We start from the raw sequence: 227331 nt of genomic DNA on the forward strand, positions 1-227331 counted from the left end.
TCGTCCGTCTATCCAGCATGGACCAACGAGACCACGCTCCGTAGAATTTCCACTGCGTACACCAACGGTATGGCCATCGCTACCCAATCCACTCCCGACACCAACCAGCATCGAGCAGAGACCTCAAAGAGCGAAGGGACCACCAGAGCGGAGCAGCCGGTCGTAACCTTACGCCAGCGTCATGGGCGCAAATTAAATAGAGTGCGGCTTATGCCGCCGATTAGCCACCCTACCTAGTAGGGGACTCCAGACCTGCCGTTGCATTCAGGTTCTCGCTAGAACGCTTATCGGGGAAGCGTTTGCATTCTAAAAACGAGTTACACGTGTCATGTGCGGTTGCTGTAATGATCATCGTTATTCGATGTCGCGTTCACGTGTCGATATAAAATTAAGTAGAATAATAATATCGCTAAGGGAGGTTGCAGGGGATTAAATATCGTGTAGCAACAAGTAATGAAAAAACATCAAGGGTGAAATTGATAAGTAGTAATGCTCGAATAACAACAGAACAATAAGTGATATTACATTCGTGTTTCTTTTTAAAATTGTAAACTTTTTAACGAAGAAGGAATGCCATGCAATATTACGTAAAACATTCAATTAATTGGTGATAATATATATATGTGGATGCGCTTGATACGATGATACACAAGCGCATTAAATCGAGATGAGAATGTGATATTACGGCGTAAATTATTTTCCAAGATTTCAAAATCGGCTTTTTAAATGTCAGAGGCAAAGATAAGCTCGATTATCGACAACAAGTGACCTCGCCTAGCGTAAAAGAGCGACGAGGATCGTTGTCCCACGCGCCGTTGGCGTAGTTATAGGCGTAAATTAAATAACGATCGTACGTGTGATCGGTTGCTTCGGTCACCAACCTGCGGTCTTGCGTTCTTTCACAATGTCATATGCATCGAAAGCGTTTGGTATCAGCCTTTAAAAAAAAATCACAGAATCTATCGTGCGTAAGCGAAATGACGGGAGTAAGCGAAAACGAGAACGTGTTTTGCCTTGTTGGTTAAACGCTCAAAGTAACGAATAAAACGTTATAAGCGATTTAACGTATTTCGTGATTATAAACCGTGTGTGCAACGAGCAATACTCGTAACAATATAAAAAGCAAATTTGATGAAGTGAATAACGCAATCAATAGAAAACAATTTCATGATGACTGCTGCCACAGTTAAACAACCAGTTACGATACGATATGGAAGAGTACATTGTTTTTTTTCTCTTTATTAAAAATGTATAAAATCTGTAAAATCAATTGAAATTCATCATAGGATGGAAGCATACTATCAAATTGATAAGTTTAAAAAGCGGAAGAAAAATATTATTGTTCGCGGAAGCGAAATTTTTATAGAAATCATAAAAATGTATACCTTCTAAATGGGAAAATATCTCTTCCTGAAAATAATTTTTAATAGAAAACATCCTGGTAAAATCGGTGCATGATGGTTGATGTGACTTGACACTGCAGTACGATTAAAGAGCCATGGCATACACGACAGATTAACCCATCTTTCCGATGTTCCGCTTCCGTAAATCCTTTGGCGTTTACGGCTTCTGAGCTACGTGATTAAGTTACCACTACTTGACTTTTGATGTTGCCTCACAAACTTTCGCCTTATCAGTCCATCGCAATTGAGACTCGCCGGAGGGCGGAAATAAGTGAAAAATCAGAAAGCTTATTCTTATTTACGCGAACGTGCACCCAAGCAACAAGCACTCGACGTACAGAGGGTATGGATAATATGCATCTAAATAGATCATGGAAACTTTTAATCGAGTTATTTAAGCAAGCTCGAATGGGGTAGGCAAAGAAGCGACTATAAAAGACTTTTCATCTCTCGGTTCCCTCTCCTCTCTGATTCACGAGATATCTACCAGTTTTTAGAACACCTTTTCACAAGAAAGAAGAAACGAGCATCTCGCAAACAATTTCAGAAGCTATCGTTTGATTCGCAAAACAACAGCAGCCGCTATTATACGAATAGATTGGCAAGCGGTTTTTATTGGAAACTGATACGTCGAGCAGCTTTTTGTCGAAACGAAATCCATTGGTGCGGGCTTGAGGCACGGCCAGCCATGCAAATTGTTTGGAACTGTAAGCACAACAAGAACACACATATTCAGGATCATTTGCGGCTAGCCCTCGTACCACGATCACCTTGTTTCCTCTATTATTTGTTGCGAGCGATCAGGAAGGAACGACACGCGTAACCGCCAACGTCTCTCGACTCAGAGGAGGTACGGCAAGCCTCGAGGGCCAACGTTTAGCGATAAATTAATGTCAAAGAACGCTAGTGATTAATCGATCCATTTGGTGATATATCGTTTACGCGTTGCTCGCGATTCCTCTAGATTAAAACAGTGAAGAATGGATAAATAAGGCACGATCATATCCCTACGATCTATATCCTATATGAATGGAACGAGTGATAAATCACATATTTTCTGAGATTTTTACAATCAAATGTTTAATAGGTAATTGTTAGATTCAATAAATAGAAAATTAATAATACCTTTGCAAATGATGGATGTTTGGAAAAATAGGACGCCTATTTTGAAGATCAGTGGTCTTGGAATCTTTCTTAACTGCTTTTGCCTCATTTGTAGATTAATCATTTTGCAATGATTTCTGCGTTGAATAACATGCTAGAAAAAGATATAATTTAACATAATTTAATCATCGCTTGGTAATCGATACAGACCATTCAAAATATATTGTGTATATATACAAACATAGATATATCCCGATTAACGTTGTCAGAATTCCTTAAAAGATATATTAACTTTTGCTCCGACAATGACTCAGACATGGCAGTAATATTCATAAAACAATGAAAACAATTTATGTATTTAATTTAAATATTTGAAAATCACGATCGCTAAGATCGTAGTGAGGTCATTCATTGGTAGATAACATAGGAGTCACTCAAGTCTTATCAACGGTACATTAAGATCAATTGATCATTCGGAAATCATTAAAAATACATTTCTTACATGTGACATTAATCACGTCGACGTATTAAATATATTGTATTATGAAACGAAGTACATTGTTTTGCAAATCACACTGATCTTGGTATACGAAAACCATGAAAAACACATTGGGCTTTATGAAATACGTTGGAAAATTCTATCTGAAGTCACGACTGTCCGATATTCCCAGTTTGAATCGAACCGATATACACCGAGGATATATACCATCGACTCATAACGAAAGCAATTTGCTGAATAGATATGTATGTACATGCGTGTTTTGAATGGCAAAAGAGCCGAGTGTCTTGTATATTGTGAGATACACTTATGTCCGCCAACAGCAATCAAAGTGCTAATCGAGCTTTTGAATCAATTCAAAGGATTCAGTTTCGTAGCGGACGGAAGTTAAAGCGAACTTCCGCTTTCATCGAAAGGGTTATTCCAGGAACAAGTAATACACACGCAACCACGTTCGCTTTCGCGAAATTCTACAGGACGATTATATCAGAATTGTTGCGATGCAAAACAAAGAGCCAATGTTTTCGTCAATAGGCATCTTTTTATCAGACACCAGGACCAATTTACGTTACTGCTTAAAAATATCCCAATATGTTCATCTTTGACAAGATGTATTATACCTTAATTACAGAACTATGGACTAATCAAATTACAATGATTTCATTCTTCTTTAGAATCACTATACTGAGGATATTTATGTAAATTTATATTTTCGTACATGTAATTTATATATGGTATGTAGGCAAACATTTGTCTTTTTACTAAATATTATAACGAGTACTATATTTTGCATATTTTATATATTTTCCTCATATAATGTGTATCACATGCATTTTTGCATCTTCAAATTTCCATAAATGCATACAAATTTGTAGTCTACTATAATCGCAGAATAATATTCGCAATCGCCATAGCTACATATAATAGTATATTATAACCCGATTAAATTGGTTTTTAATAGCCAATATACAATAATAAAATTGGTCTCTGAAACTATCAAACCTTGTAGAACTACAATTTTCTTACTTGAAAAATAATTTAATTTCCTCCATTTTTTACTATAAGATATAATTAATTATGAAGAGTATTTTATATTGATAGAGAGGTTTCTTTTGTTAAGTGATTTTTAAATAGCAGATATATGTAATAGTATATATAGCAAATAATAGAATGTACTATTGCCATGGGTATTACAAGATTGTTTAATGGGTAATTTAGTTTTATAGCCTGGTGATCCCATAAAAAGGTAGTAAGTGTTACTTTTAATTATCAATTCATTATTAATTTGAAAACTTTGGTAAAGTTCACATATTGCTATTATAAATGATTCAATGCATTGGAATATTTATGAACAGTAGCGTTAACAATATATACAACATTTTTCAATTATTTTTACTCGCTAGTATCACACTGACAGAGTACATATGTAGATAAATGTCTATAACTTTTTCAATCCTCAGCATTTCGCAAGTAGTGAAACGTTTTGCTTCAGTGAACGACACCGATGCATGTAACGCTGGAAAAGACGGAAATGGGAGAGAACGTAAATTCGAGGAAACGCTATTTCTTGAGAAAGCAGAGGGCTTTCGTGAAGTGAGGTTTCGTATAACTGAAAATATAAGGAGAATAGATGTCACTGTGCACTGGCTCTCGAATTTCCCAAAATTATTGACATTTACGTGATTTTCCACTTTCAATTTTTTTAAATATATCTTTTAGATCCTTATTTTATATTTATTTTATATCGTCATATTATGATTACATGAGATTAGGATTGACAGAACTAGAATTTTCTAGAGCGAAATCATTCATTACAAAATCTCAGATGTTATTTTATCGAATCCACCATGACAGTTACTTTTAAATTGTAACAGTAGATTTGTAATAATTATGTCTTGTAATAATTATGTAATTGTTCAGAAGTAGCTAATATGTTATGGTTTTTAAATTTTTAAGTACTGGCCATGCATTATACATTTAAATCTCTATTCATTAATCTATATTAGTATACTGGAAATGTCAATCTCTACATTGACATACAATATAATATATACTAATACTTCCGGCGAAAGTAAAGAAAGCTATGTTCTTCTTGAAGAAATTCTTTCATTCATTCTGTAGAATAATATGCAATCTGTACATATTTAACTGGATATCGACAGAATAATAAAATAAGTTTAATAGTACACTCGCAATCTCTAACACTTGAATGCAATTGGATGAAAATACGAGCTTTAAAATAATTCGGGGCGCACTCTGTTGCGTGAATATCATACTATTTATTATCCAAGCAGTTTTAAAGTGTGATCTGCTACCTATAATAAGGATATCTATAATCACGACAATATTATCACCAGTGAGATACGTCTGTGATACGAGGTTCTGTACCTCGTCCGTAACAATACATGCCTTACATTGTATGAGACTTCGTTGGTGATAAGACTTTATTCTGAAGTACCGATCGTGCAAAATGGCAGAGTTTGCCATCTATGATCTAGAACAGTGACAACTACATCAATGATAGCGTACCATTGATTATTGAGCTCTGATAGTTGAGAATTTAGTGCCATCGACTAAATTGACTGTAGTTAATCTTATCTATAATTCCATCAATAAGCATACATTTCATATCCTTGATAATTTCTGTCTTATCTTCTTCCTTTCCTTTTCCCTTTCCTTTTCCTTTTATTTTCTTTCATATTTTAATACATCCCTAAAAAGTTGCTCGTCCATATGTGTACACAAGCCTTTTATTAAGCAAAAACCAAAACGCCCAAAATTCCTTATACCTATTTGATCTGAAAATGCCATAATTCGTTAATTAAGGTAACATTTGCAGTGTGCAATATTTTAATTTCTCCCGCTGGTTTTAATTGAAAAGGAACTGCACCGCTTCAACCAATCAGGAATCAGTAAGATGAGCATTTGGCGGGACGAAGCAATTAATGTCAGAAAGCATGGCGATTGCATGTATCAACACGTTTGAAGTGCGTAATCTCCATTGTGTAAATAGTAATTCTTCATCTTTTATAAACTATTACCAGGTTTGTTTAAGTAATACACATTTATTTAATAATTTGTCAAACAATGTTATGTCGAAATTAAACAGTTTTCCAAACTTGTTTTGATCTCCTACTTGATTGTCAGAACCACCAATAACTTGCATTATAAACCTTGACAGAGACTAGAGACAAAATTTGAGTTTAGATATTGCTGTATTTTATTAATATAATTGATGATATCTTCTATAGAGATTATTGATTGATTATCAAGATGGTTTTATTTATGGTGATCTCGCTTTCCTTCCATGATTTTTTCTCTTTTCTGTTTCCATTTTTCTCTCATCTCTTTACTTATTTCGACTGCTTTCTTTTTCTCTTTACCTTTCTTAACATTTCTCCTTCCTGCTTCTTCCCTGTTATTATAATATATATAATCACAATCTTCCTCTTTCTATCTATTAATCAATCTTATTTAATCAAATTAAATTATATCACGCATATTATATTTCTACAAGAACTGATGTATTCACGTTTCAAATCCGTAAACAGTGTTCATTCAAATTATATTAGCTCAGTCGCGTTTACTTTTTACGCTTACGTTCGCACATCAGTCTAAAATATTATTTGTTTGTTTGAAACATGATACGCCTACTAATGAAAACATATCCTTTCCTGGAATTTGACGACTCTTGACGCAGCTCGATTTACCGGTAAATACTCCCCACTCCAACACTCCTCACCGACCGAAATTCGTTGGGTAAACCGCGGCGCGGGGAGTTATTCCAATGTCGACAGTCGAAGCGATTAGACGTACATATTTCGTGTCACTCCGTGATAGGTATTCCCTTTCCTATTACGTAGGATTTTCGTAGTGATTCTTTGACCGCCCAGACCCATGTTATTGTTAATTTCATTCAACTAACGTACGTTTTTACTCAATAATTTATTACATCTATCTATTAATTGATTATATTTTTTTCTTTGATTGCCACATATGCTGGTAGCTCGTAATATAAGCTTCCAAGACGTAACCTGATCTTGTTTGTTGTTCCTTATTTATATAATTTGTTCTTCTCATATATATATTTTAATGTTTCGGTATTCTTTTGTACAGATTATTGTTTGTTTACGAGGAAAACCGAATTATTAGAGGAATGCCACGATATTCAAAAGGACGCCATGATGATTGACAATGGATTTGAAAGCATTTAATGGAAGTTTGGTAACATTTAATTTATTCTAACAAAACAAACGTATTTGCACGTTTGTTTTCTTCTTTTCTGCATAATTAGTAATATTTATTTAGTATTCTACCGGGATGCATTTTCAATAAGTAATACGTAATATTAAGGTAACGAATACGTAATGTATCAAAATTTTAAATAATTTCACGATTTATTGAAAATACTAAGATGAAAATAGACAGAATAAGAGAAATCACATTTTTTCATTTCGAATATGTTAAATTACTTATGTATTTCAAACAAGTTTGTACACGTACTGCGCATCGCGTTTTTTTTCATATTGCGCAGCATTGTTTAACGGACAGAAAGGCCAGTATGTATATCTGAAACTGCAATGGCGGACATTCAGTTCAGTAAGCAATTTTTACAAATGACTCATATTGTACAATAGTCATAGTAGATATTTGACAATAATAGGAAATACTTTATAATGTATAATAATATTTTAAATACATATATATATATTATATATATATATTTAAATAATATATATATATTTCTTATATTCTTGATATATTTCTTTATACAAGGGAAATAATAGTAATAAGTAAAGAATAATAATTAGTTCGTAGTTAAAAAAAACAGCATTTTCATAAACAAACAGTCGATATAAAAAAGAAGGAAAATATGAAAAGCAGTATTTTCCTTTTTTCCTTACCCTTTATCTTCTAATAAAATTTTTCTTTCAGAGAATTATTGCGATCGCGCGAAATGCGAAGAGTCAGTGTTTGCTGCGTAATAATACTTTTTGTATTTTACAAAGCACAATAGCTTTTTATAATTATAAATTCAATTACAATAGTTGTACGCGAAATTAGAGTCAGTGTGTTCGCCGATTGTTACTTAAACGGACGCGTTAATAGCCTTTTTTGTTTTTTTTATGTCTTTTTTTAAACATTCGCTTTCCGTAGTACAGTCGCAGGTTTCGCAACAGGATACAGCCTCCCCTGGAACTCAAGAATGTAAGTATATCTCTATATTGTTTTCTAATTTATTTCTGTTGAAATAAAATTGTAAAGTTTTAATATTGACATATACAAGAAAAATATATGACGTAGTTCGGAAATCATTAGATCCTCAATATATATATATCTTAAATTTTTCTTTTAAAGTTTCAATTCTTATAGTAATTAGAGTTTGCTAGCATTATAATTTTCTTTATTATTGAAGTTCCAAGTTTTTATAGAATTCCCTCTTATTCAGGTATTCTATTATTTTAAATTTTTTGAGCAATCATTACTGTATTTTTCGGAACAAATTATAATAATCCATATTTTTTTAAAGGTTTTTCATTTCTTCCTGTTCTCTGGAGGGTACATAGTAGTATTCAGTTCTCTGGTGCTTTAAAAGCCAAGAATGTAAGTAATTTTGTACTTTCATTTAATTTTGTTCTTTGTATTTTACATTAATTATTAATTAAAAAATAGAATCTGATTAAATATTTGACAAGTTTTAAACTTTTTAGTCTTAAATTGAGTATTGTCTTTAAAATTCTATGTTTAATAGAGATTAATCTTACAATAGTTTAAATTTTCCAAATAATGAATAGCAAATTATAATATTCTATGTTTTATTAGTTTTCTTCCGTGGGATTACGTGGCTTCTCCTTGATGACAGCCTTCACGATGACTTTCCCTGGGCTGCCACAGCATCGATGACTACGTTCTTCGCATCTTATCGCGAGTCGCATGCATTTTTGTTCCTCCGATCACTCAATCATATCGTAGGATGAGAGGTCCGAATCGACATGGGTGACTGGTTGTATTATATAGAATTTTTTGCGAGTACAGTGACCGCGGGTATTTGTTATATCCGTGAGTAGCAACATTTCCTTTTTGCATGCATTATTTATTAGTTCAGGATAGGTCTTCTTGCACATCGCGTATTTTTTTATATTAATGATATTGACAAATTTTATATTAATAATATCGATAGTGGTATTAACTGATACAAACGATGTTATATTAACAATGAATTTGAATATTTGTGATTGAAAATGTGTTCACTATAATAATAACTTTTAAAGTGGGAATGTATTGAAAATGTATATTTGCTGACAATTGCAATGATTTAACTAAATATTTCGTAATAACGAAGACGGATACCCTCCGACTTCCTTGCATTAAAAATTGCAATTATTGTATATCGAACGATAATGATAATAATAAGTCAGTTCTTATTTCACCTTCTGTTTCTTGATGTCATTATTTCAAAGGATTTTTAATTGTTTGTCTATCACTTTTGAATTTGGATATTAATTTAAAATATACATATAGAGATATTAAAATTCAATCCTGTCGTATAAAATTGTATTGAATTTTATGTGCAAGAAGGAATTTCGCAACAGTCAAATTTTGGAATCAAAGCAACAAGTTTTGAATACTGCTTTTGTACTTTTATAAATGTGCTTTGTCGAAGGGATTGCTTGATGTTGTTTGCATTAATATTTAATTTTGAGTCAATTATTAAATAAATTTCTTATTCAGTTTCTGTTTGTCTCTTTTGTAGTGGAATTTCGATAATTCATAATGTCAATTATTTGAATAAATCAATATATTGCATTGACTCTATTTATGCTGTTTGCTGTAAATAAATTCAATATTGATATTTTGATAATTTATTAAATTAATAAAGTAGAGTCTAAAGTGTTAGTAATTGAGATAAAATCCGAAAATACAAAATGAAGAAAAATTAGCCCGTTACAGACAAAATGGATACACTAATACCTTTTTTAGTTAGGATTTTCAGGTTTAACTCTTTCCGTGTTCATTGCCATGACTTCACGCACGTGCCCAGGTGCTACTTGGGTGGAAGAAAGGCAATGAGCACGATGACCATTGATTTTGTAACAATTTGTGAGCGACTGACGATGCGTTGTATCGTGCACGACGTACTTTCCACATAGTGTGTGTGGTTAGGCTGTGGAATTGCGTCGTTTTAGTATATATTCTATTTGCTGTAAATGTAAGTGATTATTCTTTATCACACAATCACACAAATATCGTTCCAATCACAACCTATAAAAACAAGGATTCGTTATTAAATACAGCGAATCACGGATATTAGTATTATTAATTTTCTTGTTAAGTTATAATAGAAATTTCGTATCACAGTCTTTGTATCATGAATATCTGTAATTAAAATAGAGATTTATTTTTATTATGTTGTACGCAATGGTCGCTAGCCTTCGTCAGTCGATTTCAGGAAAATGGTACGTAATATTAGAGTGTGCATGTTGTGTGTCAAACTCGGGTGTCGGAGGCGTCCCGGGACGTTCTCTCTAGTGTAGGTCCTTGCGCCCGAGTGTCATGTGTGAGAATCGTGGAGTGAGTGTGTTGGTGTGCCTCTTGCTATTTTTAAATATAGGGCTAGGTAGAATAGGTAGTATACTTTCTGGCGTGCCTGTTCATTAATTATAAGTAGGTAGGGCCGGGCAGGTTGGCACAGTCTTTGTTCGGGTAGGCGCGTTTTCGCGTGTCCAACCTGTTTTAGGAAATTTCATTTGAAAAATCGACGGCAAAGCTGGCACGAACGAAACATGCCATTCGTCTTCGGCTTCGCTCATCGATTTTTCGAATTTCGCGGTCGTGGTCGCGAGTTGGTTTCGAAACGAACGTTAATATTGCTCGAGCATGCACATGCGAACGGACAGCGATCGCTGCTATATGATCGTTGTTTATCCGTGTGCACTTGGATGAGCTTCCGCGATTTATATTTTTATTTGTACGTTATTTTTTGGTTTGCGATTTAGAAAGTCTCGAGCCTAGATATAAGTTTCAGCGGGCATTGCGTCCGAAGAAAGAAGAGGCTATGAGCCGAAGAGGCCTGGCAAATTGCCATAGAAGAGGGCAACTACTAATGGCTTTCCATCCTCTGGATCATCCAGAGCATGGAAAGACATTCTCGTTACTACTTTGTCACTGTACTCGCTTGTAGTATTTGTAGTAGTATTTATTAGTTGTGGTTGATTTGTTAGCCGACGTACATGTCGGCTCATCGTCATATTGAGCTAATCGCGGTCTTTGAATTAGTGTTGCGAGAGATTAATTACGGTTTAAGTATTAGCATTAAAGTTGCAAAAATATTTCGCGGCTTTTTATTAGAGTCGCGGGAGCTTACAAGTTTGATCATAGATCGATAGTTTGATCTTAGAAAATACATATTAAATCTTATCTTATTTTTTATCATTTAAAGTTTAATTTAGAAATGTTAACTTTTCATTAATTTTATAAATAATACTTTCTATTAAATTTGCTTTAAGAATCAGTGTTGCAGTCTTCTCTCGCGATTGTTTTAATTAGTTTCTAGTTAGAGTTGCGCTAAAGAATGATCGCGTTTTTTCAAGTAGTGTTGCGCCTATGTTATGCCTAATCTTGTTCCACTAAACTTGTGGAAACACGTTCCTGCTCCTGGATCATCTGATGCAGTTACAGTAACAGCCTGTTATATGGCTGTACCGGACGTCTCGTTATTAGTGTTGCGAATGTTTAAATATGAGTGCAGAGATTATTTATAACTAAAATATTTTATTTTTGCTTTTGAAAGTTTTCTACTTTTTCTTTTTTTCTTTTTTTATTTTAAATAGCAAACTAATTATTATTGCAAATATTACATAAAGCACTCTTCGCGATTTATACTGTGGATTTTCTATTTTGTGTATATTTGAATTTGGTATATTAGCGTTACGAGAAGGAAAATATAGTCCACTCATGGTTTATGGTTCGGAATTATATCGAGTGGATAATGATTTTACTTTGATGGCCTTTCTGGCCACTAATTTGTTCTCTTTTTAGTATCTACCCTTCTCCCCCCCCCCAAATTATGAGAGTGTTTGTTAATGAAAATACTGTTAAATATGTTTGTTTGTTACTGTAATAACGAATATATCTTAATTATTACTATTTTTTATTTGTATATTTTGCATAAACTTAATTTATTGAAAGACATGAATAAGAATTCAGCCTATGTTTTTAAAGCTAATAACAGTGAATATGCGTTATTATAGTCTTATTTTTAAAATAAATGCGCTTAACGTCTTCTTATCAGCTGTTTTTTAAAGTACTGATGCAATAAATATGTTCCAGATTTACTAACTCCGACATACATATATATGGAATTTTAATAACGTCCCAAATACGTGCGAAGAAGTGGATCAAAAGTGGAATGGATTACAGAAAACGACTAAAAGGGAAGAGACAGATATGGAGGAATGATGTTTAAGCCTCTACTATTGGTAATTAATTATAAATATCGCATAGAATTGTACTAATTTTTTTATAGTTCGAGCTTATTTCAAGATCCATCATGAGATCAATGGGAAAAGACTTATATTCTACATAATGTTCTATACAATTTTCTTCTCTTTATGATATTTAGTTTTTCTTACAGGTATAATTCCCATAAATAGATTTTCAAATTCTTGTATAGATAGGACTTATAGAAAAATCTTCAGATTTATGATTTTGTGGAGTTTATAAAGAAATCTTTAGGTTCCCAATAGGTAGGATTTTTAAAACTCTTTGAGATTCCTTATAGGCAGGATTTGAAGTTTTTAGAGATTCGTAGTAGATAAGATCTATAAAGGCACTTCTATATTTCTGGTAGGTAGAGTCTATGCAAAATCTTGTTATTTCCTTCAAATTGGTTTAAATTCCAGTTTGTTTCTGAAATCGCTGAAGGACCAGGGTAGTGTTTGAGTAGATTAAATAAGGGAATGTAGATGAAAGGTATTATTCTTTATAAGATATGGTATGCTATATACTATACCATGTTTAAAACTTTAGAAAGTCTTTAGTAGACTGCGGATTTATAAGAAATTTTAAAGTCTAAATTACATAAAATACACATAATTCGAAAAAATATATAAAATATATGTTGCATAAAGCAATGTATAATATTAGGTAAACCAATTTTCTACCGAGGTTTATTTTTTTAATTATATTCTCAAAAATATGAATTTGCATAAAAATCCGCTTTGTATTCTTCACAATTTCGTAGTAAAATTTAATTTCAATTCCAACCTACGTAATTGATGTTGCAAGTTTCTTCTATGAATTATTAAAAAATTCATGAGATACCTCTTCTGTGTTTTGTACGTTTATGAAAGGGAGATCTTTTCATAGTTACTGGCTTTATCGTTTTCGACACTTTAGTTGAATTGTTATTATATATTATTATAGCAAATCAGAGGACGTATAACAGAGTTTATGACCTCATGTCGGTAGCCCTATAGAATGTCTTTAGTCAAAAACGAAGATCAGGTCAATCGCTATGAGGACCAATGGTCGGTATAGCAGGAATACGCGCGCGGCATCTGGTAAAGCTCGGTACTTGGCACTCACGAATCTAAGTGAAATTAAATGTTATAAACTGAATTTTGTTAACTAATATAGTAATTTGTTATGTTTTTTTATTATTTCACCATGATTTATTAGAATTTATTATTTTAAAGGTGCTTAGAAGTGCACTGTTATCAATTTCATAATTTAAATTTTATTTCATTTTATTTTATATGCTTTTATAATGTGTGTCAATACGATAAATGTTTCAATGAAATTTTCATTTTTGTAGTTTTAATTCATTTGTAGCTCGATATATTTTAATCAACTATCTTACTGAATACGAGTGATTTATTGAACAAGTAACATTAACTATGGTTGTCTATCGTAAATAATGTCATTCCTATTTATTATTTATTCTTTATTGAATTTGGAGTGTTCGAGACTTGTCTCATTTCACTACATGTATTATTCCTATCTGGTGCAGTATTTTGTTAAGTTTCGATGGTTGACTGTAGAGGGTCGCCACTATTGCATCTTTCGAGACTCGTGTATCAGTAATAAAACGATTCATGGCGCGTAAATTCTGCACGTGAGTCATTCATTTCTACGTAACAAGTTCATGGTGTATTTGGCGGTACTGTAAAGATTGTTCTTTATTATCCCATTAGTGTTTTACGCGCACGCAATGTTCGTTTCACGTAGAACACATAGTAATATCGCATAGGGTGTACGACACTCGATTCCCTCGGTTTTTGAAGTTGGCACGGCTTGTCGTCAGTACGTTGCCAAGCAAATTCGATTTCCTTTCGTCGTAAACATACGACGAAAATGTGGTATGGTGAATACGTTGTATGCTATTTCGATTTATTAAGGACTCTCGAATGCCTGAAGTGTCTCGAAAACTGTAATTCATTTTATACAGTTTACGAGTCGCTCACGCATTGTTTTCCATCTCGCGCAAATGGAAACGTCAGAGTTGCGGTCATAGTAGTTTCAAAGTCTCTGGAATACCGACATTTTCGTTCCTACCTATCATAGGACAAGGAATGCCATGATGAGAATGGTAAGTGTTCTTCAGTGATATCTGACGTTTCTATGCAGTTATGGGTGTCGGGATACATGCTTTGTAGTGTTTCATTTGTAACATGGTAATGTAATATTCCATGGGTAATACGAAATGATTTTCTGGAAATAAAATAACAGCATTTCTGTCGTTCTTTATAATTATTTGTAATTAGCTCTGACTTATAATTTCCTTATCAGCCTCATTTTTTCTTCTCATTCATCCCCAGCATTTCTGCGATCTTTAACTGATATCGACGACTCTCGCGTATTGACATTTGCACGTGAGGTCAGTTAGATCTAGATAGATCCTTATATTCAGAAGTTCAATTAAAAATTATGATATTAGCGTCTATTTTATAGCGTAATTCCTACGATATCATTCAGTGTTCTATAAACTTCTACATTCGTATACGATAAAACAAATATGCTTGTATTTTCTACCACTATGTAATTTTGAAGCGAATTTAGTCGGTTTAAAAATTTATCAACGACATAGTATCGATTTTTCTCCTACTATCGATGTAATCTTTAGTTTCTGTTATATACCTTCAAGGAAGATTCATTTTAAAAAAAAGCAGAAGTTTCGGCATAGCCCTCGGGACTGTTGGACCAAACATATCTCAGCATGAGCTGGACGCAAATTGGCCCGCGATCGGTATTCTAACCCAGACTCATCTATCGGTCAATCAATCTTCTCCATTCACTCGTTTATTCGCGCAGTTCGGCAATTCTCGAACGTGTCGCTGACCAAGATCGATATTTCCAAATTTTCGTATCCGGGTATATCCCCAGGTCTTTGATCCAGAATAGCGCGCATACTGCGGGACTACATTCGGGATACGTGCTGGAACGAGTAATTCGTGGTTCGGCAGAGTTTGACAGTTTGCTAAAAAGCTCTCTGTACCCGCAGGAGGTGGTTGGCAGTCAGGAGGATGCGTTATGCCGATGTATCGGCGTGCGCGTTCTCATCTATGTGTCTTCTGTGCGGGATCCGATACGAGGGTACGAATCTCTGCGTTCTAATGTTGGATTCACACCGAAACTTCTGACCGTAAAGAGACGATTAGCGTATTCGAAATTAAATGTTTGTCGTTCATTTTAGACGGTTGCACGATTCTAATGCAATTAATAGCACCATTTCATTTCGTAATCTGTTCCTTTGCATTTGTGTACGATATCGATTGCTATTATAACTTGATCATCAAGTGACACTTTTAGGAGTTGAGGTGAAAAAGAGGGTGACAAAAGGATTTGTGGGATATCTTCAATAGTCAATTGACCGATCGTAACATGTGATTTCCGTGGTTTCAGATAATAGCCTTAATGAAAGAACATAAGCTGGAAGTAGTACGTGGACCGATATAATGATGCGGATCAAAGTATTAAGCTTCTTTTCGCCTATCTATTTGGCTATGCGTATCGAAAACTTCATTTTTGTTACGACTGAAATATCGAAAAGTGGAAAATTGTGAATGTTGAGCGCGTTGGAAAGGCGCGAGATGTTATAATTAATAACATGGCGCGGTCCATATTTAATTAACAGCATCGCATCCGGTGTGGGATAATTAAACCATAATTAAATCAATATACCCATACTCTATCAATATTGGCGAGGTTTTACTAATTATCAGGTAACACTTGTAGCAATATAGGAGGCAATCGATGTGCTAGGCCGATTACTTGTGCGAGCGTAATGTTGAACGTTTTTCCGATGAATGGAGTTTAATCTAATGCGAGAACCTGCGTGCGGAAATTCATCCTTAGGAGAGACACCATTCCGATATTCGATGCTACGTGAGAATGTGGCTTAAGCTCGTACTCAGCCGTATGTAGGCGCATAAACGAGCGTATTAGCGCTCGTCCCCGGTCTCGTCCGTGAATACTCGCACACGGACCAAACACACAAGCCTAGAGATCCTACGAATATTTGAGTAGCGAATGTCTAAGCAGCATCGGGTATCAACTGGCTGTGTGCGCGTTGTTCCGACAGCGAGTGGTGACGTGGGCGAAGTTAGTTTCGTGAAGCCGATGAGTAAGGGAAGCAGATACCCCGTGTTCCTTTGTAAAATGACATTCGTTTCGCGCTAAGCCTTCGTCGTTATATAAGCGAATTGTGAGAAGATTAGCAGGGGTCGTTAGCTGGAACCTTCTGATCGCAACTCTTTCCTCAAGTTAACTTGCTCGGTAGCGTTCGATTCGGCAAATAAAGATGAACGATAAACACATTGCCGGAGAAGCAGCTATCTTTTAATTACCTTGGCTTGCGGTAGACAACAGTATAAACATCTTTTTAATTATGGTTTATTATGACGGAAGGGTCGGTGCGGTTATTGAAGAAAAACCAGCGTGGAGAAAAAAATTTGTTGTGGTTAAAAGCATGGTTGAAGTAGTTAGCTTCGAATAAAACAACGGGAAAGTAGAGGCAACCAGGGTTTTCGTACGCGATATTACCGCACGCTTCGAGTTTACGTACTGAGCTGAAACAAGGTGAGAGCTTTCTGGGCTCTCGGTGAGCTTTAATTTAACTGCTGCATACGTCAGACATATTAAAGATACTAACTCTCGGACTCTTATGTAGCCTCGGCGGTGTTAACCGGTCCGTAGTTCCTGGAAACTGGCTCTTCCGAGGCTCTTATGAAATTTTACATCGGGCTAGCGTTACTTGAACACCCCCTTATCTGATACCCTTAGAATTTTAAAAGAAAGGTCACCATCGAATAACTCTATCAATGTATTAAACGGGAGACTTCTCAAAGGGTTACTACCACTTTCATTCAAGGTGCTAGTTCGAAGAGATCCACGGAGGGGTTCGGTAAATTGACGAAGTCTACTTTCTTAGGTGGGAATTTGATCGAAGAGACGTAATCAATTGCCGGAAGAAAAAATTACGTTAAACGCAGCGTGCTAATGGTAATTCGTCGCGAAGTCGGTAATTAGAAGTTTCCCGCGGTAATGTTAAAGCGATTGGAGCGGGCGGTTACAGACATGCATAGTCTGGTAGAATAAATTCAGGAACAGTCGGTCCCCTTGGTTTCGAAACGAGATTAGAATGGTAACTTTGTTCGCCAATCAGCTGGCTCAAGAATTTCAACTCCACCGAAGTGGATTTCTCCAGAATTAAGGTTACTCTTGTTATACGCTCCGTTTGTCTCGATCGAAATAATACCGCCCGCGCGCCCAAGAAACCTGAATAGAAGACGTACAGCACGCCGCAAGTTCGATTTATTTGGCTCCGTTTACACAACCCTTTCACGTTATTCCTCGGAACCTCGCCTCGTCAAATCGTTCGATCGAATTACAACGTCGAATTACGAAACTCGGTTCGTTCTTCCGGCATGTCGTCGCTCTTATCTTTTCCTTGTTGTCTTGGCATAGCCACTAATCGACTCATTGTATCGACGCGTCGCGTCTTTATTACGGGATTCCGTGCAGAAATTACTTTTATCGTGGCGACGTCCGGAGAAAAGCTAGGTAAGATCATACAACTGAAAGTTGGCGCGAGTCATAAACGACAGAGAGTGTACGCCGCTCGATTATGGAAAATCCCCTGGTGTCTCGTTCTTCGCCTGTGATATCGGCGTCTTTCCCCCTGTGCTCGTACACATTCGAGACATTGCGAGCAGACCGGATGTCTTACGTGGATCCATGGGTTGGCATACTCGCAAGTGGAGCAGGCATGGCCGCGAGGAGGTGTAGAGGGATGGTAGAAGAGAAGGAGAAGGTGGAGGAAGGGTTTGCACCGGAGGACGAGGAGAAACGGGGTGGCGGAATCAGAGGAGAATGGACCACCCCCTGTTATCAGCTTGGAGCCAGCCGCCTTCCCAAGCCGACAAATTACTACATCCCCACCATCGCTATTCTGGTACCAAATCAAGCTCCATACCGGACACCCGTGTCTCTCCGTGTCCTTTGCTCTCAACTGAAAGATTCACTGCCCTGATGCTTCACTCGATGCAGCCTCGTATCATGGCTTACAACTTGAAAGAGACATCGAACAATCGCCATCTTATTCTATCTAAATTTTTTTCTCCTTCGGAACAATTGATGGTGTCGGAAGTCAGCAGCCCTATCGATAAGAATCTATTTCTTGTCTGCTAATGTTGCTACGAGTTCCGTTTGATTTATGCAATTATCTTCTTTGATATATTTATATTGGCTATAGAAAAAGTGAACGGAAGGTGTCCGTGTTTAGTTTATTGTTAGTCTTCTTTTTAATTATCAAAGAATTAAAAATTATCTGTTTTTAGGTTTTAGATTTTTTAGCTTAGATTTTTCAGAACATCTTTAAACGTTTCGTCAGGAATAATGATGCGTGAAGCATTCTTTTGAGAGATAGACGTCTCAACAAAGTTTTTCTTTGCTCGCTAAACGTTCGTTTCCATAATGAGACGAAAAGAATTAGATTGCCCAGGGACGATAGAGCAATTGTAATACCTTTTCTTGTCTTCCTTTTCGTCTTTGCGGATTACTACCGGTTACAGACACGTACAAGGTATTCGGTGCAATTCTTCGTGGAACTCCGCGGTATTTTTCAACCGATAACGTATTGTTAATAAACTCTGACCATTTCTCTCGACTGTGTTCGGCGGATGGAGACGTCCCATTCGGAGAAGGAGATAGATAAAGAAAGAGAGGAGAAGAAGGCGAAAGGAGGGAGGCAGTTAGGGGGTGGAGAATGGTATGCGAGGTAAGGTAGGATGACGTCGAAACGTATGGCCGCTGATTTATAAAGGAAATAATTTCGCGAGCGCAATTTCTTACGTCGGGTATGCGGCAGCGTACAGCTGAACAGCCATGGGGGCTCATCTACCGTTAAAATTCATTACTTCTGCTAAAAGCGGCCTTTAATATCGTGCTGCAAAGCTGAAAAATCTTTTTTTTCCTCTCTCGCTTTTTTTTTCGTTAGTCAGGCCAACCATCGTGGCGTACCGCGGTTTCTGTACTTATACGCTGGCGTGTACGGATATGTATGTACATCGAGTGATTCCACGCGCACGGAACGGGCAGCGATACGCGTTGCTTCTGTATTATAGAATGTTTTCGGAACACCGAGGTTATGTCGTCGCTACAAGATGATGTATATTTACGCGAGCAGCACCCGAAATTACGCCAGGGGCAAAGGGGGTGTATACATATTTTTCTTTTTTCTCTTCTCTCTCTCCTTTTTTTCTATTCTCCCCTGTACTTTCGTAATTCAACCGTTTTGCTAGCAAGTAGAGCGTTCGCTGTCCATACAATAACCCCGGCCAGCTGCACTAAAATTTTTATTGTTCTCAGCGAAGTTATGCGTGGGCTACTGTGCGGAGCAGGGCAACGAACCGACTTTTCTCGCGACCGGCAAACCGATTCTTCGTTTTTCACTGTAGAATCGTTTATCTTGTGAATGCGTCGGAACAAATCGACGCGTTGATATCCGGGATATGAAATTCTCGGCCGAGCAAAAGCGAAAAAATTTAATTTCTCCATTATCGAATGGTCACAAAGTGGAGAACCTGCTTCGATTCTAACTTTGAAGTTTCGGTCGATGCGTTTTCGGTGGTAATGGAATATAGGCATATAAGACCGATTAATATGTTTGTGACAACGAAGCCGTAGTATTATGGACCCAAAATACAGTGCCTTCAGCTACGAATTCTTGATGGAATACTTAGACGCGCTTTGCGCAGCTCGTTTTCGTCGTTGTCGCCCCTGAGAACAAACAGACTGTTTTATAAGAAGGACAACACAATGTGGATAGTGGAAAGAGTGGGGTACCGGAGAAAAAGGAAGACATGGACTCGCGAGGAAGACGGTGGAAAAGAAGGAATAAGAAAGTTGATGAAATATTGGAGAGCGGCTTAGGCGGGACAATATTCTGTTGTAAACCGTTCCTTTTCCGCGCCAATAGATATCGCTATATAGCGTGCTACGCGTTTCTCTTGTATCTTTATTCCTCTCCCACGTTCTTGTTATTCTCTCCACCTGTCTTTGTCTTTGTTCTTCTTCTGATATTTCCATCTTTTGCGCTCTCATGGTCAGAAATCCTTTGGATTCGTACAAAATGAAAGACCGTTAGTGAAATCGAAAATTCGACGTGGAAAATGTGCGGCTGGGTGGATGCACAATTTATGAGATGCAAATGTAAGACGATAAAATGGCGGATAGATAGGAAAACGAAAGATTGGTGGTAGAGTTGGAAATTTTTCGACCACGTTTCTTTCCAGTTTCATCGTCGTCGTAGTAATTGACGTCGAACGGACACTCGATTATAGATCGTTCGGCTGTAATTTCATCCGTTTGTCGAGATCGTTCCGAGTGTCTGGAGTACCATTCATCTGTAGGACGATTCCCCTTCGATTTGCAATAAACGGCTGGACATCTCTCTTCATCGTTCGCCCGCGACGATTCTTTCCCCGCAATTAAATCGAAGGGAGAAATCTCAGGCGAGACAAAAGGCGTCCGGCTTCTACATTCCTTCTTTGTAATTTGCTATCCTCGTCCGTCTTTTCTCTTCCTACGGCCGGATGATGGAGAACCAGTTGGAACGAGGAAAGAAAGTCTTCCGAGCTCGTATTTACGTGCCAGTTCAGCAAAGTACCTCTACCGCTTGTAACACCATCGAACTGTCCACTCCGAAATCGTTTCGAATAGTACGACGAACCAATCGGGAATAAATCTTTTGGATTTTGACCTTGTTCTCGTGTTGCATACGCAATAGAATTTGTAGATTAATCAAACAATTTGACATAGTCAGTCGGTTAGTAGTGGAATAATTAATTAAAATTTCATTCAAAGATGCTATCGTCGCAAGTAACTTTTCCCGGGGAACTTTCCGAACGTTTCAACTAATTTTCCTCCCCTTCGTACCCATCCATTTCATCCCGGTTCAGAGTTAGGTAGTCGAAAAATTTGGAGCGTAACCGTGTCGACAACTATGAGCCAACTTTTGCATTCGGAGTTCGTTAGAGTCGTATTTCCCCCTCGTCTCCCACGAGAGACACCGAAATTCCTTCGCATGGTTGCAACGAGGACCGGGGTCGAAAGTAGAAAAGAAATAACGTACGACATTCGGCGGATGTGACATTTATTAGACATTAAGTAGTAATACCCACGAATGGGACGGACGGGACTAGCCGGGTAATAAGGATGGGCTAGGAAAGCCGTCATACTAATTGTAGTAATTCCGGCATCCACTTTGGATATTTAATTAAGTTTCCGCTGACAAGCATCTACTTAGTGGAAAGGGGCAAGGCGGTTCTTACATAGCGACGCGCTTACTACTCTCCGCTTCCATCAACCCCCTGCTTAGCTACTATGTAACCTACCGACCTGCTTAACTGCCGCCTCGAAACCTGCATCGTTCACAAATTATTTAGTACCTTGTTATTTGTGCCTATCTATCTAGTCCGAGTAAAAAAAGCTCGATTTAACACAACATTTACGATCGAGCCTGTGAAATTACATCTGGAATATTTTATGCGATCAATTTGTCGTCACATCTGAATACAAATACAAATATATATATATGTACAATATTGTTAAAAGTATTAGAAGAATGAATGAGAGAAAAATATCGAACAATCGACATGAAGTACATGTGTTACACTTAGAACGTGCCAAATTCTACAGTCAAATAACGAGCAAGATAGTTGTCGAGGGTGGTCACAGACCGTTTCAGAGTGATTTACAGAGGATGGAATCGGAAGTGAAGAGTTCGTGGAAGCGTGGCCAACGCCTAAATATCGCGGTAGACGATCCTTCTACCGGTGGCGGTTGGGACAACGGTATTCCTTCTATTATCTATTGTCCGGGCCAAGATTTTAGTGGAGCAGTATATAAGAGGAGCTAGACACGAATGCGGTCTCCCATTCGATTCCGTAAAGTATGAAGCTATCAAAGCCAATGGTCCGAAAAGGCCGGCGCAATTACCAATAACTCTTTGACATGCTCCGTCTACGTTTCTTTTTCCACTCGAAACATTTTCTCGTTGGCTCGCGCCGGGGAATTCGTCAGAATTGTTCGCGGAAATCGAACTGACCTCCGTACGTCCACGGGAATAAATGTAGTAGATGCTGCGCCCGCGAAATTTTTCCCTGCGCTAGGTAAGAAGAGAAACGCGAGGGAACGCGTGCATCATCGTGACCCCGTGGCACGAAGTCGAATCGAACGATTCTATATTCCATGCTTGGGATGAGGATATTGGGGAAAGGAAAAAAATAATGACGCGAATGGAGGAAAATGTTGGTTCACGGACCGGTAGCCACCTCCTCAACTTCTCGTTTCTTCGCAAAATAATGATTCTTCCTTAGGTAGCGTTTTTTCGAGTAGCAGACAGAGACTTTGATTTCGCGGGCCGATCAGGTCGCGACGAACGAGTGCCCGGCATCGAAGAAGGACAGCAGTCTCTTTTCGCTCGGATGAATTTCTCGAGTTAAGTAATCCCTGCTCGTGGATTCAGAATGGAAACAGTGCGAGCGCACGGATAAGAGGGATAAGGATCCTCTAACACCTCCTTCTGCTTTTCCTCCTACTGCTCTCGTCCGTCTTTCTACTCCAACACAATCCTCCGTTCCCTGCTTCTCTCTACGTATCTATAGATAGAGGGAGAACACAGCTTGGGAAACTCGTAGCTGCCGGTCTGATATCAAGCCACCATTGTTTACCGAATATCGAGATTCTATTGTGGCCTAATGGAGGAAAAAAGAGAAAGAAAAGAAAAAAGAGATCGACGATTCTAAACTCAGCGGCTGATCCTTCATTCCGAATTTGGTTTGCGATAATACGTAAATTGATTTAGGAAGTAAAAATAAGGTAAAGATTAGGTGTGCTTGAGCAAAATTTAGAAAATGGGATTACTTTGGGAGAAGATGGAAGAAGAAGCGTATGTATCGATGACTGACTGCAGGTAGGGTTTCGTGTTTTATGTTTCCGAGCTCTTCCAGCATTGACAATATCAAGAAAACGACTCTATTTCTCTGACCATCTTTGCTAATTGAATACGGTAGAACGCGAGTGTAAGTATCCTCGTGTGTCTTTGCTCGACACAGGAATGCTATTTTGGTATTGGTCTGTGGTCTGAGAACAATGACAGTATCTCGATACGTATGCCTCGATTCATAATACACGCCGAGTAAAGTGATTGACGTTGATCATCGAAAAATATTATCTACTTTCGATTAAACGAGTTAAGAGCACGTCTCGAATTACAGCGATCGAAAAGAGAGATAGTGGAAAGTTTTCTAATTGAGAAGAACAAATGATCCATTTCACGATCCCGCACTGCCGGTGTTAAAATAACCCTAGGGTTAATGCGATTTGTAGGTTGGACCGAAGAGGGTTACTGCAAATGATCAATAGGCTTGTACGGCTGAGATAAGAGAGATCAGAGCAATTTCCAGCGAAAGACGACGTTTATCGTTCGAACATCGAAATGACGAAATAATTGAAAAGTGTTACAAGCTTCTCAAATATGTAATTACAGGGAATAGGAATGATAGCAAGAAATAAGAGAGATGAGATCAATTTGTAGAAGAAACCGTCTACCATTTGAATATCAAAATGGCGAAAGAAGCGAAAAACATATCAAGATTCTCAAATATGTAATTACAGAGAAGAAAAAGACGAATATTTTCGATATTTATAGAATTGCACTCATTGTTCCTACCTATATCTATTTTTATAAAACGATGGTGGCAAACAAATTTCAGTTTTCCAACGTTTATCGCCTAACTTTCCACGTTACCTACGAACTTGCCAGGAAATTGTTGCACGCAGCTGAACATACTGCGCGTGTCATAAATTAGCCAGGGGCTCGTTAAACTCTTTTCCAAGTTGGCGCGTGCTAGCACGGATTTTCCCTATGAATTCAATTTTTGTTCTCTGTATGAATACTCGTAATTTGAATTCGGTTTAATTACTTGGTCTCGCGAGAGCTTTGTATCCAATCAGCTATGTTCAATAAATCGCAGAAAGCGAACCAGAGACGAGAAACAAACGTAAAAAATGAACGGCATGATCGTGGAAACGCGAACAAGTGGCGGTTCGATTGCGCGTACATTGCATTAATTGTGTCTATGACGCGCGTGTTGGAGCACAAAGGGAGTGTACATCTAGGGGTACAAATGTGGTCGTCCTTATGTAACCACGTAGCCGCTTCCTCCTATAGTCATGCTAAACAACGTAGCTAGTCCGTACAAGGGTGTTACAAAGTGACGACGGTTTCGTGTTTGTTGTCGGACGTTGGACGTCCATGAATAATTAATCCGTTCGTTTCTCTAGCTGTCTGATGTTACAGCGGTCGACTCCAAACGCTTCGCATTATCTCTGAGCGAAGAACGCGTGTGCATCGTGCAGATCGAACGAGACGATACTTGCACTGGCATTGACTTTCCGACAGACTTCTCGGCTAACCAGAGTCTCACGATTGATTCGAGCGATTAAACGTTGCGCGGGAAAGCAATTGCGAGAGTTTGGATTAATTAAGGTTGCTCGTTCACCGGCTGAAAACGGGCTGAAATTTTGCCGAGGACTTTGAAAGTTTCCAAAGCTGCGAACGTATTGATTCTGCTTGTAAACGGCCCGCTAACGATCGCGATTAATCGACGAATAATTCCGACGCGTTTTCGCGGAGAATTGGACGATTAATTATATCTCTTTGACGAGAGTTCACTTGTTTCTCGGTTCCATCGGACACGACGCCATGACGCTCTCATCGGTTAATCTATATAAAGTGAGAGATATTAATCCAGATAAAAGTATCGCAAACTATACCGATACAATTGGGTATCGTAAAAAATAAACGAAAAATCTGACAGATTTGAATTAAAACAGTTATTATTCTGCCGGAAAGCACAAGGAAGCACTACACGACCGCCAATGTACGTTCACGTTTCTCGATTACATGGGGATAGTAAAAAGACGGTTTTAGCAATGAGGATACACACGTATTACGTAGAACGACCGGAAGTTCATACGTTCTAGTAGTCTTATCGACGAAATGAATAGCTGTTGCTTGCATGTATGATGTATGTTTTATATTAATATTACTGTTTTCGAAACACTTTGTTGTTTAATCTCTCGATATATGATCTTTGTATCTCGAAGAATGATGTCAACTGTTCAAACGGACTTAATTATACGTAATGACCATCGATTTAATCAAATGATCAGTTATCCTCGAAACTACTTCCTGTTTAGTGATAGTCTCCTCAGCAAAGAAATCGAAAACTCGATTTATCTTGAAACCCAGCGCGTTAATTAAGGGGACAATTGAATTAGCATTTGTAACACGCGGATGAGCCAAGCTGCAGCGAAATTTCAAATCGACCGGCTACAATTTGGACGAGCATTAAACAGCGTCGTATCATGCATAATGCACGGAACATCGCGCGCCGGCTGGCCTTTCGAATATAAGTGGTCCGCGCTGTTCCTTTCCTGTCCCTCCCGTATCCCGGGCGTCGTTTCCTCCGTTTCACTCGATTCGTCGTCCCGGGTGCTAAGTACCTTGGGAGAGAACAGACGGAGCAGGCTGAACAAGCCGGATTACGGATTAGGATCAATTTCGAGTAGTTCAGAGATATGCACTGTTTCATCCGCGGCGTCGAATTCATTCTCCCGCGCTTCCTCTGTTTTAAACGCTGTCACGCTTTAAGCTTGTCGCCTCCTTAAAATCAGCCTGGCAGCTGCTTAGTGCTTCGAAACGAAAAGCAGATTGACATGGCCTACTATCTGAATGTGCCTTACTCTAGCTTTGATTAACGGAACGATTAGTAGAACATGATTCCTTATCCTTTATTTGTAGTAGATGGTAGGTTTTCGTAAATTACATTTGAAATTAATTGAATGGATATTATTTATTTGGATGTTTATTGCCTGGAAAATCCGTGATTGTTTTACTTTTAAATTTTGTCGAATAATCGAGGATATTTGACATCAAAATTCTTTATCTCAGATTATAAAACTTGTATGAGAAAAATATATGAAGAATGAAATATATAACGCAAGGAGAAAAATAAGCTTTTATGGAAAATTACGAATGTTATAGTGTTACAATTTATAGTGTTAAAATTTTAGACTTACGATATTGCAAGTAGTATAATCGTGCATTAATGTCACTGATAATCACTTTTCAAAATTACTCTGTTAGAAAAATAGTCCTGGGATGTAAATAATACAGGTGTGCATCTATGCCACTGATTAACCTAAATTATTTTGCGAAAAGTAGTAGCCCTAGTTGAATTGCCATACTGTAAGTAGTACAATCGTGCATTCATGCCATTGATAATCGATTTTCCAAATTATTCCGTCGGAAATAGTAATCCTCGTATTAAAATGTTAAAGCTGCGGTATTGTAAGTGATGCAGTCGTGCATTGATGTCATAAATAATCAATTTTCTAAATTACTTTGTGAGAACGAGTCTTGCCAAATAATATTACAAGAGAAGAGAAGAGAGGAAATTTCAGGAAAACGTTGTTCGAATAAAAAGCGTTGTTGGGTACAAGGAATCGTTTCTGGGCAGGTAGAGCTTGTTTGTCGTTCGACTCGTTACGCGTGCAACGACGGCGTTAACTAAAATCGAAGTGATTTCGCGCCGGCAGGAGGCGTCCACCGATCCAGACGAATAAACTATCGGAATATTGAAACATCGGTTCTCTGTGCAGGTGCAGTAATCGTTCATGGACAAACGTGCACGTGCGCAAACGGCTCGCGTCCACGTTCTTGGCCCTCTGTGTGCGAGTACACTGCTATAGTCACGGGAAAAGCAATCATCTCGGCCGGACGCAATCAGCCTCTAACACACGTTCCATCGCGTTCCACACGCTGCTAGGCGGTCCCGATTTCGATCTATGTAAGTCGCTTTCTGCGACACTCCCGTTATATGATGGGCGTAACGCGAAACTATTGCTTCGTCGAATGAATCGTTTTGATTCTGACGGTGTACTGGAAAGATTGCCTCGAGAAGTGTTTTTCGTTAAACAACACGTTTTAGTGCCCCGTGTATGTCATTACATAAATACGATGAATTTTCGATTTAGTATGTTTGATATCTCCGGGATAAGTAGATACAGTAAATATGTAACAATAGTGAATTATTTCGTAATTAGTTGGTATATGATTAACACATACAGTGTAGTTAATGATATATTGTACAACCGGTCCACGTAGTGGCAGCGATCAATTTCCGATTATTATGTTATAACATACAGACATAAATGAACACGAGTAAACATGTGAAAATGTAAATAGACAAATTGACAGTGTGCCAATTTCCACTCATACGTTCCGCGTTTTGCGTAGAAAAGCGATGATAAATGTTAGAAATTAATACCTAATTTTGTATCCTCTCCTACTCTGTCTTTCGGGCGAGAATTTTCGTATTACTCGATGGAGCTGTTAACATTCACGTGTCTCCCAATTTTCGAAACACGAAACCAGAAATAAATAATTAAACTCGGGTGGGCGAGGACTAAAGATTTTCTGAGGTTAGCCAATAGAGAGCACCGGGCGGTCGAAACGCATTCCCGGTCTCTCATGAAATTTCCACGTTGCTTTCGTTGGCACTTTTCTCTCGTCTCGTCTCGCCACGTGTATAGTTCTGCTGGCCGGGACTTGGCTTAAACGCAAACTAAGAAAATCATGTTACCTAGAAGTTTCTATTCCTAATAGAAGCGAGCTCGACTATCGGCTGGAAATACCAGTAAGAAGCTGGTAGAACGCGTTCGAGATCGTCGATTTCGAATGGTGTTAGGAGCGGCACGAAATTCCATCTCGCAAACGTACACCGACACTGGGAAATTTCGCGGATGGGGAGTGTAGGCTGCGGAAACAGGTTGCAGCATGGAACGAAACGTTTCTCTTCGCGGTGGTTTATGTTGTTTAGGGGAAACGGGCGAGTTGATGTCTGACGCAAATACGGGATGGCTTGTTCGCGGGGAACGCGCCGGTAAACTTTGGACGACGGCAGTTAACCGGAATCAGGCCGAATCGATTATAACGGTCGGATCGTTGCCGCGAGATAGCACGAATCGACAAGGGGGAATTTAATGGAAAACTCGTTGTGCCGCGTCTCGTCGCGAGCATCAGCGCGCGTTGCCTTCGTGCCTGTGTTACTTCGCTAACTCGAGTTACTTGGGTAGATGTGTACGTGTGAGAAGGTGCGAGAAGAGAGAAGAGAAAGAAAAAATAGGAACGAGTCACGACGCAAAGGGCGAGAAAGTAAAAGAGTAGTGGCGAATGATGGCGAAGGATGGCGAAAGATGGCAAAGGAAAAGGGGGAAAGTGTCGTTGACTATAGGAAACTTGCGACTTTTTTTGCTCTCCTCGTTAATGTGAAATTTCTGAAGGAAGCGATGGAGCCTCCGCCGGATGTCACGTCACCGACTTTCAATTTCCGGAACGTGGCCAGCGGGGAGTACTACCGCGTCCCTACAAATGAGAGTCGCTGCGTCTTCTGCCGATGATGCTCCGTATACGCTTCAAATTGATTGTCACTGCGTCGAAGGTGCAAGATGTATGCCGGTTTCTCGCGTAAATCGATTCCCGGCAGCCATCATAGGGACGAACTACGGGTTCTAGGGTCGATCGTGGGCCAAATATTACTACTCCTTCGCCGATAGCGACACCGATGGAATTTTTTTCTGACAACAAAGGTCTTCTTTTTTTCTCCCACGCTACCGACGCAGAAGCGACGTGACCGGAACGATGGTCGCTTCTGAAAGGACGAAGCAAGGAATTAATACTCGCGCGTTGAAATATGAGAAACACTCGGTTTTAATTTCGTGTCAGTGAAAACGAAACGTCGATTTCTCGTTTTTATCCCGTTTTTCTTTGTAACTAGAAAGAGAAAGAGAAAGAGGGGGGATGGAAAGAGAAGAGAGAAAAATGATATAAATTCAAGCGTGTAAAAGTTTGACCGGAGACTCGTTCAGATTCGTTGGTAATTGTTGCGTTTTGCGTGGTCTAAAGTTATATAAGAGCGAGACCTCATCAAGTCTCTTTGCCGGACTATTCAATGACGTATTTAAAGGGCTGCTGTCTTGGGCGTTTATCAACATCGGAAATAGCTGTCCTGTCTGAACATAGCCCAGGGTCAGAAAGGTCCAATTCCTCGTAGATCACAAATAGTCTGCAGTACACAGAGAATGTGCGCGCCGCGCCGTCCGGAAATTTGGAAGTTGACGTTGCTTTCGGGGGTTAGGGGATGCGGTAGGATGCACCGAGTTCGCCGACATTGAAAAACCGATGGAAACGCGTAATTCACGATGGATTTGCGATAAATCCGAACCGATGAACGACATAATACGGTGACCAGTTAATGGATGAGACAGCGGAGCTAATTTGACGCGTGTACTAGCCGAGCTTGGACACTCTATCGCGCGTTTATTAGCGCAAAATGAAAATACAATGACAACGTGCTCCACGATACGGGGAAAACATAGCCATGAAATTTTAGTGGAGATATAATTGTGTTGTAACGTATAAACATCATTTTGTAAAATAATGTTGGCTTTATATTTGCATAAGTAAACTTACTCGTTTATAAATAACGGAAATGCATAATATTACGGACTGTAAAATTCTTTCGTTCGACAGGCTATTTCGAATTTACTTCTTTTTCTTAGAACGTAATCGGTAATTTCGGTGAATCGTATCAAGTCCTGTCTAAAATCTTCTTATCCAATTCCCAACAATGTGCCATAACACCTAATAGTATTCTTGTGAATACCTTTTTTGTCCCCTCTTTCGGCGACAAGTTGCGGGATCCAGTTTGCCGCTGTGGCAATTTTAATACAGTCTCTGAACCGCCAGGACAGTATCGCGTCGCGAAATAGAGTGCCCAGTGAGTGTGCGGGCCAGATATCGTGTAAGTCGGACTTAAACCTCTCTTCGCCACTTTCGCGGGACAACTTGCACCCCCTCAACCAAGAGAACGACCAGATACCAAGTGGCCAAGCACCTCTGGTTTTCATTTTAAAAAGCCTTTCTCCACTTGTTCCGTGTTGCTTCATTAATCAGAAAATAAAATTGGAACGAATTAGTAAATAATTTCGAGTATAATTCTGTCATACCTGTTAAGGGAAAATGATAAAAAGTTGAAAAGAGTCGCGTGGAATTTCTGTGACAGTTTTCTCTCATGAGAATATAAAATATATCATAATAGGATTATTTCGTTATGATCAGGTAAACTGTGTTAAATTCTTTTCAGGCTCGCATATGACAAGTATAATCTTTAGTAACGTGGTGTAAACATGATATCGAATTTTATATAGAATGTCTTGCAAACTGTATTCGACATTAGTCATTCCTTTTGATAGGTTTGACGCGAGCGAAGTTATAGACAGCGCATAATCACCTGCTGATCATTATTCAGCCCCATTCATTGCGTTATCGTGTTCGAACCGATCCGTGATTCGATCATGCAATATCTGGTAGACCATTTGTAGTCATGGCGCTCTATCGGGTCATCGTAATAGTTACCATAATTCTGAACTATTTACAACTATTTACGACCATTTACTTATTAATAACTTATATTATTTTTATTATTTCTTTCAATATTATTCCACAATATCAAATTCATTTCTAATCCAGCGCGTTAAATTTCCTTCGCAATGGAAGACGGATTTTCCGAAATTTTGCAATCGATTGTACAATACTTTCCGTGTCAGGTAAAAACTCTTCCAAATATAGGGGATTTGGTTGGCAGCAGTGTAAACGCACATGCATACGTATTAGAGACACATAGAAACTAAAATAGCGATGTACGGTACAGAGGCTGGCATTGTTGTCGAGGTGAGCTCGCTGGTAATGAAAAGAACTCCAAACTCTGTCTCTCTGTACTTTACCCTTTCTCATTCCCTCTTGTTACTCCCTTCGTCCAATTTCTATCTTTCTCTTTGTTCCTGTAACTGGCGTTCTCTTCTTTGCCTCGTTCACCATGTTCTTCTTTCTCTCTTTCTCTCTCATTATCCCTTGCGAAACCCGGGCGAAGAGAAACGAGCATCCGCTCCCGCCTCTCGTTCTCCCTCGTTCGGCTCGGCCTCTTGTTTTAATCACAGCGCCACAAAGTACGCCATTGTCTTGCCAGTATCGGTCTGAGAAAGTATCTCAAGAACAGCACAGCCATCTGTATGCACGGTCCAGCGAGAGCTGATTGTAGAAAAATCCGTCTGGGAAACCGCTTGGCTCATCGCCGAGGGTGCACCTGTTTCCGCCGTAGACCGCTAATCGGGCCAGATCAAACATAAAGGGAATCGTTGTCTCGCGAACTGTTTCATTATGTTCTTCCCTCGGTTTCGAGTGATTCGACGCGCTTTTTCCCCCTTGTTCGAGCTAAATCGACGATGACGACGACGATGTCGATGTCGATGTCGATGTCGATGTCGATGCCGATCGGCCGTGTCCGTTTTTCGATGGAGCGCGTGTCACGAATACCCGATACGACTGTACGTCGCGGCGTTCTGCTTTCACGCGCAAAATCATCGGACGCAGAATCGGGAAACGTAAATCGTACGGTAAATAGCGCGTGTACGTGACGTAAAACGTAAACGCGGTTGAAAAGGTTGTCGAAACGAGGCTCGGAAGCGTCGCATCGGGAAACCGTTGGACGATTTCGAACGATCGCTTCGCCGCCCTCGGTACCTATGAATTGTATCGGTTTTCGAATGGATATCGGCAAATCTGATGATTTGATTGTAATTTCGTTTCATTTATGTCGTTGGAAATCAGGCGCGCGTACGACTATCGGGTAGCTCGCGGTCCACCGGCATAATCTAGGACAGAAATTATCGAACTGAAACTCTTCGTATGTGTTCAAGATCATCCTGGCAACTCGGTATTAATAACCGAAACTGGGTAATCGAGCCAAGATCCTTTGCTGCCTTTGATCTCGAGTGTTGTTTCGAATCTCGCACGAAATTGACTAGCGCAATACGCGTGCAAGCGTATGTTGCTGAGTAGCCGGAATTTGTACGCCCTATTTATCGGATCGTATCGTTCAAAAATACCTTTAAAAATCTATTTATGGTTATGGAATATCGCGTTCGAGTTTCAGTCATGGAGAAGTAACAAGTTTAGTTCGCCAGTATCGTTTCCTGGGTTCGTCGTTCATTGGTGACAACAGTTGGAGCGTAGAAGCTTTTTTAAAGTATATAGATACCGACTCGGTTAGGAGCGTTCGATTATGCATTGCCAGGGTAACGCGAGACGCAGTGAGATGCAAGATTCGGAGACAAACGCCCTTAAAGGAAGTATCTTGGTAGCTCGAGGGAGCGAAGCAACGCGAAGGGTGAGGCAAAGGTTGGATTGGCGAGAGGGCAGGGGAGGACAAGTAATTTCCTTGGCAGAGGCGTGAGAAGCATGCCGAAGGGGGTGGGTAGAACGCGAGAAGGTGGTCCAAACTAAACTAAATAATATTGATGGCCAACGGAAATTGAAAGCCGTTAAGGTCTTCAGCGTTGTGGTGCGAAACGGCGTTGCTGCATAAATAAGACGGTGTGCATTAGGATTAGGCCAGTGTCTCTCAACGTTCGATCGTTCCCTTTTTTTTTTTAAAAAATTAATGAAGCAAATATTATTTAATACGTTTACTATAGGGACAAAGTTATCTTCCAGTGTTAGAGAATTGACCCGTGTTATTTCTTCGTACAGTTATCAGATTTTCACATCTTAAGCCAGAACTTTGAGATATAAGCGCTCAAGTTTGGCTGTTAATTTCCGATGACTCGGTGTATCCGCTGCCTCTAATTATCAAACTTTTAACGAAACTACGACACTGGCAGAATGTTAAATCGCTCGTTCGACTAACACACAAACATCGGACATTATTAATAACGCAAGAGAGGAAAACAGCGAAATCCTTAAAAATCTTCTACGTAAAGCCCGTGAAACATCGACTCGGACCACTGGATGCTCTTCAGTTAGCATATTCCCCACGAAACATATTTTCTTGGATGAAAAATAGGGAAGATATTTAAGCTACTAATTTATACCAAGCCGGTCCGCGTTGGCCACGGATATATACGAAAATATAGGCGGGTGGAAAAAAGTCGGTACGTGGGAAGAGGGAGGTGACGGTATTAGAGAGATTATGATCCCAGGAAAAGCACGGTCAATCAGGAGATGGGAGACCGAGATAGAATAGACGGAGAGAAAGCCAAGCGACTTTCGAGCCGCACCACATAGAAACGCCGAAAGTTTTCACGGAACAAGGCTGGAATCGTTGGTTCATGCAAATTTGACATAGACGTATAGCGTAAATGCTGAAAAATGGCTGGCTTAAAATATGCGAGAGTGTACGGCCAGCGATAGGTGAAACTGTAGCTTGCAACACGCGTAATAAGTCGGCCGATGTTTCAGACGGGCTTCTTTCTCTTCGCCCGACTAAGGTCTACACTGTCTCACCAATCAACAGTTTAGCTGCATGCAATGGCGATTCCTGATCGTGTCGCCGATCGTTAACTATATTTTTCGCAACGGATAAAATAGTATATATAAATGTAGGGATAAAATAACTGCGTCATTCGAGTGTAGCTTACAAGTTTTAAATAATTTAAATCTTTATAAATATCGCATATCGTAAAAATTCGCTAGGGTTGTTTTACATTTAATAAATTCTCAAAGCGATAATTTCAATGGTTAGAAGCTCCACTTGAATGCGTTAGAAAACGTTTCCTTTGTTTCCTTTACGTTTTAAAATTCCATCTAAAGTGGCCCACTGGTTTTAACGCAGATAGATCACGTTAAACGAATAATCGTTACATTGTACCACGTATATTCAATTACATTAAAAATACGGCTTCTAGTTCATCGACAAACGCCGCGTGCGGTTCGTTAATTAAGATTGTCCGGTTAATCAGCGTCAAATGTTCCCATCACGAAGGACAGGGCAGCCTGTTTCGCATTTCACCATTCATACGGTATCTGAATATATTTTCGAATTTTATAACGATCAACAGGTTAACGGATACGCATTTATCCCTGATACTCTGCACATTCGTGTCTCGTGGAGACCGTTTTGCGATTAATATTCGATCCTCGTTATCATATGTTATTACCGTTTAATATTAATTGCAGATTAGAGTGATTTCATTGGCTCGAAATAATTATGGTGATCGTTGCTGAAAAGGGATGCGCTTGCCTATCGCAAGCTTCTCGTGTATGTAATTCATCGACGTGTGCGTACGTGCTACCTTCGAGATTCAAAGGAATCCCACAATCAGTCATTCGAGATATCGTTTAGGCGCGCCTTGACTGAAAAGGGAAAAATCTCGTCTTGGCTTCATTATCCTGACAATGGCCGAAGCCACGAGGTCCAAAGCGCAATTCTCCATAGCCTTCTTTCGACTTTCAACGCGACTACCTTCTCTCTTCCACCATCTTCATTTCTTCGATGCCTCTTCTCTCGACGTTTACCCCACCGAAAACCATATAGAACCGCGTACCACTACCACGTACCGTTTTCCCACCCTTCAAGCCCATCTCGACCGGCCGATGCACGCATAATAGCAGCGAAGCTGTGCCCATAAAGCGGTATCCCATCATAAAGGCCTCTTCAATCCAGGGAACGTGGAGAAAAAGGAGAATTGGAATGAGAATACTCCTCTCCATACTTCTACCCCTTTCTTGAGCCTCCATTTTTTCGTTTCGTTCTTCTTCTTGCTTTCTTTTTCTCTTTATCTCGTTCATTTGATTTTCGCAGTTTTCTCTAATCTTCTCCCTCCTTCTTCTTATCCTTCGTCCTTCTTCTTGGTCTTTTTTCCTTTACAATTCGACTGCGACGGTGGTTGTAAACGTTTATGGCATTACTGGAAGAAACACACGGACCCCGAACGTAAGAGGAAAGAAGGAGAAAGATATGGCGCGGTCGGATAAAAATAACAACGGGGAAGGAAATACAACGGAATTGTTGATCTTTTAGCGAGCTGACGCTTTTAATTCACAAGGATGCCGTCTCTTCTTAATTATGTCCCGCCGTCGCTGCCGTCTCTCATCGCCCGGCGGCTTCTCTAATTCTATGTTTTGAAGTTTCTTCTCGCCCTTACTGCGAGGCGGCAGCTGCTTCCGCAGTTTTTCATCTGGAAATTTTCTATTTTCCGCCGACCACGGGGATTTTTTTATGATAACGTTCCGCCACGTCCCCGCGCCCCTTTTTCGCTAGCACCCTTCCCCTCCGGTTTCGTTTAGTCATATTTTTTTCTCTCTGCCGATCCAGGATTCCGTTCTTCTGCCTGAAATATGCACGCATAACGCGTTTCGTTTTAATTCCGTGCAATAAAGCCGTTTGAAATCACCTGACTCATCGAAAAGACGGTTGACGATAAACAACCAAAGGGGGATATATGATTTTCAACGATATTATATTCCCTACCGACGTTGGATATAAATTTGTATGCAATAAAATAGCCGAGCTCGCGAGGCCGGTGAAGAAATAAATTCGACTCGATAGTATCGGTATCTGCTTCTATCTGAAAGGGGCTATGTCGTATAGATAACCCGACGTAAATGCCACAACCTTGTCCTTGTCGTGTTCGCGGAACGTAATAAAAGATCCAGGGAATTCACGAAGGAAAGACGTATAGTGGGCGCGTATTGCGATGCGAATCGTAAGAGGGCTACTGGAAGAAAGTGACAGAGGGTGAAAGAGGCGGACTGTCCCTGGCCGTAGATAGGGACCGACTTACGAGCGGCTTATGTTTCAATTTGTTCAACCTCGAATAAAATCGCGTTTTACGAGACATCGGGACACCATCGTCCGAGAGCAGTTCTCCTCGTTTCTCTCGGTGAGCCATGAACACCATTTTTTCCCTCGTTAATAGAACCCTGTTAGCAGTGGCTACCATGGAATCCACGGACCTCCTCGCTGATTCCTTAAATTCACGCTCTTTCCCTTGTGAATCGTAGAGCGAATTAATCCGCACGTCTCTTCCGTGAAGCTAATTTCTCAACAGCGCGGCGAGAAACGAATTCACCACTTTTGCGCAACGGATTAATTTTCCTGGCGTTGTAGCGTGTCTAGTATTGCAAGAATTTCTCGAGATTCGTAATTAATACCACGCAATTGCAATTTGTTCTTAAAGTATCTACATATATGTAAATATCGAAAGATCATGAAATCGTATTTCAGAATGTTCGCGAGATCATCAGATTTTAAGATGTTTTAATGGGTTGTTCAACGAAATTTCATAGTCGTTATTAGTTATAGGATGAATTGAATGAAAGTAGAGACGTTTATTCCTCTTAAAGTAAGAATCTAACCGGAATTCTACTTGTATGTGAATTTCATGTAAAAGCATCGTTGGAAACGATGTCGTTTTCGAATTCCACTGAACTTCATCGAGTCGTTCCAACTTTTCGTGGTTTGTAGAATATATACGAAGGGGGGTGAATGGGAAACGCTGGACGCGAAAGTGACTACGTATTGAGCTGTATCTGGCGCGAGCAATCAACGGCGGAAGAGACAGGATATTCTCGTGGTTGTTCGCGAAATGCACGATCGCAAAGATCGTTCGTAGCCTAGAGGTATCCGCAACGATCGGCCCAAAGTACTTCCCCGTTCGTGGGCTCGATTCGTCGTGAAATCTATTCATTCCTATCGTTTCAATCCCACTCTCGTCTCAATAGATTCAGACGCAGTAGAAACAGTCAATCAATCTGTCTATTCCTACTCTTGGCTCTATCGCTTCACTGTCTGACTGTAGTCTGCGATGGTACGCTTTGCAGATGTACGAAGCGTAGGACGAAGAAAGCACGAACGGTAAAATGGACGTAAGAAGATAAACGGGACAAGAGAGGAAAGGCGAAATGAAAGGATTAAAAAAAAAGTGAAAAGAATAAAAGGTCGATCGTACATTCTGTGATTGGTATTTTTGAAACGGTATTGTCTCATCTTTGTTAAAATCATTCTCTTCTGTTCGAATCGTTCCGCTGTATCTTTTCATTCTTCTATCTTTCTTGATCCCCATTACTCGCGTACCATTTGTTCAGTGATTTAATCGATCGGAGGCGTTTCGACGTGCACGTTCCACGAGATCGAGGATGCGAAAATGGAATCGTGAATCGATCTTCAACAGGTACCGCTGCGTCTCTCTATCACGGGTCGACTAATATGGAACGCAGGATTTCAAAAAGAGGATCACTCGTAGATACGATGGAATTGTCGAACGAGTATATAGGCAAACAACCGAAGAGATCGATACGAAACGAACATGTCAGTCGAGGCGGAATAATAACGAGATAAAATAATGGCGAGGCGCGGCTGCGTGTAGTACATTCTTCGTTTATACGCTGAATAAACAAATTCTAGTAACGACGCGACGTTACAATTGACATGTTCCTATTGAGCATTCGGAAAGATACATTCGAATGGCTGTGTTCCGGCAATGTTCCGGCTACGTTGCGGTTAATAGAATCTACAATATATCTATATCTGTATGTGTAGAATTAACGAGTTCACCGATGTAGCTTATTAAACGAGTCCCGCAGATACGATCCTTCGTGAATATGACACTTGTCGCGCGTCGACTTGGACGTAGGGTTGCCGAGTAAAAAGTGGATGATAATGCGGAAAAAAAAAGAAAACTGGTATGATCCTGCAACGTAGAACGCGCGACCGCTGTGCTGTGAAAACGGAAAGTTTATGGAGGAAGGACGCGGGGAAAAAAGTTGCAACGGCCGGCTGGGGGAAGGAAAGTGCCGCAATATCGTTCTTGCAATTTCCTTGTTTAGGTGACGATCCATTTTATCAGGCTGGTATTAACGGCTATTATTTCTGTACCTGAGAGCCAGACTAACCCAAGTTCATTTTTTTCAAGATTGAGTTATATACTCCATCTCGCCGCTCTTTTTTTTTTTTTGTTTTATTAGGATAATAAGGATCTCTCTTTCAGTTACGTAATAAATAAAGGAGATTTAATGGTGTACGATGTTATCCTGGAGCTGGATAAATCCAAGTCCTTCTCAACTACGATTTTAGTTTAAACGAGTCCTTTTAAGTTTCAAATGTGGTCTGATTACAAGTTTGAAGAGATAGTTTATAATGTACCGTATAGCAGCTAGTCTCTGTCAACAACTTTTACAACATCCTTGCTTAAAAGTAGTATGTATTTGATGCATCACTGCGATTCTGGAAGGTTAATTAATATTTACAGTAGTTATTAGACATAGTTGACGTAATCAGTTAAAGTTTAGAGTATTTTGATAGTTAGAAATTTGTTCAAGCCAGATACAGTCCACTCACTTAGAAATATTAATTGAGTTATATCGTAGCACAATAAATTTAGATTTGAATAGTGGGAGGGAATGGTATAAAATCCTACATTACTCAGGCATTAGGTCATCGTTTGGAATCGTTCGACGTTCGTAGTAAGTAAGTAGTTGTTCGAAACTTGTATTTTTCTTTTGGTGTAGTTTATATAAATGGTTTTAAACGTTACGTCATTGGAAATAATTAGAGACATAAATGATAGTTCCCCGGTGAATAATGGAGATTCTCTTTAGCGACCTGTTTTTATTCAATAGCAGTAAATAGATCAAGTCGTTTAATGCGCACTATAGGAATAATAAGAAGTATTATTCAGCGACAGTATTATTAGTTATACGTTCCACTAAACGATATTTATAGAAGATTTGCCAACGAATTTTCGTAACAAGATGATTCTTGTGGAAATCGATTGAGAATTAAATAAACAATTTAAACATTCCAACAAATTCAATCAGTTTATATCACGACCAAATTTTATAAATCATACACATGTAGCGGCTCTGAAAGGTATTGAAGTGTACTTATCAGATTCTATATATTTTATTTTTATGTTATCAAATGTTTGTAGCCATCTCAAAGTCCAAATAATCTAAAATTGAACTTAATTAATTATTATGCACATCAATGCCACGTATTTGCTTTACGCTGTATGCAAATCAAAGAAAGTTTTTCGTCCCAAAAATTGATTCACTCTGGAAAATGCACGAATCATTTTTGAAAAAATCTTCCCCGACATTTACCCGCAATGTTTATCGAGTTCCTTTCTTCGTCGATCTACTTGAATTTACTTAGCGAAATACTCGCCAAAGTTCCGCGCCAAACTGGACTAACACTAGATACTTGTCGCTCGCATGATGCCATCAGGATGAGCTTATTCAGCCAAGGCAGAAAAGAGAACGGCCTGAAGGTAGGAAGGACGATAGTTGGAGAGAAAAGAGCGGCGAAGATGGTGATGGAACAAGACGGAGAGTATTTAATTGTATATAGAAGAGAGAAGCGATGGTTGAAGAGAACAGGAGTAACTGTTAGAGAGGAAAGGAAAGGAAAGGAAAGGAAAGGAAAGGAAAGGAAAGAGGGGAAATTGGAAGGGAGAAGGCATCGGTGCATGCGCAAGAATTTCACACGTGAGCCCGCGAATCCGCGAGAGGCTCACCTCGGGCGCTAGACGTCCTGGCGGTTCAGTGTCGTGCGCGATTTCGTATGCGGCGCTTGTCAACTTCCGGCCGTGACGGGCTTCCACGTACGGGGTCGATCGTTTCGATTCTAAAGTTTTGTCAGGTAGAAGATAACAGATAATTGGAAGAACGTATTAAATGGAAGAGATGTGTGGTTCGATTTATCGGTGAATCATGAGCCAGGAACGAAACGAAAGACCCGTCCCTACTTCCTGCCACAAAAGTTATCCTAAAGAGAACTCTTGACTTGGACGGTCGATGATGAATGACTTTTGAGGCCGAGAAATTAACTAGGATGCAGCGTTTCGACGACGGTTTGACAACGAAACGAATAAAACATCAAACAGCCCGTCTGTCGTGAATCGGTAGAAATAAAAAGAGAGAGAGAGAGACAGACAGAAAGAGATAGAAAAGAGGAAAGTGAGAGGCGTGCTGCGCACTCTGGCTGGAGAGAACAGGAAGCGAAAGGGAAAAATAAATTCTCTGTGGGAATCGATGGTAACGCGTTAGTATAATTAAAATCGGTAGCTGGCTCGCGGAACAGGAACAGTAGAATAAATTTTCTGACAGATTAAACTGAGCAGCGGTAAAGTAATTTCCTCATTAACGGAGGGATTAGAAGAGCAGTGGTACTCGTGATTCTACCGGTGAACTTGAACTTTTCATGCAGGAAAACATTCTAATCGTTCGATTCGTGGTAGCGTAGAAAGTAACAGGTTTCGGTTAGTCTAAAAAGTATACGGTTGATCGACGATCGAAAAGAAGCTGTCCGAATGCAACGAAGAGATCGAAGATCTCTAACGAGATTCTGAAATCGATTACGCGTGCTGAGTTATTTCAGAGATCAATAACATCGTCGATCGTTGTGCGACGGCCGTTATTATCTTTATCATCGCTCATACATCGCGCGATCAGAAACCGTCCGATTCGGGCAATCGAGCCACAAGTTGGTTGATGGTCTGCAAATAGCTGGACAGCGGCGTGCGGTAACTGCAAGAAAAGCATCCTGTGTATGTGCTACACGATGGAATCCCGTTCGTAATGACTCGTAATTGCGCGAAGGAGGAGCCAACGTCGTGCTGGAACGATTTAAGGAACACCTAGCGCCACCCTCTCTCCCCCTGACTATAATGATTAGGTGCACGCGACTTCAAGGATTACCCGGTTGAAGTGTGGTGAGCCAAGGATAAGAGATTGCGGTGGACGTATCTGAATACGGAACGTCGACTTTCCAACCAAGATAGGTTATCGCCATCCGAGTATTCAGTCGGTGTCCTACGTAAATTACAGATCGACCGTGACGCTGTTGTAGCGATTCTACTCGTCGACGTTGAGAGGGTTCAACCAGATTTAATTAAGGGGTACGTGTCAGCCATAGTACTTTCTATTCGGCCTAGATTCTCGTCTCGATTTTATTTTTTATCTCTTCGTGTCGTGCTTTTGTTTCCATTTTCGTTATTCTATTCTCCTACTATTGCTCCTCCTACCCTCCTTCGTTCGTCGCGTTTCTTTTTGCTTCTTCTAGCGTCGCGTGTCTGGCCGAGCCGTGGTCTCGCATCATTCTCCTTAATGCTCGTCGACGACCCGTAAATCCTCGTCGGCTGGTTCTTTCCTCCTTCGGCTGCCGCTCTAGTCCTTGGCGCGTTCTCGTTCTCCAGCTCGCGTTTCCGTGGCCTCAATGAGCTTTCATCCTCGAGTTAACGAGCTCGATTACGTTCGTCAGATTTCTTTACGGCGACGACCGTGTTTTCGAATCGGTGCTTCGTACGTCCTGAATGTTAATCCTTTTACGGTAATTTTTAGCCCCGCCAGTAACTGTGTCCATTTGCTGGAAAATGTCCTTCGGAGAGAATGTTTTCTTTAAGTTGTCTAACCGACGGACGCGGGTATAGAAGAGACGAGAACAGAAAGAGTATATCGCGCTCTTCGTCGAACCATTGTAACGTCGTCGTTAACCATAATTTCACGAGCGCGCGATAACAACTTCGCTAGTAAAACCAATATATTCCGGCACGCTCGTGATGCAATTAATTATATTACAGATACCGCGATTACGAGGAATTATCGAAACGTGTAGCCCTCGAAATTTCATTCAGGCCTCGCGTTCGAATACCATCGTACCATGTTGAAATAACGAGGCACGAGCATCCCCTTTCTTTTTTTAATCTACTTTGTCCTTCGAAGAAGTTGCACTAAAAAATATCTAATATCACTCGAGGTTGCGCAAGAGCCAGAAGCCGAATGAATAAAAGTATTTCACAAAGACTGACCCACAGTTAAAAAATAGCTACCTACCTATTCGTTTGGAATACTTTTGGAAGCATTCATAGTTTCGTGTAATAGGCTTCATTAAATCCCAGCTGAATTTCTTTAAATTCCGCTCTTCTTTCACGATCAAATATTTCTCGATGTAATTCACATTCAAAAGTGTAACTTTTATGTACAATAGACGTGGGTACATTTTTTCTATCTAATTCGAATGGTAGTGGTGGAATTGTTTAATTTTCATAGAATCATTTTCATAGGTTTATTTTTGTTTCCAGGGGCAAACATGGACACGTCGCCTACGTTGAGTATCGGTGGCTCGAGGGCTAGAGCAGCGCTTTTGACTACCAGTGGTACCGGTACCGGAAGTACCGATAGACGTGTCGTCTTTTTAGCTAGTCAACCGACCGTTGGGAGTAGTCACGAGACCAAGACTTGGCCGCACCATTGGTCACCGCATACGGTATGTACTGCATTATTTTACGATCGCGCATTCATTACGTCACGACTCTCGAGATCTCGCGATAAGGTCACTTTTTTTTTCTTCTTTCGCGCAAATTTCATCGCAGGTAATCGTTAGATGTATCGTCCGTGTGTATGTATATGGGAAGCGTGTGTGCAGGGTCGTTTTAACGAGAAACATTAGGTAAATTAGCGTCTACGGTTGGGGTCGTTTGAACAACGGTCGTTGGTTCGTTCGATATTCATCAGAAAGAATAACAGGAGTGAGGACGGCTGACTATAAATTTGGATTCCGTAAAATGTTTAAACGAGTCATGGGGTGGGTAAAGAAGGGCGACAATTTCGATCGGTTCGCAAACCTTTACGACCCACGGATTTACAGCCGATGGTGGCATGTAGCTCGTCGTTGCGATTGAAATTAGAACGATTGATCTAACGACACGCTTCGCTCGGCATAAGCACTTGAATGCGCCACGCGGAAATATGCGGCGTGTACATGTAACAGGCGACACATCGAGATGGATGGCAGACTCAGTTGTAATTGATGCACGGCCGTGGTGACACTCGAGATCATACACGTCGAGAGACGATGAATCGATCTAGTAGGTTCTCTAAACAATCAATTCGCGCTGCTTACAGTTGAAATTCCATACAACTTGTCCTACCGTTTGACGATGACAGGAAGTGTCCATAATGCATCGAATTAGAATTGAACCATTAAATCATCCAATAAATTTGTGCCATTCCTTACTTTGCTATTTTCGTTACGTTCTCATATTTTTTAAATGTCGATAAGCATTAAAGAGGTTTTAAAAATCTTGCGAAAATACTGGACGATAGAATACCGTTCATAAGTGGTACAAATATTGTTTCTAGTAACTAGTGCTCTATTTCCTTTATGAACTGCTGCACACAATACTAGATGTCAAAAGTATTCATTATCGAACGTATAAAATTAATTGTTTAGACGCTTATCGCTTCATAAAGAATGATAGAAACATCTCAGCACGAAATCATTCGACGATCTAAGAAATCAAAATATAGAGAAAGTCTTATAATCAGCTATCGTGTTTCGGAAGAAATAGTTTTCAGATGTATCTTTGTCATGTTTCAACTATTAGTAATTCGTCAGTATATTATAGCAGAAAATTGAACGGGGGATTCGATTATGACGTAATTAATCTACCCGTTCTTATCAGTCACGTAGTCTAACAACGATACGGGCTGGTTGTCATAGCACTTTCTGTTTGCTCTCGTGAAACGCTAGCCATTCTAAAGATCTCCATACCTATTTGATATAGAAAGCATAGGTTAATTATATGTGGGATATACGAGGCCGTACAACGTTGAAAGCTAAAATATTTTCTTTTATACGAAGAAAGATGTGCAATTTCTTATCGCATAGTGTTTACAGAATAGTATAATAACGATGTTTTATTAGCATGAATTCTTCAAATATTTGTTAAAGTAAAAGAAGCAAAAGTATTAGCAAAATTTGTTAAAGTAAAACTTAAGTAAAGGAGACCTACTCTGATTTTACAAGAGTCGCCTCTGAAAATAATGAAAAGAACACGGTGCATCGTAAATCATGTTATAACATCGTGATAACAAAATACCAAAAATACCTAAGTACACTCTTTCACTTAAGACAATATTTTCTAACATGTTATTATTGCCGCTAACAAAACAAACATTTCGTCTCTGGAACATCTTCTTTCTTTATCGAAAACAACGGGGATGAACTTTACCACTAACGGTCAGCGACTCACCTTCTAGAATATGTTGTGTACAAACATTCGAAGCCAATCAAGAAACTTCTAGAAATCTAATACGACTGAATGTTATGATCGTTGATTTAATAGCTACGAATGTTTGGACTCTAGAGACTATCATTTCAATTGTGTTTCGCTTCGGGCAAATCAGATTGCTTTAAAGCGCTCCCCTGAAGTCAAAACTTCTCTTTTACCTGGATCTTTTGTCGAGCTGCGTGTTCATCGTAAAAAGTGATGGTCAGAAATTTATATATTCGATCGAACATATATTCAAAAGGAAAATTCCGTTGTTATAAGTTTCCAATGAATGTCATCGTTTAGAATAGAGCTAGATCTTTGCCATGCGTCGCTTTGTGGGCCCGTTTGCGTGCAATCCTGGTAAAGGTATACTAGGTCATCAGAAGTCTGCTTTAACTTATGGAGAAATTTACATAGTTATTCGCCATACAGGACGAAGATCGTTATAGATTGGCTCGGCGAATTCCAAAAGCAAAATTACCTGGTTCAGAATCTCGTTACTATCTCATGTCCCTTTAATATCCTGCGATTAGTTGGAGCGAACTTTTAGTGACAGAGATTGGTCTGGCGTTGGTATTATTGATTAGATATATACATGTATCTTTTTTTTTTTATACCAGGAATCAGTTATAATTCGTATAAAACGTGAAACGAATTTCGGGCATTATTCAATACGCGCGTGGCTTGCTCTTATTTCGCGTAACGCGTCGAAATGGGATAAAATTGAAAACATATTTAGAAGCAGCACTCGTTCGCAGGCGCACGCGCCAACACACGAAACATTTCACGCGTTCGCGATAATGGTGTTCCTTTACCGTCGGTTAGATCCATTCTTCTAGCATGTTGTCAAAGGATAATTCGCTTTTCGCCGCTTGCCAAAATAAATACGTGATATTTTGAAATAATTGGAGCAAACAATACAAGAGAACAGAGACTGTGTGAGGGAATATATGAATAAGAGTAGTTTGACATGGACGCAGATCAGCCTGTATGGTAAAAGGAGGATCGCGGTATTATTTACACAGTTATACAAACACCACCACGATAATCAAAGATAAATGTTGTTGGCCCGATATATTACCATAGTAAAGCGTTCTAAAGTGAGATCTGTAGGTTTGTTTCGCTAATCGATCATTATGGGCGTCCGCGTTTCTATCTACTCGCGGATGTGCACTGGCAAAGTTCTTGATAAAAGACACAGTTCCAAGTGACATCGTTCCATGCCACGCACGAAGCAACTGCAGCCTACCAGCAAGAATAACTTCGATCATGGAGTAAGATTCGAAGTTTCGTTTTCGTGAAAATCGTCAACGAACGGTCGGTGCTTCTCATTTACTCGCGTGATTTCCCTCCGTCTCTTCTCGTTCTCCGTTTTTCTTCTCTCTTTCTTTCGCGCTCCTTTTTTTTATTTTATTTCACACGGGCGAGGAATCTACCACGAACGTCAATGAAAGTTCCGATTCCCACGAGCAAAAATTTCTGAGTTTCCGCCGCGGACACGAAGTTCGCCGCACCGATTTCCCTACAGCTGTAAATCAGGATCGCTCGATGACATTTTTCCACGAACGTTCTACACCTCTCTCTCTCCCATTCGCGAATCCAACCCCTCTTCTCGATCTTCCTTCCACACTCGTAGAAATTTTTTCTCCCTTTTACAATCCTCTCATATCTCTTTTTTCCTCTCGACCCCTAGGTTCGAGACTTCGCCTCTAGAGTTCCATCGCCGCCATTCGTGGCCGCCTCGTATATCCGCTAACGTCCATTCATATTCCACGGCCCGCTGTATCTGTCGTATCAACTGTTTTGTCAGTTTTCGGCACGACCGTTCGATGAATGGGACTTCTTCTTAAACTTCCTTTCGCCGCTCTGCTCCTTCGTTAAAATTATCGGTTCCACTCCTCTACCCCCGAACGTGCGCCGGATAGTTGAAATATAACAGAGCAATCGATAATGCAAAAATAATAATTCTGTTTTTGCACGAACCCACCGAGAGATATCGTGCTCCTATTATATTATAGCTGCTCTCTGTTTTGGTAATTTTTGCGCCTCGCCGCGCCGTTAGCATAACATTAATTCATTCTGTGTTGCTCATATCGTGCTTGTTTTTTCCATACTTCTTCTCGTCCTTTGAAGCGTTGAGTTGATATAGGAATCTCGATTTTTTTACTATAGGTACACTTTGGTTACATGGAATATTATTTCAAAATTCTGATTCAATCTGTTACATGTATATGATCTATTATACGTGTACGTATGCGTATGATCTGGATTCTTTTCTCAAATGAATGTTTCAAAAATATTTCTTATATAAAATATCTCTTTCTTTGCTTGAAAGTATTAAAAAACATTATTTTTACGAGAGTCCGCCTGATCGATCACAAAACGGAGTTACTTAAAATGCAAACTCGTTGAACGAGGAACGAATTAAAGAGCGACGAGGGGACGCGGTGAATTCGTACCGGTGGCAGTCTATCAAGGATTTTATTTCCGCATCCGGACAATGGGGAGTATATAGCCAGGTCGGAGAAGTTGGACGCGCTCGACTTACAGAGACAATGTAAGGTGTGCTCAGGTTGATCGAACTGCTGCGATTTCTGGGGCGTTGATATATGGAAGCCTATTTATTTGGATCCTGGTCGAACGAAAGCCTGTCCTGTCTTTCGTACAATGCTGCTTAAGTGGCGGAGGTACACGAAGTTCGAGGCTTGACAAGGAGATTGGGGGACAAGGGTACTGAATTAGTGCCACTCGAATACAACTCTACGAGATTGATGATTGCCAGTCGCGTCGCGTTTCTGTCCCCTTCTTCCTCGATTCGTCGCCCCTCTCCGAAGGAAATCGACATTTCACATGGGCATCATGGTGTTATTGAACCTTTTAGAGACGTACAATTAACCATTTAATAGCTGCCGACCAATCGTAGCATCGTATCGTGACGGATATTACCGCGAGGCGATTAGTTATCGAAATATGAGCTGTGATATTCTTTTCACGATGGAACTCGTCAAGTATACAAATTCCTTTGAATATTGTAGCTTGTCAAAGCGAAAGTAAAATATTCAGTAACGAGCTCGTTTGCACATCTACGCGATGATATCCAGATAATCACGTTAGTAATTAGAAAAAGGTATTGGTATAGTAGATGCTGGAATATATTCGGTAACAAAATGTGGCGATAAACTTACAGCATCATTATTAATCATAATTTTATTATTATCGGTGTATTTTTCTTTTTCTCGGTGCGATATTGTACAGAGGCGCTCATATACGTTTTATCGATTCTTTCACCGCCTGTAATAATGTCCCTGTAAGATATTCACGATGGCGAGACTAAGGTGTTACGTGAGACGTTAGTAATAATTTCAGTGGCATCGCGGAGAGGTACCTTAGCGTTTACGCGAAGACGTCTACGCAGAATTAACGCGTTCTTCGAACCATTAGAATCGGCACGGGACGATATTTCGGTCTAGAAAATAACAGATTTCCTGTTCTCTCTTCGATGGAACGTTGATGCGTGGTAGAATGGAATCCGTTTGTGTATGATGGGATCGAGGTATATTTTACCTTGGCGCTCTTAGGACTCGGCTGGTCGTGCAGAAAGATAGATTTTTCTAGTAAAGTCGCGAGTTCTCGAAGGGCCGGGGCAGAAGCAACCTCGAAATGGAATTCTTCGGCGGCTGAGAATACGCGAAGGCACCCTGTGCTCGGACGGCAAGGATCTAACCAGTAGAATGAGTTGGCTTTGACCCCCACCGCCCGACCTCGGCTCCGGAGCAAATTGAAAATAGGAATTGGTCCTTTGAAGTTCGAGCAACGACCCGTCCATAATCTTCTTAATAACTTTCCCTCTCTCTCTTTCTCTCTCGAGGATCATTTTGATTCTAGTCGGCTATCTCTTTCTTGGAAATTGCTCGCTATATGGTTTCTTAGCTCACGAACCTTCTAGGCTGCTTGATGGGTGGTACATCCTATAGGAACGTAGTACGATGTTCTAGCCGTAAGTAAAAAATGTTGGTTCGTCGTTTGACAGAAATGAGTTCAGATTTCGAACAGAGGAAATCGAACGAAAATACCTTCATGGTATAGATTTTTTAAATCTTTCAATTCGTTTTTCTCATTCATTTCCTCGGACGATGTAACGCGATATAAATATACGACACGAAATACGTTTATCGTGCAATTTAAGAATTGGTTTACATAGTTGGGCAAATGATAAATATATATCTTTAAATGGAATTACTTAGCAATGAGTTATTTCTGAAATGTCAAATGGCGAATCCAATTCGTTTCTGGCTTATAAAAATATGAATAACCTAAATCTAGCGGAAGGTTGAATAATTTGTATTTATTCAGACCGAAATGAATTTCAATAGCCAATGTTTAAAGTCAATTTCTCTTAATTTAGCGATTATAGATGAATAAATCGCCCGTTTAACCCACAGAAAAGAATGTTACCCTCTGTTGGCAATCCGTTTGATTAGGAACCAACCAATTTTTCTGCATTCATTGGACGACTGTTAGCCGCGACAAATGCTTCAAAGTGATTTATTAATGGTTGTAAAGCACGTACCGACCAACCAGGCCGAGCCATATGCGCACTTTGTACACTCGGAAGAAGTATTTTTTAACGAGCGTAACATTTTCTTTTTACTACTTCGCTAACGACTCGACCAGCGTTACAAGGGGATGAAATTAAAAATGATTTTGCCTAAGGAACGTTCTCTCCGGTCGGTTCGTGGGAAAGGAACGTGTGCAGGATACGAACGAAATTATGCACGAAGGAACGGAATAATCTAGTTTTCGAATATTATCTTCTTCTTTTTCAACGAACCGTTCTATCTCTCACAGTAAACGTGTTAATAAATCTATAAAAGTCTCGTAACGCCTGTGCAATTAGACCTTCTAATGACTTAATTTACGATTGTATCAGGGACATTTGCGATCTTCCATTCTCTGCCAATATTTTATTCGATCAAACGTCAAGGTACGAACACTGTACTACGTCTCTACGGGGTTCTTCACTTTGGGACCATCGGTCGATTCCTCTTCGTCGTGAAAAAAGAACTCGACGTAACCAGCGCACGTCTCCCGATGCAACGACAATAATAAAGTATCTAGCTCAAGCGAAGCCCGGAAAATAGGCGTCGTAAAGTGAATTCATCGCTCAGCTATGCGCACGAACTCGTCGTTAACGCGACAACCCATTACGACTTACGACTTACCTTTTCTGCTCGCGTGCACGCACGAAACTCGCCAGTTTTAACCACAGCACCGTGGAATTTGCGATAGACCGAGCTTGAGATCGACTTCGAATTTCTTGCGACAGGAAATGAGGGATTTCGCGCTGTTCACTCTAGTCGAGAGTTCATCGACTGATCCGCATAAAATACACCATCTTCAATCACCGATGTTTCCCAATTTACGATTCCACTAACTTCTCGCGTGACAAACACTTATCCTCGTGTTACCCGCGATTTAATTTTTGGGTGGAATATTTTTATGTTATTTATTTTGTGGGTGAAATTATTATATCTAGAATTGGTTATATAAGGTCGCGTAACGAAGGAGGTAAACAAGATACATCTAGATCAAATAGAATAGAAACATTTAAACATTAACATAGACATGTATACTCAGAGTCGGAATCATTAACGCAGTAAAAGCATTGTGACGATGTGGTCCCAAAGGTTTCGTTAGTTTTATAATACGATCCATCCTGTTCTATTGGAACAAACAAAAATGGACAACAAAATAGAGTGTACATAATTCAAGAAAATAATATAAAAGAAGAAATGTTGTACATCTATTATTTTCTTATAAAACGAAAGAAACTTTTGGGATAACCTAATACTACGTTAAAGTATGTCATCAAAAATTAAACACTTGAGACTTTAGAAGTATTAAAAGTGGAACAAGACAGAGCCCGTAGAATACTTCTTTTATCTATGCCGTCCTATTAGCCATCTTCTTATCTCTGTATACTACACGTTCTATCGAACATAATGAAAGGAAGAAGTTTCAGATAGGTTACGTTAAACGCTTTATATATTTTTGTAGAAATTCAAGTTGGGGAAATATCGCAAATATTTTTGGTGTACATATTCCATTTAGCATGTTTCATTTATTCCTGAATTCGATGTTAATCGTTTGCAGACGAATTGTCTTTCCTTCCGTCGAAATAGCTGGAAAATCTGGCGTGCTTTTCCTATCATAAGTCCGTCCATGCACGAAGTTATTTAGGCAACGTTAACGTTTATTCGCGAGATTCTGAAAATTCAGTGGACGTGGAGCTGCGCGGAATTTTCGACGGTTCGCGCAAACCCGTCGCCCACGATTCACAGGAAATATCGTACGTATCGTTGTCCGACGGGAACATAAGCAAACGTAGTGCCAGGAAATGACATTGGCCGCAAAACCTACGAAACGGGCGAAGAAAGAACGACAGGAAAATGTCTATCGGTTCGTGGTTAGGTAGGAGTGAGCGAGTCGTTAATTTCATTTAGCGCGAACCACGAATTCGATTAACGTCACGCCTGACAATCGAAATGATCGTCGACACCTCGACATTGGCTTTCATCGAACAGGTTCTGCTTTCCATCCTCGCGTTATCCGCGGCCTTCGCGTTTCCGATATTCGTAAAACACGCCCGGAAAATGTAAGTCGACAGTGTTTCGATACATCATGCCTAAGCAATGGTAACGTTCCATTGGCGATTAAAATAACGGTGAAAATCGACGAGGCTATGTTTGAACGGCAATTGAACGTACTGATCTTGATGTAACTTTTAATAAGATTGATACTTTAGGAAATTTTAATATCAGTGTTGCAAGAACTTGTTTCCTTTTCACTGGCACTTTATTTGCAATTAGAAGCGTGATATGCGATCGTGAACGTCGAAGAGACTCCTTACTTTTCTCTCTCTTCAAAACAACGTGAAAGAACCATCGCCGTGTTTGAACGAAGAATTTAAACAAGCTGCAACAAGAATGCACAACGACGAACGGCTGTTTGCCGGAGTGCGCCTGTTCCGTCGTATCCGCTTCAGTCACCTCGAGAGCGAGGGTGTCGATCGACGCCGTGCTTGACCCCGGAAGACAGGTCGTTAATTTTTTACACGCCTCGGCAACCGACTGCAATGCAAGCCACCAGGCCCCTTTCACCTGCCGTGAACCGAAGTGATTAAAGATGCACATGCAAAGTCCTGCGTGGCCGTGTGCCTCGACGCTTCGTGCTCAGAAGAATTCCCTCGCGGAAACCTTATCCGGCGAGTATCGTACCGGGCGTGCTCGATGCTGTCGCATAAATCATTGGGCAATTCGAAACGGGGTTGAAAAGAAATCCAACCCTCTGCTCGACCTGTGATTAATTCTATTCGTTAAGCATGGATGGACCTTGTTCTGTGGACAAACTGAGGCCAATTCCTTCGCGAATCAGTCCAAGTCACGATAGTGGGTGGTTATATACAGGGACGTGAGTAACCAGAGATAACAGCAATGGAAAAGGTATAGCGAAACCATAGGTCGTGTACGATTCTCTCTCGTTCCACTTGACTCGCGATTCCAATTTAACGCGGCCGCATCCGTTCCCCTCAAACTCGATCGTTTCTTCGTTCGCATGGATCGTTCGCTCGTTCATTTCTTCATGCTCGTCAAGCGAAACTGAAACTTCGCTCGTTCGATTCGTTGGTCGGTTCGTTCGGTGGTTGGTTGTCTTCAATTCTACCGCGGATCCTGCCAACAGGAAACGTTAGGTTCGATATCGGCTGGAGAATGAGAAAGGAAGGGGTTCGACAGCGAGTAGTTAAGTAGCAGCGAAGGGTAGTCAGGTTTAAGCGCCACCTGTGCTTGTCAATTAAGTTTACGCGTCTCTCGACCCAACGTTGTGCAGCCTGTCACCCAACCTCCACCATCACCCTTAGTTATTCTCGTTCTCGACACTCAAGCAGTTTCACCCTGTCCCCGATCCCGCCGCTTTGTTTCCTTGTTCACTTCTGTTGCCCTTTCTTCCGCGCTGTTACTTCTTCCTCGTTCCCCTTAACTCCAAGATATTTTCTCGCCTTTTTTTCGTCGTTTTCCTCTGCAAGCGCTGCGATCTCGACGAGCGTTATGAATTATTCGCTCGTGGAGGTAAAAATGTCTTCAACCACGGAAAAATTTGACTATGAGATACGTTTTCAGCGGCTTTGGTTCGCGCGTTCCACGATAACGCGACGTAAATATAAAATATTAGAGTGTACACTAAAAGTCGAGTAATAGAATTATTTTTCAAATTTCCAAATCGTTAATTAAGAAAATTTATGATCCAGCAATAAATATGAAAATGTCGACACGGATTTTTTCCATTCGAGGTTAACTCTTGTCTCTGGTGTTTTGGGGTAAACATCAAAGTGCAGCGTAGTTTCGTTCACCCGTGTTTGGTCTCTTTGGTCAGCCACCTTCCAGTTCCATTTACGTTACGACCTCTTCGAAATTTTATGCTCTCAAGGGAAAATATTTTCTTCTTTTTTGTTTTTTTTTTGTTTTTTTTTACGAAAATGTAGACACAGCAGCTTTCTGTTCCGTGGTTTTTGCAATTTTGCTTTGTTCCCATTGACTGTGTATGATTGACGGAAACAACTACGCCGAGATACAACATACCTCCCGGACGAGCAACGGATCGCTAACGTTTACCATCGGAAAAAAATAGCTCTCTGCCACCAATCGTACATTCAGTGTCGTGTTTTTTTTACATAGTCTGCCATGTAGCTTCGTACATTAACTTCCGCCAAGATTGTCAACGAAGGTGAATCCTGTCTCTTTCGATGGTAGTTACCCGACACGGACCCTTAAAGAGTACTTCGCGTGATTGTAAAACCCGTCATTCTCTTGGCCCAGTCTGAGCCAAATCGGAAGATACGAGTCTTTTACGATGCAAGGAATCTTGTGTATCAACCAGACGCACTCCTTGAGTAAGCATGTTATGTGTCGTTTCGCGGCTCGTATGCGCCGTGTAATTTTTCGACGTGTGGCACACACTCGCGTGAAATATGATCGTTTCCTGTTAAAGCTTCTTTCTCGGAATTGATTTTTATACGTATTGCTACAGATTTACGAAGGCGTCGTAAATTACATGATCCTGTATTTTTTACAAGAAAATAAATAGAACGTATTAAGGCGACATCCCTGGCCATTCATACAGGGTAATGTCGGAAGATGCTCCACATACACTCGCGTGAAATATAACCGTTGCTTTGTAAAGCTTCTTTTGCTAAATTGATTTGCATATCCTTTTCGCAAATTTATCAGAAGGATAATAAATTGCAATGGCTACAATAAGAAAAAGTATTTGCACAACATTGTATTTGTTATAGGATTTACATATTAACGAATTAGATTCAAGCATTTCTTACTTCATACATCTAGAAAAATTGGATAGGTACTATGAAAATGAAATGTATAGAACCTGATAAAAATTGTAAAGTAAAGGCAAACAGCAGGAAATAAGGCAAATATCTTTTTGTAGCCACTATACGTGGTTCTTTGCTTTTTAATTGGAAATAGTAAGACTCATTAAGGCGATACCTATGAACGTAAAGTGAACAAATCGAATCCATCGATTAGCGAATACAATGCTGTAGATACTCGTGAAACGAGTGCAGTGATCGATGAATTCAGTCAGCGTAAACAGCATTCAAGTAGCGAGGATCGCGTCACAAAAGGTTGATTGTAAAGCGTGCCATTTTCGCGAGTACGATGTACATAAACGATACTATGAACGATGCATATAACATGGTGCGTACTGTAGCTGGCCCATAATGGCCACGAGGCCGGATCCCGTTTTAGTTTCGGGAGATCGTAGCACACGGGCTGGCTGGTTTGACTAGCTAGCTGGTTGCCTGGCTGGTTGGCTGGCTGGTTGGCTGGCTGGCTGGCTTGCTTGCACATTCGAAAAATCGGTGTTTGTTATTGCCAAGCGTGCATGTACGTGCGGTCCTATCCAGTCGCGTGTGGTCCGCCTCGATATCCGGAAAAATGTACTCACAGATATTGCGCCGACACGAAAGTAGTGTGCGCCCCTCTCCGTGGCTTCTCCTCCGTGGCTGAGTGCACCGAATTGTTATTGCCGAACAATCGATTTCTGATTCCACCAACCGTCGAAAGGCTTCTCCTAGGATTGTTCTTGCTCTCTCTGTTTCCACTGTTCTGTTTAGCCTTCTTTTTCCCGTACACTCCTTCCTTTCTCTGCTCCTCTCTGGTCACCCGATGTGTTCGCCTTGTTCATTTTTCCTGTATTTTATCATATTTTATCTGTAGTTACTCTATACGTTTATAATTTGTCGTAATGATTTTACGAATTCTAAATTTTGCAATGAATAATCCTCCATTGATACCGAATATGATAATTAATAGGCAAATTGAATGTGGCGTCAAGGTCTAAGTGATAAATAATCCGGATGCGCGAAAATTCCAGACAAACAGGTCTCTGTCCTATTTTAAATTTCTATCACTGAACCGTATAACCGTCAGAAGGAGATGTTTCGCCGGTAATTGGTGTCAACAGTTCTGAAACGTGGCACGCGGGACGGCAATTTCACGCGCGATGGGATGAAATTCTCCCAGGTGGAGGATTGCGCACGACAGAAACTGTTATGGGGATCGTCGAACTGTAAATAATTAAGTTTAAATAATTCATTAATTAGTGGACTTTAATTACAAACGCCATTAATCCATTAGCGCGTCCGTTCTGACAACGATACTTGGCAAACGGAAGAACGAAGAAATCGGTGAACCGTCCATGCCCAGGGAACAATGGAATCATCGACGACACGTGTCGTGATAGCAGCGCGTTCAGTCGCTAGCTTGCATTGCTCCCGCTAATTGAACTTATCAATATTAATTGACTATCGTTGTTTGGAACGACGCTAGTGTGTGCACCATTAGAGACATTAACACGGCCGCAGCAGAAATTGCTTTAATTTAGTAGTCTTGCATGTCTCTAACGGGATTGTAATTAACTATGCATCACAAGAGGGAATGGCGACCGCGTCATTCACCATGGGTAACGGCGTGCCACGAAAATCTGATAATTCCAAGCAACGCGCACGGGGGTAAATTGGCAGGTTCCCTAAGACGCGACTTTCCCCGGCGCTTAATCGAGTCACGTGTAAACAACTACTCGACTTATCTGATGACATGGACGATGAGCGTATCGCACGCAAGAAATCGAAACGACTCTTCTTTTTTCGACTTTCCTCTTTTTTCCGGCGTGTCTCGCTGTTTTCTATTTTCCCTCCATCCTATTTCTCGTTTGCGAGTTTAGGATTTCAGCCACTCTTTCTGCTCTCTAGCATTCGTTCACTCCACAGTCCATTCCTTTCGAACTAAGTCGATAAACTGATTTATTTACGTTTGAGCGACGAACGCATGGCTCCACGAATCGATATCATTTGAGTATGTACGTATTACATATGCACATTTGTATATGTGCATGATCGTTTCCGTAACATGATGCGATGTGGGCGTAAATGCACGCCAAGGTTAGCAATTATATAAGAGCACTAGGGAATTATTCATAATATTTGTGGAATCCGCTAACTGCTGCCTCTCAGCTTCAATTTTGTTTCCTCATAAAACGTACGTTGCTTAAAACGTCGACTCACGGATGTTAGTAGTTCCTATGGCCTGAATATACTGAAAAACTAGTATATAAAAACGGGATAAACGTTGCGAGTCGTTACAGTTTTAAATAAAGCGATATCTATGCTTAACTACGCGATGCTGGGATGGACGGTGACTCGTTACAAGTTTATGTTTGATACAAATCCTCTTTTCCATTCTCTATCGGATATTCTTCTCCACCCTTTGTATATCATTCTAACCTTTTTCCATCAAAACTATTTGTAATCTTCACTCGCTACATACATGAATGTACTATGTCCCCGGCAAAAAGCGAACAGAGATTCGCAAATTGGAAACGAGAACAAAAGAACTATCGACACCATCTTGTTCGTATATCCAGGACTTTAGGTACGATCAGCATCAAACTCGATTTCGCTTGGATATAAATCTCGGTGGCCCTGACAAGGTGTATCGTGCCTTTCCAGGAGGTTATAGGGAGTCTTCGTGCCGGTTACACGGTGGTGGCTGTGGCGTCGAAACGACACGAGGCGAGGGTTGAACGCTGGCAAAAGGAGGGAGGGTTGAGTGACGGTATAGAGGGCGAGAGGGAGAGAATAAGGTTGGCAAGCGAGCGCACGAATATAGATGGCAGGTACGTGTTGTCCTGGACGACCAACCCCCGAGCTGCACTCGACTGATTTACTACCCTCGTCTTTGGCTCTGGGGTATCGGATTCGTTGAAGGTCCGGCCGAGGGTGCCAATCGAAAGTTGTATTAAAACGACGATACCTTACACACGATACCTCGCGGCCATGGAAATTCTTCTTCCGCTGTCACTAGTCGAGTTTTCCCTGTGACGAAACCAAGGGAAAGAGAAAGAGATCTCAAGTTTTTCAGAAGGGGAAGTTTTTCTGGTTACGTCGATGATACGTCGACCGCGATCTTGCTGCCCATCCCCGATTTTATTGTAGGAAAACGGATATGTCAAACGGGCGCAAACCATTCCACCGAGAAACCGAACATCGCAAAGTTTACGAGATGTAGCCTTTCGATACATGTCGATGAAACATTCTCACCGACGTATCTTGATTTACGACGTTTAAGGAAATATTCTTCGGAGCGTGAACTTTTCTTCCGATTTTCGCGTCTCAATTCTTTATCTAATCGTGGAATAATTTAAAAGTAACGAAAAGATTTTTATTGAATTTTACTGAAATAAGACGGATATGAAGATAAACATTCGTTACATTCTCGTTGCCTTCTCGAAAACTTTATCAACTTTCTAAATATCAAAGTCGCAGTTGACCTCCGGTGCCACTTATTTCATCAACTCTGTACTTTCGACTGAAACATCAGGTCCAGGGAATTCATATCGAGCCACTGCGAGCTACTCGCTGTAAATTGTAAAATCAAAAATAGCTGCAGTCCGGGATTACCGGGCAAAAATAGAGCGTCATGAAGGAGAGGCTAGAAGCGCGTAGAAATAATTCGCGGCTCGTTCCCTTTTCAGCTTGTCCGAGCGGAAAAATATTCGCGTTGAAATAAGCTAGCGCAGTACGAGATAACGTGCCCCGGGGCGGAAAGAATATTTTCATAGAGAAGAATGCGAGTACCGGAATACTTTTCAAAAGATGATTAAATCGTTTGAAATCTCCTTCCCGACGAATAGAACGAAAGACGTTACTAGTGGACGCGTTACTATCCTTGTAAATGTCTTAGGGCAACGCAAATGTTGGAACAACTTGAAAAGGAGGCGAGCTATGTCGTTAAAAATTTGCGAGCTCCAGTAGACAAATGGCGGTGATCCTTATCGCGGGTTGTACAGGCCGCTATTAACAACGGCCGCAAAAACCTGCAATCTGAGGTCAAAGACAAATCGTTCCTCGTTGCGCTACGATCTTCTCTGTAACTTGACGTAGCCGCCATTTGTTCGCTGCTACGGTTTTACGTTACGCGAGACAGAAAGAATTCACACCGGTCTTATCGTCTCTGGTGTCGACGAGATCACGAGATGCTTGGTAGTGGCTCGTTGGAAAAAAGATATCGCGAATAATAGGACAATAACCCATGCGAGGGTCGGGATCGTAATTTTTCTTTTTTCCTTCGTGGAAAAATGGAATAGGAAGGTGGACAGTTCGAGTGTTTCCAGCGTTGTTAAATGTCATCGGAGGTAAGCAGGCAGGCAGGGTTCTCTTCGAATCATTCGGAAGCTGTGCGTTCCAATAACGCGTTCTGAATATTATACGCTGCCCCATAAATAAACCTCGGGAAGAGACCGACATCGGTATCCCGTTGCGACGAAATATCGCCTTCGGATGGCTTCTGTCAGGAAAGCCAGATTAGGATTCGGATGCAGTCGCGACCTTACGTCCCGCGAGATGTGTTCTCGACGGAGTAGGCCGCCGAGAAAGGATCCGCGAATAAGGTCAGACGTATTATACAATTTCATCGAGGCAAAGGAAGAAAACATTTGCGCCCGTGTTGACCTTTTGGGAGACATCGTAAATAAATCTGGATTTATCTTTGGACGTCCCCAAAAGCTTGAAGCACCGATCCGAGCGTGATCGATGAGAATAAAACCGGTGAGGATATGCTGGACGCGTCGTAAAACAAAGAAATATGGCAAGGAGGAAAAGAATTCGTTCCTTTTGCGTCTTTTAAACGTGATCCTATCCTTGTGTGCCGAGATGACAAGTGTACCGTGTGTGTACACTGTTTGGAACAACCAAGAAGATCGTTGTTTTTTTATCAAAGCTCTTGCATCGCATTGCATCCTCGCGATCGAATATTAAACGCATCGAGCTGACCTTCTTTGCTTTGCTTCTCCTCGTCCGCTTGCTCTTTGTTCACGGTTTCTCAATAGCGGTAATCCTCTCGCGAAAGCTCCAAAGTTCCAAAGACGTCCCTGGAGATGAAAAGCAATGCTCGTTTTGTAACCATGCCAGGTAAATAAATTTAGAAAGAGTAAGTACACGTTTCTTCGGGTTTCATCGAAACCAAGTGGGCGAACACTTTTGACACCAACATTTACACGTGGCACCCTCTGTTTTAAGCGGAAATTCGTTCCAAATCGCTTGGCTTTGAAGAACCCAGAATCGAGAATCTAGATTGTATATAGTCACTGTGAAAGACTGCACGAGGTACTACAAAAGTAGTACGTAATAATTCGAACACGTAAAACCGTGAGAAGCAGTAAAATCGCCTCTTTCATTTTAGTAAGGGTTCAAGTAGCGAGTTGGAGAAAGATACGGCGCTGATGACCCTCTTTTGGCAGTGATTTCACTTTACGAACGAATGATATTGACGTTATGGCTAATAATCGAATGGAAGAATAAAGGTAACCTCGAAGTCGTCTCGGACAGACAGTCACCATGAATAATGGTTATCAAAGGGAGGCAAAGATATTCAATTCGATCGAGGTCAACGAAAAGCATAACGACACGGAGGTTACAGGAATAGGGTCGACAGGAAAACCGACATGAAGTTACGGAAGTGGGATAAGGAAAAACCACGAGCGCTGAGTTAGCTGGCGTGTACGTACCTCTAGGGAAGCAACGAGAGTCGTTGAGTACGGTGTCAAAGCAAGCCAAGAAGGATACTCGTTGGTAACTCTTTGGAAGGGCATGCGTGTCAGAAGTCCAGTCACGTCCTCGGATCCCAGCGTGAGACACGAGCGTAACTCAACCTTTGCCATTTCTTTTTTCTGTTCTCCCTTCCTTACTTTCTTCCTTTCTCCTGTTGGACCTTCTCAAAGTAGCTTCGTGTCTGCTGGTATGTCCTTCCTAGTCGTGGCTGCATCCCAGATGCCAGTATCGGAAAAGAAAGCGCGTCCGGCATCGCTGTTGCGACTCTGCACGCTCCCCATTCCGGATTTCTTCGCTAACTTTACGATACGTTAAGTTTCAGTTTCGCCGACGGATTGGTACAGTCTGGCGCGGTCGAAAAACTTTCCGCTGATAGAGAAAGGTACTCAACTCGTCCGAAACAAGATGGAATCACGTACCGCGTTTTAGCTCGTCCCCGAGTCGCGACTCCGTGGTTTTTGCCTGTCTCGAATGGCAACTCGGGACCAAAGGCGTTGATTACAGTCGCGAATTAATTATAGCTAATACTACGACATTAGGTAAGAGATTTCGGAGCGTTTTTAGTTCTCGTTCTATTTTTTTAATGACAGTGGTTCGCGTTAATATAGCGCGATGCTTAATTATTTTGGAGAGCCATTGACGAATCTCCTCAGTAAAATATATAGCTTTCAATTTAATCTTCTTCAGACTACAATAGTACCCCCGCGTTTAAATAATATTTCTACGAAAATAAAAAAAAAACGCGGAAACAAAAGATATATATTAGAGAAAGCGAAAAAAAATATGCAAACACGTGTCATTGTAAAATTCCTGGAAACAAAAACAAATGCGAAATCAGTGCTTAGAATGGATTCATATACGTTGGACAAGTAAAATAACGTTTCAGTCGGAACTGGGCCCAACGTTAATTCAGAAATCCGGGAAATAGACGTCGGGGTATAGAGGCAGCCTGGAAAAGTCGAACGGTTTTTAGGGGAAAACAAGGCCGGACTGCTTGTTCGAGCGGTTATTTAGTGACGTTGGTCGGGCACGTTATTTGAACGGACACCCTCGGTTTGTTTAGCATTTTACAACTGACGGCTTCGCTGCTCGCCGCAAATGTATACGTTAGCGTGGCAAATTTTGCAATCGTTTCTCCCTTCCCCCATTCTCCTCTGCATGGCCTCATTTACGAAACTTGCGATCGTGGTTAACGGGCTATTAATAAAACGTTGGATTAATAATTAGCTACCACTTTATTTTCTTTCGTTGGTCCAGATATCAAACCCCATTTTTATACCATGTTACCTTTTTCTATACTTGTTTATTCTATGAGAATTCGAAAGACGCAATCGAGCTAGGCGTTATGCTTCGAGTAACCTATTGTACGGGAAATGATATTTTTCATTCAATTTGCCAACATTGAACGCACGAAAACGTACGAATTCTACTGCAGCAATTCCGCGTTCCAACGCAGAAAAATAACAGAAATTGAAGGAACACTATATTTTGTCCTTTTTCACTTCTACCTTTTTTTTAATTTCATTTTTTTATATGCACGAAACCATATAGATAAATCTCAAATGAGTAGATTAATTATTGCGCGAGTTGCAGATTTTAATTAACTATATTCTGGGCTCGATTGTTTAATCTTTGTTGCAAATCCTACTAACAGCTCCCATGCGGGAATTATAGGAAATTGTAGATTAATCATTGCGCTAATGGAACTATTCCGATGTGTTTCATCTCGCCTCGACAACATATCTGTCAGATATATAAAGTTCCAGATATCATCCGAATTCTTTACAATAGACTCATGCTGGATAATTAATTACAACGAAAGAACCACAATAGGAAATACGAGAATTTTTCTTTTTCGTTCGCATAGAGTACGCCTATTATTCCCGCTCCATTACTTTTATTGAAAGTAAATTCAAAAACCTTCTCAAAGAATTACAATTTCCATTCTCAATAAGTATAATCGCGTTTCACATTTCGGCATACACGGAAATCGAATCAACCGATCACGAAGTAAGATAGAAATCGCGTATAATTTGCGCTCTCTTTGGCGCAGAAAGCGCCGTTTAGTTTGTTCGGTATCTTTCAATAGCGGTCACAATGGTCTGGAATCGCATTATCCTGCTCAGGGTAAAGCCAAAATCCGCCATAACGTCATTAATAGAGTCAACCAGAGAATTTCTATTTTGGTAATTCCGCGCCCTTTGTCGTGCATTCTCGATGCACGCGCTGCATACACGTGTCTATACCTTGATTCTGCTAACCAACGCATATCATCTGTCGATGGAAAAGAAGTAGACTCGTATACTTTATTCGGAAGTCGATGCAACAGCAGTCGCATTACGAGTTTCTGAGTTTTGTCGATCGGGAAGGAACGAAGGAAGGGAACAAAAGAGATGGGATTCGTCGATTCCATCAAAGGGCAAAGAGAGTCGCGGCAGATTTTTCCAAACGGGGAACGATTACGTCTGCTGGGAAAATTTGACCGGAAACGCGCAGCGGCCCGGCACGGTTGTCGATGGACAGGCAGCGGTAACGAAAAAACGGGGGAGAGAGAAGGATCACGAGACGGGTGAACGAATGAAGCGAACTAGAGAGAAGAGCGAAGTAACGGAAAAGAGAGAGACAGACAGAGAGAGGGAGAGGTACCGAGAGTGAGAAGGGATTGGTGGAATGAGACTAAAAACGGAAAAAAAAGATATCGCCTCGCGGTGGACGAGGAGATTGGCATTCACGGTTAGTGAAGCTTCGCTGGCCGCGAATGGAGAACGAGGTTTTCGACCATGCACGGAAGGGGATGAGACGGGGAGGAGAAGAGGAGAAAGGGAGAAAGCACCTATTGGGCACGGTCGGTCAATTTAAACGGAAAATACAAAAAGTAAATTAGCCGGATAGAACGAGCGTTCGGTGGTTTGGTCCGGCACACTCCAGCTGGCCGAATGCGAGCTGCGCGTCACGTGTGTTGGATCGTGCGGTGCCTGCGGTTCGCGGATTTTACGGACACCCGGTATATTATTAGAGGCAGGACCGCGACGCAGTGTCTGTGGAACACTGCAGGGTACGCACGTGTGCGTGCCAGATCGAATCATCGCGTGTGCCCCACCGACATGGTATTATACACGATAAAACGTAACCGTTGCCTGCTTTCGATATTACCGTCGCGAATAAAAAATCGTTCGACTTTCTGACTAACCGGTTGGCTTTGACTTTTGTTCCGAAACATGGAATCAGTCGAGTGGTTCGTGTAACTTTCACACGACGAGCCAATGTATGGCGATATCAAGCTCGATGGGAAACTGGTGAATTTATGAATATACAAAAAGTTGGAGCGGTGTAACGTTGCAATGCACGCTCGATGGGAATGAGATTCCGTTTGTTTATTTTCCATCGCGATACTATTCTCGTGACCGGCTTCGCGGATGTATTCGATGTTTATTCGTGATGGTAATTTTTCACCATGAAAATCATGCGCCTTATTACAAGGGAAAGTTAAACAAAGATATTCTCGATTTTCTTTTCGTTTCTATCTCCTCCGTATTCTCCTCTTGTATCTCTCCCGTTGCTCGTACGCCGCTGATTTGACGCGAGCATCGACATCAAGATTTTCAATGGAATTAGGCGGTCGTCGCGGCAGCTTTTCAGTCTGGCCGCCGTGCAGCCCTTCTGCGTCGATTAATCGACGCCCGGTTGGCGAACGAGTTAATAATTCACTCGCTTTGGCTAAAATCTTTGGCAATGTTTGTCCCCGTTCTCATCGGGCCGTTGGTTTCTGTTAAGCTTCAGCTTCTCGGAACTCCTATTCACGATATTTCTTGAAGCGCGAGGGATTTTATTAAGAGGGTACCAGACATTAAACATACCTCTTGTATCCCCCTTCTTTCTTTGTTCCTTGAGCGTACTTTGTTCCCTGACGGAAATTCTCTTTTTCCACCCTCTATCCTTCTTTCTCTCTTTCACCCTCTTTCTCCTTCTTCCCAGTTAAACTCCGCACATCTTTCCTTCGTCTTAGCCAGCTATACCGCTGATCTCGCCACGTTGCTTCAGTAGTTCCTCTTATAATCCAACCGACGGATACAAATTTTTCGCCATTGGCCCCTCCTCTCACGTATTCACCCTCTTTCCTTCTTCGTACTCGATTCTCTTGGTTATTGCAGCGAAACGTTGCAACGTTGGTCGTGGAAATAAATTACCGTTCGCGATTCGCGGATGATCTACACCGGAGCTCTCCTAGCCAGCTTGGAAATTCGTTATTGTTATTATCGTCAATCGGAATGCGCGTCGAGCGTGTATCGATTCAGCGTTTTCAATATTAAATCCTGCAATGGTTTCGATCCGCATGCAATGTGCTTTTGATCTACAACACGGATCAAAACCGTATAAACGAGAAAAATTGCTCTACTCGCGTTTCTGCCTGTTTGTCCCTCTCTCTCTCTCTCTCTCTCTCTCTCTCTCTCTCTCTTTTTCTCTTTGGTCCAGTGAAATTTAATATTTTCAATGTAAACGTTCCGAAATCCTGGTCAGTTTTTTGATTCATTTGTTGCGCGATTCGTCTCGCTAGCTAAAATCATGTTTCAGCTTTTTATGCGAGGGAATCGAATCGAAATTTGATAGTTTACTGCCGTCTTTCGTATCAGTCTCAGTTATCTTGGATGTTAGCTTGGTCTCTGATCCTTTTTCTTCTTTTCCTCCCGTTTTAGGGATGTAAATTACCGATCGATGATCACAGCCAGTCTGGAAATGCCTCAGATCATGGCGCATATTCCACGAAGCGTTGCAAAATACCTGCAGTTCTCGTTTGCCGCGGTCGTGCAGCGGCCAAGCGTGATTAACAGTCGCTCTACTGCGTTATTTCGTCTGTGGTTTGCTCGTTACACGGCCACCATATTTATATTAAAATTCGCGAGTAGGGGTTCCAGGGAATTCCAAAGTAAAAGCGAAAGAATATTCGAGCTCTCGCCTCAAGTTCAATGCGAGCACGTTATACTCGCGTTGAGATTACTTAGATAGCTGCGAGATGGATAAATTCGCTTTATAATCGGCGAATCGGATCGTAAAATTGAAAAGAGGTTCCCACCGTTCTTCCTTTCGTCAGATATAATGGTTTATAATGGAAGAAAACCTTCTTCTTATCTCCTCGAAGGTGATTTCTCTAGATTTTCATGATTTTCGTTGATATTAATCAACGAAAAAATCGACAAGAACAACGATATAAAGTTCGTGTCGCTGTTTTATCGCGCTACTTCATCCTTCTGGTTACATTCGTTCTTCACTATTACGTGTAAGGAACAAGGAGGTCATGTTCGAAAGAGGAATGGGTGCGTGCAACGGGAAAAGGAAAGGTAAGCACTTGGGCGGAGCAGTTTTTGAAAATTTATTACGTTGCTCCTTAAGCATTGGTAACCGGCAGGCAGACGCTTCTCCTGGAATATCGCTGATTCATCGATATCGTAAATAGAAGTTTAATTAATTCGCCGGTCGGTTAACCCGGCTGACAGGCAGACGGAAAGGAGAGAAGATTGGGATTACGCCGACGGTATAAGAGCTTGCTTTAACCTGGCGGTAATATACCCTTCTCCGCCTCTTATGTCGGAGTTTGGTTCGAGAAGGTGGTTCGACGAAGCAGCGGGGTCAGCAGATAGAAATTAGACTGGTGTATGACGGATTTCTACGCCGCCTTTCGATCATCGCGATTTTATGCAATCACAGGCATCGAGAACCGATTAGCGAAATGTATACGCGCACATACATACATATATGTCGCGAAGGTCGACGATAAGATCGATAACGACATTTTGACGTGCACGAATCCATGAATCAATGGAATTTTTAGTGCGCCCCTGATATTATCGAAGGGAAATTAAAATTAAATATTGGCATGTTTCCGTAGGCAAACGTCCCGCCTCGATTTAGCACGGTTACGGCTGGCTCGGTCATTTTACTTTCTAACGTTTGTACAGAGCATCCAATTATTCAGCGATATCACGGAAATTGCTCGGCTGCCGGACGATTTGACAAAATTAAATCAAGATTAAATTTACTGGGGGAATCTTGGGACCGGAGTTATTTGCACACGCGTCGTATTATGTACGCTTACTTCTACGTAACCCACTGGCTCATGAAAGTATTTAAACACTTGTCACAAAAAGCTTTTATGTTTATATTGCGTCCATATGTTATATAAAACGTCTTGAAATTTCATTAGCTCTGTATGAGACATGATGGTACCGTGATTATATCGGTTCCGAAATTAATTTGGAAATTTATACAGAAATTGCAAAAAATCTGCTGCAAATATTTTATATATTACGTATTATTTATATACTATACATATATATAGCATTTTTAAAGATTTTAATAATACACATGACAGAAAAGAGCCGTGTGTCAACCTTCATTTCGTAGAATGAGAACAGTTGTAAGTATTTGATGGCAGTCGGATGAGCTGCAAACGAAACTCGGTCAACATTCGTATATCCAATGGCCAAAATGATTTTTCGTTACTTCTCGGGATAAATTGTTTGCCCTGAAAGTAGCGTTCCGTCATTTGTCATTTATTCGATAACATATCTGCGCGAACGTATCGCTGGCTGGCTCAGATAAGTATGAAATTTCTTTATTTATCAAGCAATGCTCTTAAGGCTAGTACTGGGTTTCGTCCCAGGTCGCTATTTTTCCAATCGATCCAATCGAATTAGGAAAGGCCACCTTGGTAATAAGATAACTTTCGCTAACAACGAGCAAAACGAATTACTCGGTATCGCGGCTTTTGATATCGACCCAAGATATGAAATAATACAGAGAATACTGTTCATTTTCTAATGGATCGGCGGATTTGGACAAATTTCATTGGAGTCGCAGTAATATCGGGAGCTCTACAATTGGACGTTGAATTCACAAAAAAAGCAGACACTATTGCAGATTTCTGTTTGGTTTTAAATTAAATACGCGGATACTGTACGAGAAATACGTGGTAGATTATAAAAATGTGAACAGTGTGAATTGATTATTTTGTTCAGATTTCGTTTTAACTTAACTCGCGTCGACCTGAAAATTGCTCATGCAGGAAAACTAATTAATTTTAACAAAACGTTTGATTAAAGCGTATATTACTAGAGAGGATTGCTGGTTAAATGGATTTTCAAAATATCTGTATCCTCGTGATTCAAGCATACTCGCAACACCAGTGTCGTTATTTTTTAATTGTTCAAATTCTCTATATCTCTGTAGTAATCGAAGCGAGGGGCTAGATAAATTTTTTTTAGTCACGTTTATTTTAATTTACGCTATTTATCGAAATTCCGACGAAAAAAAAAGAAGAATAGAAGCAACAAAAGGGACGAGCTCACGAATGGCGCACCGCCTCTGTTAACAGAAGCTTCCGCAAAATTAGAACGTTACGACGGAATTATTGACAAGTTGGGAGTACGAGTCGTTGGAATTTTTTAATCGTTCACGATAAGTCATGAAAAGATTGCTGACAATATCCGTGAATGTGGACGGGTTACTCCATTCTTTACTATCCCCGAACGTTCTCCTCGAATTTACGGTGCGAGTCGGTGTCACGCGTAAATCTTCGCAGATGCGGGTCGCGGGAAATTGGAAAAACGGATCCGCGATTGGTGATTCATCCGGGCGAACGTACATCGATGCATATTTTAATGACGAATGGAAAGACGCGATCGTTGCTGGTTCCGTGACAAATCCATCCTCCCGCTGTTCCCTTTCCGTATCATCCACCATGCACTGTATTTTTCTTTTATTATCTTTCTTTTTTATTTCCATCCATGATCCATGGACGACCGCAAATTTCGATTTCCATTGAACTTTGCTCATTTGCACCTAAATCAGCTTTCCTTTGAATAACGTTAATAGAAAACGACCATATCGTCGTGTGGTATTTGGGTTCGATCTCATGTCGACTAGTCCCTTTTGGAAAGGGAACTACGGTCTCTTCGCTGACGATGAAAAATAGGAATGAAAATATAAAAAATCCGTCGTAGTGGATTCGAACGGTGATCGGAATCGTGGATTATTTAACAAAAGAGGACGTTAACATTGTTGTAACGAGGGAAAATGCAGAATCACACGGGAATTGTAATGGTTGGCCATAGAAATTCGGCGTAGCGAGCGTTTTCTACTGGGAGAAATGGGAATTAAATTTTCAAGGATCGTTATTACGACTGACGTTGGTAGCAGATTTGCTCGGTCATCCCACCGTTCCCTTTACGTACACTCCTCTTGCCTGGTTTGTTCATCTCTTCCGCCATTAAACGGAAACAAACCGCAAACACCAAGCTTGTCTTCTGATCTGGTTACGCTGTGCGTTAACTCTGGCTCCCAGTCGAAGACGATAAATTCGTTAACATGGTCATTTACATGGAGAGAGCACCGGTAATACTGTGAATCGCCGATCGAGCACATATCCTAGCCACTGTTCCACGCCGGCTTATTGTCAGCGCGGTACGCTCGAGTTAATCGATAACTGCGCGAACCGTGTTCAGAGAGCATCTCTAATATTCCCATTGTCTTTGAACAGACGTCTCTGGTTGGTCGTCGGTGCAGCGGCTTTCTATGGAGAAGAGAAAAGACAAGGTCGGAAGTGGGAAGTTGGCATCCAAAGTTAGTCTCGCCTAATTTCGCATCCGTATCGTTGTGTTAGGAATGGTTGGAGAAGGAGAGCCGGGCCTTCGTTCCCCGTACGGATTTATCTGTGTACGGCCATATAATATAATACAACTCGATACCCGTCTTAGCCTAAGTTTCTAGCCGCATAGCGTGCTCATGATTAATCCCAGTTACGATAGGGAGAGAGGAGTCGTGAAATCATCGCGTGGCTTCGCTCGAACTTCACTCCGTATATTGGTGGAAGAAGCGATACAGAGACGAGAGACGACGATGCAACCGTCACGTTGGTAAACTTCGAAGTTACGACGAATCCGGTTGCCGACATTAGTTGCCTGGTGTCGCGATTAAGCGTTGCAATAAGCGCCTATTTACGTCGGAACGCGGGCAATTTCGGATGCAGAATTGAATAACGACTAGCGTCGACAGAACGCCGGTTATTTCGACGGTTTACGAGCTATAGAATATGTTTCGTCTCTTTGTTCCTTTGGAAATAAAGACGAATCGCTCGTCGATTATTCTTTAATGCGTGTGCTGCTTGTTCGCTATCGTCCTATAACGTTTAACGATTGATGAACCGACGCAAATCAGTTTAAAGTATGACAAGTGAATATCGAATTAATCTCAATCTCGTACGGAGGTTAATCGAGTAGCGCCGAGAATGGAAAGATCTCGAGCTAGGAAGTAGCGTTTCGCAACGCCGAGCAAACCGGTCGCGCGTAATCTCGAGATTGCAAAGTAGTAAGATGGGAGTGGGAGTAGAGGTGGCGAAGAAAAGAAGAAGAAGTGAAGTTTGGGGTGGAGAAACGGAGAAGGAACGAGCGGTTGGAACGGTAGCAGAAGTCTATCCGTAGGAACGTGCGACTAAATGAAAGGAATGTAAATCATAAAAAGTTACGAGCTTTTAAATCTCCTACAAGGTGGTGCACGTTCGCTTTAATTACCTTACATCTCTCATTCCTCCCTTGGCCCCCGTCGTCGGGGGTGATTCAACCTCGTGCTCGGTCCTACCGAGAGAATGCTAGACAGAGTTAGACACATTCCTTCCTTTTCATTCCGTCCCGATTCCATCCGTGGCCTCTCCTTCTTCCACCTCTCATTTGCATTCTGTGAAAACGAGTATCTCCTTCTCCTCGGCCTCCCTCCCTCCCTCCCTCCCTCTCTTTCTCTCCCCCTCCTCCGCCCTCTATCTTGTTTCTCCGCTTTACCATCTACCGGGACGTTCTCTCACTCACAGAAATTTCCTACCGCGAATAGATCACCTTCAGGGTCGTGCGCTCTTGGGGATAATTAGCTACGTGGCCGTGGAGCACTCACGTCCTGATATGCGGTGTGTACTATAGAGGAAAAGGAAGAGGAAGAAGAGGCAGGACGCGGCTGAAAGGGCAAGAGGCCAAGCTTAAACGGACAGGACGAGGGTAAGGGGGAAGCCAGAAGAGAGACAGACCTGTGTGAGAGGATAGGGGGATAGGGAGCTAGGAAAAACCATACGTACACGTTCCAGGTACGTTATTAACGCCACCGTCAAGGGATTTGCTCGGAAATGCTGTGCAGCGAAGATATGCAATCTACCCAGACAAGTTTGCAACGAACACGTGGAGGATTGCTTTCTAAGTGATCGTGAGATAAGTGAAACGCTCCTTTCCATCACGATGTCTCCCCTGTGAAGAAACTGCCCCCAAAATGCAGACACAAAGGTTGTTTCCACTCTATCCCCTCGTTATCCGTTACTCGATCGTTTCGAAAGCCGATTCGGTTTCCTTAATCCCATAATCGTGAAAATTGGTGTTTCATAAAGGAAGAAGATATAGCAAGAGAAGAAAAGAGAGCGTCTAAGGTACACTGTTGAAACTTGGAACGAAGAGACGAAACTAATCGCTATGAAAGGTTATTTGAACACCGGTCGTGTAGTGGGGTTAATTAACGATGTTTGGTGAGGTCGTTCGGAGGACTCGCGTCCGGTAAACTCAGTCTCTTGCTTTGCGTCTTCGGATATGCGGAATCCTGAGGGACTCAGATGCCATCCTTGTTTATGTTACCAGGGATGTTCCAGAGGTTGGTATTGCCTGTGTCCCTAATCGAATATCTCCGAAAATTTCATGACATTACGTCGCTTACTTTGGAACTCGTCGCTAACTTTGATCGTCTCACAAAATTTCACTTTGATTCATTTAACCGTAATCAGGAATCAATCTTGTTCTCTAGATTTTGTGTTTCTAGCTGGTAACCTATCTAGTAACAGATATCCAGTAACGTTCGATGCAGCGTTCACGAATTCTTGTTCAGACGAGATGTTCGTGCAATAGGTTCGCTCGTAATACGTGTAATATATAAAGCGTTTGTAATACGTTGCGGAAAGGGTGGAGCAAATGTCGAGTTGGATGGGACATACGTCATGAAGTGACAGGCGGAACAAATGGAATCTGAACCAGCAGTCCTCCGGTGTAAACTGCTTATGTATTGAATCTGCTAAACGTCACATACCGATGATCTAATAACACTATAAGTATTAAACCATTCACCCTGACTGTCGAGTTTTATCAGGTCCATTGATTTCTGGTACATGTTTTGTATATATTTATGTATATGGATGGATGAAAGTAATTTTATTGGAAATTAACTTTTTACGAAATTGTAATACGAATAAAATCGCATACTTAGTTTTTACGATTTCATACTCGAGAAACGAATACCAAAGTAGTCCTGTTGACTGATGCAAATTGCTCTTCCTTCGGCAGAAGAGTCGAAGTCGGTCTTTGATCAGCTATAAAAATAAATCATTCAAACATCCTCGCGTTCCTCCTAGCGTGTTTTAAATTCCAGTAGAACGGATTGAAAGGGAAAAGAAATTTCATCGACGTTTTGTGAAGAAGACGCCTTTCCACGGAATAAGAATGATGAGTAACGGGATTGTTAAAAAGGGTGAAATCAAAGTCGTAGTTCAGCCGGAAGTGACCTCGTTCTTCGATCTTTTTCGTATGTAGGTTATCCAAGGCTTCGAAGGCATGACCTAGCTGACATACGCCGCGTCTACCTATATCATTCAATCTCATCGCAGTGTCTTTGGATACGCTCGTATCTGGCTCGTACCACATATTCTGGACTTTCCTGTTTCCATTCTCGATGATACGATTCCACGACCGAGAGAACGAGACGGCGAAAGGAAACGTGCTCCATACATGTTTCGCGGTAATATTGAGTGGCCGTACTCGGGACATCGAAAAAGTTTTAATGCGAATGCTTAAAATTTCCAATAAAAGCCCCATTTGTAGGTAAAAAAGGAGTTTTAAAACACGAAGAAATAACAGTCCCGCGGTTATTTTCTCATTTTTCATACTCGTTAAATTAAAAATTATACGAGTTGTTGTAAAATAAAATTGTCGAATTCAGTCGGCCACGCTCGTCGTTTCGCAACATGCAAATTCAATAACGAGATGACGGAACGGTTTAAACGCGATACGGATGAGAACCGGCGACGAACAGCTTGGATACGAGAAGTTATTTGATCGTACAACAAGTGCAGTCGGAAACGATTTGTATTAAGAATTTATAGACGCATTAGGTGGCATTATTTCTGTCTAATAAATCGTTCGGAATGTTTCCCTCCTTTTTCCCCCTTTTTCCCCCCTTTCCCCCCGTGACCAAAAAACAATTGCGTATTTTGAAACGTGCAATAATCATACACGATAATCATACATGGAATTTATTCAGAGTATTTCGCAATTTTTGGGAAATTGAATTCTCCAACAACTTTTTAAAACATGACGTTGTGAAAAATCGGTCGAATATGGAAATTTATCGTGAAAAACAATTCCATTTAATTTAAGTGTAACGTATTGTTAAAGGCAGAATTTCAATCGTACATTGACTAGGTAGACCTTCTACCTGATTTATGATCTATTTATTCTTATGATCTATTTGCGTAATTCACTTTACTTACTTCATCTGCGAGCATTGCAGTGGATCTGTCGATTATAGAAAGTATACGAGGAAGACAGAGGAAAGAGTCGAGAGGAAAGCAAGGCGAGGTAAAATATGAGATAACTTACCTTTGTCCCTGGTCTAAAGTTTAACGATAATTAAGACTACTATCACTGCATAGTTAAATCTTCGCATGTGATATATCGGCGTGCCCATTACGCTGTACAGTTCTCCACTTGACTGTGAAGCTGACGTGCCTTCTTGTCGTACGTTTTCACGTGGCTCAGATTACAATTAGGAAAAACAGGGACGAGCTCCGCTGACAGTGACGGTTAAACAATCGTCGTAAATTGGCAGCGAGCATATCGGAAATAGCGCGGAGACAATGGATCGCGGAAGCTAGCGGCGAAAAGGCTGGCGCACCATAGAAAAATATGTAACTTGTTGACACGGCCGATCCCTGTGGGTCGGAATGCTATTATGCAGTCAAATGAGATTGTGGCATATGCATGAGCCCGTTCCTCTAGATCTCCCTTCGTGCCTGCAGCCCTCTGCCTCGATTTCGCCCTATGTGTTGTCTTGCGCTACTTACTGTGCTCCTTGCCTGCCGCTCTATCCTCTCTACCTATCCTTTACCTGTCTTTTGCGAGGATTCGATGCCACCCGCAGTCTCGACCAACCCTTAACGATGCACCTAGGTATCGTTAGAACAATTTATCCTCGCGACTTTGAAAGGCTCCTAAGTTGGGAGTAAGTTTACTTCCATACCAGTTCGAAACGAGGGTTACGCGATCAGGCCAATTCATTACCATAGGTTGCTGGAGTGTATCGAATGAGATTGTTGGGATATCGTATTGCTTTAAATTAGGACGTGAAAATCTCGACTTTTTACATTGCCGCTGAAGTATTTGGAACAATTTTATTCTCGAAAGTATTCGTTTAATTGCCCTCTCGTAGATTTACATCCTCTGATCTGGTCCCTGCAATTTTTGTGTTCAATATCATACAAGCTTGCTAGGTAGTTTTATTGGTGAGTCCAGTGGGTCCCGAATGAGAAACGGTTTCCTCTCTCTTCGTTTTCTCTTTCCCTACCTTTCGTTCCCTTTTTCTCCTTTTTTTCTCCTCTTTTTCTCCCGTGTCTTCTCTCTTTTTCTCCTGTGTCTTTTCTCTTTTTCTTCCATTAATTTTCTTCCTTTAATAATAATAATAATAATAATAATCATAATTTAGCAGCGTCACACACCTCCAGGTGTCTAAATACTTGTCAAATCTATTCTGCATTCCTATGTTTCGAAATTTTCTCTTTCGAGGCTGTTGTTCAAACAAGGAAATCGGCGAATCCAATCGGTTTTCTGATTTCTTTGTGACAGACGCACTGTTGCGGGAACAAGAGTAAACAATGATTTATAAGGCACGTAGAGTACGTGAAACGTCCAAAAACGTCGTTCGAGAGCGCACAAGGTAGAAAACATCGCGAGATGGAAAATCACATTTGCGTATATGCGTTCAGAAGGCAGACAGAGAGCTAAGGCTAGGCAGAGAGAGAAGAGACTTGTCACCTCGCGGTTTCATTACGGCAATGTATCATTGCGACAGACTTATGTTCTCAAACCGACGCATACACGTGTATCGGTATTCGCGAACATTATTTTATATTTATATGCACCAGCCTTGATAATTCATGGAATTTTCAATATCTTGAGAGAAACAAGATCGGTGAAGAGTCGCTGCTTTAACATTTCCGATGTCTAAACCGATTTATATTAATATCCAATTTATTTATAATAATATTCAAGTGAAATTGTATTTATCAAGGAAATATCACCTGCTACCGAAAGTATGTAAGAGCGATTAAAGCTTCGACGTTATACGCTTGTGCGTATTTTTATATTTTACATATAAACGTAAAACTATTATTGAACTTTCTTCGGTTCTTGTAATTCCAAAACCAAGAACTCATTTTTATGTGAAACGCTCCTTTCCATTCGGATTTTAACACGTTAAGTTGTTTTCAAAATCTTTTGCCATTGTTCATCGTATATATCCTTATTACGTAGCATGATGTTCGTTAATTAAAATACTTCAGAATATCTCGTATAATAATGTCACCAGCTTTCACCAAGCCGTTAGTACTAGTTAGTAGTTTGTAGTAATAAGGTTAAACGATTCCACTTTACCATTGAGATACTTAATTGGAAAGCGTAAAAATAGTGTCGTTTTTCCTGACCGGTGGCGTTCCTGGTGTCGCTGCGTGGGAATCGAAACTTCGATCGGTGGCATATCTTTGTCCGTAGTAATGCTGGTAATTTTGGGAATTCCTAGTGAACAGGGAAGGGAGTATAGCAGAACGAACAAGAAGTTGCTCGGCGATTCTCTAACCGTAGGCGACACTACGCCACGCAGCCGGTATTATCTGGCCGAGCGAGTCTGAAGTCTTCGGGAACCAAGACGATTCCCGTCGTCGATGACTTCGGGATTTCTACACGGCGTCTTTAGTATCCGTTGGCAAACCAATCTCTCCTGCTTGGGATTCATTCGATCGGTGGTCTATCGGAAACTTCTCATTCGAACGAGATCGAATTTATTCTCCCTGATCTATCCTCGCTCGTTGTTCCCGCTCATGAATCATCCTGTTTCTTTCAAGCTTGGGTGACGGTGTCATTAGCGTTGATTAACTTCGAAGAGGGTAAACGCTTCACCATACACGATTTGCCATAAAAAATGAAAAACTTTATAGAATTATCTGGTATATTGGGAAATATATACAATATTTGTTCGGAAGTAAGCGCACGGGCTAAAAATTTCATATTATCGAGATGCACAGGTACGCGAAGTTGGAACAGTATGGTGTATTTACAGTGAAATGATTCGCATTTAATTAATTGCTTTGCGATGTTACAATGGAATTCGAAAGCGGAAAATTGTCCATTTGCGTAACGAACGTATTTTGTCATCATATTTCTGACACACGATTCGAAATGCTATTTACTATACATTACATCATTTTTTTTTCTTTATTTTTCAATCGCTACAAGTTGTATTGACTCATTGGATAATTGATAAATTCACCGATGTCTAAATAGAGGAAACATTTTCCAACCGATCGATCGACTCACTCCCTTTCTCTCTACACTCTCGTAACAAAACTAAACGACAGTCGCCCCGAAAACAAAATGCGACAGACTCGTACAGAAGTTTCCGATTCGACACAACCCCACCGAACGTGCTACCGGAACTTGGAATCGAACGCCTTATAACTAGACGTTGTAAGGAGATAGGATAGACCCATCCACGTTTTCGATTCACGAACGTTCATGTGAATATTTAATATAACGTAACGGAAGGAAAAACTTTGGAGTCCGATGTTCAATCGATATCATGTTGATAGAGGCTGATTACGTTCGCTGCGCGTTACACAACGCAACGAGACAGCAACACATTTTCGTCGGTCGTTTACAAATTGATTTGCTCGCCAGACAAATAGAGGTGCGCGTCGTTTATTCTCTTTCACGATTTACCGTTCGGTACATGGCTATGACCTCCCAGCTTTTCTACCAGCAAGAATACATTACGCTACGAGTTTACCTAATCAGAAAGCCGACTGCGTCTGATTAGTCGATGAAAATACGAATCTCAAGAGATAGAGAGAAAGCCACGATGCACGGCCGTGAGAGAGAAAGAGTAGTCGAACCGGTACTAGCTTGTGTACGGTGGCGAATACGTGCATATAAAAGGGTAAAAGGGGGATTGGCCTGGGATTCTAACCGAGGAGAATACCAATAGAGGTTTAACCGGCGCTAGCTATCCGAGCTAGTAAATTTACGGTCAGCGTCCAAGTGTTATTATGTCGACTGTTCGATTGTACAACATGCGAATATAGACCGTGACGAAATTTACGGTTGCTCGGGAATACACGGAGGGTAACATTGTCTGTGTGCAGCCTGGGAACGCCTCGTTTCTCATTCCACTGTTTTTATCATATTCCTTCTGGTGCAATTTTGCTTCTCGTCAAGTTGAATCGAGTCGTGTTTTCGCGATCGCGTACGCTTGCCGCCGCTACGAAGATTGGATGGGTCGAAACTGTTGAGACACGAAGGGTTGGCTGAATTACAGAGGCAGGGATAGATCCATCGGGAATGGAAAAAACACTCCTCTTTCTCTCGTTTTCTGCGTCTCTTTTCGGTTGTAATTTAAACAATTAGGAGAGACAAGGGAACGGCGCGGTGAAAGAACTTGGCTCGTAGCGCGGCCAACGCTCTTCTTTGATTATCGCGTCCCAAGTCATAAAGAACGCTGAATGTTTCTCGGGGGCAATTAAGAAAAGAAATTTTATAGAGTTTCCTGAATCTTGAGAATTTATAACACTTTCAGGAATTCTCATCGTTGAATGAAATAATTAGTTAATGTGGATGAATAAAAATCAAATATCGATACGAGATGGTGATCTTGGCGTTTGTTTACCAATGTTTTATTCGGGCAATAAACGATCCGGCGAAATCCACGAAGCAGGAGTTCCTGAAGTCACGATGGGGAAAATACGCGAAATAGGGAATGGAAAAGCTGGATCATCTCCGCGTAGTCGAGTCATTTCGTATATATAAGATCTTTGAGCCTGGGAGCTACGACGAATACGAGTGATATATCGCGATCTGTACGCCAGTTTACATCGCGATCTGCAAACGATGCGCATTACTTATGCAACAGCGTGTTCCGTCTCTTTGATTTGCTTCCGGCTGTCACTCGTTTTCATCCAACCTCGGGTTCAACCATCACGTCTGCTCACCACTAGGATGAAGTAAATTTACCTTGGTTAAAAAACTGCTTTCCTCTGTACTTGGAAGAGAAAATACATCGTAGAATATGGGAATATAGTGGTGACGTAGGAACGAGATAGGGTTTCGATTAATAGTCCTATCCAAAGGCGGATTAAAGATCGATAGTTCATAAATAAATAATCGGAGCGTTTTATGCCTCAAGCGCGTTTGTAAGCCCGGAATTCTATTATCTTGCATTTTATCGTAAGATAAAGAGCGTAACTGGATCGTAAAACGCGAATGGTAAATATACACTCGTGTATCATCGACTTTATTGGAGAAGCTCGATTTTTTCGTTACCGTTTTTGTCGCGTTTTTTGCGGATGATTCCCCTTGGAATATTTTTCCCGCTGCTTTGCTATCGGAACTCTCGAGTTCTTCAAAATGAGAAGAAATTCTCACGACCTGCGCTTCTTTTAAAGTACCCTTCTTTTTTCTGCAAAGATGAAGCAAGTTAAAAAAGTACATGCTTTTAGTTCTCGTAGACTCCAGAAATGCGCTCGTAAGGTTTTTAACTCAAAGGAAAACAAGCTCGCGCGGAAATACGGAGAATAAAAAAACGCGAGCAAATTGACCCTATTAACGAACGTTTCGACACACTACACGGTGTATGATTTGTCGCTATATCCTGCGCGGCTGCGGTGAAAGAAAACGCGGTACAAACGCGAACGTGCAAAACACACAGACTGCGACGATAAATTAGGCGGTTGAATAATACCTATATACAGGCTCGTGAAGTAATAAAGCGGTATCGGTGTCGTGTCGGTCCGTTGCGAGGCTGCCAGTCGATTTCGCAAAAATCGATTATCGATATATCGTTTCATCCCCTATCCACCTTGCTCTCTCTCCATTCCTCTTTTGTCACTGTTTTTTCTTTTCTTCTTCACGGCACCTAGCTCTCTCTTGTTCGATCTCTCCACCTTTTCAGAAATATTTAGCCTTGCCCATACGCTAACATATAACTCACATACATGTGCACACACACACACACACACACACACACACAAAACTAAATCAACAGAGTAATAATAGCGGTTGCAAGATAAGGATAGGACGAAAGTTGGCGGGCATAGTTGTACGACAGGTAAGGTCGGGCTAGATGTACCGTGGATGTGCGAGTGGCAGAGGGTGTCTTGGTATTTGGCACGTTGGAAAGTACGCAAAAGTTTACTGCTGATGGAGTGGCGCATTCTTCGATTCCAAGTTTACGGTCAAACGACGAAGCGGGAACGGCACTTGGCCCTGGGATCTTCGCCGCCCCTGGTGCTTGCACGCTTGTCATTTCTCGAATACTGCCATTCTTCTCATGTCATGGCGTCACTGTGACGCGAGCCGAACACACTCGCCTTTGAACACTGTTTCATGATATCCCAATACAAGAAACGATCTAAAAGGAATCGAGACATTTTTCGTCCCGAAAGAACTGCCGATGCGTTATTGCTTGCACTCTTTTCTTTCGCGTTTTCTGCTTGTCCGTTTGTACATTCACTCACTATCCGGTAACCCCGATTATACCGGGACGAATTTTGCGCGTAATAGCGTTCCAGACGATCGACAGAAATCGTCGTGTAGGAAGTGGTTGTACTATTCAGCCAGTTTTATTAAATTCGAAGGAAACGTCTAGCGTAATCAACTTCTATCGACTCGATGCCTCGCGCGCTGCTTTTCTAAATACGTAGAATTCGATTCAGTAGAACGGGGCGATTTTTCCAATAGAGGCGGCCTGCACAGGGCTAGATTGTTTTCCAAATAGGTTCGCCGTTTCGTTTCCGCGCGTACGAAAGGCCCGATAAGCGCAGCCGTGTAATCGTTAATTTTATCAATGTTACCGCGTAATCGACGCGGCACGGTAAACCGTGCCAGCTTGGCAATAACTCGACGATGTAAACCGGGCCATCCGTGGCGCGAGTGGGGCGTCGGTTTTGCATGAAGTCATGCTACACCAGCATCGCGTCCGGTGAAATATTAAAATGGCGACAACCGGGGCAGCGCAAAGTACGTTTGATGCAGCCGAGCCATTAACAGTTAAGAAGCGATGAACGCCTGAATGGAACCTTGAGTAGCGTATGTACTCAACACCGTATATAATGTTAAATAATCGAGTGACGAATTTGCCTTGGTGCGAGATCCATCACTCGGGACTTTATCCGGCACGTTTGTTTTTAACGGTTACTGAGAAAAATAGGAATCTAGTCACGGACGAATACGGTTTGTCACGCGTCCGGATACGCGAGATCATTCACCAATAGCGGCATCAGGACGCAAGGTGAGCATAGAAATACCTTGCTCGTATTTTTCATCGAACTCGGTATCGTCGACGAAGATACCGTCGTTTGGTTTTTACGACGCCACCAATTGATTTCGAAACGGCGCTGCTCTTTTTTCTCGCCAGAAGCAACGCACAACCAACTTTTCACTCCCGTCGTTTTATTTATTCTCGATTACGCGGCTATCGCGGCGTTATATTTATGAATTTAATATCCAGCCACCGTTTTACGAACGTTCGTGTTACACGCGGAATAAAAATAAAATGTCGCGAAAAAAGTACAACAGCCGAGCCGAAACGGTGGTGGTTGAAACGATTCGGTAGCAGGTACGTAGAGGGAAAGAAAAATAGACGATAAAAATAATGAACGATAACCACTATCGAGTTTGAACGATTCTAACGAACGACGTGATCGCACACATGGCTCTCCGCGTGTAAACTTAAAAATTTCAACGTGTTCCCAACTCCATATCCCCATTCATAGTTTAGAGTAGCTGGATGTAAAAAACTGTCGAGTTTTGGGTCTCGCGGGCCGGGTCAATAGTTTCGCCTCTGTCAATGGTGGCTCGTTGACATCCGGTCTTTCGCCCGCGGGCAAAAGTCTCGTCCAACCACGTGGTGATTAACGCGGTTAATTTGTTGCAATTTGACCCGACGATTCCCCTCTTCGACCCTCCCGTTTTCATCCATCCATTTTCCTCGCCACGATGGTCGCAGAACTTGGAGTCGAACCATTGTGTTCGTAAATAATTTACGAGTCGCGATTGTATCGGTCGTCGTTGACCAGTGGGTCGAACGCATTGTTGAACGTCGCACTTAGTAGAAGAAGGGAGATCGGTCGTAGCGAAATGATCGAGCAAATCCGGTCGGACGTCTCAATTTTTAAACGAACGTAGGGTCGAACGGTGTCGTTCCCTCGGCCTATTGATCGCTGGAGTAAAAAAGATCGCCGGGAAGGCGAAGACCGATAGGCGTAAATGTACGATTAAATCGAAGCCAATGCCCGGATCGATTAAACGGAGAAGAACTAATGGAACCGGGACACCGGCCTGCAGTGCAGTGGATCGAGCGCGGGTGTATTTAACTTGGCTGGATAATAGATTATTAAGCGGTCGATTCTCTTGGAAAATTTGTTCGGTGGTTTGCCAGTGAAATATATATAATTTAAACGTTCTCGAAAGGTTAAACGTTTCTTTTTAAGTGAAATTTGATAAACTAGGCAAATGTGACGACACGATATACTGACAACGAGGCGTGAATTGACTACACGAATGATTGGAAATTGGCAGGCTGATCCGAAGCTTCTGCGATCTCGGATCGAGCACTGGAAAAAAGAACCTTTCTGTTCCGTTTTCTTTCTGTTCTCGGCGAGTTTTACGCTCAAGTATTTATTTTCTTTATATTAGCATCGCCCGGCTTTATCTCAAGACTAGGAAGGGGGAGGGGCGGGAAAAGACAGCGGAGCGCAACGTAAAAACATTCCATTTAATAACAGCATCGCCGGTGAATATCAGGTACATTCCACCAATTTCTGAAAAATATTCTATAAAACGTGACAATCTAAAGGGCGAGCATTTCGATTCACGTGCTCGTGGACAAATTGAACCTGCCATGAAAACCGAGTATCGCTTGGCATTCCTTAAATATTCGTCGACCGAGACACCCAAGTGTTCACCATTGGATTCTCTAATTGCGAAACATTAATCCCTGTGTTCCAATTCCTTATGCAATGACGGAATGGTATCCCGTGGGAATCTCTTCTTGAGACATGGGTTTGAACATAGGTTCCAAGTGGTATGATCTCTCTGGGATGTATGTACATGGTATGAGTGTGTAAAGAGTAATGGTAGAAGTTAGTCGAGAGACAAAGACAAAGGCAAAAGCAAAAGTAGAATCTACTCACGTAGCCGAACGAAAAAAGGGACAGAAACATGGAAACGATCGGCAAGAGAGGAAGGGTTCCCAGGTTCATCTTCGGCATTCCTGCCGTTTAAAATTAACTATCAAAACGTGCCTTCCTGTTCTTTTATCTTGCAGCTAAATACCTCGCCGTTTCGTTATTAATAACGAGGCCAACGGCATAGTAAAAGTACGTGCACTATCTCAAAGTGAAATTCATAAAATCGTTTTTGTAATAAATTTTCACGGTGTAATCTCGCGTATTTAATATTGCACCTTTCGTACAACGAATGCTTGTTCTATTAATTGAACATATATATGGTAGCAGTCGTATTACGTCGTATTATAAATTCTCTTGCACCTATCGTCGAGTATCGTTGCCTCTCCAGTCATCGTTTTATTTATTCGTAAGTTAAACACTGACTTGAAACAATACATACGTGTCTGACAGCTGTTTTCTTGTTTTCTGCTTTTTCCAACCAGTTGTGACTCGCAAACGCCATTTTGGAAGTAAGGGACGATCCTTACCGTGTAACTAGAAACCTCGTGCGTGAGCTTAAGGAACGACCCGGGACGAAGACAGCCGCTTAATCCGTTTAATCCGGCTTACGAGAATACTGCTGGTTATCGTGAAACCCCTCTTCGCATTACTTAGACCGCTATCCAGCCGTTTTGAATATTCGCTACCAATCGTCTACTTCCGGTCGCTTTTACGGAAGAAGGAAACGACAAGGAACAAGGTAACACGATTCCATGTTCTTTTATCGATCAACTTCCTCTCACTAGATAGTGCTACACACACGCACCATAGAAATAGCAAGACCGTCTTGAATAATGCAACCCCCGAAATTTCTTTTCACCAGCGACGCATGACTTTCGATCATTTCACCTTTTACCTTATTAGCAAACGCATTTCATCGGATCTCTTCTATTCTTTTGCATTCCCAGCACAGAACAGTTTATTCTGATTTTCAATCTTTACGTTTTAGAAATTTCATAGGAAAAGTATTTACTAGCTGACTTATTCGATCCTTTGTTCTCTACTGGCGTTGCTATAGCGACATCAATACTCCAAAGATTATTTCTACTGTATAAATAAATTTAGAAATATTTACAATTTATTCCGTTTCGAAATAAAATATCATATGTACTCGTATTTCCGAAGGATGAAATTTACAACGAAAAATATTCATTAGTGATCCCTTTGGTAACGCAATATTTAATACCAGCAAAAACTGCGGTAAACGTCGAGAGGTCGATGTTAAAAAATTCAAGCCGTTAAGAGTGATAATCTTTTTTTGCAATGAACCATGATAGAGATCGTGATCCGTGCTGGGAACATAAATGTGCGACGAGCACCGCAACGCTGGCGCATTAAACGGTACAACAAATAACTTGCTAGACCGAATACATACATTCGCTTAATACAATTTAATACGTGTTTCCGACGCGATTAGCGTTCTCCTCGTAATTATTATTAGAACCAATACGTGATCCAATGCGCTGGTGACTGTTTAATGCAAATAGCCGACATCCAATATCACGATGAGAGGCGGAAGGTAAAACGTTAGGCTTCTTTGACCATCAAAGAGCCCTGGAATTCTGTCTAGTCTTGGAAAGGAGAAGGAGGGGAGTTGGAGAGGGTGAAGCGATTCGATCGGTCGTGGAGTGGAGATCCACAGGTTCAGGTGTCGTAAAGCTTGGTGCTTGCAAGCCTGTAAGATAGGCATTAGCATGCATAGGTTGGTGCGACGCATTTAGCAAACTCATCCCACCGGGCTACGCCATTCCGTTCTCGGTCTCTTGGCCTGTTCGAAGAGCTGGCTGGCCGACTTCTCGACTGCGCGCCGGAGTAAGTTCACTCGAACGACGAACAGAAACCGTGAGGGATGAGTCGTAGCGTGCGCTTACAGTCGCGACACCCGGAGCACCGACAAGCTTTCCTTGCTTTTTGTCCTTCACTGGAGCTGGCTGGTTACTCGCTCAAGTATGCATAAATTTCACGCTTGTACACGTAGAAACGACGAGTATTTCCGTTCTCGCCTTCCTCCTCCTTTGGAACGCCGTTCTCGCCTGTTTATTAAAGGGGAAATATTTTGGAAGGGAACACGTCGAGTTTGCTTTTCGTTTTCCAGGTGAAAGTAATAACAACGAAAATTCCCGGATAGTCGAATACGTTTCTAACGTTTTAAAGCGATGTTTCATTTATAATGTATGGTAACTGGATATTCCGTACGGCTCTGGTAAAATGTGGTACATTTTGGATTCATGGGATGGGATACGGTAGTGTGTTTAGAACCTGGAAACAGATAGAAACACACAAGAAACACTCTGAGTTTGTAAAACTTTATACGAAATGCAATAGATTCGTGGAAATAGGCACAAGCTATCTTGAACGTATCGAGGCTGTAGATGTAAATCACTTTGGACTCGCGAGAGTTAATTCGGATCGTCATGCACTTACGAGACTCGATATGCAAAGCACCAAATCGATGAGAGGCGTTCCAGGTTCATGGAATCCGTTATAGATACCTTGAGAATGGTGGATTCTGAACCTGCAAAATGTCGAAAGACCTCAGATATCGAGGGCCCAAGGACTTTGAGGCCTTGAGGTTTCGAAGATCTTGAGTTGTACAAAGCATGACGCCATTAGTAAAAAATTCCGTGAGTTTGCCACGATTTTCTTTGAAACCTGTAGACCTGTTCGCCTCAAGTATGGAGTTCACGTGTTCAGGATAGTATTCGTGGAATCTTTCTGCTCTGATGTCATGAATATCAAATAGCTGTTGTATAGAATATTATGGTTTGGTAAGAGATTATTATTTTCTTCTCTGTGAAGTCTCTAATCATCTGTATCGATTTTCTCTAGCTCGAAGTCACCTTTGAAGTCTCCGTTTAAAGGAACGTTAATATTTAGCCAATTTCCTTCATCGATCTCTCCGCTAGTCTTTCTCCCCGTTATACAAAACTTTATTACTAGACTTATAGGGTCAATAGAATATCTATCTACCTTTCTTTCCTTCTACAAAAAAAAAAAAAAAAAAAAAAGAAAAAATATCGTTAACTTGGCTCGTTTCGATAAAAACAGAGAATCAAAAAAACACCGTCGTTTCCTTCGTGCATTTACCTAAAACGAGCTGCCTCGTCGTGTTCGGTTCTGTTAATTACCAGACAATACGAATCTCGTTTATCGTCTGCATCGTATATTTTCGTTGAACAGTGCACACAACGAACACAGGCGGAATAAAGCGGAAAAATCATGCAGACGAGCAGCAATACGATAAATCAGAATCACGAAGCGATAAATCAACAAGTTTCTTTCGTTCTTGTTTTCCGTGCGATACACGTTCCGTCAAATGTCATCCGGCCAATTATTCGTGACATCGATCGTGAATATTCGAGTCGTAGGGATACAACGATGGAGACAGCCGCAGCTCATAAGGTTCTAGGAAGTGTAGCTGGGTAACATGTGCAAGATAATCCGAAACTGTTCCCCGTGGTGCCGTCTTAACCCAATTTCTCCGGCGTCTATCCTTACATCGGACCGCTTATTCACCATTTCGGCGAATACCCTCTCCCCTACATCCTTGTGCATAGCTACTCAATAACACTCCGGCTGACTACCGGTGTGCGGCTTTATCTTGCGGTTCGTGCAAACCATCGCCGATTAACTGGTCCGTTATGAATCTTCCCGTGGTTAACCGCCTATTAGCTGACCGTGTACGCGAAAATTCTTTCGATTTCTCGCGAACGCTGTCAGAAACAGATGAAGATTGATACGAAGTTTGGAAACGGTTCTAACTATGTAGGTAGTCGATTGGGCTGCGTCTGCGTCATTGACACAATTGCGTACCAACAATATCCCCATATATAGTTTGATACACATAGAGTCTAGATGCTAAATAGGAAAGTACATTCGGAATTATCCGTATAACGTAGAAAATTATATCATTCATTAATAATTAGATGTTTATTGATATTTACATATTAGCTCAGAAGTTACGCGCTCTTCGCGAATTTAATTATTAGACGGCGGACACCTATAGATTTATTGGAAAAACGTGTAAATTGCGTGTGATACGCGAAAACATAGAAATATTTACAGCAATGTTATAGATGGATACAAACGTATAAGCCATTCAAAAGTCGCATTGATTAACTCCGTTAATTGAAAGGTATAAGAAAGTGATAGCGTCACAAACCTTGTTTTTTAAATTTCGCTTAGGGTTCACAATTATCTGTGTTGTCTTCTTGTGATGAATGAATCTATAGGAGTGAGGAATTTGTTCCTTAAGAATTGAATATTAATCGTACATTTGTAATAAAATTGGAAAATTTGTAAAATATGGAGTAGTCCAGTTCGACGTTTAGAAGATTATTCTACATAATATTTAAAACTTTGTCTCTACTCCCTCGGTTACGTTCAGCAAAAGGCGAACTTGCACAAATATTCGCAATTTGGTCCTAATTATCATCTCGCGACTCATCATTCGCTTCAGCTGTTTGAACGTTTTCCGTTAAAATTCGGGTTAGTAGCCGCGCATTCGGAAAGATTTCCAGACACACAGTTAATTACCGGTGATACAAAGTTTCCCGATTGTTAGGAAGGGCGTGTGATATAAGGAACGAGACGTTATTAGACAGTTATGGGTCCCAGTAGATGCATAGGTGCGTGTCCCAGCAAGTTGAGATGCTTGACTAGTGTTCTTACAATGGTGTATGTGTTCACACGGTAGCACATGAAACTAAGCTATAGTATGATGTTAATAATGACCAGAGTCCAAGTGGACTATCTACACAGAACCGCACTTGCATTACGAACTTCAAAGCTGAATAATTTTGCTGTTGGCGGTTTCCCTCCGATTTGAACTAATCTTCGCTTCGCTCTTCTGCTAATCGTAGTCGCTCGTCTCAGAGTGTTATACTTCATTCACATCATTAATATATAATCAAAAGCTAAGAATACATTTCCATCGACTGCAATTTTCAAGCAATTTCTCGAATACCGAAAGAAACAAACGAATATCTCAATGAAATTTGACCGAAAAAAATCTCAGTAGACGAAAATGATTCGGAAAGGAAATATTGAGACAATTTTTTCCGAGCAAACATCAGAAAACTTCAGTGAATTGCGTATTTCAAGTTTAAGGAGTAATTATGCGTACAGCTGATTAAATAATCCAGTCGCGGGGAAAAGTTTTCCGCGAGGAGCTGGGTTTACACGATTCCCACGGGTGTTTTTTGAACTTGTCACCCCTTTCCAAGTACCCGTGGGTCCTCCGTCCCAACGCTCACCCCCAAAGTTGCCGGAGAAACTTTCGAAAATAATTTGTTCGATCGTTCCTCTGTTCTATGGTTGTGAATCGTGGGGCGCCCAACGTAGAAACGTCACGAACGCGTTGCAACTTTATCGTTCTGGCAGGATCTTCATTTTTAGGGCAGCTCCTTGGTCTTGTTTATGACGGCAACGTGACCTGCCCGAGTTTGTTGTTTGAATTAAGAATTTCTGTACATCGTCGAAACGACGGTCTGAATTTATACGCATGTTAAAAGTTTGAAATTTTCATTTCGAATTTCGCAGATTTGAAACTCGGAACTGCCTCAAAATGACAGTTCTAATGCATATCGTATCAGACCGCATGAATCGTTAAGCAAATCTTCCGAGCAACTTGTATGAAATTTATAGACTAATTTTGATAGTGAGAATACCTAACATTGTTCTCAGTCGCAGGTGTTCAATGCTGCAAAATATACTCACTTGGCAACTTTCTATAAATAATATAATTATATAGAAATAATTTTAGTTCGAAGTATGTGAACGATACAGCAGTATCGAGCGCAGATTTTAATAATCAAGCGAGGATAGAATCCCAGTTATTAAACTTTTCATTTCGAATCCGTTGCAACCCCAATATGGAATCCCAAACATCGACCGATATATTCGATCTATCCAACCGACACGGTACTGCGTTCCATAAAAGCCAAAAATCCAAACTGCAGAATTTCGCCAATGAAATGGAACGAAACGTTGTTTCCAATCGGTGTTTTCCAATAAAAGTCACCGATAGAAGTGGTTAGCCGTTAATCCAGTCCGGCAAGATGATGGATCGACGCGGTGATGAATGCGAACGGCCGATCGACGGAAACGTTCGCGATCGGAAATTGTCACTTCCGGGGGACTAATGCCCTTCCGGCGAAGATAACGCCGGCTGTTACGTAACTTCGACCCTCCGAATAATCGAGTTCCCTGCGACTTTTCTGCAACCTCTGTCATATGAACGGCTGTTTAACGGATTGCAATGATAATTCTAACGTGTTTCGCGCCTCGTACTCGCCTAGCGTAGTTGCTAACCCTGCTCACGGGCATTAAATATTCATCGTGCCGGCAGATTTCGAGCCCAGTCCCGTAGAAGTCCTGTATTTGCATTGGGTTATAGTCACTGCACGAATTAGAGAGCTCTACCACTCGGAACGTTTCAATTTCCGTTCGAGGAAGTTGTCTATAAGCACTTTGACCGTGCGAGATTCTTAAAAGGGATGCTATTTGCGTTCCCCATTTTTTCCCTTTTTATAAAAATAAATTGTATTTCTTGACTATTTCGGTGTAGATTTCAGCTCCGACAAGAATAATTTTTAAACAATGAGATGAACTATCTTCGATTTTCTCCTGGTACCCGCGATAATGATTTTTAGATCAATGTAACGAATCATTATATGTAAGACTCAAACGTTTTATCTCGGCGAAGCGTGTATTTCTTGCGGCTCTGTGACCAAGCAATCTTTTGAAAGAAAAAGGCACACGCGACATATATACGTATGCAAACGCTTAAGGAAACGAAAACGCGTTTCACGAGGCGAGTTCAACAAATTGTTTCTCGCCTTTGACGGTGGCTAGCGGCCGGTGCTGTAAAGAACAAAACAATCAAGAAAAAGGGAGAGAAAAAAGAGGGGGAAAGGAAAACAAAATGGAAGAAATAAGAGAAAAAAGCGAAGGAAGAGAAAACCAGGGAAAAAGAGGAAAAGAAGTAAGATTTACTAACGGCCATACATAAGCGGGTAGGGTAAGTCGGACTAGGTCGTAATTAAGGCAATTACCAGACACTCCAGCGTAGAAGGCGGCCGAGGGCCGCTTGAGTACTTCTCGCATGTACGGCTGGCACACACCTTATAATGTTGCAATTATGCGAACCAGCCGCGTAAACCGACGCTATTAAAACGTCGGCAATTAGTTTGACGTAAGGGGGTACACGCATCGTCACGATTGTAATTTATTGAAGAACCGTTAGACTACGTCTAACTTTGGAAGGGCTCGTTAGACAACGAGTTTGATGATGAAATCTTTTCCTAACCGAACCTAACTGAACCGATGACGAAAAATACACCGAGTCACTGTCGCAATAATTGCCTTTTGGAATCTCGCAAAAGAGCTAATACATGGTTTGAAATCGAAGTTTTAAAAGCGCCTCGCGCATCTCGTGCAGGGACATCGCGCTCGCAGTCAATTTAGAACAATCTCGGATAATTTTCGTACACGCCGTGCACACTGGGCGAAACACGTTTGTTTGCTTTAATCCGGTTGCAGAGGAAATAGAGGAAGCGCGGCTTCTCTTGCGAAACGTTCCGGCGTTTTCTGCGGGAAGATCCTGTGAACGTCAGTCCGATAACGCGGCGCGCCATGCCAGGACGGTCGCTAATTGTTCGAGCAGCGCCACGATGAACAACAGAAATTAATAACGACAATCATGACGGCACGAAGCGAATGTTCGTTTCTAGAGTTGGAGTAGTACGTTCTTCGTACTTACCCACATATAAGGATATGAATTCACGGAATGAATCGCTATTTACTAGCGTCTGTTACCATACCTCGCACGCTTGTAGTCGCGGGCTAACGAGGTAATTGCTAAAGTTTATCTCGGCGAAGACAACAAAAATTAATTACACAGAGATAACTCGACGTTAGCGCTTCAACGTTCCCTTACTCTCCACTCTGTTCACTCGTTTGCGATCCGAGCTAGCATCTCAGATTATTCAGCTTCTAACTGTTTTATCATTGTAAGAAGGCTCCCGTGACAGCGGAAACTTAGAAACGAGAGAATTCAACAATTTCGCCGGATAAACAAATTCCTCGTGTAATTTCACGGAAACGATTCACATCGGAGGAGTCGTTTGATCGTTGAACCACGTCGAGATTCATCGAGTATACGTGACGTTCCGGCATTGTTCGCGGCAGCACGCCGCTTCGTTGGCAACTAAGCGCGCGTATCGCGCTACCGCTTAACCTTACGCGTCGCGTTAAGCCGTAATCAGGCAAGTTCATCTTTAGCTTGGCGTACAACAGGAATTAATTACAGGCGGGATAACTGGCCTCTCGTATATTGCGCAAGGTATCCCCTTCTTCCATTCTCCACCTCTCTCTTTACTCCTCTCCATCGCGTTCTTTGTACGCATTTACCTTCGAAACTACTTTCCAACCTGCTCGTTTCCACCGTGTCTTTGTCTTGTCGCGATGCGTAGAACGTTCATTGTCTTTGTCTGCGAGCTCGTGCCTCTAAGCCGTCTATTCTGCCTCTATTCTCCTACTGTCTTTCTTCCAACCCCTTCCTTTCCCTCTTTGCGGCTTTCTGTCTCCGTTAGTCCGGCCCTCATTTCCTCTTACAGACGTATGCTTACATGCACCTTTTTTCACTTCCCTTTTAGCGGCGTTGCTGGTCCTTCTTTGTACTTCTGTCCTCGTCGCCACAGGCATTATTTTCATCGCTTATTTCCGCACAAATAACCAGCAGCTTGACGTGGGCGCAAAAAGAACGGAGCGAAGAAAGAAAGAGACGGTGAAAAATAACTGAGAGGAAAAGGTGTTAGACGGAAATCGGAGAAAATAGAGAAGACTAGGTATATGCAATAATTATGCATTTTATCGAGCAAAGGATTCTTATCCTTTAACGAGAATTTTTGTCGCGTTTACTCTTATATGCAATAATTCACATATTTTAAATTTCTATCATCGGAAATCCGTTAAAATATCTCTGATATTCTTCGCAGAATTTGAAAATATTATTGTCCCTTGTTCTTGACATAAATCGCTTTGAACTCACGTTTTCTTGTCGTCTGCTTTTTAATCATTCCTGCTTCTCTTTCGTTTATCCGTTTATCAATTCATCGTTATGAAATCGAAATCAAATCACGTCAATAATTATCATTAATTCAATGTATAGATATTGTTTTCATTTTAAATTTCTATTGCCTGAAATTTCATTTTCCATTTTAATTCCTGAGAAGATGTTTCCGATTTTCCTTATAGAATTTTAAAATATAATACGATTACGTAAAGTCGCTTGTTCCTGACAGTGATACTTTTGTGTTCGCATTTCCTTTCCACATCTTTCCTAGTCTTTACCCCTTCTTTGTTCGCTTCGTTCGTTTGTTAGTCCATCGTTATGACGCTATTAAATCACGCGAGCAATTAACATCGACAATTGGTAATTTGACTTATCGGCCTGTTATCTCTGGACCATATAACTATTTTCATTTGCGATTGTACGGCCACAGACACGTTAAATTACGTTCCATTATATTCTTGCGACATAGCTATATTAATTGCATTTACTTGGGTTTCAATTACTAGGAGCACACAACTAATTATTTCGCGACACAGGCTGCGATACGAAGCCCCGTTTAATAGTGCATATCAAATCGATAATTAAATGCCGGTCGTAACTCTATTGTGTACTTCCATTCTCGTATGTCCCTCTTATTTATTCGATCGTTTACTTCTATTAGTTGTATTGTTTTCTTGATGCATCCCGCAAACTTTTACGGGATTTCTCCTTCCGTCAAATCGATATTTTTCTTTAAACCGGTCTCGACTAGATCGGTTGTAGGATAAATTCTCAATTTACGATAGAAATTGGAAAAAAGACGTTCATCGTGTACGTAAAAACTGTAATCGTCAAGAAAATCCTATAAAGCGTACTTACTATATCTGCACGTGTAGTCAGTCGATCAACGATCTAACATACTAATCGGTTTTAAAGATTCCGAAACGAGTTGGCCAGCGTCATTCGTCGTTTACATATTGCGAGGATTGCGTTAAAAATTGCCAAGCTCGGACGGAATGAAGATAATTTTCCCTTTAATTAATCGAGTATCGCGGCTAGCATCGTGAATTTTCTTGCACGATCGACCGTTCGCAGAGTTTGTCTCGTTTGCGCGAGTTTCGACGTCGTCGCTTTGCACGTATTAACTATTCGTTAGTAGCGTGGTACGTTCTGTAGCCTCATTAGCGAGCGCTACGTACAGGCGCGCACTGAATTACCGAGTACTCGCGGCTGTAATACAAATTGCATGAAAACTGTAACTGTTAGGCGCGCTTTGCAACCGGCACTTTGTTCGCCACAACGAAACACCGATGCCCAGCCCGGTAAACGTGGTCCCGTGTATAAGTTAACGACACGTCTCCACCAAAAATTTGCATACCGCTCGATTTTTCGGATTCAATTACCCCCCTTTCCTTTCCCTCCGCATGGTCCTCGCCACCCTTTTGCAAAATTGCAAAGCCAGAGACAGAGAGGAAGAGGTAGACACATACACACACGCGCGCGCGCGCGCGCATGTGTATATATATATGTAGTAAGCTTTCAAGTACCAGTTTTCCTCGTGGAAACGAAAATCGGATTCCGATTTTAGCTTATATAATATAGTATCAAATTACCGTATACATATATACAGTTGTTAATCTGGATAAGTTGGTCATCAGTTGATTTTCTTCTTTATTCGGCGTAATTAAATAACCGTATCTGTTTTTGAGTCGTCAACGCGACCAAAAATCGCGAAGAAGGATCTCTGGTATCTCGCGATTACGTCGATTTTTGGAAAGGGACGCGAATACAGGCACAGCGGCGATAGCCAATGAAATATGCAAGGGACAGTTTTATCGGGCAAAGTTGGTACGTTTGTCGGACGCGCGCTCAGCGGTCGGCGTTAATTCGACGGGCTACGAATTTATGGAGAAGAGCGGTTGCTCGTGAAACCGTGGCCTTTGAATCTTGGATGTTGCTTCTGTTACAGGACCCTTCTTCGCTAAACCATTTAGCTTTTACCTGGAAGAGCTGAAATAGTCGGCAAGCAGTCCAGATAGGAGGGAAAAAGAGTCGCGAAAAGGATGGTAGTAGCATCCCTTGGTGGGAAGAAAGCTCTTGCTCGAGAGAACTCAAACCCTCGAGCTCATTTGGCCCCCATCCCTAAGTCTCTCCCCTCCCCTACTCCCTCTTTCACTTTTTCCTTTACCTATCTTTCTTACTCCCGTTCCTTCTTTGGCAAGGTTGGGAGCACAGAGGCAAGAATACCGCCTCAGAGTTTCGAAGCTTTTGCATATCGAGCGACGCTAAATCTCAGCCCTTTGCTTTTCGAACGTGTAGCTACCATGTAAAAGTAACAACTGGCGCGATATGGAAGATGCGAGCGGCCGGCGCGCTCCATGCAAGCGTTCAACATCCTGCGCTTATACGCTTTTGATGCGCGATTTTATAATAAGTCACGGTTTTTGCTACGCGTCACTTTCATGCATATAGAAGAAGATTATCCATATATGCGTGTATATAGGAAAGTTTAAAGGAAAGTTGGAAATTCTTTGGGAATATTATGAGGAATGAATATGTAATGGCGAGTGTTAATGATATGGCGAGTGATCATGGTGAATATGCAGCGAGTACGATATAAATTAGCAATCAATTAAATACTAATTCGAGCGACTCACGATATTCTAACAAATTTTAATACATTCCAACAATTATTCCTAATAATTCACAACACACCTTTTATATGTACGGGAAAACATTTTTCCTTCTTTTCCTTCTTCCCTTAATCGCCGAAACCTGAATACGATCTTTTCTTCGTGATACTTTCTTTTTCATAACCTTCACTCGAAATCACAATACTACGTAATACGTGTACATAATCCTAATCGCGACTAGCTGTTGTCATATCGCTAATAGGCTTTTGATTTCATTCTTCAGCTCATCGTTCTATCCTACACCGAAGCTCTGTTAAGAGAAATCCATTCAATTTCTTTAACCGTATCAACCTCCATTCACCTTCAACCATCGTACGACATCCGTAGAGTACCATTGAAGAGGATATCGTGGTGAATCGTTTCGATGGCGCAACTTCTGGTTGCGACAGTACCCGGAGAGCGGAGCTCAGGCATGAGCCAAGGTGTCGGTTGTTTGGCTAGGGAGGTATTAGGTGGTATCTAACGCCTATGTGCGAGTTTGTTGAGACGAAGGCCTCTCTCCGTGTTTCCCCCAGTTACCACGTATCTATCCTGCGCTCGTGTTCCCTGTATATGCGTATGTACTTGGCGAGGACTTGGTCGGGGATCGTACGATGGGGCGCGGGTGTTGGTGTGCACACGATTGGCGAACGTGTTTCCTTGTGCACGTGTGCTTCTCACATACACGTAAATGTACTATACACGTGTGTCCCGGGGCGCTGGCAATTTCCTTGTTGTTGTGTACATCGATAGTAACGGACCACGGGAACGGAGTCCCGTTACAGCTAACCTACTACGTTACAGCTAAGCTACGTGTATGTACGTTTTTGTACGTATACGTATTATATACGTGTGTAGTACGTATGTGAGATGGATGCACGTACAGAGGTATACAAAGGCGGCAGTGGTTAACCTATCTGGTGGGGCGTGAATAGACTGTGCCATGGAGGCTACACGATGTCGGACAGCGCCTCTTGCTCGCCGACAAGAAAACGGCAGGGGTCGGTGGTGGTAGGAGGCGCAGAATGTGGCGAGATGTCTTGGAAAGCTCGGCCGCGGTGAACAATCGGCTAGGAGTCGATTGGATAGGGGACATTCGGTCGCCAATGTCATCGTCTGATGATTCTTCCTTTCACGGACTTTGAATTACACGAAGTCTACTACCCACAAGTAAATGGACAAATGTTTGTTGTCGGTTTGTTCCAATTTTGGTTTGGAATAGAGACTTGTTTCATCGAAAGTTTGCTTTTGTTATAGAAGCACACCATTCTTTCTAACTTTACTGTTAACTCCTCCGCAATGACAGCAATCGTATCCGCTATCTCAGATCAGACATCGGTCATTGTAATCACGCAGTCGTTGAGTTACACGTACATGAATCTGTTGCAAGTTATGTTGTTTAATATCCATAATATCCAATGAATAGGAACAAGTTGTTAGTAGAGCTTTCGCGTACTAATTCATGCCGAATCCATCCAATGATTTTCATCCATGTAAAGCGAACAGAGTAAGATTGTGTAAGAATGGATTGACGCTATTCCGAGCCAATATACCTTTCATTCTTTTTACTGTCATACCGCGAGCCATTAAATCAAATACGAGATTCTTTCTCGTGTTCAGAGGACTCGAACCACGCCCTGTCAATAACGCGAAGTCGATCGAGATGCATGGGGACGACGGATGCTAGAAGGATGTCCAACATAAAAATCCCATGTGTCGCATAAAATCCGTCGACCGGCTCCTTGTTCGAATCGAAGTCGAAATCGGAACGCGAGTGACCTCCGCTTTATATTCCGCGTTGCGAGCGCTGATGCAAGCGTTAGCTAGGTGTTCGGCCTCTCCTCGCTTCTCACCCTTGGGAGCCGAGATCTCCGTCCGTCCATCGGGCGAAACTGCAACGGGCAAACATAAACCGACTCTGATCCTCATCACTCTCCGGCTTGTTCGCAGGGTTTTATTCGCGTGTTGAACCGACTACACGGACGGACAGCTGAATCAGGCATTGTTACACATCGCTGGCGTTGGCCGGTTGTAAACGTCTTGTCCGGGTAATATCGAGAACATGGAAATGTGCACAAGTTTCGTACTGCCACTCGCCGTTTCTCTGTTTACCGACTTGGCGCGTCGACTTTAACACCCATATCTGCTTGAACTTTCAGATCCTATCGCAGGGCTTTCGACTTTGTAATTGTTTTGAATTTGGTTACCACGTTTCAGCATGAGTTAACCAGCTTCGTAACGTTAGAAGTATTTTTTCACAAGGGGATTCAGGGCGTTAATGAGCTTTTTGTTGGCGATACAGGAATTTTGTATGATTAGTTTGGTAGGTATAAAGTAGCCTGAATTTTGTAAAAAGCTTGCAGAATGTGCATAGAAGTTTCGCGTTTAGATTCTAGAATACCTAAACATGGTATGCTTTAGTCTGTTAGACATTACAGCTGGAAGAAGGAAAACAGCGACTCTACAGATAAACCGAACTGCGTTATTATTACGAACTAGTACAATAGTACACCAAATTCACAAGTTATCATCAGATTCCAAATGTAATCAAAGCTCGGCCTCAATGTTTTTTCGATCTGTAACGAACGATAACACCGTTGTCAAAAAAGTGTCCGGTCAAAAAAAAAAAAAAAAAAAATAGAAAGGGAAGAGTAGGATAACGAGAATCGTGTAGTGCTCAGTTTCCAGTCGTGGCTCAGAACGAAAGGGGTTGATTTACCGCGCGATGGGTTCGCTTTGAGAGGAAATCGACACGCGTCAACGTGTTCAACCGCGTAATACTGATCAGAGATCGAATAACCGCGTTTAGGTGAGCGTCAAATTTAATCGCGACGCGAGCACTCGCAGCGCTACACCTCGAAAATCCACTATACCCTTATTCCGTGGCGTACACTCGTGTCCCAGGAACGGTTAGCGAACGAATAAAAAAAGAAGAGAGAAAATAAAAAAAAGAACGGAAAAAATGGAAAAAAGAGAGAAACGAAAGGAGTGGAACGAGCGCGAGAAACACTCGCGAATTATGCCGCGATGCAAAATGCGCGGTTCACCGCGCATAATTACGAGTGCACGACACACCGAGAACCGGAGTTCTGGAATTATTGCAGGGTCGAAACGAGTGCAACCACGCGCGTCTCTGAACGAGAGAGGCAAAAACACGATGGAGAAGACGAGAAGTTCGGGAGAAAGGGACAGAGAGAGAGAGAGAGAGAGAGAGAGAGAGAGGAATAGACAGAAGGGAAAAGAGTTATGGAGGGGCGTAAGCGACGAGGAAAGTAGGAAAATAATAATATTCAAGGCTTTTGAATTCCCGAACAATTATCTGCAGGGCACTCGTAAGGCCAAACAGTTTGAATCTAATAACGGCGCCACAACTCTCGTATCTTGCTACTTGCATCTTGTTATCATCACCCCTGTCCGCTCAACATCACCGCCGCCCCTCTTGTCGTTTGTTATCCCGATCTTGAGAGCCACTTTGTCTTACTCTCGAACAATCGTTTCGTTTACTCGGGATCTTTCTAGAAATCGTGATTGTAGAAAGTTCCGTGTAATCGTCATTTGGAACGATCCCGATTGCCGCTTAATGGGCAGTTAAACGGAAACCGAATATTAATAAACGCGAGTTCATTCGGTATTGTTTCACGGTTCTCTCGTTCCTTCCGTCATTTTATGTATCGACGTGGGTATCTGGATTTATAGCGATAAAGCATAAAGCTTCTTTCATAATGACAAACGGCAATAGAAAAAACAGAAAAGGGCGTCGCGCGATCGCAAGGGATAAAGTTTCGTTGGCAGAAAAAACGAAATATGGTGAAAAACGCGAGTATGGGAAACGGGTGACGAGGAATAAATAAACAAACAAGAAACACAGTAGTAATACCTGGGAGAAGAAAAAAAAAGATCCCTGCCAATGACAGTTCTGACACAGGATCGCGGATTCAATAATCCGCTGCTATTGAATGGCGAAAGCTGAAAATAAATACGCGAAGCTTTCCATCGATCGAAGTGGGCTTTGTCGAGCCACGATCCTTGCCTCGAGTAACACGTGCTCGGAAATGTCGAAAAGTGAACATTAAAAGAGACCGCTTAAAATGTCATCCAATTCGAAGGGTCTCCGTCGGGGTGACAAGAGAATCATTCGATCGTGTAACTCATTGGTCGGGTCGTCCAAAAGATCGTTATTCTCATTTTTTTTCCTTTTTTTTTTTGGATTCTGGCTTTTCATTTGTGTGCAACAGTTAATCGTTGCATCGAGAGCCGAGAGAAACGCGTAGAAAATAATTTTGTCAGTCGTTCCGATTTTTTCCTTTTTACACTTTATTTCTGTGTTTTGGTACGTGGAAAATTGTTCAATAATTTTCGTACGAAAAATCGCAATCCCCTTGTTTTTACGACTTTTTACTAAGCTTTGCACACGTGAAATATTCGTGATACTTAGAAAAAACTCGGTCCACATTTTTATGGTTGTACGATCTAGAATTTTCTGAATATTCGAGGAAAGAAAATTCCGTTTGAATTTCCACGAAAGATTTCCTGCTGTAGGAAACGTGAAATCGGCTCGAAATTCTCCAAGTAACAAATCGCGACGTTTCGTCGCAAACGAACCAACCGCAAATTGGCAGCATCGTTGAAGCAGTGACAGCGGTGACAAATGTTCCAGATACATCTCGCCGAACGCGTTCTCGATGATCGATGTCGTGGCACGGTCAGTCGACTACCGTGGTGATCTCCGTAGTTCGTGATCTCCATAGTTCGTGATCTCCTTCGTTGTTGAATTAGAATCGCGGGGTTAGCTGGCGGCCGTGGTTAGAGCGTGTCTCCAGGCGATGAGGAGAGTGAGAAATTAGGGAAGGTTTAACATTGGCCACAGCGCGGCGGCCCGCGCTCTAAGTGATCATGGATTAGCTGCAGGAGGAAATGTAGCGGCGGGGAAACGGGGCCAAGTGCTGGAGCAGTGCTTGGCAAAACCATGCGCCAGCCAACTAATTACTATGGCACGGGCCACCGACGCGACGCGACGGCGCGATGGTTAGAGCTGGTCCGCCAGCTTCACTCATGATCGTTACGGCCATCCGGCTGCGAACGGTGAAATTCCGAGCGTTTGCCAGCTCGCCAGCCCCCAACTCAATGATGCTGTACTTGCGCTCATTACCGGATGTAGCTAATGGAAGAAGTTTAAATCGACGTTACGTTCCGCTAACGCACCGGCCACCGAATCAATTCGCGTGTACTTACGTCCGCTTCGCTTACGAACTCTTTCTCGAGTGTTGGAACGCAAGCATAAACTACCACGGAAGATGGTAGTAGTGTAACGTGGATCGTGTGGTCGGCATATAGCCTAGCTGATGGTGGTTGAAAAGAAAAAAAGAGGAAAAGAGAAAAAAAAATGTTGAACCAGCGGTGCCTCGTTAATGCGATAACGTTCCGCTTTCGCCGAGTACATTTCTGGTCAGAGGAGAAGGCGCCATTTGCGCACTCGCGTTACGAGCATAGAGCGAAACAAAAGGCTGCGTGGGAGAATGCCACGAGTAGCGGAATAAAAGTAAAGGTCGTGGTGTATCGCGTTGTTTCACATCGTTCCACGTTTCGGTGTATTTACGTATATAAAAGGCGGGTTACGTGTTCGGGAACACGTGCGAGCTACGGATGATTCGCGTGCTCCGCACGTTTCGAATCCCCAAACAGATAATCAGCCGGGTAAATCGAGAGCGTGCAATCTCTTCGCAAATAGGTGTCAGACAAGGTCTTGAAACTATGGGTGCCAAAAGGGGATGAGAGATGGAGGGTGAATCTAAGAGAAAGATTATTGTCGCTTATTCGAGGAGAAGGGAAAATGACTGGGAGGGTGGTAATTAACCAGCTCCGGGTACTCTTCGGTGTCTGACACGAAGGCTTCTCCTCAAAAGATGTTTACGCTGTGAGAGGATGCTTTAATCGAGTTGAAGAGACGAGTCGAGTAACCCAATTAACTCTCTCTTCCGTTACTTCTACGCTATGCTTCTGTGCACCCGCCTTCACTCACCTCTTAGACACTCTCTTTCTCTTTCTTTCGGCAAACGCATTTCGCGCATTCACCTCTCTGTCCCATCAACTTCCGTCATTTGGTTTGCATTTCGCTCTTGAGAGCATAAATGTCAACCGACCGCACGACGAAATGGCTTTCCCACTGGGGAAAAAACATTTTCCTTGACTAACATCTACCAGAATACCCTGGGACAGAGATTTCGCTTGACGCTGACGTGACCAGTGATGGGGATAATTAATTTTCCTAATTGAAGTCTGTACCTTTCTGCCTCGGGCCAACCGGTTGCGTTGTTCCTCAGGGAGGACGGTCTTCGACGAAGTTTCATTCGTGTCAGTCACGCGGTTTCAAACTTGTCTACTTTTCTTATTAATATAATGTGATTCTTAATTTCTTTTAGACGCGTAGTTTTTATTACGTGAATTTCAAAATCATCGCATGTGCCAGTTATGCGATGCTATCTTTACGTCTTTCATCGATGAAAGTCAAGCATGGTCAACCAATATTGTCGAACAAAGAATCACTTTCCTCGGTATTACGCTACAAATTACAGTGTTCTGTACATATATTTACACGTCAAACAAAGTTACGCTGGTAGAAGAAAGAAATGCAAAAAGATACCTTCCTATCGTCGCTTGACATAGATCGCTGAACAAATATTTTACCAACTCATATTTTTCGTATTACCATATCAACATATTATCAATACAAACACAGTGTATTTTAATTAACTCATTTGTACTCTAACAATGTGCGAGTGGTTCAACAAGTGTTTAAAGAAACGCCTTCATGGCGTAAGTTCGATGATCGAAGCAAAAACATCACACGAAAAAACGTTACCTCTGTGAACAGTATTGAATCTGATAATTATAATTTACAGGTTTATGTTTTGGTTGATTCGATCGATTTCACTTTTTCCATTTAAAGAACTTTCTCGAAAAAATTGCCATGGCCAATTTGCGTCTGACACGCAGCTCGGTTAATGAATATGATGCCCGAGCATGTTCTCTGCTTCTGGTTCATAAACGTCACATCATCGTGGCACGTGCACTTTTCGGCCGCAATTGCGTGTAGTCGAAAGTACACGTAATAGCTGAAATGGAGTTGAATGCATCAAGTTCAATGCGAAAATAAAAAATATGGGTCTATAATTAATCGTAAATTATTTACGTTATTGTAAAACGTTAAAAGAGAAAATGCAATAAATGAATTATTTGCGTAATTGTAAAACTGTTGATATATATGAAATTCGTGGTTCAATCGAAATTCATAAATAATAGGTATTTTAATCCGAACGTTGAACGATTGTGCTTTGATTGTGATTATGATTGAAGAGGACAAAACGACTATTTTAAATCTTGTATTCGTTCGCATGGAGTACGGGTAAATGTTGAGCATTTTAAGAAGTATAAAGTGATGCAGATGTAATGCGATTTATTCGACCACTACAACCGGTTATATGAAAAAATAATTTTAATGAAAATTCATTTTCCCTGCGTTTTAAACACTCCAAATTGCGGACGCTTTTTTTCTGACTATTTCTCTGATCGAAAAACAGCTTACTTCGAGCATACGCACTTTTTAAATATAACTACCTAACAGATATTAATACGAAGATTGGTTTTCGTGAATTTAACATTCTCGTTTATGTGAAAGCAAGTTTTAGCTTAAATCTGTTATACAAACCACAGTTTTATATCCTATCATTTTTTTTTATCGTTCGACGTGCGCATTTTTGAATCGTCTGGTCAATGTTTACGTCACAGGAAAAGCTCTCTTCGTCTTAACAGTTCATCGATTATTTGTCGAACAATTTCTGGCGCACAGTTGTTGGAACCACAGAATTATTTTTTGTTAGACAGACTCGCTTAAGGTGACAAAGGCATCAGAAAATCAAAGAACCACGCAAGAATTACGCACGACTGGTCGTCGCCTTGAAACTTTTCCTTTGGATGCTTTTGATTTATAGACGTTTTGCGTAATTCTTTCGCATCCGAGTATTATTCGTCTCCTTCTAACGATAAAAGGACCCAAAATCCTTTTTCAAGACTCATCTTGTTCCTTTCTTTCTAAACACAAACTTTTCTTCGCAAATGACGAAAATGAGCAAAGAGTTCGACCATTATTTATAGCAAAGTAGAATGTCACGCAGTGTACAGGGAAATTTCAACTACAAATAATTTCCAAACTAAAGTAGGAGTGAACTGGTCGTAACAGAAATGTTTAACATTGAAACGGAAATTAAACGGGGAGTTGGTTAAAATCTTTAAAGCAACGGTAATGCAATAATTGGTCATGGCAAACAGAAACGGTTGTGTAATGCGATTTTAATTGCAAATAAACGATCGCTAACATTAATTTTTTCCCAGGATGGAACATCGCGACGTAATAATGACTTCTTGGAAAGCATCTAATTACAAAAATACATAAAACAGGATTTCAGCTTCGTAAACGCTCCTCTCGCGTCATATATAAAAGCAAAAAGTGTATTAAAATTAATTCCCTAACAGTTTTTCAATTGTCTGATGGAATTAAACGTAGCTTTGTGCAATGGATTAACGATGGAAATCCGTGGTGGAAATAAAGCCGCGAGTATTGTCTTTTTTTCTGTTTTCAAATTACGTTATATGTATAATTAAATAGATTACATTACGAATTAAATTTTAAGCCGTAAATGAGAGAAAATCCGAGAAAATTGAGTCCTGGCAATATTATTTTACCCGGTTGTACTATATCGCGTTTTAAGAATCCTACTCCCGGCCCGATCCGTGACACTCTTCACCGGCGAATAACGAAGTAAACGTGATAACAGTGCTACTACCGAAGAAGTCACGCCGCGTAATTATTCGCAAGTCTCTGTGCGTGAGAGAATTGCCCGCACGATCGTTAAGGGTAATCGACTGTTTGCAGTAAAGCAGCGCGCGAATCTTGATAACGTCCTCCCGTATATAGCGAATAGCCTCGTAGACCGATACTTTCTCGTAACCTGAAATTATTATTCGGTACGTCAGGAAATTGAATGAAAGTGTCTGCAATTTCGAGCGTACGTGAATGAAATGCGTCGTGTAGCGCGAACATAGAAAGGGAGGGACGGAGAAAGGAATAGGGTTCCTGCAACTTAACCGAATTGCAGGTAAACTGGCTACGAGCGTAAAGCAGTTACATCCGTTCGAATAGTATATCATTTCGTGACATTTCTAAACGTATCTGGGCACCGGTTGTCTTAGATCGCACTATGGTCGAATGTCCTTTTTTCGATATATCGCACGACATTTATCGTCAGCTGTCGAATTTGAACTCATTCGAGACCGCGGTTTAACTTAAAAAATCATCTTCAGGAATCAACGTTTCGCAATTATATCGGTCCTTGTGGTTGATGGAGTTTCTCTTTTTCTTTATCTTGGAACCATTACCACTTTTGAATTTCACATATTTCCTGCAATACTTACTTGTTCTTTATTTTTCGACTGCTTTTTCACTGATAATTAAAACGAACTTTTTCACGTGGAAAGATCATACAGAATTCATCAACAGTTTCGTATAACTTAACAATCTCGTGAAGCGAGAGTTTGTATTTGGAGGATTTGGAAATTAATAAGAATTAAAGGAAATTCACAACGTGGAAAACTTGTCTGTAAAGCTAACATCGTTTGACATCATGACCGTAACTACTTGGTTGCCGTTGTACTTAGCTGCTATTCAAATTATCGCTAATTATACGAAGAATTATGATTATGCGAGATTATACATAGTTTAGCATGTGAATGTGCAAGCGTCTCTTACACGAGATATTTGTATGCCGCAGTACATAGGCACGTTCTTTCATTAACATGCCCAGAACAAGCTCAAAAGATGCAATCGAAAGCTTTAAATAACAAGCGTACGATCAACATTAAACTGGATTTCGCTAACCCACTTATCTAAATTTAATCTTAGCGTAACCTGTAATTTACCCCGACCACGCATCACCATAACTTCCAACTGATACTTACACAAAAACTCGCGACTCCGACACACTGCACGTTCCTTTCTTCCTTCGCAGTTCCATGGTTCACCCTTCACGTTCGTTCACCATATCCAAACTCGTTGGAATCATTCACCCCTCCGACTCGTTTCGACGAACGCTCTTTCCATCCGAGTACGAATCATGCGGTTTGGCGAGTGGCTACGATAACGTTGAACGGTAATTAACGCATATAATCGAGCCAACGTTTCATTCATTCTTCTCGGCTTGTATGCCTGTATGCATACCTAAACACGTATACATTTGCGGTTCGATCGATCTCGATCATGAGTGTCGCGTGGTCACGTCACGTTACAACCGGTCTCTTTTGTGTACAATGAGCTGTCGATATTGACCCGCATTCAGAGGGAGGAAAATCAGAGAGGATTTAGTTCCAATGTAGATGTGCGATGTGACGTCGCGTTATTCGACAGCTTTAAGCTCGATGCAGATGGGCGATAGAACGCCGTTGCGATTACGCAGTGAAGTTGTTATGGTATTCGGCTGCTTTATATTTCTGATAGCGAGGTTGTATGCACGGGTACACTGCATTATTAAAAATATAAATCTGGTGAAATGTGTATAGCGTCATTGTCGTGAGATCTTAACTACGTCGTATTACTCGTCTGCAATGGGCCTTAGGCTTGGTGCACAGGGGATGATGGTACAGCGTCGTGACTTTACATCGGTGATTCTATGCCTCTTCGATAGGTTCACATCCCGATTCCATGTCGTCGAGATATTAAAAATATCACTTCGCCAAGTTGCACGGTATCGCCGTAATCGCAAGATTACAACAACGTTATGTAGCCCATCTACAACGAACTGTATATTTCCAATTGCGTGATGTCGTAACCGTATGCATTGCATTAAGCTTTTACATCAGAGAAACGGTTAAATCGCGAATGATCGAATCGCGAATTGCACAGCTAGTGGCGGCCGTGTTGCGATCCGGATGTCGTGCAGATAGCATGCATTAAGGGGCCGCGTAATCTTGGCATCGGATGAAACGAGAGAATAATGTCGTCGCTCAGTAAGTACCGGCTAAAGGGCTTGCTCGTAATTACTGTAAAAACGATATGATTATAGGAGAAGGCTGGCATGCCGCGTAATTGCATTACCCGCTCCGTGATCGCCAACTCTGCCGGCTTTTCGACACATGCGCAGCTTGACCCTACACCTACGCATGAAATAATCGTCCGGTGGTACACGCGCCTCTCTGCTACCCTTCTTTTCCATCGCTGTACTTGCACGTGTGTATATATAGATATACGGATATACTGTATATACGTGTGCATATACAGATACGTGTTCATGTGTATGTACACGGGCATTAAAGCCACCAAGCGCTTGGTGGTGGCCGGCGGGTGCCGGGGGATAGCGATTTGTAGCTGCGCCGGAGTTATGGCCAATAAACTACGCACGCGAATATAACGGGTCGAGTACGCGGAGAGAAAAAGAGAGGGGAGTATATACGGAACGTGAGGCGGGGGGTTGGAGAGAATGAACCGAGGACTCTCCCTCTTTCTCTGTCTTTTGTACGATATGACGACTAAGGGTGAAAGAGGACGAGGATTACGGCCGAGCCGCAATAAATGAATATTTAATCTATCTTCTTGCGTGGATGTAACTAATTTGAAGGCATCGCGCGAGAACGGTCGGCCTCTTAAGCGGCGTACTAAATCTCGAAAGTTCGTACCCTCGAAGGGTTGCTGCCAGGGACGTACTCGACGCTAGTGTCGTCGTCGATCAACGTTTCCTCGGTGCTGCTCTGGTGGGAACATTCATTCGTATTCCGTCTGGCGGTCTGCTGCGCGGTCGTTTACTATGAAACTCGGGCCTTGCCCGGTTTCTATTGTTCTTTTCGATCATATTCAGCGGCGGTGCATTGTCCTTAAACTTGGTATTAATTATCGTGTCGTTAACCGGATACATTGTCCGAGTTAACCTGCTTCGTTTCTGAATAAATAAAGTTGCAGACGGAAACAATGGCGGAACAATAGAGGGAGATATCGTTTTTTATGACGACCAGGAGAGATACGCCGCGCAGTTTCTGTTCCTTTCGCGCGGAGATTTCCAGCGCTGGTGGAATTTCGCGGAAAAATCTTTGCGATGCAGACTCGACGTCGGGACGAAAAAGAGTAACAATTAACGAAGGAAAAAGAAGGAGAGAAAGAAAAGATGGAAGTAACAGAGAAGAAGAGTGGAACATCTTTATCAACGTTCGTATATTAATTCGTCGAGGTGCATGTAACGAACGAGGGATAGAACGCGAGAGGATAGAATTGCTTTAGCAAATATTCACAATCGTTAAATTTCCTGGAATAACTCGGTACGTGTTAATAGAAAGGGAAGCTTATCTTTTTCCGGGCGGTCATTAACGAGTCTCGTCGCATCTGACGCTTGAACGGTTGCCCGACGAGCTTGATGACAAAAAAAGTAAAATAAAATAATATTCCCCTTAATGGCGCTTAAGTAAAACGCTGGTCAGTCCAAACGAATTGCACCTTGCCCTCTGCCCCTTCGTTCGTTCCCGGAAAGTATTTGCACCGGTGGCGAGGGAAAGAGAGGGAGAGGGAAAGAGAGAGAGAGAGAGTCGTAAATTCTATCGCTCCGGAAAGAAGACCATATTGAACTAGACCAGGCAACGAGTTTCTCGCTCGATAATGAATTTCACTTAATAATCATAATCTTTGCCCGTAAACGTGAACTCCGCGATCCGTGCCTAATCAAAATGTCTCGTGAACCGAGATATGATATTCCGTCCTCCTAAAAATATTCTTTCACCATTCAAAGAAACGAGTCGAGAAATTGAGAAACGCAAATATGTCTTTGGCTATTGCGGTTATTTTATAGAATCACTGTGCCGTGGTAATTGGAAAGTTTCCTGGCCCGTTCCGCAAGAACCTTCTTGGCAAAGAGAGGAACTGAATACGATATCGCGTAATTATTGTGCGGTTTCGGACGTGGAAACTGCACTGGTTTCTTCCTTTGAAGGCTGCCGGAAGTAATCAGAATCTTGAACATGGTTTGTCTAATAACTCGTGCGCCAAAAGGCACGGGACTGGCTGCTGCTTCATTAAGCCTCTCGAAAACTTGCCAGTTGATTAAGACGGATGCTATGCTTGCGTGGATTATGTTGTTTGGAGCCATTGGACAGCAACTGGGAACGTTTCGTACGATGGGACGTGGTTAGAAGTATTACTAGTCTTACGTACCAGTTTTACGTAGTTTTAAATAGTTTTACTAATTCGATATATCAAGATGTTCTACTGATAGACGTGGTAACAACCTTGTTTGTACGTATTAATTTGGATCTTCTGTGAAATCTGATTACCATAGACCGTTTGTTATTCTTACAATAATTTTATATCAATGGCTTTATTGTGAGGAAGAGTTTTGTAATTAGATATTTTTTCTTTTAATTTGCTTCTCCTCCATTGCAACATCCGTCGCTACTGTTAGTTTACGTCAGTCATTCCCTTTTCCCCGTAATACGCTTGACCGTATACGCGACGGGGAAATTAAAAGGTTAATATAGAGACTTGCAAAAGCGTAAAGCTTATGAATTTTCTACTATGACACAACAGAGCTCCCGGTTACAAGCTTTTGAATTCTGTTTTATAGAATTTTAGTAAAGACGGGGAGAAGAGCGACGTATTTCAGAACAGGCCGTCTCGTTCGGATGGCGAAAACCTGAATAGGTTCTTTTGCTTCGGATAATACTTCAAAAACATATTCTGATATTAACAGAAAGGAGTAACAAAGCCTTGTTTGTTAATGAATTTTGATTTTTCTTAAAAATCTAACGAAAAGTCATTTGTCTAAATATAATCGGACGATGAAGATTCCTCGATCAGCGTAATTCTTAAGCATTATTCGAAGTGTTTTTCTCTTAAGGGACAGGAGCTATTCGTCTTCCGAAGGAAACCGAAGTTTTCTTCGCCACGTTCCCCCATACCACCCAACTCTCTATTCTGTTTTCTCCCGACTGCTTTTCATTGCTCCGACACGATCGGTGTTTTTTCCCGTGCAAATCCCACTGTAGAGAAAGAAGTGGCAGTGGCAGAGTAAAATTTTATTGACCTACGAACCTGAAGACGGCATCGCGGCTGTAGAGACGAAAGAAAAGGATACTTAGGCGATTGAAAGCTCGCTGTGAAACGAACAGGCGAGTCTCAATATTATGCATTATGTATAGGCCTATGCAACGGCACTTGCACTTTGGCACGCAAACCACCTTCATGTACAGGCGATCTGCAATTTCGCAACACAAACTTGCGATCTTTTCAATCTCTGATCGGGCCGATTTTAAGGAAATATCACTCTTATCTGTTTTGTGTCGAGGCTAACCAAATATATTGCTTGCCATCGACTTCAATCAAATCAATTTTAAACTTTAATACTTGCAAATATGAATGAAGGCTACGAACGAAGAATACGATAAGTCACTTTTTCCGTGTTTTACGGGAAAGCAATTTTTGAACTCAATACGTATATTCGTATATGTATGTGTGTGTATATATATATATATTTCGCATGTAATATAATTTTCTTTTTAGAGAAATGAAAGGAGCACATAAAAAAGAATGTTGAGAATTATGGATCTTAATAGCCGAAATAATGGTATAGGAATACTAAATTTACACTTGGAATTAATATTAGAATAATTACGTATTTATTTGATGGACGATTTCTAAGATATTCATCGATACACACTTGCACGCGTCTCAGCACTTTCTTCCATACCCGATTGTTAACCGACTGAACAGTTTACATTCATCTGTTTTCGAGACGCCGCACACACACATACTGCCACACATATACTTTTACATACAAGTATCTCTACTACGCATCTAACGCAGTCCAGCACACAAAATTATACATATCTCAACAAAAAAGTAGAAGGTTCTTAAGTAGAAAAAGTATTATATTCTGCAAATTCGAAATCTGCATGGCACGAGTTATGTCGCCTTTCATAGTTAACGAGTTAATCTAGATAGAATTTCAGTTGCTTCCTATATGCTGAACTTTCGAAAATTTGTTTTAAGCTGCGCGTATTCTCACGAGAAATTGATACTACACGTATGTATGTATTTTCATTTTAATCCAAACAACGTGCAACCCGTTCTCGCATCTAAATATTCGCTCGACATAAAGTTTCCATCTACAATTGTTCTATTTATAGATTATTCCAATATATTTCCAGTTCCAGCATGAGCTGCATGCATGGTATTGATGGTGCACCAGTCTCCTTTCACTATGTAGCGTAATTGATTTCCGTGAAAAGAAATGCCGTGTTGCCTGCACGGTAGCTTGCTCCCTATGAAATTCAAATTCGCCGTGCGCTTAATTTTCCCGGCATTTTCGAGTAGAATAATCAACATTTTCAGAAGCACTATGCAAAGTAGCTCACTCGTAATCTCGTGGCGCGCGAAATTCGCTCGGTCTTGAGCGATACAAGAATGGAACACGATTCCGGGGTTACGCGTTTTCATATTTTTTTATCTCTTTCTTTCTCTACCTGTTCCTCTCTTTGCATTTCGTTTCATTTCTTTCTTTCACCGTTGAATTCAGTTTCGTCAGTTATGAAAGATTCCCTCGCTGAATCGGTCGCGTTTTCACGCGTCTTCGGGAGTTGTGCCGGCACAGAGGTATATCCTGCAGGAGAATTCTTGACGGTCGAAGAACAACGCGTGCCCCTCCCGAGGGAGAGAAAGTTTCTACTAAGTACGGTTAAATAAATCAACGGCGCATTGCGTGCAAGCGTTAAAATGAGTTTTTAATTTAAACGTATCCCGGCGCAAATACGTAATTTCCATGATTTAGCGGTGTTCTTCTTTTTTCTTCCCTTTCTTTTCTTTTCTCCTCCCCTACGTTCTTTTTTCCTTTATCCCGCTGAATAAAATTAAAAACGAATCTTTACACAAGCAGAACGAGCCGTCGCTCGTCCAGGATATTTAGGATAATGGAAAACGGGCACCGGCTAGGTGTTACATTCATAGATGATTACTTAAAACTTTCAGGTGATTACTCTTGCAACATGTTCATACCGTTGTAATGTTCCACTTCAACTACTAGCTATTTTCATTTCGCGGTAAATACAAACGGAGAAAGAGCTATTGAAATGGACGAGCAAACAAAAACCGTTTGAAAAGTGGTAAAATTATTTGTGCCATCGAAGACAGCTTCTACGGCATTGCTCGACGAAATTCTCCTCTTCTTCGTCCGAAGATGAAATAAAAACGTGGAGTGAACCCCAAACACACTCCGCGTAAACGAACACGATGTGTCCCAACTTGTCACCGTGACACGGAGAAAACTCTACAAAGGCCGCGTTAACGGGTGGTCGGAAACACAGTTCGCTTGTAAGCCAATCGTTCTACTTCCGTATAACCGTAGCCGCGTAGGAAAAGAAGAAATAAAACGGGCACGTGTCCAGCCGGCAACTGTAATTTGCAGTTACATGGAGATCGAACAATAGTTGGAGCAGTGGCCATGCATGGATTTCTAACGGTCTAACGCGGCACCGAAACGCGAAATGTTAAGCTATTTCTCCGACTGATTTCAATTTCAAATTAACGCGTTCCCCATGCAAATTAACGCGGATCGTTGCTGCGTCAATATTCATCGCCGACCGTAAGCGGGTTAGGGATTTTTCTCCGCGCTCAACGACCCTATAACCTCTCGCCAATCGTTTGTGCCCTATCTTTTCGATTTTCTATCTCTGTGTTTCACGCGGAACACACGATCGGTCACCAGCTTCAACGAAATATTATATCGTCTGAAGTTGTGCTTGCGAAGTAAGCCGGCGATTCGCGCGACCGGCTTAATTACCATCGAGATTGACTCGAGACAACTGTAATTAAGAGGAACCTTGGGCTTTGAGGTCTTAGTAGTCAGGTCGGAGGAGGACGAATAGACGGTCGAATCGAGCCGGTACGATGACGAGAACGAGATGATAGAGGAGGAGTTGAAAGGGTGGAAACACGGGATGGTTAGAGGGAAGAAGATGGAACCGCAAAGACGGATACCAAGAGAGTACAGAGAGATCCGCTGACTTATTTGCATGTAATGGCTCGAGTCTGACTCGATAACGAGATCCATCGTTGATCGTCCCATGATCGGAGCTTCAAATTCACCAGCTTTTATTTCGGTCACTTAGTTTTGTTCTTCGTTATTGATATGAATTTTCATGTACTTATATTCGAAATAGAATTAGCCAACGTGTTATTAATAGAATTATGCGAATTAACCTTTGTGGGTAAGGCATAGAACTTGGCATTATATTTTGAATTTGACTTCTTTATTCCCTATTTTATTTATTATATACGATTATCTGACGATTAGCGCGTTTGGATGATTCTATCTAACGATAGAGGATCAGCGAGAGTCTAAGATCAAGAACGATTCATTATGGTGACCAATTGCATTTAAACCAGCGCGCTTTTCATCCCGGATGTCGAGATCTCCAGGACCAAATCCGATTTAACCTTTTTGCGATTTTCATCCTCTCCCTCTCCTTCCGACTTGCTCCATCGTTTAAAACACGCGCTTACAAAAAAAAGCGAAGAAGTTAAAAAGCCGAAGAAGCTGACCGGGGTAAAAGAGAAACGGAAATCTGCATGAAGTAAAGGCTTTAAGTGGGTCTAGAACGAAATTCATCGCGGGAATCGAGAGGTAAAGAAAAAGAGAGGGCGAACGAGGCGATGGTTGAACTCAAAGAAATTCCTGATTCTCCCAGAGGAAGAACACACGGCTTCTGACTTTTTGATTTACCATCCACCATTCTCCGTCGTGCTTTCCTCTAATCGTGTTTCCGCGCCTTTTTGTTTTATCCCTGCCTTTTCGTTCTTTTCTCCCTCTCATCCTCGTCGCCTTCGACTTTCTTCGAGTTGATTCTACTAGCTCGTAGTTTTCGTGTGGAACGTGACGTCGTCGGTTTACGAGGTAGGGAAACAGAATGGCAGACGTTGAAACATTTCTCACGAATAAGGAAATAATTAGATCGTTCGAGTTCTTTCCCTCGGTGTCTTAATTTGCCTTTTTGGTCGGTACACTCGTGTTCTGGGGACGGCGAATGCATCGAGTTGTATCTTTGCTCGATATTGTATCGTAATTTCGACGAGGAACGAATCGGTGCAAATGAGAAGCTATTTATCATCAATGTAGCTCCTTCGATTTTTAGGCCAAACTGTCCCTTTAAACAATAATATCAGAGGAAAGTTATGAGAAATATCGAAGTCTAATACCCAAGTCTTAATGGTAAATATCTAAATTCTACGTCAGAAAATAATATCCTAGCCAGTTTCTATCGATACACTTGCTAAGTATAGTTTCTTTCAATCGATGTTATGTCTTTTACTGAGCACCGATATCAAACAAACATAGCTCGAAACAAGGATAGAACAGACAAAGTATTCGAACTTCAAATAAGCTGATCCAATAACCCGAGCTATACCTCTGACCTCCTATGCGTTCCACGAGCCTACCAACGCCGGTACCCAATATTTCACCCTCATTTTTCTCTCGGATGCAGACGACAAAAATCAATACCCGAAATCCAGGAAAACAAATAAAATAAACAAAGAAAGCGAAAAAGAGAAAAAAATAAAAAATAATCAACCATAAAAAAGAGAGGAAGAGAAACAAAAAAGTTCTACGATATTCCCATTGAAACCAATTAACCTCATGGCTGACTTTTTTTAGTCGGTGGGGGAAAATGCGCGTTGTTGGCAAGAGACGTATAGCTTACCGTTCAGCTGTTGCGAAACGTGCCCGCGTTCAGGACGAGGATAGCGCCTCTAGAAATTCCCGATAACCCAGAATCGAGCATGACGACGCGGCTTGCTCGTAATAGATGCGCCCAACCCCATCGAAGTATCCAAGTATCGCGTGTACAGCCGCAACCGGAGGCGACGCATTTATGTGGCCTGTATGCGCCCGAGATCGTCGCCGTGACTCGTTCGTGCTCCTCGTTTTCCCGACGATCGCAGCTGCATCGTTTCGCGCTGCTAATCAAGCCTGATAGACGACGCTCGTATTTCATAATATCGAAATTGTCCCCGGGAAATAGTCGGGGAGTTTGCATCCGGAGGTTGCACGCGAGCTCGCGCGTTAATGCGTTTTCTAAACGACCCTGGACGATCGTAAAAATTCTGGTATAATACTCCGACGACGTTGTTTCCGAAGATTCCTTTGGGCGAGGGTTCAGAAAATCTGTATCGTCGAGGGATTTAAAGTCGAGGGGTAAATACTGGAAGGGACGGCGTAATCAACGTAATTGGCGGGCGGCGTAATTGGGATTTATCTGTTGGAATCCCTGCTTCCATGGTTGGTGCGTGAGTTTATAGCTTTTCCTTTCTGGAAATAATAGAGTAAGGATGAGTCGTGCATATGGTAATCAGTGAAATACGGTGGCGCCGGATGGTGCCTCACAGTTTGTACGAAATATCCTATCCCCTAAATCGAGAATCTATAATATTCGAAAACCATCATTTAGCTGCAGGAGCGTCGAAACGAAACGATCACGAGAATGGAGGAAGTAGAATTTCGTAACGAGCGGACGAGTAGTACGCGCGAGGTATTCGAGGAATGCTCGTAGAGGGGTTGCCGCGTTATCATGGTGCGCGCATGATTCGCGGTTCGAACGCATTCATAACGGAGTCGATCATCGCGGACTGTATAAATTTCGTCGTCATTAGCCGCATGCATTATATATTCAGAGCGAGCGACCGTTTCGACGTCGTAATTCATCAGCGCGTATCATGGGCACATTGTCGACCATAATTCATTCGTATCTTGGCCCCGTACAAACTGTATGCTCGTGTCTCGTTACTTTGAAGATGCTACGAGGACTGTTTCTTCCACGCGTATTCGATCTTTTTTATTAATTTCCTGCTTTCCTTGTACTCTCGAAGGATAGACTAGAAATCGTTTGCAAATACATATAAAAAAACGATCTTTCTAGGAAAAAAATCGGTAATTTTCGAATGCGTCGCGTCGTCTGTAACTTTGGGAAAATATCGCCGTTCGTATTCCATAGGGGATCGTGTCTTGACACATTTTGTATTCAATGGAGCCTCCCGACGGAAATTTCATTCGATATTTATCAACACGTTAGGCGCCTTCGCTCTATTGGGTGGCACGAGTTATCAAAGATAAATTAATTTGTTACCTCCGTAGCTTGATTAGAAGGGTGGAACTGAATCGCGTACAGACAGCTCGGTAAGCCCCGATGCTACGTGCCAGCATGGCGATATAATCATTTTGTGCCGCGTTTCCGTTCTCCACCAGTCGTTCCTTCTCTCCCCCACTGCTAGCGTGCTAGCGCAGCGCAGCCGTTTCATCAACCACGGAAAGAGAGCACTAGACGTTTGGACGTGGATCATCCATCAATTGCGTCTGCGTATCGAATCGTCAATTCGCCGCTGTATGCCTTTCTCTCTCTTTTTCTCTGTTGTCCTATCGTTAACTGGCAAAACCGTGAGCGGGTAGGCGTGATCCGTATGACGAGGGAAAAAACGAAAAAAAAAAAAAGAAAAAAAGGATACGTATTAGATCCGGTTCAAGTTTGTATCCATTACGCGTTCGCCGCTCTTTCTCTCGTTATCGCGATGGATTCGTACATAGACACATAGAAATTGGTTCGGATTGCATGAAACGTGTCTAATAGAAATTAAAGGATTGTTGTGCCCTCTGTTGGATCAGAATTTCTTTTTCTTTCTCCGCGAAGATGCAAATCGAGTAAAGATCTTGACCGCTTAATTATTATCTTAATTATACGAGTATCGATGATTAAATTCACCACTTTAAATTAAATTAATTTGTTTCTAAATTTCCAAAAATTCCGTTAGTTTCCTGCAAGATATATCTTCCATCTTGTGACCATCGTGGTGACCGTATCTTCGCTTAAAAGATTGGACCAGGGTGCTGAGTTTGGCTCACAAAGTAGCCGTCAACAAGGTCGAAGATTGCGAGGAGCTCGCTTGAAGCGAAATTTGTTAGTAGGGGGAACGAGCAAATCCAAAGCGACGAAAAAAAGTCGCGTAGCCATAATCCGTGATGTTTAACGAGTGCATCGTAGAAGAGGATGGCGACTCTTCATAGAAAGCGGCTCCGTGTCACGTAGTCAATAGCCTCTAGGACGCCGGTGGCACGTGACAGCGTCAACGTGTCAACCCCTTTATGCTATATTGCCAGGCATTATGCTACTATATTATCGAACCTCCCTACAACTACAGTTACACGTGCCGTATTTCGGTGCAGTTCTCACGAACTTGGTGCACGCGTGTATACGTGCACCATGCCCGGATTTCGACCCAAGCCGGAAACGCGTCACAGCCACACGGACCGATACGTATCTGCCAGCGGTATCGAAAACGATCGCTATCTCAACCGTGTTCTCTGTTCACTTTACTCGAGCGTTGCACCCTTTGACGTTTCTCCAAGGAAGCGACGCGGAACACGTGGATTTTAGAATTTCATCTTTCTTACCCGTACAAAATACGACAGGCCCCGATGATGAAAGATTGATTAATCATCGTGAACTTTGATACTGGAAATATCGATATCGGAGTTTAGAAAAATTACAGAATAAGTAGTAAATTAGCATCCTTGCACTGCTTATATCTTTTAGGAACAGATTTCCATAAGAGAATGTCTTATAAACTGCTTAAAAATTTCGGATGCTGAACAGATTTATCGAATTTTTATAGAATTAATCCTGTTATACTCCTGAAATTACCGCAACAATAAACAAAGGACTTAATTATTTTAAACAGCTTTATTATAAAATTAAAAGGAACGTTTTCGCGTATGAACAACTCTTTATATTGTATGTTTGTACAATATATTTATCTCCAAATATTTAAGAAATTCTGTAATAATGGAAAACATAATTGGATTGAGAATGAATCAAAAATTGTAACAGGGTCGAGCAATCCATATGACCTATAAGTTCTTTATTCCAACCTTTCGCTGTATAAGCTTACACGCTCTTCCCCTTCCATGAAGGGAAAACAAGAAATAATAAGAGAGTAAATAAGAATTGAAGAAAATTGCAGTACGCCGCTCCACCCCTGCAGTTTCTCAAACTGAATACAAACATTTGAGTAGCTGCGATGTTCATGAGTCCGCCGAATTTATTTGGATTTACAGGGCCAAACGACAATGTTGGCATCGAGGTGACATACGGCACGGCCACAATCGAGCGTGTATCGTGATAACAAAGCGACAACTGTATTAATTGAAGCGCTTAACCTTTTTTTCTCAATTATTCACGATACAATCGCGTTAGGTAGCTTGCGTGACGAGAGGGCCGCAAATGCTTCGCACGCGTGAAACCCGCTAAAATATGTAGCCGCGCCGTAATGAAGGTATGTTTAATAAATAGCCGTCCGGAATCGCACCGCTTTCACGGCGTTTCATGCGTTTCACAGGTGCCAGCGTTCATATATGCTTGCAATAACACGCGTTCCGCCAGTGTATACGTGAATCTACGCTCACATTCCTCTTCGACTTGTACGTGTACACAGGTTGAGCGTATGTGAGGTAAAAAACTTGGCTATTAGCGAGAAGGTGCGTACGAGCGGGACAATAAAGTTGCCGGGTTGATGCTTTCGAAACCATTTTCGCGGATAGAAATTTGGAAGAGAACACGTGACCCTTGAAGGTTGACCCGTGTACGTTGGACGTAGAATATGTTGAGTGAAAGACCACGCAGAGTAACAGATGTCACTCAGAGTGCAGTGTAACGATCTTTTGTGTTACTGATATTGATTTAGTAGATAGTCTCGTATGAAAGACCGACGCACAATCCATCAAGAACGAGTAAACTCGTTGTTTCAAGTTCCACACAAAACAGTTAATATATTCTTTCCGTCATATGAACTTTTTCGAACAAGTCGTTCCTTCATTTCACACGATACAGTTATTACGATCGAAATTGCAAACAAATCTGTGTTCCAAGTGAATTTCAAATTTTCATTCCGACGCGTCTCAGGGATTGGTCTGGTGGCATGTTTCACGGTGTGACATTCGTAACAGTATCCCTTGTCGATCGTTTCGACGAGAACGTTGCGCAGAGAGAAAAGGGAAGATTCATCTCTTTCAAGCAATTTCTTGTCGGTTACAGTACTTTTACGATTCTCGTGCGGCTGTTTTTCCCCAGGCCCGCGGTCCTATTAAAGCGACACAGCATCCTCTCTCATCTATGGAGTACAGCCATTGCTCGCATACATTAAAAATGAATGTCCTTTTCCAGCGTAGCCGGCGGAAAGTAGGCAATGAAGTTTCGCGCATGAGCGGGCTCTAATAAAGCAGGTATCAGGTTGGATAGGCCGCGATGAGAATAGTCTCTCTTTTTCCATCTTCTCCTCTCTGCTAGTTTAGTTGGTAGACATGGTTCGGCTGTTTGCCCCGCGTAAATGGTTTTCCCGCCAACATTATTGTAAGCGGCGTAACGAGAGTGACCGATAAAAATATCGATTCGAATTTAATCCGCGGGAAGGTTACGCTCGGTCGAGCGGAAAATCGGGAAACGCTTCTCCCGCTGGTTTTCCGGCTCCCTCTTATCCATCCCCCGAACCTCGGAGGAACTCGCACGAACGTAAACGTTTCGGCTTCCATTCGGAATCAGATCGATCATGGAAATTCACCGACCATTTTGCTGGCGTTAATTAAGGGAAAAATTGGCTGGCGTCAAGTTTTTTCATGTTGCACCGCGTCCATCCATTTAACTCGATAGTATGTAATACTGTAGATTGTTGATTGTTATAGATTGAATTATAGGGAGAATGAATATTTTTCTGTTTGGTTAATACACGTCGAACTGGAATATCGCGCAAAGGACCCCACTACACGTTAATATATTCCCAAATATTTATCCCGCGATATTTACCAGCAGCCAATTGTTATCCCACTCCACCAGTCAACAATTCATTGTGTTGCACACAACCATGCCACATAGCTCGCTGCTACTCGGAAACCAGTCGCGTCCTTGTCGTCAAAGTCTTGGTAAACACTTAGCACGGTTTCCTTCAGAAATCTTCGCCGGTGCCATAGCGGAAGACTGTCAAACTACCAAGGGATTGATGCTATCCTCGCAGCAGGTAAACGCCACCCTGATAATTTTTCAGAGCGTTTGCCCCATATTTTTGAGGTGGAACGCAGATGCCGGGTAAAGAATTTTTTTCTTTTTCACCACGTGGCAAGGGACATCGTACATAGGAAGATGTAGGGAAGTCTGATGGTTCCGAGGCAGAAAAGAGAGAGAGAGAGAGGATACGACGTTGGAATACGAAAGAAAAATCTGTATTGAGAAAAGGGGTGGCAGCCCGCGGCTCCTGATATCAGATATGTATGACATCGTCCTACCAACACGTTTCAGATTCGGATCGTCGGTGTATCGGATTGAGCGGAGCATCCGTGCGTGATTACCAAGTTCCCTCGGGCTTTCCTGATATCCATGCACGCCAACTGATGACCCTGAATGCACTTCGAGCTTCGATGTTAGTTAACCAGATTTACTATGTTTCTTAGCTTAGATTCACAGTGTTTTCTATGAAGATTTTTTTCCAGTATAATTAATCAAATTTCAGATATAGTATATAATTGAAGCGATCATTATTATACCACTTGCAGGATTAATAAAATATAGGAGGGAACTTGTGTGTGATGATCTTGTTCATTTTTTTGAAGTTATAAGAAGGTCCATATTTTGTATTATTCCATTAACTATATATTACTGTACTGGTAAAAATAATTAACTACCATGAACAATTTGAATTAATGAATCAAGCAAATTGGAATTATTTTAATCAGCGTATACAAAAGTCGAAGTATCACTTCGCATACAACTTTTCTCGATACCGTATAATTATCATCATTGGCAGACTTTAATCTTCGTCGTAGAGAACATTCTCAGAGCTTGCAGCGTACAGCCGATCGTTGATCGCTTTTAATAAGCTTTCGCTTTATCTCTGTATGGATCCACTATCACGAATCTACGGAGCTCAACTTCTTGAAATTACACTTTGCTCACACGCGATACACACAGGCCGATGACAGAGGATAAAGATTCCAGCTTTCGTTCTTCCCTTCGATCTACGCGGTTTGGAAACGTCGATTCTCTCGCAGAACGATATATCATCTACGAATCTTTATTTCGGTGTACGCGCAATTTCCCGTATGATTTGTGTGATCGAATAAAAAGCCACCCCGTAAACTATAGTTGTCCTCATATATACCGAAGTTTCCGGAGCGTCGCTGGCACTCAGCACCAGTAGCGAACACGTGGTGAATCTAGAGCAAAGAAGAACGTTAATCTTCGTTTCGAAAGAAATGTTCGTAAGAAGTATTCGAGTTTTTCGCGCTGATATATACGACACCGACGATACACCGGTTCCGAAACCAGCGATGAAACGGTCTCCTCTTGTACCGTACTACCGAGAAAAAGTCAAATAGCAACATTAAAACAATGGATCGAGTTTGTCGTCGACCGGTAGTTACTTCTATATCAGGCAAACTATACTACGTAAGTACATAGTACAACATCATGCAGTATAGTATCAACAGTCAAAGACAAAGTTTTTAAAAAGGTTCTTTCGAGAGAAACTAAATGCAACGTGCAATGTCTCGTAAACGACTAATACCATTTTCCATTGCCGTTAAAATGGTCGGCAAGAAGAAAGAAATACGCGCAACAGAGTGATTAGTCGTCGAACAAGGTGCGTGTCTGAGAGACATGAATTCTGCAAGGTTGAATAATGGGCTGGAACTTTGACACCATCGAGCTCGATTTGAAAGTAACATAGGTAAAAGAAAAAGCAAGACACACGTGCTTAGACGAGTTGAATTAAAAGGACAGGAGAGAGTAAGGAAAATAACAATGCAATGTTATAGAAAAGATCGAAAATGGATAGGAGAAAGGGGTGGCTAGAGATCGCGATTCGATCGCATATGAAAAGAGGATGAAGTACATAGAGACTGAGACGTGAAACGAGTCGACCCGTGATTTATATTCATAACTTTAATACGAAGCAAGTTACAGTCACGTCTCCCTGACCCTCTGCCGACCACATAATTTATGTATTTCTCTTATGTCGACCTTCGAGGAAGCGCGACCTACGGTGGTGTCGAAATAGAGTCGAGCCACGGCCTCTCGTGACACGTTGTCGTCGCTTGAATTATCGAAACACGTGCCTGGCTGCTTTACGAGCGTGTAACATGTAATCGGCAGAATGGAGAAACATTGTGCCTGTACTCGGGAGAGATTAGGACTGATATTGAAATGCATTTCCTCTCTTGATTAGTTGTTTCGTTTCTTTTCTTTTTTTTTTTTTTTTGCAGCTCAAAACGATCTGAATGTACGATTTCGTGCTAACTAATGGGTATCGCCATTGTTTCATTCATTAATTTTAATATTACATTTTATTTTTTGAGAACAATCTTATTTCAAAAATATATTTCTAGTATCGCAAAAAGAAACTAGGACATCCGGAAAAAATAAAAATGGAAAAGATTAAAATAAAATTGAGGTCTAAAAAGATCTGTTACAAAAACTATAAAAATGGTAGGTTTTAAATTTTTTGTTTTCGCAATTACTACAAACGTACAGGTGCTTTGAGCGATATCATTGTTGATTTTTGTTGGACTACAAGCATGATTGTATGTATACCTATTTATTTCCATCATATCATTTTAATCCTAACCATTCATACAACCGCCCAGAAATATGTGTTTGGCCATTCTCATTTTATCAGAAATATACAAAATTTAGTTGAAGATTTTTCACTCTAACTTATTGCCATTGTTTCTATCTTGCACGTACATATGCAGATTCTATTACCATAAATAAAAGCATGGTAATTACAGATGGTTGAACTTTGGTTCAGAAAACATTTGAGTATAATGACTCTAAATGCTACGATATATTTAAATGTTCATCATGCTTTGTACTTATTGTATATATTGTATTTATTATGCATTTATTTACGTACTAATTAATTAGGACCAAATATACTCATTACGTGTCATTTAATGACAGTATCGTTTGATACTGATGAATGAACGAACGTAGAAAGTGATAAAAATATATTTAATTAGAAAATCAAAATAAGTGGCAATACTTTCCGTAAGCCATCATAATACTTTAGATAAGAAAACGTAAAAATGCTGTACAAACTACCACCCTTTTTATATCAGAGCGAACAGCCTGAATCAGCTGTTAGTCTATTCCACGCGTTAAGGACACTCCAGCCTGTCGAAGTCTTTCGTAGCCCATACATTGTGCAGCTTATGCACTATAGGAAGAGTGTCGGGGTCTTGGAAGGCATCAAAGACGAAGGAAAGAAGCAACGGCATCGGTTAAAAGGGGCGCGAGTGAGTCTGGACCGTGTATAAAACCTTTATGTTCGAAAGTCTCCTCTACATTCAGCTACAGGCAACTCGAGCCGCTGCCGTTTAATTACGGATTCTAAAGCTCCATCGCCTACTGGAGAAACACAGGCGCGTTTGTTTGTACCGGTCTTACTGCCACTTTTACGACCCACCTTTCGGTGTTTTCGCAATGAAGTCGGTCCTCTGTTCTTCTCTCTAGGTTTCCACCTCGCTGGCCAATGGTGCGATATCGTTTCTCAATGATTCGTCGAGACAGTGGAAATAATAATGCGGAATTATTTCGCGAATGATGCCTCGGTTCGTCGCCTTTTCATTCAGTAATACTAGAGCAAACTGTGTTATTCCGCTACTCTGTATTTTATGAACAGTTTCCAGTGGAAACTGGTGATTCGGATCTTCAGTTATTCACTTCGTTTCTGTTAAAGGAAACAGCAATTCAGAGTGAAATAAATAAATAATTCTACCGAGTAATATTTAACGATCGAAGTCATTTCTCGTTGATGTTCTTCGTGAATTTCTGATCAATTGAATTTCTAATAAACAAATTTAACCGTTTAACATTAGAATCTTATATATTATGTATACTTGCAAGAATCCGTACAATTTTTATACTAAACATTATCAAATAACGAAGTGAAAAATCCAAATAATTAAACGCGAGTCGAGAAGCAACGAAAAAGAAAGTTTTTATACATTCAGACTCCTTCCTCATTGGACGAAAATGAAGTTTAACATGGTTGGTTCGAGTGGCCGCTTTGTACGACGGTTTCGAGCGGTCGTCGTCAGCGGTCGTGTGATAATTGCGAGGTCGTGGGCCGACGACACTCGAGTATACGGTCGCGCGGGCTTACGAGCACTGACGGAATAAGAAGCGGAAAGCTTTTCATCAAATAGGAGGTGCGGAGCGGAGGAGGGAAATTCCGAGTCGCGCTTAAAACGCACGAGCGAAATGTTTAATTTACCCGCCTTACTGCCGGCTAGTCTTGAGCTTCCGTTTCGAGCCGTGAATATTCGCGAAACTCGGCGCTCGTTAAACAGCCAAGCGTAATCGGGCGATTTGTATAACCTTAATGACGGAGCCACCCTCTCAGCCCACCCTTTTACTTTTTCGACTCCCTTCTCTCTTCCTTTCTTTCTTTCTCTCGATACCCCGTGAGACGTTGCATGGCCCAATCCCTCAGCCGCTTCCGTCGATCGAACGACCAAGAACCCGGTCACGGTGGTACTTTATTTTTAATTAACGTAGTTGCCCGTTACCTTGAAGCTTATAATGCAGCCCCGTTCTGCCGGTTTCGGACGAGGTAAAGCATCAAGTAAGAAAGAGAAAAAAAAGTGTGGAAGGTAAGAGGGAAAATCAAGAGAAGGGGGCAGGGAAAGAAAAATTGTTAAGACGTCGACAACGACGCTGGACCGTTTAATCGAAAACTTTACGAGGAATTCAGCGACTTTTTACAAGCGTACGCGCCATAAAACTTCTCCCCCCCCCTCTTCCCCTGTTTTCTTTTCCCATCCTCTTCTTTTCCATTTTTTCTATTTGTTTTTCCTTTCGTCTGATTCGATTCTATTCCGCCTTCTCCCTCCCTCGTCGAAGCTGTAGATTATATAATTGAAGTCGGAGAATAAGGACGAGATGCATATCGATGCATAATGCAGACGAGTCGCGTACAAATTCCCGGCTTCTTTACCTCTGTTTCTCATTCTCCCTCCTCCTTCTTCTTCTATACCTGCTTGGAGAAAAATATACGAACGCCGCGCATAAAATACGAGTCTTTCAATGTCGTCCTCGGGAGTGCTACTTAGCAGATACTGCGGAAGATCAGTGCCTCAAGTTTCGACTATTTCTTTCATTCTTCCATTCTTTCATCCCCTTCTGCCCTGGTTCATCTCGCCGCGCCGGCGTCCTTCTACCAATCGACTTCTCGTTGTTTCTCCGTCTTTTTTCGATCTTTTGCTCGTGTTCGTTTCACCCTTCGACCATCCTGCTCGTCCCCGTTTTCCGGTTGGGCTTTTTCCTCGTTTTCCTTCGGTCGAGCTTTCTTAGTCCTCCGCGTCGTCAGGACGGGGTAACGCAAATGGCAGAGTGAACTTGACTAAAGTTCAATATGCGGACGGTAACAGGGGGCAACGGGGGCGGCGATGGAACTTTTAAGTTTACAAACTCAGTCGAACTCGTTGCCCGACAGTTGGATTGATTTTAATATCGACTTTGTTCTCGAACTCGACTACTGGCCCGCTACTTTCGCGGCTTCTTTCCTTTTTCCGGCGTTCTAGTTCTTCCCCGACCCTTCTTCGTGTCCCATCGTCGCCATGCCAAAGTCGCGGAAGAAGGAGTCTGTTGTTTTATTCCATTCGTATTCGTCGGATATCGAAAGTAATCGCCGGCGAGTATCCACCGTACCTACCATCCACAGAATTTCCTCTTTTTCTGTTTCTCGTAAAAATATTAATCGCGGAACAGAGAACAGCAAGCTTTCTTTCAGCCGACTCGACATCTCTACCAACTCGGTCGTACGAAAGTGACTTTCAATCGGAATTCCACGGGGCCAAAGAGAAGCCGGGCTAACTCAATCTTTTCCCCGCTTTTGCGGCGCAAAGTCGTGTGAACGAATTCCTCGAACGTCGCGACCGAACGTTCGCGACTCAACGAGAGAACTATCGCGGCGGAATTATTTATCACGTTGCTCTCGTTCATGAACGGTCAGAAAGAAATTCGTAAAAACAGAAGAAAAAGGCAGGAGGTCGTTGCGATACCTTTTACCCATCGGAGCTTAATTGAAAACGCGGATGAACGTTAACGGATCGGCTGATCGTTGAACAAAATTCTGCCGGATCCACAGTCAAACACGGCACCATGGTTACACTGATTCTCTCTCGTTGTCGCTTGTCGTCGTTCTTTTAATGCGTTATCGATAGCACGTATCGCCGCTTAATAATTCAATTGTCGGCGTTGTTATTGCATACAGAGAGATTTTCGAAGCATCCGCACAAATATTTTATCCACCCTCGAACCCCGCCCCCTCTTTTCCGTGGACCTTTCGACCAACCCCACGGATTTACTGCGCACGCTCGTTACCGGACGTGAAAAACGCGCACGAATCCCTGTAATTCACGGTGTATCTCGCAGAACTGTCGGGCATCGTTGTCGCAATCACCGTGGATATATCTCCGTAATAGTTTCCAATCGCATGCAATTAATATTTCATTCAGTTAACTCGACATTACTTATTAATTTGATACGCGTCAAATTATTGTCATTTCCGCTGCGTGTATTATTTTAACAAAGTACGGTGAAATTACAATTATCTCCCTTCCGCTACGTTCCCCTCTCTTCCTCCCATCTTCTCCCTTTCTCTCTTTGGTCGCCCGGTGCGATAACGAAGTTCAACGCGAAGCGTATTAACTACTGATCGAACGTTTGCAGGTAGTCGACGTTATTAACTAATGATGCGAACGAGAGATCGCGACAGCTTCGTTTATGGCCGTGCCAGGCATCAGCTTTGGCACGCTTAGGCAGGAAATGTTACCGAGTCGAAGATCGTTCGTGATGTATTATAGAATTTTCAGGTGGCCATCGAAAAGGTCATCGCGTGATTATTTCTCACGTTGACATTTCATGAAACGCTCTATAAACTGTAATAACTATTTTCATTTACAGCGAAGGACGTAGGAACTTAGGAGAATTGGTCTTGGCGATATTCAGATTTCATACTCAGATTTGTAATATTTGTGAAACGTTGGATTAAAAATATTGGACTTCTGCTTGATTCCCATTCCAACACAGCTTACTTTGTCAAGGTCCTATAAAATTCAGAAATTAACACCTGACTCGGAAGGTATATAACAGAATTTGCCCGTAGCTGGAATTTCAATCTATCTGTATCAATCCAGTTACAAATTTAATCCACCAGCGACAAAATTGGAAATATCAAAATTATTCCCTGACCTATGAACAAAAAAGAGTATGAGATCACACCGGTATCCGTGACATGGATTCTAAAAATAAAAGTAACCTTCCGAAACAAGGTAATCTGAATTAAATATTATACCGCCACGAGTTATAAATAAAATAATTTATAATGAAATGAACAACTTTCTAAACTGTCTCTTAGAATCGACATCTTCTATTTTCGTCCTTATCCCCGTACTATGTCACTGTTCCTTCATATCCACAGATCGGAAATGTACGTTGCACGGATGACGTTGCGCGAAAGCGGATGGAAGTTTTGATTAGTTGCGGAGCGAATTGACGAGGAAGGAACCGTCGCAGCGGAATCGCTAGCTAATTCTGGAAAGTCAAGCGTTGAATTTCGTTTACTTCCGGGTTTTCGCGGGGATCGTCAAGCACATCTTTCGAACGCGTTCCTTGCGCTTAGCCTCGTCGCAATTAGGTGATTGCGGTCGTGGAACGTACCAGGTAACAGTGGATTATTATTACGCAAACGGTAAGGATAATTGTTTCGAGACTATTATAGCAACCTGTTACTTGATCATCGCGTTCATCGCCCTCTCTCTTTATCCTTCTCAGACCTCGGAGTCTTACTGGCAAAGGTTCTCGTTAATCTAGACGATTGTCGAGTTTCGTGGAATCTTGTTCGCCGAGATGTTATGACGATAAAATGATTCCCTTCCGGGAACGGAACGAGATTCGTGCGGGTTGAGGGAAGTCCTAGCGTTCGACCAACAGATTATAATCACGACTGTGATACCGTGTAATGCCTTTTTTTCGATGATTTAGCATTTAAGTAGAGGTCGTATTATTTTTCACATATCATCATTTTAGAATTCTTTTGCTCTCGTTGGAAAACGATATTCCAGAATTAGATTACGGTGCACTTGTGCTATACTCGTGTACTACACTCAAGTATTTTCCTCAAACAATGCAAAATCAATCATGAATCGTTTACGAGCCACAGGAAACGTTAAACGCCAGTATGCACGGAGCGGGGGAATATTTCAAGTAGTATCAGTCGAGCGCTGGTCAGACGCGCATTGATTTAACGGTGGTTCGAGAGCACGCTTTAATGCATCGTTCTGAACGAATAAGCGAGATAGAAAAACAGAGTCGTCTGAGCGTGAGAAGGGACTGGGAAAGGGCTGGAAAGGTGAAGCTGTTCTCAGTGGAAAACTGGCTAAGACAAATTGCTGTTACGAACTATTTTAACCTCATTTAAATATCAAATTATGTTGGGTCGAGGAGATTATCGCTCGTGTCTCGGTTGGCTGAAAGCCGTGTGTTCACCGTAGTTGCACGTAATCTCGAGGCCCCGTTGGCTTATTTAAATACAGCGTTGAGCACGGAACAACTTTCAAATTGGATCCATCAATCGCCACGCGTCCGACGAGGCGGAAACTCATTGCCGCGGAATTATCCACGTCCTATAGTTGCTCGTAGGCCAGACCCTAGGTACGAAAGAGAGGCGAGTATAGCGGCTGAACTAATCGCGCACAAGACGCGACAGACCTCGAACGAGACATAATATCGACGAAACGAAGTAACGAGTGGCTCCTTTAACCATTTCCGTTGGGTTGCTGGCATTCGAGTCACGCGCCGCTAACTGGATGTATTCAAATCACAACCGGCGTACCGGAGAAGCAAGAGAAATAGTTTCACCACCTCCTCCCTCTCATTCTCTCACTTCCACTTGCTCCGCCACCGAACCACCCTGTTCTCGGATCGTACGGGCTAGACTGTTTAGCGAAACTTCCCATGCCTCGCTGTCCGTTCCACCGACCTCCCCTTCTAAGGGGGAGACGACCAGCCAACCCCCGCCACTGGAAATCTAATAATCGCGAGACTTCGTTTCGCAAGGCGACAATCTCGACGCCGATCGAGCAAACTCGATTTTTACTCGTAATTAAACTCTCTTCCTTCGCCGTGTTCCGTCGTAGTAGAAACTCTTCCTGGTATTGTTCCCTCTTCTTTCGCCACGTACCTACTTGGTCCTCTGTATCCCACTCCCCGAATACCTTAGTTGATACTTTGCGCGTGCTGAAATTTTACGACGATCGAAGAAACTCTTCCGGTCGTTCTACGAGTTGCACGTCGGTTGTAGGCAAAGCAGGCACTAACGAGGATTTCTTACTTAGGGCTCGCTTCTACCCGCGGCAATTTTCCTTGATCTTATTTCTTCCGCGAAGTTTTTCGCGGTCAGAAGTTTTTGAGATATTGCCGCAAAGGTTGGCGGATGCTAGTAACGAGAGGCTAACACTATCATCGCGATTTACCATTTAATTGCTAAATCAATTTCCCTCCACCACTACTTTTTATGCTTCTATTCTTTTCGTTCTTTTTCCCTCCTTTTCCTTCTTCTCACCTATTCCTCATTCGTTCTCTCACTTTCTTATTTCTATACGTCTTCTCGTTTCACTGGCGTGAAAGCACAGACGGAATCGATCGACGTAGAGTTTCTTTCATTTTGAAATTACCCACGACCAACGAGGGGGAAATCTGGGTCAAGTTAGAATCACCTCTAATACCGGTCTTGCTCTCCCTTAAGTGCAGACACTGGAAATAAATGCCTTTAATGGAACGGTCCTTCTTTAGCGCGATTTCCTCGCGAGGCTGTCGCGATACGAACGCTCCCACGTGATGCATGAGAACGCCGGGGCGTGAAAGAAGTGTAAATTACGCGAGCTGGCCGCGTTAACGCCCACGTAATCCGAAAGGCATTAGACGGGCGTTCGCCCGCGAATTTGCTCGCCACTCGGTCGGTCCGCGTGTGTCAACGACATGCACCACGAATTAAGGGATGAAGATTGATTAACGAGCGTGATTTCCCCTAGAAGAAATAGGTTGGGATCGGAACAATCATTTAGAACTAGAACTTGATAGACATTCGAATCAAAAGTTGGTCGAATGTGATCATAAAATAGAAACAAAATATTCTACTTTGACAGGCTAGGTACTATATATCTGGTTAATAGATGACCCACTTCGTCAGACCGAAAGCAGCTTGGAAGAATACAAAGAACAGAGCGTTGGATTTTCAGAGCAGAATTTGTGTCTATATTCTTGGAACAACCATTCTATCAGCCGAGCATCTCCCTTTCGGATTTGCTTTCGACCTACTTGATGGACGACCTATTTCTCCTCGTAAAAACTCTAAAATAACTGGAGACAAACAGAAATATCGCGCCGGTATCTCCAATATATTCTATTAAAAGCAGTATTGAAATAGTATCTATCCCCGACTTAATTCTCGAACGAATTCTGCTTTGTCCCAAAATCTAACAGCGTACAAAATAGTTATCGCACTCGTCGTTAATATCCGCAAGTAGCGCAAAGTACATTCGAGGGGAACAAGCAGCTCCGAAACGACGAATACATCTCGTTGTCGCGGTTTGACCCTTTCTCTGGAAAATTGAACTAGAGTGGAGAGTAAGGGGAGGAGGAGAGGAACGAAACGAAAGTTAGCCAGAACAGGGACGAACTTTTTCACGCGATTCTATTCACTGCTGTAGAAGCGGAATCACATTATCCGCCGTACGTTTCGTTCCTCGCCTCTCTTTTTTTCTCTCTCACTCTCTCACTTTCTGTTACTGTTTCTGTCCTCTTCCGGTTCTCACTCTGGTCCGTGTGTCGATTTCTCTTTCTTGACACGGCGCTCGTAATTCACGGGATCGCGAGCCTTCGTTCCAGTCGATACAAATCGGCTCTGGCATCGGGTAATTCCCCGGCGACACCGTTTTTCCTGACATTTTCCTAAAGCGTGACGCTGCACCGGTAAATACTCGTTTACCGCTAAACGGTTTTTTCGCGGTAGTCATTGGAAAATCCGCGATCAAACGACGCGGGATAAGTGCCGCGGAGATGGAAAATACGCCGTGACTCTCTGGATTCTGATTCAAGGTTGTTTGATATCGTTTTACCGTTTCATAAAAGTATCACGAGAAAGATGTTCGAGCGTGTTCGGAAAATTTATGATCTAAAAATATCCGATCATCGCTAAAACTAATGTGCCTGGGATTGATTATTTATTATTTACATGCATCTTGTCCTTCCGTTCTAATTTTATTAAATAAGTGTGACATTAGTTTATTAATTAATCCGGGAGTATTCATTTAAACTAATATATCTGAGATTGAATATCAACATTCTATCAATTTGTTGTGATTGATTTTATTCGGATTGTATTGATATGAAAATTGAAGATTACATTCATTACTTCGTCGTTAAAGTACTAATTATGTATCTGTCATTTTTTACTTGCCTTCTGCTGTTAATTTTATTTCCCGATTGTCTCAACCTAATAAGAGCTATGTTAAATAATCATCGGGAAGACATACAAACAAGATCGGTGTTGATTAATTCAGTATCACGAACGGTACACGAACAGAATTAATTTCATTTTATTTCATTTTGATACTCGACCTTTGCATCAATATTTACTGATATTTTCTCACTTATTTCATTAGTCACTGTATTCACGCGAAGCTTACGCCGCAAATCCCCAAGCATGCCGATATTCGGTTACCTAGATGAAAATTAGCCTGCTTTGATCCGAAAGCAGCTGGATCGTCGAAAATACAGGAGGAATGTGACTTGATGAACATCGACGAGAACGTCGATGTCGACGTCGATGTAAGACCGTCTGTAAGATACGTATGTCGCGTGTACGGTTCGAAGTAAACAGTGCAATATACGCGGGAGCCCGATTAAGCAAATTATAGATCCTAATGGACTAATGGTAATTACTGTTACTAGCAGGTTCTCGTATCACCTCGCTCTTGCCTCGAGTCTCTTATTTCCTTTCAACCCTCTCTATTCTCTCGATAACGTTTCCGCCGACACTTGTGGATCATTAATAAAACCAGACATCACCGGCTCACGCGCACAGATACACGCAAGTAACACGTGTACGTACGGTTCCAGTATATCAAGTATACGAATACGACTGCAAAATGGAAATTCAAGGATGGCTGGCGGGAAAACAGAGGGTTTCGCGAGTATTTGCATACAGAAATCTTAAAAGAACAAATTTTTCCCGAAGCACCTTCTCTATCTTCTCCAAGCCTTGCCTTTGCCTCATCTACCCTCTTTCTCTCTCTCTCTCTCTCTCTCTCTCTCTACGTTCTTTTACCTCGTACCGGAGTCTCACTCCATTCTTCTCGATTTGCATACAAGATTGCAGATGCTCTTCGGCACGGCACGTTCCCCACCTCTTTTGACTCGCCCTTTTTCCTCTCGCTCGCTATCCTGCCTTCTTTTCATCTAATAGGTAGGCACACACCGTCTCGCTCGAGCGAGACTTTATCATCCCCCTTGTTTTCCACTCTGGCCAGAAGAAATGCCCAAAGGTATCGAATAACGTGACGAGGTTTTCTATAAACCGAGCTTGTCCTCCAGACTGTGACCTGGTCGTCGAACCACGACGACCAATTGATATTAGTGCCGGGGGATGATCGTGTTAGCGTCCCGATTAAATTCCCGGTTGTTCTTTTGGATGACTTCTCCGCTTCGAGCTTTACGCCGAGGACGTTGGATTCTGAACTATCAACCTTTATGAACACTTACGAATCTTTATAAACGTTTATGGAACTTTCATGAACCCGTATGAACTTTTATGAACCCTTATAAAACTTCTTGAATAAGTATGAACCCTCATGAATGAGGTTAGACATTATTGCAGTAAACTGTCGCAATGGCAGAAATGAGAATGAAGTTTAGTCGGAAAACAGATCGAGAGACATTTGCTGGAGTTGCAATTTTTTCCCTAAATTTATCGAAAATATAAAAATGGTCGATTTAAAGCGAGGAATATGATGATAAATTTTGTCCATGTTCTCTCTGCTTTTATTGCACCCATAACGCTGTACGTTGTACGCCGTGGAATTATTGAAACAACTAGAGCGAAAACTTTTGACCGGTTGTTTATAATTATACAGGCATAGCCAATACCAGAGTAATTTATGCTCATTATACACGCTTGTACTCGCGTCTCGAATTGTATTATTACATTTAATCAATTGTTGATCAAAATCGAGTCCTGTTTATTCCAATAAATGTAACAATATTTAAGAGCTCGTATCGGAACGAACGCGAGCGGAAATTCGCAATTCCACTCGAAAAAGAATATATGGGAAAGATCAATACGAATATCGAGTTCTCCGCCCCGTCAGCTTCAGATCCCTTGTCAGGCTAATTAGAATACGCTGTCGGTGTCGATATCCATCAAAACGTGATCTGCCTACTTCGTGGTTAGTTGAACGAATCTCGAGACCGAGAGAGTGGCATCGCACCACCTCGAGACTCGTCTCAGATTTTTCTTGGCGCAATAGAATACGTTCCTCCATACATCGGAATCCAACAGACGGTATTTCTCTTTTCTTTTTCGCTCGTTCATTATAGGCGAATGTAACGTTGGTTACGATCCGACCTGGCGATGTTCTGGAATTAAATTTGATTATCGCGACCGAAGGTGGAGAAGGAATTGCCTGGGGATGGCGAACGCCTGCAGGAGCCAGCGGCGAATTTATATCGTTCCTTCATACTTCGTTTTTTGTTCTTTTTTCTACCTCTGTCGTAAATACACCGATACACGCGCGCCACATTCCGCGGACCGATACGTTCGAGCCAGTATCGATCGGTGCGTTTCAATTTGCCCACCCTCGCTTTTTTCTCGCTCATTCCGTGTCGATTGCCGTCTCTTTACTTAGAAACTCTGGAATTCGTCTCTGTTTCAGCCGGCGTGCCTCTTTTCTAGCTGGTTTCAGAAGGACCGTGCGATAACGTTTAAGACGAGACCGGCGAAGAGAACGCATCCGAAATGTTTAAAACGCGGATCGAACGTATTATTTCAAGCGGAAACGAGATAAAGACGCCAAAGTAAGGGAAATATGCTGTTTCTCCGCGTCAATTCTCTCAGAATATTGGTTCGAAGGAGAATACGCTGGAAAGAAAGAGGTAACTCGATTGGTTAGAACGATCTGACTCGGAAAATATAGCAATTTCGAGACAGAGAACGTGGAAGATTCGAGTGTTTTTGTTCTATGGTTTGTGTCGGAGTATTAGATATGCCGAATGTGAAGTTTCTTCTTCGTAGCGTTAATATTTCCTTATACGACAGTTAGATCGTGGTGGCTTCCATTGTGGAATTCCTGTTCCCACGGTATTATAGTTCGACTATCGATCGGCTCAAGTAGATTGCCTATCTTACTACCGAGTACAGACTGGGTCTAAGGTATGGCCCTATTAGGTGGTATCGCTGACGAACACGCTGTGGAGTATGTTAAATCGAAATATGTACTATTGTACAGACAGCAGGATCTCGCATTTTGACAGTCTCTGCATAAACGATAATTGAGGAGATTTTTAACTTTTTACTACCTACTAGTATGTTCCATTTTTGTCCTCCAATTTGATCTTCTTGCTCTTTTGGGTTGATTACGTTACTGTAAGTACTACAAAGACGTGTAATATTCGTCAAATATTCATCGAAATTATCACAAGGAACAGTCTATATCCGTGCATCATGGGAGTGATAAAAGTTTTGTCAAGCGATGAGGAATGTTTGGAATAATGTTTATAGAAGTGCTTGAGGTGAAGTTATAAGCGAAGGGTGTATTGGCTATCCAATGTTTAAATGTTTTCTAGCAATGACCGTATCGAGTAAAGAGTAAATAATGAAGGATAAATAGGCACGAAAAATAATGAAGTGTAATAATTTTATCGAATTTTAGTCGAACAGAAGAAGGATTGTGGTACGACGATCGTGCAATCATCGTTATTTTATAAATCAATTCTTGTCTACAATTTTCCCATAATATTGTATAAATATCAAGTATGTGCTTACAAATATAATACACGATAATGACACTTACCACGTATATTGATCGCTCTGGCAAAAGTCGTTTCAAAGGGATTCCTCGGTGATTCAAATCCCGGATCCTGTGCACGAGAGACTTGCCGCGAATGGATCCACGGCCGCGGAAAATATCGGAATCTCGATATGCTCGTTGTATTTTGATTTATTCGGTGCATTCGTCGGATTTCGTGTTCTTCTTAGTTGTACGCAGCCAGGCCACGGCCGTGCACAGGCGTGCATCGTATACAAGACTGTCAGGTTGGGCAAACAAAGTATCGTATTTCGGATACGGTGGTGGCAGATGCCGCGAGCATAACGGAACCACCCTCTATACTCTGCTCAGTGCCCCGTCTCTCTTCATCCCTTTTCCACTTTTGTGGCCCACTCTTTCGCTCTCGACTCGGCTTCTTCGTAAACTCACCATCTTATTTCGCGAACAGGTCGAGCGACGCCTTTATGAAAGCGGCCGAGTCTCGATATTAGCATAGGAAGTGAGGGCACCCACATTGGCGCAGCCTACGATGTCTACCGAAACCTTTCCCCTTTTGATCCCGATGTCGAGATTCTTTGCATAAACCGAATTAAATATTTATACCATTATTTATCGTAATAGTACATATTACGTTACCAAACGATGTTACGTATGTATTGTGTTATCAATATATTTAGTTGCTTATGTCTCACAAGCATCTCTAAAAAAGAACGTTTCCGTCGAGATATTGGAATAGAAAAGGGGGTTGTTCCTGGAGAATTTCGTAATACCGATAGAAACAGATGGAAATGGAAATAGAACGGTTACGAGCAGTGGAAGCACGCCGGTTCTCTAGGTGCGCGAGTTTAAAGATTAATCGGGCCAACAGTTGTACCTGTTGAATTACAACCGGAGTATTTACGGCCGAGACGAGGCTGCGCCAGAAAAGAGCGTTTAATCGCGCTCACGGAGTCGTAAAGCTTGGCCCAGAGGCTGGCACGCGAAATCGTATTAATACGGAATGCCGCCGCTTCGTATCGTGGCTGATGTTTAAAACGTAAACTCGTCGCTGTAGAACGTGCGGCAGCCTTCATCTGTACTCGTGAGATTTTTCCTTGAACTTTCGTCTCGCGGTAAGGATATGATATCTAAATATCTCGAATCGCGAAAACGAGCCATCACAAACGAGTATTAATTAAAAAAAAAAAAAAAAACAAGTGTCAATTTGATCAAAAATTTACTATTACGTACTCGCGTACGATATAAATAATCACAAATACAGAGAGTCATGTGTGGGCAATGATGAAGTATACGCCAAAATTTACGCAGTCCTTTGACACACGCGGATCAGGTGTACCCTGTGTAGGGGCGCATCGAAGTCATTAAGTTTCGGTCATCGAGGTCGAACGTAAATTTCGAAATCACCGACCGGTTGTTTTAGTTAAAATTTATTACGGTTGCGGCACGCGGAGCGTATATTTTCCTCAGTGGCGTGTGCGATATTCGTGTCAGTGAACGAAGAAGCATCTGATCTCATGCCGAACGAACGGCCAGAACTCCGGAAGCATAATTGCTTTTCAACTGTTCGCATTAAGGTCTTGGTTTCTAACCATCCGTTTGCTACGTTAATGAAAAAGAACACGTGGCCACGCTTCCACGAGCGCGACTCTTTTTCTCTATTTTTTGTCTTCCTTGCACCGTCTACTTTCCTCTTCCATTTTGATGTAAATTTAATTACCGCTAGATTCTCGGTTGAAATACGCAGATCCTTATTAACGCGTTCCATTAATTCGCACAAGAAGCACCCGAGACGAGGGATCTCGACTTTGGAGATTCGTTTCGGAGCGCTCACGTGACAATAGTCTCGAGAAGGTTCTTGGTTTTCGTGCTATCCTCCAATTAATATTGATTAGTATATCGTAAAATCCCTGAAATTAGGATAGAAGGTAAAGGGTAAAAAGTTTGTGGACAGGAGAAAAAGGACCCGGATTTTTGAATGAAGGATTCTTGCAAAGAACTCTATTAAGATCTCCTACAGGACGCATTTAAAATTCCCCTTTGCAAGGTGCTTAAATCTCTGACGATTAATTCTTCCTGGAAACACCGTGATCATCTCATAAAATACGAATTTCCTCGATAAAATAATCTTTCGCGGAAGAAGCATTAACTTGGGACAGCGGAAAGTCGAAGAAAACAATCCGCTGTATTATTTCGACGAGAAGGTTGGGTGAAGCCCTGGAGGTGGCTCAAGGGAATATCATTACCGATAAGAAATCTCGTTAAAACAGTGGGCTGAACGTCTTAAAGAAGTCAATTTTCCGCATCGAGACGCCGGCAACGTGCGTACGGAATAATTTCCCTTACGACTGCCAGCGTTTCCATTCTCATTTCCTGTTTAGGGATCAAGGGAACCAAGCCGTTCCTGGTCACGAGTTTTCTCGTTATTTGTTTGCGTCCACCGAACAAGACAGAGCTAGCCCATGACAAGAAACAACGGAATTACCTCGGTGTTTCCTCTCTCTCTCTCTCTCCTTCTCTCTTTTCCACTCCTTGTGTGCAAGACACGACGAACCGAGCGATGGCAGAAATTCAAGTAACTCGACCGACGTAGTATTCGAACGGACAGAAAGAGGGGAGGGGCTACGCTAAACAGGGAAAAGCCTTCGATAAGCAGTTCTCGAGTTGTTAATACGAAACTGATCGAGGGAAACGACATTTTCAGGCCTTCGTCGTTACAAGGAGACGCGGGTCGCCCGGCATTTTCCGGCGAGTTCACCCCATTAAACATTTTTGCTATCTCGCCGGAATCTGTTCGAGGGTAGACACGAGCAGAGGAACAGTGGAAGGTTGCCGGCGAGAGACAGAGTGGGGCACGGTATAAACGGTAAGCGAAGGGGTGAAAGGCGGTAGGGGTTGCTCGCTATCTAGACGTCGGCACCTGTTGCTTTTCCAGTTGGCTCTCGCTTCTCCGTTTCTCGCGTCGCTCCTCTTTACTTCTTTTTCTCTCTTTCGTTATTTTTCTATTCTTTGTTTCTGCCAGTCTCTTCTATTTTCGCGCACTCGCTCTCCCTTTATGTTTTCATCTTCCTTTCTCTCCCCGACCTCGTTTGCCCCGATTCTTCCACGACGAGAGCTTCCGTGAGATTGAGACACACCACTCAGGACCACTTACGCCCTTATAGCCGCTCAAATAGTATATTTTCTATTACCTTCGTGAATATAGGAATATTCTAACCTACGAATGAAACAGAATAGGCGCTGTGTTGTCGAAACAGTGGTTTAATTGATTCCATTGAAGTTACTCAAACTTATGTTTCGTCTACCGAAATTCAAGAATAGCATGGTCTGACCAATGAACATCTCTATCTACTTAAACGCGTCTTCCACTCTTTCGCATTTTTTTACTCCAATTTTTTTATCCACTTAGAATCGGAGAAACGATGAAACATAAATTACAGAGTGTTGCACGCGGGGTTAATGTTACGTACACAGCAATTTCGACAACCGCAGGATCGCGGTGAACGATGACGTGTACAAACGCGCGTCGTTAAAGGGTATAATCCGGCTCGCTCTTTGCGCTGGCTGGCGCAATAATCAGCTGAGGGGCTCAACATTGATATTACGTGTCCTATATTGCGGTATACGACACGCAGATAGTCCATTCAGTGGCACGACCCTCCAATACACGGGATCCCCGAATGTATTAGAGGAATACCATTGTGACGTGGCTTGATTATGAGGCTCGTAGCTTGCCCGCCTCTACATCCTCGATAGGTCCCGTCCCATCGTTACCCTCCATCCCCTCTACGGACCTGTACTACGAGAGGTCGTATTGCTCACAGACTCGACCATGAGCTATCCGGATATCACCGTCATTACCTCCATCATTACGTCGTAACGACAAAGGAATCGATAGTCGTGCCGATCCTTAAAGGAAATGGACGCGTGTTACCGTGGCCGCAAATTCGTACAACTATTATCGAAACTCGATCGTGTAAGTTTTTAAAGTCTACCTTGAAAGGGAGTTTGTGGTCGATAGGAAGCATAGAAGTCGGTGGTTGAATATTTAATGGCGTGTTACCTATTTCGCGTGCACCATGCAAAATGAATCTTTATTAGAGACATAGGCTGTGGTTAACTTTTTAGTTCCACTTTTTTGTTCTTTCCATGAACATTTGTTTTATGGTAAATGTTGCAAGAGAAAAAAGGGGAGCTTTTTCAAAGGAGGGAACGGAAAGACTGCTAGTAATACGTTGTGGATGTATTTCGTGATCCTGCGTTGATTACGAACACAGCGCGAAGTAGCCCGTGAGACCAATGACGTCGCGGCGAATCGTCGATTGTTACCCTTTAATAACCCGCTCGTGTATACTATATGAAAAAGAAACGATGAACACACGTGTATACACCATTATGGACTTTATTCATAAGCACAACTTTACTACTCCGATTTACTTTTCTTCTCTTGCTTTTTTCTTTCAATTTAGTGTACCATAAGTATCGTTAAATTGGACGATAACTATGGTCGGTTCTGTTCCAACCAAGCCGTAATTTGGTGCGCGACGTCGTTTGATATTAAAACCCGTCAGAGTTTGTAAAGACGGGAAACGTTTCCTTGGTTGAAAATTCACGAGCTTGGCGTTGCGCGGACGTAACAACGGCGTAATTCGGAATTTCAAATTTACGGTGAGCATAATCCCGAAAACAGGCCGGGCCACGCGGTGATTTGAAGCGGTTGTCGCGGCCATTTCGGTGCTTATACGCGGTGAATGAATTTTAGAGTACCAGCCGCCGGATAGATATACTGCCAGCTGGTATAATGGATAGCGTACATGGAACAGCACCGCGGCGAATCATCGATCATTGCCTTTTAATGGCTCAACCTATGCGCTACTTAAAAGGGATCGTGACACTCTATAGGGGATACGTCTAAGATAAATCGTCGTCACTGCCAGCTTAGAGTCAAGTGTGCTTTAGCCCTTTCCATCCTCGAGTACGTGTGCCCTTGCGTGTGAACGGCTGCATTATAGTTCGCCCTCGAGGAGCTCGGTTTACAAATACCTCCTCTCTCCTGTTCCATAAGCGTATTCTTGTATCTACTTCGAGCATGATTTTTCAAGCAAATGTTGCTTAACGGTATCTGTAAAATTGTTCAGTTTCTCTTACATAAAAATTTGACGAAATTCTACAATGAACGAAAATCTGCTGAAATCACCCGACATCTCATTCGTCGAATTAAACAGCATTCGTATCGCTGAAGTAAAGGAGCTGTCTCTCAAATCCTTCGACTGATCAATCGAACTCTACATCGGATAAAAATTCGCTAAATGTTACGGTCAATACTTCATACTTTCAAGTTGAAGCAAAGCACCAATCGCTTTCCAAACATAAGGTAAATGTTTCAACCTAAATCAACGGTCCATTTTTGGCAACCACTCTTATAAATTACCGATCGAGAAAATCCTCTGTGCGCTAAGGATCGAACACACTTGAAACTTACTTTGCTCGTTACCCGTAAGTAAAAAATCAGTCAACCGGCCTGTAATTCCTTTCACCAGGTCGAGTCATATCCTTGGATCGTATCTGCGGGAGCGATCCCAAGCTATCTAGTGCTTACAGACTATGCTCGGAGTGTGATGGTGAACGAGTTCCAAGATCAGCAGCATAGAAGAAGCGGGAAATTCTTTGGAACGGGACGACGAAGATCGAAACAAAGTGAAAGAATGCCGAGTGTTCGGCAACGCAGGAGAAGAGAAAGAGGGAGAGAGATAGAGTGGATGCAAGCAACTCACAGGGATGTACAAAAGGGACAAAAGGCGGGCTAGACGGAAAGAAGGAAGATCCCGCGGAGGAGATAACGGTGGCTGGCGAGCAAACGAGTTTCGCCGAGTTTGGACAAGAGTTTAACGGTTTAACGACGCTAGGTGGTTTCAGAGTCCCTGGCTCAAAGTAGCTGCGTCGTTATCTGATACCGACGAACCGACCTGACGTAAAAGTGTTGACCGAAAACCCTTCCCGCGATTTCGTCATGCTTTTACGCGATTCAACGCGCGCCAGACTTCTTCTCTAAGTTAAATACGCATCGAGCTCAAAATACATGGTGCTCATTAACAGAACCGCGTTACATTCCATTCATGACACGGGAATTACTCGTTGAATGCTAGATCGGTTCATTTGCCGCTCTTGAATCTTGTCAAAGTTCTTTGCGAGCCACATGCCAAGGGAAACCTGCCATCTTCTCCTCTTTGACGGATTACTTGAGGCGCGCTAAGCAGGATGTATCGTTGCTTTAAGCGGCTTGTTTGATATCTGATACACAACGGAGACATTGGACAAGTCAGTTGGATTTATTATAATTGTCGGTGATTAGAGGATTTTCGATCTTCTCTAGAGGTTGTAGTTTTTAAGGATATCGCGGAATTGTCGAAAGTAAAGCTTCCAGATGTAGTATTGATAAAAGATGATAAATGTTACTTGTGTAGCTAACTACTGACATTGAGAATTTCATATAAAATAGAGTTAATCGGTTTGACTTCTAAAACACTCGTGCCTAAATGTAGCAATCACAAGACGAAGGTACAATTTATTTAACTCGTCAGTCAATAGCAGTCATAAGCTGAAAAGATGGAGATCAATTATAAGATACGATCTACAGCCCATTGCTACTCTTTCTTATTTCTCCGGATAATAAAAGGAGACAAGTTACAAAGTTAAGAAATTCCCGATACCAACTTCTCGTGGAAAATTCGAGATCTGTTTCCCCCTTGTAAGCGTGACGGAATTCGTTGCACGAGGAACCAGAGAGCTTTAAACTGGCTGGACTTTCGCGAGAAGTAAACGACACCGTGAGGCAGGGCTGGTAAAGCTACTGGGTTGAACAGTTAGGGAAGGGAAGAACAGACAGAAGTTGCAGGAGAAGCAGGAGGAGCGGCGTATTGTTGGCGAAGAGGAAGAGGAGTCACGAAGCGGCTATAAATACGTTGCACCACCTGCACCTAACGTCCACCTACGTACAGACTAGACAGAACCGAATCATGTGCCTCGTTGCTCGAACAGGCACGAAACGCCGTGCCGGCTTGTCTTGCGTATTCGGCCTAGTTTTTACGCGAAATGCGCAATGCTATTTCTTCCCGACTACTCGCCCCTTACTCGCCCCTTACAACGAAAGAAAGTCAAATCTAGTAGTCGGACTCAAAGAGAATTACTCGATCATCTCTTCGCCAGCATGAACAGACGTCTAAACTTCATAGATGAACGTGGTCGTATTCTAAGTACGGTGGCTGGCGGCTATACGCAGTTCCTTTCAGGTCGAACCGCATTTCTAGAGCTCGACCTCGATAACGAACATTTAATTTGATTTCCGGGATGTAAGGGCAGCACGTGTCTCGGATAATAAATTGCTCGATAATAGATGCTATCCGATAGAACTTATTAATTGTAAGACAAGTTTCGATCGTCCCGTAATCATCTTTCGTAATTTCGTTATCGTGTTAATTGTCCTTGTACAAGGAAGTGAACGAATATTTGCCTTTAAATCGAGAAGCACGCAATTACCGCGTATCCAAGGGATGAAATGTCTGGTGGAAAGGATTCTCGTGTCGCGTCGTGGACAAACAACTCGACAGCTACCAGGTATGGTTTATTTTATTCATTCTCGGGCTGAACGTACAGACAGAGAATTGCACGATGGATATATCACCAGGGATATAAGGTTACTCGATGCCGCGAGCTAAAGCCAACGGTACACGCGATCTCGTCTGGTTCCGTTGAAAAGAATAACCGACGAACGAACGAACGAAAGAGAGAGTCAGAGAGGACCAACGTTGGTACGAGTGCTACGAAGGAAAAAAGTGGAAAGAGGGGTGGGGGAAGAGAGGAAATTAAAAAGGACAAAAAGAAACGAAGGGGAGAGGAAACGTAGAAAAGAAAGGCAGCGTTGAAAGGAGGAAAAAAAAGGAGAAAAAGATGGTGAGCCAAAGCGATGTTGGCAGTGCGATGTAAAAAAAGTCGCGCCTCTTTTCCATCGCAACTTTTTTTATTCACGCATCACTTTTTAAACCCGATACCCTTGAGCGTAGATTTTTAAACAAACAAATACCTATCGAATGTATCGTGGAGCGAAGGGAAGGCAACGAAGGGGTCTAGGAACTGGAAAGTAAAGAGGGATGGTGGAGAAAATAAGAAGCATAAACTGCCGGCACACAGAGAGCAACGGGGAGAAGGGAACGGGGGAAGAGTGGAAGAGGATAGGAAGGTCTCGGTACGCGGTACAAGGGTAGTTTACTACGGGCGTGTTAATTAAACAAAAAGCCACCCCGTATACCAAGCTAATTAGAGTGGCTCTCCTACTAACGCGCGCGTTCTTCGCTTCAAAAATATTTTCCTGCTACTCCTCCTCTAGTGCGAAAGAGCAATCCTTTTCCTTCTTTCCGCGTATGAACACGTACCGTTGGATTTTCCTCGCATTTCCTTTCCTTCTTTTTCCTTGCAGCTTCGTTTTTTCTTTGCTCCCTTTCTCTTTGCTTCTGTTCTCTTTCCTGCCTCTCTCACTTTTTTCCTTTTCTCTCATTTACTTTACCCCAGTACGTTATTCTTCCTCAACTCTAGGTCGCGCGTTCTTCGTTCATTGGTGCGTTCCGAGCATTCGAAACTCCATCGTGCGCGAGCAGACGTTTGACGCGTCCTTTTCTGCGATGTTTACCGCTTGCGACGGAATAATTTTTTCGCGCGACACACGGGAATATGATTATTTCGTCCATTGTTCTTTCCTCGAACATTTTTACGCGATTATTTTGTAGAAGGTGAAAAAGCAGACGGCGGGTGTACCGTTAATGAGACTTCATAAGCGATTTTCGTTTCGTACGACGATAAACGCGGCCATTGTCGGATTTGTTTATACAATCGTTTCCGCGTGCAACGTATTTCTCTCGAACAAACAGTTTCCGTGCGAACGATCCGCCGTTGTGTTCGCCAACTTCTAACGAGCACGGATATCCATACTCGAAAATGCCGTCCTCTCGAGTCTTTTTACCCTCCATCATCCAGAGTCGATCGATCGAAATGAAAGATTCAACGAGCAGCAAATACCAATCGGGATGGACATCGAGCATGCACGTCGAAAATCACGATTTTCTCGCGAGGGAGAAGCACAACCGAGCGAGAAGATTAAACAGCTCGTACATGGTAGCGTGTTTTATTCGATTCAAGCGGTCCGGTCTCACGCAATGACAGATTTAGGGCGAAAACGGACCAACCGCGATTAGGATTCGCTAACGCAGCCGCAAACAAACACTGTGGTCAGAACGATGGTGGATAGAGGAAAGGAAAGGGACAGAATTGAGATAGAGAGCGGCAGATGGAGAGAGAAAGGAAGTGATGGAGAGAGCGAGAGAGAAAGTGAAATCGAGTGAACACGAGGGAACGGTTAACAGACAGCAAGGGACAGAACGTAAGAGAAAGAGCGAACAGAAGGACAGAGGGTTGAATGGAGAGAGAAACATCTGCGATCGGATTAGCGGTGAACAGTGGCGACACTTCCGGGTGATTAGGCTGATTCCGCATCCACTCTAAGCCTGCGCTTACAACCTTGCTGTTCGATGGACTACCAAAGCTCCGTCCGTACAATTCGCATTACCGCTTACCTCTGCTCTCTGACTACTTCCCTATTAAAATTCCCTGTTCTCTGTAGTTCTTTTCGAACCACCGGTTCCCTGGCATGCAAAGCAGCGTCGAGATTGGACGCTGATCGATCTTTGTCCATCGTGCAACGTTGAGGGGTCATGATAGATTAATGCTGTAAGGACTGCTTTGTCGAGGTAGAAGTGTAAAGGATGTGCTTTCGACGAAAATGAAGTGGAGATTTTTGTGGTAGGATGAGGAAACGGTGTGCTGTTCTATTTTCATAGCTAGGGGTTGTTACGTAGAATTTTTCGATCATTTAATTGACGAGGAAGTAGATTTTTAATTTTGTGCACACCGAAAATATCCGTAACACGACCGACGAATAATTCCAGCAGACTTCCATATTAAAATTCTTCGAAACTAAATGTTTTGTTTCGAAACAAGCTATAGGTATAAATTTATTAGCCTGTGAAAATGATACGGAAAGCAATTTTCATAGAAGAGACAAGCATAGTACAAAAAGTTGATAGAATTTTCGTAAGAAGTCTGAATTATACTATCTCGATATACCGTCTCAGTCGAACCTCACGTATTACTTCTCACTACCTAATCACTTTAATGATACAATTATTTAACAATATTATTCGTTTTTGTACGAGCATATGTATTATTTATAAACAATTCTACGAAATTTTTCTCATCGCAACGCCAAAAAGGAGCAAAATGTGAAACGTTGCACCGGACACGTCGCGTGACGTTAATTCCAGGCCAGTAGCGGCACGCGTCGCAAGTCGGTCACTCGTCCACTCAGGAATCCATTCAGAACGGGCGATAAATCGTCGACAAGAGCGACGTGATATGCGAACAAATTGAATTTCTCGTGCTCCTTTCAGGGAATCACCGAATTTCACCGCCCTGGACAATCGTCCTCTCGGAAAAGAAGAATTTACCGGAAGAAGACGCTGCTCGATGCATTCCGTGTGAAAATTGTCGTGCGCACAGCAGATACGCCAAACGAGGAGGATGCTGAAGGCGTCTGAAGTTGTTTAACTCGTGTATTCCTTGCAGCAGTTCCGTGTTTTCCCTTTCCTGACGCTCTTCTGATTCGTCATCTAATCTTTATATCCCTTTCTCCGCTATAAGCGTAAGTTTTTGGAATAAAGTGCATTAGAGGGACCAATTTGTGATAAGATGTAAAATGGTATAAGAGAGACGTTATTATTATTATATATGACAATTCGATTACAAGTCGTTTGTGAATAACAATGTTCTATTAATACTATTGCAGAAGGATTATGAACAAAAAGAGACTATCGAATCAGAAAATTTATTAATCATACAATCTATTGACGTTTAATGCGATTAACGCAGTCAAGGTGATCAAAGATCGTACGCTGAGTTCCTTGATGCAGTGAACTATTGTGATTTCTATCGAATGACGTTGACGTATCTAACTGAAAAAGGGGTAAGGATACAAATTATAATAGTTTCTTATTTATCAGTTTTATAAATTGAAGGAGATCGCAGAATGAGGAAAATTAATGAAGGTTTGTTATTGCACCTTAAAATATTCATTAACAAATTGAGCAATCGTTCCTTTACTAAAGTAAGGATTATAAATTATCATGGAAAAAATTAGTTGAAAGAAGTCCGTTATCCATATATCTTATACATAAATCTCGCATTAACCTTATTTCAAAATTGATGCCTTCGTAAGTTACCAAACTCTTCCAAGAGTTCATCTACGACGCCGTAAGCTTTATTTCAAAATTAAACGCGTCCCATCGGAGATATATTTTGGTGACTTCCTAATTGTTCTTCCTAGTTCGCTCCGTCGCTCGCCTACGCATAGAGTCGAATCTCTTGTTCTTGCTCATTCTCGCGTCGAGTTTCTTCCTAGACGCATGTTCCTCTCTTCCTGAAGGAACGGTTGGTAGTGTTTCTCGTGCCAAGAGGTAGTCGATCGTGCTAGATCGCCACTTGGCTCGTGTACAATTGCTCGAAAGTCGCAGATGAATAGAGGGAGTACGCTTAAAATTCGAGTGAAATAGTCAAGGGGAGGAAAATTATGGTGAGTCGCGTGAACAACAGTGTATCACTGGAAGAACGTGAATTTCGCTTCATATGAATGGTCTGGGAGCAAAACACCTGCAGAATGAAAGGTGGAACGTCGGGTGGGAAGGTGAGCGTTTTCGTTGTAATACAACGCGATATTATAAAATTAAAAGAAAATTAGACAATTTGATTAAATATAAATATTTGGATTCAGTATTCTTCGTTTTCTTTGAAATATTTTCCTTCGAAGAAAAAAGTATCCTGCTCATCGCACCACTTCATATACACACCTACACATGCATACATGCGTCCAATACATTCAAGCATCATCTATTCCTAAAATATCCGACGGAGATGTCGATATAAGTTTCTTGTCTTCTTGAATTGCGAAAGACCATTGTGTCCACTTTCCTTCTTCTCTCTCAGAACATGACCACGAACTCGCTTTAGATACAATGGAGGACAGTCGGGGAACGGGACCTACACGCGGCGCACATCTGCCAATTAGCGAAAGATTGAACTTGTAATAACGACGCGGCGTAACTACCAATGTGAACAATCCTTTAATAATACCCGCGCCCGCTATTCAATTTCCGTTTGAATCGAAACAATTATTATTGTCAGTGGTGCGATATCGCGTGAACGGCGCGGCGGCCCGTGCTCGCCTTTTGCCATCACCATTGTGCTCACGCGTATATTTCCATAACGATTAATACTGTCGGCGTTACACGCGATTCCATATCGTCGCCGCAATTTCAAAAACATCGCAGCTCGCTCCGATTTTGCTGTTCCGATTTTGCTTTTGCGATTTTGCTCTTCCGATGTTGCTGTTCCGATTTAGTTTCCTCGAATTCTGGTAGGTAACTCGGTCGTACGAGTGACGAAGGGACGATGAAGAGACCGATCGAAATTCAGAGAGGGTAGAAAAATAGGACGGAAAGAAGAAAGTTCTTCTCGCAAGTTGACGGCTAATTGCCGCCATTTTCAGGCGACGTAAATTTCATCGGTACACGGAGAAAGAGGGAAAGGACGAGTTGCACCGGCTCGTGTCGTGAGTCGACTAATCGCTTCCGAGATAATTGTATCATTCTGCTAATAACTGGTGGCACGGTGGAAGCCCCGTCGATCGCCGATATAATTGCATCGTCGATAACGCGCGCGCGCCTTGCTGTTTGCTCTCCGTACAAACGTCGAATCGTGCCGCTCTAACGAAGAAATTTACGACGGGAATCGGCTCGATGGAAACCTATTAGCTATCTCCATCTGCGAATACGAGTTCGGCATTTCTCTCTTTGATATTCGTTTTCTCGTTTCCTCAATTTCTTTTTTCGTTCCTTCTCCTTTACTCGTTACTCTTTCTTTTTCTCCGTTTTCACCTTTTAATCGATATAAATTCTCGCTGGCTCCCCGTATATCCTGCGTTCTCTTGGATTTCATTTGTTGCCACGATCGAGCGCGATTCGAAACGCACGATGCTGCTCAAGGTACGAAACGTTAACTATAAATTCGATATTCAGCAGAATATTGGTTTGGAAATACGAGTCCACGGACCATGATTCGGAAATTTATATCGTCTGTCTTCTTTAGTAGCTTTATTGCCGGCCGATGGCGTCAACGACGGTGGGAAACGATTTATCGCGCGATTTCCGCCGGTCGCTCGACCTCGCCGCGCAGGGAATAGCTTGAGCCGCTTCGGCGAATATTATTTCGCGTACATCGAAATGAGAGTTGTTCACGTCGCGACCGAATTGTGACGTAATTCTGACGAAATTAAACCGGCGTCGCGACAACGGGACTAGGTCACCTCGCGACGACGTCGTCGTGATGCATTGGTAATGAGTGATTCTATTGCAAGAATCGTTGAATACTGAAAAACTAGACTTTTTGTGAGTTAATGGACCGATGATTTTTACAAGAAGTTTTGGTTAATTAGGAAGAACATCTATGATTCATGAAGTAATTAGTATAGTTAAGTTATTAATGATTATGCATGATTTATCCATATTTCATATCCGACAGGGTGTTACAGTAGCGATAAATAACGCTGACTTATATAGAAAGAGAAATAGTACACCGTCCGGAAAGTTCTAATTCAACAAGTAGAATACGATCGTCTTGGTCAGACATTCAGAAGGAGCGTTTACTAGACGCTCGCCGCTAACTGTCTACTTTTGAATTAGCGGTACTTACACAAATATTATTTTATATCACCGTTCTAACTTGCTTGATCACACCTCGACATTTTACCATTTTCACAAACATTAAAACTCTACGAAACCTTGTCGCGACTTTATGATCATTTTTTCTGCAAGTCAACGCGTGTTTTGATCGTGCTAAGTGACGATCAGAAAAGCAGGCTGTTTCTAACAAGTGTCTTTTTGATTTCCAGACCGGTAACAGTTACAAATCGCCCGAGGAGTCGCCGCATTCGGAGCACAGCAGATTGAGGTGAGTGGCAGTGCCTTTTACGCCATGCTTCCGGCAGTTTAATTACGTTTCACGACGCCGCCGCCGCGCTTCAAAGAGACAGACCCCGTGTAAACCGAAACGCGTTGAAATTCCGCGCGAAGTATTAGCGGTCTCTTAATCCGCGTATTACTCCACGCGCGATAAAGCCAACGGCGAATTCGAATTCTCGCGCTCATGAATCCATCGTCTATGGCCAATTACGCAACGGACAATATGGCCACGGTCCGTGTTAAGCCATGAAATTGGCCTCTTTTACGAAGAATCCATTGCGCCATTCTTTTTCAAACAATGTACGACACATCGATCCGAGTTCTTGCGGTTTCAATCGTGTTAAGTATTCCTAACTTAGGAATCAATGCATTTTAGGAAACAAGGATTAGTTTACATTGTCGTCGCCGAGAGAAGGATTGGAATTGGGTCTTTTCGTTTCAGAGTTACGTTAATGGAACGTTCTATTTACGCGTCCTTTTTAATCAGCATACATTCTTGAATTTTATTGCATTAATGTCACACCTACGAAAGGAAATTTCACGAATCCGTTCAACGTTTCTTTTAGATCCTACAAATTTATAAAATCTACAGATATTTCAGTATTATCTGTCACTGACACGTGGTAAACTATATTTTTAAAACTATGAAAATTCTTCTTATACTTTCGAATTTGTGCAACGAGTTTCTGTAATACATCTATCGTTGTAATAAATTTTTCTAACTTGACGAAACTTTTTGCACATTGTTCCATTGCTCGAACCTTAGTGGATTATCTTGACAATAGAGCTTTTCCCGTGTTTCTTGTTTGCGATATTAATCTTTCGTTATCAGTAGAATGTGCAGAAATTTACTATATGAAACTAGTATTTTAATTAACATGCTAAATCACTAGATAACTTAATTGATCAAAGTTGCCCTTATACTCATATTTCGCTTCTCTATTAATTCGAATTCTGTTCATTGAAATCATGCAATTTGATTCTTTCTATTTCTAGTCTCCATAGTTTTGAAAATCAGAAGTAGATATCATTTTCTTACTACTGTGTGAAACGCAGCGAAAGATCCAGTATTGAGAAACAAGTATAAAAGACAGTAAAATATAGAAGACGAGGGTCGACTGCGTTATTTAAGATCAGATTTCACGCGGAAGAGGTGTCCCATAAAGATGAGAGGATAGAAAAAATATCATCGCTCTCGCATTTCACGTAAATAGTGAGAGGATTTGGAGCAAGGGAATCTTATTCGCTATAGCTTCGATATCGGATTCTCTTGATGGCCGAGTTTATTTTCCTCTCATAACCGTACTTCCGGAGCCATCTTTTAAGTATTATGTCAGCTCAACGACACTACTATATCACTCCACATCAGAGGCCTATGTCTTATATCGACTATTAAATTACGGAACTATTTAATCAGCTGCGATTGGTCCACGATGAGATTTTAAATCTTAGAAAGTTGCAACATTAACGAATCGAAAGGTCTGTCTTTTTAACTTCAGAATATTACGACGAAGTATTGAATGTCTTCATTTTTCTCGTGTTTACCTAAGGTGGAAAGATGAAAACTATTCTGATACCAAAATATCAGTATGTCTCTATCGATCTTTGTAAAAATCTAAGGCATATTTCTACTTATTTTCATGAGTAGGGCATTCAGTTTCCGATATTTGTATTCGGTATACAAAACTTTGTCATGGTTTACGTGTTGCAAGGTTAGTGACTAATTTTAAAAACATCGTTCAATTTTCCAATCAAAATTTGCCATAAATCACATCAAAGAACGAAGGGAAGACTATTACAATCTCCGTTGTAATCTATATTCTCATGGCAGCAGTTTCATTGCGTCGCCAGGCGCCATTATTTCCACGGTGATTGCAATACTTTTAATAGGGAATCGTGGGTTTCGTGTCGGTGGCGATGTAACTGCGGCGAAAGGGCGAGCGGACGGGAACGATTATCTTTCATTACACCTGCGATTCCCAGGTGCAATGTGTTCCAATTAATCACAACGTGCGGTTCAAGTCGGCGCACGGTCCCGGGGACGTAAAGGGGAAAGATAGGTGGTGAAACGTGGTCAGGCGTGCCACGAGACACCGGAAGTTACGCGAGACCCGAACATCACGCATCGGGGACTGAAATTCGCCAGAAAAATAAATCGTGATTCGATGGTTATGTCGTACACGACTCTAATTATCAATTTAGTCAGGGCCGATTATATGTTTCAAAACATACACGTTTGTGCTGCGTGTACGAGTACATGTGTATAAATTAATTCGAGAAAGGTAGAAAACTAATTGTTTTTCTTATTTTCAGTTTTCAAATTGGGAATAATAATTGTTTGAAAGAGCGTCCCTAAGAAAATCCGAGTTAAAAACTATTGGATTTCGCCAGAAGCAGATAACTGATATATTTCAGATGGAATAGATAGATGACATGTTCTGTATGTCAGAGATAGCAGATGCGAGTTCGGAGTGATGAAGTCGGGTAAATAAGTGACTACCTCTATACTTTCCCTTCGGCTAATCCGGTAGGAGAAGTGATGGAACCACAGAAAATGTTTATGAATATATTATGTGTGTTATACGGAACTTTTCGAAATTTCATTAGCACTGTAATGAAACACAACTGTCACATTTATATTGGTAAGACTCGCAGCTAATCTGAATATACATCTCGAAGTTACAAATTATTTGGTGCAAACACACGTATATATCAAAATTAATGCGTAGCTTATTAGTAATAATGAATAATTAACGATCTAATTATTTAATGATTAACTGTCCATATTAATGGACAATTTTACCAACGTAATCATTACTATGTTAAGAAAATTTGAAAACGTTTTGTACGAAACCCATGATACACCTATCCATGAAAAGTTTATACAAGTGTTGAAATATTTTCGTAAATCAGTGTATATCTCTTTATTATTTCGAATATTATTTTTAATATTCCATACTATCTTTCATCTCTAGAAAGTTCGTAACAGTTATACCTACTCGGCAAGGTTTTCGAGCAGTTCTAAAACTTATCCTCGACGAAAATCAAAAGTCAACGAAAGATAACGTATTGCGAGAGCAGAAGTTTGAAATCGAGTAGGATCAAGGGTCGAAGGGGCATCGAGGACTGGGTAAAACATCACGCTCCTTCTTCCCTTCGCCTCTCGTCCACCACGTCGTCGTCCGTGTGATAAATGGCGGAACGGGAAAAAAATGTTACGAGACCGTGCAATTCTTTCTCTGTTCCTCCGTTTCTGTCGCGGTTTTTTTCCCTTTTAACGCTTCTTCGCCCAGCGACGTATAATTTTTCGCGTCACTCGCAAATAAATACCGCGATCCATCACCATTATCATTGAGCCTGCACCCAACCACGTGAACGTACACGCTCTTATTCGTCTCGTTAACGTTTCCGCGAAGCTACCTCGAGATCCAAGAAACTAATTCTGTGCCAGAAACGTTCAGAAGTCCGCCTTAGTCGAGAATCTGATTCGATTTATGCGCTACATTGTTTGGCAGAGGATTCGAATCGCTTCGGTTATCGTATGTCAAAGCGACGCATCTTGACGGAGAGAGCCACCTTAAGGGATCGATTTCAGTAATACTTAATTATCAAAAACGGAAGCTGTATCTTGGTAATCTTCTTGGAATCTAGCTCGTCTGACCTCTCGCGTTTAACCTCTGCTGTAAGAATTTTATTAATAGAAGATAAATCGCTTCTCAAACTGCAGACTTAATTCAAAGGCAATAAATTTACAAAAGTATGTATCCTCGGAAATAACTTCTTAAAAGACGAACTAACAACCTTCATAATCGATTCATACCACCTTTGATCCCTGCTAATCCTTTGTAATTTTTCTGGTGGAAAATAACTCTGGTCATTTGTATTCAGAATGCGGTTTCGTAGATTCACTTTTTATCACGCGGGTTTATTATAAAAGTAATAATTTACGAAGGACTCGTGGCTTTTAAAATAGCTCCTAAGAACATGAACCAATAACCTTTATAATGTATTCACTTCACCTTTGATCTCTGTCTGCTGGAATTTTTCTCATAGAAGATAATAATAGCTAGTTTCTATTGCCAATTTACAGAGAAACCAGTTACCCTTTCCTATCGATTCGTCGTTATGTAAGTCGATCGTGTTCATACATGAAAATCCAGATCAAAAACAATTCTTTTTTAACTCCGAATCGCGTCGACCACGAATCGTAGGCGCGTCAAATTCGGAGCTAGATGCGTAGACGTGGCGCAATCGGTATTTCCAATGGAATTCTCGTCGCGTCGTGTCGTTCGTTTCTCCAAAATCATTCTGCAACACGTACGTGCGCGCGCACGTATATCACATACCTGTAAAACGCGTAACACGTTCAAGAACGTGCAACAAGCTCTCGCGACACGCTCGTCCCGCCAATCCGTACTGGAACGAGATGGCTTTTCTTTTCGTTGGTCTGAAAACGAACTTGGCAAATGACTGGCGGTAGACACGCAGGCTAAATGACTGGCAGACGCAGGCACTCCATCTTCCTGTTCCGCCAGCACGTTGTTGGGACGAGCACCTCGCAGCTGCATTCGAGCCGCTTAAGCGCTCGTATGCCATACCCGACAACCGATTAATTATGAACATGCGATTAGGCATAGTGTTTGGAAACAGATAGCGCGTGTGTTATCTCGACGCTAGAACGAATGTTCGCTTCTCGTTGTCGCGTATTCCCACGGAAAGACGGTGTACGCGCGCACTTCTAGACGCGGCGAGACGAGCATTTTCTCCAATGGTAGGTTGGCGCACGTAATTGGCTCTGGCAGCCGCGAACTTTTAATTGGCTCTGCGAGCCAGTTTTCGAGACCGCGCGCCGATCCGATCTCGTCAGTCCGATGGTTTGTCATTCTCGTTCGGCTGGAAATCACCGTGAAACATCATCGCCGATCAACGAGATTCAAACGTGGCGCAAACGGGATGTAGTAGTGGCGGAATGCTCGTTGACGAATTTACTACGACGTGAAGAGAAACGTATAACAGGAGGGATTTGTTTTGTTTTTGGCGCTGCATCGATAACTATATGGAAAGGATCGTAGTTAATGCGGAATTATTAATAGCAACGCAACGATATAATACCGCGAAAATTTTCGAATATTATTTGTTGGATTAGCGGATTATCAGGGATCTGTGACAGAACGAATAAAGCAATTATTTCGAGCTTATCGATCGTGACCTGCTACGATGGTGGTTGTGCAATAGTGCCGCCGTTTACTGCAATCGTTTCGGACAGCCTGACGTCTTCTCCCGTTTTTGTTTGATTTCTTTTTTATTTTAAATCTCGTTAGGAAAGCAATACTTTTTCGCCTGATCCGAAAGTGTCCGCGGCGGGATTAACGAATTTCACGGGGTGAGCCGGCTCTTGGCGACGATGAAAAACGATTTTCTTGATCCTTAGATACAGTCAGAGGTCGGGCGTGCGCGGATGCACCGCGAAACCTTATCCCCGGGGTCGAATTGAAAGAAAATACACCGTTGTTATTTCAATCGCGCAGCGTCGAACTCGGCCGCGAAGCTCTGATTACCGCCTCGTTTCGATCCATTTCTACTCGGCAGGGCGCCTATTAAAGCTGACGTTTTTAACACGGTGGACACGATCTGACCTTGTCACATAATGTTTAATGGTGCTCATACCTGTTCATCTTCATTTAAATCTAAAACAATCTGTATTTATCTTTTTACCGTATAGATAATGTGACACGTTCCGAATGGTGGTTACAAACGGGTCTCTCGTGACGTTCGAAACAGTGAAGAGAAAAGAAACGTTACATGTGTGTTTTACGTGTGTGATTATTGAAATTTGTGCAAGATCGGTGAGAAGGTAGGTGAAACTTTTTAAAGGCCTTCGTGTGTTGTTCCTATTAGCAGAGTTATAGAATAGTTCTAAGAGCAGAGAACAACTGAAGAACCACTTTTAGTTTGCAATTGACTTCCGTCACGATTTCGTGTTACGTAGAAAGCAAAAACGGTCGAAGGATTTCCTATTATGAAACGAATATTGTACCGTCCCTTCGACTCACCTATCTACCACGATGCCATTAAAAATACCCCATCATTTACTCGAGTACTATTTCCATTACGAAAAACGTGCATTTCCGTTGAATTATAATAGGCGCATGTACTGTTTCGTAACACATTTGTCCGGCTTTAGATGCATCTAATGGCAAGTAGCCAAGACAAATTCGGCAACTTTCTCTGCCATTCAAAATGCACGGTGAGTTTCGCCAGTTCAGTTCTTCCCTTCGCGTGTATTATTAAAATGGCAATTACCTCGCTAAACGGTGCCCTAGCAAGTTGTGAGCGCTTCATGTGTGCAATCACGTTTTCGAACAATAAGCGCCGAGGCGACACGACGGATTCTCTCCTCGATACCCGTGGCTTATTTCCAAGTTAAACACGGAGACGTTCCTCGCGAGCAACACGCCGCTGAAATATATAGGTAGGAACATAAACAAAGCGAAAATTTAGGTCGCGTTACTCGAACCGTGCGCCGAAATCGACGTTGCGATCATGCCACGGTTTTCTTCGTCAAGGCTTACTCCCTTTGCTTTCCCTTAAAAGCTTTCGTTCCTCTCTGAGATATTGAATTTCTTCTTTTGCAAATGTGTGTTGGATATTTTTACAGCTCGAAAGTTTTGCAGTTTTTAGTTCGATCGTAGCATTCCACTTGCAATCATGTCTTGGTTAATTTTCCGTTACTGAAATGAAATTTTTAACACCGAGGAAAAATTAAAAATGTTGAATTTTCAAATTACCAAACTTTCGCGTGTTCAAATTTTCAAATTTTTCGAGTTTCAGACTCTTTAATTCCAAAACCTTGAAATTTATACATTTGTAAAATTTCATTTAAAAACTCACAATGTCACATTTTTAAATTACTGAAGTTTCAAGTTCTCGAATATTTCCTGTAGCTAAATTTAATTTGCGAACTTTTATGTTTTCAAAGCTCCATTCTTGTCCATTCCATATTACTTTAATGTAATCTTTGCACATTATTTCATTCCTCGATATTCTGCTTCTCTCCTTTCTTCTCCTTCCTTTTCCTTTGAATTATATATTTTGCTTAAAAGCATTGTTTTTTGTTAGATTATTAAGCTTTTAAACCTCTTATACCTTTTCCAAGATTTACTGACTTTTTCTTTATTTTTGATTACTCTCGTTTGAGATGAATATGTGTACATGGTGATTATCATTCAAAATCCGCATTGATTAACAGAATAAATTTCCAAAAGGAAAACGAGATGTTGCGCACAGCGTTCCATGTACGGTGCTCGAATACTTAAGCTGAGTCGAGTTTCTTCGATAATAAATTTCTGTTAGCAGGTAACAAATCACGCTCTAGGGGCTCCTCGTACAATACCATTCCGCTGGTTCTTCATTAAAATAACAAACAATACGAGCAACTTTCTCGTTCATATTAGTCGATAAACTTTCGTTCGGTAGCACGATGCTCATAGCGAGAGTCAAGAAGATATAGTGGAGGAAAAATGGGATACTAACAAATTGATGTCTGATCAGTAACGGGCACACTATACTTGTCGATTAGGCGCAATTAAAGTTTGAAATTCATCGTTAGTTTTATGAAAACTTGTTGGACGCACGTTGATTTAATGCTAATCGCATGAAAATACGATTTGTCGCTAATAACAGTTTTAAAATAACTTAGATTAAAAATCAGAATTATTAACTTCATGAAATCTGAATACAGTACGAGATACAATTTTCATCGACTATTTTTACTTTACATGTCTTTGTGTGAAATGTTGCTTAGACTTTCTAACGAAAAAATATTTTCTAGAATTCATGCGCAATATGGGAGATAATAAAAATTGCAGGGAAAAGAAACAATACGCGGTGAAGAGCTCGATTTAAAGGACTTGTACTGTATATTGTTGGTAGAAGCATGCGTTTCCATTTCGTTTTATTTAGGATGTTACACGTGGTTGAACAACGGTTCATAACAACGAAAGGAAGGAAATCTTGTATGTTTTCGGTTTTGCATTTCACGCAAGGCGTGTCAACGACTTCGGTCAAAGCCCCAGTTTATCGTGAATGAGAGCAGGGAGCTGCAGAAGCGCGTGATGAATCGCGGAAACTTGCCCAAGTTGTGCGTTTCTGCAGAAACGCGAAAGTTTAAAACTCGCTTTCATGAAAGCCTAGTTAGCGCAATTGTATCCATTGAGACCAGCCTTCTGGAGTGCGATACCTTTTACCGTATCATCTCGAAAGCTTTCTTTAAACTTGCTGTTACCGTAGATCCTTTAACATGCCTAACTTCAAAAGTAAAAGAAATTAAAAAAGAGATACACGTCGTATTACCGCCATGAGCTCACCGCGTAATTGGTAAGCAAGTTTCAGTGGTCGAATTTATAATTACATAAATGATAAAGCATTATTATTAGCATAAAACAACATTATTTTACTGTAGTTAGTTAACCTCGTTTCAAGAACGGGATTACTCGAAAGCGAACAGTTTCGACGCCGTGACAACGTTCAGCGTGATCCGGTGCCTTCCGAAACAGGTTCATAACGGGACACTCTGCTCTTCAATCCGAGTTTTCAACACTTTGCACCGTTGACTTCGTTACGTCCGTTCAGCGGAACTACTCCATCGCGTCGGCGCGACGCGTTCCTCCGCCGGCGCGGAAGTTGTCGCGTTCGAAAGCGATGCGTCTTGCAAATAAGAAATTCGTTTAACGGCACCGATAAGGTCAACCGTGGCGCGTCGAGTCTCGCGGCCGAGTTCGTCTCTTCTCTCCGGCAAAGGCGACGAAACTCTTGGAAAACTTTGCGAATAAACTTTCCTCTTTCGTGAGAGCGAAGCGCGTGCAAGAATAAAGACTGGCAGCGAGAAGAACGATAGAGAGGACGAGAGGAGAAAAAGCTATCCCCCAAGCCTAGACGACGACGCGGTGTCATCTTGACGTAAAATATGGATTATTCCGGGCATTTGCATTCGGAAAATAAGCCGACGAGCCGTCGCTGAACGGGGTCTGAACGAGATCCCTCTCCTTTTCCATCCTCTTCTTGCCTTCGCCGCTGTCTCCGTTTCCTGTCGAGCCCGACAGAGGAACTTGTCGCCAAAGTTTCGCGGTAATTATCGAATCGTTTGCCAATTCATCGGCAATCGACGCGAAAGCTACACCGTTCCCCTCCTTCTGGTGTAACGATCGAATAACAGCAAGAATAAAAATCCGATTCTCCCTTCGGGAACAGCTTTCTTTCGCCGACGCGGCTCCCCTGTACTCCCCTGCTTCCGACCATCTTTTCAACAACGTTTCCGTCAAGAGTCGTAATTAGATTCCTTCGTATTGAACATCGTCCGCATGACCGGACCAACGTTCGTCGATGTTAATTACTTTCCCGTTGATGCTAATCGATTCGATATACCTCGTCCTCGCCCTTGTATTTTCGATGACAACGGAAATCAACGTTGAGCCAGGGTACGGCTAGTCGTTCGCCACGCGACACCGTTAATCTACCCCCAAAACCATCGATGCGTTCCCACTATTTCGACGATCTGGTCGATATTATTATCCAGCCTGGGTACTGATCAACATCGATTGACATTACCGAATTTATACCCAGGAATACGAGAAACCGGCGGGGACTAATCGTTATTAGCAACGACAGGCGCGAGTACCGACAATGACGAGATTGTGTTAAACGCGTGGTCAGCGATGGAGCCTGTTTTCCAAAGCGATTTTGCGCGGACGTATCGCCGGGGACAGGTGTTTTTCCCTGTTTCCTCGATTAACGTTGTCACACGCTCTTTACGGTCTCTTTGAGCGTTAAGCGTCATGTCGATGCTTGTTATTTCGTTCGCCGCTTCGTCCGTGTTTTGTCGCCGCGATCGCTCGCTCTCATACATATAAACGCGTATGGGACACAACCCATTGTTTCCTGATGCGATTTTAAAGCAGGCGAAATTAGATTAAGTCCGTTTGCGGTGTGTATAATCTGTGGTGTCAAGCGACGAGCAGATTCAAGTGGCTGGGATACGATCTTGATCGAACTGAAAACTGAATTAATTTTTTTTGCTCGAAGAATTAGATAGATGGACTGCCCCTTGAGCGGGGGATAAATTCGAGTGAGATTATTTTAACCCTGCGGAGATTAACTTAAAATGTATGCTGCGGTATCAAATTTTACGTAAAATTTACACGATGAAATATTTCATCTTAGTAAAGTATGATGTGCAGAAGGAGTTTCAATCCTTTCGATACTTAACCGAAATTCCAAATAGGGGGAGAAAATAACACAAAACGTAGATATCATTGGTCCAAATCGATTTACCGATAAATAAATTAATAAATAAATAAATAATAAAATAAATAAATTAAGATTTCGCTAGACTTCGTTCTCTTATATCTATCATTATTCCCAACAGTTGGGAAGAATTACCTTCTATTAGAAAATGTCTTCGATCGGTAATTACGGCTGCCGAAATAAGACAAATCTATAGTGTGACGTCAACGCTGTCGGTATGCGGTACGTGTTAAACGCTAGATAAATATACGACTCTATAAAGAAGCTTTCCAAATTTTTAACCGGATCATAGCTTATCCAGAAACTTTTATAATCATGGAATTAATGCTGAATAAAATCATCGATTTCCGTCACTACCAATATAGATATAATATATTGCATTTTGAACACAGATAGTTATACGATTTCAGATCAGATCAATCGCGATTTCTAGGGTTAATAAATTCATGCATGCTTCTGATGGGCGCTGAAATATCGAAACCCGCGTACTTTCCTCTTAAATCTGTCGACATCTTTGTATTGCAAAATTCATGATTCCGTTAATAATTTGGAGCAGAGCCCGCATCGTTTGCCTGGCGTGTACGTTAAGCGATTAACGCGCACCGTTTCAAGAATTTATCGAAGCGATCGGCCGATGTCTGACCAATTTTACATTAGGCGCGAAATTAAGGGCGTGCAGATTTCGCTCGGTGGAATTCGAACCATTCAACACAGTCGATCGTATTAATAGACCACAGAGGATCGTTCGGTGTCGTTAACGAAATGGTTTCTATTTAATGTAACGACATACCTCTACGAAATTCCGTGACCATTCGTTTCACTATGGCCGAGGCACGCCGGTTGAAGAGTTGCGTGCATAGCGGTGGTTTCTGCGAAGTTCAAGTAGATTTATGCCACCACCAGTGTATCTCAATTAATTTCGCTGTGTATACGTACGTATATACCTATCTGCCGGTGATATTGTTGCAGCCGACATCAAACGAACGGCTCGCTTCCAGGAAAAATCTCAATTAACGCTGATCCGTTACGGGTACGCACCGACAATTAACTGGCTCTTGGTCGGCCTATACACGATTCTGTTTTTTCTCCACCCAATTATGTAGAAATTTGATGTAGAAGTTCTATATACGATTCGTTTCCATTAATTTTTTAAAAACGCCGAATAAATTCGTTTTGTTGCTTTGATTGTTTATCCTTCCATCGAAGAGGAACAAGAAAATCGACGATGTAAAAAAGCTATGGATATGAAATTTTTAACGCCACTAACATGGAAAATATAGTAATTTTATTATAGCTTCTGGTAACATTAGGTGGAACGATTTATTCCTCTGTATCCTTGTAAAACTTTACTAGATACATGCCCACTCCATGGATGCGAGATTTTCAACATCGTTAAAATAGGAGATATACGCATAGCTGACAATTTTAGAAATTTTAGATCTACAGCATTGAATAAAATTCTTCCCTGTTTCTTCATCTTGATGCTTTTAAGGTTCCACTGAATGCATTTTCACCAACTACTCCACGAGCTAAACTCGATCGAGAGTACTCTCTTCATCTTCTCCTTGAATCTCTTTTCGCCACCCTTGCTGAAACTTTTTTAGCAACAGCCAGATCATGTCTGAAGTTAACACCGAATCTCGAAACGAATGTGAACGAAGTTTCCTTCTTGCGAACGATATACATCTCAAACCATTGAAACGCGAACCATTTTCCTGCGATCTCTTTCGTCTTCCTTATCTTACAATGAACGAGCTTCTACCGATGATGACCCGTCACCTGTTTCGTCATCGAGCTCACCGCGAAGGTATCAAAATACACAGCAATGGGAGAAATGAGCTCGCGTTCGAAGAAACTGGAAGGCAGCGGTTGACTCTGGTACGCAAGAGGAAGGCGGAGGAAAAAGGAGAGGCGACCAGAGGAAAGGAAGAGAGCAGCGGGAAGGTCTGTGCACGCTCGCAGATGGCCTCGGATAGGCGCTTTGTACGAAAATGAAAAAGTCACGAAGGCGGAAGTTAAGAGCGTGCACACATAGAGGTACAAATACACGCGTCAAGGGACAGAAAGAGAAATTTGTTGCACCGGGAGTCTGATACACCGTACGTCGAGAAAATGTGCGCCGAGGCCTGAAATCGATGCCCGCCATCGACGTTCCTAAATATTTCTCGCTGTTTCTTCCGGTGGCAGGATTCGGTCGATACGCGAATATCTCAGAAAGAAATCTTTCCCCTTTGTAAGTTTTTTTAATCTCGTTTATTTCGTCTGGATAATTATCAACACGATCTCGGCTACACAGGCTGTCGCATTGTAACGATGTAAGTCAGGATTTTGAGAAATTAGATTTAAACACTTGCATTTCAACTATTGAAAGTATTGTACGTACTCGTGTCATTTTTCTAGTTTCACAATTGATTCAATTACCGACGCATGAAAAATTATTGGTATACCATTTTATTCTTCGTCTTATTTAATACTTTTATATCGATATAATCTGTAGGAGGAGAATGAAACGTAGAACCTGATAGAAAGTTTCATTGGAAAATGAGAATATGCGTCAGTACGTTTTGTAGGCACTGTGTAACTTCGTTCTCTGTTTCGATAAACTTTCGCGTCTTGAAAAAATACGATAACTTTTCACAACAATAAACGCAGGGCATCATTCGATGAAAAGTAGCAGTGAATTGATGCATCAATGTAATTCTCGGTTCCCCGTATGTGGGATATATTCCAGGAATTGATCGTACACCTAAAACAATTGAAAAATGTTCGTATAAATACATGTGCTGTTTATTCTTGTTTACGAGATACATATAACGAGTTTTATGTTCTGTCATTTGTTACCTGATTATATCTATGCAGATGATATATAGTCAAAATGACCACCTTACGTTTCAAGATAAATCTTTAGACATCTTGTCATTGATCCGGTTACTCTCTCAATGTCCTGTGGTGTTCCCCGAAGTTGCTGAAAACTTTGTTCTACTATATAAGGAAGTGCTTCCAGATGGTATCGTAATGAACCAGATCAATGACACAAAACGTCTCTAGATTCAGCTTGAAATGCAAGATAGTGATTTGGAGCATCATCTATAAAGTTGATCAGATAACAAAGGATAGAACACATGAAGTTTCTTATTGTTTTCAGGTCGAATCAATCACAATCGACGCTTGAAATGTGTCCAACGCGTTACGGGACAACCTGCATACATTAACTGCGTCGACAGACGCGAAGAGAGAGAAAGAAAGGCAGGGACACGAGATTTTACGCGAGCAGAGAGGTAAACACGTTGGATGAAAGAAATATTTCATTCGGTGCTAGCTATAGACATTGAGAACGCGTGCCGTTATTCTAGCGACATTTTACAGGTGGCAGCGCGCTTTGATAACCTACAATATGCAATCGTTATTTGGATATCCAACGTGAGTTAAAGGGCTTCACTACGCTATGAATATGCAATATTTCTCTACTTTCGAGTTACGCGCTCTGCGTTTTCAATGCATGCATGAACTCGGGAATAAAGTGGATAGCCCCGTGCCCCGCGCCCTCGAAACTACGATTTTTTCTCTCTCTCATACGCGCTCCCTCGATTTACTTTGCCGGATCGATCGTTTGGAAACGGAACGAATTCTTTAAGATATTCATACTTCATTGTTGAATATTCCATTTAAATGAAAGATAAATACGTAAGATAAATTTGATACGATTGTTAAAAAATCACCCAGTGAAATATTTCAGTCGTACGTTATGCTGAAATTCAAACTCGTTCGAAACCATTCAGTTCCGTTTCATGCGCGAGAGAATATCTCTTTCTTTCGAGTATCCCAGTAAAAGTAGTCATCCGCTTTTGTTGCGACCACATAATACACCAGAGAAAACAGAGTATCACAATTACAGTCTTGTCTATTGACAAATTCTACGTTTACCAGTCTCGTTGTCATACATTCCTAAAATCTTAAAGCTGTCTTCGACCGTACAAATCTTCGATTGAAAAGCGTCTGGGAACACGATGTAACGGATGTTACCTCCTTTCAGTGCCACGGTGTCGATCTTGAAAACGAAAGACACTTGAACACGGTTCTCGGCTGAACGTGCGATTCATGTTTCTCCCGAGCGTCTTCGTTTGATCAGCGGCGGCTTCTTTTTCAGTCACGAACAAGAGCCACAGAGGAGGCCTCTTTGCTTGCTCGTTCGCTGTTTCTCTCCGCGTCCAGTTTCTTCTTATCCCGAGACTTCCTCTAGTAGGGAAATAAAAAGAGTCACGAGACAGGAAAACCTCAATCAGCAAACACACCGTCGGGACGTCATGAATATCGGAAAATTGGAAATCGGTTAGCCCTTGGGATTCGACGACAGCTCACAGGCCACGTCTACCAACGTTTTCTTTGGATATCGTCCTACCCCTCCAACGGAATTCCGGGGAAATCCTCGCCAGACGTCCTGCGAGGAATCTAGAATTAACGTTCCCGTTTTATACCCACCTCTCGGTATCTCTTACCACGGAACTCTCAACCGTTAGGTCGCTCCGATATTTGCGTTCCTCGATTTCATCGTAATTGTACGAATTGGATCGGATAAAGAATCCGGATTCTACTTACAGCACGAACAGACTTCTTGTTCTTTTACGTCGAAGATCACTCGAATCGAATACGATGGTGAAAGTTCAAGTAGGTGGAATTTTTTGTTACGTATCTCTGAGTTATTTGTCCTATTCGAGGTTAATAATACGCTCTCGCTCAAGTTAAGGAAAGTTATTATATTGCTCCAAAATTGGGAGAGCTTTTGGTTGAATGTAGAGTTTTAATGATTCAGTGAACGTGATACTTTATACGGTCAGGCAACTAATGCGCAACAAATATCAAAATTTTATTAGACATAGCAAATGTGTCCTATAAATAACAATAAATTCTAAGGTAAGTCGAAGAAACAGTGTTCACAAAATCATCATTTTCCTGTACATTTCAATTAATTGAGTTGATCAGTGTAGCTTCCGAACAGCTGTCAGATATCATAAAAATCAGAAAAACAACGAAAATGTATTTATTATTGTTTTTTCTTCGATTATTATTTAAATATTATTTCAATATTGCAAAACTTGATGCGGATTTCTTCGACTTGGAAAATGTATATCGCGGACATTTAACAAGTCATTTAGGATTTTCGAGAATCCTGATATGCGCATCGTCTCAGATTTATAGAATCTCATCTTAAATCCGTAGCTTGTTTTACGCGTTTCGACCATGCACGCGGAATCTTGCTTGCAGCGTAGAAAGATTCCTCGTATCGGCGTTTCTGTATCGCTGGAAACAGGAGTGAAACAAATGGCGCTGGATCACGATGACGCGGCGCGATGGCAGAGAAACGAGGAAGGAAAGACTGTATGCGGGATCATTGTTAGGAAGAGCAGCTTCCGTTAGATTTATTCCTTTCCTTTATTGAGATACGATCGTTTATATTCCCGGAAATAGAAATCCACGTTGGATCCGATACCAAGCCACGTCGCTCAAACGTTTGTCTCGCTTTCTGCATGACCTTCGAGCACTATCGGATCTTAGTGAAACGCACCTAGAGCGTGTTCCTCAAGTTTCATCCGCAGAAAGTACATAAATGATCTTTGACTGTGGGAGATGTTAAGAAGTTAACGATGGTTGCCACTTTGAATATCATCTTATACGTTCTGTGACTACTTTAAAGATAGCTGTCGTACGGGGAGTTTAGATATTATCCGAAGCATGTTAGAGTTTAGAGAAATAGAGGATAACTTGAACTCGACTTATTTTTAACGCCCAATGCTGATAGATCATTTGAGTTGATTTAAAATCGTGGGTAGAAAACGGTATCATAGGATTTGCATGACTTTATTCGTCAGATTGTCTTCTGTATCTTAGCGATGATTGACTATGCAAGTAATGCACCCTCTTGGTACAGATACTTCAGAGCGTACTCTTTACTGTACAATTCCAAGTTCACAAAAGATTTTCGTGCTTCTTTAATACTTCTTTTCTACTTCATATACTCCTGTAGGTATACTCTTAATGTACTCTTCCACGCTTTCATAACATACTCTTCTAAACCATCCTAAATATCCTGTATTCTGTCCCAAACTCTACAACACACCGTCACATCCAGTTGCATCTTTGCAACCCAATCTCTCTCAATCAAGAACAAACGAATTAAATACCCACCTGCACGCGAAGCAGTTAGAATAGCCAGAAATTTGAGCAGCGGTATAACGCATAACAATACACGTCCACGGAAGATGATCTAGAAGGCAGCGCGTTCAGATCGCGCGTAAGGATCTAGCTACCTTATTTGTGGCACGGTCCGCCTAACCAAGCGAAGATGCATTTGCCAGGCGGAAGGAGAAGGATGTATACAAACGGCAGTCGCAGTTCACAAGACGAAAAGGCTCCCGTGGGGCTGCATTATCATCCGCCGGCATTAGGTAGCTTGTTCGAGGCGAAGGTGAATCCTTGGCATGTATCGCGTACGCGCACCTGCATTCAGCCGTACATGTGTATAGGACGCGCATTACGTGCGATTTCTATGGGAATACGGCCAGCGGAGCCAGGTTTGCATCCGAAAGATAACCCTAGATGTCCCTTCTACGTATTAACGTCCTCTACGTTCTCCATCTTCCTTTCTGTCTATCTCATTCTCTCTTTCTCTTTATCTCTGGTATACGGGTCTTTTCTCTTTGTCATCCACTGTGAGTAAACCCTCGCAACATCACCGTGCAGCCCCTGTATCAACGGACCAATCATTCCCCAAAGAAACTGTTGCCCCGTACAGGTTTCCCCTGTATTCCGATTAAATCCACGTGGGACCCAACCAGATTTTACACGACACGGTGCCATTAGGGATAATCGAAGAGAGATGGATGCTGCGAACCGACGTCCTCCTTCATAGAACCGGGTCGTTTGGTTGATTCTCGGGCAATTACACAGTATTGTAGATAAATCATAAACTTGCTTCCTCGAGATTATGCTTGGAATTTTTTAATTAATTGGAAACAGGGAATTGGTGGCAAATAGAAATGGTACTTCTATGGTACTTCTAGATTTGGAATATTTCGAGAGGTTGTATATCATTGGACTCAGCTTGTCGTGAAACTTAAGAGTTTGAATTTGCTAATAGAAAAGAAGAACTTATAATAGTTTTAAATGGTACGTCCGAAATTTGAAATGTTAACAAGATTCGAGCGCATTTGAAAGTTTCCTATTTCCTTTAGCATGATTCTATGATACTATGTATTTTTGTCGGTGGAAAATGCCTTCGTTCAGATCGGTGGAGTGACGTCAATTTATAATTTTACCAAATGTATGAACTCTTCTATGCTGTTATGTCTGCAGACGAATTTTGGCAAGATGAAATATTGCTACTGCTGTCGCTCTAAGTCGTTCATAGCTACTGACTTCCATTACATCTGCAGAATATTCACAATCAGTCTGTTAGCGAAATACGTAGAATTGCATGTAAATGTAAATTGTCTGACCGAACGTGAACTCCGTCTTCATTCCTTTGACACTTTCTTCGCCAGTTCCATTTGCCTTCTCTGAACTTGTCGAATCGAAGTTCGAAAGACGCAATTATTCCAAAGTTATTACCAAAATCGTCGGCTGTCCGTCATTCAGAAGTCGTTTCACCATTTTGAAGACACTTAGGGAACCAGTTTGGGATCTATAGAACGCTAGAAAATTCTTTTTGCGTCATAAACGGGACATCAGTTTCCATTATTTCTTCATCGTTTATCCGCTTAAACAGAAAATATTTCACTGCACGATTAACATATTTTCTACGAGATAAAGCATACCCTGGATAGAACAAAGTGGCATTTATTGCGTACAAAATCGTACTCCCATTTCTTTCGTACTTGGATAGTAAACAGAATCATCGGGAACTCGATCGCTTCCGATAGACGAGAAAGAAATTAATTTTTAAGGAATTGAAAACTGATGTGCTCGGAGAAGCTCCGTATCCTTGCGAAACTTCCGTTTGAACACTAGCCATTTTTACGCTCCTTCCTTGAAAATAAGACTTTAAGGACATCGGAGAAAAAGAAAGAGCACTCTGAACTTAAAGGTCAGTTACTTACTTGGTGTGTAGTCAAATAGAAGTAGAAAGTGGAAAGTTGAAAATACTAGTGGAAAGTAATTAGGTCTGGCGTGACAGCCAGTTTTAGAAACAATCGGACTTGGAACTACTTTTAGTCAACCAACATTTTGATTGTCTTAGAAATTTATTTAATCCATTTGAAATCGATGACGTATCGTATGCAACATATCGGTATTTATTTTTATTATTAAGGGATTATTATTATCATTATCGATTAATATTGAAAAAACAGTCGAAGAATTGAGATCATCTAGAAAAAATATTGCTAAGAACATTGTATGAAATTGAAAAGAGCGATACCACAACCAAGATTATCAAAATTTCGAAACCGAAACTTCCATTGCTGGGACTGTCCTTTAGATAAAAATCGATCTTGAATAGATTAATAAATTCGATTAATGTCAAATCAAAGACCTACGAACTTTTTCAGTATCTCAAAATGTGAATTACTTCTGACGTACTTCGATATTTCAATATTTCAAGAGACTACTCCAATCTCGTATCGATTAACTGTAATCGCCTGGCTGCCATAAAATTCCATCCAAGATCCCAAAGAGTAACTCACGAGCAGAATTCGCTATAATTTCACGGTTATAAATAAATACGCGAAGAAGAAGGATACTCGTTGCTCCAAACGGTCAGCCACAAGGCTAACCGGAAACGTTTTTGTTGGGAATCAAGTTAAGCTCCCGAGTCACGAGGCACCGCGTTCAAATGGTGTTGATACCGGCGGTCTTACGATGGCCCCATAAACTCAAGACAAATGGCGTTTAAGAGTTTATCGTTTCCGGGAAGCGAGAGAAGTGGCGGCGTTACAGAGAAAATACGATGAACGAAGGAACAAGATACTAATGGACAGTGAGACTGAAGCAGAGGGAACGAGGATCGTCTAATGTCGGAGAGCCAACGATTCTTATTCCCGAATTCGTTTCCACCGTACGTAACGGCAACTGTATTCGCCGTCTATGCTACACGTGCTCTCGGCCGCCATTAACATTTTTACGAGATCACGTAACTCACTGTGTTCGCCGGAACATCGTGTGATTTTCTTTCCATCTGTAACGATGGTTACGAGATTTAATAGAGGAAATAAACATGGATTATGGTACGCAGTTTTTATATTACTAACTTTGGTTAATATCACGGAGATTAGGCTCGGTGTTTAGAGCAGGCCGAAAGAAGAATGTAATATAATGCAACATTAGAAATGTGAAAGAGTGTTTAATATAGGCACTTGAGGTTACCATATGGACGAAAGGTACAATGAATCGTACTCTAAGGTGGATTGTCAGGTTGTCTTTTTAAAATGTCTACGTCACTTGTCACTTAAATAGTTGCCAGAAATACCCGCTTGGATTGGCCAATTTTATTGTCAATTAGAATTATGAAAATAGACCAAGAGTTAGGAGTAGAGAGCCGAAACTATCTATAGTCTCATGTCCCTACGATACTATTGTAGTATTGGTTACACTGTTTTGTGACGATTAGCACAAACTTTGCTAAACAGTAAAGTGATGTTACACTTGAGTTAAGTTACTTACAGTACTACCGTGAATTTCAAAGGGATATTCAAATCAGTACGTAATATAGGTGACGCAAGCGGATGGATGATCCCATAGATCAATTGCGGCCTTCGAAGGGCCTCCTTATTCGGTTTTGCCTCCCCGTGCATGACACATTGTGTTTTATGTTGTGTTTGTATTATACGCATGCTACGCATAGCCGTGATAATAGCATACTAATCGCATAACATTACAATAGAGACAGCTAATGTTGGAAGCAAAACAGCTTCGAACAGAGCTAGTATGGACAATGCTGAGAGATCGGCCGAGTTTCCCTGTTTGGTTTCAAAATTTCCCGCCGCACAGTCAGACGATTCGACAGCGCGCTAATTATCTCTCATTAGCATCTAAATTTTTCCTCGGTACTCGTTATGCATTAAAACAGCGTGATTTCATAACGAATGAAAAAGATTGCAAGCGCACTACTCCTAGTGAATTCCGCATTTGTTAACACGACGCGATTTCAGGAAAGCCGTGTGACCGTGAATGACCGATATGAGCCGTAGAGATTTTTCTTATTAATTAGAGTATGAACATCTAAACGAGGATGTGTGATAGATGATTCGTTTAATTTCTCACTGTACAATTGCGAAAAGAGTAAAAACATGGTTAACGAAGATCATAGAGACATGTAAAAGGCCATAACTTAAGAAAGTAACTTTAACATTCGATATCATCTGATTCGGATTTTGATGTTACCGTTGTTACAGTTAATTGTATCGTATATCCTAGATTCGCTCCTCATAACCACCCTAAAAACGATGATACTATGGAGTATTGTTAGGTGTAAGAGAAACTTACATATGTACGTATTTATATTCCCATTCTCATTTTCAGGATCATTTTAATCTGCGTCCGTAGGGTAATCGATAATTTCTAGGAATTAATTGCTGTATGACGAATGATTATGTGGAATTATTGCTATCAGAAAGAGATGACATTTCAGAATTTCCTTCTTGATTTTTCGAATATAGTTTTGCAATTGACAAGTTGGAACGATTGTCCTACGCAGCCATATAACAATCGTGTTCTCTCTCGAGGAGATCAAACGATCTGTTTTTCGTAGATTCGAGAAAATCACGCTCATGGGTCGCTCCGTTCCATCGTCGAGACTTCCGTGGATCCTGCTCGTGATACGTCCAACCAAAACGAGCAGCGAACTAACATCCTGAAGTGAAACTTTCGGAATCTCCGGAGAACGAAGACGAGGATACGTTTGTACGCCTCGTATTCCCGGGGGTTTGCCTTCCTTCTTCCTACCTTTCTCTCGATTTTCCCTCTCCAGTTTCTTCCTCTATTATATCCCACCCTTCACTTCCGTATTCCTCTTTCGTTCTAGTAACATGCGGTTGAGTAAGGGGACGGGATACCGCGTCGACGCTGTGTTTGGCGACGATTGACGTCGTCGATGGTGATGCTACACGACGCCGCAGTAGATTCAATGGGGGCCTAGATAAAGTTCTTGATATGCTGATACGTCGAGTTTGTTGCTGCAATGCATAATTTAGAATAAAAATAAAACAGAACAGTAAAAATATATATTTAACAACAAGATACAGATAATACAATAATAATTTAACTTTGTACTTAGTTTCAAAGTCTGTTTCTCTCTGAACTCTCGCGTGACTTTCTCAATTCTTATACAATTCACACAGAACTTTCAGTTTTCAATCATATCACGCTCTTAAAAGTCTGACACATACAAAGTATATTCTTTTCACATGCAACCAATACTCCTACAGTTATATTGTATTTATTACAACATTTGCATGCCAATTAATTAAGTCCAAATATATTAAATTTCTTATTTAACACAAATATGTAAAAAAAAAGAAAGTCTGTGCCAATACTTTTTGTAGCCATTGTACATGTTAAATTTTCACTCACTTTCCATAAGGCGCTCATCATTATTTATAGATAAAAATTTCCTCGGTTCTTAATCGCTTATCAACCATACACACTCATATCACTCAGCATTCTGAGTTTCTCTCTCTTGACAGTGCTTTTTTTCTCTTTGGCATCCGCTTCCTCTGTCTATCAAGACAGTTCTCCCCTAAAATTTTTTTAATTAATAAAATATCTCTCAAAGGGTGTCCAGCGTGCAGCTCTTCGCCCGGATAGTTGTTTAATAATCCAAGTAGATGAAATTGACGTAAACCCTTCAAAACAAGTTTTCGATTTTTCCTGTGTTCTTGTCACTGACCGGAAATTAGAGGCGCCCCATTGTGTGCCTTTGTCCCGTTCGACTCGCGTGACTTCCTTTTTTTTCATTGCAGTCCCATGGTCAACCAGTGGCGGTTATGTGGCACGACGCGACGTGCACACTTGGCTTATGTCGACGCCGACGTCAAGCCTCGTTCGTTACGCGGCGACGTTTTCGTCGTAAACCCGTTGAAAACCGGGCCAGACTCGGGAGCTTGATTAATCACCAGCTCGAGGCGCCGCGTCTTTTTGCAGCCGTAAAAATTTGTTGTGCATTCGACGGGGAAAAAAATCGTTGCATTTGCTTGATGGCAGCGGGAGTGAAGTGTCACGGAGAGGAACGAGGCTAATGTTCTTTTTAAACTTTGATCTGATACATTCTAGACAATGCTGGAAATTTCTTTGTCCATCGTTTACAGTCGAAATACTTTGTATGGTAATATCACATAGAATTTCGAAGTCTTTACGCTTTAAAATACAGATTTTCCTACATTTAAATTTTGAAGTTAGAATATTAGATTGGTATCCGAATAAATAAGTGACGTAGAATAATTCAAATGATTAGTCTCGATCGAGTCGATCAGTTTGGTATTTATTCATCTCGATTACGTCTCTGTCTTAATGAAGATCAATATTAATTTTGTCAAACGTATCGGTATATCTTTCGTTCATTGCGGAAGTAAAACGTCTGAAACACATAGTTTCAATGAATTTGCTAGTTCTAGTGCTAAATTTGCGATAAGATAGTTGCACAGGAGTATAAAGAATATTAGATACACAAACATGTTAATGCTTTAAATAAAAAAGTTAGTCGTAATATTCCATGATCGTAGTCACGCACAAATAGAACAGAGCGAAAGAACGGGACATATCAACAAAGATCAGAGAGAGAAACACGGTCGGAGCCTGGTAATCCAGATTACAGAACGTTTTCCGTGCTTTTTGCGTTTCCCTGTCGGCCTTTCAATTACCGGAAGCTACGGTTCTATTTTTCCCATGGCGCAGCGCGCGGACCGGTAATTAGGTGGCGTATATAAATTCGTTAACTCTTTTAAAAGGTTAATGGTCCATGTGGCATTGGCAAAGAATCACCTTCCCCGGTACTTCTGCTTTATTTCCCTACCGAATTATTTAAAGGACCTGGAATTGGAATTGAATGCGGCCGGAACGAGCAACGGTTACCAATAGACCACCAGTCGTTCCATATTTTCATGGAGCCGTTATAGCAAAGAGTCGCTCGGCCTCTTAATTAATACCTCCTCAAATTTACAGACCTCGTCGAATTTTCGAACGTTTCTCGCATAACTTCAATTAACGAATTGTTTTCTTTCACTTGTGTCTTTGTGTTTTCTTTGTAATTTTAAGATTCGTTCTATAGAAGGACTATATTTATACGGATGAGTTTATATTAGGCTTTAGATGTATGGTCTCGTAGTTGAACTTTTATTATCCAACCTACGATCAAATGGAGCTTCAACTTCGATTACATGAATATATATTCTTACTTTCTTGCAATTTATCCCTACACGTATATACAGAGTTATAAGTTATTTAATTTTCCGTTAGAAACATCTCTATAAATGTAATCCACTTTATAAATGTAAATCCGCGTTTTTGTAAATGACGCGGATACAACGCATATGCTGAACGTTAGTTTCTATTAAAAGAACTAACAAGAACAATATGATGAGGGGTTAGGCGGGTCTATTATCAGAACCAGAAGTTAAGTTAGATACTTATAAAAATATACATATACAAAAATTACGACTTTCGATGATTTTTATTTTGCGCTCTCTTTGTTCCTCTATTTTCATGCTATATCTTAAATAGTAGAAGCTGAAAACTAAACTCTAAAATAATAGAAATCTAAACTTCCAAAGGAACAGAGATTGAAATAAGTTAATGTTTGCAAGAGTCAAGTTATCCAACAAATTATTTGGCTCGATTTCAGCCAGTTTTCATCGTTGGTCAATAATCGACGTGCTTACAAAAGGGGTCAATTTCTCTTGTGATTACAGCAACGTCCGCTGCGATTTACGGCGGCGGTGCAAATGTTTCAACGATATTTCAATAAGCACACAGGCGATACGCGTTATTACGAGCGCAGCAAAATGACCTTCGAACATTGTTGATATGTCCACGAATGGATACATATGATGTTTGCTAGAAAGATGTATGCTGATGCTAATGTATCGCGAAAGCGAGCAGCTGAACTCTGTGAACGAGCCGTCATGCGCGTTTCCATATTTGGGTATTGTTTAGAACTCCGTTCTAACGTGAAATATATTCAGTGTGGCGGGTACAGTATGTAGCAGTCATTAAGCTTTAGAGTAGGATGTATTTAGTAATGAATTGCTTAATTGAAATGGTTACATACCTAATCCTATATTAAATATGGAGTATCCATTGTTTCGGATTCGGCATTTCCTATTTAATTTAATAAAGTAATTCAATAATTTGACGAATTAAAATTTTAACTACGTCCGTACTACGTTCCTCTCTTCGATTTACCAGTGTAAAAATAAAAATTCTTTCGTCCAACCGTAAGGAAAATTTAATTAAGAGCTCGTTATCGAAATACCATCCATCAGCAAACGCCCTCATAAATACGATCTCCCATCCGATAAATTGCCCAACCATCTATCCATCGTTTATTTTATACGTTGGATCCATGATCTCAGCAGTTTCGTCGTTCGTCATTATAATATTACACACCCCACCGATCCCGAGGCATCTAAACCATACGAAAAACCCGAGCAGAAATTATCAGAATCGAATTCTCATAGGGTAACGAAAGCAGTGGGAGGGTTGTATCGAAATAAATCGCGTACCGGAAGCGTAGGACCGCTGTTGGGCGCGCCGCGGGCACTTACTTGCATTGTTGATCGTGCCCAGAGTGTTTTTCCCCCCTGTTTCCACTAGGGACGGATTGCCGGAGATGGTAGCTCAAAGCGGAACAGCTCACCGCGTTTTTCCTTTGCGATGACGCCGGGTAAAAGAGCACTTTTCTATTAACGAAGCACGCGCGTTCACCTACCTATCCACTGACGAGAAGGCTCAGGTATTTATTTAATAAAACGCGACTAGAAAGGTGAACGGTACGAGGGAAAAGGATGAAAGGGGAAGAGAAACAGTAAGAGGGGGTTGGATTACAGATTTTCCAGATAAAGGGAAGCAGAATGGCGATGCCGGACAAACCATGCAACGAACACCAAAGAAATTCCCTTTACCTCATAATCTGCCTGTGTCTAACTTGCTTCTCTTTACCTTCTTCCGCGGTCTCTCTCTCTCTCTCTCTCTCTCTCTCGCTCTTTCTTCCTCCAGGTCTGCTGTTCTTTCTCGAATACTTTGTATGTGATTTTATACCAGAAGTTTGGAACGCACGACTTTAAATGGACACACTTTTTATGCAAAAAATCGCCGGCATTCAACGAGCACGTTTACTTCCGCGCGATCAAATACCGAAGGACCATCGTTTATCCCTTTAAAGCTAACGCGTCGTGAAATCCTTTGAGGGAATTTTTTTTTCTTTTCCTCTTTTTCTACCTTACTCTTTCGGTTCGTTGCTATTGTTTATTGATAGATCGATGCGGGAAAGGGAGAATTTATATACAGAGGAAAGTCACGCAAACGATGGAACGATTGTACCAGAAAAATGCACGCTCGATCGAATCTCGTAAACGAAATATAGGACAGCGAACCATGAAACCACGCATTCGTAGTTACTAAATATGTAGCTTTCATCACTTGAACTCTCTTATACGTCCTTCTTTGTCCTTCTGTAATCTTTGACGGATTACTGAAATCGTTTATAGTCACTGAATGTTGTACATTTAAATATCTCTCCACTGCTTAACCTTAAGCTTAATCTTGGGAACACGAGAAAATAACAACGTGGTTGTTGAGTGATTATTTCGTCTATTCTATTAATTTATATTAGGATTCTGCGACAATTCTATGTTCCATGGTCTATTTAAAGCTCTATTGAAAAATTTTATATTGGGGTTTTTGAGATCTCGGGTTCTCCCTTCCATTACATCTGATATGGGGAAACGGATATAGAAGGACATGGGAATGGCAGTTTGACAAAGCCTATGAAAAATTCCACACAGTTGAAATTCGAATTGGACGGATTATTGGAAGTTGGGGAACCGTTAGATGATCAGTCATCGTATGGCCTATAGAAACTACCAGTATCATAACGGTACTTGCTATCGAGGTATGGTCAGGATAAAACTACGAAAACCAAAAAGCATGTTGTCTGGAATCCATCAAATCACTAATCACGTCACGTACCAGCTGAATATCGATAGTAACAATCGAATCGAAATAGCGATCATATCCGACCGAATCACAAATCTTTTCTAGCAGAAAACTCCAACACCATCAAAAGCTAACCCCTAAACTCGTCCAATATCATTCGATCGCCATCATCGAGGTGATCGAACGAATACAGGTAAACCAATCGCAATTCGACATCACTGTGAAGGAACGAAACGAAACGAATCGAGGGGACTAATCGAGCGGACCAATGAAAGATGTACGACGTTGAAGGAAGTTATCCGAAGATCGGAAGCGGATGAGAGGGTACCGAAGCATGGAAGTTGGTGGAGGGGACGAGGGTAGGACCAGTGGGTAAAAAAGGATTCGTTCCCTGTGAACGTTGAACCGTACACAGCTCGACGTCGCTTTTATCCACGACGAACAACGACTTGGCTCCACTTTCAGCCGACGAGTTCGCGTTGCCTGGCCATGAAAAGGCGTTGCAAGGCCGGGACGGGGGTGGTTGGACGTTGCTGGAATTTGTCCGTTTCATTTACCACGAGATATTTTCGGCCGCGAAGCCATGGAACAGAAACTAGAAGGGAGAGGGAGAGAGAAAAGGAGTGAGAAAAAGCCCCCGGTGGTACGGACGAAAGTTATATTGCATTTATTGCGAAATGAAGTTCCTCGAAGCGACTATTCTCAGTGTTCTCTGGCAACTGAGCAACCCTCAACGGCGGACTTTCGTCGCTACCAAAACGTTTCTGGCGTCGTCGATACGAGACAACGAACCTCATCCCTTTTCACTCTGGAACACGTCCTCTATTTCTCTCGCACCGCTATCCTGACCATCCAGCTTGGGTACCCCCTTCCGCCCTCGTCCTACCCTTCGTCTCATCCACGAATACTGTATGACCATTGTCGAGATTTTCATTGTGCGCAGTAGAAGCGAAGAAGAGAACCGACTGTCCGAGCAGGCAGTAGTTTCTAACGAATTGGTCGGCCGGAAACTGTCCTTCGCCCGGAGCAACCTGCTGGGACCCTGGCTAAATAGGAGGCTTCCTGCGGGATCCGGACGTACTCCGTTATTCCCTTTCTCCTTCTTTTCCTCCTCTTCTCTCTCACTCTCTCTGTCTGTCTGTCTGTCTCTCTCTCTCTCTCCTTTTGACTTTTTTCTTTTTTTCGTCTCTTTTTTTCTACGTTTTTTTCTCCTTTCTCCCATCTGTGTCTCGATGGCGGAGCGAGAGGTCTGTACGAGAGGTCGTGAGGAGCCGGTTATTTCTACTGGTTCTCTCGGAATGTCGGAGTAGAAAATATTTCGACTACTTACGCTAAATGAATCGTCTGCTCTTGGTCTGTTAATTAACTTTTCTCGGCAAATTTTTCATCCTATTTTAATTTGTGACCAAAGAAAGGAGAAGTCTTATATATACCGTCAGCACAAAATCGCGTTCACACCACATTTCAACTTCACTATTTTACTATAGTATCTCGTAGCGTGGCTACCTAATCATCAAAGGAATTTACAAGTCGCCAACCTTCGATATCCGATACCCAATAACAAGCTTCCCTAATTCTGTTTCTATTATCGAATATACCAAACTATCGGCACCAATCCTCCTCGCGATCATGTATTAACACCGCTTTATCCACTCGGGACAACCGGCTTCCTTCACTTTTAAATCACCACGCTCCAATCTCTCCCTTAAATCTGACGCTGGAACCCTTGGGCCGCGGGAAACTTTAACGACACCGTGCTTCATCCGCGGTGATTCGCCGTCAGCGCGGTTCGTGGCCGATAACAGATTTAATGGATTCGATTTCGTCGATCCTTTACCACTCCGTGTACACAGGCCGCTTAGCGTCGACGTCACCGCACCGACTCCCTGGCTTTAGAAAGTTTCCAAAGACGAGGGAATATTAGTTCGCTGGCGCGAAGCGGCGAGAATCGAAGCAGCCGTCGTTCCTTGGACTTCAGGGCGAAAATTGAAACGTCGTATAGCGGCTCTTCGAGACTTTCCAAGCCGCGAACGTCCGTTAGAAGGATCCCTGGAGGTAAAAGGAGGCACGCTTTGTATCCTCCCCTCGCGTACATCACCCTTTTACCGCCACCGCACACTCGCACACGCGCACAATGCAACCAGTTTTCTTCTTCGCGTTGGCAACGAGAGTGGAAAAAAGGACGATGGTTTCGTCAGTGGGTAGTTTTAGACCTATCACGAACCGCCACTCTTCTCTTCGCCGCATGTCACATGGTTTCCTCGCGGTATTGGCAGATCCGGTAAATTCTCAGTCGACGCCACGTCCGGAAGTCGAATCACCGATAAAAGCCACACCAGGATTTCGAAATAATGCCCTCGGCGTGTTTACATCGAGACCGCAATGGAATTTTTATTGGCTTTTTTGGATAGTTTAGAATGATACGCGCTTCTGCGACAATCTGTTTGATTTAGAAGTTGATGCGGCTCGGTCATGGTATCAAGTTTGACTTACTCGACATCATATCGCGCTCTTTCGATATTTTACTACTGAGTTTCGCTGCACGAGAGATGTTCGCATTTTATTGGTGTTTTTATCCATATTTATGTTTGTACAACATGGTATTTTTTTTATAAACGATATATGGCGTAGTAAGTTTGAATGTGTTTTTTTAATCTGAATGTGTATTTGAGTATTGGAGATCCTGTACGAATCTTGATACGACCTTAAATAAGTTTGCTGAGTTCTGATCGGTTGACGTGGCAGTGTCCTGGACATGATTGTCTATCTTTCCTAATAGTTACGTTTTTAACTGACAAGAAGGTCGATAAGTCTGAAGTGAAGAAGAGGAAATATTTTACAGAATCGATTTTCTCTGATTTATAACCCTGAACAAAAGTAGTTCTTGAAGGGAAATTAGTAAAGTGTCGCCGATGATGTATTTGAATTTTTAGTGCAAAATTTAGGACCGATCAATCAACATTTCAGGAAGACTAGTTTAGAGACATAATCGCTTTTGACGTTATCCTACTGCAATTAGTTGACACGTTTGTATCAGTTGCGTATGGATAAATCAGTATTAGTCCGTATAATTGCATATGAGTCTGGATGCGCAGATGCTCTGACATCGAGCAGCTGCGTTCAGCTATACTGATTAGTTGGATTATCTCGTAAGATTGAGAGATGCTGACAGTGGATTTACATAGAGATAGTCCGACAACAATTACTTTGTTCCAATTATGTATAACTTCGTTACTAAGAAAGATCTTTTAACTCTGAAAGAGACTAGTCCGGTATCAGATAACTACGATGTTGTTATTACGGGGGAGAAAGAAAGAAAGAAAGAGAGCGGGATAGAAAAGGAAAGCAGAGTGAATTTAAACGAGAAAACAGCCATGATTACGTGAAATGACGTATTCCTTCGATACGCATTTCTCTAGCGACGATGAGTCGATCATAAAGTGTTTAAAAATCTTCGTACAATTATCAAAATCGAACCTTCTAGTTGCAAAGAACATCTTTTTATCGATGTTTACCAGCATTACGATTATTTTCATCAGAGGTCGCGAAATAAGCTAATTATTGATAAAATAAACGGTTCTTAAATCCATCCATTTTCCAACGATAACGTGCTCCTAACGAGCAGCTTCAAAATAAATACCACTGAATTCAGGCAAAATGCAAAGCCGTCCAATGTAGAAGGAAATATTCCAAGTAACAAAGTTTCTGCGCGATAGACATAATAGCATGATATACGCCATCAGTCGTCCCGGGACTTTTGTCTACGGTGTATTCCAGCAGCTTTCTGGAGACGCGGTCTCGACGACAAATAATAGAATCAGCTCGTGCGGGCCGAGCCAGGGCAAAGAATGAACACAGCGGGTCGACCTCTGTTAAACAGAAGGCTAGGAAAGATGGTGGATAAAATAAAACGAAAACGAGAATGGCGTGGGTGACAAATAAAGTGTAGGTTGAATTCGGGTTGTAACTGAACTGACATTCGTCTGGTCGAGTTTCACCCACCCAGCCTGCTCGGTTAAATGCGCCGTTCCACGAGTTTTTCTCCTCGTATCTCATTTCTCCTCAACCACAATGATTTGGCCAATATCATTTTTTCTTCGAGAGCACCCGATGTTATCCGGACAACGCAACGCAGCCAATTTACCAAGGAACACGTTCGACATATGCTTGTCCCTTAAACTTATTGCTTTCTTAGCTCCACGTGCTTTAAGCTTGAATGCACGTTGTTTTCGTGGCAAACGAGACAAGATTACTGGTCCTTAAAAGATACATCGCTCTGGTCTTCTTAATTTGTTCGAAAAACTTCAAAGAGGAGACTCCCTTAAAGAACCGCACTCGCATGCTGCCGCGTCTTATGAATTCTCCAGACGACGAGATCAGATTCAATTTACCCGAGAGTATATTGTTAAGCTCAACCACGCCACCAGCGAGATTCCTCGACGAAAACACGCCTGCGGAAACGTTGGTACGTTTATCACGATATCAAGCATCGTGAATGTGCTAATGACGCTTTTACTATTTCCGCGAGGACGATTGGGTGGATAATGGCTCGATTTCAAACGGATTCGAAGAACACATTCCAAATAGAAAAATTCTAATCGGATTGGAAATTATCCAAAACGTCGACGATCGGTTCAGCTAAATATAATGATTTTCGATTAGCTAAATTACCCGGATAATTAACGCGAATTTAACTTTATGAGGATTGCAATTATTTATAGAATATGATTGAAGATTTGAAATCTATTCTATAGTTGAATATTGCGTTCGAAATGCTGATTGCATTTGCAATAGATTGATAAGATGAGTAATTCTACAGTCTGGTAGGAAAGTAAACCGATTAGATAAGTAAATCCACGATATAAGATTAAGTAAAGTATGGGTAGAAAAAGTAGTAATCTATGAAAAAATTATTGAATTCGAATGGGACGATTCGTATATACAATGCACAGTTTGATAATACGATCTATTAAGAAACTATCTACTCTTGATAATTTTGCACGATTAGTTTTATCTCGTTATATCTGTCAGTAGGGATATACAATTACGCAAGAATCTCGAGAAAAGATTGTGGGAATGGTATGCTAGCGATTCAGTTCAGCGGTTTCAGTTCAACAGTTCGGTTAATTAATGTATCGTGTTAATCTCCTGTTTTAAAATGACACGTGAGATTTATGATATGGTTTGCCAATCAAGTGTGAAAATCACGAATCACAGCCATGATACATATCAAATGGCGAATTTAATAAACCACGAATTCGATCACTTATAAATTATAATTAAATGATTCCTCTATCTCAACATATGTTCATCGCATACCACATTCTGGCACGTCACGTGTCGTAACGGATTGAATCATAAATTACTGGAATCATAAAGAATTTCATCGGAAATATTTAACATTTGTTCGTATACAAATTAAATTAAAGTAATACCTCGCTAAAAACGTTAAGCGTTTTTTCATTTTTCAACACACATCTCACATACGAAATTTGAATTTAAATTCAAAATTCATACGAACATCGATCGGATCGCTAATATAAAATTCGAATTATATTTTTCCTTACCAAATTTCACCACTCATCGACGATCACCCTCAGCCGGCCGTTTATCGAGCGATTCCTCCGTGATAACTGGGTCCATTGACGAAATTCACCACCGGAAATGGGGCCAAATTTCCGTGCATAATTAAATTCTATCCACGACGGACGAAGTTTCTCGCGGAATAATTGGCATTCTAGAGGCCGGTCGGCTGTTCACGGGGTGCAGGTTCGGCTGCAAAAAGCCGGCTTTCGCGGCGGGCGTAGATAAGGCGATCTATGCGAAGGCTGAGGGGGCTTGTTACGGAGCGAAATAGTCGGCGAGCCCGTATAATCCAGGGCGACCGGACGACCGAAAGACTCGATTAAGGCAAATCGAGCAAACTCGACGTCACGTAGGAGAGAATCTGCCTCTCGCGCGGAGCCAGCGTCTATCCTTAGACGAAGTCCGTTCGTGAGACACAGCCAGAGAAGAGAATCAGCCTCTTACTACTCTCTCCGGTTACGAGCGAACCGACGCGACCCCTTATCTCCAACGTAGATACGTGCCTGTCGGATTAACGCATTACGGAAGTTCCGTGCGAGAGCACAGAATCGACCTAAAAGCCAAGAGCCTCGAGCCGTCCGCGCCTGCAGTGTGCCGGCTGCGCTGGCCTGAGGTTACACCCAGGGGATCCGACGCGTCCCTGGAACACCGTGCCAGGGTTCCTTCGACACGGTGTTCGCGCGTACGCGAGCCGAATCTCGACATTCCGCGCGAAATCCACGCGAGGTCCACGCGAGCTGGCTGCAGTCGTCGCGCGCCGGTTTACCCACTGCTGCAGATTCACCCCTGCTTTAACTGTTAGCCTTACTATCATCGTCGACGATCGTAATTCCAACGATGCTAACCACGGTGCGTCCGTTTCGATATTCGTCTGCGTCACGAAGACTCGACGGGCCGATAGATCGCGCGCTTTACAGGACTCGAGGGGCTGGTATTTACGGCGGCTTGTGCCTCGTTGGTATCTAACTTGATAATGAATGAGAAAGATGGAGATATAGGCGAGAGACGTAGATTTCTACGAAGAGGAATTTTTGTCGGTTAACGAGGGGACAAAGTTGGCAAAGCGATCTCGAATTAAGATAACTCAGTCGGAAGGCAAGCGTAGCACGGAGTGACGAGGTAGGCGGTCGAGTTAGACGACCGACTCTAAACTAATCTGCCGTTTGAAGGTTCAATGCATGAAGATGGCAACGGATGGCGGAGTCCAGGACTACCCTCGGGACTGGTGGTTGCGGCGAAGAGATAATGACCCCTGAGGTAGGCGACCGGTCGAGTTAGAACTAAGCGCGAATAGTTTTCCTCAAAGTCACGGCGAATTCTCTCGCTATCGTGCATTTTGCAAGGAGACCGTTCTGCTCGCGACGAACAGCTCCTTAATCTTTAACAAAGAAAGTTCCTTCTACGAACGGTGAAACAGATGTGCGCTCCTGTCCCAGAAATTTCCAGAACTAAAGGGAACAGGTTGACATCACGTGGCTCGCGAATGTTTCTTTCTTTCCTTTCTGCAACCGGGCACATTTCGACAAAGTACGTTTTTCATAATTAGCGGCCAAGCATAAAGAACAAAGTTTCCTGGGCAAGTTAAAATTTACAGAACGGTCTAGTCCCTCTGTAAAACAGGATCTCACAAACGTCCTGTAAATATTATCTAAACGTTACGACGACCAGAAGCTTCTTTATTAAATATTTTTTATTTTGTAAATATCCATTGTCGGTGACCGACGGTAATTTTCGAAAATTAGAGATAACAAAATAACATTAATTCTAGTGTGTTATAGCAGGGACGTAGTATTTGAGATTAGGGAGTGAAAAAGGAGAATATGGCTATTTTTAAACTTTGTACACTTTTGAGTCGTCATATTCAATCGTGTGTTTTGAGTATGTCTGTTTACTTGAATCGAATCAAAGAGACCGTGAAATACGATGGAAAGAATGCACGGATATTAGTATATATCGTATAAAAGATACGTGCGCTGGATAGTCAATATGGAACGAAATGAGAGACTTGTGTCGTTGAGCTGTTAAAACGTTTTGTACTTGCTCCATTGTATTGAACTATATCGTCGTTGAATTCCGGTTGATTAAATTGTGTGTGTCGTAAAGATCTTAAGAAGACTTTTATTCCGAAATCGACTGTGTTACGAGATTTAAAAGAAAAATCTGACGTTTTTATGTTTTCGAGTTGATACATCGAAACTCGCAGAGAATGATGTTCGAAGAGAATGGAACAAAAAAATAAGAGCTGGTGAGAAACAAAATCGAAGGTTTTAGATGGCCAAGGAAAAATTTACAAAATATTCACAGAAGTAACGATTGCAATAGCGTTGCTAGTACGATACTGCAATAAACATTTACTTTAATCCAGTAATTTAAAAAAGTGTGCAAAAACAGGAACTGGAACTTTATTTTCGCTAGTCATTGGTAAAAATGAAAAATAATGCTCCAATTATTATGAATAATCTACTTATTTGTATCCTCGTTCGCTTACAAACTTACAAACCCAGATAAAATTCATCCAATATTTATGTACCATCGAGCAGTCCTCATAACAGGTCAAAGATCGCTTTCGAACAGCCTGCGCCGTATGAGAAAAGACACTAAAAAAACTGTAACCGCAAAGAGGGCCGAAGGGGAGGATGGAAAGTAACGGAAGGTTTGGCAATCATAAAATCCAACTGGTATCTGTTCGTTTGTTTGGTTAGTAAGCCTCACGGGTAACTGGATAATATAAGCTAGCAAGACACAGAGAGGAGAGGAGGCGACGCAGTTTAACTTTGGCCGCGGTGTGCCCGTGCAAATGTGTGCCTAAGTGTGTGTATACACGTAGCAGCCGACCAAGGGAAACCAAGAGGTAAAGGCGAACAGGGTAGAGAAGAGAGCACGAGTCGGAGGCTACACCAATGTTTGAGTTCCGTCTCGGATGTCGCTTTGCTGGGTCCTCTGTCGCTCTGTCTTTCAATCCCACCACTCCCGTTCGCTTCCTGTAACCCTCTATTCGCCCTATCTTTCTCTCTCTCTCTCTCTTTCTCTCACGCTTTCTACATCCAGCTCTTCGTTTTACCCAGTTCAACCGTCTTGACTTCTGACCTTGCCCGGGAAAGTTTAGTCCAAGCTCACGGATCAGTTCTTTCGCTGGTACAAATCCTCGTTGGCAGGACAGCTGCTCAGAGAACGAACAACCGGCACGCAACGCCACGTGCCCAGACCTCCCCACGGTTATGCTATCGCTGTTTCGTCGCCCGAGTTTTACGTAACTCCTTGGAGACTTGACGGAAGGTGTTAAGGACAAGCTATATTTCCGTTATCAAATGCTTGGATGTAGAAGATTGACATTGTCCTTTTTTTTTATATATATAATTAGCGAAGGAATATATAGACATCATCACCTTGGAAAATATATTGTAAAGGTACAAAAATAATTGGACACATTGCGAGAAGATTAGAAATTTGCAATTCGAAAATGAAAAATGTGAATAACAACGTTATTAAGCTAGATTTATTTGGGAAATAAAAATAGAAACTAAACGAGAATTCGACCCAAAACTACTAAATACTACAACGAGTACTATATTTTGATCCATTAATAACCAACATTTTACGCCATAAACAAATACTTTTTTCCGCAAGACCCTTCTCTTTTAAAAACCTTTTTTACATCCAAACCGATACGATTTTCGTTCTCTGTTCAATGCTACCGCGTGAAGAAAACAAACTGTCTCAACTGGATAATTCTACTTTACCAAAAACTATCCTCGACGTAACGAAGCTTCCTTTGCTTTTCCTGGAATCTCGCGATTCTATCAAAGGACTTGCGAAAATCGGTTGATGGTAACGAGGATCCGATTATTTGGAGCTGGTAATTAGCAGGATGAAAGTTTCTCGAGCAATTTTCGTCAAGTTTATTGACTCAGCATCAACCGATGCCGGGTGGTTCGCGTAAAGTGGTAGGTGCCGCTTAGTTTCGAGTTAGACTTGACCGAAACCACGGTCAGGGATCCGCACTCAGGAAGCTTGGTCGTAGCTGGTCAGAAGTGGACTAGTCGTGCGGAGACGAGTCGAGTTCGAGACAGCTGACCCCAACTCACACTGTGTACGGAATCGTATTAGGCGTCGAGCAGCGTGAACGCGTTAGCGCTCTGGAATTGTACTCGCGTTGTGCATCAGTCGGTGCCTCGTTGACCGGACGACAATCCGTTTAGTCTAATTCCGTGAAATGGGAGCGTAAACTCGTGCCAAATTAATCAAACGTTGCCCTCAGATGGATATGGCGCTCGCCTCGAAGACGTTCCACTCAATAAACTTTTTGCTTGTTCCGTGAACAGTCTCGAATCTCCGGGAACATCCCGTTTGAAACACACCGTTGAGTTCTCTACTCTTCCAACAACTTTCCAAGTTTTCAAGAGGGGTTTCTTTCGGTGAAATTATAATTACAATTGGCGAGGAGTTAATTCGCGGCCGAGAGGATAAGCGCCGGCCAAAATTTGTAATTATAATCGTCCCTCGTGGGAACCTCGTCTCCGGGACTCGCTTAATAAACGACCCTAAATCTCTCATAGTGCTCGTCTTCTTCTTTTATTGCTCGACAGGTTTTACTAGCGATTACGTCCTTCTATCCAAATGCTTTTATTAGCGACGGAGTTTATTAACGAAGTTTCTCCCACGTTTACATTGGTTTTATTTCTCGTAGATGGCAATGTTAAGAACGAAATCATTAGAGCGATGAAAATTCATAATGTTTCATAGTAATTTTGTAGATTAATGCGCAGTTGTTGGAAAATCGAATGATTTTTGATCGAGTATATGAACAAAGGCTTGTTCCCTCCTTTTAACGTTACAATTCAAAAATTTCACTCTAAAATTTCGAATTTGTAATAATTCGAGAATTTCAGATCCAAATGTCGAACGAATAAACAAGAGATAATTTACGTTAATGTAAACTTTATGATTACTTCATATTATTTCATTACGTATTCCTAATCTTCCGTTACGGCAAAAACAAACTTAAACTGCGATAATATCCATCGAAACAACGATCTACAGTGAGATCCGTTGTAACGAGACGTGATAAAGTGCACGCGTACCGAGCGAAAATTCAAAGTCGATTTTTTCGAAAACAAAGCCTCAAACGAAAGATTTTTATTCTATATTTTCGACTTCTTTTTTCGCGTAGAATCACCCCCTTTTCGCTTGTACCACCAGTTACCAACCATTCTGTATATAATATAAAATAATATAATATATTATTATAATTCCATAGTCGAGAATAGAATATAGAATACAGTTGCCTATTATTCTCTACTCGTTATTATTATACAACTCATGAAGTCGTTAAAATTAATCAGATGAAATAGATAGGAAATTAAAATTCAATTTATTTTTTAATTTGATCAATTATACAATGTATCCAAGAACTACTAAGACGAAATAAAAGTGACATCTGTTCGTCAAACAAGTTGACGTCTTGTCCGGGATCAATAGAAACGAGGAAATTTCTCGCGATCTTCCCACTGAGGAAGCAAAGGCAGGAATCGAAACCAGAACTACGTAGGACGAGCATTTAATATTTCCTTTACGAGCGAGCACGATTCCATTAGCAAAGTTTCGGGAACCGGCACTAGGGCCAAGAGGGACCGACCTGTTCGTTAACGCCCGCTGTTTTATTCATTCGATTAGTTTCGCCGGCGAGTAAAGCCACGATGTGGGATTTTCCGTGTTCCGAGCTGTCGGTCCTTGCACGTGTGCGGGCCACATGTACGCGTACTATACGAAACCAACCCGGAATTTCACCATTTTCAATGCTTTGGAATACAATTAATACCGGATCGACTCTGATTCAACCCACCACTATTGATCTCACCGAAATAATCGAAGTGTCAATGCCTGTTACGTTTCTGAAATATCGAACACTTTTCTACAAGACAATCACCGTCTAATTAATCACGTCAATGGATATTCTAACGTCACTGGCTTTATATAGTGCTACAAAGAACTCTCTTCTAACTACTCTAAATACGGTTCTTTCCGACATTGATTACGTAGGAATATTGGGTTTAAGTTAAGTTTCCACTCTTTTTAATACGAAGGCGTTGTTCTTCAGTGACATTTAAACTAGAGAATGATTAGATAATTGATGATATACCGAGGAACATGAAATTTCTCATGCATATTTGGTTATGTTTAAGTAAGAACGCAGCGTAATTTTTATATAATTGCCTTTATCATTATTATTATTATTATTGCACAACTTATCGCGTGTTTGCTAATGATACGTTCATACGATTAATCAAATGATTTCTCCGTTCCGTAATCATTCGAACAAAAGACGTTTAAAAGTCCAGTCTATCAATCATCCATTCTTCTACAAGGCTTAAAATCTAACCTACTGAAAGTTCACTCAAAATCTAACCGCAATCTACCATGTAACTATTACTCTGGGTTCAAAGTTAAAGCCCTACCAAAGATTCAAATCCCGGAATTTTCCCCAGCTGCTCGAATCTGTCTCACCCATTTAACTGTCGAAGAATCGGGGTCGCAGCCGATCGTTCAATCGGCCAGGATTTAACGCGTAAACTTCGTCGTGACGCCATCCGCTCACGCCTAACGGACGGAGGGAAAGGGTGGCGAAGTAGTGTGACAGAGGGTGTAGGAATATACGCGCGCGAACGCGGAGAGAGAGAGAGAGAGAGAGAGGATAGGTGAATCGGGACATAAAATATTGCTAACCGCCTCGCGGCCGAATTTAATTCCCCGGTCTGAACTCGGGGAGAACGTCGAGCGGCAGAGGGATTGCCGGGGGTATTCGTAGGGGGAGGAAGGAGGGGTTAGTCGACGGTGCTGGCCTCGTCGAGATAAATCTTCCTGTCGATGGCTCACCACCGCTTGGATTAGAGTCTACATTTGCACCTACTCTACCCCTGGCTGGCTCACTCTTTTCCATCCCTTTTTCCGTCCTGCTATACTTCCACCTCTTGCGGCTCTTTCCCTTCGAAATCTGCCGATACGGCCACCCGTCGGCTCGCCTCTTCGTTCGGTGGAAAGACCATCTCATAAATTCGCCGCGGCTCGTTATAAATTCAACTCTCGTTGGACATGAGCAGCCGACTGACTACAGAGTACTGGAGAGGAAAACGACGACTACCACGGGGTTGAGGACGAAGGGAAGGACGCTGGATTTGCGTAGCGCGTTGATCGGATAGCAAGAGCCATTATTGGGGTTGTCGCGATGAACGGAGTGGCGACGGTTCGTGGCTGCAGGCCGCTGGATAGATGCGTTCCAGATATGAACGGGACGCTGCCAACGAATCCGGATGAAGGTAAAATACGGTATGGTTGCATACGCGCAAAGATACTATGTTCTATTTGCAAGTATTGAGAAGTTGGAGAAACGATTCGGTTTTATGACGAGAGGAATAGTTTATGATAATGGTGGCTGAGTGTCTGCTGTCGAGTGTCGAATATCGGACGCGTAAGAGAAATGTTTTCTGCTTATTCGGTTCGTTTTACATCGGTACTATATTGGTAGAAAATAGGCAAATGTTTTTGGTTATATGTATACAGGCTTCTGCCGAAATGAGAATAAGGATAGAGCTGGAATAAGGTCACCATATTTTATGACGCGTAATCTTTGTGAAAACACTTTGTGAGAAGTTAATTACAGCGTTAAAAAGAACTAACAAACTGGAAAGATTCCAAAGCGAAGATACCTATAATGATTCTAAGGGTTTGTTCCGACTAGTATAAATTAATAATTGAGTCTATTCTTTGACTTTTATGATCGTTTATTTAAAAAATCCGGATTTTTTTCGATCACGCATCTTCGACCGAATTACATATGCAGGCCTGTCCGGGACAATCCTAGATATATGATAAGACCCTATGTTAAAATACGTAGTGGTGACCGAATACGGAGCATGTATAAAAAAAATGTTTTATTTCCATTGAAATCGCTTTACATTGATTGATATGAAATAGTAAAAAATTTTAATACAAGCGTACAGGTTCTTTTGGAAATGAGCATAAGGAACGACGAAATGCTCGTTAGCAAATGCATTTTCATACTCGAAGTCATTTGCACGTTAATTGAAATTTTAAGGGCACGTCACAGTGGCAGGTAACTTACTCGCAAACTAGCTTTAACTAACTATCGCACTTATGGTTTACAACGCTTGCCATGCGCTGGTACGGCACAATGATATCTTCCTACGATTTCCCCCTATACATTACAGGACAACTTAAAGAGTGATGTGCTAAAGTACAGATATTGGCGTCCCTGTACACGTATAAATTCTCCTTTGATACTTCTGTTTATAAATGATGATCTTGATATTTACGATAAATCGTGTTTCATTCTTGCGCGTTGTTTCATCCTTTTACACCTCTTTTGTTAAGAAATTATTCGTTGTATAATGATGCACCTGCATCGAAACTAAAAAATTCTAAATTGATCATTTTCGTCGTTCTGATCTTGTTGAGTTTTAGCATTAATCCATTAAAGACCAAGCAGAGGAACACAACGAAGTTAAGTGAATTATTGTAGAACGTAAATTGTTAACGCTTCGTTAACGTGCAACAAATATGCTGGAATAATAGCTACTCTATATAAAATCAGTATACAAACCAGAAACATAAATAGAGTGTCCGTAATTTTAACGAGAAGTTTATTATAATAAGTAATTAAATTCCTTCATTCTTCATAAACTCATAATGTTTGGATGGACAAAAAAAATATTAAAAATATATATTATAATTAAAAAAATATGCAGTTATTATCCTTTATAATCGCAATGCTAAGAAGAAAAATTCAATAATATAAATTAATTTAAAAAAATTCGTATTTAATCATTTAATTCGCTGTATGAAATCCAAACGAAACGTCATCCATACAAATTGAACTTTACAGGAAATAAAGTATCTACGGCTCGCATTCGATTTAAAGTGAGCATCCTGAAGGAAACACGATGTTCTGCGGGTCTCGAAAGGGGAAATGTTAGATCTCCGCCTGGCCACCAGGAAATGTTAACGACACCGAAGGCAAAAGTCAACGGATATCCCAGGCGTGTCGCGGAGACGTCGTGTGTCATTTGTCGAATGTCTGAAACGAGAAACAAGCAGTGGTATTTCACGAAGAGGTTCCCGGTTACGGGCGAGTCTGTCTTCGTGACTCAAAAATTATTACTTTGCCTGACAGGGACAAAGGGAAGCGTTTCACTTTCGTAGCGCTTTCCGAACTTTATTATTCATGCTACATCTAAGCAGAGACGAAGATTGAAATTATCCTTCGTCGTTCGTCCCGGTGAAGCGTTTTCAGGCCGGAGATGATGCATAAATTACAATAGCTGGAAGAGCATTTGATATTGTACGAGTAGTAGCTTAATACGCGAGAAGTACCGACGAGAATCGCATGAGAAAGAAAAATTGCTACTCGAGAAACGTATTCGAGTTGATGTTGTTTGTATAGGAACGAGCTCAGCATATTTAAGAACCATACCGTGGACGTAATATTTTATTCGCAGTTATCTTTTCTGTTTTTTTTCTTTTTTTTTTTTTGTTAGTCAATTTACGTTGTTGAATTCTGTGTTAATGTTGTAGTCATGAAAGGAAATCCTAAGGATTTGTATAAAGTTTGACAAAATTGGAACGTTTATAATATCGTCATAAAGACTATTTGTTCTCAGATAAATGGAAATTTTTTGAAAAATGTCTGACTCGCAAAATAAGCTTTTGTAAAGTAGCAGTTATGTAAATTACTTTGGTCACGCTTTTTAATTGACGTTTTCGTGACTTTTACTCTAAACCTTTTAGCGTAGTAGGTAATATAAAGAAAATGAATAACGTCCATCAGAAAGTTATATGAAGTCTTATTTTTATCAAGCAAAAATAATTGAAACATCACAGGATTAAAAAAACGTACCAGCGCAAAAGCACAGCGAAATAACGTTCGTACGCTAAATGACCGTTAAATACGTATAAAACGTACACTTTGTCAATTAATTAATCCCACGAGCTACCCGATATAACATACGTAACGCGGGCGAATAAATAGAACAGGGTGCGAGAATTTATTTTTATTTCCCATTTATTCGTCAGATGAAGCTAAGTGGAAACGGGGCTTCCTTAGGGCAAGTTACGGTCACAGTCGAAATATCGAATTTGGTGAGAAAAGGTGGCCAGAGGATAAGAACAAAATAGGGAGCGGAGTGTACGAGAGAAAACGGCAAAGGGGAAAGAGAAAGAGGAAAAGGATCGTCCCTAATCCGCGAGATCGAGCCGGTAACGCGATCAAAGCAGCTCCCTTCCGGTCTCTAAACCGATTTCCTTGGATTCGTAGAAACCTACCACGTGAGTCGATGGATTTTCCTTCTTCTCTCATCCCTTCTTCCTTTTCCTGGAGCCTTTTTACTTCCATCGGTATAACCCCCTCTTCCTAACCGACCTCTACCATCCTTTCGTCCAGCTTCATATCAATTACTTTACTATCTCCGCACCCTTGGTGATATATGTAACAGAATAAAGATAACAATCTCCCTTAAATTTTCGTCCGTGTGGAACGAACGTTTCCTAATAAATCTGGCCGGCTATCGGATTTCGTTACATTTATTGATAATTATTTCGTTTTGTTCAGCTAATCGATATAATTTACCCGGATTCATTAAACCCAGTAATCGAAGAGCGATTTTTGAATGTTCGTACGATCGAACGAATTTACCAACTAAAGCGATGTATTGTAAAGCGAGGTAGAAATATACATCGCGTAAAATAAATCTGGTTTTTATTATACATTAAATATCCATGGCATTATACTACCGATAGGTAAAAATGGTATGTGTAGAACATTGAAATGTATGAAGTCCGATAATTTTGGAGGAGTAGCTTTTCACAGTACAAGTACTCATGAGTAGTATACAGAGGAAAAATGATACAAGTGAAATAACGTTTAATTTGAGGGAACGCTGAGGATAAAAGAATATTCTAATAGAAATATCTGTATGTTCAGTTTGAGGCAACGTTTAATATTTCACCCAAACTAGTTCATACTTGATTATTTATTTTCGGAACCTGTTCATAATTCAGATGAAGTTTTTGTAGCCAGTAACGTATCAGTGTTGGAATATTTCTATTCGATGCATTCGTAGCACAAAAGCACGTATTTTGCGTGTTACTGAGGAGAATCAAATGAAATAGAATGTCAAATCATGTTGTACATAAGATTGTAAAGAGTAAAAGCATAAAGTCCATAATGAAATTTTTTAAACACTTATCTGGTTTTTGGAAAAAAAGTACACTTTTGCCACTTTTCCATTAAACGTCTCAAAAAGTAGCGATAGAATGCTTTTGTCTTCCTATATATACTAAAAAAAAAAACCTATAAGAGGACTACCCATCTTTGATAAAACATAATTTATAACCATAAAATCGTTTTTTTCTTTTTTTTTTAAGTTTAACGAGCAATTTTCGCTTACAGATGGGGAGGCTTTTAAATTATTTTAACTTGGTGGAAGGTAACAACCGTGAACCGACCTTTTTCCTTCCGTTGCTCAAAGACTTGTCCGCAAACGCAAACAAAAGCGTGGCCGGAAGTTATGGCGCGTCCAGATCAAAGGATAGGCAAGTTTTCAAATTTAGCATCGGCCGTGGGTCGGATACAAGGGAGAGAAAAATAAGCGGCGTGTTGGCAGTTTACCGAGAGATACGTGTAACAGGTATAGACATTTAGCCGTCTATATGACCGACGCGACGTTCTCAGTGGTCAAAATCATAAATTTCGCGATACCAGATGTCGAAGTTCTCACGTCTCTTTGTAGCTCGCGACCCTTCTCGTTGAACGTCAAATCGCGTTTTTGTTAGGCGAACAGATTTCACCGGGAAAATCTTGCTCGTGTTTGGTACATTGCGATTCACATCGTTCCTCTTTGGAGAGAGAATGCTTTCAGAACGTTTATAAAAAACTTTCGACCGACGATTTCTTTCGTATTCTTTTTCTCTATTCTCTATATGCTCTGTTCTTTTTCTGCGTTCTTTCCAAGATCTTCCGCGGCCAGAGGTATATTCACCCATTTAAAGCATATGAAAGAATCAAAAACACAGATACCATGGCACGGTGCTCGGTAAAACTAGAATGTATCGATACAGGCAACAAAATCAATATGATCTAATTGGAAACAAAGTTATTCATCAACGATATTTTTCTGTTTATTTTTCCTTTCTTTATCCAAAGTTCTTTATTGAAAATACACGCATCACTTACAATATCGTTGCGGAATAAAAAATATAGATGATCGATTCTATCAAACCGTGCTCGGTAAATTAGAACAGGGAAAATAAAATGTGCACGAACGTTACAGTTAAATCATTCTAAAGAACAATTTGTTTCCATAACCCAATCGAATTCTACCGAAAGAAGAAAAAGAAGAAAGGAAAAAATGCATATGAATGATAGAGAAAATGGTGCGGGTCCGAGAGATTCGTGTAGTATAGCAATCAGAGTGGCGGTGCACATCGAAGCGCAATCGAGCAGCGTTATTAACGTCGACAGATCAAACAGAGGGACTACAAACAATTTTACTCTGTATCGCTTCTGCTCTGATTTCATTCGGGCAGCAATGCGCCGATGATTGCCTCCACGATATTATAATTTTCATTACCTTTCTCTCTGCGTGTACAAAAGACATTATTAAAACCATTAACTTTACACGGCAATAGTTATAAAGTATATATGTGTATACAGATTATTACAGATACAATATTCGTAGTCGTTCGAAACATTTGCATGTCGTGTACGCGTTGGTAAACGTAGGGCGACTACAGATTTCGAACCGTGAAATCGACGTTTATTTCCAGCTTGTCTTCGACAACAGTATCGGAGGCTGCCGATCGATCATCATGGCGTACTATCGGGCGGGAAAAGCGGCGGAATGTCGATGACGATGATTGATATTAATGATGAGAACGCGAGGTACGCGCCGGCAGCAGCCATGCCGTGATCGAAAACGTACCAAGAGAGAGGGAGGAGAGGAGAGACCGGTGTCGGTTCGGTTGGCGTGTATGCGGGCGTTAATAATCGGCGCACCTGCCCTTTTAATTTACTTCGTCGGCCGTTTCACCGATAAATCGATGATAGACCCGAATGATTGCCCTGTAAATGCTTATCTGCCCGTTAAACATAACCACGTTGTGAAACGCGGGGGCCCGCATCAGGCTTGGTCAACGCGTGTTCACGCGGAATCCTACACGACGTCAGATCTCGATCCGATGAAGTGTTTATTTTCGCGGACGTTTTCGATCTGTCTTTTAATGGATATTTGCGAACTACGCTCAGCCTCGCTGCCGGTAAATCACTCGGTGATTCGCGTTTTAGGAAATCGTTCGTGGACGACGATGATTCCGGTGAATACGGCCGGACCACGCGGCCACGTATTTCACGCGGATTCTCGTTGCGCCACTGACCAATACGTCACGCCGATCGTCGCCACTCGACGAAACCCGAATGGAATTTTTCGCGCTTCCCCCGGCTATCTATAGTTACCTCTGAAATGTTCTACTGGATTTTGGAGGCAAGCTTTTTTGCTGTTTTTCCTTTCACCTTTTTCCTGCTTTTTGGGAGAGTTTTAAACGCTACGGGAATTATAGCAGAGTAAGAGGATGTTGTGATTTCTGGGTTTTAGCTCATGGCTGAATTGTAGAGGCCAATAACTGTGCCACTGGTGATTGCGGCAAACGGTTTGCGCACTGTCGACCTTTTATGTAGTAAAAATATATTTAATTCTTTGCAGTTTCGATACTTCATAACTTTGTAGTAGCTACGATTTTGATTAATTATGACATAATTGATTCATCCACATTTTCATGACGATTCTTTCACGGCAACTTTCTTGTAAAGGCTTCCCATACACGATATATATTTTCTATATACAAGTACATTTCTTTTGCGGGGTATCATAAGTTTCAAAACTCTCGTACATTATGAAAATTGTTCTTCGCTCGCAGGTGATAGCCTTGACTAAACGTACAACTTCTTTCAACTGCTTCTGACTCGCCATAAAGGACTGAATCGTCCACTAGAAACGTCCAACATTGTTCCCTTCATTAAGTTATGATATCAAAAACATCGGCTCCGCAACCATACCACATTTTCCCTCTATTTATATTTCCGAAGTAACGTATTCCAGAGCTCTCGTTTCGGCAATGGATAGGAAAATCCCGCTCGCGGGTACACGTAAAATAGCGAATCCTAGGAATCATACAAGATTTTCGTAATTACCCGGCAACGGTAATCCATTTCCGGACGAAGCAGACCAGGAAATATAGTCGAATATCATCTAGCGAGCAATTTTATTTCAATAAACTGGCCGGCGCGGTAAAATTGAAACGACCTGACAACAGAATAGTGGAAAAGAGGGACAGACAAAGCGAAGGGCAGAAAGAGAGAAGGAAGGAAGGAAGGTAGCGTAATTTCCGCGGCAAACTAGACGAGGACAGCCGCGGTTCGTTGCGGTCGTACTGTAAACCTCTGGCATTTTTCATGGAAATTGCCGAGCAATTTCCGCGCTGTCCTACCGAGAGTAAGAATAGCTGGAGAAAAAGCAAGTGCAAGGATGGACGGAGGAAGAGGGAACTGGGTAAGGAGGAAACGTAAGAAAAGGAAGGTCTCGAAGCGAAGTCTGCGTATAGCGTAGCCTCTTAGATGTTACGACGAATGAGTCTTCATTAACGGCAATTCGCTTGAAACTATGTTTGGCTTGCGGCAATAGCGCGAGAAGGGCTAGACCACCTAGATACCACCAGCGGCGCCGACAGCACCAAGTCGGACTACCTCCGTCGACGTCACACCCCTTTCTGTTCCGAACGCTGCTTGAATCGACCCCTTTGCGCCCATTCCCGCTGAACAACCACAGAACTGTGGTTTTCGACTAACCACCCGATAAGTCGTTGGCTTTCCGGCAATAACGTCAACAAGAAAACAATTAACCTGTATGCTCTTGAACCAGCAGGCGAACATGCCTTTTAGTGCGCACGCTTTCTTGATTCAGGGAATTTTGACAGGAGAGGTACAAAGTATTTTGCAATTATGAAAGATTCTTGATATGGAATTTTGAACATCGATTAGTGGAAAATTTGACGGCGATCCTTTGTAAGAAGAATTGTAATACAAAAAATGGAAGCTGAAAGATTTTGAAGCTGTTAGGAAGCACCACTTTCTACTTACTTTTGATTACTTTCCAGTAATTCCGGTAAATCGATAAACGTCAACTCAAAATGAAATTACTTCTTGAAACCCGCTATAAATTCAATCGATAGTAAGTCAATTAATACTCGTAGTAATAAATTCTTGCACCTTTGTTTGCGGAACTTAGGCTTTTCTTCCTCTTTCAATGAATATAATTTCAATTTTAAGACCGCCTCCTTGCTGCTGCAAATCCTTCAATTGTTACATTTCTACTCGAAAGTTTTTGTTTCTATTTAATATCTGTAATCGGAAAATAGTTCAAGAATATTATTATACTTTTGTTGCTCTAACTTTCTTCGTAATTAAGCGTTAGTATATGATTGCCTTGCTTCTCGAAACCTTTATAAAATTGGCTCGCAAGTTTCGCGATTAACATGTGGATAGAACGTGGGCTAGAAGTTTGTTGAAACGCGGCCGGAGGAGAATAATTGCTACTCGTCAAAAATTCGAAAGGCTACTTGACTCCATCCGAAAGGTCAATCTTGGGGGAAACTCGTCGAAACTGGGATAGCACAATGGAGGCAGCTTGGCCGATTACGATCGACAGAATTCCTTTAGACGCCTGGCGTGGCTCGAATAGGAGCAACGATCGCGCTCCAAGAGAATCTCGGGTATCTACCGAGTCTCTAGAAACTATTGGTTGGACGTTCGTTGTCACGAAACATGTGAAAAGAAGCCTCGAATATCCTTGCGAATAATTCCTGAATACAAAATGAATACATTATCATAGTAATATCATTTGAGTTCGTCCAAAGAACATAATTGAATGAGAAATTAATAATTGGAAGTAACATTCACTATCTCTTCATGGAATCGCTAGATTAAAAATTTGAATAACTTATCGAAAGATATAGTGATAATATATTCCTCAATTTATTAATTAATTTTTGTAATGTCTGAACTGATCTTTTGTTATTTGGTTTATAATTGGCAAATTAAACGATCGGAAAATATAGAGCTTGTCAAGTTATAGAATAGTTCTGCGAAGATTGACAATTACAAACGTCAATTCTGGTTCTAAACTAGCAAAAATGACGTAGCAGATTTCTTGTTTTTGCAATTACTAAAAACATATAAGTGCTTTTATTCAGACAGAAATATGATTACATATATTCATCTTCATTCATCTTCATTATCGTCATTATTCATCTTCATCATATTGCTTTAAGTCTAATTACGTAACATATTTAGATGTTATTATAGATCGGTATTTCTAGTGTTAACCTTGTGCAATTTTCTTATAACGAGTCTATGATGATTCTAAAGATTAAAATCATCGCAGTTCAATTCATACATAATTTTGCGACTAAAATACACCTTTTTAAAAACAAGTAAGTGGATATTGGATACCTTTGAACAATACTATACCTCGTTGCGGTCCTGTCCATCAAAAGCAAAGTGAATGGTGATCGATCGTTCGTTCTTCTTTATAGTTATCGAACAGAAACGAAAAATAGACAAAGAGTGGAGTTAGTTTTCAGAGGAGAACATTTAACGAACCTTAGAATCCTGTCAGAAGAAATCGAGAAATTACAATGGACATTGTACACAAAATAATCTCACCAAGACGATATCCGGCGAGGAAATGAGATAGTCGATACGGTCCTTCGTTTGATCCGCATTTCGCATAAATACAGATATATTTTTCCTTCGTGAATTAATCACGTTGTCCTGCATGACGGATGGTTAATATCGTTATTACCCATCCTAGCAGGGAAATTAACTTCCAGTCGCTGTGGTTTGCTTAATATCCTTTCCATCACGTTTACTTGTCACCGTTTCGAATTTAATTAACCGTATGAAGACTAAAAGTTTCGGACTTGTCACGCACAGAACTTTTCTTTATAAAACATTACACTCGAAACAAATATTATTAAACTAAGAAATCAAAGTATCTGCCATATTCTCAAGATACGTACAACTACGTTTGTCAACGTTCTCGGAATTCTGTTTTTAGAACGAATCACACAAGATATGTATTATATACATTATACATTATCGATTCCTCTGAACCTTGCGGCTCTTCTCTCGTTGTATAAATTGCAATCTGAAACTCTCAATTCGACGTTGAATTCGAATCTAAAAATTCGAATTTCAGTTTTAATTGAAAGACCTAAATTTGAGGTTGAATTAAGAAGTTCGTGTAAAATGCGAATGTAAAAATACGAACTAAGAAGTTTGAATTTGGAATTGTTCAGTTATTATTACAAGTATAAAACCACAGGCAGTAAAGATCATTTCGTGGTAATACCGCAGTCTGAAGCGCGTTAAAATCACATACAATTAACTGTAACGTTCTAAAAACATGTTCCGTACGAGACCATCTCATTGATATCTCGCGTGATATCATAATTCATCAACCATCCCGGGAATCCCGTCCCTTTTTCCTCCAAGATTTTCATCTTCGTCGACGGTTTGGAATTCATCGCGCGCAGGTTCGCGTGTCCTGCATTCGAAAGCCACAATTCTAGCCGAGCGGCTCCGCGACGCGTAAGCAACCGGCCACTCGTTTAATTCGTTTTAAACAAAGCGCTATTTATCACGGAAGTTATGCGGCCAAAGCTGGACGAAGGGGGCGAAAACGGAGAATACGTACACGCGGATGTCGAGACGGGAAGAAAAAACGTGTAACACGGTCGTACGTTAGTACAGTGATAATTTCGCAACTTGTAATGCTCTTTGGGCTTGAAACCGTGAAATTATGGCGGTGGCCGCGCTAACTTCGCGTTACGTCAAAAGTTCCAACGCCCGTTTAACATACGTCCGACGGTATTTATGATCCGACGTATATTTCCGCTTTGTAATTGCCCCTTGAACCTGAATCTCACCGTTTCCCCCGGTTTACTCCTCTTGCGCCACGGTAACGACTTTCGAATGCGTATAAAACTACCCCTTCCTGTTCGAATCGACTTCAAATGTTCGTACGTTTCTACGGGGCAAAAAATCGTCGCTTCGAAACGAGCTGCAGCCATTACGCTTCTGTGATTTTTAAAGTAAAACCAGAACAGAATTATAGAGCGAAGCACTTTGAAATAAGGTACTGGAAGTTAAGGTTAATAGAGGTTAGAATTATTTAATACGCGTGTTGGTAACGAAGAGAAGGTCACATTTTAAAAAATGATTTTATTCTTCGTTTGTTTTAACGGAGAATTCATCTGTTATTGTTAATATAAATGGTAGACTTGGATTAAAAAATCATGTTTATAGTTCAATGATACCAATTGTAAGTTCCAAGTGGAGTTTAATACAATATAATGCCATATTTATATATTTCGTTCATATTTCACATTTAGGACGTCTAATATGTCATCTTTCGAAAAAATCTAATTATAAATAGAACGAATTTTATCAGAGAATAATCGATCCGAAAATGTCTGAATATTCGCAATGATGGTTCACAGGTCTCTGAATATTCTACAAAATCAAGAATGTCAAACCTCGCAGCCGTTTACTTCCGCGTGTCCGCGTTTTATTTATGGTGCCTGGGAACGAGCAGGGCGACAGAAATTAATATCGAAAATCGAGTCCGGAATCCGAAAAAGCTCGCCAGATTAAAGACCTTCGTTAAATACAATCTTCGATGAGGCGTGCAGCTGTGGCAGCGTCCTTATAATCGTTAATCCTTCTTTCTCTTCTCTTGTCTTTCTCCCTCTTCCTCTCACCATCCCCGTTTCTGGCTGTTCCCTTGCTGAAAATCGTACACTTTCCTAGTCCTGAAAAGCAAGCTGGCGGCTCTGTTCCCCGCAGGAGCTTATCTTCGGAGCTTTTAATTTCGAGCGACCAAGCTCTTTATATCCACGAGAGGTATAATTATCCACAAGAAGGCAAAAGGGTAGCATTGAATATTTTAGCTCATGCCCCACTCTTGCTTTCTCCTTTTCTTCTTCTATCCCTTATGCCACTTCTCTTTCGCTTTATGCTAGTGTTTCCATCTATTTGTCTTCCTTCTTTTCCGCCAGTTGTCCCATTTGTCTCTCGATGTTTTCACTTCCCTTATAATTGTTCACAGAGTATATGCGGCACGCAAAAAAAAAAGGAACAAACAGTACATGAGAACAATTAGGTCGGCGTATATAAAATGTGTTTTTTTTTTCGAAGTTCTAATTTGACGTTAAATTTGTTTTACTCGTTAAATTTTGTGACATCGTTAACCATTAATATATTAAGGAATAAAAAGATTATTATAAATCACGTATTATATATTGTGTTAAGAGGATTCATAATGATATTTTATAAATTTGAAAGAAAAATTGCCATAACAATTCTGGAAAACATAAACGCTTTATTCTATCTGAACAATTTTTTAAGTTATCAATTACTTTGAAATAGATTGTAATAATAAGTAAACTTCAAATTTGGAACTGAATTTCAATAATAAAATTTGCAATTTAAATAGAAACAGCTCGATTCTCCGGAGTTTTTCAATTCTAGGACTGATAGTGCTTGTAAATGTGGGCTGATGAAACCAGTTAGTTGCTGGGAAAGTACACTGAATCGCGCGGAAATCGCTTTGATTAAATATATGACGTTTTAAAGAAACTACGCGTGATTAATATTTTATTTAAACAAATGGCTAAAATAAAAACTAGAATAAAAAAAAAATATTCCGAAACCACATTTTGAAAGACTGACAAGAAAAAGAAAGTAAAAGGTAAGAAAGCGTAAGTAAAAGTCAAGTAAAAGCGTTCGAGTCAGCGGCGACCGAGAGGCAAGAGATTAAGGCACAGAGTTACGTCCGCTATTTCGCAGTCAGATTTACATAAGTTCCCTCGTTCCTTTCCTCTTACATTCTCCTTCCCCGGAACATGGTCTCGCTTATCGATTCTCCTTTTTCCTCTTCTCTTTCGGTGTTCCCTTTTAATCGCCCTCCCGCTCTTTTTCCCGGCTCGTCCATTTTTCACGCGCGCACGCCTCTACCGCCGTTAATTATCTGCCATTTGATAATCCTCTGGTTCTCCACCACACCATTTTGTACGCTGTTTTACGGCCCCCTATTTGCCACGCTAATTTCGGATTCAGCGGCTTCTTCACTGATGCTTCGTATGATTGATCTTTCTTACTCGTGGACAAAAATCTGATCCCGTTGCCTGTTAGCAACATCGTATCGCGTTCAGGGAAAAAAAGAAAAAGGGATAGCGTGTTTTCAGTGCTGGTTCGGTGCAAAATGGACTGTGTGGAAATGGGTGGGATGTTTGGACGCAGGGCACGTATGAAGGAAGCCTCGTGTTTCAAGAAGTAAGAACCGGAGATCAGTCTTCTCACGGTTCTGTTCCTCTCCCCATCCACGACCAATTTTCTGCACCCGGTGTGCGAGGACGAGACATAAATCGTTGATAAATCATCGGGAAAAAATGGCCTGGTAATTACAGCCTTATTAATCGCAGCAATTATGCTCTAAGGCTTCATTCGTCCTTTTTCTCTGTTTTTTCTATGCAACTGCAACTTTTTTATGCGTTATCGTTTAGGAGTTTCTTGCCATCTGTTGCTTGAAATACGTACGAAGTTTTCTGAAATTTAAAGATAAGAAGGGGAAAATTTAATTTAAGCATTGCTCGACTCGGAAGAACTGTCTTTAGTTTTGTGACGTTAGAGTTACTACACAAATATTTGTTTAATAAGTCGTAAAATTTGGGATCACTAAGTCTTCCATAGCAGCCACGAATATAAGAGAAAAATCATCAAACACTTCTAATATAATAAAAGGCGCTCCCGTCTGACCATTGACGTCTTGCTCTACTGACGATTACCTTTGGTGACTTCAACACACACTCTACATGTATCAACATGATTCTATAAACTTTCAATTAGCAATTCCTTAAACATAATAATTTTTTTATTTAGCAATCCCATATTTTCTTACGTATCGTTTAATTTTTACTAAACATAAATCATATCACATTCACATTTGTAAAGGATAAAACTAACTGAAGTTAAGGTATCTTCATCAACTTTTAATTCTTTATTAACTTTTTTCTTTAACTACTTCTTCTGTTAAATTTAATGCAGCTTTAGTAACTTCTCGTAGAAGTTCCTAGTTAAGGGACAGTTGAGTTTATAGTTCACAACAACTTATAAAAAATGTATAAATTAAATTTCCTACTCGCATATAATAAATACAATTCGTATAGTAAACCGTGTTTCATTGCGATCTTACTTATTTAAGGACGATTAACTAAAAGGACGAAGGATGATTTAAACTTCGTTAGTTTCCTAAAGGTAGACAAAGAGAACATTAATGTTCACGATGACACGTGTTCAGCGTGTTTATCGCATGAGAACTCGTACGACGAGAGAGGACAGATGTTTCAGTTGACTCGTTTGTGATTTCAGAATGTCTCGAGGGCAGTCAGGCTGGTCGGACGAGCCATGCACGTCGACCGGAGGTCGAAACGTGCGACAGTCGGCAGGGCCATCATCAAGGACGACACCTCCGATTCTCGAGGACCGCACTTCCGGCACCGCGTCATGTAAAGGTGGATTCAGGTTAGGTGTTTATGGATGGAGGAAAAGGTGTTTGTACTCTCTGGTGCTCACTTTGATGGTCATCGTGATCCTGAACCTGGCGCTCACCGTGTGGCTGCTTAAGGTCATGGGATTCAGTTCCGTAAGTTTGTGATATTAAACATGTTCTATGAATTTGTTTTCGAATTAACTCATAAAATCTCTTAATAGATTAAAATTGTAGTGTAGTTACTTACAATAATAATTTTTGGATTTAGATCCATAAATTCTTGATATTCATTTTTGTATTTTTAATCACGTTCGTTATTATTTAAAAATCGGAAATAATAGTCCTGAGTTAATTCGTTCGTCTAACCGACTCCTTCCAATTACTGCAGTCGTATGTTTACAGTTTTAGAATTGTAACAACGTTAAAAATTAATCTCAGAACTGCAAATACATTTTTTTTTCATTTCTAAACCTTTCCTTACTTCTCGTGTAACATATAGAAAAATTATGGGCAAGTGTTTTTGTGGCTATCAAATAAACCAGGAAAGAAGGATTGAAAATTTGAAATCTTTGTCCTACAATTACATATATCGTTTAAATGGTAAATAGGTCGAAGCAAGAAGACTTCCACGAGCTCGATTCTCCGATATATACTTTCCAATATAACTCAGGAAAAAGGTCACCATGTTTACACAGAAGTACCTTCATTCATTCCTCTACTCATCATTGATAAAGCATACCTTGGTAATAAGCTGTCCTTTCAAAAATTCAAATTCCCGCTCGACCGGTCTACACAAAGAAGAATTAATATTCCCGGCGTTTTTTTCCCCGACGGATCTTGCTTTTTTCCCACGTCGAAATTATTTCCGGAATCGCGCGTTGAATTTCTTTATGAAGCACCTCTCTGGTCATTTTTGCTCGGCCGAATTCACCTGACACGCTGTTGCATTTCAAGCGCAACGTGCGTCTATTCACGTTATTTCGTCGCGAGATACTGCCACGATCCCTGACTTTGATATTCGCCGAGCTGAAACGAGGAAACGGAACGAATTCGTGTTGGGAAACACGAATAGAACACTGACACCTTTGGATATGCAAAACGGCTTGCAACCATCATCGGTGGAAATCCGTGGGTAAGCGGCTTTTATTTGGTAATGAAGCGCGATTCGCCACGCTTCAGCGAGATCATCCTCTCTCTTCTGCTATCCTTGTTTCCTAATCGATGCAAATACGCTCTGCCTCGCGTCGCTTGTTGCACTTATAGAGTGCCATTCTACTGCGATCGCCTCCAGTGATTCCGATTAGACCATCAAGTAGAGTTGGAACGGTTTGTTCAGACGCCGGTGGGTTGGGCCAACGTGATGGAGAGGCTCGAGATTTTAATATCGTCGGATGGTTTTTGAATGGGGTGATATATTGTTGACTCGAGCCCGTTATGGCTGATAAGAAGACGAATCGAATCATCTGTCATGTCGGACGTTTATCAAGCTCCAGATAGTTTAAGCTCTGCAGCGGCTTTCGCTTTGTGTGTTTAGAGAAAACGAATTGAAAAATTATTCTCCGCCTCTTCTTTCGTATATATTTCTTTTCCTTTCTTTTCAGATTTCTTTTGAACGCATTAACACGCTAATTACCTGACGAATTTTGTGTATTTTCTCAAAAAGAAATACCGCCTGTTTCAATACAATACGTCGTTAGTAAAGAAATAAAGTCGTTTATGCGTTTTATACTACATCTAGTAGTTTATATCGCTAATGTAATATCAAAAGAATTCAAATCTAATGAACACGAGTATTCCTCCAATTTTCATATTTCACGGCAATCAACATGTTAAACACGTATAAAATTCTTTTCAACATTACAGATCACTTAACGTTACAAAATCGAATCAAATGCTCCTCGACGATCGAATCCAACATACTGATTCCGTGTCCGATCGCTTACGTCTCAATCTACTGATTCCCGCTGATGAAAGAAACCATCCACGCTATCCTCGTCTTTTCCATCGATCTTACCACGCACTCTATTGCATGCGCCCAATCACCAATTGCCTCGCCAATATTCAACCAGCTATATCTCTCAAAATGGACTTGCTACATCCTAAAACTTTGTCTGAACATTTCTCTGTAACGTGGTATAACACACACTCCTAATAAAATCAATTCCTGTCACGTCGTTGGAAATTAGTTTCAGGCGAGTTTCGCCGCTGGTACAACAGGCCTCCGGTGCAATCTATACAACCGGTTACCAACACAGATAAGATTCGCTCCTAACGCCACGCGAACAGAGGCGCGAAACAAAAGGGGAAGGGCAGCAAGCTGGTTAATATAATTCGCCGTAATTACCGGAATCGTTGTATCGCGCCCGGTATCGCGGAAATCGTCGTTTGCACTTGCCACTTCTTTACGTGGGCCGGTTAATTCCCGGTTTATAATTAACCGAGCCCCTTGGTGGTGGTCTCCGAAAGCCAGGGGATGAGAGGCGCTCGTTACGAGCTGCGAGCCTGATAACAAGCTCGTCGAAACGAGCTCGCGATCGTTAGAAAAAACACTCATGCCCGCCGCTGCTTGTTCCCGTTGTTTCATTATCGTTATTGCCAAAATCCTGCCGCGCGAAACGCGATATTTAATGGCGTTGAGTAATATCGCGGAGGACGGTGTAACCTTTCGGCTGACCACCGCTACGGATTTATAGTGGCCGCGTGCGAGCGTTGCGAACCATAGTTCGACAGAGACCGCGTAATTAACGCTCTCCATCGCCGAATTTACACGATCCACCGATGAGTCAAGCCGATTTTTCGTGAAACGCCCGGGTATCGCTGGATGTTACGAAGTGACGATTAGACCGGATTAAGAATTCTATAGAATTCCTGAAGTGTCTAGATTTGTCAATTTTTAACTCTTTGTAATCTAATGATATTGAACTGAAGTAGACGCTGTATTTCGTTTTATTTCTTCTACTAAAAGTTTAATCTAACCAAAATATAGTTTTCGAATTTAACATATCGAAGATAAATAAGTCGTGATAAGATGTCGAATGTAACTCAGACTGCAGAGGGTTATAAATGTAATACCTATCTCTAATTATGTCTCATTCTCTGATCAAACAGTTCCGTTATCGAATCAGAGAAAACAGTCACGATCAAATACTCGTTAAATATAGTGCTAGAATTATTAATATTCAAACATGTAACTTTTCTCTCGCAATCTCTATTCGTTCTCTGATTATTTCGAATTTCGCTTCCGCGTTTAATCGAACTCTTCTCACTCTTTACGCCAATATCTATCCATCAGATTCTCGAAGCATCAGGCTTATTAAAAAAGAATATCCACGTTTGGTAGCGTGAACGGATGATTTTTCTTCTCACAATAACGGCGATCACGAATGTCCGATTTATTTACGACTCGCGAACGGAAAAGCGACACACATTACTCACGCCGCGTCAAGGTGAATCGTTCGGGGAACAGCATCACCGGCGGCAAAGAACACGCTTCGAGAAACAAGGGGACGTATACGTGAGACTGTAGTGGTAGAAGAGATGTCGACGATGCAACAGGGTAAAGGCGAGAAAAGGAAAGAGAAATGGAATAGGAGAAGCGTAGACGAAATCGGTGCAAGTAGAGATAGCGGACTCTCAGGATAGCCTTGCGCGAGAACGAACGAACGAACGAACGAAGGTGGGAAAGAAGAAGTAGCGGAGGCTTACATTTCCCACGGGGTATCCTTGCTTGCTCACAGACTCCTTACTTACGGATTGATACTCAATTTCCAGCGAGTTTAGCCCCTATCGAGGGATCGTTGCGCCTGATCGCGGTGGCTCCTTTCGATTTCAAATAAATTCGATAATGGTGGATATATAGGCGGTGAAGAGTAGAGGAGTCTGAGATGGTGTAGCGTACTCGAACAGGGATATAGAAAGGGATTTCTCCATCGTCTTTACCTTAATCGACAAGGTTCAGGTAGGAGAGAAGAACGAGCTGCTTGGCCTCGTCTGGCTTGTCGATGGATTCGACCCCGTGATGGACGATTTACGAAGAACGTAAGGCATTTTTCGAGCTTTCGATTTTAACCACCGCTACCAATCGTTCATCCGCAATATTGAACGTTTGATTATCAGCTCGGCGCGTATGAAATCTTTTTCTGAGGTTTGAATTTGCCAGGTCTATAATTTCAATTTTATCCTATCATGCGCGTTAACGAAGCAGAAATTTCATATAAATTGGTTATATTAAATTTTCAGGAAATTTATCATGAGAATATTTAGATTTCATCATTGGCTGCTGCGAATAAATAAGATATTCGATCGATTCTTTTGTATCTGTTCAAATTCGGGAAGAGTGAAAGTTACTAGAAATATAGAAACATTCGGAGAGAATTAAAGACACTCTGTAATTTTTTATTAATAAATTATTTTCGAATCATTGTCATAAACATTCTAAACATTGTTCAGATGGATTGAAGTTTAGAAAATCGTATCGTATGAATTGTAGTAATTTGCATAATCTAATAAACGATTCTTAACAGATAGAAAACCAACGAATGGCTGTAATTCCTGCTTTCAAAATTAATCTACAGATTCTAAATAGAAACGAACAATAAATTTCTAATTCAAAGGCACAATGAAACACTCAACTCCCCGGGAAGAACAACGCGGAACGATAAAATGCAAACGGTGTCATCCTTGAAGCGTGAAATGGAACGAGTCCGTGTTCACGAAAGCGAGTCCGTTTATAAAAATCGCATCGTTATCAGCGACAGTGGGAATCGTGGATCGTGCTGGATCTGAAATTTCCCGAGACGCGCGAAGTTCATATCCATAGCAAAAATACTTTAGCCTTGTGTGCTAGCCGACGTATACGAGCGAAAACGCGATACACTCGCCAGTGAGGAAATATTTTATACCCTGTCCTTTCACCCCTTTTTCTACCAGTCTTATCCACCATTCTTTTCCGCTTTTTCATATTTGATGAGCGAGTGCGGAACTCCTGGTTTTGCGAAAAACCTTTTTACCCAAGCATCACGAAACCATCTGGCTTTGCTCGATCCTGTTCGCGGGCAACGTCTTCGGGAAATTAAGTCGTTCTTCTCGATTAAGAAGTTGGATAATCGACGAGCGAACTATTTCTGGTGTATTTTATCGGAGATTCCAAGAATAAGTTATGCTTTTTAGAGATAATTTCGTTTCATACATACACATACACATGGACAATGCGTAGAAATTATCAGAATGTTATTTTTAAAGAAATATCGTTCGCTCCCGTAAGTTTTGAATAATATCGATTACAAAATTATTCAAATTGAAACGTTCAAATGATAAATAATGCAAATGTCAGAAATGAAAATTTTTAATCGATACAACAAATGAATTCTTGTTAATCCAAACGCTGATGTCTTTTATCGCTTAAATGCTATCGAATTTCAATATTTATTTTCGCAGACTTATTATAGCAGGAATAAATGGAATTATCTGGCTTACCTATTACTAATTTTTTTTTTTATATAATTTCAAAGCAATTGCCACAAAACTTATCGAATTCCCAAATTAATTATCTCCGGAGTTACTAGTTTGTCCATGAATAATTATCGGCTTAAGGGGTTGAAGTTAGCAAGTGTCCAGTGATTTATAGAGAAAATTACATACACAATAGCAAGCCGGTGTTCCTGTCAATATTACTAAAAATGGAGCTATCGCCTATGAAAGTTTAATTATCAAATATCCAATATCTCATCCACCATAAATATTCAAAAACACACCGAGCAGGCAGGATAATTGTTCATTGATTGAATCGCAAATCAATTACCCGGTTCGACAGTTAGATATTTCAAGGAATGGTATCGAGCCAGGCAGCAGCTACGAATATTTTCTTCGATCCCGCATATTCTTCTTCCTTGGCTTTCCGGTAATCTAATAATTCGATGGTTCAACTTTATCGAGACTATCCTCGCTTTTGTATTCGACCCATCCGAACTTAACCCACTCCCTTCTACGTCCCACTGGCTCCGTTCACCCCAATTCAGTCGTAAAATTTCGTTCGCTTACATCGCGGATGTTCGCGTCGCTCGAGAAACAGAATTTAGTGCGCGAACTCCGTCGTAAAGTTGGCTCGGTAAGAAGGAAATTCATAACTAGCAACGCTTCCAATATCTCCGGTCGGATCGAAAGGTCTTACGAGATCTTCGATTACGAACAATATATAATATCACCTCGAAACGTTATGTTGGCTGGCACCGTATACAGATACTATATTGCCACTAACGGCTTTACGTATACAGGACGGTAGCGAAGCAAACGCTCCCATGCCTCTTCTGTAATATCGCCTACGAAATCGACCTCTATAACTCTCGTATATCCATATGGAGTTCACCTGTATACGGTTCCCTCTTATATTGCATCAGGGACACTACAGCCGCGTTACATTCGAGGGTCAAGGTGAATCCTGTGTCGCGATATACCGACGTATCCGCTCTCGAGCTCTTTCTTCCGTTGCTTCGTTATGTAGTAAGTTGGTTATTCGAAGCTTTCTAACTATGGCTCTTATCGTAGCTGTATATTAATTTCTTAATATTGTGACTGCGGCAGATTTTCATATGTTTCTGTACAAAACCGCAGATAAAATTTATATATCGTATAAGCTGAGTATTAGGGCACTTTTCATGTAACGTAAAAGAAAATCAGGAAAAGTGGAGGGAAAGGAAATATTTCTGTTTATTACAATAACTTGCAATTTACAAACAGCGTAGCCCGCCGAAATTAACAGATTGTGCGGAACGCGATTCTCGATGACTTTCACGGCTACAGAGCTAAAATAGCGATATAGGTTTTCGGTTTTATGCTTTTTGAACTCGAACTTCTTTTTTCAACAAAATAATAAAAAACAGGTACAAATAGTTGTAAAGTCTTTTAGCCGGTAGTAATTTGCACTTTAAAATTTGTAAAATATTATATGCAAGAGAGTTTAAAATAGCAAATGGAAATATGTAAAGTATGAAAATTTAGAATTTTTCATAAAGTGTTGTAAACCCATAAAATGATTTCATTACATAATCAGCAACTCGTAACACGGTCCTTTTTCCCATATTTTTCCATCCAGTATCCAATTATACGCCGCGTAACCAGGCGACGAATCGATAAATGGGGGAGAGAAGGAGGTTAATAGCAAGGGTGCCGATAAAAATTCGAAAACAGTTTCCGCGGGCTAAATAAATGATGAAAATTTGTACGCGTTGGCTCGGAGAAATATGACCGTTACACGCTGGCCCGCCGGACAAAATTCTATCCGGTACGTGCAATAAAGTCGGATCCACTTTTACACGACCTCATATCTATTGATTTAATCAACGAAATAATAGCCATTGTATTCACCGGGAAATCGGTTGATGGTTTATAAAAATATAAGCGGTTAACGTCCAAACAGAAGACATCTTGATAAGTCTTTGACCTGTCGAGAGATTCGATATTCGAAATTCTCAAAAATTCATGAAATGAATTCTCACGGATGGAATTCGTTATTGAAAATTTATCAACGAACGAATCATAGAAAGCACAAATTCTCGTTTCTCTTCAGCTGTCGTGTACAAATTTCAAATATTCAAATTCACACGAATTTTGCACAGGAGAGCGAAGCACAGGATGTTAACAACGAAGACCACGGACATAGAAAATTTCGCGAAACGGATACTTCTAAAATTTTACATTTTACCGGTCGTTGGCTCACGGTGGATGAATCTTGCATAAACTGTGGCCAACTTGTCGAACAACGAAACGTAACGACGAAGGACAACAGACGAAGCGGTCGATATTGATTCATTGGAAAAGTTGCCCTGCCGGCCAATAAATGCGTGAGAAATGGCCAGGTCACCCTGTATATACATTGCATATAAGCGGGTGCGTTAGTATTAAGGGATATCTATTACAGCGGCCAAGCTAGCAAGTGCAAGTACAGTATACCGGGCACGGCGCCATGAATTTTGAACGTACACCGGTACCATAGTTGTTGGCCAGTGAAACTGGATCGAACAACGGGCGGACGAGTTTATCGTTCCCAGGGATTTCAACCGCGGAGAAACGTACGATTTTTTCTTCCATTTTACGACGATCACCTTTCGTACCACCAACGTTTTCACCCCTGGTTTTCGATGTTCCTCGCAATATTTCGTGTGAATTTCCATGGTGGAGCACGATCTCTTCTTTTGGTTGGAAATACATTTTCTAAAAAAAAAAGAAAAAGAAGGAGCAGATAAAAGGATATTATTGAGGATGAGAAATGTAATTTCTATATTAAACTTGAAAGTATTGTTCAGATTAATCAAGTTATTTGTATTCAAACCATTTGAGTTCAAGTAATACGACTTCAAGCGGGTACATAATGAGAAGAAGAAGGTTGCGTATCTATGAAATGTTAACGTTGATTATGATCCTCGTTATAATCATAAAAAAAAACGAAACATGACTAAAGAGAAAATTTACAAAGAGTTGATTTAGTCCAAGCAACCAATATATTTCTGCAATACTGGAAAGAGTACTACATCACTCAGTAACTGTGTTTCTTTTTGAGTCGAAGAATGGTTGGAAGAACTTCTCTTTTACCTCATTTGAAACTCAGCAAGTCAGGTACAACAACAAATTCACATTAGTAAAGTGTTTCAAATTACTGAAAGTCAAGTGACTTCACTAAAGGAAATAGGCATAATAAGTTTACGCTCGTGAAATATTTTGGAAAATATCATGGCAAAACAATATCTGTATGTAAATGAAATGTTTCGATTAAGTAGTACAGTTATGCGATAAAAAGGCGAACGCATTTTTAAATTAAAAGAGATGATACCAAATTTCGAACTCGATGTTGGTAAGAAAGATTTTTCGTGAAGTCCGAAAGCTTTTACAGAGCACGAAAAACAATTCGTGTTGTTGTTATCGAACGTAGAGTCTAGAATATATACACTGAAAAATGAAAAGGATATTCGTCGGTCTTCTTCTATCCCTATTAGTATCGTTGTGACTGCGTACATTAAAAGCGTCGCCACAGTGCGTCGTGAAACGCATCGCAAAGGAATTTATCAGCTTGGTCCGAAATAAAGTAATTACCGCTGCAGTGGTGTACTTACGCGTGATCAAAGGCAACGTGACGAGCGAAAAGTTGGGTTATTAAAAACTATAAACAACACGGTTTCCCGAGACAAAGTTTCAAAACCGTGGCCTGGCTGATGCGTGGTGTTCATTCACCAGTCTTTTCGCGCTTTTCCGCGTATTCGTGTCGCCTCGTTTACCACTCGTTCAAAGCCTACCATACTCCCTTCTCTTTCTATTTCTTCTATGCTCTCTCCTTTTTTTTTGTATTTCTCGTTATTTTCTCCCTTCCTTTTTTTCACATTGCCTCGTTTTTAATCCCCGTGACTACGCGCAAAACAAAACAAAAAGAAAATGCAGAAATAAAAGAGCTATTGAGGTGGGAAGATGGAGAAGGATAGAAGAAAGCAGAACGTCGTACGATACGTAGATAGAAAAACAGAGAGAGCAAGAGGGAGAAGAGTAACCGGGTCGCCGAAAGGTATCTCGCTGTGTCTTTCGCTGCATTGGATAGAGTAGTTCCCCTTCGAGGCAGAGATTAATTAGAGAACGAAGAATACAATAAATGATTATATCGAGGAAGAAGAAAGTGGCAAGGCCAGTGACGGAAACCGAAAAGGCCGAGACGAAGGGGAAAACGAGACACCTGGAAAAGGCTCGGAGTATTATAAAGGAGGATGCCAGGACCGAACGAGACTGTACCGACGTTAATGATGCCCTTGGGGCGTCCCGTCTCCTAGCATCTTCTTTGTAAATTATATAAAGAATTGTTCCTATTAATGCAAAAGATGTGTACGAAATATATATATATAATTATATTATACATGTATGCACTAGATATTTAATTATTAACTATACGTACATAGATGTATAGGTATAAATAGAAACGAAAAACGATGAGCCATTATATGCACGATATCGTTCTCCTCGTTATCTTAAGAAAATGATCTGCACGAGGGACCGCTCATTATAGAGCATCACCATTTCTTCGAAGTATCTTTCATCAGGCTATTGTCCGACCCGCGCACACACATTCACGGGATGCCACATATACTATGCACAAAAGGGATCGAAGCATTAGATAGAACGAGTGTCAATTCTCGTTGGGTTTCACCCGGCAAATACCACGATTGAATTATCAGCGGATTAACAATTCATTCGCTGCCGGCGGTAATGATAATTACACCCATTTCGATCCGTTACATTCGGCAGCGAATCGATTCGAATATTAACCACGACGTGACCCGTTGGAAGTCGCCCGTCATTATTCTTTGATTCACGGACCGATGGTCTTCTTTCTCTTGATACTTTTAAAGCCCTCTTCTTATCGATTATCTTATTTGCAAAGCTTTCCGCTTAACGAGCGATATAATGGTGCATAATCATCGGAGAATGAATAGGATATAACATAATTAAAGGTAACTTGTGATGGATTTATATTACAAAGAAGGATTGTTAAATTATTATAAGCAGAGGAGTGAGTTGCAAGGAGAACAGCATGCTCTAGTTTTCCATATGACCCAGTGAAGGAGTAAGAGGAACATTAAGTGTGCCGTGAGAGAGATTTGCACATAATTGATACAAGTCATCCATCTTCTCCAAATATCCATAGAATATGAAACAAATTGGCAGTTGACTGGAATATCTATCTAGTGCAGTATTAAAATAAATAAAAGAGCATAAATATAATAAATATCAATATAAAAATCACCTGTTCCCTCTGATCAAACGTTACCTTCGTTTGCTGTCCACCTTTCAATAATCGTTTGATAATTACACTAATACACCCTACAAACACAGTATCGAGAAACACTTTCTTTACAGTGTCCGGAAAGTTTGTAGCATACACATTGCTTCTTTCGACGACTTTTCGAAAAACTTTTCGACAAACTTTTCGACAATGAATTTTTTCAAGTTTCTAAAAGATCCTAGAAAGATTCTTTAATAGCCAGAATAGATAGATAGATAGATCCGCTAAATCAAATTAAACATTACTGTTAAGACTCAACTTAAATTAAGCCATCTTGAATAGTTGCCTTAATTTCTTTTAATATCCGATTAATATCCTATTATTCTCTTAATATTAATATTTTAAATATCCTTTTAAGAACAGAAAGTAGCATTTTTTTAGCCGATCCATAAATTTCTTCATGTTCTTTCATAGCATTTTGTAACTATCCCTCGATATCCATCGAAAAGCAATTGTTCGGACTAAATCTACAATTCCTCAAATTCCTCTTCCCCTGTCGTTACTTGAATCACCTATGCTTAACGCTGTTTCGTACTTGTCCATCCAGGAAGCTTCACCGCCATCCCTTCGTTCTTCTTCTCCTCATCGCACAGCAACTAGAAACGAAACGAAAACGAAATGAAACGAACTAATCCCGGTCGGCGATGTATCAACGCTGGCAGCGAACTGTATTGCCGCGTTTCAACTACGAAATCATACCGGACGTTGGTAAATCCTAGCCGGATAGCGAGACCATCCGCCATCAGTACACTCCGCGATTTAATCCTTGCGCCGTGCACAACGTAAAATAACATGAAATTGCAATGTCGCCACGACGATGTAACTGCAGGGGTGGGGGTGTGGTCTGGCTGGTCCTCGACGTTGAGGGGCGAGCGGTTCGCCACGTAGAGGGTGCTGACAGGACTACCAGTCGGATTACTCGCGGCAAAAGTTAGACGACTCCTGTCCAGCTCGGGATAATTACGTGAGGTGCATTAACGTGGTGTACGTACCATCTGCATATGTATAATTACGTGAGGTTTAAGCGCGCGTGCGGACACGTGTACAAGGTGTTTCAGGAACATAGAACCGAACTTCATGATTACGCAATACTCATCTAAAGATTGTCCACAGTTCTTCCATATTGCTTAAACAATAATTCTGTGAGGAAAGATGTCGAAGCGCTTGTTGAAACAACGAAGAGGAAAGTATTTGATCGCTTATCGTAGGAAACTTCCATGTCCGTATTGTGTGTGTTACGTAAAGCATTTTGGAGTTCCGCTAGCATTATAACGAGACACGATTGTCATGATTATATTTGTAAAGCTTGAAACCAGTGTGGAAATTTAAATAGAAATTACAAGGTATTTGTGGCAAATATATTTTTTAGTACAAAATTTAATAAAAAGTTTAGGAAAAAATTAGACTGCAGCATAAATACCTATCTTTAAAGTTATTCAAGGATTTCCATATCTTTTTGTACTAAAGTTCCAGACGATTTTCGTATTTTTCTGTACTAATAAATGGCGGATGATTTTCATAGTTTTCTGCATCAATAGACGAAATTTATGTTTTGTATAGGTTTATCGTAAAGAAGCCCTTAATGCGATGCAAAGGACACGACGCGAGTATAACGTGGCCCGCCGAAATTAACAGAATAAGATTGTAGCATCGCCAGCAACAGAAGGGTTAAGATTCCTCCGCTTCTTTTCACGGATACATACTTCTAAAGTTTGTCATCAACTTTCTGAAACTTCCTATACGGAGAGGTATCGTATACGTAGGTGCTGTCGAGAGAGACGTGGAGGAAAGCGTTTCTCCATCAGTTCTGGAGAGGGGCCTGCGCATTGTGTGCGCTCGAACACATTCGCTTTGCATCTCGCTTTAACATTTCGTCTCTCGATGCGAATACCGACTAATTCCAACATGTAGAGTGAACGACCGCAAATTTAGACAAGAACACAACGGGATTGTTTTATCGCAGTCGATTGTCTACACGGAGAGACCGGAGGACTCGATGAAATTTCTTCACGGTCGGGGGTCACGAGCTAACGAGAAGAATCGCAAGTATTCGCATGGGAAAATTAATTTCGTTCGCACACGTGTTCCTCAAAACTTTTATTTAGTCAAGATAAAACGTTGGTAATTTCTGGGGATGAGGATAGATTCTGTTTTATGTTTTGTGAGGGAGGATTTTTTAAATGGAAAATTAGTTAAATGGAAAAAATTTTATTTATCGTGCATTAGTGGATAGCACAGTGATTCGAGAAATATTTTGAGAACAATATTTTTCACAGTAAAATTGAATACGATTTCTCTTGTAATATGCTAAGAAAGGTGTTAACACGAATTCAAAGAATATTATAGTGTCTGATTTACATTCATATTGACTTCATAATATGGAACTTAGTACACACAGCAGTATCTAAACGTCACCTGTGTACCTTTACGACCACGTGACGTCGAAGAACATGTTCTTGATAGTAGAAAAATATTAAAGGATCAGACACTCAAAGCTAAAGATAGAATAAAGCAAATATATGAACGCACATCAACAAGAATATGAAGCAAGTGCCATAATACAATGTAACATTTATTTTCTTACAAAAAAGAAGAACTCGACAAATTCGTTGCCAATATATTGTTCGTTTAAGGTAGATCAATTTTTACTAACAGTAAACAATTTTTCATACTGCGTACCAGTAATAAAAGATAGTGTCGACAGTTCACGTGAACACACTGTGCATGATCGATTCGCGAAGAACAAACATTTTGAACAAATAGAATAGCAGCAGAACGTTAATATTAGTTAAATAATACCGAAGGAAATTGATCGATGAGAATAAAATGGGCAGCGACTAAATTGGCGAAGCCGTGAAAATGGTGTTCGAAAGTCTGTAAATAACGCGCTTTGTATTAATTTATGGACGGCGAGCAGCCGTTCAGAGCGCGGCGTTCCGAGGGCGTCGTTATGATGATATACACGTGCAAGGGGTGTTATTTGGATTTCATTACGTCCCGCTCGGGGCACTCCTCGTGAGCACTCGCCTTGTCCGATGGGAGCTTCTAAGAATCTGAAGCAGCTAGCCAGGGGGAAAATATTGGGTCAGCTCGTCGCGTGATCTCTCAAATGATCTTACATTCGTAAATCGCTGAACAGACTGGTAAATATGAACAAAGAAAAGATCTACTACTTTTCTGATATTATTAGCTATGTTTATAATCTTTTTCGTTTTTGACTGAAAGTCAAGTGGCCGTTTGATTTAATTCTTTTCGGTACGGCGACTTAATTTTTGCACCGTTTCTATTATATTTCACGGTTGGAGTAAATTAATTAGACACTGTTCTACATTTTTTGTTATTAAAAATTCATTATATTTTACCAAATCATCGTATTTCGACTGGGAATAAAACAGAATATTCTAGATTTATTCTCATTAAAAATTCATTATAGTTTGCAAAATCATAAAAACGTATTGCAGCAGAGCATATCTTAATTAATTATACTAATTAAAACGAAACTAGCCGATCGATGTTCTGAAAAATTAAAATATGTGTTTAAATTCAAGTACTGGGAAATTTTAACTCATATTACTGTGATTTTTAGTCAGGTAATTATTATTAGATTGTAGAACCATCTTTTATCTTCAATAATTACTAACGGAAATACATTTTTTCTGATTTCCTTTTTCGCTTTTACAGCAAATAAATTCATATATCTACCATTTAATTAATTGATATTTAACATTTTAAAATACTGTTGCTTATAGGTACGCAACGTTGAGCATAAACGACAAACTATTTGTATCAGTAATTTCTTCACCTTCGTATCTAAAAAAATTAGAAGCATTTGTTTCAATCGATTAGTTGCTTTTAACCGAGAATATGATACGCGTACAATGCGAAATCACAAAAAATGGAGAATTTTATAATAATTGGAAACGTGAATAGCATCCGAGAAAAGAACGAAACGACTATCGCGATCGAGTCGATTTGATTTGATTTCATGCCGAAATCGAATGCAGCTAATTTCATCCCTCCCACCCTCGGCTAGCGCGCAATGGACGAAAGTTGCGAATCGGGCTGATCGCGTGTCGCTAGATTAATTTTCGTAACTGTGATTATTGGATGGGTTTTCGGCCACAATTCGGGCCACATTGAGTCGAGATATTGTTGTTATCTGGATCGATTAATTGGACGAAAGTTGACTTTCCGCACACTATATTTCGTATGAGTAAAATCGTAATTACATTGCCCAGGGGAAACATCGAAGGCTTTGTATCATTTTATATTTTATGATGTATCGGATTGCTCGGATAGTTTGTAACATTTTTTGAAATTTTTATGTACTGTATGTATAGAAATAAATGCGTATTGTATTGTATTCTGTATGGTATACATCCTATGTAATTTGAAAAGAATTATTTATTATGTACATTTATAAAATATTACGTTGAACGACAAATGCGTTAATTAAAGAGAAAAATCTGGTATCACCGATAAAAAGAGTTTTCCGATATGAAAGAAGACTTTATGATTTCAGTAAAAAACAAGTAAAAGATTTATCTCATTTCGTATTATGTATTTTTACGAAATACTTTTTTCATAACAAAAAGAAAAAATCACAAGAAATGTTAATGAATATGCAAAAAGTTATCGAAAGAAACTGTGCAAGTATCATTTAATAATATCTTGCTTTTATAAACATATAACGCTTTCGTTGCAAAGTTTTCGAATTAAATCATGCCTTTTGATATACATAATATCGAACTAAAACGTAATTATTATACATTAGTGTATACACGTTGTATGTCACGTGATAACATCAAAGGATCATCATTAATTTTGCATTTTGTGATATAAACGACTGTTCTTTGATATAACTACGGGACGAGCGCGCTTTGAGTGAAACTTTAAGAACAAACGCATGTAATTTCGTGATAATTTTCATCTACAAAGTGGAAGATAAAACACGTAAACACGTGAGAGTGCAGATACATAAAAATATAAATACAGAGAAAGTACTTAACATCGGAACAAGATGCAATCGAACACGTTCAAAGAGAAGGCATTTAATCCTTCAAACGAATGACATCAGTTCTCAGTCGTTATTACATTGCAAATTTTAAGAGTATTCTGCGTAAATACGTGGAATTTCTTATTGTATAAAATTATCTCGTTATCATGTTCCTCGCTATACGTTTTTAAGCCAGTCTTTCCTTAACCGATGTAGAGTTGCAGCGATATATTATTTAAAAACTCGTGATCTGTACCTATCTCAGCCAGTAAATGTAACTAGGTGGAAATTTTGATAGTTACATTCGGAGTACAAGTTCGAGCTGTCAAGAACTCACGTTTTAAATAAAACATTTCGAAACATCGAATTTAGTCGAGTCTAGTGTGGAAAACGCAAATAGAAACGAGATTCGTAATCCATGCTCCCAATGATAGCGTAGATGTCGAGAGTCTCGTTTTAGAGAACGACCGGAATATCTGTTCTACTACTGATAAATTCACTTTCATTCCAAAATCGACTGTTTGTATTATCTTATCATTTTATTCATCTAAAAATAATACGAGATTGATATCCTTAAATCATTGGCAAATAAACCATTTCTCGTTTACTTAAAAAACAAGAATTATTTTTCGTAGATTTAAATAAACGACGTCGTATTATATACAAGCTCTTGTTATGGAATTAGAATCGCACAAGTGAGAAGGTTTTACGCGTAAAGTAATGTAATGTACGAAAATAAGTATATAAACGATCTAAATAGTCTACAGACATATTCATTATCGCTCAAGTAGAATAAGTTGTCCGATTACGAGAATACAGGAATACTTCGATGAAAGAAACTCTGTTAATTAACTTCTGATAATAAATTAATTGCTATTTGTGCATTGTCATCTATATATTTTAACAGCAATTCGAGTAACCGAATAAATCTTATTATTTACGAAATAGCCTTATAAATAGAAGAATGACATTTTTCTGTGTGATCCTAATTCGACGATTAAATGACGCAAATAGAAAGAAAGACACTTTGAGGAAATAGTCGATCAAAAATTCGTAGCGTCTTGATCCGAATGGCAGGATAGGCAGTGAAAAGTTCAACGACGTCTGTCCTTTAACTTTCCTGCCATCCAACGATTCGGTTGGTTCGCCCTTTGAGCGTACGACGATTCTAAAAGGCAGCCACCGCAATGGCCCTCTCGACGCCATTGGGGTTTACGGTTACGGTTAAGTACAGAGCAAAGAGATCGTATCGTTTTCCGAACGATTTGGCTAATCGAGTGGCGCCACGATGGAGAAGGAGCGCACCAGGCCGCGGCCGCAGCTATGCGTATATGCGCATTCGGCAGTACGTTGCCGCCGCTCCTCTCGACTTCCGGCTGCGGGAATTTAAACGAGGATCGAGCTTAGAACTGCCGAGAACCGGGAAGGCGGCCCTCTTCTTCTAATAACGACCACGATCCTTTTAATTTGTCACGCTGTTGAGAGTTAATTCGAGTTTCGTCTTACTAAAGGAGAATTAGATTGAAACATGCAAAGTTTTAAACCTAACGAACGTCAATTTTCTCACTATTATGTCTGAGAATAATATTCGTGTATTAGTAATTCGTTCTGCAACCGAATATTGTTCTCTGGTTTTCTCTTTTTGTTTCTTTTTAATTGAAGCAGCGTGCAAATATAAAACGAGAACAATGAAAGAGTCAGCTTGTGGGGATCATTTTTTAAAACGCGACGAGACGAAGAATTAATTATTGGATGGCGAAGGTTGTTTCTGCTTTCGTGGTTGAGGAAATTCGTTTTATGGACGAAAGGAGAAAAAAGAGTTAACGGGTACCGACCGCTAGAAATTAGCTGCGAAAATTAACGCCGAGTTCTTCCGCTGGCCCGAAGTGAAATTTTTTGAGGAAGGGGTCCAAGAATTACCTGAGAGGTAGAACACGCTCGTATAAAGTAACGATCGCACGAAATTAGCCTTAAAACCAACGTTACTGCTCGCCGGATATTTTTAGAAAGTTACGCTGGATTTTAATATCGTTCATAGGCCAAATGAATTCGAATATTAATTACGTTTTCTTTCCGTTTCAAAATTGAGGAGTTGAAGTGGTAAATGATGTATTTAAATGTTAAAAAAAATAATAGGAAACGATTTTTTTAATGCGAGAAGAAGTAAAGATTCCACCAACCATTTACCATTCATTCTCCTTCAAAGTATCTATTCTAAATATATGTATAAATGTAGTCAGAGCTAAAAATTCAAATGTCATTATATGTTCAAATTGCCGGAAACGTTTTTAATTTTTGTTGGAAATCTTCACTCGTATCACTGAAACCGTTGCTATTTCGATTCCTCGATTAACATTTCTAATTCATCTTCACTCAACTACTATATTTGTACCACTTACGTTTATGCCAAATCAGTTAAGCGCTTATACCATTCTTATTTAACCACAATTAAGACCATCACCTTTTGGCCGAATTTACGAATATCGATGAAACTTAATCGACTACCGGGTAATTCGATCGCTCGTGTTCCCTGAAACGCATTTTGTAGCCAGAAAATCCCAAAGCCACGATTATTCGGCGAGACTTTGGAGCAGCTGGGTCGAGTTTACTGGCGTTTACCCAACTAGTAGCCGCATTTCGTAGTGATCGGTCGCTATAATAAGTGGAAACTGCGGAACAGGCTAGCGCGTGGTGATTGCTTCCAATCGAGTGGCTAATCATCGGAAACCAATGTAGAGACGACGATCTAGATATATGTACTATATAAGCTAGGACGTAAAACGAGGGAAAGGGGTGGAGCGAATTTTTCGTGGCTGGCGTTTCAAGTTTGAGAGCAATCTCTCTCCTCTCTTCTTCCTTCTCTCGAGAAGACGACAAGATGCCCATGTCTAGACGCTTCGAACGCAATTACCGCGAACGTTCCTCTCACGATCGACGTAAAAATGAATCGTCGATCACGATGGACGGGTCCCTGAACATGCTTTCGAAAAAACGATAAACAAAAGAAGTTTATAGACACGCGCGCGTTCGATCTCCTAGCGCAATTAATGTAACGGGAAATTGAATGTCTTTCGTGAAAATCGCGCGAAGATGCAGCAAGAACGAGACGACGATGAAGAACGTATATCCTAGAGTAAACGGAAGAATATCTGAAGTTTATGAGACGAATACGAAACAGGATATACATATACGCAATGTGTCTGTTTTATAGTACGTTTGACGGTTCGTCATGTGGCAGTTTCTCCTCTTAAGCCACGAGCGAACAAGCAAGCTCGATATTTCGCTCGATACACTCGACAATACGGTACAAGCTAGCGCGACACCCTCGATATACCCCCGAGTTGGTGGTCGAAATAAAATTCTGCCCTCGCCACTGTTCCAATATTATGCGAGAGATATTTCAAACGAGTGCCTGGCTTCACAATGGTTAGACCAGGAGGGTTGTGGGTGGTGGCTCGTAGGAGTGAGGCCTCGTAGCTCATCATCGCATTTATTATTCAACCGTCTGAAACGGCAATAATGTCGGCCCGATGGTATTTAATTTTCGTGCTGTTGAATCATGGCGTGAGACTACTTCAAAATATATATCTGCCGACCGTTATGGATCCATGGAAATGTGAAAAAAATAAGAAAAAATAGGAACGAGGAAATATAGGGGAAGAGAGAGGGAAAGATGAAAGAAGGAAATGGAGGAAGGACGAGAGAGAAGAAAGGAAACGGAAGCGCAGTTAGAATCGGGTGAGGCAAGCGAATTTTAACATAGGAGGCCTACGGCTTCTATATTCCTTCGACGATCGTGAACGGCCGACCCAGAAAGAACCCCACGACAGAGAGGCTCGTTTATTTCCTGACAGTCATTTCCTCTTCTTTCAGGAGGGAATCGGCTCCCTGAAGGTAGTGCCCGGAGGGGTCGAGCTTAGAGGTCAGGCCGCCGTATTGGATGCTCTGGTGGCCTCCAGCCTGAGATCCAGACGAGGAAAGAATCTGGTGCTTGAGTCCTGGAGCAACTTCACCGCTTCCGCCAGGTCGCACGATGGCCGATTGCTCGCCCGATTCACTGTTGGTAAGAATATAGTTGACAAAATATTTTGTTGAATGATTTTATTCGACGTTCTTGTTGAACCTTTTCATTGAATATTTCGTTGCATAGTTTCAATTCGTCAACGAGCCAATTTGTCTCTCCATCGCATTTCGACGAATGATTGTTAAGGTATTAACCAACGAAATATTGGATTACAGTTTCGATCGGTGGAAACGAACTATTGATACAGATATTCGATTTGCAATCGCTTGTTTCATTGTATTTGAATGTAATCGAACGTTGTTGGTCGATTCGTAATCGATAGAGAGGAACGAGTCGATTTAAAATTGCGGTCAGAGTTAATTTGAATCGTGAAATGTTTGAAACGGAAGAGTAATTCATGATTAGTATTTAATCGGAATGTTAAAAGTATAGATCGCGAAATTAAACGTTCTCTCCGAGCCTTGAAATTGTAACAAAGAATCTTCAGAACTTTTTGAAGAGACAGAACGTGAATATCCTGTGGAAAAATGGGATTACTCGGATTTTCAAAGGATTTATAGGATCGCGCGGTAATTGTCCTCAAAATCCTGTCCCCTTTCAAGATGAACGAATATTTAGTTTTATTCCATTCTTCCTTACAGAATTTTTTAATGCCACCGGATATGTTCGCCTTGCGTCCATTCGAGAAACAAAAGGAACGGATATCGATAACAACGGGGGTAACAGGAATGAGATGTATCTTTTAATGGACACGAACGTTTGCAGTCACATCGGTTTTACAGCTATGGAATTAAATCGCGTGACAATCGTTACGTCGAAGGCATCGGTGCACTGTATTAATGTCGATGACGATCGGAATTTCAAACATTCCCGAGCATAGAAACAAAATTGAGATAACAAAATTCGTTTAATATTCCCAAAGGAATACGAAAGATATATCTTTCATCTAACATACAAAGTCCTCGAAAAATCCTTATTCAATTACGTATTCTCTTTTCAGATGTTTAAACGTTTAAATGAATACGTCAGTGCTTGTATTCGGTCGGCGAAACAAAACGATTCGAAGTAATTCCTCGTCCTTTGCAGCATAACGATTTAAATCTGCGCGTGAATTCAGGGCACGTACAATAAATATGTAAACGAAGATTCGTTACATATTACTAACGGATACCATGGCAAACTTAAACTCCATTATCCCTTTTAAACATTCAGCGAAACGTGATTCCTGGATCTCTGGTTCGATTTCTAACGAGCTCGTTGTCCCGTTGAAGAAGTTTCCACTTCTTCGTTTCTCTTTTTATACCTCTCGTTCCCTTTTATTGTGAAACGGGAAATGGCAGATGACTGTCTTTTTGTCCACTTTACAGGCGAGGATCGCGTGGACTGCGTGTCGAGAGGTTTCCGGATAACCGACCCTCGAGGAGGAGTTCTCTTCTCAGCAGATAGGGAGCAGGTGGTGGTGGGGGCAGAAATGTTGAGGGTGACTGGCGACGGGGGTGCTGTTTTCCAGGGCAGTGTTCAAACGCCTCTCGTCAGAGGTGAATCTGGTCGTGGTCTCAGGTAATCATAAAACGGAAATTGCAATAAACGAATATACTTCGCTTGTGTGCATAAATATTCTAGAAAGAATTTATGATTAGTTTTCATCCATACTTTACTTTCCTAATTTAATTTGTGATTTAATATAAAATGTATACAACGATAGAGAGTCACTATACTAAAAGAATAAATAGTTCAATTCCTATGTTCTTTTATTTTACAGATAATAAAATAGTCGAGACATAGGCAAGACTTCTTTTATATCTATCGTAACGTGTCAAACGTCTGTTAAGATAAGGGACATATGAGAGTTAAACAGCTTGATAGACGCATAGAAATCTAAGAAATACCACGGACATACTTAACATTCTCCTTTAAAAGAGGTCGCAAAGTGTTTCTTGAAGATCGTCGCGGTAATATTTAATTGTAATTATCTTTGTAGAAAGTTTCATCTCGAAAATTTTCGCTGCTTATTCAGTTCAATATAAACTGTTGATCATTTTCGAGGTTAATTGGCTATTATAAAATTAAGTCACAACTTGAAACTTATGTTAGGAAACACTAGATATAATGGATAAAAGATCTGAGATACAAAAGAGCGTATTTAATAATTTAAAAATAAAAGAAAATTTGGTTTAAAGATTTCTCAAATCTTGATCAAAGCAATTTACAATTGGTGCATTAAATTAAATGACTGCGACAATTTCTCGCGGATAGTCTTGTCCCATATTTATTTCGGGGACATCTAATAGTGGCTTCGATCCGGTTCAACAAACTCAGCTAACATTTTGGGTCGACTTTCTGCATCTCTCCGATAATCATCCTGGATGCTGGATTCTAGATACAAATAGCGTTTCGATATTCCAACCAACTTTTCTTCTAGTCCCCTGACTATAAATAATCATACCGAATTGCATTCAATATGACGCATACTCCCGTGGGATTAAACTTCGTGGTAACATGCTAAATATATGGCGTCGGTCAAACGAGAGGGCAGCAGTTCTATCTGGAATCGTGTAATTGATGGAAAGATTCATTGACAAAGATTGCGTACCTTACTCTCATTGAGTATTTAATCGTTTCGTGTACAATACGATTGAACTTGTTGCCAATGCTCAGCTGCGACCAATGAGAACTAAATCCGCGATGAAAAACTGTTACGTATTCGAACGTGTTCCGTGTATTTTCCATTCATTTAAATCTTTATTTATTTATATAACAATGAACAGGACTCCTGCATGCTTTTTTAATTCTTAAAAGCTATTGTCAAAAGAAATTGCGTTAATATTGGTAAAATGTTACTCTAGTACATTTTGTTTTATTTTAGGAAGCAATAACGTCAAACAAATGCAATAAAACATTTTATTATTGCACAACATTAAATGAAAAACGAGATAAGTTAATGCCTGCATTTTATTAGTTACAAACAATATCGAATTGATAATACTACGTGGCAATAATATTAAGGATGATATACTCGTAGTTAAATAATAATTCACAGCAGAAGGAGATACCGAAGAACTTTAACCTTTCAACTAGGTTAATATCTTCAAGTATATGGTTCGCAGAAACTACAAAGATATTTTAAAGAAACGTTCCCACAGTCGTGACACAAATTCTCTTCCAAATCTTCAATCTTTTTCCTGCTTCAACGTTTGGAATCTTCAAAATATTGCCAGTCGTATCTACGAGTCTTTAAATCTGCATTATATCATATTCAATTGATTTAACAGAGCTCCAAATATTCAGTAACCACATCGATTTCTCGATTCGTTGAAGCACTTGGCGGCTAAATGTCAACGACGACGTTTCGTTTTGAAACGCGGATAGTAGAAGAAGATGGCGTATTATAAGATGGGAAATTGCGATGGTTTGAAAGAACGAAGCGGATGGCGCACTGATACCGCGATTATTGATAGTGTCGGACAATTTACAGACGGATTTACGATTACAATAAAACTTTGCTCGCGCGGAAAATTATATTCATAGGATTGGATTTATGCCAGATATGAAATACCGAGGATTCGAACGAGCGAGATACTTCGGCTGCAAGCAATAGGTCGTCGGCGATGACGAGGGATGCAGGGGATGCACGGGAGAAGGCGGTATTGGAAGAAAGGCACGGTCGAAGACCCTGCTTTACCACTTCTTAGAAAGAAGGATCGATTATTGCGAGTCTGACGTTGCAGTCGACTAGTTGCCATATTATTTTGTCGCGCGATATTACAAATTTTCAATCGCATTTAGCTTCTCCAATATGCTATTGTATTTCCTACCTGAGATTCTATCGCTCTCTTTCTCTCTCTCTCTCTCTCTGTGTCTTTCTCTCTCTATATATATTAATTCCATTTCTTTGCGTTCTATATTTGTAGCAAGCAAGATTTAGAGCAATCTTTTTTATCTTTAATTTAGTTGACAATTTACAAAAAGGATAAAATTAAACGATAATATGGATTCGTTAAATTGAAACTTTGGATAAAAAACATTTCATATTCGTCGACCAACATTTTTATTCGTTTAAAGGTGCATTAAAGAAATCTGATTAACAGACGTCAATTTCATATTACTAATACATATAGTGGAATAAAATGGTATATTAATAATAGAAATAGTACAATATTGAATAGAGATTATAATAGAATTTGAAGATGAAGTATCAATTGTAATAACATAGCGACTCAACGTTATAGCACCTTTAAACATGCAATGTGAATAGCGCAATTTCATGCGACATTCCAACGGTCAACTTACATTTCAATAATAAATAATTTTATGCAATTATTAACAAATTCTCTGTCAACAGACTGGAGTCAGCAACCAGATCCCTGAAGATCAGCGCTCCCCAGCGAGTGGTCATTGAATCCTGGGCGAACGAGATCTCAGCCTCCTGTTTAACGGATCTGAAACTTCAAAGCGTACACGGCGGCATCAAATTGGACGCGAAGACTCTCTTCATGAAAGGTTTGAAGACAGCCAGTCCTAACCAAGCACACTCTTCGAGAGAACAGCAGCAGCAACAGCAGCACTCCACCAGGACGTCCTCTCACCAAAGTCAGAGAGACACGACCATTTATCAGTTATGTGCCTGTGCTAACGGCAAACTTTTTTTGGCTAGGTCCGAAGGCACATGTCAAGCGGACAAATCGATTTGCTAATACTAAACGATTAAGCTAGACGCGACTCGATGTTTGAAAAAATCTAAATAAAGGATCCTCGCAATGGAGAAGACACCGATCCTACAATGAAACGCGATGTAATCAGATTGACGAGCGGAACGAGCAGATGGTGATCGAAATTTGACGCGCGGAAGTTGTAGAAATTGATGGAGGTTGCGGTGCATGGTAGTCGAAGTCCCGAGATCGCCCGAGGCCTTTCGCTTTTCGCTGATGTTTCCGCTCTAGAACGACGCGTGGTCGCTGGTTCCCATCGTTTAGGTCCGCGTTTCGCTGTTTTATCCCGCTGGATCCTATGGACAAAGCATTGGCGCCTCGCGAAAGATGAAAAGGGAAAAACAAATGAACACTGTTAGAAACCGTGTTTCCAATGGCGGTGCTAATTCCCGATCGGTGGATCGACAAACAGCGAAGCTACTACGAAATGAATGTATATCTTGTATATTAACGAAATGGATTATCGGTAGTCAGCGGCTGGTAATCGAATCGTCATCTCGTTCCTGTCTGTCCCTGCCCTGTCGTTAGGTCGAATCATTTTCCCCTGCCCAATTCTCCCTTGCTGGTTTTTTTGCGCAAAATATCGTTCGTGTGACCAGTCGATAGGCAACGATTTGCAGTTCCTTTGAACCCGATCGAACGAAAATTTAAAAAGAAGATGAATGAGAGAGAGATGGAAATGTATATGAAAAAGAAAGAGAAAGACGTATGAAGAGATATATCTTGCCGTGTTAAAACTATCGTTTCTAGCGTGTGCGCAAAAATCTGTGTGTTTTCGCCCGATTCCGGATACGCCGATTAGAGTGACACGTCGCGATTAGAGGAACCTCTTATTTTGGAGCGTGTTTTGCGATTAAAGGGAGACGCAAGTGTAGTTCACTGTAAAAGGATCTGATTGTGTGATCCAGCTTGCACGCTGTACATCGGCCATGTCCATCTATTTATGTATGTGGCAATAAAGTGGTTATTGTTACTATTATTATTAAACATGATGAAGCATTTTTTCTCGCCCTCGAGAAGCGGTACTTCGTTCTGTGCGGCAACAGGTACGTAGAATTTTATCTTCTGTCCTTTCAAACGAAAATTTTTTTAATTGACTTCGACTGAGATAAAAGTATTCAAGGTTAACAGTGAGACACAATTTTTCCATAATCTTTCCTCCAAATATTCGGATCTGCGCTTGAAAACGACGAATTTAAATATATAATAATAATTCATCATCTCCCAAAAATATCTTTGTCACCATTTCATTAAAACCTGCAGACTGCCAGAATCTCATCACCTATTTGGAATATACGACTTTCTACATCGAATCTAAGTATAATCTAGAGCAGAAGTAAGTAAATAAATGATATCTTGAAGTTATCAGCTAATCTTGCCAACATCTTTCCTTTCAATATTTAAGTCAATGCTTAAGAAAAATGAAACTCAATATTATCTAATAAACCAGTATCATATTCCACTTTCTTTAGCGCAATCCTATAAATATCGTCGATAATTTAATACTGTATCAACGTATTACAAAATCCTGTCTCTCTTTTCCAACATATAATCCACTTGGATTGTCCGATCTAAACATGGTAAATGACATTACAAGATGACATTGCGTCTGACAACCTTTGTCTTCAAAATCCAGGTCGATGCTTAAAAATAACCGAACCTAATTCTTAAAGAGGCAGTTTATCATCCAAAGAAAAAGAAAGAATTCTTGCGCTTCCATCCAATAAAGAAATACTCCGGTTAATTAATGTTGCCTGGAAGAATCCTTTTCCTTTGGCAAGAAGAGAAGCTATTCGACGTTCCATCCGGAGACTGATGTTTTTAATATCGACGACAGACGAACGAGGAAAGGCCAGTTTGTATAGATTTCCGTTTCCGAGGTGCAAGGGAGGGCGCGCAGTCGCGGGCGGGCGGCACAATAAACGATAACGGGGAGCGAAATTAGGCAAAACGAAAATAGTTTCAAGAAAAGCCGATCTCGCTACATAATATAGTATATGTCAAGCGGGCTGACAGGTAGCAGGGGCAATCTCACCTAGTAGCCCCTTAAACGGCTCTGACGGCAAGGTAATTTTCTTGGAATTCGAGATTAAAATTGCATCGAGGCTAGAAGGGAACAAAGTACGGGCGTCCCGCCTGCTCTTGCCCAAGTTTCAGGGGCGGGGAGAAGAGACGTAACGATGGTGAAGCCGTAAGAAGGGATGGAGCAATCTAACAAGCGGGAGAGCAAGATGGTAGAAAGAGAGCGTAAGCGGTGTGAATTAGCAGCAGCCAAGTAAAAAATACTCGCTGGATGAAAAATGCCTCTTAGATCCCTTTGTATTACCCTAAGACGAGGAGGATCTGAGAACACCGAGGGAAACGAGGTGAAAATGCTTGAGACCACCGCCGGTAAATTTCCCCAGACCTTCCCGGACTTGTACCACTCTTGAAAAATTTTACATCAATAGACGCGAGATTTCTTCCTTGTTACATTCGTGGAATTTAACCCTTTTGAGTATACTGCGTACGTTCATGCATTTATAGCAAAAATTGCAATATGCAAAAATGTACAAATGCATATAATGTGGAAAAGTGGATAAAATGTTTGGAGTAAAGTATTCGTTATAATCTTTAATGGGCGAAACAAACATCTGTCTCGAGAGAGCTAGAAAGTTTTGAACGTTCATTTAATTAAGCTTCTCAAAGTTTTATAGGTTAGCCCATCAACGTATGAGAAATAGCACGTGCCCTTTTGTAACAGTATTCCAATGTGT

General features: G+C 41.1%; 1 protein-coding gene across 12 annotated transcripts; it reads left to right on the forward strand.

The window, feature by feature from the left end:
- Positions 1-7163: 7163 nt before the first annotated feature.
- LOC122573552 (zeta-sarcoglycan) lies at positions 7164-225554 on the forward strand. 12 transcript variants are annotated; one of them, XM_043740155.1, is made up of 9 exons: positions 7164-7230; positions 12337-12485; positions 39702-41373; positions 42556-42740; positions 146259-146317; positions 199910-200183; positions 219716-219905; positions 221234-221426; positions 221629-224196. In XM_043740155.1, exons 4-9 carry the CDS (start codon positions 42564-42566, stop codon positions 221630-221632), a joined length of 897 nt encoding a protein of 298 aa, XP_043596090.1. In that variant the 5' UTR covers positions 7164-7230; positions 12337-12485; positions 39702-41373; positions 42556-42563; the 3' UTR covers positions 221633-224196. The 12 variants fall into 12 exon arrangements, with proteins under 12 accessions (XP_043596090.1, XP_043595990.1, XP_043596000.1 ...); XM_043740055.1 differs by lacking the exon at positions 221629-224196 and adding an exon at positions 224209-225554 and having other exon boundaries at positions 7168-7230; XM_043740065.1 differs by lacking the exons at positions 39702-41373; positions 221629-224196 and adding an exon at positions 224209-225554 and having other exon boundaries at positions 7168-7230.
- The last annotated feature ends 1777 nt before the right edge of the window (positions 225555-227331 follow it).

This window comes from Bombus pyrosoma, linkage group LG2 (genome assembly GCF_014825855.1).
Source record: "Bombus pyrosoma isolate SC7728 linkage group LG2, ASM1482585v1, whole genome shotgun sequence".
Lineage (NCBI taxonomy): Eukaryota > Metazoa > Arthropoda > Insecta > Hymenoptera > Apidae > Bombus > Bombus pyrosoma.

Excerpts from the sequence above, each read along its gene's own strand:
- LOC122573552 (XM_043740055.1), top strand. The coding sequence starts at position 42,564 with ATGGACACGTCGCCTACGTTGAGTATCGGTGGCTCGAGGGCTAGAGCA. Across the intron at positions 200,184-219,715 it reads AGGTCATGGGATTCAGTTCC|GAGGGAATCGGCTCCCTGAA; the intron begins GTAAGTTTGTGA and ends CTCTTCTTTCAG. Across the intron at positions 221,427-224,208 it reads GAATCTGGTCGTGGTCTCAG|ACTGGAGTCAGCAACCAGAT; the intron begins GTAATCATAAAA and ends CTCTGTCAACAG.